At 46.1% G+C, this 262,904-nt stretch overlaps 7 protein-coding genes, 5 long non-coding RNA genes and 1 other non-coding gene across 67 annotated transcripts; 9 read left to right on the forward strand and 4 right to left on the reverse strand.

The window, feature by feature from the left end:
* The first annotated feature begins 231 nt into the window (after positions 1-231).
* Positions 232-33,521, forward strand: RNF185 (ring finger protein 185). 8 transcript variants are annotated; one of them, XM_005670858.4, is made up of 7 exons: positions 232-354; positions 17,802-18,028; positions 20,939-20,957; positions 23,359-23,471; positions 24,862-24,916; positions 28,859-28,976; positions 31,251-33,521. In XM_005670858.4, the coding sequence occupies exons 2-7, from the start codon at positions 17,853-17,855 to the stop codon at positions 31,346-31,348; spliced, it is 579 nt and encodes a 192-aa protein (XP_005670915.1). In that variant the 5' UTR covers positions 232-354; positions 17,802-17,852; the 3' UTR covers positions 31,349-33,521. The 8 variants fall into 8 exon arrangements, with proteins under 8 accessions (XP_005670915.1, XP_005670916.1, XP_084849985.1 ...); XM_005670859.4 differs by having other exon boundaries at positions 232-350; XM_084993861.1 differs by lacking the exon at positions 232-354 and adding an exon at positions 5,331-5,421.
* LIMK2 (LIM domain kinase 2) lies at positions 31,451-93,488 on the forward strand. Of its 7 annotated transcripts, none has more exons than XM_084993845.1 (16): positions 31,451-31,765; positions 49,555-49,654; positions 75,941-76,076; positions 76,605-76,714; positions 77,266-77,454; positions 78,779-78,884; positions 79,207-79,403; positions 80,789-80,975; positions 81,797-81,883; positions 83,054-83,185; positions 83,423-83,479; positions 85,627-85,692; positions 86,840-87,014; positions 87,696-87,751; positions 89,044-89,201; positions 91,758-93,488. In XM_084993845.1, exons 3-16 carry the CDS (start codon positions 76,059-76,061, stop codon positions 91,900-91,902), a joined length of 1,683 nt encoding a protein of 560 aa, XP_084849971.1. In that variant the 5' UTR covers positions 31,451-31,765; positions 49,555-49,654; positions 75,941-76,058; the 3' UTR covers positions 91,903-93,488. The 7 variants fall into 7 exon arrangements, with proteins under 7 accessions (XP_084849971.1, XP_084849975.1, XP_005670921.1 ...); XM_005670864.4 differs by lacking the exon at positions 31,451-31,765 and adding an exon at positions 37,882-37,989; XM_084993849.1 differs by lacking the exon at positions 79,207-79,403.
* LOC146396645 (uncharacterized) lies at positions 36,555-64,225 on the reverse strand. Its single transcript, XR_014825966.1, has 6 exons — positions 63,434-64,225; positions 61,715-61,782; positions 43,682-43,812; positions 43,097-43,258; positions 40,910-40,992; positions 36,555-38,531 (listed from the first exon to the last, which is right to left on the reverse strand). It is a non-coding gene; the product is annotated as an uncharacterized LOC146396645 (long non-coding RNA).
* A 1,217-nt stretch (positions 93,489-94,705) lies between the features above and the next one.
* On the forward strand, positions 94,706-100,491 carry LOC146396646 (uncharacterized). Its single transcript, XR_014825971.1, has 2 exons — positions 94,706-98,101; positions 100,084-100,491. It is a non-coding gene; the product is annotated as an uncharacterized LOC146396646 (long non-coding RNA).
* PIK3IP1 (phosphoinositide-3-kinase interacting protein 1) lies at positions 94,764-105,271 on the reverse strand. Of its 2 annotated transcripts, none has more exons than XM_001926534.5 (6): positions 105,058-105,271; positions 104,014-104,130; positions 103,815-103,934; positions 102,769-102,969; positions 102,591-102,669; positions 94,764-96,406 (listed from the first exon to the last, which is right to left on the reverse strand). In XM_001926534.5, exons 1-6 carry the CDS (start codon positions 105,125-105,127, stop codon positions 96,202-96,204), a joined length of 792 nt encoding a protein of 263 aa, XP_001926569.1. In that variant the 5' UTR covers positions 105,128-105,271; the 3' UTR covers positions 94,764-96,201. The 2 variants fall into 2 exon arrangements, with proteins under 2 accessions (XP_001926569.1, XP_084849983.1); XM_084993857.1 differs by lacking the exon at positions 94,764-96,406 and adding an exon at positions 99,955-100,439.
* On the forward strand, positions 103,731-139,292 carry LOC146396647 (uncharacterized). Of its 3 annotated transcripts, XR_014825968.1 has the most exons (3): positions 103,731-105,516; positions 113,809-113,933; positions 114,882-116,231. It is a non-coding gene; the product is annotated as an uncharacterized LOC146396647 (long non-coding RNA). The 3 variants fall into 3 exon arrangements; XR_014825970.1 differs by lacking the exons at positions 113,809-113,933; positions 114,882-116,231 and adding an exon at positions 138,958-139,292; XR_014825969.1 differs by lacking the exon at positions 113,809-113,933.
* On the forward strand, positions 119,414-132,864 carry LOC110256709 (uncharacterized). The gene is made up of 5 exons (XM_084993866.1): positions 119,414-119,456; positions 123,741-123,876; positions 125,168-125,412; positions 129,007-129,083; positions 130,298-132,864. The coding sequence occupies exons 2-4, from the start codon at positions 123,745-123,747 to the stop codon at positions 129,077-129,079; spliced, it is 450 nt and encodes a 149-aa protein (XP_084849992.1). The 5' UTR covers positions 119,414-119,456; positions 123,741-123,744; the 3' UTR covers positions 129,080-129,083; positions 130,298-132,864.
* PATZ1 (POZ/BTB and AT hook containing zinc finger 1) lies at positions 129,274-148,080 on the reverse strand. Of its 8 annotated transcripts, none has more exons than XR_014825952.1 (5): positions 145,838-148,080; positions 144,440-144,503; positions 137,742-143,217; positions 132,135-132,207; positions 129,274-130,763 (listed from the first exon to the last, which is right to left on the reverse strand). XR_014825952.1 is itself a non-coding variant. In XM_084993844.1 (5 exons), exons 1-5 carry the CDS (start codon positions 147,106-147,108, stop codon positions 130,730-130,732), a joined length of 1,611 nt encoding a protein of 536 aa, XP_084849970.1. In that variant the 5' UTR covers positions 147,109-148,080; the 3' UTR covers positions 129,274-130,729. The 8 variants fall into 8 exon arrangements, 6 of the variants coding, with proteins under 6 accessions (XP_084849970.1, XP_084849969.1, XP_084849966.1 ...); XM_084993844.1 differs by having other exon boundaries at positions 129,274-130,760; positions 137,742-137,913; XM_084993843.1 differs by having other exon boundaries at positions 137,742-137,913.
* Positions 130,768-131,479, forward strand: LOC110256708 (uncharacterized; the record flags this gene model as incomplete). The annotated part of the gene is made up of 1 exon (XR_014826903.1): positions 130,768-131,479. It is a non-coding gene; the product is annotated as an uncharacterized LOC110256708 (transcript).
* A 32,731-nt stretch (positions 148,081-180,811) lies between the features above and the next one.
* DRG1 (developmentally regulated GTP binding protein 1) lies at positions 180,812-206,557 on the forward strand. 2 transcript variants are annotated; one of them, XM_001927253.6, is made up of 9 exons: positions 180,812-180,923; positions 181,780-181,903; positions 183,129-183,304; positions 188,615-188,684; positions 191,056-191,225; positions 195,710-195,840; positions 197,383-197,550; positions 197,805-197,927; positions 206,238-206,557. In XM_001927253.6, exons 1-9 carry the CDS (start codon positions 180,882-180,884, stop codon positions 206,335-206,337), a joined length of 1,104 nt encoding a protein of 367 aa, XP_001927288.1. In that variant the 5' UTR covers positions 180,812-180,881; the 3' UTR covers positions 206,338-206,557. The 2 variants fall into 2 exon arrangements, with proteins under 2 accessions (XP_001927288.1, XP_084849978.1); XM_084993852.1 differs by lacking the exons at positions 180,812-180,923; positions 181,780-181,903; positions 183,129-183,304 and having other exon boundaries at positions 188,615-188,823; positions 189,498-191,225.
* Positions 206,558-210,805: 4,248 nt separating this feature from the next.
* On the reverse strand, positions 210,806-258,959 carry EIF4ENIF1 (eukaryotic translation initiation factor 4E nuclear import factor 1). Of its 31 annotated transcripts, none has more exons than XM_084993796.1 (19): positions 258,914-258,959; positions 257,679-257,798; positions 241,780-241,853; positions 239,388-239,515; positions 235,658-235,944; positions 235,199-235,400; positions 231,723-231,898; positions 225,696-225,831; positions 225,319-225,498; positions 224,485-224,717; positions 221,845-221,916; positions 220,929-221,112; positions 219,940-220,019; positions 219,449-219,588; positions 216,198-216,282; positions 214,046-214,178; positions 212,579-212,926; positions 212,142-212,306; positions 210,806-211,560 (listed from the first exon to the last, which is right to left on the reverse strand). In XM_084993796.1, the coding sequence occupies exons 2-19, from the start codon at positions 257,769-257,771 to the stop codon at positions 211,322-211,324; spliced, it is 2,955 nt and encodes a 984-aa protein (XP_084849922.1). In that variant the 5' UTR covers positions 257,772-257,798; positions 258,914-258,959; the 3' UTR covers positions 210,806-211,321. The 31 variants fall into 31 exon arrangements, with proteins under 31 accessions (XP_084849922.1, XP_020929644.1, XP_084849932.1 ...); XM_021073985.2 differs by having other exon boundaries at positions 219,449-219,591; XM_084993806.1 differs by having other exon boundaries at positions 219,449-219,591; positions 235,606-235,944.
* Positions 219,392-228,507, forward strand: LOC146396648 (uncharacterized). Its single transcript, XR_014825975.1, has 2 exons — positions 219,392-219,682; positions 227,647-228,507. It is a non-coding gene; the product is annotated as an uncharacterized LOC146396648 (long non-coding RNA).
* LOC146396649 (uncharacterized) lies at positions 243,928-249,099 on the forward strand. The gene is made up of 2 exons (XR_014825976.1): positions 243,928-248,492; positions 248,737-249,099. It is a non-coding gene; the product is annotated as an uncharacterized LOC146396649 (long non-coding RNA).
* Positions 258,960-262,904: the final 3,945 nt, after the last annotated feature.

Below are 262,904 nucleotides of genomic sequence, written 5' to 3' on the forward strand. Positions count from 1 at the left end.
ATCATCCTTACATTCTGGTGCAACAAAACTGTTTGAAACTTGTCTGTACTTTCCCTACACAGACCTAGGCTTTCTGAAAAGCTGGCAAGTGACCCCTACGCTTTTCTGCTTCCTGCCGGCAGGCGGAACCTTAGAGTCCAGGATCTGGGCGGGAGAACAGCGCAGCGGACCAACCTTTTCCGGTTGTGGACGGAAGTCCCTTGGAAAGCTGCGGCTCTGCGTCAGCTGACCAGAGTCCGCGTAGGAGGGACCCGAGGTCCGGCGGGACGGACTATCCCAGCGGAGAGACTGGCTGGGCGGCCGACGGAAGGACAAACTGGAGTGGCCTCGGCGGTGTTAGCTGAGCAGAGGCAGGTACTTGAGAGGCTGGGTTGGCAGCTAGGGGCCGTCCAGGTTGAGGGACGCGGGCGAGGGACCGGGTTCCGCCTTCACCAGGCCCATGGGCGGCAACACCTGAGCCCAGGAACGCAGAGGCAACAAGCTGGCTCTGTTCCGGGCCCTCCGCCCCAGGGGGAAGGTCAGGCTTGTGTTGTGGTCTTTCGTCCAGTGATTACAATTTGGGGAATCTAAGGCTCCAAGAAGAGGAAAGGCTGCCAGAAGCTCTCCTAACTTCGAGAGCTCAGGGACTCTCTCTAACTCTCTGACTCCCATTCGAGGCCGCCTCTTTCTTGTAAAGGTGCTTTTAATGAGTTTGTCCCCAGTGGAGAGGCCGAGGCCGGTAAGCGGGATGAATAGAGTTGGGCTTGGGAGAAAGAGACCCAGGTTTGAGGCTTCACCACTGACATACATTTGTGTGACTGGGTCTTTACCTGTGCCAGGTCTCAGTTTCTTTTCTAAAACAGGGCCCTGTTTCTCTAAATATGGTTCCCACAGCCTCTGGAGTGCATACTCTACAATGCAGGACTCTTGAGACCTCTTATTTAGAATTTGGGTCCGAACTGGGGAAACTATAGTTTGAATGTTTGCTTTGGGGGACCTGTGCATACTGATGTTTGAAGCCCACTGATTTTTTTTTTTTCTTTTTTAACTAGGATATAGTTGACATACACAGTTGTGCTAATTTCAGGCATACAGCACAGTAAATCGTTATACATATACCCATTCCTTTTCAGATTCTTTTCCCATATAGGTCATTACACAGTATTGAGTAAATTTTCCTGTGCTGTGCAGTAGGTCGTGTTACCCATCTATTTTATATATAGGAGTGTGTATGTATCAATCCCAGCCCCCTAATTCATCCCTCCTCTCCCCATGTTTCCCCTTTGTTAACATAAATTTGGTTTCAAAATCTTTGTGAAGCCCACTGATCTTAAGTGCTTTCCTTCTGTGAGTACTAGATATCTAGTCTTTGCTCTGAGGCAGCTGGAACTTGTTCAGGATCTTGGGGGGGGGGGGAAGGAGGAGGGAAACAGACCAGAAAAGACAGCAGTGGAATGGACCAGACATTATAATGGTGAAGAGAGCTTCTCCCTCATCTTTGATGTTAAAAGAGGCAGAAACGAGGACAAATAGGTGGATCCTACAGGAAAATGATTTAATGAAATAACTACATGCTTGTCAGAGGTGAACAGTGTAAGAATGGATTGCCTCTAAAGGTAGTGAACTCCCCATAGAAGGAGCTATTAAGTATTAGATGGACGTCCTTTTCAACATGAACATGTTTGGTTCTAAGTAGTTATTTTGAGTCTAGTGTTGATTGACTTCTTTTTTTCTGTCCTCTTTTCTTGACATCTCCATCCCCCCAGCCTACATCTTCTAGAAGTGAGGCAACTGGGTCCGAACGTACATAATCTTTTCCTGGTTGTCCTGTGTACCATCCTCCTTTTCAAGGACTTTGGAATGGCCCATCTGATAAGGGCTCCTTAAGTGTATATTGAATAACTAGACAGGGTCCCCACCCCATCAGTTTGTAGCTTACTTTTTAGAACAACTTGGAAATGCATCTGAAGACTTTGTGTTTGATGAGGAGAAGTCAGTGAATTCTTTGGATTCACAGAATTGAAGAGTCTGGGTCAGAAAGACCTCTTGAGGATGTTGAAGCCAGCTTCTCCCGCCCAGCCCCAGGACATAAATCCCCCTTTAATCCTCTCTCCAGCAGCATGTTGTACAGGTGTGTCTACCCAGAGAATTTATGCAATCTATTAGCTAACTTCATCCACGTTTAAAACCAGTCCTCTGATGGACTTTACTTACTAGTTCATTCTTACATGTAATCTGCAGATAATGCTTCTAGTGTTTCTCTAATTAGTTTTCTAATTAAACATCAAAGTTTCTGGAGTTCCTCTTGTGGCTCAGCAGGTTCAGGACCCAACATTGTCTCTGAGGATGTGGGTTCGAACTCTGGCCTGGCTCAGTGGGTTAAGAATCTAGTGTTGCCACAGCTGTGGCATACATAGGTCACAGATGTGGCTTGGACACTGTCGCTGTAGCTGTGGCGTAGGCCAGCAGCTGCGGCTCCAATTTAACCACTAGCCAGGGAACTTCCATATGCCCAAGGTGTCGCTATAAAAAGAAAAAAACAAAACATCGAAGCTCCTTATTTTATGGTTTACAAAACTCCAAGCAGATCACTTTTTAACAACCTGTTAGAATGCTTACATTGCCCTATGGAGCAGAGGTTCCATGCTATGACCCAATCCTGTTGACATACCCTTGACAAAAAAAGTCTGGGTTTGAGCCAAGACTTCCTGCCTGTGTTTATCTTCCTTTCTTGTTTTGTGTTCCCTACTTTTTTAAAAAGTTGTAAAACACTTATTGAGATATTATCCAGGTGTTGAGTAAAATGATTTTAATTTAGTGGTATCTTTAAAACTTCTCAATATGAAAATTTCCTTTTAAAAAATTACCTATGTCAGCATTTCCATAGCGTATTCTTCAGCCTCTAGTCAAGAGGAGATACCTCTGAAAAAAGTGTTTTGTGGTAAAAATAAGTTTGGAAAAAATTACATGTCATTATCCCTTCTTGGAGCTTCTCCGTGTATAGTATTGTGTCAAAGGTACTGAGAGTCCTGCAATAAAGAGGTATGTCTAACCTTGTTGAATCTAGTGTTGCCAGACTTAATTGATGTGAAACACCTTTTTTTTTTTTTCTTTTTTTGGTGATTAAAGCACACTTTCAAATTCCAACCTAGATCATGAGTCTGCAGTCTATGGCCTGTGGACCAAAACTGGCCCCACTGCTTGTTTTTGCATGGCTTATGAGCTAGGAATGCTTTTTACATTTTTAGTGGTGGGGAATAAATCCAAAGAAGAATAATATTTTGTGATATGTGAAAATTATAGGAAAATCAAATCCCAGTGTCCATAAATAAGGTCTTGTTGGAACACAGCCACACTTGTTAATTTACATGCTGTCTTTGGCAACAGAGTTGAATAATTGCCCCAAATGCCACATGGTCTACAAAGACTGAAGGCTCTACTGTATAGAATGCTTTTGTGGCTCAGTGGGTTAAGGATCCAGTGTTGTCACTTCTATGGCTTGGGTCGCTGCTGTGGTGCAGCTTGGATCCCTGACCCTGAAACTTCTACATGCCACAGGTGCAGCTGAAAATAAATAAATACATAAGTAAATGTATTACTGCATGGTGCTTTTCAGAAAAAAAAAATATGCCATCCCCTGACCTACTCCACATACTTTTTTTTTTTTTTTTTTTTTTGCTTTCTGTCTTTTTGGGTCCATACCTGCAGCATATGGACGTTTCCAGGCTAGGGGTCTAATCAGAGCTGTAGCCAACGGCCTACACCACGGCCATAGCAATGTTGGATCCTAGCCACGCCTGCAACCTACACCACAACTCATGGCAATGCCGGATCCATAACCCACTGAGCCAGGCCAGGGATTGAACCCGAAACCTCTTCATTCCTAGTCAGATTTGTTTCTACTGCACCATGACGGGAAATCCCTTTTTTTTTTTTTTTTTTTTTTTTTTTTTACTTTTTATTTTGAAATAATTTTAGACTTCCAAAATTTCCTATATACACTTTACCTAACTTTCTCTAATATTAACATTTACATAACCATAATAAAATTATCTAAATAATAAATTTAATACTAATACAATACTAGTTACCAATCTATAGGCTTTATTCAGGTTTTGCCATTTGTTCCATGATTGTTCTTTTCCTGTTCCAGGATTTAATCCAGTTTCTCAAATTGTATCCAGTTTCAAGTCTTTTTAATTGGAGACAGTTCCTTAGTCTTTTTTATATTTCAAGACTATAGGCTTTTGAAGAGAATTGGCCAGTTATTTTGTAGGCTGTCTCCCAAATTTTTGTTTGAGATAGAATTCACATGTCATAAAATTCACCTTTTTTTTTTTTAAGCCACACCCACAAAATATGGAAGTTCCTAGGCTAGGGGTTGAATCAGAGCTACAGCTGCCAGCCACAGCCACAGCAACGTGGGATCTGAGCTGTGTCTGTAACCTACATTATAGCTCACGGCAGTGCTGGATCCCCAACCCCCTGAATGAAGCCAGGGATGGAACCTGCGTCCTCATGGATACCAGTCAGATTCGTTTCTCCTGTGCCACAACAGTAACTCTAGAATTCACCATTAAAGTATAAATGGTGCAGCCATCACCACTGTCTTAATTCCAGAATATTTTGATCCCAAGAAGGAGCCCTATACACGTTAGCAGTCTCTATTCTCCCCTCTTTCCATCCCCTGACATCCACTAATCTGGAAGCATGTAGTATGGGGCCTTTGTATCTGGCTTCTTTCGTTAAGCATAATGTTTTCAGAGTTTATCCATGCCAGAGCTCGTGTCAGCACTTCATTCTTTTTATGGCTGTATAATATTCCACTGCATAGATATGCTGTGTTTTATTTATCCATTCATCAGTTGATTGACATTTCTGTCTGCCTTTTAGTTGTGGCTGCTGCTCTGAACATTCATGTACAAATTTTTGTTTGAGCGTATTTTCAGTTCTCTTAGATGTGGATACCTAGGAGTGGAATTGCTGGGTCATATTGCAACTCTGTGTTTAACTTTTTGAGGACCTGCTAAACTGTTTTCCACAGCAGCTACACCATTTTATATTTTAATTAGTATATGAGTGTTCCATTTTCTCCACATCCTCTTCAACACTTGTTACTGTCCTTTATTATATTTTTCCACCCTAGTGGATGTGAAGTGGCATCTCATTGTAGTTTTATTTGCATTTCCCTAATGCCTGATGATGTTATATGTCCTTTCATGTGTATATTGATCATCTGTGTATCTCCTTAGGAGAAATGTCTTTTCAGATCCTTTGCCTTTTTGTAATTGAATTTCTTGTTATCATGTAAAATTTTATATTCAAGTATTCAAAGAGTTTGCAGATCCCCTGAAGCCCCTTGAAGTAATTCAGAATGAGCTGTACTGCAAAATCTGAGGCAATTCCCTGGTCTGAATAGAGTTGGATTTGGACAAGTGCAGAGTAAGTTGTCCGTTTGAAACTGCTGACCATTCAGAGCTTGGTTCAACCCCAACCACTGCTGACCATGCAGAGCTTGGGTGGCCACATTAAGTGCAAGGGGTACTACAGCATCATCCTAGAGGTGATAAGACCACAAGAAGATCCTGTCATTTGGGCGCTGCTATTGTGTTTGGTCACAGGTAGGGAGGTGAGGAGTCAGTGGTGGTTTACAGCACTAGGGAGTGATGATGGCCTGCGGCAGCTGCCTGTGGCAGCAGAGCTAGCAGTGAACCATGCCTCTCTTGACCCCAGAGCATTTAGCTCTGACTAGACCATCTTGAACACAGACACACACACACACACACACAGACACACACACACACAGACACACACACACACACACACACACACACCAGTAATTCTAACTGAAAGTAATATATTCTCATATTATACATTTTGGAAAATACAGAAACACCCCTCCCACCCCAGTGCCCTCACACACCCCGAGTATTCTCTAGCTCTAATATCTAAAGAGAGCTTTTATTGCAGTTGCTATATTTCCTTCTTGTTTCCCCTCAGTGGGTCTGTTTTTAATGGCTGGAATCATGCCTTGTACATATAGTTATATATAGCTTTTTACTATTAACATTTTAATGTTAATGTCTCCATGTTTTTGTCAGCCTCTTCTGTAAGTATTGCTTCTAATACATTGACTCAACTGTTCACTTATTCAATAAATCAGTAAGCCAGTAAGTCTTAGTATGTAGATATGATGTGTATAACAACCACTCAGCATGTTCTTAGTGGATAGAAGTCTGTTGTGTGTGTGTGGGTGGGTGTGTTTAATGAGCACAGATTAAAAAAAAATACTGTGGTAAAGTATACCTAACAGAATTTACTATTTTAACCATTTAAAATGTACAATTCAGTGGCATTAAGTACTTGCACAGTGTTGTGCAAACATTACCAGACTATTTCCAAAGCTTTTTCATCACCCCAGAGACTCTGTATGCATTAAGCAATAACTCCCCATTCTTCCCTCACCCTAGCTCCTGGTAACCTCTGATTTACTTTCCATTTCTATGAATTTGCCTCTTGTAGATATTCACTATATGAGAATCAAAGAATAAATGGCCTGTTATGGAATGTAGGGATTTATTTTTTAATTTTTTAATTGTGATAAAATACTCCTAAAATTTATTATCTTAAGCATTTTTAAGTATACACTTCAGTGGTATTAAGTATGTTCATATTGTTGTGCAGCCATCACCACTGTCCATCTCCAGGGCTCATTCCATGTTGCAAAACTGAAATTCCGTACCATTATGTAGTAACTCCCCATTCTGTACTGCCCCCAGCCACGGCAACCACAGTTCTGCTTTCTAAGTACCTCATATAAGTGGAATCCTACAGTATGTCTTTTTGTGACTGGCTCATTCCTCTTAGCGTAATGTCCTCAAGGTTCATCTGTGTTGTAGCATATGAAAGAATTTAATTCCTTTTTAAGGTGTGTAATATTCCATTGTATTTATATTCCACATTTCATTTATCTGCCTACTCATTGATTGACACATGGGTTTCTTCCATGTTTTAGCTACTGTGAATAATGCAGATGTGAACATGGGTGTACTAATCTCTCTTAAAGACCGCTCTTTCAATTCCTCTGGAAATATAACCAGAAGCTGAATTGCTGGATCCTAGGGTAAAACTATTTTTTATTTTTTGAGGAGCCTCCAAACTATTTTCCACAGCAGCTATACCAGTTTATATTCCAACCAAAAGCTGCACAAGGGCTCCAATTTTTCCACCTCCTCACCAATACTTGTTATTTTCTGTTTTGTTTTGGGGTTTTTTGTTTTTGTTTTTTTTTTGTAGTAACCGTCCTAATGGGTGTGAGGTGGTATCTCATAGTTTTGATTTGCATTTCCCTAGTAATTAGTGATGCTGAACATCTTTTCATATTATTGACCATTTTATATCTTCTTTGGAGAAATGTCTATTCAAGTCCTTGCCCGTTTTAAAATTGGATTGTTTATTTTTTTGTTTTAGGAGTTCTCTATATATTCTGGATATTGATCCCTCAGATATATGGTTGACAGATATTTTCTCCCATTCTATGAGTTGCCTTCTTACTCCATTGATAGTGTCTTCTGATGTACAAAATTTTAAAGTTTTCATGAAGTCTAATTTGTCTGGGTTTTTTTGTTATTGTTGCCTGTGCTTTTGGCATCACATTCAAAAAGTGATTTCTAGGAGTTCCCGTTTGTGGTACAGTGGATGTGAACCTGACTAGTATCCATGAGAATGCAGGTTTGATCCCTGGCCTCCCTCAGTGGGTTAAGGCTCTGGCACTGCATTGCCATGAGTTGTGTAGGCCGACACCTGTACCTCCAATTCAACCCTTAGCCTGGGAACTTCCATATGCCACAGGGCGTGGTCCTAAAAGAAAAAAGAAAAAAAAAAAAAAGTCATTTCTAGTAATGCTGTTTTTAAAGTAGGGAAGAAGCCACCAAGTGGCTTCTGGTTTAAAATTCTCAGAGGTGGCCCTGGTTCATGCATGGCTCCTACTTCTCTTCACATCTGGGGGTGACATGGATCCATCTCTTCATTTCATTGAGCAGTAGGAGCTAAGCACCACAGAATACTGATGCCCTTGTCACCTAGCTGGCCTACAGACATGCAGACATCAGAAGCAGGTTATGCCTGCTTCTGTGAAAGTAGCCTCAGGGACGCTGGGTCCTGGGACCAGTCACCAGGTTAACTCCTGTGATTGTCTCTAGCTCCCGGCTGTTAAACATCCATGCTTCCAAATGCTCCTCACAAAAGTCTTTTGTAGTGGGGGCTGGTGGTGGTTAAAGATGGACAGCTCTCTGAATATGCAAGCAGAACCTAGGTAAAAGCCCAGGAGGGAACTTCGATTTATTTTTATCGTTGCATCTTATTCTTGACATTCTCTAATAAATGTTTCTCAAACCGCACTACAATAAACACAATGGAGGTGGCTTGGGTCACAAGCCTGATTTGTAAGTCAGTATTATAGATTATTTTAAATTAGTAATATTTTGGTTTTATTGTTTTTAGCTATGGTTGGTCTGTGTTATATATGCTGTCCTAACGGTGCTCCTTGGAACCTCCTATTGAAAGGAGAAGTGAGGAGTTCCCATTGTGGTTCAACGGTTTAAGAACTTGACATAGTCTTGGTGGAGATACAGGTTCTATCCCTGGCCTTGCTCAGTGGGTTAAGGATCTGGTGTTGCCACTGGCTGTGGCATAGGTCCCAGAGTGGCTCGGATCTTGTGTTGCCATGGCTGAGATGTAGGCCTGCAGCTGCAGCTCCAATTCGACCCTAGCCTGGGAACTTTCATGTGCCACAGGTGTAGCCATAAAAGAAAAAAAAAAAAAAAAAAAAAAAAGGGAGAAGTGAAATCATCGTTTTTGTCAAGTATATGCTAATGTTATTATAACTCTTAAAAGTATTTTTCTCCTGGGAGTTCCTGTGTGGCATAGCGGAAATGAATCTGACTAGGATCCATGAGGACGCAGGTTCAGTCCCTGGCCTTGCTCAGTGGGTTATGGATCCAGCATTGCCATGAACTGTGAAATAGGTCACAGATGTGGCTCCGATCCCAAGTTGCTGTGGTTGTGTTGTAGGCCAGTGGCTACAGCTCCGATTCAACCCCTAGCCTGGGAACCTCCATATGCCGAGGGTGCAGCCCTAAAAAGCAAAAAAAAAAAAAAAAAGGAAAGAAAGGAAAGAACTGTTTTTCTCTGTAATCAGTTACATCTTGTCAACCTTATTTATTTGCTTGATACTCTACCTTTAGAGAATTTCAAAGGTCTTTAGCTCAACCTCAGGTAAAATTTGAATTAATGAGATTTTTATCGGATCTGAATATAATAAAGATTTACTGACTGCATGAAAACAAAAGCAAAACTCTCACTTTGAAAACTTTTCTGATAACAAAGTAAGGACAAACACAATCATCTCACTTGCAGGTGAGGACCCTGGCTTAGTTGAGTGCCAAAGCTGAGCATCAGACTAGGTCCTCTGGATTCCTTTCACTGTATTATACTAGAAATTCACAGCCCTTAACTAGGATCTGTCCAGTCTGAGATCTTTCCTTAATATATTTTATCCAGTTATATTGGTTAAAATTGAAATTGGCAAATTCACATTGTTTATTGACATTTATCATTTAGTCTGTGTCAGGCACTGCATGTGAATCTAGGTGTCCAACGAGAGTGAGCAAGACAGTTCAGTGAGTAATCCTCTGTGTGAGTAGTGTTATCTCTAATACAGGTTGATACCAGTCTGGGAAAACATGAACTTTTTCTACTTGCATATCCTTGATTTTTTTTTTTTTTCATTTGTTTCAGAGTTTTGGGCAATACTTAAAAAAATTACTCTAAAACAATAGGTAACATTTCCAGTTTTGAAAAACAGCTGAAGAACGTCTCATTCTTTTAGGATACTGATTTTCTACAACTTTAGTTGGCTACCTTGACTCATACTGAGTTGTATAGTTCTAGAGTACTCCTGGCATCAGATCCATCAACCCACACATATTTATGAGGTGCTCTTGAGGTCTAGCCCTGTGCTGAGTAAGGCACTTGGAAGCTGAGTCTGGGCTTGAGGAAATAGACACATGACCAGATCACTGAGGTACCTAAGCACATTGGCTTGGGAGTTGAGAACTTTGCCTCTGACTGGTTCTGTGACCATGGGCAAGTGACGTAACTATGCTGAGCCTTGGTCTAATGTCCCAGGGGCTGCTGAGGATGGTATAGTAGTGTTTATCTCAAAGGCAGGTTGTAAAGATTAAATGAGGCAATTCAGTTCGTGTAAAGCGTTGAGCAGATGTTGGCTGATGTTATTCATGGTGATAGTAGATATAGCAAGTGCCTCCTGATTCTACCACCTCAGTAGGAAATTTGCTTTTGCCTGGATCAAACTAAGAGTGTCCTATTCTGGATTTCCTCATACACAGTTCTGCTGTCTCACCTACAGTACCTTCAAGGAACGATGCTCATTCAGAAAGGGAAGTTGTGACTCATTCATTCGGCAAGTTAAGCAAGTGCCTGCTGATTGCGTAGCTCCCTGGGAATATAAAGTAGCAGTTACACCTTCAGTGTTCTCTGTGAGACCTCACGGTGGAGAGGGGAATAATGTTTCTTGAGCACTTAACTGTGTGCCAGGTACTGTGCTAGTCCTTTACTCTCTTATTCTTTAATCCTTACAATTATCCTGTGAGGAAGGTAATTGCCCCATTTTAACAGATGAGTAAAAAAAGGCACAGAATGAAAATAATGACTGAAGTCAAAGAGTAGGTTGAAGAGCAGAGATTTGAACCCAAAACCATCAGATTCCTCTGTGCCCTGCTGATTTTTAAGGACAAAAGTCCATAAAAAGTTAAGGAACATATTAAGACAGTAATACAGGGAAGGTCAGAAATCAGCTTCTTGGATGACCCTCAGAAGCTTGTGCTGGGGTAATCCGAATCTTTCTTTACCCTATCTTGTGAAACCTGGTAAGTTTAGAAAATTCATTGAAGCTTAAAACAAACCAGAAAACCCTTTCAAATCAGAAATAATGGAAGGCAATGTAGAAAAGCAGGAACAGCTGAGCCTAGAATTCCTACTCAGATGTGTGTTATGTTTGGAAATTGTTATTATCCCTAGGTTCTAGCACAGTACTTGGAACATAATGGATTTTAATAATTAGTGAATTTAAAATATCTTTCCAAACTGCCAAAATTACACTATTTTTCTTGTGCAACTTAGCATGCATTCTCTTTGGAAAACGTACATATCATTGGCAAGGGTGGGGGGGAAACAAGCATTCTTATGTATTTTTCATGGCAGTAAAAATTGGCACATCCTTTCTGGAGAGTACTGGTACGGTCTGCCAAAAATGACAAATTTGATATCCTTTGACCGAGCACTTCTACTTCTGGAATGTGTCCTAAAGGTATGGTCTAATACCTTTGGTCTCCAGGGCAGGGAAACTGGATGGAGAGAGATAGAGACATTGGATCAGGAAGCCCTTTGAAAGGTTAGGCAGGTCTGGCTTAGGTGGCTTGGCAGGAGTGTGAACTTGATAGGCCAGAGCTGAAGGGCACAAGGACTTTCAGGCCTTGCTTCCTGCCTCAATCCCAGCCTTTGCATATGTGTTCTGGGCTCCAGCTGCACTGAACTTGGCAAATAGTTGCCACTTGTCCTGTGTGCTATGTCTACTTCCTCCCCAGCAAGCTTGCTCTCATGCAGTCAGTATACACCAGTGTCAGCACATAGTACACAGGGCTGCCTTGTTGGTTACTTGTCTTTTTCCCCCTTTAGAGTGAAACCCTTTGTCTTTATGTCTTGAATGCCTGGCAGATAGGTGTACTTCAAGTCTTTGAAGGTCGGTGTGGGGTTGGTTGAACAGATAGGGAGATTAGAAGGTACCAGAAAAGAACCAGTGCAGCCCTAAGGAAAAGAGCCCAATTGCTCAGCTTCGTCTGTCCTTCTGGACCTGAAAGGCCATTCATGTCCTTGGTCCCATAAAGGGCCTGACCTCTGTGAACAAACTAGCCTAAGGACCTAAACTCCATTTAGACTCCAAAATTTTAGAGCCTAATTTCTGTGTGTTCCAAGTTCCAATCAGCTTACTCAGATTTCTTTCTGCTCTCACCTTCTGTGAGTGTGATGTAGACATTCTCAGAATGCGAGTCCCATCTGTACCTACATGTGGTCCAACAGCAGCCTAATGAGCAGTGAAGTCAGGCTCGGGCACAGCACTGTCCCTGGCAGAAAGCTTCCATGTGAACACTGAACAAGAACTCTGCTGGATGGATCATGCCAGTTACTTATCATCTAAATTTGTAGTCTTTATAGCTAGGATTGCTATTTCTAGATGCCTCTGTACACCCTGGTCTAGGAATTTTTAGAGGTAAAGGGGCAGAGAAGGCAGATTATGAATACCTGCAGTTATCTAGAACCTGAGAACTGAACACAAGAATACTGCAAAGAGATTTCTTCTGAGGTCACGTTCCCTGGTGATTCCTTAAGGGATATGCAGCTTTTTCTTTCCCTTGCTCAGTTCCTGTGAAGTGGGCCAGGCCAGCTCTGAGAAGGTAATAGAAGTGAGGATGGAGGTCCTGTTGGTTCAGTGGGTTAAGGATCCAGTGTTGTCACTGTTGTGGCTCAGGTTGCTGTATTGGCGCAAGTTCAGTCCTTGACCTGGGTACTTCTAAGTGCCATAGATGCAGCCAAAGAAAGAATAAGGATGCTGGATGGATCAACTTCAGCTGCCAGGCTCTGCAGTCCTAGGGATCATTAAGTATTACATATTTGCCTTAGTCCCAGCATCACATGTGCTGCCTTGGATGTCTCAAATTTAGGGATATTTTTCAAAACAAGGTGTGAGCTTGTTTCTTGAATGGTCAGCTTTGACCCAGATGGACCAGGTGCTGACTGGTCTGGGATCTCAGTAGACGTGTCCCCTACCTGCCAGATTTATCTGCTCTCTCCATAGTCCCTGTGGGCTGTAGCTGGAGGGTGTGTACTCTGAAGGACAAATCCTGCTGATGTTACTGTCCCTCCCAAACTCTATGCTGTGTTGTATTGCTTTGTGCTTTTAGTAGAGTTCTGCCCTGTTTGAGAGCTGATTTTCTAAAACTCTTCACCAGAGAATCATCTGGAAGGTGAGCATACTTACTTAAAAATATAGACTCTTGGGCCTTATCCAGTTCCAGGTCCTGTTTACTTCACTAAAGGGGTCTAGGAACCAGATCTCTGGGTGTGTGCCTTGTTTAAGAAAAACAGGCAAGTTTGATGGAGCTCCTTCTTAAGAATTCTTATAATTAGCTCCTGTTCTGGACTCCAGGGGCTTAACATGGTCTTGCTCTTCTTTATTACCCATCCTCCACCCTCAGTTGGTAGCACCAGTCCCTGAATGTAGTTGGTACTAGAGATCCATTGGCTTAATGCATAAATGGATGAGTGGTGAGTTTGCTTTGTACTCACTTCAAAGAACATAAAAGTTAGAGCGTTGCACCTTGAATTTGAGGGAGAACAAACATCATGCATTTCATTTTGTGAAATTGCATGTTAAAGGGGTAATAGGTAAGAGCAAAAAGAGTGCTGATGTGTTGGAAATGTCTGAATTGGGCACAAAATTACCCAATTTTGTGTGATGGCCTGACTTTGGGTAAGGCCTTGATATGATTTCCTCCTCTGTAAAATGGAGTGAGGTGGATGTGAATGTGCTGTGAAGACAGAAAGTGGATTCAGATCAGGAGTAAAGAATGGGGCAAAGAACCAGCACAACCAGGCTACTCTGTGATCAGGCCCAAATCCACAGGCCCTCAGGGACCAGGAGAGTTTTTTAGCAGAATGGAGGCTCAGGTGTGCTTAGGGCCTCCTTCCTGTTATACTGTCCAGTTACTGAGCCAACCGGGCCCTCTCTTCTCTGGGTCAGTGTCCCCGATCTACTGGGCCCAGGAGGCTGTGTCCACATTCTTTTGTTATGCAGGTACTCAGTGGACAGTCCCTAGAGAAGGCAGTTTATCTCTGTCTTGCTTCCCTGGTGTGATGAGAGGAGGCTCTGGTGATGGGACCCAGGATGTGTTGCAGAGAGAGGTTATGTGAGCAGCTAGCCTGGGAGTTGACCAAAACCAGTTGTGCATGTCTTCACCCACTCAGCAAATATTTGAGTGCCTACCAGGATGAAGCTCTAGAGTCTGTGTAGGGACCACATGGTCAGTCTACTAAGAATTAGAATGAGAGTGATACAGTCTGCTTAGAGTTGGACCATGCAAGCCTTCAGGAAATACTTCAGAGAATTCCCTGAAGACTCTGAGCTGACCTCCTTCTGTGCCCTGTCCATTCCTACCCCAAAACCTACCATGACCCTAATTGTTCCCTTAGGCCTATGTGCAGGAAAATGCACTGTGCAGAGCCTTGTTGGGCCAGTGTGTGGAGAGGGCAGTGAACCAGGGTAAGTGGTTTATATGTGCATCTCCCCAGCAGCAGCCCCTTCCTACTTTGGTGCATCCTCCGGGTCACTGTGTTACTTCATATGGCCAACTTAGCAGCCCTGTAGGAGGTATGACATTCTCGTCTTTCAGGTGAGAAAAGATATGCAAGCCATCAAGGGATTTACCCAAGCCACATGTCTAGTCAGTAGTAGAGCCAAGACTTTAACTCAGGGAGCTCCTGTCATGGCTCAGATACTCCCGACTTGTATCCAGTGTTGCTGTGAGCTGTGGTATAGGTCGCAGATGTGGCTCAGATCCTGCATTGCTGTGGCTGTGGTGTAGGCCAGCAGCTGTAGCTCCGATTGGACCCCTAGCCTGGGAACCTTCATATGCTGTGGGTGTGACCGTAAAAAGACAAAAGACAAAATAATAATAATAATGAAAAAAAATAAAATTCAAAATTCCCCAGCCCTCCTCATCTCAGAAATAACTGCTGATGGAGTTCCTGTTGTGGCTCAGTGGTTAACGAACCCGACTAGCATCCATGGGGACACAAGTTCGATCCCTAGCCCTGTTCAGTGGGTTAACGATCCGATGTTGCCATGAGCTGTGGTATAGGTTGCAGCCGAGGCTTGGATCTTGCATTGCTGTGGCATAGGCAAGCAGTTGCAGCTCCGATTGGACCCCTAGCCTGGGTACCTCCATGTGCCTCAGGGGCGGCCCTAAAAAGACAAAAAGACAAAAAAAAGAATGGCTGGTAGTTTAGTGTGTGCCATGTAGGTATTTTTTTTTTGCAAAAGTGTGTGTGTATATAGTATACATACTTCATTTGTTCTCACCCAAATAAATTCATACACATACTCTTCTGCAACCTGACCTTTCAAAAAATATCTTTTGTTACAGAAATTTTCAAGCACACATGAAAATAAACTAATACAGTGAACCCCCATTCGTCATCAATTCCAACAACTATCAAATTCCTCATTCTTATTTCAGCTTTTCTGTCCACTTATGTTTTTACCCCTAGAGGTGTTTTGTTTTGTTTTGTTTTGTTTTGTTTTGTTTTGTTCTAGGGCCGTATATGCGGCATATGGAAGTTCCTGGGTTAGAGGTTGAATCGGAGCTACAGCGGCTGGCTTGTGACACAGCTACAGCAACATGGGATCCGAGCTGCATCTGCAGCCTACACCACAGTTCACTGCAAAACGCCAGATCCCCACCCATGGAGCAGGGCCAGGGATTGAACCCTCATCCTCATGGATTCCTCATGGATACTAGTCAATTCATTTCCACTGTGCCACAACAGGAACTCACCACTAGAGTATTTTTAAGCAGATCCCAAACATCTTATTTGTTATAAATACTTAAGTACGCATCTCTAGCAGATGAAAACATTTTAAAAACATTACACAATACCATTATAAACTAATACCCAGGCTAAATCAATTTTTGTCAGTCATCTCACAGTTAGTTTGTATGAGTCTGGTTCCAGTGAGATCTGCAGTGGTTGGTCTGTCTATGCCAACCACTTAGACACTTTGTTTTTTTCAAGAACTTTGATGGTTTGTCCTGTAGAAAGTCCCACAGTCTGGATTTGGTGATTGCATCCTCCTGGAGTTGTTAAACACATGCATCTATCTATGCCCCATATTTTCGGTAAATGGGTAATTTGTCTTGGAGCCTTGATTAGAGTCTGAGTTTCATGGCAAGGATACTTTGTTGCTGGTGCTGTATGTTTCCTATTAAACATCACATCAGAAGACTGCCCTCAGTGAAGCTAACCTTATGGTTGTACACAGAGTCCTTAATTTTAAAAGATGCTTTTTTTTTTTTTTTTTTAGAAGTATGTCAGGTACTTGAGCTGGAATGACAAAGGCTATGATATGGCCCTCACAAGCAGAGTCTGTCCTGGGAAGAGGAGAGCAGATGTGTATAGAGAGGAGGAAGCAGTGGGTCCTCGGGAAGGTCTTGGAGCCGAGGCCAGCATGGCACAGTGCTGCTGGCAGCTAGCTGCTCTTTTGGGACATTATGTAAAATGATGTAACTGAGTGAAAAACGGTGGTGAGCCAGCCTCCTCTCCCTGCTCAAGTCACTAAGCTCCTGTCGTGAGGGATGCTCATGAGTGCAGAGTTCTGAGCCTGTGGGTCTGAGAGGACTGTGGGTTTTGGTCCTTACTTGCTCGTGCTTTGGAAGCTGAAATCGAGTGGTCTTCTAGTGTTCCAGTGGTGAGTCTCAGATTTGTGGCAGGACTTCATGATGCCTACTTTGGGGAGAGTGGGGAGATGACACCCGCCAAGAACTGAAAGGGGGCACCTGGAGACCATGGAGTCCAGTGCCTCAGTTGACAGATGAGAAGACTGTGGCCCAGAGAGGAGAGGGGGCTTTCCAAAACCACCTAGCAAACTGGAGGCTTGACTGGGCCAATATCTAAGCCTCCAGTTTTCTGACTGGTAGTGAGCTAGCATTTCCCATGTGAAATTTCTGAGATGGTGAGGGTGACCAGATCAGGCGTTCGACAGATTCTTACTCTGCACCCAGAATTTCTGAGTATGCTTTGGTGGTGTTCTCGTGTTCATTCTTTTTCAACTCCTGGTGGCTTCTTTTATTTGGAACCGGTAGTGAACAGTGGTCTGTTTCTCCTGGCCCTGGGTGGCTAGCTCTGTCCATGGTGGTCTAATGGTGGTTTGAATACAAACTGAGTGTCAGTCCCAGCCTCAGCTCCACGTGCACTAATCAGTCGAGAGGTCTCATGCCACAGTCTACTAAAGAAGAAAAGCTTTCCTTTGTTACATTTATATTTATCTTTCACTTATAATAGGTAATACTGGTTTTCTATTTTCAATAGTGACATAAGCCCCTCTTAACTGTATTGAGGCTAAAAAGTTGATAGATTTAGGTAAAATAAGGTAGGTAGTATCCTAACCTTGCAGAAGGAGTATAAAAGATTGCAGTGTGGAAGACATGAACCAGATGCCATTTCTGGTCCTTCCTAGCTTTCCTAACCCTTCACAGTTACAAGGTTTTTTTTGTATTCTGGTGTGAGCAGATTGATCCACTAACACAGAGGCCACCTAGAGTTAGAGGACAGCCTGTGAGCTTTCATTCCAATTGAGTATGTATTTATCACCTGGGCTTTTAGCCTGGTGGGATATCAAGACAGTGAGACAGGGTCTTAGTTCCTTTGGAGAGCTTTCCGGAGGCTGCTCTCTGTTTGCGCGGTTTGTGTGGTCCATTCTGGGCTGTGATCCTGGGAAGTTTCTGAGTCTTTACTCTCTGGGTGGTGCCCCATGACTGTCATCCTCTGCAGCCTCTGAGAAGTCTACTCAGGGCTTCAGTCATCATCTGAACTTCCAGACCTAAGAGTAGATGAGGGTATTGGTGTGGAGACCAGTGGGGGTGGAGTGGGCTGCAGAAATGGATCATCAAGGGCTCTCTGCCTTTCAGGATTTCCCTGGGGAGAATCAGTCTTCACTCAGAGTTTGCCGACAGTCAAGGATGGCGAGCAAGGGGCCCTCAGCCTCTGCGTCTCCCGAGAACTCCAGTGCAGGGGGTCCCAGTGGCAGCAGCAATGGCGCTGGCGAGAGTGGAGGGCAGGACAGTACCTTTGAGTGCAACATCTGCCTGGACACAGCCAAGGATGCCGTCATCAGCCTTTGCGGCCACCTCTTCTGGTCAGTACCCCTGCCGCCATCCCAGAGGACACATGCCAGGTTGAGAAAGCTTGTGGCCCTGGACAGCTTTGGAGTAGAAGGTTTCCCACCCTGATACATTCAGACTCAAAAGCAGGAGACCTGGATCCTCATCCCAGCTCTGCTGCTGATAAGCTGAGTAACCTTGGGCAAATCCTGCCCCCACCCTGGGCTCCTTATCCCCATCTCTCAAGTGACAAAACTCACCATTTAGCTCTTATTCTTTGTCACTTGCTGCACTAAGCCAAGGGGCAGTTATAACACAGTAGAAGTCTCGAGCAGGGACTGTGGAGCCAGGCTGCCTAGCTCTGAATCCTGACTCTTTCACTTCCCTCCTGCATGACCTCGGAAGATGTGTACTCACAAGTGCTTCCTTTTCTAGGGTTTTTTGGGAGCATTGAATGGTTCAAAATGTGTAAAAGATTTAGAGGAGCACATTTCACATAATAAATACTACATGTTAGCTATATGATCCTAATAATTGTTACCGTATTTGATGTATCTCAAAATTAAGTGGCAGAGTCAGTGTGCATTCCAGCCTTGATGGTTATAGAAGCCCCTCCTGGCTCTGAGAATCTGGGTGAATGTTGAGACCTTTTTTTTTCTGTTGATTTTGTTTTTGTTTGTTTGTTTTTGTCTTTTGTCATTTTAGGGCCATACCCACAGCATATGGAGGTTCCCAGGCTAAGGGTGTAGTCAGAGCTACAGCTGCTGGCCTATACCACAGCCACAGCAGCGTGGGATCCGAGCTGCATCTGTTACCTACACCACAGCTCACGGCAAGCCAAATCCCTAACCCACTGGGTGAGGCCAGGGATGGAACCTGCATCCTCATGGATGCTAGTCAGGTTCCCTAACCACTGAGTCATGACGGGAACTCCTTTTCTCTTGATTTTGAACTGGACCTTCAAGGGTGAATCGGGGTCATTAGAGGGATGAGAATGCCAGAGGTAAGGCAAAGAGTGTGTGCCTTCCCATCACCTCCCCCCCAAGGCTAGCTGTTTCTAGGGTCAGACAAATGTGTTCTTGGGTTAATCTGAGCCCCTGAAGCCGCTGTACCCCTCTCACAGCACTCTGGATGGTTCCTGTGGGCTGGGGAGGATTAGGAAACAGGATTAGTTAAGGGAGGATTGGACCAGATTATCAGATTCATATTTAACTGAGTAGGACATGGAGCTATTGAATGTTTTTGAGTGGTATGAGGAAAGGGTTATTTAAGCAATATTTAAGGGAGTTTAAATTGGCAACAGTGAAAAAGATAAATTTATCAGTGAATATTGAATAGAATGGGGCAGAGATTTTTGTTCTGGAGGCTCTTACCCTAATATTAAGTTTTATATAGAAACTGTCATCAGCCCTCTCCTAGAAATTAGAGACACTCATTTTTTGATTGGGGTGTCATAAAACCAGGATTTGAAAGAATCAGGAATTAACTCAAGATACCACTGGAAAGGACACAGACTCTAAAGTGAAACAGATGCTTCTAATGAGTGGTTTGTCCCTAAGCAAATCTACTGTCCTTTCTGTCCCTCTGTGTCCTTACCTGTGAAATGCAGGTAATTGCACTCCCTCAGAGTTAGTGTGACAACCAGGCCACGGGTCCATGAGGTTAACAAATGAGAAACTATTCAGCCACTGCCTGGCACACCGTAGTTTAATGAATGGAAGTAATCATCATCATTGTTATAATCCGGAACTCTCCCCTGAGGGGAAAGCACCTCCACTTCTCCCCCACAGCCTTTGAGGGAAGTTGCCAGTGGAGAACTGCCACAATTCTTGGTGCCTCCCCACCCCCACCCTGCTCAGTTTGCAGTGGAGTCACACTATTAATATTGGAGTCAGGTGTCTGTTATTTCCAGGGAGATTATGTATCTGGATTGTGAGGCTAAACTGAGGTCAGTAATTAGGAAAGGAATTATCTTTTGAGTCCAGATTTTACTCAGCTAGAGAAGGTACATTACATGAGGGTCTGAAGCTCTGTCTACATTTTCCACTGTCCTGGCACATAGTAGTCATATCTGTTTGTTGAATGAATGAATGAACGAATGGAGAGCGAAAGAACCGTTTTAAATCTGGAGTTAGTCACTTTTCTTCCAATTCTATAAATGATGGTTTTGCACCCAGTGCTGAGTGATAGAGGGACAGTAAAGTGGAAGTCAGAAGACTTGTTTCAGTCTTGGTGCTGCAGGCAAGTCCTTTCATGTTTCTGAGTTTGGATTCCTCATTTGTAAAATGAGAGCTTGGGCAGCAATCTTTGTAGTGTAACTCACTAAGCTGAAGGTAGCCCTTTCTGCCAAGCTGCACCCCCCATCTTTCCATTACTTTAAGATGTTTTTACAGTGGACTTGAACTTTTAAGCTGCTTCCTGCCAGCAGAACTCTCCGGGCGGCGAGGACAGCCTGAAGATTTTGTTAAACTGTATCTAGATTCATACCTTCCTTGTGAGCCTGAGGAGGCTGTGAATCCACTGAAACTGAGTCTGAAATAGCATGTATGCGTGAGCATGCCCCCATGAATTTTTCAGTACAGAGGATCCTTAGTTTTATGAATTCCTTCAGAGGCCATAACCCCTGAAAGATTGACTTGTAGAAAAGCTGGGTCTCAGATAGTCTGGGACTTTGTAGTCTTAACAAATAGTGGGACCCCAGGGTTGGAGACTAGGTCTTATCTACATTGCTTTGTTTTTCCTTTGACTATAGCTCAGTCTTTTCTAATTTCTGATACCAACAATCCCTACAGACCCTCACTGGGTTGCAATGCACCATAGTTCGATCCTCTTTTCCCATTTTTCTGCTCCTGCTGTACCCAGTGTTTCTGTTAATGGAATCATTTTTCTTCCTTTCCCCCTTTCTCTGTCTCCTTGATGCCTGGTTGCCCTCGGGACTCTGGCAGTTGGCCGTGTTTACATCAGGTAAGATGCATTTCATTTTACTTTGTCTTTCATCAGCAATGGTTGCACAAGACACCCCTAGTCTCAGGAGGCTGCTGTCAGAAGCTGCAATCTCCCCTGCTTGTGGGCTCATTTGCTTGCTTTCCTCCCACCTTCTATACACCTGTCCACTGACAGCACTTTAAACAAGGGGTCATTGTGGTACCCAAGAGGGATGCTCCTGCCTCTGTTGCTGATGGGATGGCCCTTGAGGCCTTGGCAGGCTGCACCTCTCTGGGTCTCACTTCCTCACTTGTAAATTGGGTTGGATATGATAATATAGCTAGGTTTTTATTTTTGCGATTATGCCTTTATAGAAAGTACCTCCTATCATATCAACAATCACCCCACCCCCACTTTAGGATATTGAGAATATTAGGAAGGGGGAAAACTTTTTTGGTCTCAACAGAGAACTTTTATGGAGAGGAAAAGTCTGTTTTCCTAGCTTTTGATTATTATGAAAACCAGTTAGTAAGTCCTCTCCAAGACCGAGGCACCTGCTTGGTGGGACAGAGCAGGGCCTGCCATTGACAGCTGGCTGTGAATAATGGCCTGTGGCTGACTGTCTCCATGGTTGTTGGCAGTAGAACCCCACACTCATAGGTGGCTTGGAGGGGGGAGGACAAAAGTTCCTGACCACTAGAGCCTCAGCATCTGGAGGGGAGAAAGAAGCAGAAGAAGCCAAAGGGGTTTCCACTGCCTTTCACAGCTGTGCATCCTGACCCCATGGAACCTGGTAGAACACATCTGCTGTTAATGTATAAAGAACACATAATACTTAAGTTTTCAAGCTTTTGGCAGTAGGATATAAAATCATTGAACGCTGCCTTCTCCTTGACCCTGAAGTCCTAGATTCACTTTTTTTTTTTTTTGCCTTTTAGGGCTGCACCCACGGCATGTGGAAGTTCCCAGGCTGGGGGTCAAGTCAGAGCTACAGCTGCCGGCCTACGCCACAGCCACAGCAATGCAGGACCTGAGCTGTGTCTGGGACCTTCACCACAGTTCATAGCAACGCCAGATCCTTACCCACTGAGCAAGGCCAGGGATCAAATCCGCAACCTCATGGTTCCTAGTCAGATTTGTTTCCACTGTGCCACGATGGGAACTCCTAGATTCACTTTTACATAATAAACTTCATATTTCTGGATTCACGTTCTAAGATGTATGTTGAGGGAAAAAATATGTGTAATTATTTAATGTCTACAAAGACACTACAGCTAATACATTTTTATCATTTTCATCTTGTTTTTAAGAAAATTAAGCAAAGGAGTTCCTGCTGTGGTGCAGCAGGATCGGCAGTGTCTCTGCAGTTAGTTCCAGGGCACAGGTTCGATCCCCAACCCAGCACAGTGGGTTAAAGGATCTGGTGGTGTTGCACTGTGGTGCAGGTTACAACTGCAGCTCGGATTTGATCCCTGGCCCTGGAAGTCCATATGCAGCGGGGTAGCCAAAAAAAAAAAAGTTAAGCAAAATGATTTTAATACAACCAGTGAGAGAGCCTGGAAAACCCAGAACAGGATCCTGGTGTTACTAATTTTGAAAGAAATTGTTGAATGTAAAAATCAATGAAGGTACATTAAAAAACTAAGCAGGAGTTCCCTTCGTGGCACAGCGGAAACAAATCCAACTAGGAACCATGAGGTTGTGGGTTCGATCCCTGGCCTCGCTCAGTGAGTCAAGGATCCAGCGTTGGTGTGAGCTGTGGTGTAGGTCGCAGACGCAGCTCAGATTTTGGCGTGGCTGTGGCATAGGCCGGCAGCTACAGCTCTGATTGGACCCCCCAGCCTGGGAATGTCCATATGCCGCCGGTGCAGCCCTAAAAAGACAAAAAACAAAAAAACACTAAGCAAACTTAGATAATAAGAAAAATCTATCTTTTAGCACTTAGGAAGTCACCAGAAAATGGTCAGCTTATATCCAAATGTTGATGTCTAAGATACAAAGTTGTTGAGGAGATGCTGCAAAGATGAGAAACACAAAGAGAAATCTGACTGCCAGAGTCATACAATTGGTTAAGAAAAGGTGGAAATTTAAAGTTTGTTATTTCCATACCCTCAGCCTAAGCTGAGGCTGGATCTGTCAGACCTCTTGACACAGCTCCAGCCTGCAGTTCTTTCCTGCTGTATTGCTGGGAACCCTTGAAGATAACAAAGCATCAGAAAGCCTGTTTCATTATGATGGCATTTAAAGGCAATTTTGATTTCACCTAGTAAATATTTATTGAGTGCCAGTAGCGGGAATCAGAAAGTTAGGTTCCTTGAGGTGTTCCCTGCTAGTGCTGGTGTTTCCAGTTTGAAGCCTCTGGTCTGCGTAGTTCTGCTGGTTCTGACTGATTGCTCTGGTGGGCTTGCACCATTCATGCAGTTTTCTCTCCTGCTTGCAGTGGTTGGAGACCAGACCTAACAGACAGGTGTGTCCAGTTTGCAAAGCTGGCATCAGCCGCGACAAGGTCATCCCGCTGTACGGCAGGGGCAGCACTGGGCAACAGGACCCCAGGTGAGGTCATGGAGCACCCCCCATACCCACTCCTCCCATGGGACACAAATTCACTTCCATTCAACAGCATCCCCTTACCCCACCCTTTACTTAGTGCTTATAGATCCTCAGTTTTGAGGCACTTGGGATCCAGATGGGAGTCAGCCAGGCCGGGAGGGGAGTCAGGTTGCCACGCTGGGCTGTGATACAGAGCTGCACTGAGTGTGTGCTGGCAGGTAGACAGGGTTCTAGGCAGTGCACAGGACATCACCATTGCAATTGTGCAGACTGCTGTAGAGGAGCCTGGGAGGCAGTGTCCAGCAGGAGAGTCTGCAAGGAGGGGGTTTGCTGCAGCAGTGATATATAAAGTTGAGGGGGTAGGGGCAGTGAGGGGAGAGATAGGGGTCTGGGAGGCTCTGAGATTTCTGGACATGGAGGTTTAGTGGTCTGGCACTCTACAAACACAAGTACTGAGAGCCTTCTTAGTGTGGTTCATGACATGTGTGCATATACACACAGCCCAAACTCTGACAGCATCTCTTACCTTCTTCCACCTTGCTCCAGCGTACCTGTACCCAGACGTATTGGACTTTTCTTAAAGTGACTTGCCTTTTTACCTTTTACCTTTGTATTTACTATCACTCTGCTTCTTCTGTCCTCCCCAGTCCTGCTCAACTCCCTCTCCTCCTCTAACTTCTACAATCTTTAAATGAGCAGCCCTAAAGTTACCTCCTCCTTGAAGTGGCCTTTCTTTCCCACATTAGTTGCTTTCACCCATGCCTCTGTTCCATTTCGTTGACACCTCTATTACAGAAGTCCCTTCCCACCATGTGTTGTGCTTGGTTGTAGCCCCCTTTAAGTCACAAGCACCCCAAGGGTAGGGTCTGTCTTCAGTCTTAGTATTGGTAGCATCCTGCCTAGAGCCTGATGGGTGACAAGTGGGATGAGTCATGGAAAGGCCCAGAAGCAACAAGAGCAACGTAAAGTACTTGCCCAAGAATAGTGGGCGGTAAAGCTGAAGGTGATGGGGCAGAACAGAGACCCTGAATCTCAGCCCTATCTGCTGAGCTATCCTCTGTTTCAGTTTAGATTTGGGGTCTTTGACACCCATGACTCCTACATCACTCAAGCCCAGGCTGGCAGTCATAACTGGTCTGGGTCAGGCTGTCTGTGAGAGGAGTAGCCTGAGTACAATCTAATGAACATCTTATAACAAGTGGATTTTCTTCCTGGTTTTCTACACCCTGAGGAAAAGCAATTGCAGGTATAACAGAATTAGCATTTGGCTTAATTTGGCATAAGTTCATGTGCTGGGCACAGAAAGGAGCTGTGGCCCTGACTTGCTGAAGAGCTCCCAGTCCCCTCAGGGAACAGCTCAAAGCATTTCGTAATAGACTTATTTCTGTTTCAGGGAGAAGACTCCTCCCCGTCCTCAAGGACAGAGGCCAGAGCCGGAGAACAGAGGGGTGAGGAAATTTCTAGGAGAATCGTCTAGATATGATCTTGTAGCTTTAGAAGTTTCCTTCTTGGCCCTGAACTTTTTTTTTTCCTTGATTATAAAAGTAAAGGAAAATTTGCAAAATACAGAAAGGAAATGGGGGGGAATAACTTATCACATCATCTAATCACTAGAAAGATTTTGGTCTATTTTCTATTTTTCTATAATCACGTATATACACAAACACGTTACAGATCTACTTATGTGTGTGTGTTTTATAAATATATGTATATATATACTTGCATACATATGTTTTAATTTTTACAATATTTGGCTCCTGTTTTATAACCCTCTTCTACAAGTTTATTCATTCTGTACTTATTGCCTACTGTATGCTAGGCATCATTCTAGGCACTGGTGATACATCAGTCAACATAAGAAAGGTTCCTGCCCTTACAGAGTTTACAGGTAGACCTTGGAGGTATTGCAGGTTTGGTTCCAGGCCACCACAAAAAAGTGAATATCACAGTAAAGAGTTGCACAGATTTTTTGGTTTCTCAGTGCATGTAAAAGTTATGTTTACACTATAGTCTATGAAATGTGCAATAAATAGCATTATGTCTAAAAAAACAATGTATATACCTTAATTTAAAATTATTTTACTGCTGGAGTTCCCATTGTGGCACAGCAGAAATGAATCTCACTGGCATCCATGAGGACGTGGGTTTGATCCCTGGCCTTGCTCAGTGGTTTGAGGATCCAGTGTTGCCATGAGCTATAGTATAGGTTGCAGATGCAGCTTGGATCTGGCATTGCTGTGGCTGTGGTGTAGGGCAGCAGCTGCAGGTCCAATTTGACCCCTAACCTGGGAACCTCGAGAAACTTCCTGCGACGAATGCAGCCCTAAAAAAGCAAAAACAAATAAAATAAAATAATAATTATTATTTTTTTTTCTTTTGTCTTTTTGCCTTTTCTGGGGCCACTTCCACGGCATATGGAAGTTCCCGGGCTAGGGATCTAATTGGAGCTGTAGCTGCCGGCCTACGCCAGAGCCACAGCAACTCGGGATCTGAACCGTGTCTGTGACCTACACCACAGCTCACGGCAACACCGGATCCTTAACCCACTGAGCAAGGCCAGGGACCGAACCCGCAACCCCATGGTTCCTAGTCAGATTTGTTAACCACTGAGCCATGACGGGAACTCCTAAAATAAAATTATTTTACTGCTAAAAAATGCTGTCATTTGAGCCTCAGCAAGGCATAGTAGTAACACCAGAGATCACTGATCCCCAGATCACCATAACAAATGTAATAGTAATGAAAAAGTTTGAAATATTGCAAGAACTAGTAAAAAATGATAAATTGAGCAAATGCTCTTGGGAAAATGGCACCAATAGGCTTGCTAGAGGCAGGGTTGCCACAACCTTCAATTTGTAGAAAACACAGTGTCTATGAAGCACAGTAAAGTGAGACACAAGTAGTATTTTATTTAATGGCTGTGTAGTGTGCAGATATATGCACTTAGTATAATTTAATTTTTTGGTTAACTATTTCGTTTTCTTTTTTTCTATTTAAAAATACTCTGATGAACTTACTGATAAATTTTTAGTAGGTTCACAATTATTTTATTGGGATACATTCTTAGAAGTAGAATTGCTGGCTCAAAAAATTTACAGTTTTAAATCAGATGTTAGTCTTTGATTTTTTTTGTTAAAATATTAAAGAAATTTTATTTTTGCTTTTTTCTTTTTAGGGCCATACCCACAGCATATGGAAGTTCCCAGGCTAGGGGTTGAATCAGAGCTACAGCTGCTGGCCTACACCACAGCCACAGCAATGCCAGATCCGAGCCGAGTCTGTGACCTACATCACAGTCCGTGGCAACGCCGGATCCTTAACCCACTAAGCGAGGCCAGGGATCAAACCTGTGTCCTCCTGTATACTAGTCAGATTCATTTCCGCCGAGCCATGGTGGCTACTTCTGTTTTCTTACTTCAATATGGCATTTCCTTAGAATTTCCAGGGTAGGATTATTGAGTCAGAGGTCTTGATAGAAATTGAGGGTCTGTTCTCCAGATTACCCTTAATAATACCAACAATGAACACTTGCTAAATGACTGTTATCTGCAAAGAACTATATGTTAAGGGCTTTTTATTGCATGATGTCATTTAAATCTCACATCAACTCATTTAACAAAAGAGGAAACTGAGGCCCAGATAGGTGAAGTGGCTTGTCCAGGGCCACACAAACAGGGCCGAAGATCTGGCTTATGTTGAAGTCCTTGCTTCCAGTGACACCACCTTAACCTTCCCAGTCCCTGGTTCCCAGTGGAGCATTAGCTCCTAACCAGGAATCCGAGGGAACCAAGAAGTCAGAGGCCCTGGTGATACAGACTACAGTGCATGCCTCTGCCGAGTACAAGCACCCACAGCCACCAGTAATGCTTTTTGCCTGCTTAGTCCCAGGAACAGAAACCCACCTAATGTGAAGACTTGTGTTATATACAGGAAGGCCAGAGGGTCAGTCTTTGGGATTGTACTGAATGAGGTGGTGGTTCCTGATGAAACAGTTGCACCTTCCTGGGTAAGGCAGCCTTGATCCCAAGAGCCCTCAGACTCAACCATGCTGCTCTGAGTCAGGCAGTTCTGCACCAAGAAAATGGAGCACAGTTGTTTTCCTTCCCTATAGGTTTTCTGTCTCATTGAGTTGGCTGTCAGGCTTTATAGGTAATGCTGCCTTGTAAGAAGTTTGGAGCAGTAGAGATTGGGAGTAGCCACTCTCAGGACTTGGAGAAGACTCACAAAGGAAGGCCAGCCACCTCTTCATGGAATGCAGTTGGCCCATCATTTTTCTTTTTTTAATTTTTTAGAATAATTTGTTCTAAAAATCTACCCAGAGATGTGAGGGAGGAGAGGAATTTTTTAAAGATGTGCAATTTTTAAGAATGTGGGTTTTCAGACTGTATTGACTAGTTTTAGATCTAAACTCTGCTCCTTCCTAGATTTGTGATCTTGGTCAAGTTATTTCCCCTCTCCAAGCCTCAGTTTGGTCATCTGTAAATGTGGGTGATGCTGATGTGAGAATTAAATGTGATTTGAGTGTCCTAGTGCTTTACACAATGCCCAACACAGTTGGCACTTAAAAAATAGGAGTTGACCTATTTACAATATTATAATTTCTACCAAATCTTTTCATGTGAAAGATGATGCAGTGTAGAACATGTTATAGAGGGAAAAAGCTGAGGATGATCCCAAACTGCTGACAGTGGTTATTGGCAGGAGGGGTTGTAAAGTGGGAGGTGAACAAGGAGACCTCTGTAATATATGAATTTCTCAAAAGCATATCTTTTGCAATCAGAAAAAATATATTGAATTTTTAAATTTTCTGTAATATTAAAGGAAAAATTTGAGGGAAAATACTTATCCATACTTTGCCACATATCTGCATATTGTCATATACTTGCAACCATGGCATCGGAACAGTTTTGTGAGATAACTTGGTCACAGGGGTTTTTCTGTGTTGCTGCATAATTAGCGTAATGTTCTTTGAGAGGATGTACCAAGATTTTGATCATGACCTCCATTGTTGGCTAATCAGGGTTCCACTTTTTTGCTGTTACAGACATTGTGTAGCTTGTCCTGAAGTTCCCTTGTAATTGGGCATAGAACTTATTGCCAATTTGGCTGTTTTAAAGCACATAGAAAATTTTAACTGGCTGTTGTGGGAGTCTGGGAAAGCCAGAGCCCTGAGATCCCTTACTTATCAGCAGAGTTTTACATTGGGCTAGAGCCAGTCCCTCCCCTTGATGGCTAGAAGTGCAGAGGGCCACCAGGGTTCCTCTACCTTGGGATCTAGATGGGAGGAAAAGAGGGTAGGAAGGAGAAGCATGTGCCACACGTAAAGTGACACATTTGACAGATGCAGGAGAAATGTGTTTATTGTTCTGAACTTCATTTATTCATTTCAGGGATTTCAAGGGTTTGGATTTGGAGATGGTGGCTTCCAGATGTCTTTTGGAATTGGGGCATTTCCCTTTGGGATATTTGCCACAGCATTTAACATAAACGATGGGCGACCTCCTCCAGGTAGGACCCTATTCTCTTCGTCATTTTTCTTGAAGGATCCTTGGAATTTGGCAGTATGTAGGTTACTACATGGATAATCGGCCTTTGCAAAATGTGCTAAAATCTTTTCCGATTACTAGTAGACATAGTAATGATGTTGCAACCTTACCAAGGATAAGGCACGTTCAGAGTGCTTTCCATTATAAGCGTGGGATCCTTACCATAAGCCTGTGGGACTTTAGCTCCATTTTATAAACAAAAAATGCTCAGTAATTTTTCCCAAGACATAAAATGAAAAAGCATAGGAGTTCCCTTTGTGACTCAGTGGAAACAAATCTGACTAGGATCCAAGAGGATGCAGGTTCAATCTGTGACCTCGCTCAGTGGATTAAGGATCTCATGTTGCCATGAGCTGTGCTATAGGTTGCAGATGCGGCTCGGATCTGGCATTGCTGTGGCTGTGGTGTAGGCCAGCGGCTACAACTCCGATTTGACCCCTAGGCTGGGAACTGCCATATGCCATGGGTGCGGCCCTAAAAAAAAAAACCGTAAACTGTGTGCCCTGAGTAAAAGCCTAGTCCTAGGCACGAACCCCCCACTTTGACCATGAGGGCTTGGAGGAAGAGGCATCCACAGGGAGTCAAGGTCTCTATTCTCTGGCATCTCCAGCCAGCTTCCCTCAGGACACATGTGGGCCTGGTCCTAAGCCCCAGCTCTTTGGGAACTCTGCCTTGGTCTGCCATCCACTGCTACCTTTCTCCCTCCAGCCAGTGTGAGACTGTCAGTGGCATTTGGTATAGAGCAGGGTGGCGAGGTGGGGGCCCTGGGCTCAGTCATGATCTGAGGCCCGGGCCCAGATTCTGACCCTGGAGCCTTTAGAGATGCTGAGGTTGGTTGAGCTCTGCTTGCACTCACCGGGGCCTCATGTGGGCTGAGCACAGTTGAGGTACAGAGGGACCAGTGCATGGCTCCTGGCCAGGGGTTTATGCTCTGGGGACAGTAACCTCTCCTGAGCGATCCCATTTGTCCCCTGTCCCCACCATGGTGCCTGACACACAGCATTCAGTCGATAAGTCTTTGTTGACTGCTGGCTGCCTGACTCCATCAGAGATCTAAGAGGGGAACAGTAAAACACCAAGAGGTCATGGGACTGCCCTTCCTTACTTCAGAGGTTTCCCTTTGTTCACATAGGGTTTGCTCAGAGGGAAGAGACCCCACAGGGCAGGGTGTGTTCTGCTCTAAAGGAGGGACAGGGCCCCATGGAAGCAGCAGGAATCTGCCTGGTAGCTTGTTTCCATCCAACCTAGCCTAGGGCTCACCCTGGTTTCCCCATGTAAACAGAATTCCGCAGCCAGGCTGGACTCTGGATCAGTTTACCCCCTGCTACAGCTAAAGACAGTTTTCTGTTGTCATGTTTGGACAGTTTGCCCATCTGGGATATAGATTCTTTTAACTCTTTCCCATGGTCAGGACAAGGAGTTCATATTAGCTTTTCTCAAAGCAGAAAGAAGTGGAAATCCAAGTTCTTAGCCCACCTCTGCCCCTAGTTTGTTATGCAAGAGGGAGACAGGTCGTTTTGCCTGTCTGGGGCCTAGTTTTCGCCTCTGGAAAGGGAAGGTGCCCCACTCAGGGCTCCCTGAGACCCCACCTGGCCCAACAATGCCAGAATCTAGAGACTCCATGACTTAGGAGGCAGCATGCTGAGAGGCTAAGAGCACAGCTCTGTGGCATCCCCCACTAACTCATGGACCTCCAGGTCTCTGGCAGGTCCCCACATACCTGTGCTTCAGTAAGGACTTATATATACAAAATGGATAATAATACCAAGCAATAATGTATATATACAAAACAGCACATAAAAGATGCCCAACAAACAGTAGCTTTTCTTTTTCCAAGACTTTCCAGTTCTATTTGCACCTGCAGGCCAAACCCTCTTAGAATAAATGGGAGACTTTGTCCTCATTATTGTATGATTCCATATGTTTTCATAATTCTGGTTTTGTTTTGTCTAAGATTATTTGGAGTTTGGAAATATTTTTTTGTTTTGGCCATGCCCATGGTATATGGAACTTCCCGGGCCAGGGATTGACCCCATTCCATAGCAGAGACCCAACCTACTTCAGTGACAACCCCTGATCCTTAACCCACTGTGCCACAAAGGAACTCCTGGAAATCATTTTAGTGAGCAGGATTGTTGTAAAGTGATGAAGGCTGACACTCTCGACCTCTGACTCTGGAGGGCAGTGTGCACAGCTGTAGCATTCTCACAACCTCTTCTCCCTCCTGTCCCTCCAGCTGTCCCTGGAACGCCCCAGTATGTGGACGAGCAGTTCCTGTCACGCCTCTTCCTGTTTGTGGCCCTGGTGATCATGTTCTGGCTATTGATTGCCTAATGGTGAACTCCCAGCCTACATCCATGGCAGGGCCTCCGGATTGGTGACACGCCACCCTCACTCTTGATGTTTGACTTCCTGGCTGATCCTGACCCCTGGAATAGGGGGTTAGTAACATGTTAAGGAGTCTTCTCCATCAGAGCTTTGAGACTGAAGATCAGTTGTTGAGGACCCTGGAGTATTGCCACTGCTGTAAACACCCTGCTGTAACCTCAGGCCTTGGCACTGAGTTGTGTCTCATGGGTTACACCGTGGAATCCTGTTCCAGCCAGCTCAGTAGGTCCTGACTCTGCACAGGGGAGAGGCAGGAGAGAAACTGTCAGTACAATTTCACCTGAGTTTAATAATGCAACAACAAATGGATGAACCAAATAGTACTTGCAGAAACTCTTTTTTCATCTCTTTAAATACCCCTTGGTAAGTGGCCTCTGAAGTCATCTAGAAAGGTTCCCCTTCCAGATCCCAGTGCTCTTCTGTCCTCTTTCTTCCTCCTCTTCCTCAGCAGAGATATGAGAAAGTGCTGGCCTATGAAGATCATAGTTGAAGCAGCTGGCGCTGGAGTTGCTTTGTGAATTCACCAGAGACCCTAAGATCTTTTGTTGCATCTGGGCCATGCTCAGTGTCTCTGGCTCCAGAGTGGTTTGAATGACCCCAGGTTTCCTGGCGTAGGTTATCCCCAGAGACATGTGGCTTCACTCACGGGTTTCCCATCAACTTTCCCTCCAAAGCTGTGCACATCTGCCAGGGGGCACCCAGCCTGGACAACTGCCGAAGCAGGGACGACTGCGCATTATCAAAGACCTGCCATTGGGACCCAGGTGGGATTCAGGGCCCAGATGCAGGAACAACTGAAGCAGCAGCCCTGTCCCCTAGGCCACAGAAGCTCCAGGTGCATCCTCTCTGGACCCCTCAAAGATACTGGGGGCCTTGTTGAGTCACCCCAACTGCATGTTGAAGACCACCCTCCTCAGAAACCTAGTTGTCCTTAATGAAGAGGCAGAGAAGGGGGAGACCAGTGTGTGACCCTGATTTGGGTACAGCGTGGAGACCCCTTGTGTGCTAAAACTAGGGAGCGTGTGACTCAGAGCAGGCAGCCTCAGCGTGATGATAGGATGCAGTCTTCCTGTGGATGTCCTCCCTTGGAAACTTCAGGGAAATCATTCTTCCCAAGCTCTTGATTTGTTTTTCAACATCTCATGTGTTTTCCTCCAAATCTGATCAAGGGAGTGTGGTGCCGGCAGAAGGACAGTTTACTTGGTAGAATGGTTCTCGCTCTGCTGGTCTGGCCTCTTCCTAGAAATCTAGCCTCCTCCAGGAGACCCTGAGGTTGAGAGGAGATGGGATTACTCTGGGGGCCACCTGACACATCACCAGTCCACACTGCTCCTGGTTTACCCCTAGCAATAGCCAGCAAGTGTTCAAAAGCGCCCCCTATCTGTTTTTTCCAGATATGGCTTGCACAGTGTGTAGAAACCAAAACTTTTGAGAAAGATGAGGGAAGCCTTTCTCCCTTCTCCACAGCCCCCGCCCCTTTTCTCTTATACCTTTCAATGCCAGAGTTCAGTGTTTAAACAGACAAAATATAAGTATTGAATAGGTGGCTCATTTACCAAATCCATTTGGTAGGAATAAGCCACCAGCTTTACGATGTGCCTGATGGATTTTAAACATTCTCCAGGCACCTACTCAAGAGTGCTTTTTTATCACCTTCTAGAAATACCCAAAGTCTGAGGGGCCCTGGAGTATCTCAGTGCAGGGAGAGAGGACTTCAGTGAGATGAGTAGTAGGTAGGAAGACGAATAACTTGGACCCTTTAACCGAGTAGAGCGAGCCCAAGAGAGCTCCACCAGCAAAGGCACCATAGGAACCTGCCAGCAAAGCCAGGTTGGCCTTGTGCCCTTTAATTTTGAAACTTGCAGGCCCCCACTCACCTCCTGCCAGGAGCTGGGGCAGAAGAGCCAATTTGGGACTGCTGGCCCAGCCCCGACAGAGAGCTCCCTTCCCACCACCCTCTGCAGGCTCCCACACCCCTCCTGCCACCTTTATGGATTAGGACCGGGTCCCAACCACAGTCAGAAAATGACACCATGTACAGTGGCACATCTTGACCAGTCACTAATTTTCACTGTTGTGAAAGTGATTTGAGTAGAATTAAACAAGTGGTTTTACATAACTGTGAGCTATGCACTTATTGTCTGGGTCAGGGGAATGGGGGGAATGGATTGGGGACTAGTCACACTGGTCTGGATGAAAGTCTTCACACATCCACAGTTAATTAGAAAGGAGGAGTATAGGCTGGAGGCCTGTCTTCCTACACAGACCCACTCAAGGTGTGCCCTGTCTGACAGGCAGACCCAGTCCTGATAAGTGTGAAATTCCAGAGCTTGCAGGCTGCCACCATGGAGCTTATTAGCTTGTGGCTAAAAAGAGCCTTGAGTACAGTCAATGTCAGCATCTTTCCCCGTGTTGTATCACAGGGGCAGGTGGGCCTCCAGCCAAGCCCTCTCCCCGGAGGAGGGAACGTGCTATGTGAGGTCCCTCAGTAGCAGAGTGTAAGATAGAAGATGGTGAGATTACAAGCCTGGTCCAGCCTCAGGCTCCCCAGCACACCTGGTCACCCCTCTGAAAGGAGCTTTTTTCTCCCTCTTGAACTTTGTCCTAACAGTTATCAAGCTGAATAGTGCCAGTGCAAAGGTAAGGTAACTCCAGGAATTCAGAAGGCCAATAAGAAAAGGAAACAAGACACACAAGTAGAACAGGACAGTAAGGCCTGCGTGTACTAATTGACCAGCTCCAGGTCTAGTCCTAATTCACCCCACCTCACAGTGTTCCTCTCCCCTACACTTTTTGGAAGCAAATTCTAGTCATATGTTACTAAGCATTTAAATATCCATCTCAATAGGATTTTTAAAAATATAACCAAAATACTTTTATGTGCCTTTAAAAATTGATAATTCTGGAGTTCCCGTTGTGGCGCAGTGGTTAAAGAATCCGACTAGGAACCATGAGGTTGCGGGTTCGGTCCCTGCCCTTGCTCAGTGGGTTAACGATCTGGCATTGCCATGAGCTGTAGTGTAGGTCACAGACGCAGCTTGGATCCTGTATTGTTGTGGCTCTGGCATAGGCCGGTGGCTGCAGCTCCGATTAGACCCCTAGCCTGGGAACCTCCATATGCTGTGGGAGCGGCCCTAGAAAAGGCAAAAAAAAAAAAAGTTTTAATATCTTCATCTATCCAGTTATCATTCAGATTTTCTTAGTTGTCACATAATTTTTTTGTACAGTTTGAGTTGAGAACCAAATCAGATCCATACGTTGCTATTGGATGTCTCTTTTCTAAATCTCGTACATCCTTAGAATCCTCTTGTACCTCTTTTCTTTCCCTTGCAGTTTATCTGTTAAGGAAAGCAGTTTATTTGTCCTGTTTAGTTTCCCACAGCTGCACTTTTGCTCTTTTTTTTTTTTTTTTTTTGTCTTTTTGTTATTTCTTTGGGCCGCTCCCGCGGCATATGGAGGTTCCCAGGCTAGGGGACGAATCGGAGCTGTAGCCACCGGCCTACACCAGAGCCAGAGCAACGCTGGATCCGAGCCGCGTCTGCAACCTACACCACAGCTCACAGCAACGCCGGATCGTTAACCCACTGAGCAAGGGCAGGGACCGAACCCGCAACCTCATGGTTCCTAGTCGGATTCGCTAACCACTGCGCCACGACGGGAACTCCAACTTTTGCTCTTTTCATCACTGTGCTATTAACAAACTCTTACTCTTGTATTTCCCATAAATTGGTTGTTAAATCTAGAGGCTTGGCCAGATTCAGGCTTAATTTTTTTTTTTTCTAAGACTGTCATAAGTTACTTGTTGCATCATATCAGGGGACACATAAAGTCTGGTTGTCCCTCTTTGTGATGTTAGCAGCTCTTACCATTGTCTAGAACAGCACTGTCCAGTAGTTTTCTGCAATTGTGGAGATGTTCTCTGTCTGCACCATGCCACACAGTAACCACTGTCATGATTATCAGACACATGAAATGTGGCTAGTGGACTGAAGAACTGAATTTTTGGTTCTATCTCATTTTAACTTAAATAGTCACCTATGGCCGGTGGCTACCATACTGGACAGTGCAGATTTAGATTAATTCACAGGGGTTGTGAAATGATATAATTGAAAATAATATTGTGTGGAAGAGATTAGAAATAAGACTGCACTTCTGGCAGAGTGGGACCACAGAATTACAGGGAACAGGGGAGCAGTGGGTGAGGAGAGAGAGCTGGTGGTTGTAGGAATGGCAAGAGTGGTACAAGGACAGAATGTGTTCAGGAAAAAGCAAGAGTCCTGGAGTAGGGAGAGAAAGCTGAAAGGTGAGATGTTAGCTCTTCAGGGCCTAGTTTGGCTATTATTTTGTAGGCAGTGGGGAGCTATTGTAGATTTTTGAGCAGAGGGGTGACATAATTCTGGAAGATTAATCAGTCCATTTTAAGGTAGGGTGATTCAGGATGGGGAGAGATTAGAAGTCCAAGACTGGTTTGGTTTGAAGCACATAGAAAGGACACTGGGAGTGTCTGGCCATGGACCAGCAGACTGGTTCCCTCAGAATGGCAGAGCATGAACCTTAAAGTGGCTGTCAGTGTCCAGGTTCTCAATTCCATAGGCTCAGAGAGTTGATTGTGCGTCTGCAGGATCTGGCCTCAAGGACTGACAAAGCCATGGGGAGGGAATCAGACTGTGGGCAGTTGACTTGGTGCTAGGAACTCAGGAGGCCTTTTCCCTGCCCAGCCCTTTTCTGCCCTCCAGAGCTCCCCTTGAGTTCACAAGTGATTTTGAATGTTCCTTGTGTCCATGTTGAAAAGACAATTCTGGGTTATATCATTTCTACAAAGTGCTCTTCTCTTCCTTAACATATCAACTTGCCTTCTCAGAGTTACCTGAACTTCCCTGGGGTGGGGATAGGGGAACTTGAGAGAATTGTTTATCTCTCCAGTCCCTGCTAGTGAAGACTGTGAGGCTGGAGGTGTGAAAACAATGGAACAAGACAGAGTGAAGAGGGAGAAGAGACAGATTTGGGTGCTTTGCTGAGGGACAGAGGAAGAAGGAAGACTCCCAGGGGTCTTGGTTCCAAAGCTGCCAAGGGCTTAGGTAGGGAACATACACTATAACCTCTTTCCATGTGCAGGGCAAATAAATACTGCTCCTTTTTGCTAGCCATGAGGTGGCTTGTCAGGAGAGTCCTCTGGATCCCCGTCACTTTAATTCAATACATAGTCTCATCATTACTGTAGTCAGAGCAGAAATTTCCTCAGAAACTAAAGCCAACTGCTGAAGAGGATTCCTAGGACCTAAGGAAAGCCAGGTACATCACCTCCACCACCCCTCAGCACTTTCCTCACACTCAGGACCTCAGGAGCTACCTACTACACCCAGAGGAGAAAAATCTGACCTGCATCTAGTTTGGACTACAGGATCAGGGCAGGAAGGGAGAATTATGCTCACCTTTGCTTACTCGAGTGCTGGTTGAATTTTGTCCTTGGTAGGAGTGTCATCCATTTCCTCAGGCCCCATCCCTGTCCCTTCCTGGTCATTTGTATGTTTTTCTCATGACCTAAATCTGATCTAAAGAAATGGCAGTTTCCAAAGACCCAGCACAGGAGAATCTGATGGGAGGGACCAGCTGATATGACAGACCCTTCGTCACACAGAGGACCTCAGTCCCCACCCAAACCCAGTGAGGGAAGTGGTTCTCAAAGCCCCTCAGCCAGCTAATAGCTGCCAGAGACCAGTCTGCTGTCCCAAGGCCTAGTCTAGTGCTCTCTTCTTTATAGTCCAAAGGGCAAATCCAGTTCACAGGTATATTTCCTTTGACCTACATGGCATTTTTAGAATTTGAATGTTAGCAACATTAAAAAAAAAGGGGGGGGGGAATTGCACCTAAATACCTGGATTTTTGACTTGTCTTGAAAAATTGGAAGACCTGGTGTTCTGGGCTCATTTGTATAACCTACTTGACCGCTGAGTGTCAGCTTGCTCCTAGTGGCACAAACAAGTGGCTTCTCTGAGCTGGAAGCTTCTAAGAAAAGCCCACCCCCAACCCCCCAAAGGTATTTGTGGGGTAAACCTGGTTTCACCATGTTCATATTTTTGATGCCAAATACTCTACTGGAGAGAGCTTTCGACTGGGAGTGAAGAGCCTGCCTTCCCAGCCCAGCCCAGCCCCCAATGAGCTAAGCCATTCTGAGCTAGTCAAAACTTGTCCCCTCTGGTCCTCAGCCGTCCTCATCTGTAAAATGGGCTGAGGGTCCTCTGTGTTGAGATCTCCACCCTGCGCAGCGTCTGCGCAGCCTCGTCAGCTCAGGCACCAACCGAGGACGCCGTTCGCGCTAGGGGGCACCAGAGCCGCCAAAGAGTCCGACCGGTGGGCGGGTCAGGGTCCCGGGGCGGGGCCTTGCGTCTGTTGGGCGGGGCGTCGGCGGGCGGGGCCCCGGTGCCAGGTGCGGTTTGGTCCTCCCCGGGCGCCGTAGGCGGCGCATCCCTCGCGCCCGGGGCTGAGATCCTCCCGCGCCTGAGGCAGCGGTGGCAGCTGAGCGGAGCTGCAGTGGCCCCAGCCTCCTCCCCATTTCCGCGCCTCCGGGACCATGGCGGCGCAGGCGGGTAAGGAAGGGCCAAGCAGTCCTGTCCCGGGCCCGGGGCGCCTGAGGGGAGCTGGCGGCCCCTCGGGGGTTTCGGGCTGAGTGGACCCGGGGCGGGGGTGGCCCCGGCTCCTTAAAGGAAGAATTTGGGAGTGGTGAGCACCGCGCTTCCCGAAGACTGGGAAGTTGTGGAGGGAGGGCGGGGCGGCTTGGGCGACTTCCCGTGAGTTGAGGTCCCTGGGAGGAAGGGATGCTGGCGGCATCTTTTTTTGTGGACTTGGCGACCGAAAGTCTTCAAAACTCTTTCTAAAGAAGCTGAAGGATCCGGATTCCCTAGAGGGTTTGGGGAGTGTGAGGAGCACGGGGTCCTCAAAGTTGGGAGCACTTCTGAGAGGATGGAGCGTATACCTCGGGTTCTGGATTTTCTGTGGAAAATTGAGGAGTTTGACTCCCCTCACGGGATCCGAGGCTTCTGGCGGGTGTCTCGGTGCCTGCGGCCCCCTGGGTCTTGGGTTCTCTGCGAGAAAAGGGCAGTGTGGGCTCCCTTGGGTTTTGGGACACGACCTGGGGGGAGAGAGAAAGTGGAGCATTATTCCTGGGGAAGGTAGGCTCCCCAGGGGCTCGGGCCCTCTTGGTCCCTCTGACACAGGAGAGGAATGTGGCCAAACACCTCCTGGAAAGAAGAGCTTATGAGGGTGAAGGGTAGCTTCAGTGTTAGGTTGGCTGTGCCTGCGGTCCCCTCCCAGTCACTCACACCACCCTGCAGCTTCCTGCCCTCCTGGCCTGTCTCCCTGCACCAGGGACTTTCTGTTTCCCAGCCACCTGTGTGGGTGGCCTAGCCTTTAGGTCGACCAGGGTCAGCGTCCAGAAGCTTTCTAGAGCTGGCAGGAGGGAATAGTGGAGGAGGGAGGCTGTCCTGGAAATCTGCCCCCGCTTCCTGGCTTTCAGCCTGTGGACAGTCACTTCCTCCATCCTGAATACAAGGACCAGGCCACCAGTGGGTCACTTCCTCACCATGGGAGTATGGGATTTTCTCCTCATTCTTGATAATAGGCTTCTGGAGAAGGAGGGCTAGGGGTAGGAATACTCCCTGTCCCTTCCTCTTTGTTTTTCTGTTTTTGTTTTTGTTTTTTAGCTTCCAGAGTTCTTTAGCTCAAGTGATCTCCATTGGTTTTTTCCTAACCTCTGTAGCTTAGGTTTCCTGTTCTGAACCTTGAATCTCAGAAACTTGTGAAAGATCTTAGAGTGCAGTAGTGTTTATTAGTTTTTCTCTGAGTGATTCATAAAGCTGTCTAGAGGCATTACTGTTTGTAGATGCATTAGTCTGTACATTCTTTTTTTTTTTTAGGGCCACACCTGAAGCATGTGGGAGTTCCCAGCCTAGGGGTTGAATTGGAGCCGCAGCTGCCAGCCTATGCCACAGCCATAGAATGCCAGATCCTTAACCCACTGAGTGGGACCAGGGATCAAACCCGCATCCTCCTGGATACTAGTCAGGTTTGTTACCACTGAGCCACAATGGGAACTCCAGCCTGTACATTCTTCTGTGAGAATATTTGTTGGATGCTTCTGTACCATGTACTTGGTCAAACACTGAGGAGTATGGTGATGAACAAAATCGATATAATCTTTGCCTTTGGGATGCTTACAGTCCTAGAGATGAACAGTAAATAATTGAGGTAACAATTGAGATAAATGCCATAGTAACTGAGATAAGCAATTGAAATAAATGCTGTACGATTGCACCAGAGGTAAGAGGATAGGGAATAATTGTGTTAAAAAAGCAAGTTTAGGAATTTTCTTATAGTGCAGCAGGTTAAGGATCCGGCATTGTCACTGCAGGACTTGGATCACTTGCCGAGGAACTTCCACATGCTGCAGGTACGGCCAAAGAAAAAAAAATCAAGTTTATACTGACCCTTGAGGATAAGTAGAAGCTAGTCCAGCTAAGAAAAGACAAAGAACTTCCCAAGTAGAGAGAATAGCATAAAGAGACCCTGAGTAGGAAGGCATATGGTGCCTTTGAAGAGCTGAAAGGAAGCCAAGTATGGCTTTTTTATGGATGAGGAGACTAAGGTTCAGCAATTACTTGTTCAGGGTTCCATAGCCAAATAAATGGTGGTGGTCAGAGGTCATATTTTCCAGATTCACATTTGGTGCTTCATCTCTGTATCACAGACACCAGAATGAGGTTTCCCATGGAGTCAGAGAAGGAAGTGGGGCTTCAACTTTTACCTGCCCTATCTAAGCTGTGTTCCAAGACAACTCAGATTCCCTTGTAACTGGAGAATCAACAACAAAGAAATCAAATATTTACTGAGTACCTGTGATGTCTAAGGCATTGGGTTGTGCCAAGTATTACCTCTTAGAAATTTTAACAGATGCTAGAGCTGGGGGAGACTTGAGATAATATAACTCTCCTTATTTTATATGTAAAGAAACTGAGACCCAGGGGGAAAAATGGATTTGTTGTTGATTTTTTTTACTCAACTAGTGATAGATCAGGACTAACCTGATAAAGAAATTCTTTGTAGGCCTTCCCCTAGATAAGAAAATGCCTACTCATTCACAGCTAAGTAAACTTATGGTTGGAAGTGAGAACATGAGTGCCCAAAAGCCACAGGACTCATCTGTCTTATTTGTTTCTCTACCAAGTGTCTTATTACTCTGCCAAGCTTGCCCTGCCTCCAGCACCTGGTTTGTCCCTCTCTGGCATGTGTTATTTTTATACATATCCTTGTCCCTCATACCCCTGAGCACTCTGCTGAGGGCCCCAGAAATGTGTAGCCTAGTCTGGGTCTTGTACATGGGACATAGACAACATTTGCTGAATTTGTTTTGAAAATATTCCCTTCAGATTTTAGAGGTTAGTGTATTTGGCTCAACCTTTCCCCCTGCCAGCCCCATAGATATACATGAAAGAAATAAGAAAAGCTACTCACCATTCAGTTGCCAGCTAAGTGCCAGGCACCGCAGGAGGTATTTTCACGTAGGTTATGTATTTCTCTTAATCCTCTTGGTAATGCTGTAAAGTAGGTGTTATTAACCTCTTTAAAGATTAAGAGACAGGGGTGGGGGGGTGAAATAGGTGAAGGGGATTAAGAAGTACAAACCTCCAGTTATAAAATAAATAAGCCACAGGGATGTAATATATAAAGATATGGTCAGTAATATTGTAATAACCTTGTATGGGAACAAATGGCTACTAGATTTATTATGGTGGTCATTTCATAATGTATTCAAATGTCAAATCCTTATGCAGTACACCTGAAACTAACATAATATATGTCAGATATATTTCCACTTGCTGATAGGAACTGGGAGAGAAAGTTATTTCTTTACTTTCTTTAAAAAAATTAAAGATTGAGAGCCAGGCTCAGAGAGGTTAAATAATTTGCCCAAGGACGCAGAGCCAGATTTCAAACCAAGGTCTAGCTCTAGTTCCTCTGCTTGACCCTTACAAATTTTTCCTAATAAACTAAAGAAAAGCAGAAGAGAACAGCAGCATCTTCTGAGATGTCTATGTCCATGCCTTAATCTGAAAAATGAGAAGCCCCTGGTTTGGTGTCACAGACTCTTAGGAGTTAGAAGGAGTAATTTGACTCCTCCTTTTATGAAGGAAGACTCTAAGGTCCAGAGAAGTCCAGAAGCTCCTTTAAAAAGCATCTAATCTCTCTTTCTTAGACACTCCCTTTGGTAATATTTGGTATGCCAGTGAGGAGGAAAAGCCTTTGGGACACAGGGGAGGGTACCTAGAGGAACGTCAGTGATTACTGTTAGTCTTGTTGGTAGTAACATCATTAAAATGTGATCTTTTCTATCTTGGCTGTTCCCTACCAGTTGCTGCCCTGCCCCTCTGCATCCTGCTTTATCCTGGAACAAGTTGGGTTTATATACCCGACCTGCCAGTTCCCAGGGGGCATAGCAGTTAACATACTTGTTCTGTACTGAGCTGTATTGGCTGGGTTTTGTTCCTGGTTCTCATTGTCTAGTGTTACATGAGAAGCACCAAAGGTTTTTTTTTTGTTTCTCAAATGAAAAGATGGGATCTGTGCATGTTGGTTCAGGCCAGGCTTTATGCTCTCATGAACTCTTAGTGCTTAGGGATTTCTCATGACTTTGAAGTAGGAAAAGGACTAGTTTGCAGAAACCCAGCTTTTAAACCAAGATTAAGGTAAATGTTAGTGTCCTGTGGGAAATGCACAGGCTCTGAGCTGGGGTACCAAGCTGAGCCCTTCCACTGAAAACTGAGCATGTCTCAGCTTGTCTGATGCTGCCTAGGGTCATAAAAATGCAAAAGTCTGATAGTCTCAGAGTTGGATTTGAGCCTCTCCCAGACCAGCTTTCTGATGGTTAGACAACTCAATTCTCGTTCTTCAAGTCCATTTTCCTTTCAGGAAAATGAAAGGGCTGGGTTTGAGTAGATTATTTTTATTAAAAAAAAAAAAATATATATATATATATTGCTTTTTAGGGCCACACCTACAGCACATGGAAGTTTGCAAGCTAAGGGTCAAATCAGAGCTATCGCTGCTGGCCTACACCATAGCTACAGCAATGTGGGATCCAAGCCACATCTGTGATCTACATCTCAGATCACAGCAACACCGGATCCTTAACCCACTGAGTGAAGCCAGGGATCAAACCCTTATCCTTATGGATACTAGTCAGGCTCATTACCACTGAGCCACAACAGGAACTCCAAGTAGATGATTTTTAAAGGCTCTTCCTACATTACCATCCAACCACCCTAGTGGCTGCCCCAGTAGAGTCACAGATTGTTTGATCATTAATTTGAGAGAGAAGTGTGTATGAACTGAATATATTTTGTACCAGTATTCAAAAGATCCTAAAGGTTGGGAGTTCCTGTTGTGGTGCAGTATCAGTGGTGTCTTAGAAACACTAGAACACAGGTTTGATCCTGGCCCAGCACAGTGGGTTAAGGATCCACTGTTGCCACAGCCACAGCTTAGGTCGAGACTGTGGCTCAGATCTGATCCCTGGCCTAGGAACTCCATATGTCGTGGGGCTGCCAAAAAAGAAAAAAAAAAAAAAAAATCCTGAATGGTGGGAACCTTTGTAATGAGCCATTTTTTACAATTCTCACCTTGTTTGTATTACATACTTACCACTTCTCAAAACCCACAAATCCCAATAATAACTGTGAAGGCATAGTTCTCTGGGTGTTAAACACCTAACAAGGGCTCCGTATTGTTTGAAACTGCTGGGAACATTTACTTAGTCAAGCTCCCTTTCTGGACTCTGACAATCAGTAGCCACTGTTGATAAGCCTACAAATAAGAGAGGTAAACACAGTAGAGGGAGAGGTGAACAGCCTGGTACAAGGAGGTATTTTCCTATAGGAAGACTGTCTCAGGTAGACTGGACTCTATAGATTGGGCCTCACAGAAATCTCCAAGACTCTGTATTATAACATTTCTCTTACCTCTGCTAGAATGAAGGCTATAAGAGAGTTAGGATCTTTGACTTTCAGGGCTGTAAGGGAGCTGAAGAGGCCACAAGGATTCTTTTGAAGAGGGTTTGGGCTTGGGAGGCTGAAGGCTCTGGGTGAAAGAGTCTCCCTTGGGTACAGCATTCAGATGAGGCCTGTGCATCTACCTGTGACTTTACTTGTAGGTAGTCACAAGGGGAGTCAGAACACATTCCAGGTGACTCATCGCTGCTGACCGTTGGAGCTTATCTTTGGAAATTACCTTTACAGCTGGCACTTGGGTCCAACTTTTCAGTTGGATTTGCCACACAAAGGAGTGTCTCTTCTGACCACGCTTTATGCTAGGCCCTGGTGTTTTGAAGATGATCAAGATGCAGTCTTTGCCCTGTAGAACTGGGGGCAGTGGTACAGAGAGAACGGGACCAAAGGAGTCAGAAACATGATGAACTGTAATTTTAGAACAAATAGTATAAAACAGGTAATAGACAAAGTGAAACCAACACTGCCTCCCTTTGGGGGACCATCAAGGAAGGATGGAAGTCGGGAGTTCTCTTCTTGGCTCAGCAGTTAACAAACCCGACTAGGATCCATGAAGATATGGGTTTGATCCCTGGCCTTGTTCAGTGGTTAAGGATCTGGTGTTGCTGTGAGCTGTGGTGTGGGTTGCAGGCATCTTGGAACCCCCTTGCTGTGGCTGTGGTGTAGGCCTGCAGCTGTAGCTCTGATTCAACCGCAAGCCTGGTAATCTCCATACGCTGTGGGTGCAGCCCTAAAATAGCAAAGAAAAAAAAATGATGGAAGTCTGATTAAGGGAGGAAAAGGTGGGTAAATAAAGTATCCTGTTAGCCTGAGGTGTGACCATTAGGATGCAAGAACATAAGTGTATGTGGTAGAATAGAAAATAGATCAAGTTGTGACTAGAGCATCTGTTTTTAAGAGATAATGAAAGATAAAGGTTCTTTGGAGCCGCTTTCCTTCAGTAAATGGCTTATTGAGGGACTGTAATAGGCCAGGGAGCTGTCTTGGTTCCCCTAGTCCTTTGGAGCTGACAATGGCCAGCTTTAGTGATGTTTGAGGAGTTTGTGTTCCTGCCTCAGGACCTTTGCACATACCTCCCCACCATCCCAGTTTCCATTGCTACCCTTTCATCCTTTTTGCCTGGTTAATTTCTGTTCATCCTTTAGAGCTCAGCTTGGAAATTACTTCCTTAAGGAATATGTTCTTGTTTGCCCTATTCCGTTTGCTTAGTTATGAACTTGATATCTCCTTCATACTGCTTGCCCCAGTTATAATTAAAATAATTATGTTATTGTTTAATATGTGTTCTATGTTTAATCTCTCCCTTGTTTGCTGCTCTTTCCCGAGCACAATGTTAGACACATAGTTGGCATGCAGTAAATATTTGCTAAAAGAGTGACTGAGGCATGTCCATTGAGTTTAGCAATAAACAGTCACTGTTGACCTTGGGGAGACAGTTTCAGAGAAGTGGTGGGGGTGGACGTCAGATGGCAGTGGATTGTGAGGTAAATAGGAAGTGAAGAAATGAAGGCAGTGATGTGTAGACAACTTTTTTTTAAAAACTGAAGTATAGTTGAGGGAGTTCCTGTTGTGATGCAGTGTGAAAGAATCTGACTAGTATCCATGAGAATGCGGGTTCGATCCATGGCCTTGCTCAGTGGGTCGGGGATCCGGCATTGCCGTGAGCTGTGGTGTAGTTCACAGAAGCGGCTTGGATCCCATGTTGCTGTGGCTGTAGTATAGGCTGGTAGCTTAGCTCCAATTTGACCCCTAGCCTCGGAACTTCCGTATGCCGTGGGTGCAGCCCTAAAAAGACAACAAAAAAAGGCAGTATTGTTGTTTTACAATGTTGTGTTACTTTCTGGTGTATAGCAAAGTGATTCAGATATATATATATATATGTGTGTGTGTGTGTGTATATACTTTTTCATATTTTTCCATTATGATTTACTATAGGATAGTGAATATAGTTCCCTGTGCTATACAATAGGACCTTGTTGTTTATTTTATATGTATAGTAGTTTGTATCTGCCAATTTACCCCCTTTCCTCTTTGGTACCATAAGTTTGTTTTCTCTTAGATAACTTTTAATACATGTGGCTGTGAAGAGGGGAAGCAAGGGTAGTAGCTAGAGGAGAAAGTGGGGTCTGTATTTTTTTTTTTTTTTTGTCTTTGTTGTTGTTGTTGTTGTTGTTGTTGCTATTTCTTGGGCCTCGCCCGCGGCATATGGAGGTTCCCAGGCTAGGGGTCGAATCGGAGCTGCAGCCACCGGCCTACGCCAGAGCCACAGCAACGCGGGATCCGAGCCGCGTCTGTAACCTACACCACAGCTCATGGCAACGCCGGATCGTTAACCCACTGAGCAAGGGCAGGGACCGAACCTGCAACCTCATGGTTCCTAGTCAGATTCGTTAACCACTGCGCCACGACGGGAACTCCTGTATTTTTTTAAATGGGAAAAGCTTGAACTTTATTATTATTATTATTATTATTATTATTATTATTATTATCCACACCAGTGGCATGTGGAAGTTCCCAGACCAGGGACTGAACCTGTGCCACTGCAGTGACCACGTCAGATCCTTAACCCATCGAGTTCCCCACAAGGGAACTCCAAGCTTGAACTTATTTAAATGACAGTTGGAAGGAGCCAGTGAAGAAGGGAGTGGTGGTGATTCCCTCTGAAGAGCTGGGCTGGGGGTGTGGTCCACACCAGGAGTGCTGTGCTAAACAGTTGAGTTCTCTGGACATCGGGGTGTCTGGGTGAGACTGCAATACACCAGGAAAAGAAGCCAAAGACCTGACCTCGGGCTGTGCTGAAGGACAAGGAGGGATTGGAGAGCCATTTAGAAGGTGGTTCCAGGTGGATATGAGAGGAGGGAGTAGGGGTCTTGATTTTTGCTCCCCAGTGCCCAGCACAGAGCAGGTGTCAAGTAAGAGTTGAATGGCTTTGTGTTTCTCAGGATCGGAGATCAGGGCAGGCTCTGGATGGAGAGTGTGGCCTTAACAAGTTATCTTGAATATCCTCATAGTGGAAAGTCCTGATTCTTCCTGAATTTTGGAAACAACCAGAAGTCACTCAGAACCACCATGTTGAATTGTTAAGTGGGTGGTCAGGTCAGAGACTGTTCGATTTAGGTTAAAAAGTAAAAACCAGAAACAAGATGCGACATAAAATAATGAGGTTTGCCAGGGGTGGGCAGGGCATTCTAAAAGCTCTTCCAGGAGTTCCCATCATGGCTTAGTGGAAGTGAATCTGACTAGCACCCATGAGGACGCAGGTTCAATCCCTGGCCTCGATCAGCAAATTAAGGATCCGTCATTGCCATGAGCTGTGGTGTAGGTCACAGGTGTGGCTTGGATATGACGTTGCTGTGGTGTAGGCCGGCGGCTACAGCTCCAATTTGACCCCTAGCCTTGGAACCTCTATATACCGCAGCCTCAGCCTTAAAAAGACGGGGGGGAGAAAAAAAGCACTTCCATATAAGAGTTCCCAAAATGCTTCACCCTGGGACCTCCAGGACTCAGAAGATTCATGGATGTCTGTGTTCATTAAAAACCCTCTCATTAATTCCCTGTCTCACCCATAACAGAGTTTGAGTGAGCCTCTCAGACTTTTCTGCTCTGGAGTTTGTGAGGTTGATGGTGAACTGTCTGATCACTACCACCCAAAAAACAAAAAGGCCCCTTCTTCTTGGGAGTCTGAGAGGTTTAGATCCAGGAGGTGATGGTCTGTTTGGGAGAAGAGCAGGCGGGTCAGGGTCCTTGAGCCTTCTGCCAGCCTTTAACTCTCCTCTGGGCTGAGGACAGCTGTCTGCCCTGGCAGCTCCAGAACACCCCCAAGTAATCTTGAAGTGCCTGGAGCCATGCATTGTCTATTCATGGCCCCTTTGCCTATAAAACAGGGTCCAGTGATTGTCACTGTGCCTGTGGCAATCTGGAGTTACCCGGAGAGAACAAAGCCACACACACAGGGTGCACAAGGGAGTCTTGTAACTACCTTGTTCTGCTTTCTGGGGCTAAGTCAGGTACCACAGCTTAATCTCGGTTACCCTCTTTATTTTAAAAAGTTAGCATCTGAGCCACACCAGGAGTATTGTGTTTTGTCCCTTTTGGAGGGACGTAGACCAACTCCATGCTACTGCTCATGCTAATCTCTCAGCCTACACAGCCCTTCCGCATTCTTTTTCAGCCTTTAGTAAATATGCCCCATCTTTCAAAGGCTCAGCCACTACAAAGACTTTCCTGGCTCTTGAGTGGAATGAGCAGGAACTAGAAAGAGCATGGACTTTAGAATGAGCCAGACCTGAGTTGGGAAGCTAACTCTGCCACTTGGCCTTCCACTCTTGGCCCCAATTTTCAGTTCCCTCATCTGTTAAAGTATTATAATAATACCTGGGGCTCACAGGATTGTTTTGAGAATTAAATGAGATTGGGTATGTGAAAGCAACTAGCACCTGGCATATAGAAGGCATTAATTAAACATTTGTTCTCTCTATACTCATAACTTCATTCTCTGAACTAAAATAGCACTTTTTTGGTTTTTTTTTTTTTTCTTTATGTCTTTTTAGGGCTGCACCTGTGGCATATGGAGGTTCCCAGGCTAGGGGTCCAATTGGAGCTGTAGCCACTGGCCTACGCCGCAGCCACAGCAGTGCAGGATCCAAGCTGTGTCTTCGACCTACACGGCAACGCTGGATCCTTAAACTGCTGAGCGAGGCCAGGGAATGAACCCACGTCCTCATGGATGCTAGTCGGGTTTGCTCACTAACCACTGAGCCATGACGGGAACTCCCCATTTTATTTATTTATATATTTATTGCCTTTTTTTTTTCTTAGGGCCGCACCTGAGGCATATGAAAGTGCCGAGGCTAGGGGTCAAATTTGAGCTACAGCTGCTAGCCTAGGCCACAGCCACAGCCAGAGCCACACGGGATCCAAGCCATGTCGTCAACATGCACCACAGTTCATGGCAACGCCGGATCCCCAACCCACCAACTGAGGCCAGGGATCAAACCCATATCCTCAAGGATACTAGTCTGGTTCATTACCACTGCACCACAATGGGAACTCCATAAAATAGCATTTTGCTTATACCTCTGAAATAATATCTCAGTGAAAAATTATAGTATGGAAGAATGTTTCTCTCTTTTTTTTTTTTTTTTTTTTTTGGCTACACTCATGGTGTGTGGAATTTCCTGGACCAAGGATTGAACCTGTGCCTCAGCAGTAACTCAGACCACCATGGTGACAATGCTGGATACCTAACCTGCTGTGACCCAAGGGAACTCCTGGAAGAATGTTTCTTTTCCAGTGGGTTTGCAACTCAAGAGCAGGAGTGATTTATCCAGCAGCTCCAATGTAGAGTTTAGACCCATGATGTTGGTTGAATGAATGAGCTCCTAGGCTGGGTGATGGAAAATCTATACAACCTGGACTTTTGATGGGTAGGAAAAGGTAGCAGCATGTGTAACATAGAGAGGAGACTTTTCTGGGTACTGCCGGGGGATAGATGTATGAAAGCCTGACCTGATAAGAAAGAGACCTTATGCATTTTGTCTGGTCAGAACTATGAGCAAGGGCTGAAGGTTCTAGGAAAAGGCAGGTTACGATCGAAAAAGGAACAACCAGAACTTTTTAAAAAGGTGGTATGAGGAGTTCCCATTGTGGCTCAGTGAATTATGAATCCAACTAGTATCCATGAGGATGCGGGTTTGATCCCTGGCCTCACTTAGTGGGTTAAGGATCTGGCATTGCCGTGAGCTGTGGTGTAGGTCACAGATGTGGCTGGGATCTGGCATTGCTGTGGCGTAGGCCAGCACTTGCAGCTACAATTCAACCCCTAACCTGGGAATTTCCATATGCCACAGGTAAGGCCCTAAAAATAAAAAAATGAGATGAGACTACTCTTGAGGCCATGGATTCCCTACCCCTGGGGAGATGAGCCCCGAGCTGGATGCTCATCAGGGACCTTGTGAAGGAAGAAACTGCATCCAGCATAGCGTCTCCCAACCCTCTCAGATATGAGAGTCCATTAACTAGTCTCCTTCCACCCAAGGGATCCTGTCCCTGTTCCCCTGCTACTTTGGCCTCTAAACCCCTTGATTTTGTGTGCAGGTGAAGATGCCTGGAGGTGCCGGGGCTGTGGAGACCATGTCACTCCAAACCAGAGGTTATACAGGACAGTCAGTGAGGCCTGGCATAGCTCCTGCTTCCGGTAAGTGGATCTGCGTTCCTGTCTTTGCCAGTACACTATGGTCCAGGTGCCATTTCATTTTCTGGAAAGTACAAAACAAACTTCTGACTTGAGAGTTTGCATTTCAGGGGCAGGGAGGGGGCTGAGGGGGCAAAGAGGGATGTGCCCACAAAGAGCATGTGATCAAACATCAGTGGTCCCCTATGCCAGGTGAAAGTGGAGAAGCCCTTTCCAGGGTGTCCCAGCATCCTGACTTTAGAGGTGAAGAGAGCAAGGCTGCACCACTGATTATTTTCAGTGCAGTTGGCAGAGCCAGCTCTTCTTTACCCCAGGATACCTCCCTAGTTTCCTGATTTTTGTTATTATGCTTATTATAGCACTTAGAGTATTGTTTAGAGGTACCTCAGTTTCTTGAAAATAACAGACTTTCAAGTTAGATTTGGAGTTACTATTGTGGCTCAGCAGTAGTATCCATGAGGATGCAGGTTCTATCCCTGACTCCACTCTGGGTTAATGATCCAGTGTTGCCATAAGCTGCAATGTAGGTCACAGCTGCAGCTTGGATCTGGTGTTGCTGTGGCGTAGGCCGACAGCTGCAGCTCCAATTTGACCCCTAGCCCAAGCACTTACATATGCCTCAGGTGCAGCCCTAAAAGGCAAATAAATAAATAAAGTCAGATGTGTTCCTGGTATCTGAAGCTCAGTTTCCTTGTCCGGAAGTACAGATGTGAATAATCTCTCTCATAGATTGGTTGAGATTGAATGAAATCATATATACCAAGGCCCCAGCATGTGGTGGGCACCCACTCAATGGTTGGAACCCTCCAGAGTGGGGGCTTGTCTTTGTTTTCTCCAGAGCATAGAACAGTGCCTGGCCTGCAGTCATTCCTCATCAGAGGCCTGTGGTCCAAAGTGGTAGGTAGGGCTGTGCTCACAGTCTGAGAATGAGACAAACTGTAGACAGGCACCCTGTGCTAGAAATTCCATCTCCCCCACACAGCTCCTGTTGCAAAGCATTGCCTGTGCTGCTCTCATGTAATTTAATTGACCTTTAAGAACTTGCCTCCACCCAGGCAAGACGTGGGGGGTTGGCCTGGAGCGCTGGTCTCTGGAAGAGTTGGAACATTTTTCTGTGTTTTCAGCTCTAACTCAGAGCTCGCCAATCTCCTCTGTGGATCTGATTGCCTTGGTTCCTCCTCCTTTTACCCTCAGGGAAGTCAGTTCTACTTTTCCTTTGCCTCATAGTAAGATAGGAGCAGAATGTCAGAGATGCAGGGACCTTTGGCTAGCCCTTCATTTTATAGCCGAGGCAAACGAGCAGCATCAGAACCAGGGAGTTCCCAGGCTGCAGCTCTCCTTGGTGTTCAACCCATATGGTCATGTTGTTCCTGCTGTTTTCCTATTTGTATGAAGAGCTTCTCTCCACCATAAGTGGGAATGGGTGAACAAGATTCTTTTTGGAATTTCTGGGGTCTCCTATACCTAGAGGAACCACCTACTATATGATATAAACCCTTCATATCACAGATGCAAGGCATGAAACTAAAAAGACAGAAAGTTTCAGAGGCCATGGATGACAAGAGCTGGCCTTAGAACAGAAGTCTTGGTCACCAGTAGGTCTGTGAGATGCTAGCTTGTAAGCACTGTGTGAGAGTTCCCTGGTGGCACAGTGGGTTACGGATCCAGCATTGTCACTGCTATGACTCAGGTCACTGCTGTAGCATGGGTTCAATCCCTGGTGTGGGGACTTAGGCATGCCACAGGCATGGCCAAAAAAAAAAAGAGGGAGAAAGCACTGTGTGTGTGTGCAAGACAGACACACACACACGCACAAATACATGTTCATAAAGAAGTAAGGCACATTATCCTGGGGGAAAAGAGTGCAGGCTATGGAAGAGACTGTCTAGTTTCAAATCCTGGCTTTGTGCAGTTTATTAACTGGCTTTAAATGACTTCCCTGAACTTTAGACACCTCATCTATAAAATGGCGTCAGAATAGTATCTCCCATGGTTGTTCGGAAGTATTAAATGTGATAACCTATATAAAGTCCCTCACATAGCACCTGACACATAAAAAAACCTCTCTTTTTTTTCTTTTTAGGGCCACACCCACAGCATATGGAGGTTCCCAGCTAGGGGTCGAATTGGAGCTACAGCTGCCGGCCTTGCCACAGCCATAGCAATGCCAGATCCGAGCCGCATCTGCAACCTACACCACAGCTCACAGCAATGCCAGATCCTTAATTGACTGACCAAGGCCAGGGATCGAACTCGCCACCTCATGGTTCCCAGTCGGATTCGTTTCCACTGCACCACGATGGGAACTCCTAGAAAACCTTTAATAATCAGTGTTTGTCACTTTTTATTATGTTGTGTGTGTCTGTATACACCTACATGCATATGTTTATTTCTCTTAACACATTGGTCATCTGATGTGGATCCTCAAGATTGAGGTTGGCTTTGAACCACCCTGGCAGTTAGACCAAAGACAGTACCTGTGGGGAAGCAGAGCATCTAGGTTCCGTCTCCAGTTTACAGTTTTGCCTCAAGGACAGTGTTTTTCTGATTCTGCTCTATTCAAGGGGTGCATCTCCAGATTCCCTAGCTTTCCCAAGACAACTAGATGGTGTGGAGACCTCAGATGGAGCCTGGGGAAACTGGCTGCTTTGGAGCCAATTTGGCTTTTGCCCAAATCATAGGACTGTCTTCAGAGCTGGGAAAGATTGTATTTATCTGACCTCAGAAGCAACCTGGGTTATGAGAAGCAGGAGGCATCAGCCTGACTGGTCTTTTAAGGTCTCTTCCACCCCAGCTCATCTGTGATTCTCTGATGAATTCATAGTGTCTGGGTGCAGGCCTGCTAGAAGCCAGACCCTCTGAACATGCTACCCAAAGAAATTTGTTCTTCCTGACTCCCTTCCAGCCCACTCTTTCCCAGCTGGGCTACAATTACAATAAAGGAAATAACTTTTCTCCCCTTCCCCCATTCCTTTGTTTTCCTAGTCACAGGGTGGGGCTGGATATTGAATGGAGAAGTTTCTGGGGTTTGTCCCAAACTCCTCCCCTTGCCTTCTCCTTACTCTAACCCATCCTTTGTCTACAGCCACATCCATAATCCTGCCTCTGATAGCCTTCTGCCAGCTTCTCAGGTGCCTGGGACAATAGGAAGCCACTTCAGGCTGAGACCTGGGACTTGCGGTGGAGGCCAACTAATGGACCTCCAGGAAGTGCTCTAGTCTGATTGTCCTTGGCCAGGATCCCTCTGATCTCTGGATGCCTGGCTGACCAGCCCTCCTGCTTCCTCTTCTCAGCCTTCCCAACGGGCCTGATTGGAGTCTAAGTACCTCTGGGCTCCTTTTTTCCTTGAGCAGTGCTGTTGGTTCTAGAATCAGGGCCATTCTCTCTGAAGCGATCTGGAACTGGCTCCCTCTCGTCAGGGGAAGCCAAGAAAGCAGCCAGACTGCACATTGTTTGTAGCTGAGGGTGAAGTGTGGAGCACTGGATGGTGACCTGGTCTCTTGGCATGTTGTCAGACCAGAGAACCTTAATGAGTTTTGTGACAGTTGTCCTATCAACCTCATCAGGGGTGTTTGGCCAAGGAGAAGGAGGGGTCACGGGAAGAGGGAAAAGCTGCTTGTTTTAGTCTTTATAGCTCCTACCTGGGACTCTGTGGTTTGACCTGATTCCTGGCAGCGTTATCAGAAGAAAAAACCCCACCATTCGTAAGCCTCCTGGGAACTGCTCAGGGCCTCCTTTCTCAGGATCATGAACACAGACTATTTGAGCTTTCTCTTTTGAGAACTGATTTCTAAAGATGGTCCTCTGGAAAAGGGGTGATGCAGAAACAGAAATAGAAAGCTATTGTCACTTCATCAAGCTACAGACCATTTCCTTTAAATTTGTGACTCCAAGAAAGGCCGGTGAAGAAACACATGTAGCCACCAGAGACTGGTGTTACGGGCTGGCTGGCAACAGCGTATTTTCTGTGATGTGAAAGCCATGCTTACTTTCTTGCCCCCTCCCCATCCAAACAAGAGCAGTAGAATGATTATTACAGTAATGCATATCATTTATTGAGTGCTTACTCTGTGCCAGATGCTGTCCTAAGCATTTCATGTACATTATCTCATTTGATTCTTACAACAACCTAATAACTTTGGTACTGGTCCTATCCATTTTACAAATAGGGAAATGGAGGCTACTCACTCACAGTCATGGAGCTGGTAAGTAGCATAGCTGGGGCTTGAACCCAGGCATCCTGACTCCTTGCTTACCAGAGTCTTTGCATTCCTAAACAGTCATTTAATCTCCCTGAGGCTCAGTTTCCTCTTCTGTCACTTCAGGGTGAAAAGAAATCACCCTTCCAGCCACACATTGGTGGTGTCAGGTAACACTAAAGGGCATTGGTTCAAAGGCTTCATGAATTCTCTAGTGTCCATAAAAGTGCTTATAAATTTCTCCTGGATCTCCCACTCCAGTGGAGCAACCCTGCCATCTGCTGTTATATTGTTGGTGTTGCTGCTATGTTTACTGACCCAAGCCTTTGATTCCAGTTTGCTCGTTTATCTCTGGCAGGTCATTAAGGCTGGCTTTTGGACAGGGAGCTGGGGAGAAGGGTAAGGAGAAATACCTGGACCTTCGTCTGCCCCCATAGGGCACTCTCGCATGAACACAGGAGAACACCTAGTGTGTAGCAATAGCATGTGACCTTCAACACCCCTTAATCCTGCTCTGTTCTGTGGGAAGAGAAAACCAAGACCCCACAGAAGCCCCTCATTGGCTGTCCAGGACAGAGATGGAGAGATTGGGTAGAGATAGGGATGGACAACTGATATTTACTAAGCATTGTATTGGGAGTTTCACTTAGACTCTCTGATTCAACCCTCACAGGAACACTGCAATTCTATTTTATACTAAACAGGAATGTCCAGAAAGGCTAACTTGCCCAGGGTCACATAGAGCTGACATTTGAAGTCAGGTCTCCCTGGTTACTAAGAGGGGTCTTCTTTCCACTGTGGCTCCCACAAAAGAACAATGGACTTGGAGTCAGAAGACGTGGATTTGAGTCTTAGCTGAGCTAGACCAGCTCTGTAACCTCGGGCAAATTCCTTAGCTGTGATGAGCCTCAGTTTCTTATCTCTAAGCTGTGGTAGAAGTAACCCACCTCATGAAGTCGAAAGGGTCACAGATGGATAAAAGAGCTCTGAAAATATTAGAGGGGTCGTGTAAAGGGTCAGCAGCAGGCATGTGGCAACATTGTGCTCCTCAGCTGTTCACATATTATTTGGAGCAGAAATCCACTCCATTAAAGTATCCCGTTAGCTGCTGTTGGGGACACAGACTTGACATACTGGCCTGATCTCCTAGCTGGCTCCCTTGGACAGCTGAAAAACAGGTAATAACTTAGAGCATTCCTAATAGTGGGCTCTGGCCTGGCTTCTGTTTGTCTCTTTGCTGAAACATCCCCTTAGTGGTGTTCCAGAGGACAGCCTCACTGGTCTGTCCACCAGCCACTCTTCAGTCTTCATCTGGTACAGCCTCTCGAACTGCCCTGGAGGTAGGAAAGTCAATCAGAATTTGCAATCAAGCTGCTTGGGTTTCCATCCCAGCTCCTCTTGAGTACCGCCTTAACCTTTCTTTGCCACAGCTTCCTCATCTATAAAAATGTGAAGTGGGAGTTCCTGTCGAGGCTCAGCAGAAACAAACCCAACTAGTATCCATGAGTTTGATCCCTGCCCTCACTCAACGTGTTAAGGATCTGGCTTGGCATGATCTGTGGTGTATATCTCAGACACAGCTTGGATCCCATGTTGCTGTGGTTGTGGCGAAGGCCAGCAGCTGTAGCTCCAGTTTGACCCCTGGGAACTTCCATGTGCCATGGGTGTGGCCCTAAAAAGAAAAAAAAAAAATTTTTTTTTTTTTGAAATGGTGCCCACCTCAGAAGAGTGTTGTGCAGACTAAATTTAATCACATATTCAAAGGCCTTATCACAGTACCTGGCTGTAAGACTTATAGATGTTAGCTTTTATAATTATCACTTCTGAAACGTTCCCTTCCCCTGGCTTCCCTGATGTTCCCCATGGCCCTGGTTTTCCCCCACTTCTCTGATCATTCTAGTTTGCTCATCTTCCTCCATCCAGCTATGAAATGTTGCTGCTCCTCCAGATACGCTCACTCTTTTCTCCCTGGATGGTCTCCCCGACCCCAGCCCACCCCCATGGCTCCTCATCCTCCACACACAGATGGCCACATACTCCACATACTGATGAAATCAATATCTCCAAACCTTGCCGCTGAGCTCAAGACTAGCCGTCCTGCTGTCAGCTTAACCTGTCCATTGGATGTCTTGCAGCCATCTGAGACCCAGCTGGACTTTGAATCTTCCCTCCAAAACTGGCTGTTCCACTATAACCTCTCCCATTGAATGGCTCTGCCACCTGCCCACTGCCCAAGCCAGTGGTCAGGTGTCCTTCACCGTGACTCTTCTTTTTTTTTTTTTTTTTTTTTTTTTTTTGGTCTTTTTGCCATTTCTTGGGCCACTCCCGCAGTACATGGAGGTTCCCAGGCTAGGGGTCTAATTAGAGCTGTAGCTGCCGGCCTACACCAGAGCCACAGCAACGCGGGATCCGAGCCAAGTCTGCGACCTACACCACAGCTCATGGCAACGCCGGATCGTTAACCCACTGAGCAAGGCCAGGGATCAAACCCGCAACCTCATGGTTTCTAGTCGGATTCATTAACCACTGCACCACGACAGGAACTCCAACCGTGACTCTTCTTGCTCATCCTCACATTCAAGCCTGTCAGTTTTATCTCCAAATTATATTTTGAATGCACCTACTACTTTCCGTTTCTCCAGTCACCACCCTGTTCCAGGTTACCATCATTTCTCACCTGGATGACTGCAGTAGCCTTCTAACTGTTCATAGTCACTCTGTACCTCCCTCCACTCACTATAGAGCAGCCAGAATGGTAATTTAAAAAATAATAATAATAAAGTCTGGGAGTTCCCACTGTGGCACAGTGGGTTAAGGATCTGGCATTGCTGCAGCTGTGATATAGGTCCCCAGATTTGATCCCTGGTCTGGCCTCTCTCCACAGCCTCCCCTTACCCTCCACTTCAGCCTCACTGCTCTTCCTCACAGGCCCAAAACATGCCGCCATTCTTCCTTCTGACAAGGCCTTTGTTCTTGCTGTTTTGTCTGACCGGAATGCTCCCTCACTCTCTTTTGGCCTAATTAACACCTGCTTATCCTTCACATCTTTACCTGGATGAGGAACATGTGGATGTCTCAGGGAAACAGTTACAGAATAGGCCATGGCCTCTGATTTGTGCTTTCACAGATCTTCCTTTTGCAGCTTTTTCATGGATTTAATTTCACATTTATTCATTTGATCATCTCCTGGATGACATCCTGAGATCTCTGACATGTAAGCATGACTTGGTCAAGGACTACAGGGGTTTTTGCCCCTCATGTGTCACCACTAAGCGCATGTTGGCATGGGAGGGATATTTGTTGAATGAATTGCCAGGAGTGGCCAAGAGATGTGATGTAAGCCAGGCCTTTCCCTGCCCTTCCTCTTCCCCACATCCTTCCCTTAGCAGCCACTGTGGCTGCAGTTACTGTAACTGCAAGGGATGAATTAGTTCCGGACATTTGAGTTGTTGGGGAAAATTGCCTGCAAGTGTCGAGGTGAGAAGTTAAAAGATTTGTCTTCTGCCCCCAAAGGAGACAGAGAGGCTGACCCAGGAGTCAGCAGAAGATCTGGAGCTGTGCTGCTCTGTAGGTATGATCCAAATAGAAACAAGCCCTGAAGAGAGAAAGAATGAGTTCAACTATTCTAGCCCAGACTAGTTATGAACTACCCTGAAATCTGACAAATCCAAATCTGATTGTAAGGTTTTTAAAATTCATTTGTTTTAAAAAAATTTTTAGAAATCTTTGAAGGATGGCATTAGCTAAAGAAGTCCATTGACTATAAAGTGGAAAAAAAAAATATCTTTTACTTGTGGATGATTCATGGTAGGGAGAAGGTAAATGGGTTGGCAGTTCCCCAAGAATTTGGAAATGAAGTATGTCCTCTAGGAGTTAAACTAGTTGAATCCATGTGTAATGAATCCAGTACTAGTACCAGCAGTATTGTGGGGTAGTTAAGACAGACTCTAGAACCATATTGCTTGGGTTCAAATCCTGGTCCTGCCATTTATTAGCTGTACACCTTGGGCAAGTTACCGTTTCTGTGCTTCATTTCCTCATCTATAAAGTGAAGAAAGTAACCTACTGCCTGCTTCCTAGCATTGTTGTAAGGGGTGAGTGAGTGAAGTGTGCAGCACTGGTGGGACCAGGGCCATGCACAGAGTCGGCCCTCATGACTGTTGGCCATTTGTTAGTAGCTACCAGGGAGCCAGATGTCTTCCAGAGCTGGCTAGTACATGAATTGGTGACTGTTACATATCTAAAGAAGTAATGTTTTGTTTGTTTGTTTGTTTGTTTCAAATAATTAAATTTTTTTTTCCGTAAAAATTGGTTTAAAAACCATTAGAATAATGAGTGGCCAGCAGTAAGACAAAGCAAAAAGGCAAAACTAGAAGCATGTCCATATAAAGATACAGAATCTGATTTTGGTCACCAGAAGGGCGTCCTTTGTTGGAGGCAGTGCTGGTTTGGCTGGCTCACTACTGTCAGAATGAAGTTTCTCTTCATGACTGCTCATTTCCCCTTATTTTGCATCCGTGCTCACATTGCAACCTTCTGATGCCTGATTTGGCTTCCTAGGATTCTTGATAACAGGAAGAGTCTGGAGGCAGCACCTATGAGGGGGATGTGGGTGTTCTGATTTCATAAATGGACAGAGGTTGATAAATGGTTAGGACAGATCTATTCTAGGATATCTGCACCTCTCCACATACTATGAAGTCCTGTTTCTGGGCCTAAAGGCCAAAAATGCCTGCATTAGGGTCACTCACCAGGGTGATACTAGCCTTGGCAAGCAAGGTCTCTGGGTGTTCAGCGCTGACCTACTGGTGTGGAATTTTTTGTTCACCTCACTCCTTCCTTTTACAGATGAAGAAGTTGAAGCCCAGAGAAGTTTAATGGCTCACCTCAGATCACACAGCAAGTTTGTTGTCAGTCAGGTGAAATTTTCAGGTCTTCTCTGCCAGGCATTGCCTGGAGATGTAAGGTATCCAAAGCATTCTTTCCCAGTGCAGCCAGGAGAAGAATGTCTGTGCAAACTCAGCATTCGACACTGCATGTTAGATATTCAGTTTCCTAATATTAATACCACATAGCAACAGTGGATAATTATCTGTAAGGGGTTGCAACCCCATTCTTATGTGCCTCTGTGCCCAAACAGGCAAATCTCAGCGATTAAAGTGACCAACTCGATGGAGATGTGGTCTGAGGATGAAGCCATGGTCAGCTGTTAGTGAACACCAGCTGGCTACAGATTTCACCTGGATGTATGAGGCCAGCTGTAGACTTGAAACATAGATACCCATTCAGGGAGACAGGCAGCCAGGGACCAGCATGCTCTTTGGTGGTTTTGAGGCTTTGTGTCCTCTTCGTGGGGAGCCTCTGCTTATTACTTAAACACCTCTAAGAACTCCTACTGCCTGTGGGTGACCGGGCGTTGGTGGTCTGCCCTCCCTTCTCCCACCATCCCAGCCTCCTCTCTGCTCACTCTGCACATGCCCTGTGCTGCAGCTTGCGGACCTTACTCTGTTCTGCCTCAGTGCTTTGCACGTGTTGTTCCTTCTTCTGGATGCCTGCCTGAATGCACCCTCACTCCTCCCCACCAATCAGGGGAGATCTTTTCTTCCTTTTTGATAGTCTCCTCGCATAACCAAGGCCGTGACCCTGTCTGCATTGGTTTACACATCTAACATCACTCTCAGAGTAGGAAATTCTCTAAGTCTGGAACCACATTGAGTTCATCTTTGTACCCAGAGCTTGGCAGAGTGTTGGGAACACAGCGTGCACTCAGTGCTTGTTGGGCGAATTGTTTTTTGTCAATGCAAATCATCAACATCATCACCATCTCTTGCTCTGCAGTGTTTTTCCAGGCAAGAGCTTTTCTTTTGAGGGGGCGGAGGGGCGTGGAATAAACCTCTGTCTGTAAGTGTCACTTCAGAGTCTAAAACCAGCAAGCTGTGGCCTTGAGGGATGGCATGTCTTCTGCACTGCCCAGCCTGCTTTGCTAAATAATTTGCCTTGTAGTTTTCCCCAAGGGCTAGAATCCCTCCTCCTACTTTGGGCAGTGCTGAAAGGGTGCTAACAAGCTGTCTTTCCTCACACTCCTCCTCATTACCAGGAAAGGCCTCCCAGTACCTCAATCTGGATTTGAATTGGGGTGGTTTTCTTCTGCATGTCCAGTGTTCTGGTCCTACCTCCCTGAGGCTGCTGGGAGTGGTCCTGGTTAGGCAGGGTGCCCCACTTCGCTGCCATCAATAGCACTCTCTCTCTTGCAGCAGCAACTGTTTTTGAAGTTGGCTCAAGTCAGCCATTGTGTTTTGTTAACTTGTTTCAGTTCCAAAGGTCGCCTTTTCATGAGATGACCCTATATTCTGGAGTCACCTTTCCCCACTGTACCTTGAGCTCCCCTGCAGTGTCACTGAGGAAAAAGAGCGAGGCAGCTGCTGTGGGTTAGTTACACATGAGGATGAACAGCACCAGGAATGTGGAAGTTTGCCGTGAGCCAAGGCTTTGCAGAATGTCAGCCACCAAACATTTATTTATTAAGCTGCATCCAGAATAAGAAGATGAACCAGCTGCCTTGCAATCATTTCCTCATTTGTAGCAAGGGGATCTGTCCTGCCCACCTCTTGGGGTTTGTGTGAAAGTAGAGTGGAATGGAGTGGAAGAGCACACAGGAAAGAGGAGAGCAGTGGTTTCAGTCCTCAGTCTGCCTCAGAAACAACAGGGCTTATATAAAATGCAATTCTGGGCTCAGTCTCAGCAGTTCTTATTATAGCAACCTGAGGTACGTCCAGGAATCTTCATTTTCAGCAAGCTTCCCAGGGACATCTGATGCTGCTGTTCTACCGACCACACTTTCAGAAATGCCACTATAAATTAAATAGTAAGTATAATATATTTATTTGAGGCAACTTTAGTGTCTTGGACCTGGAATCCAAAGTCTTGGGTTAAATCCCACTTCTGCTGCCTCCCTAGACCTTAGGCAACTTTCTCTCTGAGCTTCAGTTCCTCATGCGTAAAAAGGAGATAACACCCAGGCTCACAGGATTGTGAGAATTACATGAAAGCATATGTGAGCAAGCCTACCTCAGTGCAGCAAGGCTTATAGAACTTGTTTTAGTGTAGCAGCCAAGTGTCCATGACTTGTGGAACACGGTGTCATGTTAACAAACACTGGGCAAAAGACAGTCCTTGGCATCCAGTGTAATCAGATATCATGGAAATCTGGATAGAACCTTAGAAATATAGTCCAGTCCCTTGTTTTACAGCTCATGAACTTGAAACTTCAAAGGGAGAGTAGAAAGTCCATGATGTACGTACCCAGTCATATGAAATGTATTTAGATTTTCAGACTGGAAAAATTATTTCCCAATATGCTTAAGAAAGAAAGTGAGGGGGATCTTATCAGCACAGCCGCAGAACCACCGTTGGTAACTTTTGGGAAACTGTGGAGAGTGGGGTAATACCCTCAAATGTAATTGTTCCACACCTGCTATATACTGGACATTGGGGACCTAATAGTGAAATAAGAATGGAGATGGCTAACCGGCCCAGTTTTCAAAAAGGAAGAAAAAGAGATCCTGGAAAAAGTGAATTCCTAATCCCTTTGGCTTGATTTCTTCACAGAATTCAGATGGAATTCTGGAATTTTGCAGATGCTGGAAAGGTGGACGTGAGCACTTAGAAGAGGGGCTGATCCCTAGGATTCAGCAGTGGTGGATTAGTCATGACTCGTCAGACCTGACTTCATGTTTTCACTGGGTTTCTAGTCATGAGACCCTCTTGATTTCCACAATGCATTTGATAAACTCTTTGATGATATCCTGACCTTAAGAATGTGGGCAGGAAATCCAGAGAAATCAGATACAGGAGTTCAACATACCCAGCACTTTGGGTCCTCCCTGTGTTGGTATTGGAGAGACCGGATTCCTAAACACCTCGCTCGGGCTCCTGTTGAAGAAAGGACATGAGATCTCAGGTCAGCAAATCTGGCTTTAAATCTCAGTCCCAGCAGTAACCTCGAATGGATTACCTGACATCGCTGGGCTTCCCTTGCCCTGTTTGTGCTGTACTCCTTGCAAGGTTGTTGTAGGGATTAACTGGGATGATGAGCATAGAAGCCCTTTGTAAGTTGAAAATGCTTTACAAACATTCATTACCATCAACATTCAAGAAGTTGCTTGTGGAGTTCCCCTTTTGGCTCAGCAGGTTAAGAACCTGACTAGTCTCCATGAGGATGAGGGTTTGATCCCTGGCCCCGGCTCAGTGGGTTAAAGGATCCAGTGTTGCTGTGAGCTGCTGTGTAGGTTGAAGATGTGGCTTAGATCTGACGTTGCTGTGGCTGTGGTGTAAGCCTACAGCTGCAGCTCCAATTCGACCCCTAGCCTGGGAACTTCCATATGCCGCACATGCAGTCCTGAAATAAATAAGAAGTTGCTCATAGTGGTGCTTCTGAATCATATGTTTGTTTACCAGGCATCTGCAGGTGCCAGGTGTGGGCCTCATGCCTTGATCCAGAGGTAGACAGATACAGGCTCTGAGCCCCTCCTGTGTGTGATGTGCTTAGGGACATATCAGGGAAACCCTTTCCAGAGGAGAATTGACTGCTCTGCTGGAGGTGGGCCTGGAGAAGGGAGGAGATAGCCACCAGCTAGAGGTGGAGGAGGCTGCAGAAGAAGCTAAGGAGCAAAGCTAAGGACCCCTTGGGGATGGTCCAGGGAGAGCCTTCATGGCTGGGGCAGGAACTGGAGCAGGGCAGGAGGTGGCCAGAGCAGTGACCCTGGGAGGGAAGCTGGAGAAACAGCCTAGGCATCCAGGCAGACTTTCCCTTTGGATAGGAGCACTCCAAAAACATGTGAGGAGGTGTTTGCTCTAAACCATGGGACTTCTTTTTTGTTGTTATCCATTTATCATTTTAAAAAGCAGCACGGAAATATAAGAAAAATGTAAACGGTAGCAACGAGGTAGAAAATGAATGCTGTTTCATCCCTCCTTCTTGTCTCACTACCCTAAAGAGAAACTGATAACCACACACTGGAGCCTGCCAGGTGGTCTGTCAGGGTTGTGTGCATAGGGCTGCATCCGTGGTGTGAGGAAGTTCCTGGGCCAGGGATTGAACCCCCGCCATAGCAGCGACCCAAGCCACACTAGTGACAACACCAGATCCTTAACCTCCTGAGCCACCAGGGAACTCCTATATACATAGACTTTTGAAACAGTGAGGTCATTCTGCACACGCCCTCTGATGCCTAGATTTCTCACATAACCCCTTACCCAGGACAATTTCTGTTTCAGGACCTAGGATCTACCTCATTATTTTCAGCAGCTGCATAGTATTCAATTGCATGGAAGTGTGATTGTATTAAGCCCTCCTATACTGATCAACTCATGGATTGTTCTTCATCTTTCAGTAGTAAACTGTCCTGGACATATGTTTTGGCACATCTGTAGGAATAGTTCTCTGGGCAAAATTTCTAGCAGTAGATTTGCTGGGACTCTCATTTCTGAAAGCTGACTCCTGCTGTAGTGTGGAAAGTGAGCTGAAATTGGGGGGATGGGCAGAGGCAGGAGACAGGGCGACACTGCTCCCCTTCCAAGATACCTGAGTTCCATCCCTGTTTGGAGTCCTGGCCAATAGAGGGCCCTGCACAGACATGGTTCCTTGGGCTTCAGATTATCTGACCAGAGCTGCCTTCTCAGATGAGGTTGGGGTGATTCATTCACCCTGCCCCCCAGAATGCTTACTTGGGGCCACCGGCCTTGAAGTCTGTCTTCTCCAGCCTCTCAGAGCTGCCTTGAAGCCCTGTGTCTCAGCTGCTTCTGAGGAGTCAGCTTGTTGCACCCCCCATCCCCACCCCAGGTTTCCAACTTGTGAAATGTACAGGAGATTAGCACCTCTCCTGCCATGTTAGCCTGTCCATCACTGCCAGCCTAAGGGTCCCAGCAGTTGCCTCTGGTAGCCTTAACTGCTGAATCCTCTGCCAACTGCTCTGGGACCTAGAAGAGCAGTATTCCAAGGTCAGGGACTGGAAATATAGCCTCCACTGTGACCTTTCACCTCCCAGTTCTGAGGAGGTTGGGACCTTTGAAATTGGCCCTGAGGAGACACACACTTGGGCTGAGACGTCAGCAGCTCACATCTGGTCATCTGTCCTTCATAATTCCTCCTGAGGTCTGCATTTATGGGGGTCAGATGGACTCCACCTGAGGGGGGCCTCTGCTTCAACTCAATACAGAGAGAGACAGCTGCACCTCTTCCACGGGGAGGCAGTTCTGTGGCTCTGAAAAGTCCTTACATGCCCACCCACCCATTGAGTCCTTTGTGAGGGGAGTAGGGTATGGAGAGTGCCTGCAACCTCCTGCTCACATTCCTAGACACCGACTCACTGCGCCCGCGCCGCTGGAACAGCAGAACTGTGTGAAATGTCAAGAGGAGTTATGCTCATGGGCTCCCTGGCCCCGTCTCTTTGTGGCTTGCATTTTCTTCCATCCGCACTCTGTTCATCAGATGGAAATCAGAGGGTGCAATTAGAAGATAATTTGCTTTTTCCAGGCTTAATTTGGGGCCCCCTTCTTGCCTGATCGAATTACAGGGGAATATAATAGATTTTTGGTGAGAAGTAGTTGGCTCTGTTGCTGAAAGAAAGAGAGCTCCCTGCTCTCCAGCTGGGCAGGCCTTTCGGTATCCTGTGAGTTGTCCCCCCTTTCACTCTGCTCCACCTCCTCTGTGGCTCTTGTGTGGTCCCCAAGGATCCTGATCCCTTCAGGGCCAGCTCAAGTGGTTTAAACTCAACTTGAGATCCAAGAAAAGCAGGGAGCCCTCTGTATCCTCACAGGGCTAAAAAGCATTGAAGCTGAAAGCTATTTAGAGACCCCACCAAGGCCAGAGACAGAAGCAGTGACTTGCTGAAGGCCACATAGCCAGCCCATAGTGGTAGTAACAATAGTCTTAATGATATTAGCAGCTAACATTTATCAGCCCTTAATGTGTTCCAGACTCTATGCCAAGGGCTTACGTGCAGTGCCTTGTCACATTTAAACCCAGACAGTCTGGCTGTGGGCCCAGGCTGGGCTCCAGCATAGCAGTGGTAGAGCCCAGGATCTACAGCCTGGGTTCGAATCCTGGCTTTACCTCTCACATATCAGCTGGGTGACCTCAGGCAAGGGATTTAAACTCTCTGCACCTCAGTTCCTTCCACTATGAAAAGAGGGAAAAATGACAGCACTGCCAGCTCGTGTGGGTTAAAATTCATTTATGCGTGTAAGTGCTTCGAGCAGGACTTGGGACAGGGTGGGCGCTTGGCCAGTGCTCGCTCCCTGCTGGCTGCCTCTGGGGCTGGAGTGCGATGTCTGTGGCAGGAGGTAGATGTGGCTGAGTTTTGCACTAATGCCAAAGGCTGGGCTTCGCTATTAGAAGCCATAAACAGTTGAGCGTGCTGCCTGTGGAGCAGGAGCCAGCAGGCTAGCCTACTGCCTGCTTTTGTACAGCCTGTGATTTTTACATTTTTAAGTGGTCGAGGGAGGGAAGCAAAAGAATATTTTGTGGCACATGAAAATTACATAAAATTAAAATTTCAGTGTCCATAAATAAAGTTTTATTGGAACAGAGCCACACACATTTGTTTACATCTTACACACGGTCACTTTTGAGCTGCACTGACAGCATGGAGTAGCTGTGACAGAGTCTGTATTCATGTAGACCTACAAAGCCTAAAATATTTGCTGTCTGGCCCTTTACAGAAAAAGTGTCCCAATCTCGAGTCTTACTGAATTTGAAATCCAGCTCCCCACTTACCAGGTGTTTGTCTTCAGGCTAGTGACACAACCCTTCAGAATCTCAGTTTCATCATCTGTTAAATGGGGGTGATAACATCTACCCCATATATTGACCATTTAAGTGTGATAGATAACAGATGCCAAACACTTAACACAGGGCCTGGAACGTCCTAAGTGCTCGGTAAATGGTAGCTCATAACAGGGTGCAAACACCATCTCTGACCACCCTCATTGTTATCCCTCTGTCCCATCAGTAGAGGAATGGGAAAAGGCTCTCTTGACCCCCAGCCTCCACCTTTGCCACAGGCTTTCCTGTCATGGTGACAGGGTGACTTCATTGGAGAGGAGTGCATGCCTGGTGAGAGAGAGCCAGGGTCGCTCCTTCAAGTCCAACAGTGAAGTCTGAATATGCCCCAGTCTTCTGCTGATGGTGGGTAAAGGTCTCTCCCAGTGGTGGGTTCTGGTTTGTTCAGCCTCGTGGGCTCTTCAGCAGGTGCCACTCCAGATTCCTGGCCCATCCTCCCCACAGGCGCCACTGTGCTGTTTTCAGTGTGAGAGGCCTGGTTACCATGGACACAGTGAAAGAAGCACCACTGCCCACTGAGGCCAATGGCTGGCATCCTGGGAATGAATGAATGAATGAAGAGGAGACCAGTGACCTGGCTCTAGTCCCTGTGTGCTCTCCTCCTTACAGAAGGGCTTGGAAGGAGATGTTTCTCCCTGAAGAGGCAGAATGATGCTCAGGGGCTGAGAACTGCTCTAGAGTCACAAGAGTCTGCACTTAAATCCCAGCCTGGCTACTGATCAGTTTTTTGGCCTTGGGTAAATTACCTAATCGCTCTGTACCTCACTTTCCTTTATACTGAGGAGATAATTCCCGTGTTGGAGAAACAAAATTGTGATACAGCGCCTGCCACATGGAGAAACAGGCATTGGTTAACATTCTGGGCTTTATTTCCTCATCTGCAGTGCAGCTCTCCCCAGGAGTGAATTGGCAGCACCCCCACTCCCCTGCAGCGCCTGGGGCTGTTCCCAAGCTAGACATAGGGAAGAAATGGATGGGAACCCTAGTGCCAGCACCAAGTAGATGCCAGCCCTGAGCAGAGAGCTCAGAGGGCAGCTCTCTGGACCAGAGTCTCTGGACTAAGCTCTCCTGCAGAGGCTCCCCCTTCAGGGGGCACAGCTTAGCCTGGAGCTGGTCACCTGGTTTTCTTCACCTCCAGGCAGAGGTACTGTCCTTTGGGCAGCTCTTCAGGCTGGGGACACTTGGGGCAGATGTGCTCACCCGCCTCCTATCCTGCCTTCTCTGAGCTCAGGAATGGTCGCTCGGCCAGTCCTGCTTATTGTCTGCAGCGCCAGCCCGCAGCCTCCCTCCAGCTCAGCTCCACCCCTGCCTGCAAGGTCTGTTTCCTAATAGCTGCTCCAACCACACACCTCGCTCAGCACGGAGCCCCTCCCCTTCCTCCCTCCCTCCCTCGGCGGGGTGGGGCTGGAAGAGAAGGCTAACTTGACAGCAGCGTCTCTTTCTTAGCTAGTCACCGGCCCCTGCCCAGAATGCCTGTGTAGCTTCCGCAGAGAGGTGCTTCTCCCGAGTCCTGAGGAGCCGCCCAGCTTCTGAGAACTGGGGAGCAGCATCCCAGCCATGCCGCCCTGCGGTACTCCGCTGGGGGGTCAGGGGCTCGGAGTGCACAAGCCCCTCCGGCTCCGGAGGGAGAGGTGAGCGCCGGGCAGCCAGCCCGCAGCCAGTGTGCGGGAGCCCGGGGCCTGTCATGGTGGCCGCCCGCCGGCTGGAGGCTCTCCCAGACGGGTTTGCAGCTGAGCTTGCGTATCTGGTGTGGGAAGACGATGGGGAGTTACTTGTCAGTCCCGGCTTACTTCACCTCCAGAGACCCCTTCCGGTGAGTTGGGCTTAGGGTCCCCTGCCTTATCTCTTCTTTGGGCCCCTAGTCCAGTGGGGGAGGGCAGAGGCCTCCCTGAATCTGCTTCTCGGATTTCACTCGTCCTTTGCCTGTGGGTTCTATCAGGCAGAAGCCAGTAGAAGTCGCTCCCAAGCTGAACCGGGCTGGCAAAGTCTCTGCTGTATTCTGGGGATGGTGAGGTGAGGGGTGGACCCCAAAGGCAGCTCCTGGGGACCTCGGTCCCAGACCACCTGAAAGAGCCTTTAGAGGTGCCGCTGACCTGGCCTGGTCTTGGCATTACTGCTTCCGGGGGAAGAGCACAGAGAGGGTGCTGTTCTTCCAGCTCTCACATGTCTTACCTGCAGGCCGTGCTGCCCGCCCAGGAATTTGTCCTAACAAGCAGGATAGGCAGGTTTTGCCCAACAGCATGGAAGCCAGCAAGGCCTGGGTGTGGGCTGCCTGGTACACAGTAGGCACTCTCATTATAATCGTTTGTTCTCCTAATGGGAAGCACCTTCGCCTCTGGCCCTTATGGGTTTCTGAGCTCCCTGTGAGTACAGTTGCTGGGGAAAGGCCTGGGCAGGTGGGACGGGCAGTTGGCTTTGAAGTGTCCTTTGCCATGGGCCAGCCCTGTTGGTCCCGGGCCTGAGCTTCTGTGGGGCTTCTTAGAGGGAGACTGGAAACTCTCTTTCTCTCCAGCCTCCCTTTCTTTGCTCTCTCACCCCACCCCGCCTCCAACAGAAACTCCCTAGGGGGGTTCTGGCCCTCTGGGTCTCTCCTGAATGGAGCCATTCCTGGCTGGGGTGGGGCTTGTTTTCATTCTTTGGGAGCAGCCTGTTGTTCCAAGGTCTGCCTCCCCCTCACCCATGGTTCTGGTGACTTCTCCCTTCTGGCTTCCCCAGCCCTGCCCCATGCCCAGACTTCGCTGCTGGGATCCTTAGTCAGGTGGCTGTGCCCTGGGCAGAGAAGCAGAACACCATGTGGTTTCTCGGAATTACCGGACCCTGGTAGAGTGGTGGGAAACCCCTGGATTTGATAGGGGGAGGGAACTGGTCCTCAGAGCTGACTCTACCAGGCATCCTGCTACGCACTTTATGCTTTCATCTCTCAACAGCCATAGGACATTTTGTCAGACGGGGAAACTGGTTTTAACAGGGTTAACTTATGGGGTCTCTCTGGCCAGCCTCAGCTGTCTTCCTGAGCTTTTCTCCTCTCATCCTCAGGAGGCTGCACCTCCCTCTGCCTGTATCTCCCCCTCACCCCCTGAATTTGTTCCCAGGTTTGCTTTCTTCTCTTAACAGGGCAGAAAAAGAATCCCCATAGTTTGCCTGGCATACAAAATGATGGCAGAGATTCTCTTCTGCAGAGCCAATGGGAATTGATCTTGAGTTTTACCATGTGCAATCGAGATGCCAATTGTTTGAAGTAACCAATAGTTTAAGACAGGGCCTCATTAATCCCTCTTACTCTTAATCCTGGATAGGCAGCTCGGGGGAGGGGTTGTTCCCGTAGAAGCCAGGAATGTGTGCCCCTTTTAATCTCTGGGGGCAAGACACAACTTCTCAGAAGCTAGAGCAGATAATGAGCTCTCGCTGTGGACCTTGGAGGGCCAGGCCACTGATGCCACCCAGGTCTGCCTGTCCTTTGTCTTCTGTCCCAGCCCCTCTGGGCAACCTGATAGCCCTATTCCCAACTCTGTTTGCCCAGCTGGAGTCATTGACTGACATGTCATTGACTGACATGCGGTAGACCCTCCCCTCCCCCAAATGGGAGACCACATTCCTGAAGCCACTTCTAAAGAGATGGCTGAGCATGGGACTCTACCCCACAGAGCAGGGACCACCCAGACCCTCTGCTCTCCCAGGTCAGCACTGTCACTGCCTGATCAGAAAGGCGCTTCTGCCATCAACCCCCTCCTTTATTACAGGATGTCCTCAAGGACTGCTCTCTGACCAGGTGCCTGACCCCTCCCTGGGCCTCAGTTTCCTCCTCTGCAGAGCATAGGACTTCCTGGGCTTCTGAACAGAACCCCTGCCAGATTCTGTGGGACAACTTAAGTGCTTGACCTTTGGCCTTGAACCCACAGGAGTTCTGGGGCTGTGGTTGCAAGGAGAGTGATGTAACCAAATTCCACGGGGACATGATCGGGCGTGACAGTGTGCAGGGGTGGGAAGAGGGAGCCTGGGATGAAGAATGTGATTTCTCTGTCTGGGCACCCCTGCCTGGCAGGTGGCGCTTAGCAGAGGGTATTGTCTTCCTCTGCCAGCGCCACCAGTACAGGGGTGAGATGCAGTTCCCAGTGTGTCCCCAGGTAGGAAAACATCTTAAATTGGAATTTATAAAAGAGGCAAATTAAGGAGATATTTGTCTGACATAGTTAAAGGATTTTTGTAGATTGTCTTACTACCCAACATGGATTTAATGGGCTTGATTTGCACATTGTCTCTTGAAGAAAACAAATGCATCTTTGTATTCTAAAGCAACCCGTGTTTAAAAGGGAAACTATTCTTAACCCTGTCCAGCTTAGCAGTAATATTTGGCAGCTGCCTTAGTCCCTCTTTTTCTCCTCATCTCCAAAATCAAGGACTTATCAGGTAAATGGTTCCCATCATCACAACCCACGTGGCTCCTCAGAGACACAGAGGCGCTTTTCCATTTTTTTCCAAATAAAGGAGGCTTTACCCTTAACTGCAGTACTACAGCACAAATTCTTTGAACTACAGCTTCTTGGCTTCTGGTTGGAAGTGAATCATTGCACTCTGTCAACACTTATTTCTTGCTGATCAGAGGTTTGTTATATGTTAGGTTAATTTTTTTAAAGAAGATAACATATTCCATAATAAGTACAGCTTTGTTGAGAGCTGGTTTCGGTCTGCAGGAAGGAAGAGTAATAAAGGGATCTGTGGTAGGAGAAGGCTGGGCTCTGATGGACCAGAGTCTCTAGGCCCCTGTTCTCTCCACCCTTCCTGGGCCCTCAGGAATCTCAGCATCCCCAGTGGTGACACTCCAGCAAGGGCAGAGACCTGACGCATCTCCCGTCCAGCTGGGTCAGAGCTCAGAGGCAGGGCCTAGAAGAAGCTTCTCCCCAACTGTTTTCTCCTCACTCAGAGGCTAAGGATGAGCCTCCAACCAGGCCTTCACCAAGACACAGGACGGCTTGTTATTTAACATGTGTAAATCCACTGTATTAGTGGTTGTTTGCTGTTCTTACCACGTAAGGTTGAAAATTTACCTGTAAATATTTGTTCTGAAGAATTTGTGTGTGGCTGAGGGCTGGGCCTTTATCTTATCTCACTTGGCCTCTCCCAGCATCTTGCATGTTTGGTCTTCTACACCCTAAGTGCTCGGTAACTGTTTCCTAATTGGTAGGAATTGATTTTAATCAATTGATTTCTAATTGGCTAGATGAGTAATTCATTTTAGGACCTCCTCTATTTCCAGAAATCTGTTTGGTTCTGGCCCAAGAAGCAGGTCCCTATTGCTTGGGCCTTAGAGGGGAAGGGATCGGTCTCCTCTCGCCCCAGGTGTTTGCAGATTAAAGAGGTTGGCAGAGAAATGAGCACTTACAGGGCACCTGCTTTTGGCCAGGCATTGTGCCCATCCTCACAGGAGTGCAAGTGAGCACACTGAGGCACAGCGTCATGATGTAACTGGCTTTAGGGGACACAGAGCATAAATGGCAAAGACAGTATAGACTCAGATCTTGAAAGAGTTATTTATGAGAATCTCAACTGGTTTTTTTTTTTTGTTTTTTTTTTTTTTTTGACCTGTATATTTCCTGCTGACTCGAAAGGCCTCAGCTTGGATCTGAGCTGCCCAGTGAACTGACTACCAGGGTTTGGTCCATTGGTAGCCACCCAGGCTCTATGTCTCTAATGGTTGGCAAGAGTTCTGGAGGTTCTGGAGGTTGTCCTCAAGATGCTTGGACCTCTTCTGGTGTCCCCTGGCTGGAGGGTTTCAGCTCCATTCATGGCTCCATTCATGGCCTCAGAGAGTGTGGTGGTGGCTGATCCCTCGGCCCTGGGCTCCTGTACCCCCAAGCTGGATGCCCTTGGGCCTGCAGTCAGGGCAGATGTTGACTTTTACCTGGAACTTTCAAAATTTGAAAGCTGGAAAAAAGCCTTGGCTTTGGGGAGAGCATATTGTAGCCCCTGAGAACTGAGGTGGGATTTTTTTTTGAGTTGCAACTTACATTTCCAGAGGGTGTTGTGGATTCTGTTCTTAAAAGGAAAGAGAGTGCTGGGGACCAGACTACTGTGGACTAAATGGAGGAGGAGAGTCACTGTGCCACTTAGTGTTGGGTCCCCGGGCTTGGGGAGGAGCATCACCAGGCATTAACACTTGAAGGAATGTGAGTTCTCGGGCTAGGTCTCCATAGGCCCAGCTTAGTGGACACACCACATATCGCCAGGTAGTGTAGGACAGCGCACATTGCTTCAGATTCCAGCTCCATCGTGTGTGTATTGGGCGACTCTGCAGAAGTGACTTGACTCCTTTTCGGTCTTCTAGTGTGTAGAACAGGGATAAAGGGTGTAGTCATGATTAGAGATTAAGGCAACTCATACAAGCACCTGAAATATGGTTAACATTCATGTAACAGGTCACAGTAACTTGTTAATATCAAAACTAGTACAGGTCTGTCTTGGCAACTTCTCTGGTGGCCTATAACCACTTGTGTTCTGTGATGAAGCAGCTTTGGGACCCACAACCAATCTTCCTATCAGCTCTTCACTTCCCTGTTCTCTGGAGACACCTGCGGCAGCCGACTTCGGCCATGCAGCTGGCCATGCCCTTCAAAGGCATTCCTTGACACAGATGTGTACACTGGTGGTATCGCTCTACAGCCAGGTGTTCTTCCCAGGAGGCTGGCGTGGCTCTCTCCTGCATGCCCAGGCTCGCTTCCCTCCCTGCCCCCTCCCCCAGGCTTGGCTGGGAATACTTAGAGCAAACAAAAGCAGGATATTGGCAATGGAAAGGAGGACGTGTTGTGGTGCTCCCATGCCCTGCGGTGCACATACCATAGCGAGGGTGTAACAGGACCCAGGCCTGCAGTTGGGTGCAAATACGTTTGCACCATCTTTTCTCCCCTGCAGACAGGAGAAGGGTGGGACCTGGTGACTGTGAGCCAGGAAACCCTTGTGCTTCTACCTGGACTGCTGGTTCTTACCACTCCCACTGTTTTCAGAGTAGAAACATCTGCTAAGGACTTACTCTGCCAGGCCCTTTGCAAGGTGCTGGGTCCACCAGGAGTAAGTGGGACTCCATTCCCATCCTCAGTTAGTTCACAGTCTAGTGATGAAGAGGAAGGTAGCTACCCAGGAGCTTTAAGTCAGAGGGTAGGAGGTAGGAAGGGAAGCCCCTGCTTCTAGTGCCAACATCTGCTAGTCACCTCACTGCCATCCAAAACCAAATTGAATCCTCATCCTTACCCTAAAAGTAGGTGGGGATGTTGCCATGCCACAGATGAGGAGTAAAACAGCTGGCCATAGATCACTTAGGTGGTAAGTGATGCTGAGTTTGGAACCCTGGACCATCTAGGGAAGTCTATAGTCTAATCCCCTTCATTTTACAGGTGGGGAAATGGAGCCCAGAGAGGGAAGGGGGCTTATCCAAGGGCATGTAGTTCCCAAGAACTTGAACCCAGATCTCTCTTCTCCCCATTCAGAGCTCATCCAACATGCCTTTTACATTGAGAGGAGTTGTTACTACACACCTAGAACAGGGTCATCCCCCCACCTCCTGTAATTCACGGTCCTCACTGAGCCATTCTGGGCACTTCACATCCATACTCTTCTCCCCAGAACCAGCTCTCAGGACCCTGCAGTTCAACACACAAGGGACAAGTAGGAAATGCTGAGGGTGGGAATGGCTGATGGCAGAAGCCCCCCCATCATGGCCACTCACCCTGCGTGGTTAATCAAGTTTTGGTTAGACTTTCTCTTCCCCAGCTCATTGTAAGCTCTTGGAAAGTAGCATAAGGAACCTTGTATATCTATCTTTTCTAGCTGCAGTGCCTACCAATTTACTACCAAGTTACTATAATAATACACTTGCCTTGCCCTTCACAGTTTGCAAAAAGCTTTCCTCACATATCAACTTATTTAGTCTTCACAGTTGCTCTTTGTAGTAGATGCTATTAGTCACATTTTGTCAATGGGGAAATGCTCCTGAGAGAAGCTGTCCAAAGCCACCCAGCTAATTGTGGCGGTCCACGGCCAATAACATGAGCTGCTGTCATCATCATCTTCACTGTAAGCAGTTGACCCTGAGTGCGCTAGACCTTTTATACAAACTGTCTTTACTTGAATGCAGATTATTTCATTTTCACAGTAATCTATTGTACAGATAAGGAATCCAGGTCAGAGAAATGAAGTAACTTGCCCAAGATGACATAACTACTAAGCGGCAGGGTCAGGATTCAAACCAAGAAGCAGCTCCACCCTGCAAGGATGTGGCCAGTGTAGGCCGTGCAAGGCCTCCATGGCAGGAATAGAGAGCCTGTTAAGTAGGAAAAAAGAGGTGGGTGGGCTCATTGGGCGGGGGGCTCTTTGCTGTGGGAGCTGAGGTCAGACGTGAGGAGAAGCATGTCTGTGCGGGAGCCTGGAACACCACATCCCAATGACTAGAGGAGAAAGGAGCTGTGGGGCAAACATGCATGTCTTGCATGGTACTGATGGGGTTTTATTTTTCCCCCCAGTGTTTTATTTTGAAAATATTCAAATACATGGAAAAGTTGAAAAAATAGTTCAAACAACACCCATAAATCCTTCACCTAGATTCATCATTTGTTAACTTTAAGCTACTTTATCTTATCTACACACACTTGTTTTATTTCTTTAATTTTACTAAACATTTAAAAGTAAATTGTAGGTATCTTGATTACTTTAATATATTTCTTCTATGATTTCTTTTGTATAACCAAAGTATTACTGTCCCATGTAAGGAATTAATTTTGCAATATAATCTAATGTATAATCCAAATTCACATTTCCTCAATTGTTTTAAAAAAATGTCACTCTCAGCTGTTTTCTTTTTCAATTCAGAACTGAATCCAAGGTTTCTACGTCTTGCATTTGGTTTCTACATCTCTAGGTTTTTAAAGTCCCTGTGCCTTCTTCCCCCCCGCCACCATGACGTTAACTTTTTGGTAAAGAACAGTTGTTTATAGAACAACCACCTCCCCCCCTTCTGGATTTACCTGATTGTTTCTTTATACTTAGCATATTTTTCTCAAGAATGCTTTATCAGGAGTTCCCGTTGTAGCTCAGCAGGTTAAGAGGTCGACTAGTATCCATGAGGATAAGGGTTTGATCCCTGGCCTCGCTCAGTGGGTTAAGGATCCAGCGTTGCCATAGCTTCAGTGTAGGTCGCAGATGCAGCTCAGATCTGGCGTGGCTGTGGCTGTGGCATAGGCTGGCAGCTACAGCTCCAATTGGACCCCTAGCCTGGAAACTTCCATATACTGCAGGAGCCCTAAAAAGAAAAAAAAAAATGTACATTAGTCAAGCTGTTGGTGATGGGTGGATTTTGAAGAATGGAGGTTTTTGAGCATCTTTGCTTCGCTGACATATCTGTTTAGATCAGAGGGTTTTTTTCCTTCTTTTCTTTCCCCCACCTCCTCTCTCTTCTCTCTCTCTTTTTCTGGCCATGGCTTGTGGAAGTTCATGGGCCAGGGATTGAAACTGAGCCAGGGGGAGTTCCCATCATGGCTCAGTTGTAACGAACCTGACTAGCATCCATGAGGACGAGGGTTCATTTCCTGGCCTCGCTCAGTGGGTTAAGGATCCAGCATCGCTGTGAGCTGTGGTGTAGGTCGAAGACGTGGCTCAGATCTGGCGTTGCTGTGGCTGTGGCATAAGCTGGCAGCTGCAGCTCTGATTAGACACTTAGCCCTGGGAATTTCCATGTGCTGTGGGTGTGGCCCTAAAAAGACAAAAAAAAAAAAAGGAAAAGAAAAGAAACTGAGCCAGGGATCAAACCTGAGCCACAGCAGCAATCATAAGCTGCTTCAGTGACAACCCTGGATCTTTAACCCACACCACAAGGGAACGTAAGATCAGAAGTTCTTAGCTGAGGCCATGAATAGGCTTCAGTCCTTGTTACAAGTGTACCCATAGCTAAATTATGTACGCATTTTCCTTATACATGCATTTTTCTGGTAGAGGTTTCTTGGCCCTTATCAGATTCTAAAAGCCCTCATGACCCAGAAAGGCTGAGAAACACTAGTCTCCCACCTGAGGCAAGTAATTCAGAGCTGGTTTCTGAGGTCCTGTTCACTTTTTGGGAAGATAGCAACAAACTGTAACTTTCCCCTATCCTGGCTTTGGATCAAAGAGAAGTCTGTCCATTTTGTTGTTAGACCTGGGAGCCAGGAGCAGCCTTGTAGCCTGGTTCCACAGATCCCAGAGAATTTCTGCTCCTGCCTTGCCTTTCAGGTGTTCAGAATGCCAGGATTCCCTTACCAACTGGTACTACGAGAAGGATGGGAAGCTTTACTGCCACAAGGACTACTGGGGGAAGTTTGGGGAGTTCTGCCATGGATGCTCCCTGCTGATGACAGGACCCGCCATGGTGAGTGAACCCTTCCATCTCTGTGCCTCGGTCATCAGAGGCCATTGACCGCACCTCCAGTTCCTTTGACCGTTCATCTTCTGGTCTTCCCCTCAGCTGAGGCCTCTCCCTTTATTTATCCCATCACTTAACAGATGTTTTTTAAGCACCTATTAAGTGCCAGATAAGATCTTTCCCTCAAATACTTGACAGTCCAGTGTTGGGTGGGCGGGCAGTCTGACAGGGAGGGCTAGTACAGTGGGCTAAGGGCCTTAAAGGAGAGTGGGAGCCTTTCCGGGGGAATGATTACTTCTGGGGACCTGTTCTCATGGCTGAGACCAAGAGGTTTTTGCAGTCTCGAAAATGACAGAGAGGCACAAATTTGACACTTTCTCTGGAAGCATCAGAGCAGGGAGTACAGAGGTAGATTATGACTGGGGTCTGTAGGTCCTTGATGGCATCCCTCACCCACCCCGACTTTCACTCCAGCAACAGTGACAACTCACCTCCTCCCCACGTCTGTTTACCCTTTTCCCCACCTGCTCACAGGTGGCCGGGGAGTTCAAGTACCACCCAGAGTGCTTTGCCTGTATGAGCTGCAAGGTGATCATTGAGGATGGAGATGCATATGCCCTGGTGCAGCATGCCACCCTCTACTGGTAAGATGGCGGCCCCATGACAATGGGGCCCTAGAGTAGCCAAGAGAGAGGGGGGCAGGTGACAGTGTGAGCTGAGCAGAAAGACTCCTAGGGTGTCAGAGCACAGGATTCCTGTCCCAGAGGTGCTCTTAACTAGCTCTGAAAGCTGTCAGAGGTTAATGTCTTTCAGACAGTTAACGTCTCTCTGCCATTTGTCCTTTCCTACTGTTGGAGTAACGACACAGCCCTGCAATCTTCCCAGAGGGAGAGAATGGCTGGGAGGGTGCTCTCAGAGAAGTCAAAGGACTCTTAGAACTCCCTAGGTCCAGCTGCCTCTGTTGACAGAAACAGTTGGCTGAGGCCGGTTCTTACTGTAAATCAGAGGCAGAGCAGAGAGAACCCAGGCCCATCAGCCCCAGTCCCAGCCTGCTCCGGAGAACCCAGACTCCCATTCTGAGTGCCTAGCTAGAGTCAGAGCCAGAATGGTGGTCATGGGGTTATGGCTGGAAGCCACATGGTTGCTTCCAGGTGGGATTCCAGGGCCTGAGTCCCCTTTCTGCTCCTCTCCCCAGTGGGAAGTGCCACAACGAGGTGGTGCTGGCACCCATGTTTGAGAGGCTGTCCACGGAGTCTGTTCAGGACCAGCTGCCCTACTCCGTCACACACATCTCCCTGCCGGCCACCACTGAGGGCAGGCGGGGCTTCTCAGTGTCTGTGGAGAGTGCCTGCTCCAACTACGCCACCACTGTGCAAGTAAAGGAGTGAGTGTCTGGGACGGGGTTCTTGAGCAGAGTCCACGGATGGGCCTCGAGGAGCTCAGAGTGCCAGAGTCTTAGCAGAGCTCCCCACACCCTCATCTTGTCTCTTCCCCTGGGCTTGCTGTGCTGTCACTGCCCCTGGGCCCTGGCACTTAATATTCTCCCTGCCAGGCTGCTTCCTGCCAGATATTTAACGCCAAAGTCGCTGAAGTTTCAGATCATGTTTGCTCTTTGAAATTATCTGGCTTAGAATTCCCACTGTGGTGCAGCGAGATCAGTGATGCCTTGGGAGTACTGTGACACAGGTTCAATCCCCAGCCTGGCATGGTGGGTTAAGGATCTGGTGTTGCCACAGCTGCAGCATAGGTCGCAGCTCAGATCTAATCCCTCACCTGGGGTGGCCAAAAAAGAAAAGAAAAGAAAAGAAATTATCTGGCTTTGTTATGTTTATCATCTGTCCTCCCCACGAGTCCTTTCTCAAACTTAGTCTTGTTCAGTGCATGCCCAGGGCCTGGAATGGTGCCTAACATGTAGTGGGTGTGCATAGATTATTATTTTTTAGTTGAGTGAATGAATGAAGGAAGGAGGAGAAAGAGGTTAAGACTCCACCCTAGGTCCAGGCCAGCGACAAGATGGAGAAAGAGTCTGTCCATCTGATGCCAGTAATGAGGCTCCTGTGGCTGCCAACCCTGCAGTGATTGTGCACCTACTGTGTGCTGGGCCCTGGGTGTTTGCAGCAGAGGGGGAAGGCACAAGGGCTGGGGAGTCAGGAGTAGGTGAGGTCTGCTGTAAAGCCTCATTGGGTGGCTTTACAGTGAAGGGAACAGTGCTCAGGTCAGAGGTGGGATCTGTGGCTGAGTCTGGTGTAAATTGGGTGGTTGGGAATAGCCAGAAGGGGGCTGTTAAGTCATGGAGGACCTGGATTATGAAGACCCAGTAGGTCTTTTGAGGGATTTAAGCAACAAGGTGACTCAGGTCAGGTTTTAGAAGGATCACTGGTGTAGAAGTCAGCCAGAAGAAGAGCAAGCCTAGAGCTGAAGAGGCCAGTTAGGAGGCTATTGGAAAGTTTAGGTAATTATGGTGATGGAGGATTTTTCAGGATGGTGAGATTGGGGGGCAGTGAGGGAGCTCCAGATGGGAAGGGTCCAAGTTTCTGCCTTAGGCCTCTGGATGAGTGGGGGTGCCCTTCACTGAGACTGGGCACCTTGAGAAAGGTGTGGCCTTTCCCTGCCAGTGGTCTGGGGCCTGGTGAGCCCTCCCTGCACAAGTGAAATTGGTCAGGCACATTAAGATGCCTTCCCCCTGCCTCAACTCTTGTCTGGCCCAGGGTCAACCGGATGCACATCAGTCCCAACAACCGCAATGCCATCCACCCTGGAGACCGCATCTTGGAGATCAATGGGACCCCCGTCCGCACACTCCGCGTGGAGGAGGTACAGTGTGTATCCTGTGGGGGTGGGATATGGAACAGACCCTTAGGAGAATCAGGCCATGGCCTTTCCCTTTCCCCACCCCCATCCCTCTTCATCTTGCCGCTGAGCCTGTAACCACTGGTGACCTCCCATGTCAGCCTGGCATGTTCCCAGGGCAGCTGAGAAGGCCTGCCAGGTGGGGACACTGGCAGGCTGTCAGGCAGAGGGCACTGTGTGGCTACTGGCAGCTGGAGACCACACTGTGCTTGGGTCATCTAGGCTAACATGGGTGGCCTGCGACGGGACAGCCTGTGGAGCCCACTTACACCACTCTTGGCCACAGGTTGAAGATGCCATTAGCCAGACGAGCCAGACGCTTCAGCTCTTGATTGAACATGACCCCGTCTCCCAGCGCCTGGACCAGCTGCGGCTGGATGCACGGCTCTCTCCCCACATGCAGAATGCTGGACACTCCCACACCCTTAGCCCCCTGGACACCAAGGAGAATCTGGAAGGGACACTAAGGAGACGCTCCCTAAGGTGCCCCCTCCCCTCCCCTGGCTCTGCACTGTCTCTGTGCCCAGCTGTCAGAGTGGAGCTGGCTTTCAGAGGCCAGTGGAAGGGAACCAGCTGGCCAGGGACAGGTTATGAGGATTATGCTGACCTATGAGATCACAGTTCATAGCCAGGGCCTGTGCGTGATCTGACCCAGCTGTCTGCCAGGTTTCCCTCGAAACCAGAGGATCAGGCTCTGTCCACTGAACTCCTGGGCTGGACCCTGAAGGACAGCATGGCCTTTGGGGGATGTGTGGGGCTCAGAGGCAGGAGAAAGGGCACAGATAAGACTGATAATTGTAAATAAGGAGGTTGAAAACTGGGAAGCAAGAGATGAATGTAAGTTGTTTCACGTTTTCAACCTTATTGTCCCTTCTTTAGGAAGTCAAAGTGACAGTTACCAACCATTACTATTACTAGCTGTTTTTTGTGGATTTTTTTTTTCTTTGTCTTTTCTAGGGCCGCTCCTGTGACATATGGAGGTTCCCAGGCTAGAGGTCTAATTGGAGCTGTAGCCACCGGCCTACACCAGAGCCACAGCAACGCAGGATCCAAGCTGAGTCTGTGACCTACACCACAGCTCACGGCAATGCCGGATCCTTAACCCACTGAGCAAGGCCAGGAATCAAACCCGCAACCTCACGGTTCCTAGTCGGATTCGTTAACTACTGAGCCACAACAGGAACTCCCTATTACTAGCTGTTTTTAAAAATGACATAAACAAGGAATTCTCTGATGGCATAGCATAGCAACTAAGGCTCCTGTGTTTTCACCACAGTGGTTCTGGTCACTGCTGTGGCACAAGTTTGACCCCTGGTCTGGGAACGTCCACATGCCAGGGGTGTTGCAAAAAGAAAAAGAGAGAGAGAGAAAACCTGAAATAAATGTTGCAACTCTCATTTTTTAAAATATGTCATAAATATACTGGCTTTATTGCTATAAAAACTGTACATGCTTGTTACTGTTATTTGCGAAATGCAGACAAATACTGCAAAGATGTGCAAAAGGTCTGAAATCCCACTTGTTCATGTTTTGAGTGGTACTGGGCTCTCGCTATACGCACGTCAGGGCCTTGAATCAGGCAGACATGGAAGGTGGTGGTTTTCTTTCAACAGTGCTGTCAGCTAGTAGAGGCTGGTCAGTCATCTCAGGTGAGAAGTACTCAGGGTTCTCACCCGGAGTGTGATCTTACCATCCATGCTTATAGACCATGGGTGTCTGCAGCCCTCAGATGGCACATCTGTCTGATGTTAGAACCCCTCCCCCATGGAGCATCTGAAATGTAGACGTTGGAGCAGACAGGGTGGCCATGCAGTTCCGGCCTCCAGGTTTCCCTGCCCTGTCCCTACCCCATCTTTCCTCATCCTCAGGCGCAGTAACAGCATCTCCAAGTCCCCTGGTCCCAGCTCCCCAAAGGAGCCCCTCCTGCTCAGCCGTGACATCAGCCGCTCCGAATCCCTGCGATGCTCCAGTAGCTGCTCGCAGCAGATCTTCCGGCCATGTGACCTGATCCACGGGGAGGTCCTGGGGAAGGGCTTCTTTGGGCAGGCCATCAAGGTGAGCACAGGTAGTGGCTGCTCTGCCCCTCTGCTCCCTCACTTTCTCGTTACCTAGCCTCCCCTGACGTCCAGCAAGACACCCAGCCTCCCTCCTGGTTGGAGGTGATGGTGTGAGGCCCCGACCCCTGTCCTCACTGAGGGCAGTGTGGCTGCTGACCTGAGCTTGGTGGACCTGGAACCCCGGGTGGGGACCTTGCCTGAGACCTCCCACCTCCAGTCAGTGGGTGTTTTTAGGTGCCCAGAGGCCTCGGTGCTGGGAGTGGCTCCTGCCTCCCTGCTGAACAGTCTCAGGGACTAACCTCTCTCTCTCTCTCTCTCTCTCTCTCTCTCTCTCTTTCCTCCTCCTCCTCCTCCTCTGCTGAGAGCTGGGAGGGGGGGTCAGGTAAGCCATGTGTCTCAGCCTTCGGGGCAGTGGGGCTGAGAGCTCGCTCCTGACCCAGCCAGCTCCCTGGTGCATGTCTGTGGCACTGACCTTCCTGCCCTGAGATTCCTGTTCCCCCACAGAACTGGCGCCTGTGTCAGATGACCAGAGCCCCTGCTTGGCTTGGCAGCGTCCCCTCCTGCCTCCTCCCACACATCCCTTTTCTGGGTTCTCGCCTCTCCTCTGTGCATGCCCAGCTCTCCAGGGAGGAGGTGTGCTCCCCTCTGAGTCCCCTGTGGCCCACGCTGTGTCTTCCGCATATGGACTCTGTCAGTCTGATCCAGCTGATTACTTCAGTGTGTCCTCCAGGGCATGGGACAGTCAGTTGCATAGATTGTTACACTGTTGCCAAGGTCTGCCTCTGGCCTCTACACCAGTAACAGTTGCCCTCCTTTTAGGTGACACACAAAGCCACAGGCAAAGTGATGGTCATGAAGGAGTTAATTCGGTGTGATGAGGAGACACAGAAGACTTTCCTGACTGAGGTAAGGAGGTGAGGGTCGGGCTCAGGTGTCACTGTTGGAAAGAGAAGATCTTAACTAAAAAGTGATTTCAAGAGGAAAGTTAGGGAGTTCCCATTGTGGCTCAGTGGGTTAAGAACCCGATTAGCATTCATGAGGATGTGGGTTCAATTCCTGGCCCTGCTCTGTGGGTTAAGGATCTGGCATTGCCAAAAGCTGCAGCATAGGACACAGATGTGACTCAGATCTGGTATTGCTGTGGTTGTGGTGTAGGCCAGCAGCTGCAGCCTTGATTCATCCCCTAGCCTGGGAACTTCCTTATGCCCCAGGTGCAGCCCTAAAAAGGTAAAAAAAAAAAAAAAAGAAAAGAAAGAAAGAAAGAAAAAAACATGAAAACTTAGTTTGAAGTCACATTTTTAAGGCTGAGCAGAAAAGATCACTATAGGAACATGCCTGCCCCCGTAAATTACAGTGTAATTATTTGTGTAACAAATACTAAAAAAAAAAAAAAAAAAGGAGTTCCTGTCGTGGCGCAGTGGTTAACAAATCCAACTAGGAACCATGAGGTTGCGGGTTCGGTTCAGTCCCTGCCCTTGTTCAGTGGGTTAACGATCTGGCATTGCCGTGAGCTGTGGTGTAGGTTGCAGATGCGGCTCGGATCCCACGTTGCTGTGACTGTGGCGTAGGCTGGCAGCTACAGTGCTGATTGGACCCCTGCCTGGGAACCTCCATATGCCACGGGAGCGGCCCAAGAAATAGCAAAAAGACAAAAAGAAAAAGAAAAAAACAAATACTAAAGACAGCAGGAGCTGGGTACAGGAAGAAGTGGTTCAGAGGAGCTCAGGAGTGTGGGATGATAAATGTGAAAACACCCTTGTACCACAACTCAATGCTATGACTAACTGAGCTCCCTGCTGAGGGAGCCTGGTGCCCTTGAGGGTCCGTATGGTTTTCACTCCCTCTCTCAGTTGCTCCATTGGGTGCTGCCCCCAGGCGTGTTTCACTCATGGGTCCCCTACTTCACAGGATCCCAGATGTAGCTCCTAGAAAGGCAGGATCCCAAGGGTGAGGCCTGGGAGCCCACCCTAGCACATGATAGGAGGTGTGAGACATGGTGGCATATGTCCATCTGACCCCCTGGAGGGAAGAGGTGAGAAGTAAACCACCCACCCTCCTTGGCCTCCCCTCTCACAGGTGAAGGTGATGCGCAGCCTGGACCACCCCAACGTGCTCAAGTTCATCGGTGTGCTGTACAAGGACAAGAAGCTGAACCTGCTGACTGAGTACATCGAGGGGGGCACACTGAAGGACTTTCTGCGCAGCGTGGTGAGCGCTGCACCCCCAAAGTCCTGGACCCTGGGTTGGCTGTCAGTGGGACATCTGTGTCACCACTATCCTGGAGCCATGATGGCCAGGGGCCCACTGCTTTGCATACAAAGGGGCATGCTGGGCGGGGCTGGGCACCAGCAGTGAGGGTTTCCTGGCAGATCATGGTGACCACGGGGCCTGGACCACAAGTGCGATGGCCCAGCAGCCTCTTATGGGCATTCCCCCATCCTGCAGGACCCGTTCCCCTGGCAGCAGAAGGTCAGATTTGCCAAAGGCATCGCCTCTGGAATGGTGAGTCCTGCCAACAAGCCTGGGAGCAGAGCAGGGTATTGGGAGTCAGGGTCAGGAAAGGGGCAGGGATTGCAGGCAGGTACTCCGTCCTGGATAACTTGCATGTGCCAGGCCATTTAGCAGCTATTCACTGAGCTTCTCTCTTTGCCAGTGAAATTGTCCCCAGTTGGCTCTTCCCAGCTCACAACCCTACTCTCAAAGAATTCCATATCTTCTAGGGCACACAGAGGTAGGCAAGGCAAAGTAGAGAAGCAGACTAGCACAGGTGGCTGGGCCCTGCTGTCACAGGGGCATCCAGGGCTCTTGGAGCAAGCAGAGAACATCACCGCCTAGGAAATCAGAGAAGGGGAATTGTCTCCTAGTCAAACCCTGAAGGGATGGGTCAGAACCAGATAAAAGTTCCTCTTGGCAGAGAGGCCCCAAAGCTGGGGTGATGTCAGCAGCCAGGACCTGGGAGGAGAGAGGAGGAAATAGACTGTTTGACCTGGGAAAGCATGATGCCAGTCACAGCGATGGGAATGGTGACAGTTGCTGAGTGCCTTCTCAGGCCAGGCACCAAGCTGAGGGACTAGTACTCAAGATAGCCCTGGTTCCAGATGAGAAGCTGAGGCCAGACAGGGTGGAGCTAGGTGGGCTAGTCAGTCTGACCCCCAGGCCTGATATTTTAATCCCTGCTCATCATGTAGGGTCCATGAAGACTGGGTACATTAAGATCCTTGTGTTTTGGAGTTCCCATTGTAGCTCAGCAGGTTAAGAACCTGACTAGTATCCATGGGATGTAGGTTCAATCCCTGGCCTTGCTTAGTGCATTAAGGACCTGGTGCTGCTGTGAGCTGCAGCATAGGTCACAGATGCAGCTTGCATCCAGTGTTGCTGTGGCTGTGCTTGTGGTTGGCAGCTGCAGCTCCAATTCAACCCCTAACCTGAAAACTTTCATGTGCTGCAGGTGCACCCTAAAAAGCAAAAAAAAAAAAAAAAAAGATCCTTGTATTTTAGGCTAAGGAGTCTGCACTTTATTTAGGAACCCCAAAAGACAAATGTAAAAGATTTTTGAGCAAGAAAGTTGGTAGAGTTGAGAGAACTCAGGGCAGGGGGTCGATGAGGCATTTCAGGTTCCTAAATTACTGTACATCCATGGGGCCAGGAGACCAGGACGCAAGTTCAAGTCTGAATGGACACTGGTTGGCAGTGAGGGAACAGGGATATGGGGTTGGGGGAAACTGGGGAGTCTTGAAGTGCCTAGAAGAATGGTGGTGGCGTCTACCAGAAAGAGGGGGAGGTTGGCAGTGATGGTCCGGAAACAGGTTTGAGAAGAGCTGGGATAGGTGTCTGCCGAGGCTGCAATGGGGTGGTTAGTGGGGGTCAGCCGTGAAGAGAAGGTGGCTTTGAGAAGGGCTGACACTAGGGAGGCTGGAAGGAGAAGGAGGTCAGCCCAGGAGAGGTGTGGGCAGCCTCCGGGTAGGGAACGACATGCAGGCCCGGAAGAGCAACTCCAGGAGCCCAGGAGGTGGAAGCAGTGCTGCAGGGCTGGGGAGGGGCGGTGGCTGGGGAAGGAAAAGGGACAAAGTGGCTCCAGTGTGACAAGAGCCAGAAGTGGAGGCCTGGAGCTGGGGAACAGCAAATAAACACTTGGGTAAGAAGGGGAGAGGCTGAAGTGTCGACAGAGAGTGAGGAGGGTGCTGAGTTCCTGGGGAGAGGGCTGTCAGGAGCACAGAGCCTGCTGGTCCACGGGCAGGTCATTTCCTCTTCCACAGCAGAATCCAGGGCTGCTGAAGCCAAGACTGGGGTGAGGCTAAGGGGTGTGAAGGGGTCAGGAGCAGTGCACCCAGGTAGCCTGAGTCTAAGTGAAGTGGGTCGAGGGGATGAGGGCACACAAGGGCCAGGGCCCAATGGAGTTGGAGACTTCAGGACAGAGCAGCTACTGAGTTGGGACAGGAGATGGCAGTAGAGAGAGAGGAAGCCCAGGCAGCCTTTGGCTTTCTGTTGGCCCTAGGACACGGGCGTGACAGCGGGAGGACTCTGGAGTCCAAGTTAGGTTCTGAAGCTGGGTAGTGACAGCCTGGGAGGAGAGTGGGTTCTGTGGCCTGCAGAAGTCAGCATCTGATTGACTTACTGGCTGTTGACCTCAGCTTGTGCTTCTGTTTCAGGCCTATTTACATTCCATGTGCATCATCCACCGGGACCTGAACTCACACAACTGCCTCATCAAGCTGGTATGTCCCACCACTCTGGGCCACTTCCCTGTCACTAGGGAAGCTAACTGTCCCCTCCTGCCTTTTTTTTTTTTTTTTTTTCCCCGCACCCACAACATACGGGAGTTCCAGGCTAGGGGTCCAATCAGAGGTATAGTTGCTACAGCCATAGCAACACCAGATCTGAGCCACATCTTCAACCTACACTACAGCTCACAGCAACGCCAGATCCTTAACCCACTGAGCGAGGCCAGGATACCAGTTGGGTAGCGCATGGATACTAGTTGGGTTCGTTACCACTGAGCCACAATGGGAACTCCTCCTGTCCTGCTCTAGACCAGAAGTATGGCCAGGGCTCCTTCTTGCCCTTCTTGCTGCCTCCCATGCCCTCCTCTGTCTTCTGGGGGCCCCCCTGACACATACAGTAAAGTCTGCTTCCTCCCAAAGGCAGCCTTTGAAATCCTTCAGTCACAAGGGACTTCAGAAGTTCCTTAGCTGTATGTTGTCCCTTTTCCTGGTCTTCCCCTGCGGTAGTAAAAGCCACTGAGGACTCCGATTACAGCTGTGACACCTGAATCCTCAAGGCCACAGAGCTAATAAATTTCCAGTCACTTCCTCCTACTGGCCAGTCAGTCCTGGCTATTATAAGTTACTCCTCCTGTTGCCTTACAGTGCGGCTTCCTGGGTGTCCACTCACTGGCCCTGACTGTGCCCTCTGGACTCACACCAAACAATCTTAATCCCTTTTCCACATGACTGCCTTGTAGCTATTTGAAGAGCTTATCTCCCCCACATCCCCCCACTGAATGCCTCCACCTCATCTTTCCCTGTCTTATCCTGGTTCTAGCCATGGCCTTAAATCTTTCTGGGAACAAGGCAGGATGAGAAAAAATCAAAACAAAAGAAATCCTCTGTCCTGCCTCCAAGTTCCTCCTTCCAGGTCCCAGAGCCTTACCCGTCCCAGCTCCAGGGCCTCTGCTGTGCACCCCTGGGTCTGGGGATCTGCCATGTGGAGAGAGCAGACGGTGAGAAAACCAATGCTGAGCCCCATCTGCCAGGGGCAAGCATTTGCTGAGACTACCCCTTGCTACACTCCTTTTCTCCCCTTCTCAGTGGCTTCTCTTGAGAATGTCCCCACCAAGTCCTGACCTGGCCCTTGTCCTCCCAGGACAAGACTGTGGTGGTGGCTGACTTTGGGCTGTCACGGCTCATAGTGGAGGAGCGGAAGAAGCCCTCAGTCGAGAAGGCCGCCACCAAGAAACGTACCTTACGCAAGAGTGACCGCAAGAAGCGCTACACGGTAGTGGGAAACCCCTACTGGATGGCCCCTGAGATGCTGAACGGTGAGTTCTGATGCCCTGGAGGGGAGGTGGGACCACATCCTGCTGTAGAGCCCTGGGGGCCCCAGGGGAGGCCTGTGAAGTGTAGGACCAGGTACCCAGAGCTGAGAGCTGGGTGGTTTTTATCCCTTGCTAGACCAGACCTCATAAAGGCCTTCCTCCCTGAGCTCAGGCCTGCGAGTTGGCCGGTGCCCCATCCTGGGCCTGCAGTGAAGTCTGACCATGGTGCCTCCGGGTAGCAGAGAGCTCAGGCTACTTACTGTACTTTCTCCTGGCTTCATGCTGAGAAGTGAAGTGCGGTGCCTCCAGTGTATGATTCTCAAACCAGCTAGAGGTGCTGGCTGAGATTCTTGAACCTCCCCAGTCAGTGAGGCCTCAGAAATGGTCCCATTACAACCCTTTCTGGAGTCTGCAGCCCAGAGAAGTTCAAGGGTTTGCCCAGGAACACACAGCTGGCAGCAGCAGATTTCAAATGAACCCTGTCCAGTTCTCACTCACTCTCCCATGAAGTTTCATCCTGAGCGGTATTGTTGTGTAAGATCTGTCCTGGGCAGCCTTTGGGGCACCTCCTCAGAACCTGTTCTAGGCCTGGTGTTGGCCGTGGCCTGGCTTGGCTCTAGAATCAATGCAGAGCGGATAAGGAACCAAACCTGACAGCCTGCTGTCCTGTGTTCATTCCTCAAGGAAAGAGCTATGATGAGACGGTGGATGTCTTCTCTTTTGGGATCGTGCTCTGTGAGGTGAGCTCAGCCCCCCTCCCCCCGCCAGAACTGGGGCTCCTCCACCTCAGGCTTAGTCACATGCTATAATATCAACACAGGCAGAGGATTATACAGTTTATCACAGATCTATTGACACAATTGTGTCTCATTGATCCCATAAGAAGGATTGGACGGAATTTTCTCATGTTAGGAAATTGAGGCAGGGAAGGGGGCAGAGGCTTGCTGTCTGTCACACGGCCAGGAAGGGGCAGGTGGGACTCGGAGCTCCACCAGGAAGGGCAGGAGGTTGGTCTGGCAACTGTTTGTCCAGCTCTTGGGCCAGAGGCAGCCTTTCCCTCTGTGCCTCCCTGCCCCAGGCCCTGGGGATGCCCCCAACCTCAGCCCAACAAGGAAAATTAGCCATTCCAAGAAGTGCCAGCCTATCAGGCACAGCACTAGGCATTGAGAGGGGCCTGGTGCCCCTCTCACTGGAGAGATTCATGCCATCGGGAGCTTAGCTCAGTATGTCTTGAAGCACTCAGTCAACTGAGCACACGTGATCAAAGGCTTCTGTACTTCCCACAAAGCGGTAGGGGGTATAAGAGACAAGGGACAGTTGGAATAATGAAAGAAGGTTTTTAAAGTATTTTCTCTAACAGATCAGTTGATCATCTACTACTTACAAAGCAATGGGCTGGCACCAAAGGGTTTCAGATGTGAATCAGACCCAGCACCTCACTTCTCAGGGCCTGAACTCTAGCAGGAAACACAGACAGAAGGGGACACAGCAGGGCAGGGTGGGGTGTGTGGAAGCTGCCCCCCCCACCTCAGATGCCAGTTTAGAACATTGTGCTTCTGCTGCAGTGAGGCCTCTTCCACACTCTCCTCAGTAACCAGGCTCTCAGTCAAGAGACAAGTCTGCAACAAGTCTGCATTAGCAAGATTTGGAGAGATGGGGGTGGGGAGCAGCTTTCCAGCATCAGGTTTTACCTTGACCTTCTTTTTTTTTGGGGGGGGGGCCACACCCGTGGCATGTGGAAGTTCCCAGGCGAGGGGTCGAATCAGAGCTGTAGCTGCTGGTCACAGCCACAGCAGTGCGGAATCCGAGCCACATTTGCGACCTGTGCCTCAGCTCATGGCAATGCCAGATCCTTAACCTAGGCCAGGGATCAAACAGGCATTCTCATGGATATTAGTTGGGTTCATTATTACTGAGCCATTATGGGAAGTCCACCTCCCTCTTCTGACAATTGTTCCAGTCCTGTCCCTCCCTCTTGTCTGTGGCTGCACCATCCATAATCCATTCCTGACCCCCTTGTTCTCACCTGCAGATCATTGGGCAGGTGTATGCAGATCCTGATTGCCTGCCCCGAACACTGGACTTTGGCCTCAACGTGAAGCTTTTCTGGGAGAAGTTTGTTCCCACAGACTGCCCCCCGGCCTTCTTCCCCCTGGCTGCCATCTGCTGCAAACTGGAGCCCGAGAGCAGGTTGGAATCTGCTCCTTTCCCCCAACTTGCACAATCCTGGGGTGCTCAGCCTGGCCTTCAGCATCTATAAGCCCTTCCTAGGCACAGGGCTGGGCCTTGAGCCCAAGGATATAGCTATTGGTCACCTGACCACTCCGACAGACCGGTTAGGGGAAGGGAGACAAGGGCATTGTAGTAAGTTTCCTGGATGAAGCCCAGAGATAGCCATTAAAAGTAATTTTAACAGAAGGAAATTCACCCAAACATATACAGTGCTAATAGAATAAGTGTCTTCATGTTTCCATATTTCCATGTCCAAACACACACTTTTTTTATATAGTTATAATCTCTCAAATAGAGAAAAAGTTTTTGCTTTTTTTTTTTTTTTAAAAGGCCGCACTCATGGCATATGGAGGTTCCCAGGCTAGGGGTCGAATGGGAGCTACAGCTGCTGACCTACACCATAGCCATAGCAACGCCAGATCCTTAACCTACTGAGTGAGGCCAGGGACGGAACCGGCAACCTCGTGGTTCCTAGTCGTATTTGTTTCTGCTGCACCGCAATGGGGAACTCCTCAAATAGAGAAAAGTTTTATATTTTGCTCTGCATTTCATTATTGCTCAATCTTCCAGATTATTGCTTTTGTTGGCTACATGAAATTCAGGTAGGAAACTGTATGAACATATACCTAATGTAAATGTTTGGGTGTTTCCCGTTTCTTCTTACAATAGGTATTACTACAGTGAACATCCTTATGCATTTAGCCAATTTTTTCCTTTAGAGAAATCTTTTGTTTTGTTTTGTTTTGTTTTGCTTTTTAGGGCCACACCCACGGCATAGGAGATTCCCAGGCTAGGGGTGGAATCTGAGCTACAGCTGCCGGCCTACACCACAGCCACAGCCACGTCAGATCTGAGTGTTAGATCTGGAACTCTGAGAAATCTTTTTAATATTCCCTTTATTCTTCTTAGGTTGTAGCCTTCATTATCACCAAAGTTCAAGTTTGTGCATTAGGAAACTAAAATATTTGTGTTTCTGCTATCAAAAATTCTTTCTTTAAAAAAATACAAATTCAGGGAGTTCCTGTTGTGGTGCAGTGGAAACAAATCTGACTAGGAACCATGAGGTTTCAGGTTCGATCCCTGGCCTCGCCCAGTAGGTTAAGGATCCGGCGTTGGCGTGAGCTGGGGTATAGGCCAGCAGCTGTAGCTCTGATTTGACCCCTAGCCTGGGAACCTCCATATGCTGTGAGTGTGGCCCTAAAAACCAAAAAAAGAAAAAAAAAATTGGAGAGTTCCTATGGTGGTAAAGCGGGTTACGAACACAGCTAGTATCCATGAGGATGCGGGTTCAATCCCTGGCCTCACTCAGTGGGTTAAGGATCTGGTGCTGCCCTGAGCTATGGTATAGGTCACAGATGTGGCTCTGATCCTGTGTTGCTGTGGCTGTGGTATAGGCTGGCAACTGTAGCTCCAATTCGACCCCTGGTCTGAGAAGTTACATATGCCAGAGGTATAGCCCTAAAAAGAAAAAGAAAAAAAAAAAAGCAAAACATTACCAAAATATATAGCACAGGAAGTATGCATTTTCTAAAATCTCCTAGCTAGCATGCTACTCAACACTCTCCCCAGTGCTAACCCCCAAGATAACCAGTTGGCTTACATCCTATATTTTTTAAATGATTTCCAAAGGCCCACTTTAGACTTGGGATTTGCTGGTGGGAGGCTCTGTACCTTTTTTCTTCGTAGGCCAAAGGACCGAAAATCCTTCAGTAATGCTAGAGCAAGAGCATAAGGAGAAAATGTGAAGCTCCACAGAATCTGTTGGCTAATATCCCTTCTCAGTCATTATCAAGGTCTGTCAATTCATTCAAACAATGCTGCCACATGCCTACCATGTGCCAGGAGCATGTTCACAAGCACTGGGATGCAGCAGTGAACAAAACCAAGGCACTTGCTCTGTGGGGACTCACGTTCTAACAAGGGGAAGTGGTAAACTGTAGATACGACAGACTCTGTTGAACATGTTGAAGAAGGAGTTCAGCCGGGGAAAGAGGACTGTTTAGGGTGCAAGTTATAACTTTAAATATGGTGATCAGAGGAGGCTTCACTGAAAAGGTGACAAGATGTTTAAGCAAAAACAAGGAGGAGGCAGGGGAGTGAGCCTGAGATGCCGGGTTTCAGGGTGCTAGGAGCCAGGCATTCACTTCTACTTCCAGAAGAGCTGCTGAGTCTAGGCAGATCTGTGATGTGGAAATAGTCTGAGGACTAGAAAGGATCTTAAGGGGGCACTTAGTCCACTCCCACCTGTGATGATTGCATTGTCTCCAAGACCTGGGAGTGGTTTTTTTTCTCCAAGACTTTCCTTTCTGATCTGCCCTCTCCCAGTGTTATTATCCACCATTTTTACAGCAACCCATGCAGTTCTATTACCCCTAATTCCTACAGAGGTACAAAGTTAAGGGCTTGCCCAAGGTCACAAAACTAGGAAAGGGTTGAGCCACAGGCCTGGGTGCCTTCTATGCTATCCCACTGCCCTGCCCACATCTCACCTGTCTCCACTCCTTTTCTTTCTAGACCCGCATTCTCAAAACTGGAGGACTCCTTTGAGGCCCTCTCCCTGTACCTGGGGGAGTTGGGCATCCCGCTGCCAGCCGAGCTGGAGGAACTAGACCATACTGTGAGCCTGCAGTACGGCCTGATCCGGGACTCGCCCCCCTAGCCCTGGCCGAGCCCCCTGCGGGGGGGCGTCCACAGCCACCACTGCCCCCTCTTCGCCCAGCCCTGCCATGGGCGGGGCCATCCGGGCGTCTCGTGGATTGGCAGCTTGTTTAGAAGCAGAACAAGCCATTCTACTACCTCCCTAGGAGGCGAGCGGGCCCAGCACCAGGGAAACACATCTCCGCATGTTCTGAGGCCTGGTTATCGTCTGTAAATCCAACACTCGCCTGAAAGCTGTGAAGAAGAAAAAAACGAAAAAAATAAGCCTGGTCATGTGCCAGGAGGAATCTGTTACTCATGACCACTCGGGAACTCCCCAGCAGTGGATTCAGGGAGCTCTTGCTTACACTAATCAGCGCGACCTGGGCCTGCTGGGCAGGATCCCAGGTGAACCTGCATGGGCCCTGAGGCCTCCGGTCCAGCTGGGAGCAGGAGGACCTCATGTGGAAGCATGGAGGAGAGAGAGCGCAATGCAAGGACGTAAAGCAACAGTGGTGCTACCCCCTCCCACGCCACGTCCCGCCTCCCCTGGGACAAGGCTGAGGGCAGAGGTCTGAGAGCCCCTCAGTTAGTGTGTGGTGGATCTGGCCAGGAGTTGTGGGAAGGGCTGGTTTCTGTCGCCTCCCAGGCTCACGGGGAACAGCAGACTATGATGCTGAGCCTGGCTGGGAACTTCTAGGCACATCTTTTCTGCCTCCAAGCAAGCAGTCAGCCACACATGCAGAAAGGGAAGAGGCCCTGCCCTCTAGAAAGCCCTAGTGTCTTGGCTTTTGTCACACCCTGGTGGGCACTCCAGCCAGGTGCCTGAGACATTTGGCTCTGCGGGTTCGGGAGGACAGTGTGGCTCATCTGGGGCGGATGTGGGAATCTCAGCAATCTCCTGGCCCTGTCCACACCGCTGCTCACCCCTCCATGTCTCATCCAGGCAGCACCTTGGGGGGTAGAGGTGGTGGTAGAGCCCCAGAGTGGAGGTGCTGGGGGAGACAGCTCCCATGCTGGGCTCTTTGGCTTCTACCTCCCTTGTTGGCTGGCCCAGCTCCTCGGCTGCTGTCCTCAGCCTGCTGAGCCACAGCTGCAGGTGCCAGAAAGTCCTGGGGGCACCCTCCACCCTGACTTCCAGAGCTGGGGGGTCTTCACCACAAATAGATTTGCTGCCTCCTAAGTGTGACCTTGCACCATATTTAACAAGTTAGGAATGGGTTCGGGGTATTACTGCAGTGTGTGGTGGTTGTATTGGGGTGGGGGGAGGAGGTGGGTGGGAGTGATCCGGGAGAACGGTTGCTGTTAAAACGATCGTGTTGTTTATGTTTTATCTGTGGGGTGATATGTGAAATACTGTACATAGGCCTGATGAGTTGTGGGATTAGAATGTCATCTCTGGCCAGTTTTCTTGCTGTATAGACCATACTTAGGTGTAGAGTGTGCAAGCTTGCTGTAGCATTGAGCCCTGGGCTCCCAGCAGCAGCGAGGTCAGCATCGTGTGGCCAGTTGTGCCTCAGTGTCCCCAGCAAACGTGGGTGGGAGTGGTGGACCCAAGCTGGGCCACTGAGCAGACCAAATAAATTAAGCAGTTAACATAACTGACAATACGGAGAGTGATAAAGTGACCTGCAAGAGTTCCCGCTGTGGCACAATGGCTGGAGTCCTGGTACTCAGGTTCAGTCCCTGGGCCAGCACAGTGGGTTAAGGATCCCATCCCCGGCCCAGAACTCCATATGCCTGGCTCAGGGAGATGCATGTGGAGGGTGTGCTGGCCTCTCTGTTCCTGAGTTCCTGTGTTCCCTAGTTCTGATCCCCCTCCTTATGTAGACACCAGCCTGCCTGGAGAATAGGCACATCCCACCTGAGGAAGCGCAGGCCTCACAGCAGATCTGACTTCCACCTCCTGGCCAAGTCATTTCTTCAAGGCTGTACACTCCTGTAATATTCATGCACGCCCACAGCCAGGAGGTCCTGCAGGGCTGGGCCACCCTCACAATGCGAAGAAATGCGTGCAAGCCACCCCACCTGTCTTGTTTCCCTGCAAGTGCTCAAGAGAAGACCTGTTTCTTCTTGCTTCTGCAGATGGACCTGTCAGGGAGGGGTAACAGCTGGGCAATGACGTGATCTGGCTGGTGGGTCCTGGGTACAATATACATCCACTTACCCAAAGGTGATTTCTCCCAAAGCTGAGTCCACCTACATGGCTAGGATCTGATTCCTGGGAAAATGGATACTCTAGGGTGCCCCTTGCTTGAAGATCTATAGAACATTGTCTGGGTGTGGGCAGAGGTCACCCTGGGTAATTCCAGGAGGCTGAGAACTTGTTGTGAAATCTCTGCTAAAAGCCCAGCAAACTCCCACCTGTAGCTTCTGCTGGGGCCCCAGGAGTTGTGACTGCAGGCATCTTGGCCCAGAGCTGCTCCAGGGAGCCACCCCTTCTGCACCCCCATCCCGCCCCTCCAGCCGCAGCAGCACCACCCACCACCTCACCTCCAGACCCTGCCAAGGGCTGCCTGGATTTCATTTTAACTACCTCTAACTCAGAAAGAACACTGAGGAGGAGAGGACTTGCAGTGATCAGCCACCCTTTGGGATGCCGCACACCCATCTTTCCTGCAACCTGAAAGATTCCTGGTGATGATGACCAAGCGTGGAGGCTGCAGTTACCAACTGTTCTGCTACTGTCCCTCCCAGGTATAGGGCCAGGGTGAAGGAGAGAGAGCAAGAGCTTGCCATACAGGTGTTAACAAGGTAACCAAAAACTTCCCAACTTTTGGAAGGAGTATCCTGGTACCTCACAAAGACTTGACAGTATGGAGTCTTTTTTTTTTTTTTTTTTTTTTTTTTTCTTTAAATGTATTTGTGTAAGTCAAATGCAGAGCAGTTTCCTGCACTTTATACGCAGGTGTCAGACGAGGTATATAAAACATGTACATGGAGAAATGCTTTCATAGAAAAGTAGAAATCAGTAATATTCTTTTCTGCATCACTACCACCAGGGGACCCCCCTGAATCCCAGGTCCCCTCAGCAAATCACTCCCAGGAATAGCCTGCGGAAGAGGCTGAGCCCCACCACCCCCTCCACATAGGGCAGAGGAAGGGCTCTGAGAAGGAAGCGCTGTGGGCAGGGAGCACTGCGGAGGCCTCCAAGTATGGCAGCCAGGCTCGGAGGCCCTGCTGAGCTGAGGCACAATGGGCAGGCACCTAAAGGAACGTTACTCTCCTCTGGGCCCTGCCAGTAGCTTCCTCTGTGACCCTGAGCATCACTTCTCCCTCTGGCCCCTCTACCCCAAAGGCTTGAGGAACCCTAAGCTTCTTTCCAATGGTTCCATGATTGCTTTACAATCTACTGCCCCATGGGAAGGCTCTGGCCTAGAGGCCACAGAGTCACCTGCAGGCTCGGGCCAGGGCAGGGCAAGCCATGAGCACTCTATCACCCAGCTCCCAGTGGGGCAGAGTTAACCTCTGAGAAGCAGTCCACAAGGCCCCACCCATGTGTCATCCCCGCAGGTCAGCTGGCTGTCTTCTTAACACCTGAAGAATGAAGACAGGTCACTGTCCACCCTGAAGAGGGACTGGATGGGGCACCCAGGGTCCACTTGGGTCCTATGGCCTGAGGCAGCTGTAGATCCTTCTCTCCCCTCTTCCTAAGTGGAATGTTCAGTGTGAGTCTTCCCCTCCTTTCCTTTCGAAACAGGAAGAGTCCCTGGGCCAGAGCATGGCCCACGGTAGTCAAGGCACATCACTGCCAGCAGCCCCCACCTAGATCCTGTATTCAACCACAGTTCTGACTTTCGTACAGCCTCATTTGCGTTTCTCACAGGTCAGTAGGGAATTGCATCCCAAATATTTAAAAAACTAAATATATTCTTTAAATGCCGCCTCTCGACCTACTTGACCTGAACTATGAATAACAGTGTGCGCCACCCAAGCCCACAGAAGACAAATGGGGAGGCAGAGGCTGAGGCCATCTTGGACAGTAAAGCACAGAGGAGCTGGGAGGAGCTCCCTATCCATCCCTGGTTTGGTTTGGGGCCACAGGAAGACCCTGTCAGCAGCACTGCTGTGGGGGCCACCATCATCTCCAATGCCCTGGCAAAATCCTGCTCCAAGGGATGCATAAAGAGCACTGGTGCAACCCTCCCCAGCCTCACCCTCAGCCCACAGTGCCACCTGCTTCTGTCTTAGGATTCCCCAAAAACAAACCAAAAAAAGTGGGGGGTTTTAACCACAACAAAAAATGTAGATCCTCCCAACTCTAGGAGGGTTAGCAGTCCTGCACCAGTGTCTGCATGGGCTCCTGCCCGTCGTAGGGAGCTCAGGCGCCTGGGGTGCCCGCCTGGCCCATGAGGGGGGCACTGCCCTCCTGAAGGTCCACTGGAGTCTGGCTGGTGTGGACCACGACAGTCTTCTCATCCACGATCTCACAGGTGGGGTTGGTGAAGGCAGACAAGGGCAGGGTGATTCGCTGCATCTCCCTCTCACACGCTTTCTGCTTGTGCTGCTCTTTCAGGTCCTTGCCCCTGGCAGGAGAAGGAAGCATTCAGGCTGTGCCTCCTACACGGCTCTGCTCATGGGGTAGCATCATGAGGCCCGGCAGGGGCAGACCTTGGTCACAGTCAGTCAGTGGCTCGAGTCCTAGATTTCTCTTCTACCAACAGAGCCCCTACACCTCTACTCTCTGCTTCTTCATCTATAAAATGGGGGTGACAGTACCATGAACCTCACAGATATCATTGAGGAAAGAAACTTTTTTTTTTTTTTGGTCTTTTTAGGGCCGCACCTGCAGCATATGGAGGTTCCCAGGCTTGGGGTCCAATCGGAGCTGTAGCCACCCGCCTACACCACAGCCACGCAACACCAGATCCAAGCTGCGTCTGTGACCTACACCACAGTTCATGGCAATGCCAGATCCTTAACCCACTGATGGAGGCCAGGGATTGAACCTGCAACTTCATGGTTCCTAGTCGGATTTGTTTCGGCTGCACCATGATGGGAACTCCAAAAGAGACTCTTAAAGCAACAGAGAGCTCTGCTTTTTTAGCCCAAGGTGCCAGAGAACGATCTCAGCCCTCATCTTGTCCAGAAAACTGACCTGACCATGCTGTTCTGAGGGGTCATTTTAAAGTCCTGGAAGGTGTGAGCCCTGGCTAGAAACAGGGACCATCCCCAAGGCATGCAGGAAGCTGTAAAAAGGACTCAGGGCTGCTCAGGTCAAGGGGAAAGAATGTGACAATGTCATCAGACCCTGAGTTTTCACATGCTTCCCGATACTCATGGTGCTCAGTGATCCAATCAGGCCTTGGTGTTGCCCCATTTCACTCACGTCAAGTGCTCACTGGAGGACTTTATGTGCGTTATTTCACTTGATTCTCAGCTGAACCCTAACAGTTAGACCTTATCATTCATTTTACAGATGAGGAAATAAACCCAGAGAAGTTGAACTCTCCCAATGACATAGCAGGCTCAAATCCAAGTCTACTGGACTCTGGCTGGTGCTCAGAGAAGTTCTGACCTGATCAGGGACACCCCAAAGTAATGATGAGGTGGGACTCACACACCCAGTCTCCTGGCTGCAAATATCCAGTCTTCCCCACCAGATCTAGCCACCCTCACGGGTTGGGGTGAGTGCCTAGCATGCTGCATACCAGAACCAGCCCTTGGCACCCAGGATCCAGGTCAGTATCTGACACAAAAACTAGACACATGGGCTCAGCTATCAGGGAATATCTTCCCAGAAGGAACCCACCCCAAAGAGGCCTTGAAACAAGCAGCTGATAGATAACTTGGTGCAACAACACAGGCCTGCTTTAAACCACCCCAGGGAGATGGATGAGATCAGACAGATCACACAGCTGTCATCACGTGAGATGCAAAGGCAAAAGTCTCCAGAGAAAGGAAAGAACACTGAGAAAACAGCAGGGCTGGAGGGGGAAGTGCCTCAGAACTGTCTTTAAATCAACCAATTCTCTGTACATGTACCAGATCTGCCTTGGCTGTGTGACATTTGGCCTGGGGGAGCCTTGGTTTCCTCATCTGTAAAATGGGAGTAAAATCTGCCTCCAAATAACGAATGTGAAAGCATTTCAAAAAGAGTGGAGCTGCTGTAAAACTCAAGGAGGGAGGCTATTATGATTTGCCCTGAATATGACTTGACTCACCAAGAGACATTATCTTAATCTGGATTCCCAAGGAAACCCTCCTACTGACCAGCCAAGGTAAGTACTGTTTATGTGACCGCAGTCACTCCCCTCCTCTCTGGGCCTTAATTTCATCACCTGTAAAACAGGGAGTTGGACTTGATAACCTCCAGGGCTCCTAACATTTTGAAAGATCCCACACATATGACATGTGCTCTGCTGACATCCTGTTTCTCGCTGCAAGGTCACAGAAGGCGAACCTGTGAGCTCATTTCCCTGAGTCACACTGGGTGACTGAGTTTCTCAATGTGCAAGCCTGCAGCTCTTTGCCTGTCCTTCTCACCAACTCCCCCAGCAGAACACCCAGAGGGGCTGAGGGGAGCCATAGGGACAGGGCTGTCTGGACCAAGTATATCCCCACTCACGGCCCAGGGTTCACTCTCCCTGCAGGTTCTGCTCATTAGTGCCAGCTGCTGCCATGTGGAAGAAAACACTTATCCCCTAGGAAAACAAAAAGCTGGATACTTCAAACCTGCTCATGTAAGGAGAAACTTGGAAGGCCTGGGTTTAATTTTACTAAAAGAGCTCCCAAGCCAGCAGACCAAAAGGCCATTTTCAAAAGAAGCAGAGTAAGCCAGTCTTCTGCCAAGGCCTGAGTTTCAAAATCTAAGTGGAAACTCATACTTCCTTAGGACTTCCTAAGGTGCCAGGAAATGGCCTTCCCAGCATCCAGCATGAGAAGAGCTACCTGTGCACGGACTGGATGCCATGCACTTTACACACGTACCATCTTTGTTTAATTTCCACCCAACTTTGCAATACTGAAAATATCCACATTTTATAGATGATGAAACTGAGGCCTTGGAGTCTGACTCCAAAGCCTTGCTTTCCTCAGCCACCTCCTTCACCAAGCATCTGGCTGTGGTCAGCTGAGCTGTTGATAATGATCAGGCTGCATCCTACATAAGTCTTTGCAGGGAGAGAAATCAATTCGAGTTAATGAGGCAGAGCTGGGCTGGAAAAGCAGCCAAGAGTAAATAAAGGAAGCAGGTGCTGGACTCATCTTGATGAAGGTCTCTTCCATTTAGAAATCTCAAAACATCCAACCCCATATACTTCCTGTTAATAGTGCCTGTGAGTCTTAGAGATTTGGTGGCTGCCTGCCTCCTTCTGAGGCCTGAGAGAGGCCACCAGGCCTGCCACGCTGACCATCAGGCTGCTCAGCTCCTTCTCACCACCTTGGAGGGGGAAGAGGGAAGGAGGGGAGGCGGCCAGGCTGTTGTCTGACAGCCAAGAAAGAACAAAAGACTTATGACTCAGCTCCTCTCCTAAGTGGGTGGGGTGGTATTGACTTACAGTTTTTCCCTTGCCTTTTTATCAGAAAATAAATGCTCCCTCCGGAGCGAGCACAGGCAGTGCAGGGCAGAGGCAGGGAGCTGCAAACTGGCCACCTAAACTTCTTGCCTAGACAACCAGGACAAAGACCCCGCCCTCACTTGCTGCCCTTCCTCCCCTGAGAGGAAGCCGGTACCTGCCTGCCTCTCCTGGCTCAGGGAAAGCGCTATGCCATTTGCTTCATGGCCTTTGGCTGGACTCACTGCTTGCAATAATTCTAACCCTGACTGCTCCCGGGCCAGGACTGGGAGCTGGGCTGGCCAGAGAGAGCAGGTGTGGATGACAGGGCTGAAGAAGGCACTGGAGAGTTCCCTCAGGCAATAGGGGTTTCATCAAATTATTATGTAACTCTGAGCCACTGCTCTTTTCCCAGTCAGAAGCAGTGCTAAGCTGCGCTGCTGCTCAGGACCAGCTTCTCCAGGCACTTAAGGTTATCAACACCAACAGTATGCCCAAACTATGCTAATTTCATCCTCACAACAAACATGTAGCATCCATTAGGATCTCTGTTCCAGAGAAGGGAGGGCAGATGCAGAGAGGTTCAACAACCATTTATTCAAGCCAATGGCAGATCTTGGATCTGCCAGTAGGTAATACTGTCTTTTTAGGAAACACCAGAGCTGGGAAGATCACAGCTAACCTCATGCCCCTACACTATTTTACAGATGAGAAATCAGAGGAGGCAAATGTGACCTTGTCCAGGGTCACACCCAGAATTGGTGGCAGTTCCAGAACTAGATCCTGGTGCTTTTGACTTCCAAACCCACCTTTTTGAAAGTTTTTACTACTGTCCTTTGCAAATCCAAAGCAAACTGGCAGGAAGCTCCGGAGCATTACTGGACTTCTGGGAGAGTCTAGCAACCGTTAGACACACTCTATTGGCCATGTAGCTCAGACATGGCACTTAACTCCTCTAGGTCTCAGCTCCTTGATGTAAAACGGTGTAAAAGTGATCCTTTTGATGTGGTTATGAAGCTTGGGAGTAATCCTCAGGGAAGGGCATTCAGTGGGGCCTCACTTACTGTGAAAAATTACAATAAAAGTTGGCTGCTATTAGTGGTTATTTAACCTGACTGGTGTTCTCCTGTTTACATGTAATACTTAAAATAATCTGGGGGTGGGTATGGGTGTGTGCAGAGGGGTGACACAGCCCCAATGAACAGACAAGAAACTGAGGTGCAGACAAGTGGCAAGACCTGTGTTCAACAGTGCTTTCCAGGACACTCTGACTTTGGGGAGTGATAGGAGCTGAGAATTTGCCTCTAGCCCACATGTGGTTTCCTGTTGTACAGTCTGTGCTCAGAGCACTTTTGCTGAGGAAAGGAGTGGTCCGGTGGTTAGTGACGGGGAGTCTGGTGACTTGGTGCCTCGCCCTGAGTTTACAGGAAAGTAAATACGAGACATCAGAGCAGACCAGTGACAGCCGAAAGGAGCAAATCTAAGAGAAAAAGGCTTGGCTTCCTCATTGGGCATGAGAAACTGAGCCAAATTAGGGATGTTTAGCAGTCAGTTCAAGCACCTGGAGGCCTGGACACTGTCACAAGATTGGAGGAGAGCCAACTGCTATCTAGTGGCTGAGGAAGGAGGAAACGTTTCAGGGGCTAAATTCGGCCAACACAGTTTGGGGCTGATTATGAATTGTAGCCAGGGCCTCCTCATCATTTCCTCTAACCCTGAAATGAACAAGCAGGTGCCCCTGGACCTGCCACATCAACCATCCCACTGAGGGCAGCAACTTTGCACTGGGAGTCAGGAGACCTTCTTGGGTCAATATTCCTCCTCTCTGAACCTGTGCTTCCTGAGTCATAGATCAGAGACCTGGAGGGTGCTAGCACAATACCCACATCTTACAGAAAAGGAAAACAGCTATAGTGTACTGACCACTTACAATGGGTTAGACAGTCACATGCCTCAGCTACAACAGTGCCCTAGAGAAGGAAACGGGCAACTTGCCCAAAGTCACACACATCACTAGTTGGTGGCAGAGCTAAGACTTAGCTCCACCAAATGCTAGGTGTGTGACCACAAGCAAAGTACATATCTTCTCTTGCCTCTGTTTCCTAATCTGCAAACTGGGGATAATAACAGCATTTACCTCATAAGGTGATATTGTGTGAACTGAGTTAAAGCAGTGCCTGGCCTCTGGTAAATGTTCATTATTGCTGCTATTGTTATTATTATTCCTACCCAATACTTCTCCTTTTCCATCTGGAAAATGAGAAGGTGGACAACATCACTCTAAGGACACCTTAGGTTTATTTAATGCTGGGTGACCCACTGGGGCTGTGGGCTCAAATGTGGTCCTCACCACTGGAAAATGCAGGCCACCACATCACTTTCCTGATAGGAAGCCTTCCCAGAAAAGAAATATCACAGATACTCAAGACTGGTTCTTCCCAAGATCTCCCAGAGTCAGCTAGTGCTATAAAAATGAACACAACCATGGCCTGTCATCATGCACCCATAATTGGCTTTGAGAGCCCTTTCCACATGGTATATCGGGGGACTTCTCAAAATAAGCATTCCTCCTCCTGCTGTCCCAGCGTGAGTTTCCCAGGTAGCCTCTCTGGCTCTCTCATGTGTGGTAAGGAGTAGCAAAGAGGCTCCCTGTCCTCTAAATCTCTTCCTTCCTCCTGTCCTAGAGGAGATCCCACTGCTTATGGCTCAGGACATTCAAGCCCCAACTGCAAAAGCTGTGGCTAGAAAACTTTTGTAGTAGCAGAATTTTATAACTCACAGAAAGAATTCAATTTCTGGGTCCCTGCAATGAGAGCCCAGCCTGATTTCTGTAGGACCACTCACTTCCACACCAGGCACATTGGCTTAGGTAGCAGAGAATGTGGTATCAAAAGAGCTGAGTCTGAATCCAGCCACTCCCAGACAGTGTGACCTTGAGCAAATCACCACCTTTCTGGTGAAGGCCTGCTTACTTGCAAAACAGGCAACAAGAACCCCTACCTCACAGGGCTTTTGGGTGAGGAAAGGCACCAAAGAAAAGGGTTTGTCCAAGGTCACCTGGTAAAGAGTAGAACCAAACTTCTACATCTTGAGCTGGTTTTCCTCCTGCAACACCTAACTTCCTTTGTGGGTAAGAATGCCACAAAGAAGTCTCATTTGACTTTGTGTACCTGCTTCTCCTCATCTCAGAGGTCCCAGAAGAGAAGCTACTGACCTTTTGTAGGTGTAACCGAGGACAATGCCAGCTCCAATGGCAATGATGATCACCATCATGGTAATGCCCAGCACGGAGCCTGCCAAGGACAGGACACAAGGTCCCATTAGCTCCACCCCAGAAAAATCAGCAAATATTTCTCCATGAATTCTACAAGGACAGGGGTGAGCAATCCTACCCAGGGTTCCCAGGTCCTTTTTCTCCTTGGAGTTCACCCGCACCCGCTGGCTGATCCCAATCACTGGCTGCACAGCTGCCACCTCGCTCCGGGCGGGCAGGGCATTGGCAGGGGCAAACACCTGCACCTCCTCTCCTCCTGGCACTTCAGACGCCTCTTCAGTTTCTGTTGTGAAGGTTGGCAGGCCCTGGGAATTGGTCTCTGGGGGTAAAATGGGAAAGAGCTCTCATCATAGAGTGGCCTGAATTTGAGGCAGAGACGAAGGGGCCCACCTTAGAATCAAGGCCTCAGGGGGAAGACCAGGCCTAAGGGCTGCACCATAGCTGAGACAAGGCAAAAGTGAGGGGAAGGCTATGAGAAAGGGCATCTCCTGCCTCCCCGTCTTCATGTGTTCATATCCTTGCCATCTTCTCCAGGTCCCCCCTCTATACAAGGAAACAATCCACGACTCCTCTGAGCAGCTCACACTGTTGAGCCCACGCTCTGCAGCAGTCCCTACGTTATATGCTTACATATCGCATTCAACCCTACTGTCTTGCTGCCCCAGGAGCCACAAGCCTGCACTGCGTAGTCTAAGAAACTTGGGTTGAAATCCGGATCCTGCCGCTACCTTTGGTAAATCGAGGAAATTCTCTGAGTCTCATATCCCCCAGACTTCTTCCTCCCGGGGTGGGGTGAGGTGGAGGGGTGCTGTGAGCCCAGCACACAGCACACGCTCCAAAAAAACTGTCGGTAAACGCCGCGAGGTTCGCTAAGGACAGGGGACCCGGGACGTACTCTCCCAGGGTCCCCTAGGCTGCGCAGGGAGCCTGGAGCTGGGCCGATGGGAGGGGCCTCCCCTCCCTTGGTTGTTTACGAGACACTCGCTGAGGATGAGCTCATACCGGGCGGCGGCGCCGGCCAATGGGCTGTGGGCCCCGCGGCCTGGAGACAGCCCTGGCCAATCGGGCGGCGCGGGGCGGGGCGGGGCCTGCCGGCGTCCCGCTGCTGCACGTGCGCCGCGGCCGCTCCCCGGCCCCTTTGGGCGCTGGGTTTCGGGCTGGTACCTGGGCAGCGCAGGTCCTCGCAAAGCCGTTTCTCGGGAGCTCCGGCCTCGCCGCTGACATAGCACCAGGGCCCGCGCGGATCCTGGTCCGGGTTCCGGCAGTAGCTGTGGTTGCCCGGGCCTGAGAGAGGAGAGGAGACGCCATGGGCCGGGGCCGGAACGCGGCCGCCGCCCGCCTGTCGCCCGGGGCGGGCACTCACCCGACTCTGGGTCAGATGCCAGGCCGCTCTGCGCGTCCAGCCAGTTGAGGCAGTGGAGGCCCGGCGAGGGGGAGAGCTGGTCAGCCTGGTACAGGTGGCCGTTGTCCCAGAAGCAGCCTGTGAGGAAGAGGAGCCCCCGAACACAGTTGGGCAGGGGAGCGCGGGCCCACCCTGCCTGGGAAATCCTGCCCTCAGGTGGAAAACCCCGCCTGCCTCGCAGAGGATCTGTGAGGCCGGAAAGAGAAGGGAGAGGGCAAGAAGAGCCCCCAGCCGGCGCCCTGCCCCCAGCGCTCAGTGTTAGTTTTTTTCTTTCTTAATTTCTTTCCTTTAAAAAAAAAAAAAAAACTGTAAGACTGAAAACACTGCACAGGTGCACAGGGTTGTTGCTCTGGAACTTGTGGCCACTTTGGAGGAGGGTGCGGGGGAGCCCTGGGTTCAGGTCCCTCTGTGGAGACGGTCGGTGGGCGACCAGATCCGAAATTCATCCCTGTGTTGTCACTCTATGTTACATAAACTCTGGTGTTCCCTTCTCTGCGGATATGGCCACACTGCCACAGGCCAACACTCCTTCCCAAGAGAATTCTACAAAAGCTTTGATTCAGTAACGCAAGAGAGAGCCTCAAACGGAGGGAACCTGCCTTTTCGCTGCCTGGATGTGACTCCAAACTCCCACCCTCAGCGGGAGAGCCGAGGAAGGGGCCGGGGAAGGAGAACCTGTGCTCTGGTGACACTGCAAAGCCCCAGAAAAGAACAGGATTTAGGAGTAAGGGGGGATGAACGCTCAAGTTCCATCCAGTCATGAGCCACAGGCAAGGAAAAGCAAAGTAGCTACTTGCCTTTGTTCTTAATGGCAAAGATGGAGCTGCAAGCTCCTGGCAGGGAAAGGAGAAAGGGAAAAAAACAAAACAAAAAAAGCTTTCATGGGACAACCGGAACCTGCTAAAATCTCCCTTTCCTGTCATCATCCTTCCTGCTTGGGAAATAGAGAGCTTTACCCTTTCCGCTTCGTTAAGTTGCTGCAGAAGGAAAAGATTGTAATCTTACCTCCAGATCCATAGGCTTCTGCCAGGAGCATGTTGCTGACAAGGATTGTTTGCACGCAGGCCAACAGCATCCTCACTTCCTTCGTCCTGCAGGTGATTGACCAACCAGGGTCCAGCTAGGGTCCCCTTGGTGGCGGCTCTTCCTCTGGTTCCCAGCCTTGCAGTCAGACCTGCCCTTGTTATGCTCTTCTGGTAAACAGCTTCTCTTTAGAACTGGGAGCTTCCCAGCTAGCTTGCTGCTGCGAGAGGTATTTTTTTTTTTTTTTTTTTTTTTTCTTTCTGGCTGAAAGGCGCCCCCTGGGTCCTAAGCTTCCTATACCAGGCTCATCACTCTACCCTGAGTCAAGAGAGGAACTCAGCCAAGTGAAGAGGCAAAGAAGTTCAGGTTGCTTAGTGGTTCAGCTTGAGACCTGCAGCGGCTGCATCCCCAGGGCCTTTCCTCTCTTCTGTTTCCGTTTGTGTGAGTATAGAAAGAATAGTTTTGTCAAGACACTTCACTGGGGGGCAGGAGGTTTGGAATTACAGTAACCACTTAGGGAGAACATGTCAGCTACACAACCAGGAGGAACTCAAGACTACGGAGAGGGGCACAAATAAGGGCATCCAGGTGGAAGTAGCTCTTTATACCTACCCTTGAGAAAGAAAAAGGGCTTTTGAGATTTATACATATTCATAAACATTGATTTTTTTTTTAAACAGCCAGGGTCAGATCAGTCATATTCCTTTGCTTATATTTGGGGTGTCATATATAGTACGAATATGAGGGGGGTCTCTTTAGTTGAAAATACATATGCCAATGCTGGGATATCTGCTTAGCTATATTTAAGAGTGCCTTTTCAGGCCTGAATTCATATAGAGGAATTAAGTAAAATACTTGCTTTTCCCACCCCACCCTGTGGGAAATCCATTTGCAGCAATTTATATCCATCATTAACAACCCCCCTCCCCATCCGTATGCCTGAGCCCTTTTGGAGTTAGGCAGAACAGCCCTTTTCCTGTTTGGCTGACAGTTCCAGTTCCCAGGCAGCCTCAGTAAACTGAGAGATGGAGCAGAGTGATTCGCCAAGACTACCTTGTGACTCAGGCAAATCTCAAAATAGAAATGGGAGACTGTTTCCATCTGAGGGCTTGCATCTTGCGGGTAGTAATTTAGGGAGGAGGAAAAAAGACTTCATTATTTCAAAAGTTTCAAAAGTTTTATCAGGGAAGAAGGTTAATGCCAAGACAACTAATCTGAAGTGAATTTGCATTCACTACAGTCAGATTTCAGACATGGAAATGATGGACAGAGATGCATTTAGTTTACTCTTTGAAGAAGTTTGCTGACAATATTTGATTCCTTCTATCTACTACATAAGACATGTTGCTTTGTTTTTGCACTTACTTTCCTGTCTCTCTACACAAGCTTTCAATCCTCTGACACCTGACTTTGTCCTCCACTGGGAATTACACCACCAAGTCTGTGAATTTACACACACACACACACACACACACACACACACAAGCCAATGTTTTAGAATTTAATAATTCTAACATAATATTCAGGAGTCTTTTTAAAAAAACAATTCTTATTTATTTTACAAAAATTTTAAGAATGTACTATAGGTGTTCCCATTGTGGCTCAGTGGTAACGAACCTGACTAGTATCCATGAGGATGTGGGTTCAATCCCTGGCTCCACTCAGTGGGTTAAGGATCCAGCATTGCCATGAGCTGTGGTGTAGGTGGCAAATGCAGCTGGATCCCAAGTTGCTGTGGCTGATTTGACCACTAGCCTGGGAACTTCCATATGCCGAGGGTGCAGCCCTAAAAAGACAAAAAAAAAAAAAAAAAAAAAAAAGAACGTACTACAACTGCATGCTAGACACATAGTCTGGATACTGAGAATATATCTGTGAACAAAATATTTGAAATCTCTGCCTTCCAAGAGCTTGTATTCTAGTTGGGAAAGACAGATGTCAAATATATAAAATGTCAGGTGATCTTAACCGTTAACAGAAAAAAGGGAAAAGGCTGAAGGGGAAGGGTTCTTTGCACAGTTTTCCTTGCAGGTCCTAAATATTCTTATACCACTACAAAAGATCTACAATGTGTATTTTGTTTCATTACATAGAATATATCAACTTGAGAAAATGAGAATGCAGTTGTAATTTCAGAATAGCAGAGGGGTTCTTTTGGATCTCCCTCAGCATCTGATCTGTTGCCTTCGTATGCAGTGAGTGCTCAGTTATTGTCTCAAGAGGTGTTCCTCCTCAGACTTTGAAGGGCTGCTTCCACTGGATTATAATACTTTTCCCTCTGGTTACAGTAGAGACAGGTTGTACTCAGGCCAGCACTTGAAACATATTCAGATTATCTACTGTACCTATGTACGGATACCAGAACTGCTTCGTTAGAAGCCCAAAGCTTCTTTACCTGTTGCTATTATCTCATTTTTCTGTTTAAAAAACTGCTGTCTTCCCTAATTTACACACTTTGATATATAGCAAAATCACATTTTGTGCCTTGTGTTTTATCAGGAACAGCACTGCCTAGAAGAGATATGACAGGAAAAAGGAGATGTTTTTCAGCTTAGTCATCTTTGCTTTTTCTTCCTTGTAATAACTAAGACATTTATCAGTGCGATTTGACTTTTTTCGAGAATGATGGATTTTTTTTCTCAGTCCTTCAAAGGCATATTTTATTATAATAGATTCATTACCTTCCTTCCTTCAGTAAATCATATTTAGTTCAGAGATGTGCTTGTCATCATTGATGATGTTTTGGTCTTAGGATCCAAATTTGAGCTTTGCTTCATGTATTAGTGCAATGTGGCCATATTTTAGGGCCTGTAGTTACTCCAAACTTAAGATTTCTTTTGGAAATATTACTGCAATAGTAATATGATCCAGCACTACCCAAAGAGTCACTTTGGATTGTTTATATCCTGAAACAACATTGTGCAATATAATATTCGCATTCTACTATGTATTTCAGAGATGTTTAACTATTGGTTTCATAGTATATCAGTGCTAATCCAGAGAGACCAAGCTGTACAGTTAACTCAGGAAAGAGCTTCTGGGAGTTCCTGCTGTGGCTCAGCAGTAACAACCCGACTATCATCCACGAGGACACAGGTTCGATCCATGGCCTTGTTCAGTGGGTTAAGGATCCGATGTTAGGGTGAGCTGTGGTAGGTCGCAGATGCGTCTTGGATCTGGTGTTGCTGTGGCTGTGATGTAGGCCAGCAGCTGTAGCCCCAATTCGACCCCTGGCCTAGGAACTTCTATATGCTGAAGGTACAGCCGTAAAACAAAAACAAAAACAAAACAAAAAAAGGAAAGAGCCTCCAGAGCATTTACCAAGAAAGATGGGCAGTTTGCTTTGAACTTAGACGAACTCAAAGCAAGCATTAAAGTTGATAAAAGGCCTAAGAAAGCCTTTTTGTCAGCAAGAGGGCCAAGGTGTTGGTAAAAAATCTTTGTGGTAAGTTCTAATGAGTTGACTCCAGGTTTTCTCCCCATATGTGCTGTGGAAGTGGCCACTCCACTGAGATTTTTCTGGAAGATGTTTGTGTGTACAGTTGCAAACTAACAGGATGATTTTATGAAGCTTGTTAAGGAAACAATAGCCCAGACAAAATATCTAAACTCCAAGGAGGTTTCTGAAGTATGGCCTTCAGTGAGTTGGATTATGTCCATTTTTGTACATCTTAAAGTGTTTAATAAATATTTGAAATGAAAGGGAAAATCAGAGTCTGTAAGGATACGAGACTAATAAGCCACCAGAGAAGAGTAAAATTTTTTTGAGAATAGTAATTTTTTAAGGGTAAACAATGAAACAGCCATGAAAGCTTGTGGATCACAGGTTACTTTCAGAAACAAAAGGCTCCACACTGGGGAAGTGAGGAGCAACAAGGGTAGGGAACTTGAGGACATCACATCACGGGTTTGGGAAAATAAAGGAAAGGAGTGAATTTCTGAATGAGAGCAGATTTTGAATTAGAGGCCAGGCTTAGAAAACAAGGCTTTCATGTTGTAGAAAACAGTCTTCAGTGTCATAGGGAGAGCACGAGAGCCCATAAACTTCATTGGCTGGTAAGACTAGACTGTTGATGTTTAAGGTAAACCGATGCAGTCAGCTACAATTGTGTTTCTTTTGGAAGAGAATCTAGTATTTTCTGATCTCAGTAAACTGCATCTGATGCTTTTAAAATTTATCAACACCCAGTATGAGCTTCAGCAAAGACACTTAAGCAAGAGAAGCAGTGAAGGCTTTGGAAAGACCTGGGTTCAAGTCTCAACACTACAGTGTGATCTCGGGTAAATTATTTAGCATCTGTCAACCAAGTTTCCTTGGCCTCTTATAGGGTTGAGAGTACAGGTCTCACTGTCAGGATTCAAATCCCAGCTCTGTTGCTTACTTGCTGTCATCTTAGGGAAGCTGCTAAATTCCCTGTGACTCAGTTTCCTCACCTGGAGGGAGAGAGAGAGAAAAATGGTACCTCCCTTACTGAATTATTGACATTCATTGAGCCCCAAATAATTGTTAGTTTTTAATAAATGTGTCAGTGACCTCTAACCTAGAAGTGCTGAGTAAATTTGCTATCTTCTAGAAACTTATGATCTAAAGATCAGGCTAACACATATGAAAATAAAGACAATGTAGGACATTTATAAGTAGATGACACAGATGATAAAGGTTTATTGATTCAGTGATTATTTACAAAATGCTGTGCACAAGCAGACACTGAGCTGAGTACTGAGGATATGACAGTGACCCTGCCACGTCCTTGTTCTTGAAAAGTCTACAGTCTTGTGATGGAGTAGATACTAGTGGACAGGCAAAGCAACACAGAGAAATCAAAGCTACAGTAGAGGTTATTGCTGGGAGCTATGGGTGCTCACTGTATGACCTACTTTTAGGAGGTCAGAAAAGACATATAACAGAAGTAAAATCTGAAGGAAGGAGTTCATCTTCTTGGCAGGTGAGATGATGTGCAGAAGCCTGGAAGTGGAGGCTCTCACTGAGGCTTGTGGACATTCAGAGTGGTGATTAAGTGAGGCCAAGAAATAAACACATGAAACCAAAGAGGAACACTCTCTGACCAGGTTCTGGAGGTTCCCAAATGTGGACTGTATCTTGAAGGCCATGGGAATCCAGTAGAGTCAGGCTTTTGCTTTTTGTTTTTGTTTTTTGTCTTTTTAGGGCCATACCTGTGGCATATGGAAGTTCTCAGGCTAGTCAAACCAGAGCTGCAGCTCCCAACCTACGCCACAACCACAACAACACCAGATCAGGAGCAGGCTGGGGAAGGCTGAGAATTTGTAGCCAGAGGTGGGTGGGGGTTAGACAAGCTGTTCCAGGAAGGAGGGAGGAGTCAACACTGCTAAATGCTACCAGAAGGGTCAAGTAAGAGAAGAGCTAAAAAATAAAATAAAATAAAATACATTGGTTTTAACAGCAAGAAGACCATTGGTGACTTTGTTAGGAAAAATTTGGGGGTTGGGTGGAGTGCTAAAAGAGTGGAACATGAAAGGAAAAGGAGATGGAAAGGGAGACATGAGAGCAAACAAGTCCTTCAGGAGGAGGACTGGGGGTGGCTGGGAGGACAGTGGGCAGGCTTGATGATAACCAGTAAGCTGTTGGGTGGGTTTCTGAGAGGAGGTGCATCCATTCTAACCGTCCGTTCTAACTGGTCAGCAGCCATGCCAGGGAGGTTTAGAAGGGGAGCTGATTCGGGGATGGGCAATGGGTCTGGCCTCTGTGGTTTTGAATTTGACATAGGGGCAAGGGATGCGTATAGAAACTCCCTACAAGCAGTTTAATATGGAACCCATGGTGGGCCCACTGGACATGAAAACCTGTGCAGGACCCATGTGAGTGGGGCTGAGCTAGGGAGCTACTAGAACAAGGGCAGTCTGGCCAGAAAGCACCAAGGAGCACTGGGTGTTTACAGTCAGAGTGTGTGTGTGTGAGTTTCACCAGGTCAGGTGCTGGAGGTGAGGAACCAGCCCGAAAATCATTTGCTGTGAACAGAAAGATCAGAGATGCAGCCCAAGCACTGTAAACTGTCAGGGAGAGTGGAGAGGAAAGGAAAGACCTGGATTTGAAGCTGGAGTTAATTGGCCTTGGCCAGTCACTAGACCTAGTCTAGGCAGTCACATGCATGATGGGCTCTGTGGATTGACTAGGAAGGCAACATTTTCTCCATAATCTTTGCTGTGTCTTCAAAACTTAGGAACACTAATCCGTGTATTTCAGGTGTGCCAAGCCCTGACTGTGGTATTTGCCATAAATTGCTGTTAATTTATCATACATGGTGGTAGTTAGCAGTTGTATTTATGTAAACAATATGTAAATCAGGTGTTTATCCAGAATGGGGGAATAACAAGGTAGCCAAGCAATATATCTGTTCCACCTTTTGAATCCTGGTATTTCATTCCACTGTTACTGTTTATTTTCTCAGTCAGCAAACAGTTGAGTACCTTCTGTGTCAGGGGCTGCTTTTCCTTTTAACATCAGTTCCCCCTCCCTTCCCCATTCTGCACCATCACACAAGCAGTTCTTTTCACCCATCTTTTCCCAGTTAGCGCCATCCCCTCTCCTCTTAAAATAGCCCCCCTTTTTTTGGGGGTGGGGGGGGAGCTGCTGCACCTGTGGCATATGGAAGTTCCCAGGCTAGGGGTCGAATTGGAACTTTAGCTGCTGGCCTACACCACTGCCATAGCAACAAGGGATCTGAGCTGCATCTGCAACCTACACCACAGCTCACAGCAATGCTGGATCCTTAACCCACTGAGCGAGGGCCAGGGATCGAACCCACATCCTCATGGACACTATGTTGGATTCTTAACCCGCTGAGCCACAGTGGAAACGCCTCTTTTTTTTTTTTTTTTGGTCTTTTAAGGCCACTCTCATGGCATATGGGGGTTCTCAGGCTAGGGGTCAAATTGGAGCTACAGCAACACAGCAACACAGGATTCGAGCTGTGTCTGCCACCCACACCACAGCTCATGGCAATGCCAGATCCTTGACCCACTGAGTGAGGCCAGGGATCAAACCCGCATCCTCATGGATACTAGTCGGGTTCATTAAATGCTGCGCCACAGCGGGAATTCCCGGGAACTCCTCTTGAGATATCCTTTAAAGAATTCGTATGTTAGGAAATATAAATAAAACATTGTGATATATATTCTTCAGACTCTGTTAATAAGAAAATGAAGCGAGGCGTTCCCATCGTGGCGCAGTGGTTAACGAATCCGACTAGGAACCATGAGGTTGCGGGTTCGGTCCCTGCCCTTGCTCAGTGGGTTAACGATCCGGCATTGCCGTGAGCTGTGGTATAGGTTGCAGACGCGGCTCAGATCCTGCGTTGCTGTGGCTCTGGCATAGGCCGGTGGCTACAGCTCCGATTGGACCCCTAGCCTGGGAACCTCCATATGCTGCAGGAGGAGCCCAAGAAATAGCAACAACAACAAAAGACAAAAAGACAAAAAAAAAAAAAAGAAAGTGAAGCGAGAAAAAAAATCCCAAACAAGATCATAGCGTGACTGTGGCTGGAAGGAAATGCAAGGATGAGAAAAATGAACATCTTAGTACTGTGAAGCCCAGATAACAGAAGTGAGCATCTTATGGGGGAGAAGGTGTTGCAAGTGGACTCACACTGATCCCTGCACGGCAAGACCCTGACTTCAATGATAGGAGGTTAAGTACCAGCTTCAAACCCTCTGTGTGTTCTGTGAGTTTCCAGTGATGTTTCCACCTGGAGCTTTCTTCTACATTTACCTTAATGGCTCAGCTGGAATTGAGCCATCTCTGGTAAGTGTTCTTGAGTTGTATGCAGTATTGGCAGTAGCTTCCTTATTGTCTGATATTAGAAATAGAAATTCCACCCAGCTGCAGCCAGGCTGTTGCTACCTAGGCAGTGGAGGGGCATTTATACTCTTGTCCTCTCCAACACTGAGTGGCCTTTTGTCACCTTCACAAGTCTTCAGATTTATGAGAAAGCTTCCTGTTCCTAGAGTGGCTCTGCCATCAGCCTTTTCACTCTGCTTTTTACTCTTTCTGCTTTCTTGGCTGTAGTAGGAGAATCTGCTCCAGTGAACATTACATTGTTAATATGTGTAAAGCATTTAAAAGAATGCTTCGCATGTATTAAAGCTTCTGCTATTACCATTAATATGATTGTTTTTATTACTGCCACTATCTCGGATCTGAAACTGGAACCCAGCTAAGCCTCTGACTTAGCTCTCGTTATGCCGGGTGGCTTAAGAAAATTGAAACTTATCTAGAAAAGGGGTAGAAAATTTTGTGGCCACTGTCAGCTCAAAAAGTCTTAAAAAGATCAAAGTATTATCACTTTACTAATTTTACTTGTTAGGGCTTTAACATCCCCTAACTGGGTTACTGAGAGACCCTTGTCCAGGCTTGACAGTGGGATGGAGAACCCAGGAACCTCTGTGCAGAGTGATACCCAGCCATCTGGTGTCCACCAAACAGCAGCTCAGCGTGGGATGGCAGTAAGCAATGAAGCTAATGTCAGTATGTTCCAGATACTGTTCTAAGTGCTTTTATATAAACTATTTCATCTATTCTTCATAAAATCCTATGTGTGGGCACTATTATCCTCATTTTATAAATGAAGAAACAGTCATAAAGAGGTTAGTTAACTTGCCTAAAGCTGCAAAGATATTAAATAGGATATCCAGACTATGTACTCAGCCAGTCTGATCTTGCAGCCTTTGCTAATAACCACCTCACCATGCTGACAGGGAGAACCCTGGTGTAGAGGCAGAAGTCCAGCTCTGATCTCATCTCCTTCCCTCCATCACTCAACAAGTCTAATGATCTTGGGGAAAGTACTCAACCTTCCTGAACCTCTCTGCTCATCTGTAAGGTAGGGATGGTAATATATACTTCACAGGACGGTTGTAAAGATTCTTACGTGCCCTCTGCTTAGTAGGCATTCAGTAAATATTCCTTCTCTTCCAACATCTCAAGATAGAATAGGAAAGCTGTGCATCCTAGTCTGGGTGGAGAAGGAAGAAAGAAGAGGACAAACATGGGGCCAAACCATTGCAATATAGTATAAGAAATGGCGCTGTAGAGGAACGTACAGAAAAAATAACACCTTCTGAGCTAGGGCAGGGTGCAGCTGGAGGAGCTGCGAACTACCAGTGATGTCTGTGTTGGATATTGAAAGACGAGATGGGATTGGATGAGGTGGACAGAGGGAGCAAGTTTCCAGGCCAAAGGAACAGCACGAGTGCAGGTGCTAGAGTCTGGAAGAGCTCGGCAGCCTTTGTTTAGGGCATGGCAAGGGGTTGATTTGCGGTTGGAGTTTAATGATGATGGGAATTGATAGCAGCAAATAAGTTGCAGAGGGGACACACAAGCGTTCAGATGTTAGTATGATCCTGTGCCCTTAAGATTACAGACACGTTTAAAAACAAAACTTAATGAAATTAAGTAAATTTAACAACCAAAGGCCCCCTTAAGAGTGCTTTACTTTTTTATTTTTTCATTTTTAATTTTTTTTCTTGTCTTTTTAGGGCCGCACCTGGGGCATATGGAGGTTCCCAGGCAAGGGGTTGAATTGGAGCTACAGCTGCTGGCCTACAGCAACGCTGGATCCTTAACCCACTGAGCAAGGCCAGGAATCAAACCCACCTCCTCATGGATGTTAGTCAGGTTCGTTAACTGCTGAGCCACGACAGGAACTCCAAGAATGCTTTACTTTTTTATTGAGCTATAATTCAGGTACCATAAAAGTCACCATTTTATAGTGTACAGTTCAGCACCCTTTAGCATATTCACAAAGTTGTATAACTCTCTCTAATTCCAGAACATCTTCATCACTCCAAAAAGAAGCCTACTACTTATCAGCAGTCACTCCCATTCTCCCCCTCCATCCTCTGGAGCCCTTGATCCACCTTCTGTGTCTCAGGATTTACCTATTTCGGACAATTCACATCAGTGGAATCATAGATTCCATTTTGTGTCTGGCCTCTTATACTAGGCATAATGTTTTTGAGATTTATCTGTGTTTTAGCATATGTCCATATTTCATTTCTTTTAACAGGTAAATAACTTCCTTTTGCATGGTTGTACCACATTCTGTTGATCCATTCATCAGTTCATGGACATTTGGGTTGTTTCCACCTTTTGGCTGTTATGAAAAATGCTTCTGTGAACATTCATGTTCAGGTGTTTGTTTGACACCTGTTTCAAGTTCTTTGGATCATATACCTTCAGAGTGAAATTGTGAGCAACTCTTGTGTTTAATCATTTGAGGAACCACCAGACTGTTTTCCATAGTGCTGCACCTTTGCATTCCCACCAGTGACACGAGTTCCAATTTCTCCACATCCTCACTCACACTCGTTATGCCCCCTCTTTTTTGAATTATTGCCATCCTAGTGGGGTTAAGTGGAATCTCATTGTGGTTTTGATTTACATTTTCCTAATGACCAATGAAAATATGTTGGATATCTTTTCATGGCTTTTTGGCCATTTGTTTATCTTCTTTGGACAAATATTTATTTCAGTCCTTTTAAATTGGGTTGTTTGTCTTTATTGTATTGGTTCTCTATAAATTTTATGTATTTTAGATAATAGGTTTTTATCATATATATGAGATATTTTCTCTCCAGAAGTGGGTTGTGTTTTCACTTTTTTAAAAAATTATTTTTCTTCTTAGTTTAATGCCGCATCTGTGGCATGTAGAAATTTCCAGGCAAGGTATAAAATCTGAGCTGCAGCTGCCAGCCTGTGCCACAGCCACAGCAATGCAGGATCTGAGCCACATCTGTGACCTACGCTGCAGCTTGTGGCAATGCTGGATCCCTTACCCACTGAGCAAGGCCAGGGATCAGACCCACATCCTCATGGATACTGGTGGGGTTCTTAACACACTGAGCCACAGCAGGAACTCCTGGACTCATAGTTCTATTCCAGTGATACACGTGTTTACCCTTTTGTCAGCACAGCGCTGTTTTGATTAATGTAGCTTTGTGAATGCTCTACTTTAACTACTCTGGATGTGCTTCTGATACGCAGTACATTTGTGTATTGTAAACATTTTTTGTATTTTCCTTTTAAGTTTCTTTGGAGCATGCACTTCTGTGTGGATCATTTGTATAATCAGTACCCTTGTCATTTAAAATAATTATGAAATGTGTGTTTTATTGCTTTATTGTGCTGTGCTTGGTTTTGTCAAACTCTTAGGTCACCCTGTTTTCTGGGTTGGTTTTTACTGTTTTAGCCTTCTTTGCACTGTTTCTTCTGGACCCAGACTCATTAGCTAGCAAGTCCCACTCCTTGGATGTCAGGGGGTGCTGGCTGTGTTTTTCAGTTTGTTCTAATAGAATTTCAGACTAGCCCCACCTGCCTCAACCCCAACCTAGTATTTTCTGCCAGTTGTGAATTGAATTTCCGGGGAGGAAAACCTGCTAAGAGAACCCCTTTCTTGAACCAGAGCTCTCCAGAGATCAGGCATGGCACCCTCCTTACGATCTGCTGTGTGCTTTTTTGCAAATTACCATCCCTGAGATGTCATACTGATGAGGATACACAGGGGAAAAAACCTGTCTTTTGAACTTCTCTCATGCTGCGCAAACAGGCGTCTACAAATGCTGTTTCCATATGTGGTATGTCCCTGTCTTTTGAAGGGAGGAGCTCCCGGAGATGATGGGGCTTGTTCAAGGTTGCCCAGTGACCTCAGAGCTACTCGAAACAGGCATCATCCCTCACCCCCTTGGATTCTCCCCACATCATCCTGCGCAAACACTTCTTTCCTGCTGGGCAACAGAAGATGGAATTTACATCTCAGGATTTTTCCCAAAGGAGGTCTGAGTTTCTCATTCCTGTTCTTTTTTTTTTTCTGTCTTTTTTAGGGCTGAACCCTAAAAAAGAGAGTTCCCAGGCTAGGGGTCCAATCACAGCCAGAGCCACAGCAATGTGGGATCCAAGCCTTGACCCACTGAGCAAGGCCAGGGATTAAACCTGCGTCCTCATGGATGCTAGCTGGGTTTGTTAACCACTGAGCCACAGTGGGAACTTCTCATTCCTGTTCTTTTGAATGATATAGGGAGGAGCCCCAGTACACTGACTTGCACACATTGTGCTGCTCTTTCAAGGATCCAGATCATAGGTTCCGCAACAGATCTGGGAAAGAAGGGGCCAGAAAGAAAGCCTCTGCAGCCTCAGGGTGTCCAGAGCTCTTCAGGGACTTTGGATGAGCAGAAATGCCCAGTTTCTCCCATAACCAATGGGGTATATTCTGTAAGACTTGGCTGCAGCAGTTTTTTGTTTGTTTGTTTGTTTGTTTAGGGGGCCACACCTGCGGCATATGGAGGTTCCCAGGCTAGGGGTTGAATGGGAGCTGTAGCCACTGGCCTATGCCACAGCCACAGCAACGAGGGATCCAAGCCACGCCTGAGACCTACACCACAGCTTACTGCAATGCTGGATCCTTAACTCACTGAACAAGGCCAGGGATCGAACCTGCGTCCTCATGGATACTAGTCAGATTTGTTTCTGCTGAGCCACAACGGGAACTCCTTGGCTGTAACAGTTTTTGACCAACTTATTAATATATATAAACTTTTCCTATGGGAATTTTCAAACCTATGCAAAAGTAGAGAGAATAATGAATTACCAGGTACTTGTCACCCAGCTTGTGGAATTATCAACACATGACCAATCCTGTTTCATTTTACTCCCCCATTCACTCCCTCTCCATTGGATTATTTTGAACCAAAATAAGTATATTATGTTTTCAGTTTCTATTTAGTTTTGAAGCTATTTCCCTTAGATACTAGAATGTGAGCAAATTGCTTCTAAAAGTTTCTTTAGCCTGTCATTCTTTCTCTGGCACTGTTTTTGTTTTTGTTTTTGTTTTTGTCTTTTTGCCATTTCTTGGTCCACTCCCGTGGTATATGGAGGTTCCCAGGCTAGGGGTCTAATTGGAGCTGTAGCTGCCAGCCTACACCACAGCCACAGCAACGTGGGATCCGAGCCGCGTCTGCAACCTACACCACAGCTCACGGCAACGCCGGATCCTTAACCCACTGAGCAAGGACAGGGACCGAATCCGCAACCTCATGGTTCCTAGTCGGATTCGTTAACCACTGTGCCACGACGGGAACTCCTGGCAGTGTTTTTGTATTGGCAGCATTATAGGAATTTCCTGGCCTCAAACTCTGTTCCCTTGTCTCTCCTACTCCCCGAGTCCTGTGAACCTGTCATGCACCTTCACTGCAATCCCAGTGCCTGGACCTCCACGCACCAAATCTCCCAGTTCATCACTCTGACGTTTGAGGCTAGCCTGGCAGACAGAACGTGCCTAATTAATAGTTGTTGATGACTGAATGGATGAATCCCATTTGGCTTTCCACTCACCTGACCCTCACACTCAGCTATTTTAACAGTGCACTTGGGTCTGTGTATATTAAATGAGGAGAAATTTAACTGAACCTGGAGAAGCAGTGTTTGTCCACAACCCCTTCTGTCCAGCTGCAGAATCTGAATTTTCCTGGCTCCCCCTGCTGGTCACTCCTGGGCAGTTACACACAGATGCCCCTGGTGGCAAAAGATTGGAATCAGAGCCAAGTTATGCCAAGTGAAAGTAGAACACTGTTGTTCCGTGCCCAGAAAGTCCACGGCAGGAAGGAAGAGAGCAGATTGTTGAAAACAGTTCTGGGAGGGCAGCTTTCTGGGGAAGGGGCAGGGAAGGTGGTCCACTTCCCAGCACAGTCAGGAGGGCAGAGTGGGGGTCTCAGCACTGGAAGACTTGAGTACCGTGACCACATGGGTACATAAATGAGCTGGTCATTCTGTGCAGTGGCCTCTATGTTGAAAATAGCAATGGGGTCCTTCTCCTCTTAGGATAAAGCACCCTGGGCAGACAGAGGGGTCCCAGAAGTTTTTCTTGGCCTCCCGTGAAAGTTGAGGCCGGGAGGGTGGTGGATATAGATGAGAGCATCCCCAGAGCTCATGGTTTCATGTTGGATGCATGACTATACCTCCCAGCTTTAAGACCAGTAAGGATTCTGTGGAGCTCTGGGTGCATGTTTCAGCTGGGGGCCCCCGTCTCTGCCCTCTGTAAATACAATAAACTCCTGAAGCCCACCCACCCCCTCCATCGCATTTCTGGGTTACTTACACGTATTTTTCTTTTACACAACCCAGCTTCCCAGAAAGTGGGCTGTGGCAGAATGCATCTCACCAGACTCCAGCCAGCTTCAGGTGTCAGGGGGGTTAAAGATGGTCATCACTAAGGGCAGAGCCCCTCTTCTTCTCTCCAACCCCAAGCCCCAAGTGCCAGGGTAATTCCACCCTAAGCTGAACATGGCTTTTGTTCCTTTTCAGGGTATAGAGTTTCCCCACAGAAGGGAGCCCAATCCAGAAGAACCTCAGGGTATGAGAATTGCTAATGGACATGGGCAGGTTTAAATGTGAAATGTATGGAAGGGATTAAATTTCTGTGCTGAGTGGTGGGGACATCATCATGGACAAATTCCTGCATTCTAACGGAAGAGGTAGACCATACACAAATGAGTATATAATGTGTCAGGGGTGCTAAGTACTAAGAAGGAGGAAGAATCAGGGGAAAGGGGTAGGGTAGGAGTGCCTTGTTTTCAATTGGGTGTCAGAGAGAAAAACTGTTGAGGTGAGGGAGTAAGCACTGTGACTCTCTGGAACAGGTATTCAGGCAGGGGCTGGTGAGTGCAAAGGCCCCAAGGCAGGAGCATGCTTGGCTTGTGAGAGGAGCAGCAAGGAGATTGGTGCAGCTGGAGCTGGAGAGTAAGGGCAGGTCCGAGAGGGGCTTTGTACACCTTGCTGAGGGACTTGGATTGCTTTGAGTGAAATGAAAAGCCGAGCCATTGAGGGTTTGGAGTAAAGAGTAACATGAACTAACTTGTACTTGAAAAGACTCTCCAGCTGTGGTGTGGAGACTGATCCTAGGGAGGCAAGGTTGGGAGTGAGGGAGGGAGGGAGTGAGGTGGCCTGGATGGGGGGTAGCAGAAGAGAAGGAGCGCTGGATTGTAGATACGGTTGGGCCAGCAGGGCCTGCTGTAGAGTGACTGTTGCATGTGAGAGGAGGAAAGAGCCCAAGGCCACCTCCAGAGGCCTGGCCTGCTCACTGTCACCTGGAGAAGGTGCTGCCCTTGGCTAAGAAGTGGGTGCTGGAGAACAGTAAGTCTGAGGGAAAGCTCACCAGTTCTGTTTTTATCTTCTCCAAGTGAAGGTATCCACTTCAATAAGAGTAGTCATTTCAAAGAGGCTGCTCAAAGGAATAATAATAGTGGCTAATGCTGTCACATTGTGCTTTACAGTTGACAGTGTTCCCGCTCACGTTATCTTCTCTGTATTCACATCACCCACGTAAGGGAGTGTGTTTTCTTTCCATTTTACAGACAAGGAAGCTGAGATTCAGAAAGGTTCTGTATAAGGGACCTGGTTCTTGGATGCTGCCACACAGAGGAAGGCAACAAGCAGTTAGTCTCAAAGAGCAGCAGCCAATCACCATGAGATGGCCACTTCTGAGAGGGCTCCCTCATTGTCCACAGCCTCACCACAGGGAGGGGCAAGTAGAGAAGTGGTGGAGGACAGGCCATGTTCTCCTACCCTCCACTAAAGCCACCAGGGCCATGGCCAGGTCCAGCCTCCCCAGGAGGGGCAGGGCAAGAGCTTTGAACAGGAGCTTGAGATGAACATTTTTTTTTTTTTTTTTTGTCTTTTGTCTTTTTGTTGTTGTTGTTGTTGTTGCTATTTCTTGGGCCGCTCCCGCGGCATATGGAGGTTCCCAGGCTAGGGGTTGAATCGGAGCTGTAGCCACTGGCCTACGCCAGAGCCACAGCAACGTGGGATCCGAGCCGCGTCTGCAACCTACACCACAGCTCACGGCAACGCCGGATCCTTAACCCACTGAGCAAGGGCAGGGACCGAACCCGCAACCTCATGGTTCCTAGTCGGATTCGTTAACCACTGCGCCACAACGGGAACTCCGAGATGAACATTTTTAAGTAGTTTTATTTGTGTAAATATTTTTAATGAATCTGAAATACCAGGAGACTATTTTAATTTCTGAAAATAGTTGAGAATCTTTGGCACCCATCATTAAGCTATCCAGGAGTTCCTGTTGTGGCTCAATAGGTTATGAACCTGACCAGTATCTGTGAGGATGCGGGTTTGATCCCTGGCCTTGCTCAGTGGGTTAAGGATCCAATGTTGCCCTGAGCTGTGGTATAGGTCACAGATGCAGCTTGGATCCCGAGTTGCTGTGGCTGTGGTGTAGGCGGGCAGCTGAGGCTCCAATTTGACCCCTAACCTAGGAACTTCCATATGTCGCAGGTGCAGCCCTTAAAAAAAACAGCTAGCCAGTGAGAAAGAGGGGTTTGCCGTAGTGTTACTGAGGGCAGCTATTGAAAAATATAAAAATGGATTATATTTATACAAGGTAAGATGCCCCAGTAAACTAGTTGCAAGTGCATTTTCTTCTAGTCTTTTTTTCCATGCATCTTTTTCACATTGTTCAGACCTTACCACCTAGGCAATTTTGTTTTCTCATAACAATTTTTCAATATAAACATTTACCTCTATGGTGTTAAACATTTTTGTAATTATTTTTAAGTGTTTGTATAATTAACCAGCCATTTATGCTACTTTCACTTTTTGCATACGTATTTGTGTATTAAGTGCTTTACTATTATTTTGTTAGAGAGCTTTCTACAAGTAGAATTTAAAGAATATGAGCATTTTTAGACTCATAAATTCTAACAAACTGTTTTCCAAAAAAATTCTGCCATCAGCATAGGAAAGTAAGAGTAGGCCTCGGACCAAGATCTTCTGACTTTAAATCTCAGGCTTTTTATTCTGGGTGAGGTTTATGAGCCTTGGTTTTCTAATGTGTGAAATAGAGACACTGGACCCTTAACAATCATGAGAGTCAGAAGGGTTATGTGCTCGATGAATGGGGCTACTTGTTATTTTAACAGAAGAAGACTTGTTATTTATACCTGGCTGCATAATTCCTCTTGGGGAAATGTCTGTGTAGCCATCAGAGTGTGGTCTGCCCCGACCAGTTCTTCTTCACTGTCTGGTTGCTGCCCCACTTCTTCCAGCATCTCCTACACAGTCTGAAATTGCCATTTTCTCACTTGGTAACATGAAGGTACTTGTCACTTTGTTGACTGGTATTTGGATTTCAAGTTTTCCTATGTCCTCCCTTCTCTGAGCCCCCCTGCTGCCTCTACACCCATCCCTACATGTCTGAGTCCTGAGTGGGCTCCAGGGTCCTGCTTTAAAGCCAGCACGTCTCAGACCTTCTCAAACCATCAGAGCATTTTTTTGGGCCACACCCATGACATATGGAAGTTCCCAGGCCAGGGATCAAACCCAAGCCGTAACAGTGATAACACTGGATCCTTAACCTTCTGCACCACAGGTTACTCCCCATCGGAGCATTTATTTGCCTTCACCTCTCACCACGTTCTCTCTTGTGGTTCAGACATCTGCTCGTGTGTGTGTCCCGAGTCCTGTCCTGCTCTGGGTGCTTAAGCATCTTGAGAGAAGGAATTCAGGAGTTCCCGTCGTGACACAGTGGTTAACGAATCCGACTAGGAACCGTGAGGTGGCAGGTTCAGTCCCTGGCCTTGCTAAGTGGGTTAAGGATCCGGCGTTGCCATGAGCTGTGGTATAGGTTGCAGACGCAGCTTGGGTCCTGCATTGCTGTGGCTCTGGTGTAGGCCGGCGGCTACAGCTCCGATTAGACCCCTAGCCTGGGAACCTCCATATGTCGCAGGAAGCGGCCCTAGAAAAGGCAAAAAGACCAAAAGAAAAGAAAAAGAAAAGGAATTCAGTCCCTTCTGGCTCACAGTAACAACTCAGACCATCTGTTGAATGAATCAGCAGCTGCTAAGTGCCCGGCAACCTTCTAGGTACTGGTACTACAGAGATGAATTACCTCTGCATGAGCCCTATTCGCAAAAAAACTGTCCTCATACAGGGAGATAGATCCATAAAAGGATGATATAAAAGGAGAAATATATGCAGAACAGGGAGATGGAACAGAGTGCTGGGGCCTAGGGTTCTTGAGCCAGACAGTTCAGGATTCAGGGATTGACTCTGTCCCTGCACAGCTGTGTGGCATTGGCGAATATTTGACCTCTCTAGGCCTCGATGAGATGAAACATGATCCACTACACAGGGTCGCTGATGTGCGTGAGGCCCCAACACGGTGTGTGGCATAGAGCAGTGGTGTGAGCATGAAAGTTGCTTCCCTCCTGGAGGGGGTGGAAAAGCTTTGCAAAAGAGCAGGGGCCAACCTTATCATCATCCTGAGAAATCTTTTAAAAAAAAGTAGTCTGGGCTCCTCAGCATGGACCTCAGAACATCCAGAAGGCTGAGGGCATGGGAAGAGGACAGAAGCAGAAGAGAACAGTGCCCTTGAAGGAGGCAGAGGTGTCCATCCGTCCATCCGTCCTCCGTGCTGCAGGCTCTGCCCTCTGCCCAGTGTAGACTGGCCGAGGCAGGGCCCAGACTGAGTGGGGCAGTAGCTTTCCCTGTGCACCCATTCCCAGCCCCACAGAGAAGCTGCAGTTGGAGGCATCTACCTGTACACTGCCTGGTCTTCCAAAGACACATATTCCTTAGGACAACTAGCCTCTAATATAAATGTTTGGCATTTCTTTTCACACAGTTTAATGAGAGATGCAGATCCAGCAGTTGTTCTCCCCCACCGCACCCTCCCCTGTGAGGGCCTCTTCTTGGTGTCCAGCAGGCCCCCTGGAGAGGTCCCAGGAGGGTCAGGAGGTGGCCACAGACAGCAGGCAGAGGTGGGTGTGGAAAGACTAGAGTTCTGGGGGCCCTACCGCCTGGTGCTGGGTGGCCTGGTACGGTTATAAGAACTGGAGAGAGCTGGAAAGGCCCTGCTGGTAACTTTAGGGTAGGTCTTGGGTAACATCAGGGCAGGTGCTGACACTGTCCTTCAACGTGAGAGAGGGCATAGCTGTGGGATTTCCTCCAGCAGGGGACACCTTTTCGGGAAAGCCAGGGAGGACCCAGCAGATGGTCACAGGCCTCGTCCCCCACTTGTTCCTAGCCCTCCCCTTGCCAGCCCCCTGCCTACTCTCTTCCCTTAGTCCTGCCTCCTCTGCCCCTGTTCCAGAAAGGAGACACAGATGGAAACAAGATGACCAGAAAACCAGGTGGGCAGTTCTTGTTCTGGGCACACTAGGCCCTCCTTTGTGTGGGCTCTGCAGTTCCTTAGGACAACCTTTGTTGAGGGTTGTGACGTTGCACTCTGAGTGGATCAGTGGATTGATCAGCAGACCAAGAAATCACAAGCTCTGGGTATCAGATCCATTTTATTTATAGGAACCATGAGCCTAAGGTAGGCTGGGATTGGAGTCGGGGTGAAAACTAAGATCTGAAGCCGGGAGGAGCCTGGAGAAGCAAGGGAGAAGCTGGTCAGCTGTTCAGGCTCTATAAAATCCAGCCTACCGCCTGCTCTTGTACAGCCTATGAGCTAAGAATGATCTTTACATTTTTAAATGGTTGGGAAAAAATCAGAGTATTTTGTAACATGTAAAAAGTATTTGAAATTCAAATTTCAGGAGTTTCTGTTGTGGCTCAGTGGGTTGAGAACCCAACTAGTATCCATGAGGATGTGGGTTCGATCCCTGGCCCTGCTCACTGGGTTAAGGATCTGGCATTGCTGTGAGCTGTGGTGTAGTTTGAAGACATGGCTAGGATCCCACGTTGTTGTGGCTGTGGAGTAGGCCAGCAGCTGCAGCTCTGATTTAACCCCTAACCCAGGAACTCCCATATGCCGCAGGTGCAGCCCTAAAAAGAAAAAAAGTTCAAATTTCAGAGTCCATCAGTGAAGATTTGTTGGGCCCCAGCAGTGCAGATCTGTATCGGCTGTACCTGGCAGCTCTGGGACAGCAGAGAGTGAAGAAGCTGGGACAGCAACCACGCAGCTCACAAAGCTGGGGATGTTTACCCTCTGGCTCTTTAGAGCAGTTGCCTGTTCCCTGCTCTTGTGCACTTTTGTGCAGGTGTAGGCTGGTGGAGGAGATAACTCAAAAAGGGAGCTTTCTGAGTGTTTCCTAATGTGCCTTGCAGGTATCCGCCCATTTAACCCTCACAGCAGCTGCCCTAGTAACAGCTGTTATCCTCATTCTCCGAGGAAACAGAGACATAATTGCCAGAGGTCACCCATTAGAAAGAGGTGATGCTGAGGTCTGCACCTGCTGGCTGCCTGCGGAGACCACCACAACCCAGGACACAGTGGGGACAGCCTGGGGAGGAGCACATGTGGCACTCTGGAAGGTCATAGGAGGACAGAGGCAAAGAAGGCCGTGGAAACAGTAAGATTCAGATGCACAGGGCTGTGGAGGAAGATCCTCCCAGGTTGGGGGTGTTCCAAGGCTTGGGGCCAGGACCAGGTGTGACATGCTGAGAAGGGGAGGTCTGGGTGTGGAGCCTGGTGGCTGGGACATGCCCTAGTGCAGATGCAGACTCTGGGCCTCAGTGAAGGTCCTCACTGTACCACTTAAAGCCATGTGTTTGGGGGCAAGCTGCTTAATTGTGAGAATAGCACATACCTCCTTGGGCGATTGTGAAGGCAAACAGATTTATAAGTGTAAAATGTTTAGAAGGGCACCTGGCACTTAGTGTCATTATTATCATGGCTGTTGTTGTTAGGAACAGGATATTTGTGCAGGATGACACAATAAAGGCCTGAGATGTGAAAAACAAGAGCGCAAGTTGGGGCTTGGGCTTGGGGCACCCCAAGTAGAAAGTGTGGGATTGGAACCAGGGAGTCCAGGAGGCAAGGTGCTGTGGAGAGTGTTTGGGGGCCCCACAAGGCTCTGGAGGGTGAATGGCAGAGAGCAGGAACGGGGGGACCAGGGAAGGGGCTGAAGTGCACTCATGCCCAAGGGATCCTGCTGGATGCTCAGCACCTGATGCACATGATTAAGCCTCATTACAGCCTTCCCAAGTCAGACCTGTCATCCCCACATCACACTGAGGAAGCCAAGGCTTGGAGAGTTGCCACAACTGTAAAAACGATCTGAGACTGGCCACAGGCTGCACTTTCTCCCAACTATGGGTGGTCATGTTTCTCTGCAGCCATATGTGCCAGGTTTCCTTGGTGCCTAGGGCCTTCCTCACCTCTGCCAGGGCCAGAGATGGGAATCACTGCAGTGGGGAGGTAAGGCCAGTGCCCTTGCCTTGGTCCAGGCCCTTGGGCAGTGGCCAGATGGGCTGGTGTGACAGGTCTGTCTGGGCCCAGGGAGGCTCCAGACCCCAGAAGGTCAGTCTAAGGGTGAAGCATGTGCTCACTCGCTCAGACTCTGGGTCCTCCCTGGGCACGACCCTGGCTTCCTCTGCAGCTTTCCTCAGCTGCCCTTGTAGGCTTTTGTCCTGGGGGCCAGGCAGGGAAGCAGAGCCTGCTGTGTACCAGGCATAGTAGTGGGCATATATATGTGTATAGAGGTACTGTCACTGGAGCTTGGGAACAGAGGTTCTGGAGTCAGAAGTCAGACCTGGGTTTGAATCCTGGCTCTGCCACTTCCTACATGACAGGGGTGGAGGCAGGCAGGGGAGCCTCCACCTCTCAGCCTGTTTGCTCACCTGCAGGAGGGGGAGAGTGGAACCCACCTTAGGGTGGCACAGAGTTTAACTCATGCTTCCTTAGGCTTCACAGCCTGTTTTACTGGTGAGGAAACCAGGCTCAGATTTGCCCAGGGCTGGTGGTGAGCAGGTAGGGGAGCCGGACAGGCAAAGCACAGGCTCTTCCCCTCTGGCCAGGATGAATCATCCCACCCTTAACACACACACACAGCTTTTCTCCCTATGGTCTGGAGAGCAGGGTGTTCAGAGGTAGTGCGAGGCTGGGGGCAGGGATGCCTCCACATACTGCCCAGACCTCTGGGAGCTGTACTTGCTTTGTTGTTTCGTCTTGCTCCTAGCTGTGGTGCCTGCCTGTCCAGATGTAATTGGGGGTTTTGTGGGGCAGGACTGAGAATGTCTCTAGTCAAGACCATGGTTCAAGGCCTGGTCCTCTGCTTTAATGCCCACCAGGTGTCCTGGCTGGCATATTCTTCAGTGGTCAAGGCTGCCTCTCCACAGGGCCTCAGCATTGCAGGCCTGCCCTTTCCCCTAACACTCACCCCTAAAGGGCCCAAAGCCTCCATCCGCATACTGTAGAACCCAGCAACTTACCCAAGATTTCATGTAGATGCTCAGAGGTTTTTTAAAAATCCACCAGGCAGTGGGGTGGGGCATAAAATAGGTGAAGGGTATTAAGAGGTACAAACAAATAAGCACCAGGGGTATAACACACAGTATATTTAATAAGGTCAATAATATTGTTGGGAGTTCCCATGTGGCGCAGCAGTTAACAAATCCGACTAGGAACCATGAGGTTTCAGGTTCGGTCCCTGGCCTTGCTCAGTGGGTTAAGGATCCGGCGATGCCGTGAGCTGTGGTGTAAGTTGCAGACGCGGCTCAGATCCTGAGTTGCTGTGGCTCTGGCCTAGGCCGGTGGCTACAGCTCCAATTGGACCCCTAGCCTGGGAACCTCCATATGCCGCAGGAGCGGCCCTAGAAAAGGCAAAAAGACAAAAAATAAAATAAAATAAAATAATAATAATAATATTGTAATGACTATAAAGGGACAGGTGGTCACTAGACTCGTCATGGTGATCATTTCATAATGTATGCAAAAATCAGATCACTATGTAGTATACTTGAAACTAACATGATATTGTACGTCAGCTATATTTAAATTTTAAAAAAAGAAAAAGGGCGGAGTTCCCATTGTGGCTCAGTGGAAATGAATCTAACTAGCATTCATGAGGATGCAGGTTTGATCCCTGGCCTTGCTCAGTAGGTCAAAGATCCCATGTTGCTGTGAGCTGTGACGTAGATTGCAAATGCAGATCGGATCTGGCGTTGTTGTGGCTGTTGTGTTGGCCGGCAACTGTAGCTCCGATTCAACCCCTAGCCTGGGAACCTCCATATGCTGCAGGTGCGGCCCTAAAAACGACAAAAATAATAGTAATAATAATAATTTTAAAAAAGGAAAAAAGACAAAGGGAGTTCCCATTGTGGTTCAGCAGAAACGAACCCATGAAGATGCCTGTTCAATCCTTGGCCCCACTCAGTGGGTTAAGGATCCAGCATTGCCACAAGCTACAGTGTAGGTTGCAGACATGTGGCTCAGATCTGGTGTGGCTGTGGCTGTGGCGTAGGCCAGCAGTTGTAGTTCCGATTTGACCCCTAGCCTAGGAACCTCCATATGCCACAGGTACGGTCCTAAAAAAAAAATAAATAAAGGAAAAAAAGAAAAAAAGTACAGCTTAGTCTTTGCCTTTAAGCCAAAACAATGACATTACTGATATTACTGTGGACCTAAGTCATTGTGTGCTTTTCTGCTTCTCCTGGTCAGTGTTTATTTATTTTTCTCCCCTTTGTCACTCTTTTTCTACCTGTTTGGGTGTAAATGCTGTTTCTCTTAGTTCAGGGACTTCTTCCCCAGGGTTTCTCAAGATGCCAGTCTACAGTCCATCTACCTGGGTCCTCAGGCTGATTCTTGCTCCGGTGAATTCTGCATGTGTTCACTTCCTGCCTCTTTGCCATTCTGTCCCCCTTCTTCTCATACACTGGCCACTAAGGGTGCGACAGCCTCTTACTTAACCCTGTGGGCCACAAAGGGTGGTGGAGATTCAAGTTGCTGAGCTCCTTAGAACCCCCTGAGGAGTTCCTCCCTGCCCTTGTCCCATTAAGTTCCCCTCTGCCTCCAGCTCTCCCTCTCAGGGTCACAGCCCCTGCCTCTCACCAGCCTGGACCACCCACCACCTCTCCTGCTGTCCCTGTCCCTTCCTTGCCCAAGTTTTCTTATCTGAACTCTATGGTTAATAGTGCTTACTAGTTAACTGTCTCTCTCCCTTTAGGCTCCGCAAGGGTGTCCTGTGCACTACAGTATCCCCAGGGTCTGAGATGCAGGACAGTGAAGACAAGGTGTGAGCAGGTGGGTGGATGCTGGCAGCAGAGTCCACAGTGGGAACACTTGCCTTTCCATCCCAGTGGAAAGTGGGACTGTGCAGTGAAGAGGAAGAGAGGTCTCCAGGGGTCCCACCCCCACCGGGTGCAGGGGCACAAACTGCCACCCTCTGGATCCCAAATCCCCATGGCTAAAAAAACAGACTCAGGGGAGCAGGTAGAGTAACGTACTAACGTATTTAATACAGTCTGGTCAGATCAATTCACATCACAGGGTCAACCTGGGCTTGCTCACATGTGATACAACCGAGATATATGATGTCTCTACCTGACAGCCCTCCTGCTTTCCGACAGCACTGAAACCCCCACCTCCCTGACCAGACTGGCATTTTTAAAATTTTGCATAAAACTATTTCTTCCATAGACTTCAAACAATCAACTAGCCAAGTTAATTATGGTACATCTAAACAAAGTTTAATCCTAACCCTAATGTGTGACTGCGGTTTACAAAGAGCTCTGTATCACCTGGGATAGCTTTCAGTAGCAATTCACTACAACTGGTCCTAAAAAATAATAACAATAATAATAATAATTAGAGAATTAAAACCCAACAGCAAGTTGAATGGTTAAAATCACATAAGAACTGGAATTTGGGGTAGGGGTGTCCTCAATTGCTAAGCTTGTCCTAGTGGTAAAATGCTAGCCTTTAGGCAGGGCTCAGAAAGGTCTGGGACCCTCCAGGTCAAAGGTCAAGCTCAGAGGGCTCTCAGAGGACACTCACCCCATGGTCCATGGGATGCTGTAGGCTTCCAGCTTTCTTAAAAACAGTTGGGCATCATCATGGTGTAATGGGTGGAGACCCTGCTGTGGTTTCTTTTGAGGGATAATAAGAAGGGGGATGGAGAGATGAGAGAAGGGGGAGGGGACCCCAAATCACCGAGGTCCCAGGATGCTGTCAGGTGTGGGTTTGGGATTGGGGGTCACAAGGGTCTGAGCACCGGCAGTTCCAGCTTCCACCCATTAGAGAAATTGGCCCTGGTGCTGCCTTGGAGGCCTGTGTAGTGTTTTCTGCCCTCATCCCATTCCAGGTCTCGCAGATATTTCTGCTGAGTATCAGATGAGAATCTATTTCTAAAGACCATCAGGGGAGGGGAGGGGTGACAGGGCTGGAGGGGGAGTTAAAAACGAATAAAAATCTCTCAGCTACAGAACCCAAAGACACCACTTCCTCCGCATTCACAGCATTTCTCAGCTGTCCCCAGTGGCGTTTCCATGGGGACGAAGCCTCTGCCTCACTTGCCCTCAGGCCCCATGGGCTGCTGGTCAACCTCGGGATCTACCAGAGATGATGCAAACGCTGATTGAACGATCTGAAACCCAAAGGACTCAAGGAGAGACATGTTCTGCTGGGGAGAGAAGGGCGAGCCAAGGGTGGGGCCCAGGTCCCCCAGGGGGCCCCCAAGGGCCCGGACGTGCACCTTCTGGATGTGTTTGTTCAAGTAGGACTTGGAGCGGAAGAAGCTCCCACACTCAGGGCAGGGGTACTTCTTCTCCCCATCGGACTCCAGCTTGTTTTTAGGGACCGCCATGTCGCAGAAAGAGCCATTGGTGCTCTGTTTCTCAGGGGTCTTCAGGTCGCTGGCATCTGAGAGGTCGCCGTAGGAGTCGGAGCTCTCAATCGGATCCTGATGTGAGCATTTCTGGCCTTCTAGGAGGAAACAGAACACAGAGGAGCAGTGAGGCCGGGCTCTGGGGACACCCCTCCTGGAGGGGTCACCAGGGGCCAGCTCACAGGCTCGTGGAGGGCAGCCGATGGCCAGCCACCGCCCTGGCAGAACCCACAGAAGTTCAGCTGGCCAGTCAGGGAGCCTGGCATGCCTACACGGGTGAGACAGCAGGGCCCGGGGCTGCCAGCCTCCCTCGCCGCGGACTCCTCATGCAGCGCACGTGTACTGCTCACCACCATCTCGGCCTGCTTCGAGGAAGGGGTACGGAGAGGGGGCTTCCACTGCTTCTGCCCAGGGCAACCCAGACACCCCCAGCTGCTGGGGTCCAACAGCTGTTGTGAGGATGCTGGGGGTACATCAGTGGCCTCACCTTGGCCCCAGATGGGCCGCACCCTAGCAAGGCTGGACCAGAGCCACAGGCCCCTCAGCCTGAGCAGACCCCATCAACAGCTGAGTCAGAGCCAGTCCTTTTCCCAACGCTGCAAACACAAGCCCTGCCCTCACTGCCTCCGCCTGCCAGAACCCTTCCAGGCCAAGCGGTCAAAGCACAGAGCTTCAAAGGAACTGAACAACTCCACCATCTGGCAGTCCCTACACAGGGCCCAGGACGAGCTGGGCCTGCAGACGGCCCTCACTGACGTGCCTGCCTGGCCCAAACGTGGGTCCTGCACAATCAGCAGCTTCCTGCCTGGGCTAAGAGCGCCATGCCGGGAAGGGAGGTCTGTGATGGGAGCGTGGAGCATGCCATCTCTGCCGTCTGCCAAGCCCCTGGCGTCATCCCCAAGGCAACACGACTTGAAACACCACAGAGCAATCTGAATCAACAAGTGGAGGTGGGGCCTAGGGAGCTCTATGCAAACCAACTCGGAGTCAGTGCCATGCATCTCACAAACGTGGCCAGAGGCTCTCCAGAAAGGGCTGCTCACAGCAACCAACCACCTCGGCTCCCCCTGCCCACAAGGTCAAAGGAGAAGAAAGCATTCGGCCGCAGCTCCTAGCCGTCCTTAAAGGGCCACAGGCAATGGACAGGCCCAGAGGGACCCTCATCATGCAGGCCTCCTCCTCCTGCCTGGGGCCCGGGCATCCCGCAGGGCTCCAGACATGGGGGCTGGCCAGGAGCAAGGGAAGAGAAGGCGGGGACTAGATCTCGGCAGTGCCCTAAAGCCTCGCTCACTGCCCTGGAGTGAGGTACCCACTGTGACTTGTGTCCTGGAGGCCACTGCCACTCAAATCTCGAGCCTCCTGGAGGCAGCCAGCAAGCCGGCAGCCTTCCCGCCTCCCCACGCCCGGCCCAGCGCCCCCACAACACAGTCTGCGCAGAGAAGCAAAGTGCAGAGCAAGGGGTCGCTTGCCTTTGTTGCCATAGGTCCTGGCGCAGTGGAACGCTGCTCCCCCATTCGGGATGGGCTCCTGGTGCCTGGAGACCTGGGGAAGGGGAACACCGTGGTGGGTTTTAACATGGACCTTTAAGTAGGAGGCAGAGGAGAAACCTAAACAAGATAAAAGGAGATGAGATCCCGCGGCCAGCACACAGATACCTCTCTGCTTCCCCCACGCCTCTCCTCCGGCGGCGGTGGCTAGCCTTCCTAGAAGGGGCCCCTCCTTGGCTCAGAAACGCTGCAACCACAGGAGCCACCTGGCTCAGGAGGGAGGGTGGCACTCTCCTCGAGTCGGCTTCTTGGCAGAGCCCTCTCTGCAAGGCTGTGGTGGAGGGCTGCCTGGAAGGAGGGCCACATGCCTCTAGGCTTGCTTGGTGCCTCAGTAACAAGCAGTTTGAGAGGACGTCCCACAGCCCCAGACCAGCTGCAGGGTCCACGGCTAGAAATGCATTCATGAAAAGATATGGGGCTCCAGGGCAGCCAGCAGAATGCCTGCTTAACACTTGCGAAGATAAACTTCCTGCACAAGATACCGGAGGGAGGCAAGATGAAATCCCAAAGAAATGCCTCCAGGAGGGGAATCCCCTTCTTGTATGTGGTAGGACAAGCTCTGTTTTGCTAACTTTCTCACCTTCAGAATAACTGGATTTAATAACTGTTTAGATTCTTTGAAGGATAATAAAAAACAGGAAGTTACGTTAAAGGGGTGCAGTCCTTTCTTATTCATGGTGATCTTTTTGGTTTGGTTTTGGAGGATCCATCAGGTTCACTTATTAAGGAAGAAATAAACAGGGATAATCCTTGTCTTTATTTGGGGGAGGGGCAGTCCTGCCCTCAGGGAGCTGCTCCATCCCAGCCCAGATGCTCCAGCCAGTTTGAGCCTCAAGACACCCCACGCTGGGAAGAACAGACTGTGGGCCAACTTCCGCTGCAGCCACAGTCCGAGGATGTGCAACCAGGTGGGCTGGTCAACGGATTTCCACTTGGTCTCGCAAGAAGGAACTGTGCCATCAAATCTCCCCAGTCAAGGATCCGAAAGTGCCGCTGGCAGGAACCACAGCTTCTTGGCAGAAGGCCCTCCGGGGGGCCAGTGCCCTGACAGTGTCCCTTTAGTCCACTCCAGATCCTCAGGTATTTTTATTCCCTGGTTAAACTGCAGTCACAGAGTAGCTGTAGGATTCACTACTAACTGGGGAGACGGGACAGTGCTGTGTCCCGTCTGCACAAGACTTGTTTTAAAAAAGTCTTGAATTGGCCCAGCCTTTCCAACACTGCCAGGACTACAACAAAGGTCACCTTCATCATGCAACAAAGGTGTGCCAGGCCTAGTGCACCGCATGCACTGTTCTGTGCCTTGCGGCCAATGTACAGCCACTAAATGGCAACACCTGGACTCCAACCCTAGGACCATGTGCCACTATTCGGTCCTTCACCACCAGGCAGACTCTCTAATGTCCCTGCATCTTGGCCTTGGCCCTAGGAACATTCCCTTGGACTCTTCACAATAGGTTCTGTATCACCATTTACACTCCTGTATTTCTCTGCCATGTTGGTGGATTAGAATGGAAGCTGCTGATAGGCAGGGGCTGACCTGCAGTAATCTTATTTAACAGACATTCCCCTGATGGTAGTAGCATTCGGTGGTTCTGGAGGGAAATGGGGACTGGGTGGATTTTCCTTCCTTTCCTGACAAAGACCCTCCTGGACCAGATGCTGGTCCTGCCCCACGTGGTGGAGCTCGCCATCTGTGCTGTGACCGACTGGTATGCCTGGGGCCAAGCACAGGGACAGGCTGGCTCACAAGGGACCCACATAAACTCTCCTACGAGGGAGGCTATAGTCAGAAAGGAGCAGATAAGCCCTGCCCTGCGGATGGTGCTGTGACCCCAGCAACTAGCATAATGTATCAGGACTTTCTGACTGATGGATACTACTTTGGAAAGTAATTTTTTTTTTCTGTTTTTTCAATCCTTTGTGGGGTTCTTGAATGGTTTGAAGCCCTCTCCATGGAGCACCAGGACAGGGCTGCTGCAATCAAAAGAGAGGAAAGGAGGGAAGGAGCTCCAGGAACTATTATATTTACTCCCTGTGCAAAGAACTGTGCCGGGGACACAGCAGATGCTCAATGAAAGCTCCCTGCATTTTCCTGAAAAACAGTCTGGGGACCATGTTGCTGGGTCCCCTTGACACCACCCCAGCTGCAGACTACTTACTATCTATAGCAGAACCATGGGGATGGTAGGCGTGGATCCACAGCTGCCACTGAAGCCCAGAATTTACACACAGAGCAGGTTGGCCGCCAAGTTTTAGAATAAAACAGAAGCTGAGTTTCTGAGAACACATATTTGAAGCCAGACATATTTGGCCGGAATCCTAAACTCACCTGCCCATTCACCACTGATGAACCAAGAACCAAAGAGGCGGCTTGACATAGGCATTGGGGCCACGCATGACTCCACCACCACGGGGGCCAAGCCACCTTCGTTCCAGCTCCAGACGCGGAGAGTTTATTACCGCGAGGCTGCTGCCCCTCCCTTGTGCTTTCCTGCCTGGTGTGCTACAATTTGTACACGGAAGCCAGCCGCCTCTGGCAACTCCCACAGCCATGCAGGGGTCAGGAATTGCCTTCTCCTCATCCATGAGGAGGGGCTGGGCTCAACGCAGCCCCAAGCTGGAGGGGCACAGAGTAGGTCATGTCAGCTCAGGCCAGGGGATGGCAGGCTGTCTGCATCCATGCCTAGCATTGGCGACCAGCTGTATGCTCACCTCTGGCTGGAGAGGAGGCTTCCTCTACCTTTTAAGCAATAATGTTGGAGTCCATGTGTTGTTTCTGTCAAAGCAGATTCCCAAGATGCTATCCCTCTTCCCCCCATAGCAGTATCTATGCACATACACAAAGACCCTAAAAAGCAGGAAAATCGCAGTGATCTACTTGGTCCTTCCCACTCAACTCATGTCCCTCTTGAAAGTGAGGGAGCCATCATACTCCTCCCTCTGCAAATTATCTTCTCTCCAGATGCTTCAGCCCAAATTCTGATTTGTCTCTAGGACAAAGACTGGTCATCTGTGTCAAGGGTGGGGCCAGGCAGCCAGGACATATCCCCTCTCTCCCATTTTTCACAGGTAAGCGTTGTCTGTGTGGCTGAGAGCAGGCAGATACATAGGTGGTTACGTTGCCTTCTTAAGAGCTGTTGGGACTGGAGGATCTCAGAGGACAATTGGAAAATCACTTGATCCAACCTTAACCAGTGGACTGGCCTGCTGATGTTAGTCTTTGTTTAACCCTTGTAGACAGAACGTCCCTTGATCCCTGCAGTTCCCCTGTAGTCATGGCCTTGGTGGCGAGCAAGGCGGATGACCGCCTAGAACCCTCTGCATTCTGACTCCAGGTCTAAGTGTCTTCAGTGGCCTTATCCTCTTCCTGGAAAAGCTGCCTGGATGGGGTCGTGTCTTCCTATTTCTGTTGAAGAAATGAGTCCAGAGGCAGAATCCTTCTTCTCTTCTGATGAAGACCAAGTGTTTTCTCTTCCTTCTAAGTACTCTGGGTGGGTGGACCAGAGCCCTCCTGGAGGAATGGCACTTCCTGCTCTGACTCTGGGACCCAAAGCTGTTTTGCCTAAGATCCAGATCTAGTCTTGGCTTTTCTGAGCAAAGGTGGACTCTGGTTTTACTCCCCTGGCACCCCCACCCAGCCTCGCAGCCTGTGGCTACTGCCCATGTCCTCTACCAACCCAGGGAAAACAAAGCCTGATGAACAATGGTTGTTGGCTTTGCCACATCAGCTGTCTCCTAACGGTTGACTTTCCCTGCTGTTCCCTGCTGCTCTCAGCTCTTCTTTCCTCATGAGTGGGGGCCCTCAGAGGCTGTGCCCCGCGCCTGTCTGGATCTGCCCCCAACCCCGTAATCCAGGCTTCATCTTGATCCCCTCACTAGCATCCTCCTCCAGGCTCACTGGTTTCCCGCCTCTGGTTTCTGACTCCAACTCTCAGGCTGAGAACTTCAACCCTGAAAACCTGACAGAAGCCCACTGATAGCACGCTGTGGCAGGTGTTGAGTTATGTGGGGGGCGTGGTCAGGAAGCCGGGTCGGAATGGTGAGCCGCAGCCTGATAGCTCTCTCCATGCACAGCCCCGATGCCACCTTCCCAGGGGACGCTCCTGCCAGAAAGGGCTCCACTGACACGTCAGAAAGTAGGACAGATGCTTAAGCAGCTTTTATGACCGCCTCCCGCTTCCACAGCAGGTTTCCTGGTGGTACAAACACTGGCATCCAGCAGCCTTCAAGGCAAACCCCAGGTGTGCAGCCCCAGGCAACAGGAACACCCAGCTACTCAGCAGTCTCCCTCCACCAGTGACCTTGGAGCACACAGAGACAGCACAGGACATTCTAGTCGAGGACTACAGGGGGGTTGTGCCTGGTCCAAACCAGAGTGTCAGCTGTGTCCTTTCTAACTCTATTACAGGGTGTAAGGAGGGCCTCCCACTTGTGCACATCCATGTGGGGCTCAGAGTACTTTCATCTGCCTGGTCTCCGAGGATCCTCACAATAACCCTGTGAGGTGAGCAAGGGGGTGTGTGTTCTCAACCCCATGGAGAGATGAAAAGACTGAGGCTTAGAGAAGGGAAGGAAGAGTTCAAGGTCACCTGCGGGGATAAGGTGGGAGAGGCCAGCTAAACCCTGGGTGCCCTGCTTCCTAGTTTGGTGCTCAATCCCTAAGCCACACTCAAGAATTCCAGAAGCATTGGGACAAGAGTGTCCCAGGAGAAAGGACTTCCCAGCCATGTCCCCACCTGGCCAAAGCAAGCACACCGCGCAGAAGCATCCTCACGCTCACCAGACACCTGCCCCGACCTCCTGTGGCAGATACGACGCAAGCCTCCTTCACTGACACTGTGTTTGCAAAACACAAACCTCAGCCCTTCGAACAGCCAACAAGCCCTGGCAGAAGCTCAGGGACAGGCCAGACCTCATCCAACACAATGCCAGGGCCACAGGGCCAGATGCCACCTAGGCCAACCTTGGCCGCAAGCTCACTGCCCTGCTCAGGGCACCTGCCACTTCCCACTCTCCTCAAGGCCACAGTCTACCCGGGTCTGGGCTTTTCAGCCCATTTGTGCTAGAAAGTTCTGGCCCTTGTTCATCTCCAGACTCGACCCCCTTCCCTGGCTGCTGACTTTCACATGTCAGTGGATCAGCCAGCAGAAGCTCTCAAGCAGGACCCTTTTCCTCCCACCTCTTGGGGCCTAATAACTCCCACCAGCCTACACAGTTCAACGCATCCATCCTGCCACCCAGGCAGCAGCTGTATTACGGACCCACGCTTGGGGACAACACTCTCTCCTGTTGCCACCTGCTGATCTCCTGGGAACTCCCATTCCACACACTCCAAGTTTCTGGGAAAGGAAAGGGTGACAAACAGCTAGCTGGGGGCTGGGGGAGGAAGGCATTTATTATTCCCTGGGGTGGCGGGGGTCTGGCCGTGCACAGAGTGCAGTCTGAGGCAGGGTGGTCAGACACCCCCAGCCTCCCACACAAGCACAGGCCCATCCCCTGGACGTGAGGAAATAGCAGGGAGGTTACCTCGGTTACAGATGCTGCAGAAGTTGCTGGGCCCCTCACTGTGCTTCTTCAGGTGGTCTGCCATGTACGCCGCCCTCAAGTACTTCCCGCACACCTGGCAGGGCACCTTGTCTTCATGACAGGCCAGGTGGGAGCGCAGACGGTCTCGGGTGGCAAAAGAAGCATTGCAGGTCTGAGAGTAGAAAGGAAAATGGGGTGAGGTGAAGACTGGCACCCACAGCTGATTCCCAACCGAGCACACTGTGAAACAAAGCAACTTCTGGCCATCACACGGACTCCCAGTATTCAAAGGAACTTTAGAACATGGCCCAGGCTTTCTCCCCAGAATGCCACGTAAGCTGCTCTAAATACCCACAACCTTCCTTATAGGACCCCTGAGCTGGGATAGCTGGTTCCCAATGGCTCCCCAACACGCCCATTACATGGCAGGCTGAGGTCTGCAAAACGAAGAGCTGGGCGTTTTTCATTATTAAACACTTAAGAACCAACTCTGGTTGCACTGGCTGTAAGATAATTTACAGAAGAACTCTTGGCATATAAACAGAACAGTCCTCACCTTCTCCACCCTGGGTTTCTACTCATTGCTTTATACAAGAATTCCATTTACTCATTTCATTCAAAAGTGACATTAGTCACAGCCACAGGGCAACGGAAAGGCAAGGCAGGAAAAGGTAGCGACTACTCTTCATAATATCCATGCGTGTTTGTATTGAAAAAGTGGCCCAGAAAATGATAATGCCAATTGTGCGAATGCGAAAATCAGCAGAGAATGAGGGCCGGAGGCTCTGGGGCATCTGGGGAAGTGCTAGGGTCAGACACACGGGCTGAGTACTCCCTGTGCTTGGCAGACATCAGGCTTAGCCTGTCTGAGGCTCATCCTCACAACGCATCCTACAGTGACCCTCCCAGAGAACTCGCCAGAGAAGGCTGTGGTGTGAGCACCAACACACAGCCTGGAGCCCAGGCCAGCACCACACCCTGGGAAGGCAGCCCCAGGTCCCCTGACCTGGTCTCAGTCCCTGATCTCCCCCCAGCAGCCCTCCTTCAGTGGGGCCTGCACAGCCACCCCAGCCTTAGAGACCATGGAACATGGGGAAAGCCCCCGGAAGAGTTGAGTCTGATCACTTTCAAGCTATTTTGGTTCCATGGAGGTACCTCAGGGGTTCTAGTCAAGGTGGACTCACTTTTTTCTGTATGTGTGTGTTTACCGTTTTAGAGCCACAGGAGAAAGCAACGTTCATCGTTAAGTGCATCACAGACAGACTGTAACTCACTGAAGAACTGACACCCCGTGAACTGGCTGGAATGGAGGCGCTCCTGCCAGCTCCCTTAATAGAAATGTATCCTGGATCCTGAGACCTCAAGGTAAGCATCTCAACACTGTCACCACATATAACGTTTATCTATGGCCTGACTGTTCGGTCAAAGGGCAAAACAAATGTGTGCAATGCTGTGGAAGTAGAAGACCCCAATCCGCAACATCTGCATCAGGACCAGCCTTGCTGTTCTCAGTCATTATCTCTTAAATAAATGTTACACATTTAAACAGAACAATTTATACCAATGAAATACAGCTAACCCTTAGCATGGGTTTGAACTGCATGGGGCCACATGGCCACAGGTTTTTTCAATAGTAGACGGTAAAGAAGGTAGCACGCAATTTGAGGCTGGTTGGATCCTCAGACGCAGAATCACAGACACAAAGAACCACTTGTACAGAGGGCCGACTCTAAGTTTCATGCATATTTCTGACTGCCCAGTGGGTCAGTGCTCTGAATCTCCGTGTTGTTCAAGGGTCAACTGTACCACTTTCATCTGTTTTATACATTGAGTTTATTCATTTGACAAATGAGGGAGCTAAGTCTAGAGAGTGATTTGCACAAAGCACAGGGCTCAGCTACTAAGGGAATCAGAAGTCTAGACACACTGCTGCTGCCAGGCCAGTGCCCTCCAGATCCTCCTGGCTACCCTGGGGTATCCCCATCCTCCCCGACTTATGACCGGGCAGATGGAGGCTCCAGAGGATACAGAGCAGCCAGGCTGAGAATCAGCCCCTGAGCCTGTGCTCTTACCTCCAGCCTCAGCAGAGGTAGCTTCTGGTGAAAGGTACTGATGGTTTCTAAAAGCGTATTTGGTCGCCAAAGCTATCCCGATACAGAGAGGTGACAGGATTTGTGCAGGGAAACCTGAGCACTCAGGTGGCTCAAAAAGCATCCGAGGGACTCCTCTTCGTGGCTCAACAGTTAACAAACCCAACTAGGATCCATGAGGATATGGGTTCAATCCCTGGCCTCACTCAGTGCGTTACAGATCCGGTGGTGCCGTGAGCCATGGTATAGGCCACAGATGTGTCTTGGATCCTGCGTTGCTGTGGCTACGGTGTAGGCCAGTGGCTGTAGCTGCGATTTGACCCCTAGTTTGGGAACTCCTATGTGCCGCGGGTGTGGACCTAAAAAGAAAAAAAAAAAAAAAAGCAAGCAAGCAAGCATCCTAGGTGCTTGGTCTCATGGCCACATGTGGGCCCCACCCCAGGCAGGGACTTTGTGACCCAATCATAGGCCACAGAGGGGTAGGGGGTTACTGAATCTTCCAGCCAGCCTACCAGACGGTAAACCAGAATGAGGGGCACACCTGTTGAATTATCTGGGGACAAGAGCCGGATTTACCAGACAGTGACCAGAGGACCACCCCTCCAATGATAAGAGGCAGTGTGGTCCACACCACAGAACTCAAAGGAACCAACTAGGCACCAGACGTAAGAAAACACAGCTAAAAGTACACATGCAGGATTCTGTCTTCCATGGTCCCTGGAAGAGGGAGCCACCAAAAGACGTGAGAGATGCCAACTTTCTTTGGGGATGTGTACTTTAAAACATCGCCTGTCATACGGTGCTAACTTAAGATAATGGACAGCAAACCTCAATTATCCACAAGTAGATTATCCATTTGGGGAATTAGCTAAGCACAACTAAAACCCCGGACCAGATTGAGTTCCCCCACCCTGTCCTCCACTGATTATCTCTCAAGGAATGAAAGCTAACTTTAGCCTGAGCAAACATAATTAGGAATGTATATATGCCGCTGAGAAAAAAAACCCAAATACAACAAAAACGTTCACTGTGTTACAAAGCAAGTGATGGTTGTCTTCTCTGTGCCAGGACTGGTTGTCTTCTCTGTGCCAGGACTGACCTTATGTGGCTCAAGTCCCCAGGGTTTTCTGGAGGACCTATGATGTGTCCTAGTCCAAGTCTAGGCCTGCCAGAAGTTCAGGCACCACCAAACACAAAGAGCTTAGTCACTTGACCCAGGAGAGGAAGGCTGAGGGGAGAGTTGGATCTCAAAGAAGGGGACACCCAGAGCCTCCACGCTAGGGCCACTCAAGAGAAAGGCACTTCCTGTCCTGGAGGCAGAGGGACCCTGACAGGAGGAGAGCTAGCTGCTGATGGCCAGTGGTGCTGGGAATGGCTGCCTTGTCCTCAGCCCAGTGGCACCCCTGCCAGGCCCCAGCTCAGCCACCTGAGCTTGGGTCACCGCTGGTCATCACCACTCAACACTGAGCCCCATTCAGTCTCCCATCCCTCCTTGCTAGTCTCTCCCCCTCCCAGACTTCCTAATGCTTTTCTTCCCAAGGGCTAAAAAGCTCAGGAACGGGGCCTAACTGGAACCAGAGACACCAGTGCACACCCCACCCTTGGTGACCTTTGAGTCAGGGGGAGTTTCTTAAGCAGGCTTTTCCACGGCCCTAGACAAGCCTAAGGGCAATGCACAGGGGCCCAGCACCACCAGCCTTGCTGGCCCCCTTCTTCTTGAGGGTGTAGCTCCCTTATTCTTACTTCAATTCTTTCCTTCTCTAACGAGCTAGCCCTCCAGCCCATATCACCCCAACTAGCCTCCTGAGAGGAGGGGCCACTGGGAGAGATCTGCTCTAGCTCTGGGCTTCAGCTAAACTCCATGTGGGGGAAACATTCCAGTCCACCATGCTTACAGATCCAGCAGCTTTGGGGCATTGAAGGATACTCAGGCCAAGCCCCAAGGAGATTTGTGTCACAGCCAAGGCTGAGCCTCCATGCCCTCATGTTCAGGTGGACTTTTCCTTCAGGCTGGGGCACCAGTCTCTGTGACTGGCCCCTTTTGTCCATGGTGCCATCAGGAGGGACCAAGAGGTATGGCCCATGCCCAGCTCTGCTGGGGACCCAAGGATCCAACTCCCCAGGAGTATCTCTTCACCTCTGACGCTTTCAGCACACACACCATGCAAAATAGATGCCAGGCTGTTTAACCCAGCCCAGGCACAGAAGGCCGGCCAGCCCAGCATCTGGGAGCCACCACGCTCACCTGCTGGTCACTGTTAGGGGAGTTCTGGCTATGGGGCTGGAGGTGGGGCCAGCAGGTCTGAGAGTGTGTGTTGGAGGGGCAGGAGCAGGCTTGGACACGAGGGACAATGATGTCAGTGTTATGACACAGACCAAGGACAAAACACACAAAGCCTCAAATGTTAGAATTAAAACTTTTATCATCACTCCTGTTATCCCCGCGGAGCCCGCGGGGGCTAAAGGGCACACCACTGGGATCCAAGGGGGTTCTACATCTGCTTTATCAGCCCCCAAAGCCATATACTGGGGTGACCCAATGTAAAGCTACTGGTTAGTCTAGTTCCTGAGTAGACCTGATAATAAACCTCAAAAACACAACAATCTAATTCACTAGCAAGAAATGAAAGCAGGACCTGTATGAGTGGGAAGGGAAGAGGGCAGCAGGTTGGCCCAGGTGGAGTCTCCTCTGAAGGTGGACTCACACCCAGAGTGGGGGGAGGGGCAGCCCGTCCCAGCCTGAAAACCCCGTGCCTTAGGGGAGGTGGGGCCAGTGGAGGGGAAGCATATAAGCTGGTAGCTTACTTCCCGAGAAAAGCACCAACCTCCAGGCCAAGGACAGTCACCCAGGGGTACCATCTGCTAAGGGGGGAAAACAAGGCAGGAGAACCCAGAAAGAAACATGGAAGCTATAGGGGGACCCAAGAAGGAGCTCCTTGCTGCCCTGTCCATCCAGGGCCCCTGAGCTGGGAAAGAGTCCAGGTCACCCAGGGAGGAGCTGGGCTCAGTGAGCAGGAACCGCTCTGCGGCCTCTCCCAAAAGCAAAGAGCTCAGATCACCGCCACTGCCAGGCCCCTCCCCAGAAAACCCTCTTGGGGAGGCCCCGGCTAGCCGACAGGCCACTGGGTAAAGGCCCGGCTGCCCTCTGGGGTGGTCCAGCCCTGCCGCAGATATCCCGGCGGGGCTGGGCAGAAGAGAGCGTTGCTGGAGGGTGCTGGGCCCAGGTTTTCGAGGGCTGGGAAGGACTTTTTTAGAGAAAGGGAAAAGGCGGTGTCAGGAACGGAATGGGACGACCTCCACAAAGCAGGCTGGGCAAAGTCCCATGATGGCAGGTCGCTAGGAAGAGATTCCAGGGGCGGCAGGCCGCTGCTGCTCCCAACCCACACCTGGAAAAAGGGCAGAGAGTGCAGGTTACCCCCCCAGGCCACCGGGCATGCCCCCACTGCCCTCTGGGCTCCTCCTACTCTGCAGGGAGTCAGATTGTGCTCCATGATGAGAGAGTCAGAGACAGAGAGAGAGGAGGCAGTGAGGCACAGATGCACCCCAGCAGGCCCACCCCTGGGTCGCTGTCCTCAGGGAAGGGAAGCCACCTAGCCTGGCTGTCTGAGAACACTATCACACCTGGCCCCTGGGGGCTCTCTTTCCTACCACAGCACATCCAACCCTCCCTGCAATCTCCCGGAGCCCTCCCTCCTTGCCACCAACAGGATAAAGAGAAGCAGGTCACCCTACCAGACATTGCAGTCAGCACCCACAACTCTGTCTCCTGCTCAGAAGGCAGGAACTTGGCCCAGGGAAAGGGGGGCAACCAAAGAGAAGACAGAGGCATGTTTTCTACCCACACAGGAATGCTCAGTGGCCAGGAAAGAAAGCTCAATTTTCTGGGCACCGCCGGGCCCCCAGATATTGTTCAAGCAGACAAAACAAGGGTGCAAACCTTGCCCCGCCTACCCTACCTACTGCCACTCAAGGACAGGAAACCACCTCACTCTCCAGTTCTCAGAACCCTTGGCAGTGTGCACACATGGCTTGGGATGGGTTAACAGTGCTGGGAGAGGAGACCGCCCACTCCCTACCTCCCTCACCTCCCCACCCCCCCACTGCCTGGTGCCCTGAGCTGAGGGGCCCCAGAAAGAGCTCCAACTTGGGTCAAGCTGCTGGGCATACAAGGGGAAGAGTTGTTGGCAGGACCACCAGGAGCTTTTTAGAAACTCTTCCCACCCCAAAGTGGACCCTGCCAATAGACAGGGACCAGAAACTGGGCTCAGTAGGGTGCCAGTGCCCCCAGGACAACACTTGTGCAATGTGGCCCACCATCCAAGGAGCTGGCAAATGTCAGGAGAGGAAAGCTAAGCAACAGAGCAAAAAGACTAGACGGGCTGGGAACCAGGACCCGGCAACCAGAAAGGAGGGGACATCAGCGGTGGGAGGGAGGGGGCCAGGGGAAGAACAAAGGAGGAGAGCAGACGGAGGGTGGGGGACAGAGGGGGAGGGGTGCACAGCGGTGGTCAGCCAGTGGCCCAGCACACACATCAGCTGGCTCGTGGCCACGGCTGCGAGAACAGCAGCATTCTCTTTCAGCCCATCTCCACCCTGCCCGGCCCCTACCTGACACTTGTGAGGCCGCTCAGAAGTGTGCACCTGCTTGATATGTCCATTCAAGTGATCGGGCCTGGAAAAGAGAACCAGGAGAGACTTTAAAACAAGACCTCAAGAGACTGGGCTACAAACTTGGCCAGACCCTCCCCACTGCTGGAGAGGACTCTCTCACCCCACCCCAGCAAGACAAAGACAAGTCACCACCTCTCTGCCCTGGATTTCTCTAGAGGAGGGATTGGGTGTTCGTCTCTGACCTTGCCTACCCGCCTCCCCCCACCAGAAACTCAATAATTTCTAGGACCCAAGGAGGTGGCTTTAGAATGAGACCGGGCTGCCTCGCTGCAGCCTTTCTGGGAGGGGGAATTTGTGATTCATTGTCCAGACTAAAGCCCCTTAGAAACTCAGTATTCCCCTCCCCCAGCCTCTCCCGCCACAGCAGCCAATGAATGCCACCCGGATGGAATTCAGTCCCCAGAGGCCAAGGGATGAAGCCTTAAGTCCCCAGCTGGGCTGGTAAACCAGATGCCCAACAGAGCAGGTGGGCAAGGGCTGCCTGACCGGTAAGACTGGTTCCTAGTTGGGGCCCCACTGAGGGAGTTCTCCTTCACTTCGTTCATATACACAAGGTCTTCAGTACCCAGGCAAGTTAAAACCAGCCTTTTATTCCAAATACTCTCCTAAGAGGAAAAACAACCCTTCGCTCTCAGACAAGTCTTCAGTTCCTTATCAGGCTCACTAAATAGTCAATCTAAAAAGACATCCTGCTCCTCTTCCTCTCTGTCCAGTGAACATAAAGAAGATCTGTGGGTTCAGGAAGGCTCTGGAACCCCAGGTCAGAGCAGATGAAAGATTTTGCTGTTCAGAAGAGACTCTGGGTGCCCAGTTCTGTGCCCTGTGATTCTGGGGCTGTGAGGGGCAGAGCTGGAGTCTTACTAACCCAGGGTCACGAAGGCTGCACTGGGCAGGGGGAGGCGCGGGAGTCCCCAAGCACTTGTTTCATTTCCCTCCCCCAGCAGCCATTCAAGCGGGGAAAGACGAGGAGCCCAGCCACCCCTCCCGCCCCCAGAGGGGGCCCCTCGCCTGGTGCCGGAAACACAAAGGGAGCCCAGGGAGAAGAATGGTGAGGCCCGGTGGCTGAGGCCTGAGGAATCCGGCCCTTTCCCACAAGGCCCTGAGGAAGAGAGACAGCAGGGCACGCCTAGAGCCAGAGAACTTCCCTGAGGGAAGAGAAAGCAGCCCTTGGCCACACCATCTCAAAATCAGGACCAGTAAAACACTCTCCCCAAACCTGACCAGGCCCTACAAGGTCAAGTGACCCCCACAAGTCTCACAACCCCAGATCCTGACAAGGAGCTGTTCCGTGAGCCAGGAACAGGACCAGTCCTAGAGGGGGGCACCATTCCTCACCTGGAGAAGCCTTTCCCACAGCTCTGGCAGATGTAGGGCTTGCCCACGGACCCATCGTGGGACCGCACATGGTAGGACATGCGATCTTTTCTCTTGAACCTCAGCCCACACACGGGGCAGGAATAGGGCTTCTCCCCCGAGTGGGAAAGCTTGTGCCGATTGAGATGGTACACGTCTCGGAAGATCTTGCCGCAGATCTCACAGGCCACCTGCTTCCTGGTCCGGCTCCTCTTTCGGGGGCCGTCGGGGTCCTCTGAGATGGGTAGCCCATTCTCGCCCAGCCTTGGAGGAGGAAGGTCGATGTAGCCCAGCTGGAGGCTGGTGACACCATGCTGGGCCTCGTGCTGCCGGAGCCGATTGGCATCAGTGAACACCTTCCCACACAGGCCACAGGGAAGGATGCCTGCTTCCCTCAGGCCCCCTGGGGACCCGAACATTGAGTCCAGAAGGTTGGCCTTCCTTGGGCGGCCCCGGCCTCGCTTGCCAGTCAGGGGAGGGGCACTGGATGCCACATTGGGGAACGGGGAAGTCAGCAGTTGGGGAGACAAGGGTCCAGCCACCATGGGCAAGCGGTCCACACCAGGTAACACAGGCAGGGAGGCTTGGCTCGCAATGGCTGCACCAGCTGCCCTAGCCGCCTCCTCCTCGGGCTGCATGCTGCCTGCGATGCCATTGCTGTTGGCTGCCAAGGCTGCTCCATTGGTCATGTCCAAAGGGAAGCCTAAGTCCGAGGTCCCAGGGGGACGAAAGAGCATGATGTCGGCCCGGGCAGGGGGCACCAGGATCTGCACATTGGACTGTTTGATGACTTCCTGGCAAATCTCAATGACGGACCTCATCAGCAGAAACTTGGCAGCCGTCATAAGCTCGGGGAAGCTCTCCAGGCGAACCACAATGCGGGAAGTGTAGGCGAAGTCCAGGATGTCCCCGAACACCTTGGAGCTGATGGTGTGCATCTCTAGCTCCCGGCTGCCCCCAGCCCCACCGCCTGGGGCCGCCGCTGCGCCCCCCACGTCAGCGGGACCCCCCTCCGCAGTTCCGCCGTCGCCCAACTGGGCACTGAACACCGACTCAAAGTACTCGCTGCAGGCGGCCAGCACCGCGCGGTGCGCTGGGAAGCTCTCATCGCCCACCCGCAGAAGCACGTCGCAGAAGCGCCCGCCGTTTTTGCGCTGCTGGTTCAGGTTGTGCAGCATCTCCGTGCTGTGTCTGCTCACCTGGTAGGTGTAGCAGCCCGACGGGCCGCAAGAAGCGTCGTTCACCCGCTCCATGGCCGCCACCCCCTCCCCACAAACCGGGCCGCGGCACTTGCCCGCCCCACTCCCTTCCCCTAGGCAGCGAGAAGCAGAGCGCAGCGAACGTGTCTACACTCCCCACACGTGCCGGCCCCGGGCTCTGTAGTCTCGCAGGTGCGCCGAGCGCACACGCCCCCTGCCCGGATCGGACTGTCTAGACTGCAGAGCGCACCACCTCCCACATAGCTGCCCCCACCCCTGCTGAATCCTGCACTCCTCTCTCCTCTCCACCGGCCCGCCTCCCCTTCTCGGTCTACCTCTCGGGGGGTGCGCGAGCAAAGAGGTGCGCCCCTCCCGCAAACGCTCCTGCCACCTCCCCTCCCGCCCGCCAGGCGGCGCCGGCGCGCAGCCAAGAGGGGCGCGCGCGCACGGGGAGGAGGAGGGGTCTGTCACGCAGGCGCGTGCGCGCGCCGCGGCTTTTCCCGGGCCCGCTGGGGGCGCGCGCTGCGTCCCCTGCAAAGCGCGAGCCGGGGCGGGGGCGCCGGAGCGGAGGAAACAAAAGGCTAAGGCGGCGGCGGCGGTGGGGCGCGCACCGGGGCGGCAGCGCAGGCCGGGTCCCGGAGGCTGGCGGGCGATGTCCGCAGCGAAGGCTGGAGCGGGCGGGCGGCGGTAACGGCTGCAGGGCTGGCCCTTTCCTGGGCCGGGCGAAGGCGGCGGCGGAGCGGCGGCGCTGCGGCCCCGGGCTCCGTGTGTTCGGAGCGGAGGAAAGATGGCAGCGGCTGCACTTCCTCTTGCACTTTCACCCCTGGGGGGAGGAGAAGGAGGGGGCGATACCAACAACACCCCCCCCCCTCGCTTGCAGAAAAAAAAAAAGAAACGGCGAGCTCGGCGTGGGGGGCCCCCTGCGCCCCTGGCCCTGCACGTGCGCACCCGGATTCCTGGCCCGGACCGCCCCGCGCTGCAAACTTTCCACTTTCTTTGTGCGGAGCGCCCCCCCCTCACCCAGCCGAGGATGCACGTCCCCCCTTCCCTATTTATACACACCCCCCCGCAGCTCCGCTCCCCCCGCTTCCTGCCCCCCCTCCCCAGTCCCCTGCTCCGCCAATGCTAGCGCAGGCTGAGCCCCCGTCCGGCCCCCGCCTTCCCACCCCGCCCGCAGGGCCGGGGGCTGCAGTCTCAGCCCCCCCGGACCAATGCAAACGAAGCGCCAAGCCAGCAAACCAGCTCCCGCTGCCCCTCCCTCCCGGCCAACAGTGGCGGCTAGTGACGGGGCGGGGGAAAGGGGGAGATCAAGGGGGTACAGATCTGAGCCCCCCCCAGCCTGCGATGCGCACCCGTAAGTCGAGCGGGCGTCGGCTAACCTTAAGAGCTCCGTTTCGATGCACGAAATCCCTAGAAGTCGCCTGCGACCGCCTCCCCGCTCCCAACCCCAGAGAGGGCCCGGGGTCCTGACTGGGGGCAGGCCGAACCTCTGGAGCTGCTTCTGCACCCCGCACGCTGACTGAACCAAAGGGGCTGCGCGCCCGGCATAGCTGGGGATATGAGTCCATCGTCCTTCTCCCCCAAGCCGCCACACGCCGAGCTTTGTGCCCCAGGGATGGGAAAGTCACCAGTTCAGGGAGGCGACAACATAGAGGCAAGGGCAGGAGCAGGGATCCCCGCACACCCCAGGAATCAGGGGTACTGGAGACTCCAGGGAGCGCCCTTTGGCTTCCCGAGGTCGAAAGCATCCCCAGCGCCTGCAGCCCAGCGAGTCGCCGAGCGCTCAGGCCATGGGCCCCGCCTGCGGGCCTGAGCGCTTTGTCCCCGGCGGTCCTGAAGATGCTGCCACGCGCGGGCTGGACCCAGAGGTTCGTCTGCCTGTATAGCGTTGGCGGCCGCCGCAAGGCAGCCCGACTTGGAGCTTCGGGCTGCAGGCACCGCACGTGCGGGCGGGAAGTTCCCACAGTTGCAAAGAGGAGCGAAGTATGTGTTCCAAACTTTTCACGGTTCCAAACTGAGCGCTTCCATTAAGAGAAGCGGTGTGCGGGGGAAAAGCATTCTGGGTATTAGCATGCAAATGAACAGGCCCGGCTTCCAACTTCGCTCGGGATTCCCACCGCTGAGCGCCCTGCTCGCGCCAAGCCACGCGCGCCCGGGGGCTTCCGGGCGTAGCGCCTCGGGAGAACCGGAGTTCGAATCCTAGACCTCAGCTCTCTGGTTGCGTGTCCTAGTGCCGGTCACTTGGCCTCTCTGATTAAACACAATCAGTTTCCTTATACGTAGACCGAGGCAGCAGCACCTGTCTTGGTGAGGTTTGCGCAACACTTAATACTGAGCTGGGTCTCTCTCCTTACACACCTCCCCTCTTCCTAAATCGGAGTAGATGCCAAAAGCCTTTTGAGGAAAATAAATGTAGCAACTTAGAGGTTTGAGGAAAGTTCCCTGGACACGGAGCCAGGAGATCTATGTTCTAAGCCCAAATTAGCTGTGCTACCTCCGGAGCTCTCTGAGCCAGAGCTGAGGTTTTTTGCTGGATCCAGGGAACTGGCAATTTTTGTGTTCGAGAGCAGCCACAAAGAGGGGGTCATATTATTGAGTGCCTACCGTATACACATAGCCTCCAAAGTAGATATATCCCTATTCTACCGCTGAAGAAACAGAAAAATGATTTGCCCAAGGCCACACAGATAGTGGTGGAGCAAGGAATCCAACCAGTTAACCTGAGTTGTCCCTACCTTGCCAGTGTCTCCACAAGAAGCAGGAATTGGTTCTCAGTCTGCCATGCTTAGAAAACAAGTGGCTTCTGAACCCCCTCAGTGTCTCCACAAGAAGCAGGAATTGGCTTTCCGTCTGCCATGCTTAGAAAACAGGGTGCTGAGATACCATCCCAGAGGTTTCACCCTGTGAAGTGGGTTCCCAGTACTCTCAGAACACCCAGGCCCAATGCTCCGAGGAAAACTGGAAAGATGCACCAGCCCCATTTTGCCTGAGGCTGCAGGATCTTGGGTGAATGGTTCACCATCCCATTACAGGAAAGTGGCCAGAGACATTTCCAGATCCCAGTTGCCACCAGAACTGAGAGCTCTCTCCTGCATGTCATCTCAGCAATGTTATTGTGTGGGAGGCCTGTAATGATCTCTCACTTTGACCTGTAACTCCACCTTCAGTCTTGCCTGTTTCTTAGTCCCTTTTCCCCTCCCTCCCTCCTTTCCTTCCTTTTTGTAATTGAGGTGGAAATCACACAACATAAAATTAACCATTTTTAAAGTATGTAATTCATCAGAGCTTTTTGCATTCACAATGTTTTGCAAACAATGCCTCCTCTATCAAGTTCCAAGACATTTCTATTACCCTAAAAGAAATTTCTGTCCCGACTCCCCACTTCCTCTAGCCCCTGGCAACCACCCATCTGCATTCTCTTTCTGTGGATTCACCTGTTCTAGGTATTCAATGTAAATGGAGTATATATCTGATCCTTTGATTGTTACTTTTTTCACTTAGCATAATGGGTTTTTTTAAAAAATTGGAGTATAGTTGATTTACAATGTTGTGTTAATTTCTGCTAAACAAAGTGACTCAGATATATGTATACATATATACACACATATATATATATTCTTTTTAATATATTCTTTTCCATTATGGTTTAATCTCAGGATATTGAACATAGTTCCTTTGTTGTTTATCCATCCTATATGTAATAGCTTGCATTTGCTAACCCCAAGCTTCCATTACATCCCTTCCCCGAACCCTTTTTCTTTGGCAACCACAAATCTGTTCTCTATGTCTGTAAATCTGTTTCTGTTTTTTAGATAGATTCATTTGTGTCACATTTTATACACCACATATAAGTGATATCATGTGGTATTTGTCTTTTTCTGACTTCACTTAGTATGATAATCTCTAGTTCCATCCCCTTTGCTGCAAATGACATTATTTCATTTTTATGGCTAAGTAGTATTCCATCGTATATACATACCACATCTTTATCCATTCATATGTTGATGGACATTTAGGTTGCCTCCATCTCTTTCCTATTGTAAATAAGTGCTGCTGTGAACATTGGGATGCATGTTTCTTTATGAATTGGCATTTTCTCTGGATATACATCCAGGAGTGGGATTGCTGGATCATATAAATTCTGTTTTTAGTTTTCTGAGGAACCTTCATAGCGTCTGCACCAACTTAGATTCCCACCAACTGTGTAGAAGGGATCCCTTTTCTCCACATTCTCTCCAGCATTTTTTATTTGTGGACTTTTTACTAGTGGCCATTCTGAGCTGTGTGAGCTGATACCTTACTGTAGTTTGGATTTGCATTTCTCTAATGATTAGCCATGTTGAGCATCTTTTCATGTGCCTGTTGGCCATCTACATAATGTTTTTGAGATTCATTCATGTTTTCCCACTATCATTCCTTTTTATGGCTAAATTCCATCCTATGGATGTACTGCCTTTTCTTTATCCATTCACCGTTGACGGTCTTTTGGCTATTGTGAATAGTACCACTGTAAACATTCGAGTACAAGTATTTGTTTAAGTACCTGTTTTCAATTATCTTGGGTATATACCTACCAGTGGAATTGCTGGATCACATGATAATTCTGTTTAACTTTTTGAGGAACAGACAAACTTGCCCACAGTAGCTGCACCATTTTACACTCGTACCACATACATCCTTATAACAATTTTAGAGCTGATCAAACCTCCCGTTCTATGAATAAGCATACTGAGGTCCAGAGAGATTAAGTAACTTGCATAAAGTTACACAGCAGAGTTCAGACTAGAGCCAAATTTTTCCTGAGTCCCTAGCCTTCCACCTACTGTGAACCTCCCACCCTCCTTCAAAGACCTGAACTGACTGCCTAAATATTCATTGACTGATTTGGCAAACCAGTCCAATGAACAACTAAGTTAACATTATTATAAAGGTCTCTCTTCCTTCAGTATATGTTGAAAGAGCATACCACCATGTTCCCAATTTCCAGGCCAAACCATTAAAAATGCAGAGCTCATGATCCCTGCCTCCTGCTGCAGGCCTGGTAGGCCCTATTTTGTTACCATGGAAACCACGCACCTCCGTTTTGGCAGTGCACCAGCTGGACAGCAAACTGAAAGTATCCTTGCCTCCCAGGCTAAGTGGAGCTGTCAAGGTTATTTGCTCATTAGGTCTGTATTTATTGAGCACCTACTAAGCACCAGTTTTTTGTTTGTTTTAGGTGCTAGGAATACAGCAGTGAACAAGCTAGACCAAAGACCATGCCCTCAGGAGCTCACAGCCTAGAGGAGGAGACAGACAAAAAATAAACAAACAAACAAACAAACAAACGGAGAAAATAAGAAAGGCTTCTTCTGGCATTCCCCACCCCCTTCTTCAAATTCTCACATCCTTCCAGGCCCTGCTCAAATCCTACTCCCCCTGGGGCATCCTCTCCACAAGCCCAGACCCAAGAGATAGCTTCTCTTAGCTCTCACAGTGCTTTTTTTTTTTTTTTTTTTTTTTTAACTGACTGCAAAAGCGATATGTGCATTGCAGGAAAATGTAGAAAACAGTTGAGAACACAAAGAAAAAGATCACCTATAATTTCACCACCAAGAGTTAAGCGCTGCCAGCATTTCCTTCTGATCCTTTCCACCTTCTACATATGTATGATGTTTTTGTTTTTTAACATATTGGGTCCTATTTTATATACTGTTTTATAATTTTATCTCATAACAGTGTTTCAGTGTTCCTGCTTGGAAACAGGGTGTTGATAATAACAGCGAACATTTTTTAAACACTAATGGTGTCAGGCCCATCCCCTAAGAGCATTACTTGGCTTACCCTCTGTAATTCTCAATATTCCCCTGAGAGGTACCTACTCTGGGATTCTCATCTCACAGAAGAGGGCCCTGAAGAATGGCTAGGTGAGGAAGGGGAAGGGATGGCCACGTGTGTGTAAGACAGAGCAGCACCTGGACTTCAGCCACTCCCAGGGCCTTCCCCATGAACCCAGGCTACTGGGCTTTGGTTGAGTGATTGGCTGTGAGCCAGGGACTCAAGTGAGAGGATGATGGAGGAAAGCAAGCAAGGGGGCACCCTTGTTTCTGCGAGACAACAAGAAACCACCCCCTCACCTTCATCAGGCTTGCTTCGAAGGCATGTGAAGCCAATGTGCCTTTTTTTACTGACTCTTCAATGCTGGGCTGTGTTTGGCTCCCTGTTAACAATAGTGACAAGGTCATTCATTGGGCCATGATGGTACCTTGTACAGAAGAGCTCAGGGTTTGGAGCCAGTCAGACAGTGTAACTTTGGGTGACCTGTGCCAGAGTTATTTAGTGCCCACAGCCTTCCTCTGAGGGTAGGACTATTGCCCTGTTTTCATAGGTGAGGTAAAGTGGGAAGTTAGGTGGTTCGTTTAAGCCTGAACTGGTGGAGGGCAGGTCCAAATCAAGTGCAGGCCTCCCTGACTCCAACAGCCGGCCCCTTAACACTAACCCTGGGCCTCCTTTCTTTCTTGATGATTGGGTTTCCTTCATCGCTAGGAAGAGAGTGCAAATTGTCTGCCTGTTTTAGAAGCCCTTTGAGCTTCATCAAGGATCATGCAAGAGGCCCAGGAGTTCCTGCCTCCCACCCCCACCCGGCTTATCTTAGCCCCTCGGTGCTGTGGTCTCAGGGGCCTGATGGGCACCCTGTGGGCCACGGTTTATCATCAGCCATATTTCCTGCCTCTTTGTTACCAGCAGGACCTTAACTCTGTCTCTCATCCAGTTAATCAGGAACAAAAGAAGCAAAAAAATATTTCTATGTACTGGTTTTATGTTTTCTATATGCAAATCTAGGGGATTTTCTTTTTGTTCCTAATTAACTGAAGGAGAGGTAAAGTGCCACGGGTGACTTGAGGGGAGGAAACATGGGAGAAGATAAATGTGTTCAAGCGCGCGCGCGCGCGCGTGCGCACACACACACACACACACACACACACACACACACACACAGAGCAACTGGCAAACTGAAGAAAATTGTCTCTGGAAGCCAGAGAAAGCGTTAACAGAGTTCTTAAAAATCAATTTAAAAATAAACATCCCCAAAATTAGGGTACTTTTTTCACTGCTTTTAAAGCATTTTGTGAATTTGAAATTTTTCAAAATTAATTAATTAAAAAAAGAACTCCCCGCTGCACAACATTGTGAATGTACTAAATGCCACTGAATTATATATGTTAAAATGGTGAGTTTTATGTTATGCAACTCTTACTTCAATTAAAAAAAACTTTTTTTGAAGAATATCCTAAAGGAAAAAATGTGCAAAGGACAAAAGCAGGTAACTCACAAAAGAAGAAATGCAAATAGCGTATAAGAACCAAATACTATTTCCAAAGTAGTAATTGGTCTTTTTTTTTTCACGGCCCCTCCTGTGGTACATGGAATTTCTCAGGCTAGGGGTCGAATCGGAGCTTCAGCCACCAGCTTACACCACAGTCACAGCAATGCAGGATCTGATCTGTGTCTGCGACCTACACCACAGTTCATGGCAAGACCAGATCCTTAACCCACTGAGCAAGGCCAGGGATTGAACCTGAGTCCTCATGGATACTAGTTGGGTTCTTTACCACTGAGCCACAATGGGAATGCCCTGCCATTATTTTTGTTTTTTCTTCTTTTTCTCCCGTTATATTTAATGTTCATTTTTTCCAAAAAGGATTATTTGGAAAATGAAAAAAACAAAAGGAAAAAAAATTACTCACCCATCACCCAAACAGAAGTACTAAAATGTTGGTATATTTTTGTCTAGCCCCTTTTCCCCCCAAGTTTTTTTTTATTATGGTAAAATATACACAACATAAAATTTACCATCCTAACCATTTTTAAGTAATGATTCAGTGGTTTTAAATACATTCATAATGTTGCTCAACCATCGCCACCATCCATCTCTGTAGCTCTTTTCATCTTGTAAAACTGAAACTCCGTGTTCATTAAACAATAACTCCTCATTCCCTCCTATCCCCAACCCCTAGCAATACCAATCTATGTCTGTCTTTATGATTTTGGCCTTTCTGAGTACCTCACATAACTGGAATCATACTGTCTTTGATTTTTTTGTGGCTGGCTTATTTCACTTGGCTTAATGTCTTCAAGGCTCATCCATGTTGTAGCTTGTGTCAGAATATCCTTCCTTCTGAGGCGTATGGAAGTTCCTGGACCAGTGATCAGATCCAACCCGCAGTTGCAACCTAGGCCATGGCTGTGGCAACATCAGATCCTTAACCCACTGTGCTGGAGTGGGGATTGAACCTGTGTCCCAGCACTCCAGAGTACTGCTGATCCCATTGTATCACAGTGGGAACTCAGAATTTCCTTCCTTTTTAAGGCTGACTCATATTCCATTGCATGAATGGACCATGTTTAACTTATCCATTGATGGATGCAAGGATTACTTCCATGTTTAGCTATTTTGAATAATCCTACTATGAATGTGGGTGTATAAATAGCCTTCTTTTCCATTCCAACACATAGGTTTTTTAAAAAAATGATACTAATGAATATATACAATTTTATCCAGCCTTTTTTTTTTTTTTCTTTTTTTTTTTAAGGGCTGCACCCGTGGCATCTGGAGGTTCTCAGGCTAGGGGTAATCAGAGCTGTAGCTGCCGGCCTATATCACAGCCACAGCAATGCGGGATCCAAGCCATGTCTGCGATCTACACCACAGCTCACGGCAACTCAAGATCCTTAACCCATTGAGGGAGGCCAGGCATCGAACCTTCATCCTCATGGATGCTAGTTGGGTTCTTTTTTTTTTTTTTTTTTTTTTTTTGTCTTTTTGCTGTTTCTAGGGCCACTCCTGCGGCACATGGAGGTTCCCAGGCTAGGGGTCAAATCAGACCTGTAGCCACCGGCCTACGCCAGAGCCACAGCAACGCGGGATCCGAGCCGCGTCTGCAACCTACACCACAGCTCACGGCAACGCCGGATCGTTAACCCACTGAGCAAGGGCAGGGACCGAACCTGCAACCTCATGGTTCCTAGTCGGATTCGTTAACCACTGCACCATGACGGGAACTCCTAGTTGGGTTCTTTAACTGATGAGCTGAGATGGGAACTCCAGACATAGCAGAAGTGGTACCTCCCGCTGTGGCACAAGGGAAATCAGTGGCCTCTTGGGAGTGCTGGGACTTGAGTTTGATCCCTTGCCCATCGCAGGTCGAGACTGTGGCTAGGAACTGACCCCTGGCCTGGGAGCTCCATATGTTGCCGGGCAGCCAAAAAAATTAAATAAATGGTCACTTGATTTTACACATTGTACTAGAAATAGAGGGAGACGGCTTGTGGGGCCGATGGTGCTTTCACAAGGCATTTTTTACTGAAAGTGGGAGATAAATAGAATTTGGGCAGGGGGCTTAAATCAAGAAAAATGTATTCAGAAGTCCAACACTTAGATTTTTAAATTAGAATTATTATGTTAATTACCGGAGTTTAGCTAAATTAGCCTCAGGTCCACTCTGGCTCAGAAATTTGGGGTGTCAATCCAAACTGGCTAGTGATCACTCACCTCAGTCCGGGGACTGCGGTGAGGGGTTGGGGCAGGGGTGGAGTATACCTGCAGAAGCTCGCAATCCACTGTCCACATTTACAAAACCCCTGCCATCCCGTGCAGTAATCTCCTAGGACAACTCAGCTCCCACGGTGCAGGCCTGACACTGCAAGATTCATGTGCTGAACCTGGGCAGTCAAGGTAAAGGGATGAACCCACATCTTCAGGGCTTCAGTTTCTCACTTGGTTCTGAAAACCCCTTTCTAACAACGGAGGTATAGAAACTGGGCAGAGCATCAGCTTCTTTTCAGACAAGGAGGTCTGAACCCGATTCCAGCTGTGAGATTTGGGGTAAATTTACTTTACTTCGCAGAGCTAAGGGGATCCTTACAAAGATTTTTTTTTTTTTTTTTTTTTTTTTTTTTGCTATTTCTTGGCCCGCTCCCTCGGCATATGGAGGTTCCCAGGCCAGGGGTCCAATCGGAGCTGTAGCCCCCAGCCTACGCCAGAGCCACAGCAACATGGGATCCGAGCCGTGTCTGTGACCTACACCACAGCTCACGGCAACGCCAGATCATCAACCCACTGAGCAAGGGCAGGGACCGAACCCGCAACTTCATGGTTCCTAGTCGGATTTGTTAACCACTGCGCCACGAAGGGAACTCCGATCCTTACAAAGATTAATGAGAATTCTGTTTTGCACATTGTAAATGCCTAATCGAATAGCATCTCTCTATTTTGTTGGTGTCATTGTGGGTTGTTATTTGCAGTTCAGTGTTAAATGCCGTGCTGAGGGAAACACAGGAATTAGAACTCATACTACATAGCTCCAGGAAACCTATTCGGTACTCCGTGATAGCCTACATGGGGAAACACTTTGAAAAAGCGTGGATATATATGTGTATATATGGCTGATTTACCTTACTGTACACCTGAAACTAACACTACATTGTAAGTTGACTACACTCCAATAATTTTTTTTTTTTTTTTGTCTTTTTGTCTTTTGTTGTTGTTGTTGTTGCTATTTCTTGGGCCGCTCCTGCGGCATATGGAGGTTCCCAGGCTAGGGGTTGAATCGGAGCTGTAGCCACCGGCCTACGCCAGAGCCACAGCAACGCGGGATCCGAGCCGCGTCTGCAACCTACACCACAGCTCATGGCAACGCCGGATCCTTAACCCACTGTGCAAGGGCAGGGACCGAACCCGCAACCTCATGGTTCCTAGTCGGATTCGTTAACCACTGAGCCACGACGGGAACTCCAATTTTTTTTTTTTTAAAGGGAATTAGGAGTTCCTGTCATGGCTCTGTAGTTAATGAATCTGACTAGGAACCATGAGGTTTCGGTTCGATCCCTGGCATTGTTCAGTGGGTTAAGGATCCAGCATTGCCATGAGCTGTGGTGTAGGTCACAGACATGGCTCGGATCTGGCGTTGCTGTGGCTCTGGCTTAGGCCGGTGGCTACAGCTCCGATTAGACCCCTAGCCTGGGAACCTCCATATGCTGCAGGAGTGGCCCTAGAAAAAGGCAAAAAGACAAAAAAAAAGGGGGGGGGAATTAGAACTCATATCAGGGATGATGGAACTTAGCCTGGTGAGCAGGTCAGGCTTCCTATAGAGAGCCGAGGTCAAGTGGTCAAGAAGGAAGGGCCCAGGGTATTTCTGTGCTGGCAGCTGGACCTTTCTGAGTGAAAATGCAGCATATTCCAATACCAGGTGATTCCCCAAACCTGTTGGGGTGGGAGGAGGGAGGGAGGGGGTGGCAGGTTATGTGAGACTCTGGAGACACCATTCTATGAGAGGCACCTGGTATACAGCAGGCCCTCAACCTTCACAACAGGCTCAAGGATTGCCGGTTTTCTGGTCCATGGCTTGTGCTCTGAAAGAACCACAGGATAGGACATTAGACCTTGGAAACCAGCTGGAATCTCCAGTCTTTGTGACCTTAGCTAAGTCCCTTCCTTTCTCAAATGTCCCTGTAAAATCAGAAATTGACTTAGATCAAGGGTCTCAAACTCACATGCCTCCAGGAACCAGGCTAACTTGGTGAGGTGTGTGAGCAGAGTGGGAACTCCAGGGCTGAGGAAGGCACCGTAACACAGGGACAGCCATGATCCAGCCAGTCTCAGGAGAGAAGGCCTGGTGTTGTGAGATCTTCCCATTTTTCATAAGAATCTGGAAATATGGAAATCTCCTGTGCTTTTTGTTTTGTTTTGTTCTGTGGGCTGTGCCTGTGGCACGTGGAAATTCCCAGGCCAGGGATCAAACCTGCACCACAGCAGCAACCCGGGCTGCTGCAGTGACAAGAACTCCACCCATTTTTTAAGTATTTGTCAAGTAGTCCAGAATTTTCAGTGAACATTGTGCTGACTGAATGAAACAGGCCAGAGGGCCAGAGTGGACCCCCCTAGACCCCAGTTTGTCATCTCTGGAATGGCTCTTCTCAGAGGTGTCCTCTGACTCACAGTCTGCTATTTGATATGCCTGGAAATGGCTCTTGGAATTCCCTAGTGGGCATTTCTCCTCCAGTGGGATGTAATATATGACCTGGGGCCGCGATGTCAAATGCTTTGAGCCTGCAGGCTGTACCCCATCACAGAAGTGTTCTGAGATGGGGCTAGGGCCTCAAAACAAGTCCGTGGTTGGCTCTGAGAAACTCCAGAGTTTTCTTAGAAAACCCTAGAAACTCTGCAGAGTCTCCCAACCTTGGTAACCTTATCTGATCCACCACACCCAGGGTGGCTGGCAAGTGAAATACAGTCAATCAGAATTTAGATTCGGGAGTTCCCGTCGTGGCGCAGTGGTTAACGAATCCGACTAGGAACCAAGAGGTTGTCGGTTCGATCCCTGGCCTTGCTCAGTGGGTTAAGGATCCGGCGTTGCCATGAGCTGTGGTGTAGATCGCAGACACAGCTCGGATCCAGCGTTGGTGTGGCTCTGGCGTAGGCTGGAGGCTATAGCTCTGATTTGACCCCTAGCCTGGGAACCTCCATATGTCGCAGGAGTGGCCCTAGAAAAGGCAAAAAGACAAAAAATAAAAATAAAATAAAATAAGTATTAAAAAAAAAAAAGAATTTAGATTCGCAGGACATAAGCCTGGACCGAGCCTTAGGTATTGTCTGGTTTGCTTCCTCTATTTTACAGACCCAGAGTAGGAAGCAATCTGACCCAAATCCAGGAGGACCCAGATCCCTCCAAAAGAGGGAGTGGTTACTAGTGAGCATATAGGAGCGAGACAAGCCTGTGTTCAAATCCTGGCCTTGTCACTTGCCAGCTCCTTTTTAAATTTTTAAATTAGACTTTATTTGATAGACCAGAACACCTTAACATTTGAGGCTGTTAGTCTAATGCAGATTAGAATTTAGAGCTTCGAACTTATTTTTCTAGGTAAAAAATCTATTCCATAGCCCACTTCTGTTTCTCGCCTCCACACCTTTGCTGTCCCTCTATTAGAAATTCCCTTTTCCCTGCATGTTTCTCTTCTAGAAAAACATCCTGCTTGTTGTTCAACATTCAGCTCAGATTTCAACTCCAGTGTGAAGACTTTCATCCACCTATTCATTTGAATAGGTAATAGATTAAAAGTTCACATGGAAAGAAGTTTTTATCTCTAGCCTTTATCCCAGTATCTTTAACCCCTCTCTTCATTAAACCACCACAGTTCTCAGCATGGGGTCTTGCAACAAAGGGGGGATGGTTGTGAAAATTAAGATTCCTCCCTGGGATGAAGTACTGTGCAGCCATTAAAAACAAAGTGGAAGGAGTTCCTCTCTGGCTCAGCAGAGATGAATCTGACTAGCATCTATGAGGACACAGGTTCCATCACTGGCCTCGCTTAGTGGGTTAAGGATTTGGCGTTTCCAAGCTGTGGTGTAGGTCACAGATGTCGCTTGGATCTGGTATTGCTGTGGCTGTGGTGTAGGCCAGCAGCTACAGTTCCGATTGGACCCCTAGCCTGGGAACCTCCATATGCCATGGGTGTGGCCCTAAAAAGACAAAAAAAAAAAAAAAAAAGTGGAAGAATTTGTGAAAATATTCAAAAATTATTGTTGAATTAAAAGAATAAACAACCTACTTTCTACAAAACAGTAGGTTACTGATTTTGTCAGGAAAAGAGAAGGTAGACATAGAAAAAAATTTGAGGGAGTTTCCATCGTGGTGCAGTGGTTAACGAATCTGACTAGGAACCATGAGGTTGCAGGTTCGATCCCTGGCCTTGCTCAGTGGGTTAAGGATCTGGCATTGCCGTGAGCTGTGGTGTAGGTTGCAGAGGTGGCTTGGATCCCGCGTTGTTGTGGCTATGGTGTAGGCCGGTGGCTACAGCTCCAATTAGACCCCTAGCCTGGGAATCTCCATATGCCGCGGGAGCAGCCCTAGAAAAGGCAAAAAGACAAAAAAAAAAAGAAAGGAAAAAATTTGAGGATGTTCAGCAAATCTCACCAGTGGCATTTAGTTGGGGAGGGTGGGCAGAATTACAGGTGATTTTTTTCGACTTCTTATTTCATTATTTATTTTCAGGATTTTCTACGTAACCATGTATTCACTTTGTAATCATTATAAAATAATAGTTCTTAAAAAACAAGGTCCTACTGTATAGCAAGGCAACTATATTCAACTATATTCAATATTCTGTGGTAAGCCATAATGGAAAAGAACATGAAAAAGTATATATATATATATATGAATCACTTTGTTTTATGGCAGATATTAACACAACATGGTAAATCAACTATACTCCAATTTTTAAAATATAAATATTTTTTGAACCAATCTGAGCTGTCTTTTTTCCTCCCTGTGCCACAGCAGCGATCCCAGATGCTGCAGTGACAGCACTGGATCCTTAACCCCTGTACCACACAAGAACTCCTACTTCAATTTTTTTTTTTTTTGTCTTTTTTTGTTGTTGTTGTTGTTGTTGTTGTTATTGTTGTTGTTGCTATTTCTTGGGCCACTCCCGCGGCATATGGAGGTTCCCAGGCTAGGGGTTGAATCAGAGCTGTAGCCACCGGCCTACGCCAGAGCCACAACAACGCGGGATCCGAGCCGCGTCTGCAACCTACACCACAGCTCACGGCAACGCCGGATCCTTAACCCACTGAGCAACGGCAGGGACTGAACCCGCAACCTCATGGTTCCTAGTCGGATTCGTTAACCACTGCGCCACGACGGGAACTCCCCAATTTTTTTAAAATGATAAAATAATAGTTTTTGTGGGCTTTTTTTTTTTTTTTTTTTTGCTTGCACTTGGGGCATATGGAAGTTTTTTTTTTTTTTTCTTTTTGGCTGCACTTGGGGCATATGGAAGTTTTCAGGCTAGGGGTGGAATCAGAGCTGCATTTACCAGCTTACGCCACAGCCACAGCAACACCAGATCCAAGCCACATCTGCACCTATACCACAGCTCATGGCAACGGCAGATCCCTGACCCACTGAGTGAGGCCAGGGATTGAACCTGCATCTTCACGGATACTAGTCAGGTTCGTTACCACTGAGCCACAATGGGAACACCAAAATAATAGTTCTTTATACTCTTGAACCTCTTAGGCTCTTTGACCACCCAACAACTCCGAGTGGTCAGGAAAATGAGAACTATAATTTCCCTTTTAGAGATGTGCAGACTGAGTTTAGAGGGGGTCTAGAACTTGTCCAAAGTCTGAGGCTAAGGTATGGAATCAAGACTGAAACCCAGAACCCCGCCAAGTACTGTTCTTTGTTTTCTTAGGGGCAACTCCCCAGCAACTTCCTACATAGTCCAAGCCATGCACATGTGGCCTCTAAAGATTATGCAAGGGGCAGAAAGGCCAGTAAAAACAGAGACATGAAGTGACATTTTCAGTGGTGGGGGAGTTTGTCCAAAATTCGCTTCCACATACATACAGGCATATGTTGATACCTTTGCTGATACAAACCTGTGTTGTTTCAATCAGAGCTCTAGAAACAAACACCAAAGACTTATTCAAACAAGCTTAAGTGAAGAGAATATGAATTTACCAGAAGGGTACCGTCACATCTCACAATACCCAAAAGTAATGGGGCTTCAAGAGGCCTAGCAGCAAGCACAGGAGCCCTGAGAGTCAGTTAGAGCTCTTTTGATTGCAAGTAACAAAGTCAACTCAAGCTCCATAAGTAAAAAACGACTTCACTTGAAAGGCTCCAGGGTGTCTTTTAGAACCCACAGGCAGGGGAGTTCCCGTCGTGGCGCAGTGGTTAACGAATCCGACTAGGAACTATGAGGTTGCGGGTTCGGTCCCTGCCGTTGCTCAGTGGGTTAAGGATCCGGCGTTGCCGTGAGCTGTGGTGTAGGTTGCAGACGTGGCTTGGATCCCGCGTTGCTGTGGCTCTGGTGTAGGCCGGTGGCTACAGCTCCGATTCAACCCCTAGCCTGGGAACCTCCATATGCCTCGGGAGCGGCCCAAGAAATAGCAACAACAACAACAAAGACAAAAAGAAAAAAAATAAAAAAATAAAAAAATAAAGAACCCACAGGCAGGAAAGCCACTGAGCCCAGAAGGGAGGAGAGCACTTTGGGGACTAATGAAGGCCTTTTTTTGCCATTATCTGTCACAGATTTGTTTTCCCAGGCTGCCTGCAGACTGGCTTCTCTGCTTCTTTTGTATAGAGCATGTCTGCTCCCTAGCTCCCTAGTGCCTCCCTTCAGCCATGAACAAAAATGTCTCTCTCCAAATTCCTGGGGGAGGGACTAACTGGCCAGACTTGGATCTACTGCTGTGTGGGTCCAGTCAGCTATGGTAAAATGCAGGGTCATATGGTGCAAACACAGCTGCCAGGAGCCAGCCCTCATCTTTTCCTTCCCACAAGCATCTTGCTCTCCACAGACTGGCTTTGTCTATCCAGGCACATGGCCAAAGAGGTCTACATTGTGGATCCCAAATTTTGTCGTCCTCCTCATTCCACACTAGAAACCAACCAGAATTGCTGAACCTCAATGCCAAGTCACTTGAAAAGAGAATTGGATGAGCCCAATTCAGGTCTCCTATTCGCCCTGGTACCATGCCCTGTGGCGAGGAGAAAGGAAGGGGTCCTGTCCTACCAAATGGCTTCCCACTGTAGGGAGAGGGCTGTTCTCAGAAAATGTGAATTGTTATGAACTGGTCAGATATCTTATAAGATAAATCTCTTCCTGGTGCAGTTGCATCATGTCAGAGCTGCTAAGCTGCTAAGCTTGAAAGCATCTTCTTAAATGAGGGACTAGTTTTGCTGTGTTTCACTGAAATGCCAGAAAAACTGGGGCACCTTTTCCTTTTAAGGACATCAGGATTAGGAACATTTATGCTCACTGACTAATTCAATCTGGCCAACATATTGAGTATTTACCTTGAGCTGGATACTATGCCAGGCCCTGGCCATCCAAAGATGATCAGATATCATCTCTGCTCAGTAGATCCTGCCCCTGCCGCTAATATTGTGTTTATATCATTCAAGTTCATTTTGAAATCTGTTATTTCCGACACAGCCTGCTTTGCAACCTCCATCTGACTGCATTAGGAGGCACTAAATTGCATTAATTCATCTGAGAGCTGAGATCACAGGAACTAATAATGTACTTGATCACTTTACTTCAAATCATCATTTTTTTTAAAACAAAAATATTATGAAGGCCATTGACAGTGGTGAAATTAATATCCGCCTGGGATTTCCCAAGCAGCTGCGGAGGCCTGTCATTATGGAGTGGAATCTAGGCCAGACACACTCATGATGGTCTCTAGCGTCTGCCTTGGCTAGTCATGTTATTAATGGTTCTGCTGAAGGCATGGAGGGAACACACTTCACGTTGAGAGGCAGATCCTCTGGATACCAGTCCTGATCTTTCCATTTATGAGCTGGTCACCATGGATGGCTCACCTCCCTCTCTGAGCCTCAGAACCAGGGACTCGATGCTGTAACTCCTGAGAGGATCCAGGGGTTTCAGCAAAATAAATCTTCACATATTGCTTCATTAGATATTGTCTGAATTAACTATAGAGAGCTTGTGTTTCTCTTACAATTTTAAGTATTTATAACAAATTTTAAAGACTCAGAATAGAATGGACAAACATGGACACTTGTTTTTTAAAGCTGAGCATTGGAGTTCCTGTTGTGGTGTAGTGGAAACGAATCTGACTAGTACCCATGAGGATGCAGGTTTGATCCCCGGCCTCACTCAGTGGGTCAAGAAGCCAGCACTGCCATAAGCTGTGGCATAGGTCACAGACATGGCTTGGATCCTGAATTGCTTTGACTGTGGTATAGGCTGGCAGCTGCGGCTCTGATTCGACCCCTAGCCTGGGAACTTCCACATGCCGCAGGTATGGTCCTAAAAAAATAAAAAAATTAAAAGTTGAGCATCAGATGTTAACATGTTCAGACATATGTTGCTGCTAATACCATTTTGTGTTAAAGCTAAATAACTGTGCTGCTCTCTCAGCTGGGCTTTTTTTCGTTTCTTTTATCTTGTGGGCCTCACTTGGAAGCAGAGAGCCTAGGATTTTTCTCTTGAGTGCCCCCAGGGCTGGCTTTCTAATCTGTGGGACCCAGTGCAAAATGAAAATTCAGGGCCCCTTATACACAATACAAAGTGCTGTTGAAAATAATAGTATATAAGGCTTTTCCCTATCTTCTGCTCTCTCTCTCTAGACTTGTCATTTACTATTTGATGCTGTTCTAAGGAAAGAAAAAAATGCAATTTTAATTATTGGCAGAAATTTTACCATTCGCATTTGTATTATGTCAGTTTTAAATGCAAAACAAGGAGTTCCCGTCGTGGCGCAGTGGTTAGCGAATCCGACTAGGAACCATGAGGTTGCGGGTTCGGTCCCTGCCCTTGCTCAGTGGGTTAACGATCCGGCATTGCCGTGAACTGTGGTGTAGGTCGCAGACGCGGCTCGGATCCCGCATTGCTATAGCTCTGGTGTAGGTGCTATAGCTCTGGTGTAGGCCGGTGGCTACAGCTCCGATTGGACCCCTAGCCTGGGAATCTCCATATGCCGCGGGAGCGGCCCAAAGAAATAGCAAAAAGGCAAAATAAATAAATAAATAAATAAATGCAAAACAATATGAGAGTTTAACTCATTTGTGGGATCACCAAATTACACAATTTGCATTTTGTAACTTCTACATGCATTTGTATTTTGTGCTTGCTACAGCAGTGGAAATGCTGCACAAAACACACTCAACTGTGTTTTGGGAGTTCCTATCATGGCTCAGTATGTAACAAACCTGACAAGGATCCATGAAGATGTGGGTTCAATCCCTGGCCTTGCTCAGTGGGTTAAGGATCCGGTGTTGCCATGAGCTATGGTGTAGGTCACAGACATGGCTCAGATCCTGCGTTGCTGTGGCTGTGGTATAGGATGGCAGCTGCAGCTCCGATTCGACCCCTAGCCTGGGAACTTCCATATGCCTCAGGTATGGTCCTAAAAAGCAAAACAGAACAAAACAAAACAAAACCACTGTCTATATTTTACTTCTTGAGACATGCACATTCCAGCAATAGCTTACTGATGAGTAAGGGGAGACTGGAAGGAAAAGGAACTCTGGGTCGCTCTGTCTTTCTTTTTCCTTCTATCGTCATTTTCAGCATAAGTAGGCGGCTAATATAAAGGCACGTGAGTAAGACAGAATATGATAGGGTTCTTTGGTCATTCATCTTAGAACACATTGCTTGTGTTCAAGCAAGTTCCAATTCAGATGGAAGGTATGGCCTCTCAGGGCTGTGTCCCCACTATGTCACAGAGTAACCCTCTTACCTTGTCCTTGCTTTTTTTGGCCAAATATGCAGAAGTTCCTGGTCCAGGGATCAAACCTGAGCCACCACAGTGACCAGAGCCACAGTAGTGATGACAAAGGATCCTCGACAGCTAGACCAGCAGGAAATTCCACCTTGTCCTTGCTTTGAGTCTCACTGAACCCCCATGCAGCATGGGTCCACCGGAACCTGCTCATGGGGCATGGAGAATGCTAAGACCATTCTCAACCTGTAAGTCTATATCCTTATACATAAGCAAACCCATGTTGTACTTATCTCCTTTGCTCACCGCCCACAGGCCTTCACTTAGAAAACATCAATTCAAAGAAAAATTATTAAGAATTTCAAGAGGGTGACAGCAGAGCGTTAAACTCCAAGCTCTAGGTCCTTCTGGGGCAGAGCCTGGTGAGACTATGGAGGCTGAACATCCGTGACACCTATATGGCTTTCCTCTCCTGAGTGCAATGGAGCCCATACCAGCCACAGCAGTCCAGGGAAGAGAGCTTTGTACAGGGAACTAGGGCTGGTCTTCTGGCTCCAGCAATGCAGCTGGTTTTGGCCCTTGCCAGGCTCCAGATACACCCATAAGATTTTTCCCTCCAGATTCAAAGGCTATCATGACCTTCTCTCCATCTCAAGTCTCAGCTTACAGAGGCCTCCAAAGACCACCCTAAAAATCCCACTCCAATATTGTTTCTATCACTAAATGCTCTTTTTTTTTCCCCATAACTACACTTCTTCACATTGTGATTATATATTGATTTGTGTGTTTGGCTTTTTTCTGCCTCCCCTAGCAGAGGGTCAACTCGAACAGCCCAGGTGCAATGTTGGATCGGCTTCTGGTTGTAGCACAGAGCAGCTGCTCAGTAAATACCTGTTTGGGGGAGGGTTGAACTCCAGGAGTATTTCCCCACAGAGATTCTGATGAACCACAATTGTCTTGTTTTTCTTTTTCAGCTTCCCCCATGGCATATAGAAGTTCCTGAGCCACAGATCAAATCCGATCCAGAGCTGTGACCTATGTGGCTGCAGCAACATCAGATCCTTAACCCCCTGCACCAGGATCAAACCAGTGCCTCCAGAGAGAAAAGCCATATCATTAACCCATTGTGCCACAGTGGGAACTCTGAACCACAATTGCTATTGAAGAGAAAAAGTGCTCATGATATAAAATTGAGTTCAAAGAAACAAAGGGTACAAAACTGTTATAAAGAATGACTCCTCCTGGAGTTCCCATCATGACGCAGCGGAAACACATCCGGCTAGGAACCATGAGGTTGTAGGTTCGATTTCTGGACTCGCTCAGTGGGTTAAGGATCTGACATTGCCATGAGCTATGGTATAGGTCGCAGACACAGCTCAGATCTCGTGTTGTGGCTGTAGAGTAGGCCAGCAGCTGTAGCTCCAATTGGACCCCTAGCCTGGGAATCTCCGTATGCCTTGGGTGTGGCCCTAAAAAAAAAAGCAAAAAACAAACAAAAAACCCAAAAACTGAAGAATCCTACCTTTATCAGAGATGCGTTCCATTTCATGGCTCTAGGTTCAATGAAGTACTGTGCTCCTCTTGAGAGAGATTTAAGGAAGAGAATGGTCAGGTGATGGCCATGGGGTTTCATACTTTTGGCAGAGAAGGGCTACATGGGACCATCTGTGATATAAAGAATGACTTTATCATAGAGTCAAAATCCCTCATTTCAACTGACTCCTTAAGACATGCACACTGTAGTCCATTGATCTTTTTATTACTATTTTTAATATATAGTTTTAAATTTCAGGAGCAATACGTGGTACATACTTGTTTTACTATAATTATACGGTAGATTCCCCAAAGTGGGAATGCAGGATCAAAGGGCATGTATGTTTTAAATTTTAGTAAATACTGCCATCTTATTTCTCAAAAGGATTTTAACAGTTCTCCATTCTAGTAGCAAGGAATGAGAGTGCTCCTTTTTTCCACATTGCTACTAGCACTGGATGTCATTTCTCTATTTTTATCCATGTAATATGGATGAAATGCCATTTCATTGTTTCTTTAATTGGAATTCCCCTAGTAAATAGGCACGGCGAGCAGTTTTTCATATATTTACTGACCATTTAGGTTTTCTCTTCTTGGAATTGCCTGTTTATACCCTTTGCTCACTCCTCATCTTTTCTTCATAATAATTTGTAGAGTCTTTTATGTATAGTGAGAATTATAAAACTTTGTCTTTCATATGTGTGGTAAGTATTTTTTACCAGTTAATCATATATATTTGACTTTGTTTTGAGTGTCTTCTGCAGTCCCCGCATATGTTGTTTTGTAGTTAAATTTGACAGTCATTTCCTTTAAGGCTGTTGGGTTTGTCTTACTTTAGATGACTTCTCTCACCCAAGGTTTTATAAATGTTTTCCTAAAGTTTCTTCTAATTCTTTTAACTGTGGCCATTAAAAAAAATTAATATTGTACCATTTCATGTAAAAAGTGACATTCTTACAATAACATAATTCCATTGACATCCCCCCCATTTTGCCCTTTGTGCTATCATAGTCTTATATTTCATGTGTGTATACAAACCTCACAATACAATATTACTATTTTTGGGAGTTCCTGTTGTGGCTCAGCGGAAACGAATCTAACAGGCATCCATGAGGACACAGGTTCGATTCTTGGCCTCCCTCAGTGGGTTAAGGATCCGGTGTTGCTGTGGCTGTGGTGTAGGCCAGCAGTTACAGCTCCAATTCGACCCCTAGCTTGGGAACCTCCATATGCCACAGGTATGGCCCTAAAAAGACAAAAAAATTTACTAATTTTGCTTTAGACAGTCATTTGTCTTTTTAAGAAAACATGAGACAAAATTTTCTGGTTTTACTGAGATATAGTTGAAATGCAATTTAAAAGACAATTTAAAAATATTTATCTATATATTTATCATTTCCAATGCTCTTCATTCTTTTTAGCTCATCTGAGTTGCATCTGGAGAATTTCCTTTAGCATTTCTTTTTGCTTTTTTAATTTTTTTATTATAGTTGATTTACAATGTTCTGTCAATTTCTGCTGTACAGCCAAGTGAACCAGTTATACATATACATATATATATATATACACATATACATTCTTTTTCTCACATTATCCTCCATCATGTTCCATCACAAGTGATTGGATATACTACCGTGTGCTATACAGCTTTAGCATTTTTTATGGCTGGCAATGAACTCTCCTTAACTTTCATTTATCTGAGCATGTCTTTATTTCCCTCTGTTTTCTTAGAATATTGTTACTGGATAGAATGATGGATCTACACTTTCTCCATTTCAGCACTTTAAAGACCTTGCTTTGGTGTCTTCTTGCATCTGTTTCTAATGAGAAGTGAGTTGTCATTTGAATTGTTTCCCTCATCTCCTGCCCCTTATATGTTTTTTTCCTCTGGCAGCTGCTTAGATTTTCTCTTTTTCCATGGTTTTCAGCACTTTGGGTATTATGTTCCAAGGTCTTTCTTTGTATTTATCCTACTAGAGGTTAGCTGAGCTTCTTGGATCTGAAGAACGATGTTTTCTGCCAAATTTGGGAAATTTTGGCCCTTAATTCTTTGCACGGTTTTTCTATCCTATTACCTTTCCTCTCCTTCTGGGCTGCTGTTACAGTTTGATATTGTCCTGTAGGACACAAAGATTCTGTTCATGCCCCAGTTTTTTTCCTCTGTTTTGTTTTTTGTTTGTTTGTTTTTGTTTTTAGGGCTGCCCTCGAGGTATATGGAGGTTCCCAGGCTAAGGGTCAAATCAGAGCTACAGCTGCTGGCCACAGCCACAGCCACAGCCATGCCAGATCTGAGCCACATCTGTGATCTACATCACAGCTCATGGCAACACCAGATCCTTAACCCACTGAGCAAGGCCAGGGATCAAACTCAAAACCTTACGGCTCCTAGTTGGATTCGTTTCTGATGCACTACAATGGGAACTCTTCTTCCTTGTTTTTCTATTTAGATAATTTTTTTTTCTTTTTTTATGGCTGCACCTGCAGCATATGGAAGTTCCCAGACTAGGGGGCGAATAGGAGTTACAGCTGCTGGCTTACACCACAGCCATAGCAACGTGGGATCCCAGCTGCATCTTCAACCTATGCCAGAGCCTATGGCAACACTGGATCCTTAACCCACTGAGTGAGGCCAGGGACTGAACCCATATCCTCATGGACACTATGTGGGGTTCTTTACCTGCTGAGCCACAATGGGAACTCCTAGATAATTTCTGTTGATTCTTCAAGTTTTTTTAAGCTTTACTCTGTACTTTTTAATCTTTTGTTAACTTAATAAGGTGAAACTTCTTTTTTAAAAATTTATTTTTAATTAATGATTTTTATTTTTTCCATTTTAGTTGGTTTGCAGTGTTCTGTCAATTTCTATTGTACAGCAAAGTGACCCAGTCATATATATACATATTATTTTTCCTCACAATATCCTCCCTTATGCTCTATCACAAGTGACTAGATATAGTGCCCAGTGCTATACAGCAGGATCTTATTGCTTATCCACTCCAAATGCAATAGTTTGCATTTATCAATTCCAGACTCCCAGTTCATCCCACTCCCTCCCCCTCCCCCTTGGCAACCATAAGTCTGTTTTCCAAGTCCATGAGTTTCTTTCTGTGGAAAGGTTCATTTGTGCTGTATATTAGATTCCAGACATAAGTGATATCATATGGTATTTGGCTTTCTCTTTCTGACGTACTTTACTTAAGTAAGTATGAGAATCTTTTAGTTCCATCCATGTTGCTACAAATGGCATTATTTTGTCAGAAGGTGAATTTTCCATTTCAGATATTGTACTTATCTGTTTATGAATCCAATTTTTTTATATTTTCCATTTCTCTGCTGAGATATTCACTCATTAGGTTCATTTCTTCCTTTAAATCCTTGAGTATGTTTATAATAGATGTGTTAAATACTTTTCTGCCATTCCAATATCTAGGTTCTCTTGGGGTCTTTTTCTATTTTTTTCCCTCTAGATTATGTATTATTCCCTCATCTTTGCCCATGTAATAATTTTTTTCTTGTATGGCAGACATGAATAGGGAGTTTGGATTTTGTGGCGTTCTTTTTGAAGGCCTTGAATTTTGGTCTTGCATGTTGTTAAGTTACTGGCGGAGCCTCTTGTTCCTATCAGGTTTAAGTTGTGTTTGGTTGAGTCTCTTGGTTTTGTCTTTGGTTCTCAGGCACAGCCTTTACTCTAGGAATTAGTTCTTATTCCTAAAGCATGGCCTTTTGGGGAGGGTCTCAATTGAATGCCCATGTCCACTCTGGCTGGGCTTGAACTCCATGTTTCAGTACTGAGCCAACTTTGGAGTTCCTTTATGGCCTGGCAGGTTAAGGATCCAGTGCTGTCACTGCTGTGGCTTGGGTCACTGCTATGGCATGGGTATAATCCCTGGCTGAGGAACTTCTATGTGCTGTAGGCACAGCCAAAAAAGAAAAAAAAATTAAGCCAACTTTGGTATCCCTGTTCAGCTCTCAGCCCTGAGAAATTTCTCTTTGCTGAAACTCACAGTCTCACTCTGTACACACACAGCCCACAGTCCAACCTTCATTGGCCAAAGAATCAGAAGAAATTCCTGTGTAGACTTTTGCCTCTTCCCACCCTTTGTTGTGCTGCCTCCTCCTCTTCTGTAACCTGACCTGCAAATTTCTGTGGCTTTAGCAGCCCCAAAGACTGAGTTTCTGCTTTTTCAGCTCAGGAAGCCCACTCTTTTGCTTGGGATCCACTGCAGTTGGAAACTGTCACCAGGCAGAAAGCCAGGACAAACATGGGCTCACCTTGTCTGTTTCCCTTTTCTCAAGTCTGTGCTGCCTGTTTTCCAATGCCTGAAAGCAACTACCTCTGATTTTGTCTAGTGCTACACTTGTTTAGGATTGAAGGATTAGTTCATCATCATTGGAAGTCCTACTTTCTCTGTCTTCTTGTATCGTCTTTTTTTTGTTTTTGTTTTGTCTTTCTAGGGCCGAACCCTTGACATATGGAGGTTCCGAGGCTAGGGGTCAAAGCAGAGCTACAGCTGCCAGCCTACACCATAGCCACAGGAATGCTAGATCCAAGCTGTGTCTGTGACCTACACCACAACTCTCTGCAACGTGGGATCCTTAACCCACTGAGCGAGGCCAGGGATTGAACCTGCAACCTCAGGGATACTAGTCAGATTCATTTCTACTGCACCACGACGGGAACTCCATTGTAATAATTTTTTTAGAGGTTTTTTTTTTTTTTTTTTTTGCTATTTCTTGGGCCACTCCCGCGGCATATAGAGGTTCCCAGGCTAGGGGTCGAATCGGAGCTGTAGCCACCAGCCTACGCCAGAGCCACAGCAACGCGGGATCCGAGCCGAGTCTGCAACCTACACCACAGCTCACGGCAACGCCGGATCGTCAACCCACTGAGCAAGCGCAGGGACCGAACCCGCAACCTCATGGTTCATAGTCGGATTCGTTAACCACTGAGCCACGACGGGAACTCCGAGAGGTATTATTGACATGTGAGTTTTGCCTTATGAATATGCCCATGGAACATCACACAATAAGGAAATGAAGATAAGGCACATATCTAGAACCCCCAAGTTTCCTCTTGTTCTTTAAAACTGAAGGTATCGGGAATTCCTATTATGGCTCAGTGGGTTAAGGATCTGGCATTGCTGTGGCTATGGTGTAGGCCAGCAGCTGTAGCTTCAATTTGACCCCTAGCGTGGGAACTTCCATATGCCTTGAGTGCAGCCCTAAAAGAAAAAAAAAATTGAAAGTGTTTCAGGTGTAAAACCATCTGAACCTGGTGCCTTCTGAAATGACTGATACTTTTCCAGTCTCTTTTATTTTTATGTATTAGCCTATTTAGGCCTTCTTTCTCTTCTTGGGGGAATTGTAGTATTTTATTGTTTTGCTAGGAAGTCATTATTTCCCCTAGATTTTCTAATTCTTTGGCATAGAGTTATATATAACAGGCTTTTGTAATCATTTTAATTGCTATTATTAGTGGTTATATGTCCTTAGATTCATGGTTACCCTTTATTATTATTATTATTTTTCATTCCTTTACTGATTTTTCAGGCTTGCCAGGATATTTTTCCTTTCTATTTTATTGGGCCTTTCAAACCTTTTCAACTATTTTGACAAACTGTTGATTTAATTAATTTTTTCTTTTAATGACATATGGAGGTTCCTAGGCTAGGGGTTGAATCAGAGCTACAGCTGCTGGCCTACGCCACAGCCACAGCTATGACAGATCTGAGCAGCATCTGTAACCTCCGCCAAAGCTTATGGCAATGCCAGATCCCTGGCCCACTTAGTGAGGCCAGGAATCCAACCAGCATCCTCATGGATACTAGTCAGATTTGTTTCCCCTGTGCCACAATGGGAACTCCTATTTAATTAATTTTCTACTTAAACTTTTCTAGAATTTTCTGCTTTACATGGTCCTTGTACTAATTTTTCAATTTGAATATTTAACTCATTTCTCTTTTTTAAAATAATAGAAAACTTTCGGAGTTTCCGTCGTGGCTCAGTGGTTAATGAATCCGAGTGGAACCGTGAGGTTTCAGGTTCAATCCCTGGCCTTGCTCAGTGGGTTAAGGATCTGGCGCCATGAGCTATGATGTAGGTTACAGACGCGGCTTGGATCTGGCGTTGCTGTGGCTGTGGCGTAGGCAGGTGTCTAGAGCTCCTATTAGACCCCTAGCCTGGAAACCTCCATATGCTGTGGGTGTGGCCCTAGAAAAGACCAAAAAAAATTAATAATAATAATAATAATAATAGAAACCTTTAAGACCACACAAGTTCCTCTGAGTACAGTCTTAGCAGTAATCCCATGATTTTGGTGTGAAATGTTTTATTCATAAGATTATGGATAATTTGATGGAGTTCCCATTGTGGCTCAGTGGTTACGAACTCAACTAGTATCCATGAGAATTCGGGTTCAATCCCTGGCTCCGCTCAGTGGGTTAAGGATCCCATGTTGGTCTGGTTGTGGCATAGACCAGCAGCTTCAATTCAATCCCTAACCTGGGAACTTCCATATGCTTTGGGTGCAGCTCCAAAAAGCAAAAAAAAAAAAAAAAAAAAAAAAAAAGGGAAAAAAGAGATTATAGATAATTGGAAATTTCACTTTTTACATTTACTTATTTATTGAAGTATAGTTTATTTATAATATCATATTAATGTTGGGTCTACAACATAGTCATTCATAGTCATCCAAGTTGCAGATTCTGAGTCCTAACACTAAAGAGAAAGAAAACATGGCACCCACTGATTTTCCCTTTTTTTTCTTTTCTTTTTTTTCTTTTTTTTAGCTTTTTAGGGCTATACCTGTGGCATATGGAAGTTCCCAGGCTAGGGGTCGGATCGCAGCTGTAGCTGCCTGCCTACATCATAGCCACAGCAACACGGGATCCAAGCTGTGTCTGCTATCTACACTATAGCTCACTGCAACACCAGATTCTTAACCCACTGAGCAGGGCCAGGGATCGAATCTGTGTCTTCATGGATACGAGTGGGGTTTGTTACCCCTGAGCCACCATGGGGACTCCTCAATTTTTGAATAGATTATACCCCATTTAAATTTGTTACAAAATAATGGCTATATTTCACTGTGCTGTATAATGTATCTTTTTTCCTTACTTTTTTTTTTTTTTTCCCCATTTCTAAAGCATGTGGAGTTCCTAGCCCAGGGATTGAACCCTCTCCATAACCATGTCCCAAGCCACTGCAGTGACAATGCAGGATCCTTAACCCACTGCACCACAGATGAACTCAAGTTTTATTGGCTTCTGCTCAGAAAACACAGCTTGTGTAACCTCTACTATTTGGCCTATTTAGATTTAAAAAATACAACTGAATGGTTTTTAGTATATTCGCAATGTTATGCAATCATCTCCACAATCAATTTTATAATGCTTTTATCACCTCAAAAAGAACCTCCTACTCTTTAGCAGTTATTAACCCACCATTCCCTCTCCAACCCCAAGTCCTAGGCAGTCACTAATCTACTTTCTAACTCTATAGATTTTTCCTATTCTGGATATTTCTTTTTGTTTTTCTTTTCATGGCCACACCTGCAGCAAATGGAAGTTCCCAGGCTAAGGGTCGAATCATAGCTGCAGCTGCTAGTCTACACCACAGCCACAGCAATACCAGATCCAAGCTGCACCTGGGACGTATGCCTCAGTTTGCCACAACCCTGGATCCTTAATCCACTGAATGAGGCCAGGGATTGAACCCTCATCTTCATGGATACTAGTCAGGTTCTTAACCCACTGAACCACATTGGGAACTCCTTTTCTGGTTTCTTTTTTTTTTTTTTTTCTATTTTGGGTATTTCATATAAATGAAATCTCATATGATCTTTTGTGACTGGCTTCTTTTACTCAATACAGTGTTTTAAAGGTTTTGCATATTATAGAATGCAACAGTTCATTCCTTTTTATTTATGAATAATATTCTGTTTTATGGAAATGCAACATTTTATCCATTAATCAGTTGATAGATATTTGGGTCATTTCCACTTTTTACCTATTGTGAATAATGCTGTTTTCTTCTTGTTTGCATTTTTCTGGCATATCTTTAACCATCTATGTATCCATCTACTTTCATTCATTTATTCTTAACATTTCCTTGTCAATTGTTTAGGTGTTTTTTTCATATTTAAGATCCAGCTAGATTCTTTAAAAATCCAAATCTGTTTTTGTTTCTGATTTCTTTTTTTTTAGGGCCGCACCTGTGGCATATGGAAGTTCCTAGGTCAGGAGTCTAATTGGAGCTCCAGCTACAGACCTACACCACAGCCACAGCAACGCTGGATACGAGCCGTGTCTGCGACCTACATTACAGCTCACAGCAACACCAGATCCTTAACCTACTGAGCAAGGCCAGGGGTGGAACCCACCTCCTCATGGATACTAGTTGGGTTTGTTAACCACTGAGCCACGACAGGAACTCCTCCTATATTTTCCTTTCTTTCTCCCTCCTTTCCTTTCTCTTTCTTTCCTTCCTTCCCTCTCTCTCTCTCTTCCTTCCTTCCTTTCTTTTCTGCCACACTTGTGGCATGTGGAAGTTCCCAGACCAGGGATTGAACATGCACCACAGCAGCTACCCTAGCCACAACAGTGATGACTCCAGATCCTTAACTTGATACACTATATGAGAATTCCTATACTTTTCAATTCTACAAATGTTACCTTTCCGTTGCTAACATCATAGTTAAATGTGTATTTCTTTATTAACATTAAATAATGACAAAGCCTTTACAGCATTTATTATTTACCACAATTAAATAATGACAAAGCCTTTACAGCACATTTATTTCTCTATTCTACTCCACTCTCGATGTCTCCATTTTGCTAAACTAGAATGACATTTCTATTCCAGGGTTTTAACAAGATTTCTCATTAGTTCATTTTTTTCTGTTTCAAGTATACTCACTCAGAACAAATAATCCAAGTTTCTCAACATTTTTACAACTTTCTCAGAAGAAAGTTAAGGAAGGAAAGTGAATTATCCTTTAGCAAAGGGTTTATTGCTCTTTATCCAAAAAGGGACTTCCCACACTGAACATATTTACCATCTCAGGTGAGCAGGATGTATATTGATATTTAAGAATAACTTTCTTTCTTCCTTCCTTTCTCCCTTCCTCACTCTCTCCCTCTCTCTTTCCCTTTCTTTCTCTCTCTCTCTCTCTCACCTGCACCTGCAGCATGTGGAAGTTCCTTGGCCAGGGATCAAATCTGTGCCACAGCAGTGACCCAAGCCAGATCCTTAGTCTGCTGCAACACAAGGGAACTGCCTCTGGGAATTTTGATCTGTTTAGAAGCTAAACTTAAACAAGTGGTAATATGGAATTCCTGTCATTGCAAATTGGAAATGAATCCGACTAGGAACCATGAGGGTGTGGGTTCAATCCCTGGCCTTGCTCAGTGGGTTAAGGATTTGGCATTGCTGTAAGCTGTGGTGTAGGTTGCAGATGTGGCTTTGCATAGGCCAGCAGCTCCGATTCGACCTCTAGCCTGGGAACCTCCATATACTGTGGGTGTGGCCCTAAAAGGACAAAAGACAAAAAAAAAAAAAAAAGTGGTAACAAGAGTTCGCATCATGGATCGGGGAAAGAAATCTGATTAGCATCCATGAGAACACAAGTTTGATTCCTGGCCTTGCTCAGTGAGTTGAGGATCCATTGTTGCTGTGAGCTATGATTTAGGTTGCAAACTCAGCTGGGATCTGATGTTTCTGTGGCTGTGGTGTAGGCCAGTAGCTACAGCTCTGATTTGACCCCTAGCCTGGAAAACTCCATATGCTGTGGGTGTGCCCTAAAAAGATGAAAAAATAGTGGCGACATGGATTTTTTCATGTATCATTATTCTGTTGCTTCTCCTGCTATTACCTAGACACAGGTGTTTATTTCTCACTTACTATAGTGTCTATAATTAGGTATAAATCCTCATTTAGGAAAAAAAATCTTTACTGGTTCTTAAAAAAATTTTTTTCCTGTCTCCTTGTTTTTAATTTCCATTTTTCGTAAATATGTTGCAAGGGCTTGCTGTAGCTGCCCCCATGCTGGTACTGGAGATTTATACTGCTCCTCCCTCATGGGCTCAGGGGCTAGTGGGGAGTCAGACAAGAAAACAAGCAGAATGATGTGCTCTGATGGGGTTAGAACCTGGGGAAGCCATTGGCAGACCTCTATTCAGCCTTGAGAACCAAGGAATGCTTCTCAGAGACTATATGGGTCAGGACACTCTGAGGTTAAGAATTATCCAGATGTGGGTGGTGGAAGGATGGGAGGATAGTGCCATAGAATACCTGCACATTTGAATAAATACAGTTATTTTATTTTATTTTTAAATTTTTTTTGCCTTTTCTAGGGCCACACCCGCAGCATATGGAAGTTCCCAGGCTAGGGGTCTAATCTGAGCTGTAGCTGCCGGCCTACACCGCATCCACAGCAATGCCAGATACAAGCCTCGTCTGCGACCTACACCACAGCTCACAGCAATGCCGGACGGATCCTTAACCCACTGAGCAGGGCCAGGGATTGAACCCGTGACATCATGGTTGCTAATCAGATTCGTTAATCACTGAGCCATGTCGGGAACTCCGAAATACAGTTATTTTAGAATGGTTGGAGGATTCTGGCAAGAGACAAAGTTTTTCTGTCTTTCCTCTGTTTCATAATTTTTTTTTTTTTTTTTTAAGAAATACAGTGGTGTAGACCTGGGCTAGCTGTGGCTCTTAGGAGCTGGGCTTAAAGGCCTGGTCTTGACCTCCCAATTTGGAAACTTCTTGAGTGTAGGAACAGTGTCTGATTCACTCTCTGCTCTGTCCCCAGCTCTGGTACAGAACCAAGCCCCAGCAGGAGCTCAGTTAATATTTTTGGATGAGTAAGATGGCCACCCAGGACTGTGGGGAAGATCAGTATTACCTTTTGGCACAATCCTGACAGCCTGGGTCCCTCATGGTGGGTCCTGGGGTGTCTTTGAGCAATTAAGTGAATAATTTCGTGGCAGGCTTCCCAGGACAGAGGACAGATTTGCTAAGGAGAACGTACCCGCAGCCGCATGACAGCTTTGATATTGTTCTTAAGTACTCTAAGTTAGGAGAGGTCTGCTGATTTGATTTTATCTGTCTTTAAGACTGATCTTTGGGAGTTCCCATCGTGGCGCAGTGGTGAACGAATCGGACTAGGAACCATGAGGTTGCGGGTTCGGTCCCTGCCCTTGCTCAGTGGGTTAAGGATCCGGCGTTGCCGTGAGCTGTGGTGTAAGTTGCAGACGCGGCTCGGATCCTGCGTTGCTGTGGCTCTGGTGTAGGCCGGTGGCTACAGCTCCGATTGGACCCCTGGCCTGGGAACCTCCATGTGCTACGGGAGCGGCCCAAAGAAATAGTAAAAAGACAAAAAAAAAAAAAAGAAAAAAAAGACTGATCTTTGATAACCTCACATTCCAGGTAGACTTCCTCTCCTCTCCTTCCCTCCCACATTACTGAAGGTGTGGGATCTAAGTACCTCAATCACCTCTTAATTTAGTTACGAAAAGGCTGAAGTTAAAGAAAGAAATTCCTGAGCCCTTTGGGGACCTTCCATAAAAGCTTTCCTTTTCCCATTCTCTCCCTTATGCCCTATAAGACCTCCTTTTGTGTCTCTGGCAAGTAGAAATGGTTCTTACTTACAAATTTAAATAAATAAGCTTCCTTCCCAGGGCTGAGTGGAGGTCTGAGAGGAGGCAAGTTAAGCCTGGCCTGTGGATCCTGATAGGTCAATCAATTTATCAACAAGAATTCATTGATTCCACATGAAGCAGCTTTCAAAATCAGCACACAGCTCCTGGACGTCGTGGCTTCCTCTTCGCAAGATACTTGGGGAAGAGGAATCTTTTGAAATTTAAAATTTTATGATTACACAAATACTTAGATGCATTAATCTTAAAAAAATTGAACAACACAATAATATGTGGAATAACAAGTGAAAGGCTTTCTCTGTCTTTCCTTACACCCCATCCCACTGCTAACAGCTTGAGATTTTACCCCTTTACTCAGATCATTTCGCAGTGCACTTTGTGACAGGTATATTTATATAAACATCTAATTAAAAAACTAACATCAATGGGATCACAAAGTAGGTGCAGTTCTACTACTATTTCCCCTCCCCTTCCCTCTCCTCTCCTCAACTGGACCCTTAACCCACTGAGCCACAGCAGGAATTCCTCCCCCATTTTTTTTTTTCTTTTTCACAATATGACTTGGACATCCTTCCAGTCAGACCACACAGATCTATGTTTTAACGGCTAGAATAATATTCCACAGCATAGAAGTACCATTATCTATCCATTTCCCCACTGATGAACATTAACATAGTTAAGAATTTTTCAGTATTAGAGGCTATGTTGCAAGTACTGGTTCTCTGGGAATTACCCATTAAATCATGCACTTACTGTGGGCTCACCATGTGCCACGCACTCCGCTAGGGGAGGAGGTAAACAAAACAGACATCTAAAAATAATTAAGAGTGATGGAAAGAGGGCATCTTCTTTTCCAAAGAAGGCCAGACAGGCTAAAGATCGGTCTCTATATCAACCCAGGAGGCTGAGGAGTCCCCCAGCGTGTTTCCCCAGCTGTGCAAGGGGCCCCAAGACCCGTCGGTCCTGCAAAGGAAGACGGGTGGTGGGCGCTACGGCGCTTTTTAGCAGGGTCTGAGAGCCGCGGGCTACTCGCCAGGAGTCGCTCATCACACACCACGCGCTGAGAGCAATTACAGCGAAGTGGGGCGGGGCCGAGCGGCGCGCGACCCTCCGCGCGCTCCGGGAGATGCGGACAGGGGCGGCCTCTCTGGCCCTGGCTCCCGCGGGCTCTATGACACCGCGCCGGCTCGGAGGGGGGCGGGAATGTTGGCTAGAAAGGCCACTTCATGCTTACATCTCGCGGTGTGCCTCGCGCGGAACTCTCGCGACAGCAATGAAATCCCGCGCTTGCGCACCCCTATAGCGCCTGGTGGTTGCGGCTGGTTCGCCGCCGGGTATGTGAAGAGGGTAGACCTGTGTGGACCTAGCTGTTCCCCGTGCGACTCGTCACCATGAGCAGCACCTTAGCCAAGATCGCGGAGATCGAAGCCGAGGTAATGGGCACTCGAAAAGTCCGTCTGAGCGTTCCTCTTCGGGCCGTAGCTCATGCTTGAACTTCCTTCAGCCGAGTCTGGACCGGGCCGCGTTCCCCGATTCCCCTCAGCCTTGGCTCGCTTTCCTTGACTTCCCTCTTCTCGGTTCCACGTTCCATACCCCCGCCTCTTCCAGTGTTCGACTCCTTTCTGAACTTCGTTTTAGTTTTTTCTGGCTTTTCTGTGAGCAACACTTAATCCCCCCACTTCAGCCCTGACCTGATCACGTACTTCATTCGGTATCTTTCCTTATCCCTCGGACCCCCTCCAAACTCTGCTTTAATGATCTCCTTTCCCAGAGTATTGATCCTGGGAATAGGATCTGGAAGTAAATTGTCGTCTGTGGTAGCTGTTGATTCCACCTGGATTGTTCTGTGATTCTTTTGTCGCAAGTGCTCGGAGTTCTTTAAAATCAATTGGGTCACACCAGGTACCCATGAACAGTTGGAAAGGAATCAGCAGCTGTTTTAATCTAATCTATGAAGGCTGATTGTAATGAACTTAGTCATGTTTCTTCTCTTTAGGCCTCAGTTCTTTGTAGTGAGGGGAATGGTCTGGGTCATGGAGTGAATGGATTTTTATTTTTATAAGTCTGACTTAAAACGAGTGTATTAACATAAGCGGGAATTCTAAGAATTCTCACAACATTGTAAATCAACTATAATTTAAAAGACAGCAGTGCAGAAATGGACCAAAAAAAAAAAACAAACAAAAAAAAAACCCACAACACAATTCTGTGAGCTGGGGGGCATTCATTCTGGATATTTTACCTTGTAGGAACTGCTTCTGATTTATGGCTGTGATTCCTCTCTTGTAGATGGCTCGGACTCAAAAGAACAAGGCCACAGCACACCACCTAGGGCTGCTTAAGGCTCGCCTTGCTAAGCTTCGCAGGGAACTCATTACTCCAAAAGGTGGTGGTGGTGGTGGGCCAGGAGAAGGTTTGTGTTTTTCTTCAACTTTTTTCTTTATTTGGTGTACTTTTTTTTTTTATTATTAAAACTGTAAAAATGTATGGTTTAAAAATAATTAAAAATTTTCTATCAAAGTAGATTAGTATTTTCTAAGCTTAAATTCTTAAATTGTGTTTATTCTACTGATTTCAAAGGCAAATATTCTCCAAGTGAACAGGGTTTTATTTATGTATATCCTGTACTGATCCAAAGTAGATTTACATAGGTTTACTGAAATATGTAAATAAATAGTCAACAAGATAAAGGAAATTGATGCAAAGGGAAATGAAGGTAGAAAGAATAAGTTGAAGCCAAGAGAGATAAAATTAGGACCAAAAGTAGTCATAAGGTCTGTACACTTCCTAGAGAAGGGCCACAAATTTGGCTTTGTTTGGAACCCATTGTAAGAAAGAAAACTCGGAGTTCCCGTTGTGGCGCAGTGGTTAACGAATCCGACTAGGAACCATGAGGTTGCGGGTTTGGTCCCTGCCCTTGCTCAGTGGGTTAACGATCTGGCGTTGCCGTGAGCTGTGGTGTAGGTTGCAGACGCGGCTCGGATCCCGTGTTGCTGTGGCTCTGGCGTAGGCCGGTGGCTACAGCTCTGATTCAACCCCTAGCCTGGGAACCTCCATATGCCGAGGGAGTGGCCCAAGAAATAGCAACAACAACAACAATAACAACAACAACAAAAGACAAAAAAAAAAAAAAAGAAAGAAAACTCAGTCACGCAGTTCCCAAGGTTTGTAAGAAAAAAAAAAGTTATCTTGTGGCACAGTGGGTTAAGGATCTGGCATTTTCACTGTAGTGGCTTGGGTCACTACTCTGGTCCCAGTTCAATCCCTGGCCCAGGAACTTCCACCTGCCACAGGGGCTGCCAAAAAAAAAAAAAAAAAAGAGAGAGAGAGAAAGAAACTAATTTTTTAGATCAATTTTTATATAACATTTGGGCTAGAAATATTAGTTATATACTAGAAAGATATATAACAGTTTAAGAGGTAGAAGTATAAACTTTTTACATCAAACACTCCATTAAATATTGTGAATTACTATGGGGAGTTTTGTGTGCTTAAGTTCTACTCTAGAGATAGACTGTAAAAAATTGGATAAATAGGTTCTAGAGGGATAGGTATCCAGAAAGTAAAAGGAATTACGTGAGTCTCCACACTCCCGGGGATAACGTTTCTTGTCTTTTTTGTATTTATTGATGTTTTAGGATTTGATGTTGCCAAGACAGGTGATGCTCGGATTGGGTTTGTGGGTTTTCCATCTGTGGGGAAGTCAACATTGCTCAGTAACCTGGCGGGGGTATATTCTGAGGTGGCAGCCTATGAGTTCACTACTCTGACCACAGTGCCTGGTGTCATCAGATATAAAGGTGCCAAGATCCAGGTGAGTCAGGCCTGCAGGCCAAGGAAGGGAAGAAATCAGTTTTTTCATTCATTTAAAAAGCACGTATTTGGAGTTCCTGCCGTGGCACAGTGGGTAAAGATCTGGTGTTGCTGCAGCTGTGGCTTGGATTCTATCCCTACCCTGGGAACTTCCATATGCTGCAGGAGTTGTTGCCCCCTGCCCCCGGCCGCAAAGGCACTTATTTTGAGCTCTCTGTATGTCAGGGCTGATCTTTAATCTACCAGTCCCTCGATGTGTAGCAAGAGAGGTAAAGCAGTACATAAAAACAATGATACAGTGGACTAGTGTTTGTGAAAACACAGAGAAAGGACGGATTGTTTTTGCCACCTGAGAATGGGTGGGGAAGGTCCAGTAAGACAGAAAAAGCTTCATGTAGAAAGTAACAGTGGGGTGGGTCTTGAAGATCAAATAGAATTTTCACTAGCCAGAGAATGTTAAGGGCAATTTCAAGCAGCCTTAAGGGTGAATAGCTTGCTGTGGTGCAAGCTTAGGTGTGGGACAGGCAGTGATAAAAAGTGAATCTGGAAAGGTATGTTGGAGCTGATTTTTTTTTTTTTTTTTGCCTTTTTTTAGGGTGGCACCCATGACATATGGAAGTTCCTAGGTGAGGGGTCCAGTTGGAGCTGTAGCTGCAAGCCACTAGCTATAGCAACACCAGATCTGAGCTGTGTCTGCAGTCTATACCACAGCTCACTGCAATGCTGGATCCTTAACCCACTGAACAAGGTCAGGGATCAAACCCGCATCCTCATGGATACTAGTTGGATTTGTTACTGCTGAGCCACAACGGCAACTCCTGGAGCTGAATTTTTAATTTTTGTTTAAGTTGCTCCAGGCCAAAAGAATTATCTAATAATTCCAACTGTTTAATAGTTAGATCTAAGCAACTTATTTATGTTCTTATAGTCACAGTTATTTACCATTGGGATATGGGTATAGTTGAGTGCCACATAACCTTTTTTTTAAATTTTTTTTCCTGTAAATAGCATACATTTACAGTTTTTTTTTTTTATTTTTATTTTAGTTTTTTGTCTTTTTGCCTTTTCTAGGGCCGCTCCCGAGGCATATGGAGGTTCCCAGGCTAGGGGTCTAATTGGAGCTGTAGCCGCCAGCCTACACCACAGCCACAGCAACATGGGATCCGAACTGCGACCTACACTATAGCTCACGGCAAAGCCGGATCCTTAACCCACTGAGCAAGGCCAGGGATTGAACCTGAAACCTCACGGGTCCTAGTCGGATTCGTTAACCACCGCACCACAACGGGAACTCCTCTTTTTTTTTTTTTTTTTATGATTTTTTTTTTTTTCCATTAAGGCTGGTTTACAGTGTCAATTTTCTACTGTACAGCAAGGTGTCCCAGTCACACATACATATATACATTCTTTTTTCTCACATTATCATGCTCTAGCATAAGTGGCCAGATATAGTTCCCAGTGCTGTACAGCAGGATCTCTTTGCTAATCCATTCCAAAGGCAATAGTTTGTATCTATTAACCCCAGATTCCCAGTCCATCCTACTTCCTCCCCCTCCCCCTCGGCAACCACAAGTCTGTTCTCCAAGTCCATGATTTTTTCTGTGGAAAGGTTCATTTGTACCATATGTTAGATTCAAGATATAAGTGATATCATATGGTATTAGTCTTTCTCTTTCTGACTCTCTTAGTATGAGAGTCTAGTTCCTTCCATTTTGCTGCAAATGGCATAGTTTTGTTCTTTTTTATGGCTGAGTAGTATTCCATTGTGTATATATATCACATCTTTTTAATCCATTCATCTGTCAATGAACATTTGGGTTGTTTCCATGTCTTGGCTATTGTGAATAGTGCTGCAGTGAATACACGGGTGCATGTGTCTTTTTCAAGGAAAGTTTTGTCCAGATATACGCCCAAGGGTGGGATTGCTGGGTCATATGGTAGTTCTATATATAGTTTTCTAAGGTACCTCCATACTGTTTTCCATAGCGGTTGTTCCAATGTACATTCCCACCAACAGTGCAGGAGGGTTCCCTTTTCTCCACACCCTCTCTAGCATTTGTTATTTGGAGTGCTACATAACTTCTTACACTTTGGAATTTGATCGGATACTATCAAATTTGTTTCCTGTTCCACACTGATTTTTTGTAGTGCTTACTTTTTACCATAGTAAACGCTGAAAAATCCAACTTCCCAAAGATCTGGATCTGATGTAATTGAAAGCAGTGTAGTAGGACCTAATATTGAAATTGTGAGCTTCTTTGATCTAGTGTTCCCTCAGTGCCTGACATAGTAAGAACTGCTCTTTCTCTGGAAAATGTAAAATGCCCCCCTAGTGCCTTGGCACATCATTTAGGAGAAACTTTTAGTGTATGCATTTGTTTTCTCTCTTGCTGAACTACAGCAAGGTGTGTTCGTGCTTCTTTATTATAGAATCGGAAGTAGGAAGGGACCAGTGCCCTGATGGTATTTTAAGTGGCTTTTTTCTTCCTGGTTAAGTATCCATGCAGACACTGTTAGGACGTGTACCTTTCGAGGATTCCATGTCCAAATGAATGTAACAAGAATGAGGACACTTGGGCATATCTGGACAGTTGCTTAATTACATGTGGTTTCAGAAGCTTGTTGATAATCACAGCTTTGTCAACTCAGAGAGTAACTTCCTTCCTGATGAGATGCTGTGGCACCTCAGAACTTAAAGGTTTATCAGGATAAAGAGCCACTTTTCTTTTCCTTAAAACCTTTATTTCAGTCTCTTCTGATGCTTTTGGGTTTTTTTTCCTTCCTTATTATTCCATAGTGCCTTCTTTTCCATCTCTGCCCTCTGCCTCTGTTTTTTCTATCCTCCTTGCTTTCTCCAGAAACCAAGTTAAATAAGCAGTCTAATAGATGTGCTTAATGGAATTTAAATGACTGCCCTCAAATGTTTTTTAAAAGGCTGTTTTGTGGCAGAGGACTCATTATCTGTGACTTGGTAGGGGAGGTATACAAAATTAGAACCACCTAATGAGAATTAAGGAGGGCTATTTCTGTTTTGTTGTTGTTAGGGAAGATCTTTTTTTTTTTTTTTTTGCCTTTTTGCCTTTTCTTGAGCCCCTCCCCCGGCATATGGAGGTTCCCAGGCTTGGGGTTGAAATGGAGCTGTAGCTACCGGCCTACTCCAGAGCCACAGCAGCGGGGGATCCGAGCCGCGTCTGTGACCTACACCACAGCTCACGGCAATGCCGGATCCCTAACCCACTGAGCAAGGCCAGGGATTGAACCTGCAACCTCATGGTTCCTAGTTGGATTCATTAACTACTTCGCCACGATGGGAACTCCAGGGAAGATGTTTTTGACAACGAAGTTGCCTAAGAATAGAATGGTACCTCTTGAGGTTATTAATTACTGTTTATGGAAGTGTTCCAAGTAATGGCTGAAGCACCACATACTAGAGATGTTAGAAGAAAATAGATGTATCTCATGGGCAGAGATTGGCCTGCAGAGTGGGTGTACAGTGCTTTAAAAATCATGGGGCTTATGTTTCACCTTGGTAGAGTCCCTGAGAATCCTGTTGTTTTTTATGTGTATATCTATATGAAACTGACTTGCACATCTGTATTATCTACTTTAATCTCTATAGGTATTTGAGTTTGATTAAGGTAGGTTAACATCCAGTTCTTAAAATCCTACAGTGCTATGGTTTGAAAAAATGTTTTTTTCTTTCTCATCTTTTTTTTTTTTTTTTATTGCTTTTTAGGGCCGAACCTGCGGCATATGGAGGTTCCCAGGCTAAGGGTCGAATCCGAGCTAGAGCTGCCGAATTACGCCACAGCCACATGGGATCAGAGCTGCATCTGCAACCTACATCACAGCTCACAGCAACGCTGGATCCTTAACCCACTGAGCGAGGCCAGGGATCGAACCTGCATCCTCATGGATCCTAGTCGGGTTCATTAACCACTGTGCCACGACGGGAACTCCCCCCTCTAGCCTTTTAAGTCACTGTAACTGAAGTTTCCAAGTCAAGGCAAGTGTATTATCTTTTTTTTGGAAGAGAAAGGGTAGCTCAATTTAACTGATGTGTTGTATCAATTTTAGAGGAAATAATTGTTGTTTATTATGTAGGGAGGAGCTTTTGAATAAGGTTCCTTTTTTTTTTTTTTTTTTTTTGGAATATGAAAGTGTAGGCCAGGGATCAAACCTGCACCATAGCAGTGACCTGAGCTGCTGCAGTGACAGCACCAGATCCATAACCCACTGTACCACAAGGGAATTCCCCAAATAGGTTCTCGAATGGAAAAGTTGAACACTCAAAGCACCTTCTGAGTTAGTTCTTTTTCATTGTGGTTTACTAATGTGAAGTATATTTCAATAAAGTCAGATGTGCTTACAGGAAAAATTAGTTTAAAATGATGTTTTGATAAGCTACAACTATATCCTTGTCTCTTCATATGGATAATTCAGTATCAGCCATACAGTAGACCCTTGATATTTTCAGATTCTAAATATGCTTTTAACAGACTCTTAAGGGCTTATAACTATAGTTTGTAATTTGCTGAGATGTGAATTTAAGTCGTGTGATATGGAGTTGGTATTGATGTTCTCATCATTAAGTACATACATTGTGATTTTGGAAGTTTTACTTTATTGTTGCATTTTCTGGGCAATTAAGTGGTCATTTCCAACTGAGGACACACATCAGAGTCACATATGGAGCCTTTTGAAGTACAGATCAATATCTGAATCTCACTTTGGCCCTTGCAAATCAGTCTGCAGGAGTGGCACTCAGCTACATTTTTAATGCTTTTAGAAGTGATTCTTAGGTGCTAACCTGATTAATAAATGGCCACAGAAATTTTTAAGAATTAGGGGATTTACAAAGGTCTCAGTATTTCTCACTTGTGAATGCCATGATCCAGTTATCTTTAGTAAGGAATTTGTGTGGTGTCTCAACCTTCTGAAAAGTCGGAGAATATTAAAAAATATTAATGTAGAATAATGGATTTGGGTCCCCCAAATGTGGTTTATAATCTTATTCGATTTGTTAGGACTGTGATCTTTGAGCAAATCATGTAACCCCTACAAACTTTAACTAATATCCTTATACATAGACTTATTGGACATTTTAAACTAGGTGAAGTATATGAAAGCTTGTAGCTGACAATCAGTGGATGCTTGGTGAAAGTAAAATTCACACACTCACTTATAAGGAAGATTGGATTTGAATCTCCAAAATTTTAGATAATTGAGAAATAAATCATTTTGTTTGATCTGTTCAGATTTATAACCAGCTTTTCCTTTTCCCTCCTTTCCCTTGTTCTTCGTCTTGCAGCTTCTGGATCTCCCCGGTATCATTGAAGGTGCCAAGGATGGGAAAGGTAGAGGCCGTCAAGTCATTGCAGGTGAGTGTTCCAGGACCATCATCTTGGAATATCATCCCTTTCCTAGGTACAGTTCCTTTATTTAAAAAAAAAAAATTTTTTTTTTTTTAATTTTTTGGTCTTTATGCCTTTTCTAGGGCCGCTCCCTCGGCATATGGAGGTTCCCCTGCTAGGGGTCTAATTGGAGCTGTAGCTGCCGGCCTATGCCACAGCCACAGCAACACGGGACCCGAGTCATGTCTGTGACCTACACCACAGCTCACGGCAAAGCCGGATCCTTAATCCACTGAGCAAGGCCAGGGATTGAACCCACAACCTCATGGTTCCCAGTTGGATTTGAAAACCACTGCACCACAACGGGAACTCCGGTACAGTTCCTTTAGATGGGACTTTGGGGCTTGGATATGGTGCCACAGTGAAGAGCATAGTTTTACGTGACTTCTCATGCAAATAGAATGTCGGAACTTGAAGGGACCTCAGAGGGTAATAGTGCAAATCTCCATTTGAAGAGAGACACTAAGGACTGGAGGAGTGAAGTGTTCTGGTGCAGTGTTGCACTGTTGTGGCAGATTCAGAATTAGAACTCAGGTTTCCTGACACCCACCTATGCCTTTTCTTCTCTTTTTATTTAAAGTAAAATGTTATAAAAGGCTAATCACCTCTTTTCTCCTCTTCTGTCAATTTAAATTTGAATAGCCCCAGGTGGCTAGTGGAGTCTGTATTGGACAGTGTAGTTCTAGATTGCATGGCTGTCATCCTGAGACCTCCTTTTGTGGGTTTTTTTTTTTTTTTTTTCTTTTGGTCTTTTTAGGGCCACACCTACAGCATATGGAGGTTCCCAGGCTAGGGGTCAAATCAGAGCTGTAGCTGCCCGCATACACCACAGCCATAGCAACATGGGATCTGAGCTGAGTCTGACCTACACCACAGTTCATGCATGGCAATGCTGGATCGCCCACTGAGCAAGGCCAGCAATCAAACCTGCATCCTCCCATGGATGCTGGTCAGAGTCATCTCTGCTGAGCCAAGACAGGAACTCCATTCCTTTTGTGTTCTTATGTGGGATCCCCTATTTCTTAGAGTCAGTGTCTTATCTTTTTGGGTTCTTTTTATTTTTTAAGGGCTGCACCTGTGGCATATGGAAGTTCCCAGGCTAGGGGTCTAATTGGAGCTATAGCTGCCAGCCGGTGCCACAGCCACAGTAACGCAAGATCTGAGCCACATCTGCGAACTGCACCACAGCTCACGGCAGTGCTGGATCCTTAACCCACTGAGCGAGGCCAGGGATTGAACCCATAACCTCATGGTTCCTAGTTGGATTCATTTCCGATGCGTCACGACGGGAACTCCTTTTGGGTAATTTTCATGTTTTCCTGAAACACATTCTTTAGTAACTTACTGAAAAAGAGTGAATAATAGGTAAATTGTTCTTTTTTCATGTTTGAAAGTATTTTTATTCTGTCCTTCTGTTGAATGATTAATTTAGCTATTTATGAAATTGCAGTTTTGAAGTCAATTCATGGATGACTGTCAGTAACAAAACACTACATTTGAATGATTCCATTTATATGAAATTATAAAAAAAATGCAACCTAACATGTCATAGAAAGCAGATCAGTGGTTGACTGGGATTTGAGGGGAAGATTCTTTACAAAGGAGCACAAGGGAGCTTTTGGAAGTGAGGGGAGTGTTCTGAATCTTTATTGATGTGATGGTTACACAGGTGCATTTGTCATCAAACCATATATTTAACATGGGTACTGCTTTTTTTTTTTTGTAAATTATGCCTCAGTAAAGACATAAATATGCTAACTGGATAATTTATTTTAGAATTCTTACTGTTTTAAATCTTTGTGAATATTTTTCAGCTTATTGCCTGGTTTGTATATTCATTCTGAATTATTTTTCTACTGGTGTGTCTAGAAGTTGACACATCTTCTAGATACCCTAGTAGAAAACTAAGCATACGTTGCAGATTGACTTCTGGCATAAATCTTGGTAACCCTAAGAACTTCACGTGTGTCTGTATGTTTATTAAAAATAAAAAAGTCCTTTGTCTCTCTCTTCTTTTTTTTTTTTTTGCTTTATATACCGTACTTGGCATATGGAAGTTCTCAGCTAGGGGTTGAATCAGGGCTGCAGCTGCCAGTCTATGCCACAGCAATGCCAGATCTGAGCTTCATCTGCGACCTGTACCACAGCTTACGGCAGTGCTGAATCCTTAACCCAGTGAGTGGGCCCAGGGGGGTTGAACCTTCATCCTCATGGATACTAGTCGGGTTCTTAACATGCTGAGCCACAATGGGAACTTCTCCACTTCCCCTTTTTGAGTATTTGAATTATGTTAAGTCTTTAATGAGCTTTGAAAAAAGTTTTATTTTTAATTCTTCAGTGGCCAGAACGTGTAACTTGATCTTGATTGTTCTGGATGTCCTGAAACCTTTGGGACATAAGAAGATAATTGAAAATGAGCTGGAAGGCTTTGGCATTCGCTTGAACAGCAAACCTCCCAACATTGGCTTTAAGAAGAAGGATAAGGGAGGCATTAATCTCACGACTACGGTAAGTGGAGCAAGTGATATGGGCAGGTTGCTAAAGGGACTGGGATGGGCAGTGGGTTGAAGTACATGGATATTGTCATTTGGAAATTGCCTTGCATCTCCCAGTATAAATCAAGACAGTGCAATGACATTGTAATGGCTGACAGAGTAGGACAAGAGTCAGTCGCAGAGTTCATTTTCTCCTTTGGTTATTTATTTGGGATGCTATGGGACTATAGACTGATCTTATGCTTGCATGATGTAGATTGCTGCTAATATCATATGTTTTCACTCATTTCAACACAGATTCATAGAGCACTTACTATGGGCTGAACTTTGTTTTAGGTTTGGGGGGGGCAAAAGAAGAGGGAGTAAAATAGACAAAAATTCCTGCCCTTTTAGTCTAATAGGGAAAGTATCACACAAAATTAATGAGTGATTATAGTATATTAGATGATGATAAATCTAAGGACAAAAGTAAAATAGGCAAAGAGGATGGAGAGTGTTTATTGAGGGTTCCAATTTTAAGTAGGTTGATCAGAGAAGTCTTCACTGAGGTGACACGGAGGAGTGAACCAAATTAATATCTTGAGGAAGAGCATTTTGTGTAGAGGGAACATCCAAGTGCAAGGTCCTTAGGTAGAGCATGCCTTTGTATGTTTGAGCAGCAGCAGAGCCAGCAAGTAGTAAAGTAGTGAGAATTAAAGTCATAGCATAGGGCCATATGTGTTTTTACTTTGGAGGAGATGGGCAACTTTTTTTTAAGTTTTTTTTTTTTTTTTTAATCTTAAATGTAGCATTTTATTTATTTATTTATTTTTTTTCCCGCTGTACAGCAAGGGGGTCAGGTTATCCTTACATGTATACATTACAATTACAGTTTTTCCCCCATTTTATTTTTTTTATTTTTTATTTATTTTTTATTTTTTAATTTTTTTAATTTTTTTTTGTCTTTTTGTCTTTTGTTGTTGTTGTTGTTGCTATTTCTTGGGCCGCTCCCGCGGCCTATGGAGGTTCCCAGGCTAGGGGTCGAATCGGAGCTGTAGCCACCGGCCTACGCCAGAGCCACAGCAACGCAGGATCCGAGCCGCGTCTGCAACCTACACCACAGCTCACGGCAATGCTGAATCGTTAACCCACTGAGCAAGGGCAGGGACCGAACCCGCAACCTCATGGTTCCTAGTCGGATTCGTTAACCACTGCGCCACAACGGGAACTCCTAATTTTTTTTATTTTTTTAAGTTTTTATTGAAGTACAGTTAATTTACAAGGTTGTGATAATTGCTGCTGTACAACAAAGTGACCCAATCATACCTATATACATATCCATTCTCTGTCAGATTCTTTTCCCACATAGATTATCACAGAATACTGGATAGAGTTCTCTGTGCTATACAGCAGGTCCCCATTGGCCAATCATTAAATATACCTCAATGTGCATAAGCCAGTCCCACACCCTTGGTCCATCCCTCCTACACCCTCACCTGTCTCCTTTGGTAACCATAAGTTTTTCAAAGCCTGTGAGTCTGTTTCTGTTCTGCAAATAAGTTCATTTGGATCTTTTTTTTGTTTGTTTTTAGATTCTGCATGTAAGTGATATCTTATGATGTTTGTCTTTCACTGTCTAACTTCACTTAGTGTGATAGTTTCTAGGTCCATCCACGTTGCTGTAGATGGCATTATTTCTTTTCTTTTAATGGCTGACTGATATTCCATTGTATATATGTACCACATCCTCTTTATCCATTTCTGTGTTTATGGACATACAGGTTTTTTCCATGTCTTGGCTATTGTAAATAATGCTGCAGTGAACATTGGGGTGCATGTGTCTTTTCAAATTATGGCTTTCTCTGGAAGATGCCCAGGAGTGGGATTGCTGGATCATGTGGTAGTTCTGTTTTTGGGTTTTTTTTCTTTCAGTCTTTTTGCCATTTCTTGGGCCACTCCCCCGGCATATGGAGGTTCCCAGGCTAGGGGTTGAATCAGAGCTGTAGCCCCTGGCCTTCACCAGAGCCACAGCAACGTGGGATCCGAGCCACGTCTGCGACCTACACCACAGCTCACGGCAACGCTGGATCCTCAACCCACTGAGCAAGGGCAGGGATCGAACCCACAACCTCATGGTTCCTAGTCGGGTTCGTTAACCACTGAGCCATGTCGGGAACTCCTGTTTTTAGTTTTTTGAGGAACCTCCATACTGTTTTCCATAGTAGTTGCACCAATGTACATTCCCACCAACAGTGTAGGAGGTTTCCCTTTTCTCCACACTCTCTGCAGCATTTATTATTTGTAGACTTTTTTTTATAGCGTTTTAAATTATTTATTTATTTATTTATTTGGTCCTTTCTAGGGCTGCATCTTCAGCATATGGAGGTTCCCAGGCTAGAGGTCTAATCAGAGCTGTAGCCATTGGCGTACACCACAGCTCACGGCAACGCCGAATCCTTAGCCCACTGAGGGAGGCCAGGGATCGAACCTCATGGTTCCTAGTCAGATTCGTTTCTGCTGCGCCACGATGGGAACTCCAGTGGTTATCAGTTTTAAAGCCATGAGCTTAGTCGAGATCACTTAGCTGAGGAAATGAATATAAATAGAAAAGAGATTCAAGGATTGAGCTTTGTGATGCCCCTCCCCCATCCCCAATGATCAGAGGTTGGGAGATGGAAAGAATTGGCAAATCAGGCTTCTCAGACGAAGAAGGGAAACCAGAAGAGTTTGGGATCCTGGAAGCCAAGTAAAGAAAGTGTTTCAGATCATTGGAGTGATTGAGTCTGTCAAATACTGTTTTAGAGTCATATAATTAAGAACTTAGAATTTCCTATATTTAACATTCTAGAAGTCCAGATTGTTTGACTTTCATAACTTTAAGCTATCCTACCCAGAGTTTGAGCATTTAGTATTCTTTCTGTATTTTTGCTAAGGCTGCCCTAATAACGTACCATAGACTGGGTGGCTTAAACAATAGAAATTTGATTCTCTGAATTCGGGAAACTGAGTATCTGAGATCAAGGTATGAGCAGGATTGGTTTCTCCTGAGGCCTGTCTCTGTGGCTTCTAGATGGCTTTCCTCTCCCTGTGTCAGCACATGATCTTCCCTCTGTGTGTCTGTGTTTTAATCTCCTTTTCTTGTAAGGACATCAGTCACATTGGATTAGGGCCCACCCCTATGACCTCATTTTAATTTAATTACATCTTATTTTTGACCACGCCCAAGGCATGCCAAGTTCCCTGGTCAGCAGTCGACAGCACGGTTCAATCCCTGTAACCACAGCCATGGCGGTGACAACACAGGATCCTTAACTTGCTGAGCGATGAGGGAACTCCTAATTTAATTAACATGTTGGAGTTCTCGTCATGGCTCAGTGGTTAATGAATCTGACTGGGAACCGTGAGGTTGCGGGTTCGATCCCTGCCCTTGCTTAGTGGGTTAAGGATGTGGCGTTGCTGTGAGCTGTGGTGTAGGTCGCAGACGCGGCTTGGATCCTGCATTGCTGTGGCTCTGGCGAAGGCCAGTGGCTACAGCTCTGATTCGACCCCTAGCCTGGGAACCTCCATATGCCACAGGAGCAGCCCTAGAAAAGACACCCCCCCCCAAAAAAAAAGTTAACATCTTTAAAGCCTTTATCTTGGGACTTGAGGGGTTGGGGTTAGGGTTAGGACTTCAACATATGAATTTGGATGGGGATGGAAACACAGTTCATACCATGGCAGCTTCCTTTGAATTTGGAAAGATTTTTTTCAGGGTTTTTTTTTTTTTTTGCTTTTTAGGGCTGAACCTTCGGCATATGAAAGTTTCCAGGCTAGGGCCCCATAGCCACAGCAACATGGGATCCAAGCCATGTCTTCGACCTATGCCACAGCTCATCACAGCTCACAGCAACACCAGATCCTTAATCCAGTGAGCAAGGCCAGGGATTGAACCGGCATCCTTATGGATACTAGTCAGGTCCGTTACCACTGAGCCACAATGGGAACTCCTTAAATATTTTTTATTTTTTTTGCTATGCTCGTAGAAGTTCATGGGCCAGGGATCAAACCCATGCCATAGCAGTGACAATGCTGGGCCACCAGGGAACTCCTGGAGGATGTTTTTGTTCTGTTTAAAATAGTTATTCTTGAAGTTCCCGATGTGGCTCAGTGGTAACAAACCTGACCAGGAACCTTGAGGACACGGGTTTGATCCCTGGACTCACTCAGTGGGTTAAGTATCTGGAGTTGCCATGAGCTGTGGTGCAGGTCGCAGAGGCGACTCAGATCTGGCATTGCTGTGGCTGTGATATAGGCTGGCAGCTATAGCTCTGATTTGACCCCTAGCCTGGGAACTTCCATTATGCCACGGTTGCAGCCATTCGAAAAAAAAAAAAAAAAAAAAGTCATTTATTATTAACCAGGATAATGGTCTTTTGGAAATTAGTTTATACCTTATCTAGAATTATCCAAGTACATCAGTAGATATCCTTAGGAGATTTTTTGCTCTCTAACCAGTCATTGTCTTTGCCTATTCAGTGCCCTCAGAGTGAGCTGGATGCTGAAACTGTAAAGAGCATTCTGGCTGAATACAAAATCCATAATGCTGATGTGACTCTGCGTAGTGATGCCACAGCAGATGACCTCATTGATGTGGTGGAAGGAAACAGGTACTGACTGAGTGGTTTCTGAGTTTGCCTTTGAAGCCTTGAAATGGAAACACCATTGGATTATGAATCTGAAAGGCATCAGTTGTAACTCCAGTTGTGCTGTTATCTCAAATAATAGCCTTGCTTTCTTTAGCTGTAAAATGAAGGGTTGGTCTTGATTGCTAACAGCCTTCTTTGTTCTGAGATATGACCGTGATGATCAAATTGCTTGTTTTAGTTACTTAGTGTGAACTAGGCTGTCTCCTAAGCTCTGTGTCACATGATGGTTGAAGAGAGTAGGTTCTCAGTCAGCTTTCCTGGAATTAATCCATCTAAGAAATCCTGTAGGCTGTTCTGCAGCACTCAGAGCACACCGGACTATATCTGTTTTCTCCAAGGGTGTGGAGCTGAAACCCTGTTCTGTGAAACATGACTGTTATTGGGATTTGAAATTATATAATAATTGAAACTACTGTTTAAATTATTCCTGGCATTTGAATATAATATTTTCTAGTTGCTTTCCTGTTCATTTTTTCCTATTTGTTTCATAAATTTATCTGATCCTTTTTTGAAAACAAGCAAAAGCCAATGCTTTGAGTTAGTTGTTTTGTGATGCAGTTGAAGCCTGAGAAGTTATGACTTGCCTAATTATTAGTAACCTTAGTTGCTGTATTGATTGAACATGAGGATTGCGACATTGCTAGGTATTGCATTAAAATTTTTTTTTTAATTCTTTAAAAGTTGTAATGAAACATGTTATTAGCAGTACACTTATAGACTTCCCACTTCGTTGCAGTGGGTTATGGATCCAGTCTTGCCATAGCTGTGGCATCGGTTGCAGCTACGACTAAGATTCAGTTCCTGACCTGGGAACTTCCACATGGCACTGGTGCGGCTAAAAAAGAAAAAAAGAAAAGAAGTATACTTACATTCAAACAAATCTGGGAAATTGACTCTGAAACTTGCCCAGGAGCACATGTCTAGAATGTGACAGAGCTGGGAATAAATCCAGTCTGTGTGACTCCAAAGCTTATGTTCTTTCCACTGCAGCATGCTTTCTCAGTAATTAGCTGTGTGGCTAGGGACTACGGCCTGAGTTTTGTTACTTCTCAACTCATAGTTTACTTTTTAGACATTCTCCTCCCCAAAACACCCCCACCCCCTTTTTTTTGCTTTTTAGGGCTGCACCCATGGCATGTGGAGGTTCCCAGGTTAGGGGTTGATTTGGAGCTGCGGCTGCCAGCCTGTGCCACAGGCACAGCAAGGCGGGATCCAGGCTGTGTCTGACCTACACCACAGCTCATGGCAACGCTGGATCCTTAACCCACTGAGGGAGGCCTGGGATTGATCCTGCAACCTCATGGTTCCTAGTCGTATTCATTTCTGCTGTGGCACAGCAGAAAATCCCATTCTGCTCTATTTTGGTTGGAACCTTTTTTTGTTTTTTGGTTGACCTCTGAGAGTCTCTGATTTGGGGTCCTGGGTGAGAGATTGCTATTAATCAGACTGACAGTCTTGTCCACAGCTCCAGACTAATGTTCTATTTTTCTTCTCTTTCTATAGAGTTTATATCCCTTGTATCTATGTGTTAAATAAGATCGATCAGATCTCCATTGAGGAATTGGATATCATCTATAAGGTGCCTCACTGTGTACCCATCTCTGCCCATCACCGCTGGAATTTTGATGACCTCTTGGAAAAGATCTGGGATTATCTGAAACTAGTGAGGATGTAAGTCTTAGTGGATAGAGTAACATTACTGTAGGATTGTCCTAAAATGATACCCTCTGGAACTCATTAATATAATCTTGTTTTGGAGATATAAATATATTCCTGTCATCTTTGAGGCCATATTGAGGGCACTTTCTTCCTCATGATAGAGGTTTTTTGGGTTTCATCTTCTCTGGAGTGATAGAGGGTTGATTTGCATCCACACATGAAGCATTCCAAAAAAGTAGTCAACTTCTGCTCCTTCTCTGTTCTAGTTACACCAAACCCAAAGGCCAGTTGCCAGATTACACATCCCCAGTGGTGTTGCCTTACTCCAGGACCACGGTGGAGGATTTCTGCATGAAGATTCACAAAAATCTTATCAAGGAATTTAAATAGTAAGTATCATAAGCGTGTGGTGCCTTCTTTTCACTGTGAACTACTGGTTCTACTAAGTAGAAATTGTTAGGATATAGCGTTATAGAAATTGAGCATCAGGGAGGCTGCTAAAATGCTTGTTTGGTTAGAACTTTGCAGTGTATTCTTTTTTTTTTTTTTTTTTTTTTTTGTCTTTTTTTTTGTTGTTGTTGTTATTGTTGTTGTTGTTGTTGTTGTTGTTGCTATTTCTTGGGCCGCTCCCGCGGCATATGGAGGTTCCCAGGCTAGGGGTCCAATCGGAGCTATAGCCACCGGCCTACACCAGAGCCACAGCAACGCGGGATCCGAGCCGCGTCTGCAACCTACACCACAGCTCACGGCAACGCCGGATCGTTAACCCACTGAGCAAGGGCAGGGACCGAACCCGCAACCTCATGGTTCCTAGTCGGATTCGTTAACCACTGCGCCACAACGGGAACTCCTGCAGTGTATTCTTAAAACCATGCCAGATTTGGAGTTCCTGCTGTGCTGCAGTGGGATTGGCGGTGTCTTGGGAGTGCTGGGATGCACATTTGATCCCCGGCTTGGCACAATTGGTTAAGGATCTGGTGTTGTCACAGCTGTAGCTTAGTAGCTGTAGCTGTAGCCGGGAAGTCCATATGTCATGGGACAGGCAAAATCATGCCAGCTTGAGAATTCCCTTGTGGCTCAGTGGGTTAAGGATCTGGTGTTGTCACTGCAGTGGCTTGGGTTACTGCTGTGGCATGGGTTCAGTCTCTGGCCTGGGAGTTACTACACGGCATAGGAATGGCCAGAAAACCCCCTCAAGACAAAAAGCTTTGCCAGTTTAGAGCAGGAAGAGCTCTAGAAGCCTTTTCAGGTTGTGGGGACTGAAGATTACACCATTCTCTGACTTTTTCTTGTTAATTCATCTTCCTTTTGTCAAACAATATATTAATTCTTCCTGCCATCATCATACTGGGCTTAACTGGATATGGAGGCCTTCTCCAAACATTTGGCATGGGTAAATCTCCACAATGTTTCATATACTTCTCACTTCTGATAAAGGCTGAAAAAAAATTTTTTAATATCTTATTTCAAACTAATTTTAGACTTATAGAAAAGTTGTAAAAATGGTAGTAGAGTTTCCTTACATCCTTCACCCTACTTCTAACATTGTCACTTCACATAAGTATAGTACAATTATCAAGAACAGACTAACCATCAACAGATGAATGGGTTGAGAAAATGTACATGCACACAATGGAATACTACTCAGCCATAAAAAAGAACAAAATAGTAGTTCCCAGTGAGGCTCAGTGATAACGAATCCTAGTAGTATAGGACGTGGGTTCATTCCCTGGCCTCACTCAGGGTGTTAAGGATCTGGTGTTGCTGTGAACAGTGCTGTAGGTTGCAGATGCAGCTCAGATCTGGTGTGGCTGTGGCTGTAGCTGTGGCCAGCTCTGATTCAACCCCTAGCCTGGGAGCTTCCATATGTCTCAAGTGCAGCCCTAAAAAAAGCAAAAAAAAAACAAAACCCAAAATAATGCCATTTGTAGCAGTATGGTTGTAACTAGAGAGTCACATAATAAGTGAAGTAATTCAGAAAGACAAAACCATATGATATCACTTATATGTGGTGAAAATGTATGGCACAAATGAACCTATCTACAGAGAAGAAACAAACTCATGGACATGGAGAACAGACTTGTGGTTGCAAAAGGGGGAGGGAGAGGGAATGGGATGGACTGGGAGTTTGGGGTTAGTAGATGCAAACTATAGCATTTGGAGTGGTTAAGCAATGAGGTCCTGCTGTATATACCACAGGGAACTATATGTAATCAATTGTGATGGAACATGATGGAAGATAATATGAGAAAAAGAATGTGTGTATATATATATATATATATATATATAAAACTAGGTTACTGCTGTACAGCAGAAATCGACAGAACATTGTAAATCTACTGTAATTTAAAAAAAGAACAAAAACTAATATTGGTACAATAATGTTAATATTAATAATATAGACCTTATTTGAATTTTAATACTTTTTCTACCAAAGTCCTCTTTTTGGAATCTACATGGCCTTTAGTTGTTACTTCTCCTTAGTCTTCTAGTGTTCTAGTCTTTCAGTGTCTTTGATCTTGGCCCTTTTGAAAAGTAGTGATCAGTTATTTTTTAGAATGTTCCTCACTTTGGGTTTGTGTCATGTTTGTTCTGTCATTATTGAAATGAGATGCATTTTTGGTAAGAATACCACAAAATTGATGATGTCCCCATTTTACCATATCAAAGGATTCATGATGTTGATATGTCTTATTGATGGTAATATTTATTTTGATCATTTGGTCATGTTGATGTTGACTGGGTTTCTCTACTGAAAAGATTCTGTTCTCTTTGTATTGATGTCTTGGGGACATACTTTGAGACTATGAAGATCCTCTTCCTCTTCAGAAGTTCGCCTGCTGATTTTAGCATATATTGTGGTGCTTGTCTGAAACATTTATTGCTGTGCTGTTTACTTAATGGTGATTCTTTAATTTCCCTCTTTCATTTTATGTATATTTATGGAATTCTGTTGTGAGTTAGAAGTTGTCACTTCTCCCCTTTTTTCTAATTTAATCCATAATTTATATCAGTATGAGTTCTTGGATATTTATTCTTTGGGTGCTGTAATCTAATATCATTATTTTGTTGCTCAAATTGTTCCAGTTTTGGCCATTAGGAACTTCTTCAGATTGCCTCCTGTGTTCTTTTGAAAAGTGACTGTCATCATTTTTTTTTTTCTTTTAACATTTCCTTACTTTTTGGCACTGCTAGATGTTCCTGATTCATAGTGGCTTTCCCTACACCAGCCCTGTAATTAGTCACTTCTCCAGGAGGACCTGATTTACAAGATCTGTGTGCTAGGCATGCTTATTGTTAGTGGGCTATTGCTACTTGTAGGCTTAGTAGACAGAACTACGAAGTATAGGCGGGATATTATGTCATGCTTACAAATACACATTTATTTTTGTATCTCTCTTGTCGTATGTATTTATTTACCTATCTATTTAATTTACCCATCTGTCCTTACCTATCTGTATTAAAACCATGAGTTAATATTGTTACTTCAGATTCTCTGGTGTTCAGCACCACAGAGTTCGTTTTATTTTATTTTATTTATTTATTTATTGTCTTTTTTGCCATTTTTGGGCCACTCCCGCGGCATATGGCGGTTCCCAGGCTAGGGGTCGAATTGGAGCTGTAGCCACCGGCCTATGCCAGAGCCACAGCAACACAGGATCCGAGCCGCGTCTGCAACCTACACCATAGCTCACGGCAATGCCGGATCATTAACCCACTGAGCAAGGGCAGGGATCGAACCCGAAACCTCATGGTTCCTAGTCGGATTCGTGAACCACTACGCCACGCACGACGGGAACTCCCATTTTATTTTTATAATTTTTGTTGTTGTAGTTGTTTTTGTGTTTTAGGGCCTCACGCATGGCATATGGCAGTTCCCAGGCTAGGAGTCAAATCAGAGCCACAGCCGCCAGCAACAGCAACAGCCAGATCTGAGCTGCATCTGTGAGCCACATCACAGCTCACAGCAACTCTGGATCTCCAACCCACTGAGCGAGGCTAGGGATTGAATCCTGTCCTCATGGATACTAGTTGGATTTGTTTCCTCTGCACCACAGTGGGAACTCCTATTTTTATAATTTGTTTGTTTATTTAGGGCCATCCTTGTGGCATGTTGAAGTTCCCTGGCCAGGAATTGAATCTGAGCTGTAGCTGCAACCTGTGCTGCAGCTATAGCAACTTCAGATCCTTTAACCCACTGTGCCTCACTGTGGATCAAACCTGCAACCTCTGTGGCAACTCAAGCCACTGCAGTCAGATTCTTTTTTTTTTCTTTTTTCTTTTTCTTTTTGGTCTTTTTGCCTTTTCTAAGGCTGCTCCCGTGGCATGTGGAGGTTCCCAGGCTAGGGGTCTAATCAGAGCTGTACCCACCGGCCTACACCAGAGCCACAGCAACGCAGGATCCGAGCCACGTCTGCGACCTACATCACAGCTCACGGCAACGCCGGATCCTTAACCCACTGAGCAAGGCCAGGGATCAAACCTGCAACCTCACGGTTCCTAGTCGGATTTGTTAACCACTGTGCCACGACACGAACTCCTGCAGTCAGATTCTTAACACACTGTGCTACAGTAGGAACTTCTCATTTTAGCCTTCTCTTTTTTCTTTCTTTCTTTTTTTTTTTTTTCTTTTTATGGCTGTACCTGTGGCATGTGGAAGTTCCCTGGCTAGGCATTGAATCAGAGCTGCAGCTGCCGGCCTACACCACAGCCACAGCAATGATGGATCTGAGCTGCATCTGTGACCTGTGCTGCACCTTGCTTCAACCCAGATCGTTAGCCTACTGAGCAAGGCCAGGCTCAAACCTGTATACTCACAGAGACTATGTCAGGTTCTTAACCAGCTGAGTCACAACAGGAACCCCTCCTTTTTCTTTTTCTTTTTCTTTTTTTTTTTTTTTTTTGTCTTTTTGCTATTTCTTGGGCCGCTCTCGCGGCATATGGAGGTTCCCAGGCTAGGGGTCCAATCGGAGCTGTAGCCACCGGCCTACGCCAAAGCCACAGCAATGCAGGATCCGAGCCGCGTCTGCAACCTACACCACAGCTCACGGCAACGCCGGATCGTTAACCCACTGAGCAAGCGCAGGGACCAAACCCGCAACCTCATGGTTCCCAGTCGGATTCGTTAACCACTGCGCCATGACGGGAACTCCTGTCGGATCCTTTTTCTTATTTTTAACTTTTCTCTACGAGTGAGAAACTTGGCTGTAATTACTTATAATCTACTTATTTAGTTCTGGTAATTTGTATATATAAAGTAGTTCCGAATTTCACCTATAATCCTGTGAGAAGTATTTTAACTAACTGAATTACAATGTTTATGAATAATTCATCTTTATAGGCTAAATTTTTTTTAATAGATCAAAATTTAAAAAAAATTTTAAAACAAAATAAAATAGGAAGTAATTGTAGAAAATCAGGAAAGCATGAAAATATGCATTTTAAAAATACTTGTTTCTGAAGTTCCTGTTGTGGCTCAGTGGAAATGAATCTGTTGACCATGAGGATTCGGATTTGATCCCTGGCCTTGCTCAGTGGGTTAAGGATCCAGTGTTGCCATGAGCTTTGGTGTAGGTCACAGATGTGGCTTGAATCTGGCATTGCTTGTGGCTGCGGTGTAGGCCAGTGGCTGCAGCTCTGATCTGACCCCTAGTCTGGGAACTCCATATTGCTGAAGGTGGGGCCCTTAAAAAAAATGATGAAAAAACCCCTGAGCTTATTTCTGATCCTAAGAACACTGAGTGTAAAGTCCTTTATTAAGCTTTATATTCCTTTTATCAAAAGTATTCTGGAATTCTCCTGTGATGCAATGGGTTAAGGATCCAGCATTGCCACTGCAGAAGCTTGGGTTGCTTCTGTGGCATGGGTTTGATCCTGCCCTGGGAATTTCTGCATGCTGTTTGTGCAGCCAATAAAAACAAGAAACAAACAAAAACTATTCCACATGTAAGTGCCAATTTCTGCTATCCTTGAATCATTGTAGGAGAGTCTTGGGAAAAGTTAGACATCTTCTTTTCTCAAAATTCATAGATTTCTGTGGAGTTTCCTGTGGCACATTGGGTTAAGGATCAGGCATTGTCACTGCAGTGGCTCAGGTTGCTGTTGTGGTGTGGGTTCAGTCCCTGGCCCAGGAACTTACAAATGCTGTGAGCTTGGCCAAAAAAATAAAAATAATTCAGAGGTTTCTGTATAGTTCTTGCCTTCCATGGTAACAAATCTTTGTTCAGACCCTCTGAAATTTAACTTAACCAGGGAATTAAATGAAAGGAATGGAAAATTTTTTGGAGAAGAGACATTAAAGCAAATGATACCTTACTTGGTTACTCTTTTCCTTTTGGGTTTTTTTTTTATTTATTTATTTTAATTTTTAATTTTTAAAAAAATTTTCTGTCGTTTTAGGGCTACACTCATGGCATATGGAGATTCCCAGGCGAGGGGTCGTATCAGAGCTGCAGCTGCTGGCCTATGCCGCAGCCATAGCAACATGGGATCTGAGCTGTGTCAGCGACCTACACCACAGCTCACAGCAGTGCTGGATTCTTAACCCACTGAGCAAGGCCAGGGAGCGAACCTGTGTCCTTTTGGTAATGCTAGTCAGATTTGTTTCCACTGAGCCGTGATAAGAACTCCTGGGTTTTGTTTTTAAATTATTGCACGTGGGAGTTCACTGGTGATCTAGTGGTTAGGATTTGGTGCTTTCACCTTTGTGGCCCGGGTTCACATCAAGCCTCTGCAGCTGCAGTTAAACAAAAAAAGAAATTGTTGCACAAATAGCATTATAAATGTCTTAATAATAAAAAGTTCAGCTTTAGGCCTTAGTATTATAACTTGTATTCCTGTTTATATTCCATTCCCTTTGTATCCTTGACCACAGACACATTCTTTTAAAAAATTTTACTGAAGTTGATTTACAATTGTTGTGTTAGTTTCAGGTGTACAGTAATGTGATTAAGTTATACATATGCATATTCCATTCTTTTTCAGATTCTTTTCTCATATAGGTTATTACAGAATATTCAGTAGAATTCTGCTTATTTACTGCATATATAGTAGTGTATATATGTTAATCCCAAACTCCTGATTTATCCCTCCCCCCATGTTTCCCTTTTGGTAAGCATAAATTTGTTTTTGAAATCTGGGTGTACACATCCTTTGATAATTTACTGTAAAGATGTTTTCTATGCATTATAAGATTTATAATTGTCATTTTTATAAGCATGTTTTTCCAGTGTGATCAGAGCAGGTTTATGGGTACACATATGTGTATGTATGGAGGTGGGAGGTTAGACTACTTGAAAGGGTACTAAGGGTGTAAGTAGAGGTTTTGGATTGGGAATTACATCATTTTCTAGTCTTAATGTAGAGACCTTTCCATTTTTATTTCTTTAATTCAAAAATAGGATTAATGATATATGGCTTTTGCTATGTTTTGCTGCATTGTGTTCTGAAAAGCCTGAACCCTGAACCTGTTTATTTTGCCATCAGCAACATAGAGGGCACTGATTCTATTGTGCGTATTGAGTATGACTGCTAAAAATTAGTTTTCTAGGAGTTCCCGGTGGTCCAGCAGGTTAAGCATCTAGCATTGTCTCTGCAGTGGCTCAGGTCCCTGCTGAAGGTGCAGGTTCTATCCCTGACCTGGCACAGTGGGTTAAAGACTGAGCGTTGTTGCAGCTGTGGTGTAGTGCCTTGGATTTTATCCTTGGCCTGGGAACTTCCACGTGCTGTGGGTGTGGCCAAAAAAATAATAAAATAAAAAAAAACTAGTTTTCTAGTTTAAGACAGTAAAATGGTTACCATGCATTTATCTTGCTTGTTAGTACCTTTGAAAATTTTTATTTATGTTTGTTTCACTAATGCTGTTATATTCTTGTTATTTATCTGTTTTTATTTAAAAAGTTAAATCTTGTGTAGTGATTATTTGGGGGGTATAGATTTTTAAAGAGGTTTTGATGTAAAGACAATATAATAACATGGCCACTATTTTTTACCCTTTGTTACATAGTTCTTAGTCTCTGTGACGCCAGTCTTAGTGTCTTGTTTACTAATTTCTGTCACTAGCACGTCATACTCTTAGTATTGGAAGCCCATGTATAAAAATCACCTTCCTCCATTCTCAGAAATTAGGAGACCATATCAATTACAGTTTCTTGATAGGAAGGGAGAATTTTCTTGGTATGGCTGAGGAATGAGTTCCTATATTTTTTATCAGTACCCATCCATGGTTTCAGTAAACCCACTAAAAACTGATACTCTGTAAAAGTATGTAGCTAACATTGCATCTGTAGCAATTTCCAGTCATCTATTTCAGAGTTTTTCCCTGTAACAAACCTATGCTTTCTCCTTTTAATTTTAGAGTAGTCTCATCACACTTCTCATTTGCATTTTTTCTCTCTGACTTTTGTTGTGAGCCACACGGGAAGTCTATCTGACTTTTATAAATGGGCTCTGGAGCAAGAGGAACCACACGACTTACAAAAGTCTTTGCCACTTTTTATGTGAAGGTTCCAGTGTGCCACACTATTGGCGGGAGTAGCATACCTCTGGGCTTTGACTGGGCACCAGGGACCTTGGGTATTGTAGGCCTGTGGCTTTTAAGAGCTGAAACACTAAATCTGAGTAGAAAGTGGCACCTAGGTAGATAGGGCAGAATTGAGGTAATTATTTACACTGACTCTTCTTTTTTCCCTTCCATACAGCGCTCTGGTGTGGGGTCTTTCTGTGAAACACAATCCTCAAAAAGTGGGTAAAGACCATACGTTGGAGGACGAGGATGTCATTCAGATTGTGAAGAAGTGAAACCTTCCCCTTCCCCATCTGCCGGGCCAATCACAGCAGCTTTCCTCATGACCAAGCACCCATCCCCAAGCCCTTTCTGGCTTTGACAGCCATTGGATCAGGATACAGGGGAGGGAGATGGAGGCACCCAAATTGGAACTTCCCTTGTCTTAACTTGGTGTCACCTTGTATATGAAACTGCATAAAGGACCTGGTAGGCCAGCTGACTATGTACAGTTAATGTGTCTTTGTCAGAATTCATTTTGGGATGGACTAAGAATGGGTATGTATAGTGAGGCAGCTGTAGAAGAGGTGCTTGGGAGCTTGGTCTTGAATGTGAAATGGATAAAAATGTGACTGCAACATCCACTTGATGCTTAGTCCTGGGGAACCTTAGTCCTGGACCTTCAGTCCTTTCAAGTGGTCTTTCCTAAGTGATACTGCAATAAGGTAGAACTTGATGTCAGGTAACTAATTACTCTCAAATGGCTAGCCCATTTGAGAGAGAGTGTAGTGTGGTGGTTGAGTAAAATACTCTGAGCATGCACATCAGGCTTTGAATTGCAGGCACACCTCTAATTAGCTGTGGGACCCTGCATAAATTACTCAACCTCTATAAGCCTTAGTTTCTTCCTGTAACATGGAGATAGTAGTAACACTTAACCTTCTAGAGTGGCGATTCTTAGTATTAAGAGAGATGGTACTTGTCAAATGCTCAGTACAGTATCTGTCATAAAAGTACTTGGTGACATTGGCTCTTGTGACTGGTCCCTTTCCTTTAGTTAAAATACAGCTGTGTGTCAGTGTTGGGCCGAATGTCGAACTGAATTGTGTTGGGCACCATTAAGTGTTGCTTTTCCCATAGCCCAGTCCTGCTAGAACTCCCATGGCAGTCCTGGCCCCCACCATATAACCTGGGTGAAAGAATGGAGGCAGAATATCATGAGGCAACCAGTGTGATCAGAGCAGGTTTATGGGTACGCATATGTGTATGTATGGAGGTGGGAGGTTAGACTACTTGAAAGGGTACTAAGGGTGTAAGTAGAGGTTTTGGATTGGGAATTGGGGAATTTAAAAGAGATTGCTTTGGTAATGGGAAATTGTTGTGTGAATATGGGCAGAGGGAGGGTTTGGCCGTATAGGTACAGAGGAGACATCTTGGTTATTGACTGACTTGCTCTTTGGAGGAAGAGAAGCTAAAGGTTACTTCAGTATGGATTACAGGGATGATAGAGAAGGGGTAGTCCCTGAGAACATCAGGAAGAAAAACAGATTTATAGGAAGACAGAGTTTGATTTTAGATAAAGTGAGCTAGAGCAGGTTGTGAGCAATGAGGATGTGGGATAATCCATATACTCATCCTTTTCCAGTACTTGTTTCTCTTTTTTTTTTTTTTTTTTTTTGTCTTTTTTCCTTTTCTAGGACCGCTCCCTTGGCATATGGAGGTTCCCAGACTAGGGGTCAAATCGGAGCTGTAGCCACTGGCCTAAGCCAAAGCCATAGCAACGCAGGATCCGAGCCGCATCTGCAACCTACACCACAGCTCACGGCAACGCTGGATCCTTAACCCACTGGGCAGGGACCGAACCCACAACCTCATGGTTCCTAGTCGGATTCTTTAACCACTGCGCCACAACGGGAACTCCATCCCTTTGATAATCGTTGTACAGCTTGGGCTCAGCACTGTCTATAGATCCAGGAGATAAGCCTTCCAGTCCTGGTATCCTAGTCACTTTGCAGGGTGTAGACTTTGATATCCATTCATATTCATAACAGAAGCCATAATCTGGAGCCTATCCCAACTCTTCAGAGAAATACTGGCTTTCTGAGTTAGGGAGTTTCTAGTAAGCTTTGCTCTCCAGCCAGAGCATATATTGGGTTTTGGGGGAATCCTGAAATTCACTTCCATTGGGCAGTGAAATGCCAGAATGTTGAGAAGTTTGCAGAAATCCAAGTTCATCCAAGCCTTCAGGATGTGGTTTGAACAGGCCTCACTTTCATCATTCAACTTTTCTCCCATTGGTGGCCTCCTAGTGTTTAAGGAGAGCATTACCTTACCCTAGCTGTTACCTATTCCATTTTTCTTTCATAATCTTCTTTAGCACAGCTATGCAGACTCAGAGTCCTGTGCCATTAACTAGTTAGAATGCATATAGCTAGGCTTAACCACCTGATCTCTCACATAAGTTGTGTGGCTCAGATGGGCTCATGGCCCATCACAGATGTTACTGAAGATCCAAATTCTTTGCATCAAGCTCTGTCCCCTGTAGTTTGTTGGCTTTGTTGGACAGCTGGCTCCCCACATAGTCACAGAATGTGTACTCAGTCCCAGGCTTTACATCATTATCTAGAGCATTTCCTAGAAGCTGCCCAGCCAATTTGTCTATGTGTCTCATGGCCAAAATTGGGTAACATATCTCATTCTCAAACCAATTGTTGGAAAAGAGAATAGAATTACTGAAGAATCAGTTTACTCCTGAAAGTTATCTTCATTCCTGAAGTTTGTCTCTGGACCTGACTTCCCTTCCGTCTTAATAATTTTGAGCTTGGCTTATAAGATACTCAGCAGCAGTCTCCTGGAATAAGGCCTGGCTGTATTTTACAATTTTCTTACCAACTTTTTTTTTTTTTTTTTTAAATCTTTTCTACGGCCACTTCCAGGGCATATGGAGGTTCCCAGCCTAGGGGTCTAATCAGAGCTGTAGCCACCAGCCTACACCAGAGCCACAGGAATGCGGGAACTGAGCCACGTCTGTGACCTACACCACAGGTCACGGCAATGCCGGATCCTTAACCCACTGAGCAAGGCCAGGGATCAAACCCGCAACCTCACGGTTTCTAGTCTGATTTGTTAACCATTGAGCCACGAACAGAACTCCCTCTTACCAACTTATTACTACTAACTTCCCAAGTACTGGCTGCTCAGCTGCTTCCTTGGGCATGGGGGAGGGAGCACTATTTTTTCCTCTCCTGACTGCATCCTCTTCCTTTTAATTTCCATAAGGTTCCCTGTGGCCCTGTGCTTTTTTATTTTGAGGCCTTGCACATCCTTCTGGCCCTGATTGCTTCTCAACTCATCTTGTGCCTGCTGGACTTCCACCGTTGTTTCATGTATCTCGTTAGCTGAGATAGCACTTCCTCCTGCCCTTACCCTTTATCTGGCTCTTAGCTCCTAAAAACTGCATTATTAGCTTCCTCTTTTGCCTCTACTCTTACTCAACCAAAATTGTTTTAAGATCTGTGGATCTAGCTTCTGCTGTGCTATTCTTAGGAACACTTTTATTTCCTCTTAGCTCCATCTCACCAGTTATTGGCTAATGGCTTTGCTTGGTACCTACATCTGTACATTTCTTTCGTACTAGCTTCTAGACTGAAAAAGGACTGTTGGTTCAACATGAAAGGGAAGGAGGTAAAAGAGGACACACAGGAAAGATGGATTGGGATTCAGGTCTCTGCTGTTGTTACTTGAGATTGCTTTCTAGATTCTACTTGTGGAAACAAAAAGCCTTTGCGAGAATTCTAAACTGGAGTATTTCTGTAATTGAGGAGTCTTGCTCAGCAAATCCCACTTAGGGGACTAATGAAGTACCAGGAAGAGACAGACCATGCTCAATCCACAAAGCCAGGTTTTACTGAAATGTGACCTACTTTCTTATGTTCCTGGAAGTTTAGATCAGGGTGGGCAGCTCTGGGTTTTATAGGCTACACTGTTAACACTCAGGCTGTTTTCTACCGTTTAGTCAAAATATAGTCACCTTGCCTGCTTCACCTGTCCATCAGAGAATGGCCTCATTAATTGACTCTCTAGTATGAAGTCAAAGTAGCTTTGGTGGCCCTAAATGGACAAGTATCAAGAGACTGGGTGAATTGAGGAGCTTGAGACTGTCACCTCAGATCGAAAAGACTGAAAAATCACCTCAGATCAAAAAGACTGAAAAATCTTCAGTCTGGAAAGGGGACTCAAAACCATAATTAGAGTATTCTGGTAGAATCCTTTTCTCCACTGTTATTCATACAGTTAAGGTGAATAACTAAAAGTAATTGTGAGCTGAGGAGTAAGATACAACACACAAGGAATCAGTTAACAGAGTCTCGAGTGAAATTATAAATGGAAAGAATTATGACTTGAATCATAACTCTGAGGCCCCATTTTCCCTAACAACTTTTGTCCCAATAAACGTGGGTATTTGTTTGGGAGAAACTATCATATACATGATTACCCAGTAAACAGACTGTTTACTAAGTGGGTTTAATTTTAGAAATTGCGCGCTGCAATCTGGTATTAACCATACAACTACCTACCTATAGGGTCAGCCCAGCCTGAACTATCCCATTGGGGTCTTTATTAAGGCTCAAGAAACGGCCATAGCTTCTTCCTTTAAAATGAGTGTTTATTTCTATGAGCTTTAAAGAAAAAAACAGATAATTTCCCTCAACCTACTGAAGAGGAAGGGATTCAGGAAGAAATAAACACAACAATGCCATTCACTTCATTCACACACTTTGCATATGCAACTTTAATCAACCAAAAGAAAGTCCCAAATGTACAAGTGAAAAAAAATCAGAACTGTTGACACAGGCTTAACTAATATCAGCTACTTTTATGTACAGCTGTATAAGTTCAAAAAAGCTATCCTATATGTATGTACAAAGGTTGTTTATACACAGGTCTGTACATAAGGGTCTATACATTTATTTCCTCAGAACCCTTAAGGTGTCACCTCTTGGTGAAGACACCACACTTCATTGACATATCTTACAAAAAAAAGACTGTTTCCAGGATTGACAACATCGGGCATCCTGTATTCAGACTATGAAGGCTCAACTCGATTGGTTAAGTTCTTTCTATTATAATGCAGACCACACCAGGTGCCTGGGTGTCCCTAAACAGCTCCACACAGAGTGCTGCAAAGTAAAAGCCCAAAAACCAATCCCAGATGAGGAAGAAGAGTCCTGACCAGGGTGCCACCATAGGTCCAGGCTTAGGCGAGCTTGCCTGCCCTGCTCACTGTCGGTATTCCAATTCATCTACACTGATGACTTTGGCGGGCATGGAGGGCAGGGGTTGTTGTAGCACATCTGAGCCAAACCATTTGGCAAGGCCCACCGGGGAGCTGCTCCTCTGGCTGGGACGGTGCTCCAGCTGGGAGTGCATGTGGGGCAGGCCTGACCGGCTGGGCACATTCTGAGAAGTCTGAACGCTGACAGCTGCTGCCTGGGAACCAGAGCCTGGAGGATGAAGAACTGGGGGGATAAGAAGGAAGGTTATCATTCAGAGCATGAGGGGGGAAGTAGTTGTCTATCAGGCCCTGCTTCATTCAAACCCTACCCCTAAAACTCCAAACAATTCTAGGCTTCTTTAGGAAACTCCTCTGTATCTTGAAAAGCTGAACTATTCAGAAGCCATCCATACTGATAACCCATCCTAGATGACATGACTACTACTCTTCAGGACAAGCAGCCACATCACAGATGCACTGACATGAGCTAGTGAGAGCGCATCTACTCTTCATTCCTATGCTGAATCTGTTGGAAGGATTCTCTGTCTCTTTTCCTTTTTGGCAAAGGGACCAAAAAAAAAAAAAAAAAAAAAAAGCCAGAAAGCCAGAGTACACCTGGCTCTCCCACTGTCTTCACAGGAATTTCAAATCCTACAGAGGCTGGTTTACTTCAGCCTGTTCTTCTCTGGTTATCCCTATCCCAGTCTTGTTAGGATAAGTTAAAGAGTGGTCAGTGTCATTTCATCTCCTTCACTGGAAACTGGTCCCAAAACTTTAAGCTCATTCAGCCTAGCCTCAGCTCACCTGGCCCATTCCTGAACATACCTGAGCGCTGCAGCTGCTGCTGCATCATTGCCAGATGCAGAGGTGTCCCAGGACGAGGGTTTAGGAGGGGGTGACCAGTGGCAGGTAGAGGGTAAAAGGGTTGCCCCAGGATTGGGCCAGATATTCCCTGTAAATGAGTCAGGTCAATCCCAGGAGGAAGCACACCTATTAGGCAGAAAGAAGTAACCAGTGAGAAATAGTCTACCTGGAAATTTTCAAGCTTAACTGTATATAGTTTTGTTATTCTGAAAGTTTATTAAAGAATGAAGAAGGCTCAGGCTAGGTTCATCTTTTAATAGGCTAAAGGATAGATTAGATTGGACCCACTGGTTAAAATGAAAAAAGTCTAGTAAAATCTTTCTAGGGATGAAAACCTCCCACAATACAATAGTATTTCTTCAGTTCTAGCATGTTGTCATGCCAGGTCAGAAACTCACCAGCTTGGAGCAAACTTGGAAGATGCTGTGGATGTACTCCCTGTGCCAGCATCCTTTGGACCAACCCTGGGTGAAGCTGGTGAGCAGGCCGAACAATCGGGACATGGGGGACAAGGGGAACTTGGTGGACAGGGCGGAGAAAAGGTGTTCCTGGAACTGGGGATGGCAAGGTGGGCGTTTTTCTCCCAGTTGCTTTAGGTCGATAATCTTGTTCTTTGGTGTAACGGTTGGTCTGGGACAGTGGGGTGGAACATGAAGACCGCTGCTGCAGTGTTGACAGTTTGGGATTTGTAGTGGGAGAAGACTCTCGATCAGCAGTGGGCACAGAGCTGGATGACAGGAGGTTCTCTGCAAGGATATAGACAGGTACTTTGGTGTTGGCAAACCTCCCCCAAACACTTGGTCCTCCCAGGGGTTCCGTAACTCTCATTTCGTAGAAATCTCATAATCATTTGATCCCCTCGACCAATTTAGACGACTACATCATAGAGACCATCGTTTAGCCTTATGAACAAGCCCAGACAAGGTTACAGGTAGGAGAGCTTCCAACACCTTACTGGAACAGAATTTATTGTTGCTACACTATAAAAAAGCCAAAGGCTCTGAAGTTATAACTTTAAAAAAGCCCAAACCTTTGTTTTTATAATCCTCCCAACCCAGGAATAGCTATAGGCAAGCAAGCCTGGCATATCAGGTCTGGTGGTCCAACTCAGTTGGGCCCAGACCGTGTGGCTGTGGTCTGAGTCTGTGTAGGAGCTGGTCCTGTCCTAGTCAGTCATCTGCTTGGGATTAACATGCTTTTTAGCCTAAGAGGAAAATCAAGTAAGTAAAATTGTGCAAATCTATCACAACAGAAAGCTTAAAGATCAATTACAGTCTGGTGGAGGAACCTGAACTGCTTTTTAGTAGGACCAACAGGATTTTCCTTTTTTTTCCCAGAAGCTTTCTCACAGGCAAAAAGCTCTCAGATCAATACTCTAGACCTATGTAAACCTCGCTTATTAGACTCTGTCTTGCCATGTCCTTATTTTACAAATGCCAACAGTACAACCCCTAAAAGCCTTTCGTAAATCTTCTATATACTTCTGAAAGGCTCTCAGGCTCCTCCTACATACTTCACCCACTGCACAGATTTTATTGTGTAATTAGTCTCCACAGACTGTAACGAACCTTTCAGAAATAAAACTGGTTGAACTTTTATCTAATAATTCAAACCTAAATTCTTGTTCTTCCCATCTAATACTACCACTCATACCACTACTAGATTGGTCAAAATTTCAAGTGGCTAAGTGACACTGAGGTGCTCCAACCCTTTTTACTGTCAAACCCAGAACTGTGGTCCAAAGCAGCCAAGAGTCTTGCCCAGGGCTTTGCAGAGAATCAGATCAGACTGGTCAGCGCTCAGGCTGATGCTCTGTCACATACTTTATTGGGCCATACATCCTCAACCACTCTGCAGTACCTTACCTTCACTGGGCTTCTGAGTGTCCTCTTTACTGTCACCAAGAGCCGCTTTTCCAGATGCTGGCTCCTCTTTGCTTTTCTCTTTGCTTTCATACATCTTACGAATCACTGAGGTAGGAGTGAAGGAAGGAGAAAGCTGCAGAGCAAAACAATTAGCATTAACACATTCTGTAAGTGCCTTTGCCTAATCAAGTCAGGATTAACTGGGCAAACTATTCAAGCTGAAGCGTCTCCTTTGGCTACTGTGGCAGAAGCCAATTCCTATGTTCTGGTTTCTAGATGCTGGGAGAAGAGAAACAGGATAGACCAAACAGGTGGTGTCCCAAGTTTCTCATCCCATGCTCATAGTTCACTTTCATCAAAACCTAGATTTAGCTCTAGCATAAAGGTAGTTAAAGCACCAAAGTTTCCATCTACCTGTCTATGGTAATGGGGACCTGCCTATGCAGTCTTCAGCCATTTCCCCAGCCCAGGATTAGGCAGGGAAGGGGGAAGAATGTGACCAGATGTTTACCCTGAAGCAGTAGCCCTCCCAGCTGGGAAAAGACATTTTTTTTAATTTTTAAATTTTTTGTCTTTTTAGGGCATATGGAAGCCCCTGGGCTAGGGACTGAATAGGAGCTGCAGCTTCTGGCCTAGGCCACAGCCACAGCAGGTCGGAGCCACATCTGTGACCTACACCACAGCTCATGGCAATACCAGATCCTTAACCCACTGAACAAGGCCCAGGATTGAACCTTGGGATACTAGTTGGGTTTGTTACTGCTGAGCCATGATGGGAACTCGTGAAAGGCATTTTAGAGGCAACCATAGAACCTAAATTAGTCTTTACTCCTAATGTTTCCCATCTAAACTTGGCTACTGTAGGGAAATCCACAATTATCCTTTTTTTTTTTTTTTTTTCTTTTTTTGTTTGCTTTTTAGCACTGTACCTGTGGCATATTTAAGTTCCCTGGCTAGGGGGTCAAACTGGAGCTACAGCTGCTGGCCTCCACCACAGCTCAGGGCAACACTGGATCCTTAACCCACTGAGCGAGACCAGGGATTGAACCTGCATCCTCATGGATACTAGTAGGGTTCGTTTCCACTAAGCCACAACAGAAACTCCACAATTACCTTCTTAAAGGTCTCCTCAGCCACCAGTACTCACCATTTGGTTTTATTTGGTCCCATCTCTTTACTGCCTATTTTTAATTTACACTGATGGTTTTATTCATGCAACTTTTCTCATTAAAGAACCCCAAATCTTTGGTGACAGGAGACAAGGCATGAATTATGAACAGAAAAGCTTACAGATCCTGCCTTCAGACTGCCTGGTACAAAGACCTACTTGAAGTCCTGAAGTACAAAGTCTTTTCCCCTTGTCTTATCAGCTTTGACTAGGTGCTAAAGGTCTGTGGGAGAATGAAACTTAGGAAAAAAAAAAGAAAAAGGAGTTCCCACTGTGATACAATGGTTAAGGATCCGGCTTGTCTTGGTGGAGGTGCTGGTTTGATCCCCAGCCCAGCACAGTGATTAAGGATCTGGCATTGTTGCAGTTGTGGCATAGTTCGCAGCTCTGGTTTGATTCAATACCTGGCCTGGGAATTTCCAGGGGGTGACCGAAAAAAACAAAAAACAAAACAAAATGCTGGTACATGAGTCAGTTGTAAAGCTTGACTTGTTACCACAAATAAGCAACTTCCTGTGTCCCAGCCTTAATTCTTGTTGTGAGCTACATGGGAAGTCCAGTCCTAGCCTTAATTCTGATCAAGACCTGAATCTGACTTTGAATTTCTGCCATGTTTCACTGGACTCCCCATGACCCAACTTTTCACCCCATCTACCTCACCTCTTGTCTTTCATCCCTGTCCTCCCCTGCTCCCTACTCCAACTGTTCATTTGTTTGAACATACTATACATCACACGGTATGCTCTGGCCCATAGTCATCTATCTTCTGGGACACACTCTCCCCAGTGTTGGGGCTTCGCTGGAATCCTAAGAGACTGTATCCTGAAAGGGGAAGACCTTATAAACAGGCAGGTATAACAGTCAGTGACTCCTGTGGAAGGCACTCAAGGACATTTGGGGGTACATATGCAGTGATAGAACAAAGGCACAACCAAACAGAAAGGAGCTAGAAGTCATTCACAAAGGCAAACAAAGATCACTGACCATGCTTGTGATGGAGGCGGCAGGAGCAGGGGAAGAGGAATTCCCTCGGTGCACGGGTGCTGGTGACTTGGTCACTCGCTGTTGCCTGTGAACAAACCAATTGTCAGTGTAAGCCCCAAGCTGCTCAAACTCCAAGTTCTAAAACCACAGAACACTCAAGGCCAGCCTAGGAAGCTTCTCGTTTCCTATCTCCAATTTATTAATAATTGCAAAACCACATGCTAAGTTCTGAGGGAAGATAAAAGCTTAATTAAACATGGTCTCAGGCCTTGCAAGAACTCTTATCTGTTGGAGAAGACACTAATCTAGGGCAAACAAGGGATGTCAAGATTAGGGTCCCAACAAAGTACAATGGGAAACAGGCACAGGGGATACTCTTAAGTAGGATACTCCTACTTAAGGGACTTTGGGAAAGCTGATCTCGGCGGGAGCTGCATTAAATTGAGTGTGCTACAGAGAAGAACAATGATTCGGGTAGAACAGGTGCAGGGACTTGGGAAGGCCTTGGGAATGTTGGGCTATCTAGGGCTGGTATGTAGCTTATTTGCTGACTATACCACAGAGGCAGGCCAGGCTATGCTCCAGAGTATTAAGCAACACTGACTAGCATGGTGCCTGGCACAGAACTGGGGCTCTTTGAGATACTGGTTCAAGTCAAACAGAGCACAAGAGTTTTAACTATTTTAGGACCCAGTTGCATGTAGCATTCCCTGCCACTCCTGGTCTACATACAAGATTGATCCCAGCCTCCCAAATACAGTTTAAAGGAACAAACTTCCTTTCTCTCCTCAGACATTATGCTTATTCTTTTTCTTTGTCTTTTTAGGGCCACACCCTCAGCATATGGAGGTTCCCAGGCTAGGGGTTCAATCAGAGCTGTAGCCGCTGGCCTATGCCACAGCAACACCAGATCCGAGCCTTGTCTGCGACCTACACCACAGCTCATGGCAACACTGGATCCTTCACCCACTGAGCGAGGCCAGGGATCAAATCTGAAACCTCACGGCTCCTAGTTGAATTCATTTCTGATGTGCCACGACAGAACTCCTCTACTTATTCTCTTAACTTGGAAGAAAACAGGAAACAGTTGATGAAGACATAAACAGGCTGGGAGAAGAAATGAATTATGTGAGCTCACTGGCTAATCAGAGCTTCACTGCATTTCAGCCATGTCAGACCTTGTAGCCACAAAGGGCAAAGCCCAAGTAGAGTCGGTGATTCTGAAAGTTTTCTGACTCATGAGCAGATGGGAATCCTAAACTCTTTCCAGTCTGTACCAGGTAAGACCCAGTGCTGCCACCCTGAGATTCTGAGTATGACAATGAGGAGAGAGAGAACAGTAGTATGTTGGGTGATTAAGTAACCAAAATCTGGTGGTTCTGCAAAACCTACTATTTATTTACTTCTGATAAACATTCCTGAATACCAGTATGTGCTAAACATTGCTCTAGATGGATATAGCATTAAGCAAAGAAAAATAATCATCTCTGGCCTCATTACATTTTTGTGTTTGCAAGGTAAAGAGGGGTTACTAATATAGTCAGAGAGATGAAAAATAAAAATAGTATGCTAGAAGGTGATAAGTTCAGTAAAAAAATAAAGCAAGGCAAGAAGTCATGTCTGTTAGGGGACCCAACTATATACCAGGTGTTCAGGGAGGGTCTATGATTTGATCCAAAAGTTGAAGCTCTACTGACACTGACTTGGACCTACCTGCTAGTTTCAAGAAAGTCACATTTAAAAAACCCAAGCTTTTGTATCTGTAAAATGCAGTTCTTTACCCCATCTACCTTACAGGGTTGTTGCCAAGATAATTCCCACATATACCCTACTTTCTGCTGATAGATATTGGCAAATACAACTCTTTTGCCATGTTAAATGTCTTCTCATGGGTCACAGTTTTAGACCTCATTCTCTAGGGGCTTTCTGGGTCTTGAAGCACTGAGAGGTGGTGGGGTGGATCCAAGAGCAAATAATACTCTGGATGACAAAAGTGCTTTGAAAGTCAAATCATTTCAGCAAATATTAACTATGTCAAGCTGTAGAAAGAAATCTAGTGACTGGTTCAGCAGACCAGTCCTGAGCTCTTTTTAGGATGTGGGCTACTATGGATAAGAATACCTTTATGCAAGGATATGGGGTACTTACTGGTCCCAATGTTTTCTGAGTGTCAACATATAAAACTAGAGCAAGACACTGATATGACAATTTTAAGAACCATATCAAAGCAAATTACTTCTTAATTACCAAGTACTATATGGGGCAGGAGTATAGTGTTCATGAATGCACAACTTGGTGTTAAAACTAAAAACACGAAGGAGTTCCCGTCGTGGTGCAGTGGTTAATGAATCTGACTAGGAACCATGAGGTTGCAGGTTTGATCCCTGGCCTTGCTCAGTGGGTTAAGGATCTGGCACTGCTGTGAGCTGTGGTGTAGGTTGCAGACGCGGCTCAGATTCCATGTTGCTGTGGCTCTGGCACAGGCTGGCAGCTATAGCTCTGATTAGACCCCTAGCCTGGGAACCTCCATATGCTGTGGGAGCAGCCCCAGAAAAGGCAAAAAGAAAAAAAAAAAACCCAAAAAACTAAAAACATGAAGGTAGTGATTACTTTTAAAGGCTGACATGGTCACTCCTGGGGGAGAAAAGAGGTATCACTGGGGCAAGGCACAAGGAGGGAGGGCTTCTGGGTACCTAACAAAGAAGTTTGCTTTATAGCAAGCCATACATTTGTTTAATGCAGTTTTCTCTTTTACAGTAAAAAAGATCACTATTACTACCTCTTACGCCCTCCCAACTTAAGGTTCATTTCACTTCAGTACTTGTTGCAACTAGCAAAGAAATTGGAGGAGGGTGAAGTCAGTGTTCATTTGTTAACAGCTCTGATCAACAAACCTGAACCTGAGTCAAGGGGCAGTTTGATACTCACCAAGGAATCTGGGGAGGAGGAAGATTGGTGGAGTTTTACTCTTCATCATCTCATAAGCATAACTATAAATAAGTAGCTATGCTAGCTACATTTGTTAAAAAAACAAATCCTTTAAATAAAGAATATAAAAATTATATAGGATGAAAAGCCTGTGCCCTGCAGTAGAATTCAATCATAGTTTTCTTTACTGAACATTCAGGAGATGAAACTGTCACCATATGTTGTACAGTATCAGTGTATACAACAGAAATTACACTATGGACAAGTATTTTGCTAATCTGAGAACTAATTTGCAAATCTCCACAGGGGCAGGATTAATTTACCTGTTTCTGAATCCTTCTCTGGTTCTGTCCACCTGCGGTTTGCCAAAACCAGGCTGGTAGAAGTTTGCTGCCTGCACTGCAAGGTCATGTGGCAGGGCCAGCCCCTCCAAAGCTGCCTGTTGCAATTCTAGCTGGCTCATCTGCTGAACAGAAGTAGCAAAGGGGTGTCAGCAGAAAACAGGAATGAAGACAGTCAGTGCACTTTCTACAAAAGTCCCTCTGTTCTTAGAAAAGGTATGTTTTAAGCAGCAGCTGAAAGAAATCACATACTGCAAACCTGACTAGAATGTGTTGCTATCCACTGAACAGGATTTTAGCTATTTAGGTATGACTATGTGTTTATATAACCTCACCAGTTTTCTAGCCTTCACTGAGTTTCAGTTATAGTTCAGAACCACTCCCAAGAACTGCAACAATTCTCCATCCCACAAGCAACAATTAAGGGTGAAAAGTAAGCAACAGATTGAATCTGCGAAAGACCTCAGTCAGACCTGGGTTGTGACAGGGCTCATGGGCTTGCGCATGCCTTGGAATGGGTCTCCAAGAAGCTGCTGTGGTCCTGGTGTGAAACCTGTTGGGAAAGTTATCCTGTCAGTGAGCATCAAGACAGCACATGTCCCTCAGAGAGGCATTATCACTAATACACACAGTTCCTTGCTGAACACCATCTTCTTCAGGAAGTACTGATTTCCTGCGCTTGCTGATGCCTCCTGAGTTGATGATATACCCCACAGTGGGCTAGCTATGTGGACCTCCGTCAAAGCACTCAATGCCTCAAACTGCCAGTGTATCCACCTTCCCCACTAAGCTATCAGCTCTGTCCCCTTCAGAGCTGAGATCTCTGTCTGGGAGAGAAGAGCTTTTCTAGCCAGTGATTTGGCCCACTGTCACCATGCCAACCAATACCAAAGCAGAGACCAGTGCTCTGAGGTTCATAACTCTTTCCATTCTATCTCCTTAACTGTGGAAAGAAGATTACAAAAACTTCCTCCCAAGTTATGATTGCCAGGGGCCAGAGCAACCAGCTCCTAAAGTGGTTGAGGGTGGCAGGCACATGATGATATTCTTACACAGACACTTTGCTTTCTGGAAGTGTTTCTTCCATTCAAGTTCTGAATTAGCCACGAGACCTCACAGTTGGTTGTGTACAGCCTCATTAGGTTGGTAGAGAGCAACCACTCTGACTTCTATGAAGGAAAAAACCTAAGGAGCCAAATTAAGTGGATTTGAATTCTCAAAATAAGGAAGATAACTCAAGAGCTGGATTCAGTTTATATCAACCTCAAGAGAGAAAATACAAAAGTGTAACATGAACCTATTTATTTAGAAGGGCCACTAGATAAGATAATAAACTTTCTTCCACATTTGTGTCCTCACCACTCCCTGAAAATAATTTTGCCAGTTCTAGGGGACAAGTATAACCTAGGGGAAGGGGAGGAGAAATGATGACAGACTGGCATCTGCACACAAGAGCATTTACCAATTGGTGATGGTATTCTGGTTCGAAGGTAGTCTGCTGAGGCTGCTCTTGTATGAAACACCTGTGATAAGGGCGGAGAGGGCGCTCTTTGGCCTAATAAAGATGTCGTAGGCTCCAAGCTCCCCATGAGGCCACTCAGAAGATTAGAAGAAGCCGGTCTCTGAACTGGTGGACCCAGAAGTTCCTAAAGGCAGAAAAAGTCAAATCCTTATGAAAAAATCTAGTTCTTCTTCCTAGTCAAAGGTTGTGGATTATGGATTAAATTTTGGAAACCAATGATGAATCTCCTCATCTACTCAAGGACCTGGCACATGTACATGCAACAAATTTCTCTGGATGTTCAGCTACCAACATTTCCTTTAAGTTAATGCTACAAATATAGTTAGATACTTTAAATTTCCATACAAACCACAAAACTGCAAACTAGAAATCAAAGGCTTATTACTTTGTCAGAGTTCCCATGGTGTCTCAGAGAAATGAACCCAACTAGTATCCACGATGACACGGGTTCGATCCCTGGCCTTGCTCAGTAGGTTAAGGATCCGGCATTGACGTAAGCTGCAGCAGAGGTCACAGACACGGCTTGGATCTGGCATCCCTGTGGCTGTGGCGCAGGCTGGCAACTGCAGCTCTGATTCAACCCCTAACCTGGGACCTTCCATATGCCGCAGGTGTGGCTCTAAAAAGACAAAACAAAGGCTACTCTGATCTTTTTTTTTTTTTTTTTTTTAGCCACCTCCCCATCCCACATAGAGACTAACAGCAACAAAGAACTATGTCAGGCAGAAACATCATATCCTTCATTGCCAGGCAACATGGATCATTCTCTAAGGCCCAAAGCTGGACTGCTACACAAAACCAGTTTGAAGGGCTACTGTTCAGGACTCCAAGGCCTCCATGTAAAATTGTGAAGTACCTGTAAGATGTTCTTAGGGACAGGCTGGCCTGGAATCTCAGCAGCAGACATCAAATGGCTTTCAAGGTTTCGCTAAAAAAGTCAAAGGAAAATAGGTTTTAACCTTCACATTAATTTACACATTAACTGGGGACCACAAGAAAACATTAAATGCTCCCCAAGGAGTTGGCACTTAACAGCAGAATGATGTCCAGGTCACAGAAAACTTTTTACATTCTCTCATCACATAGGTCTGGGAGTGGAAAGAATCTCCACATGCATATGTGAAGTCTACTAAGAGACCCTCAGACAAGGTCTTTTCCTCTCTGTGGTAACCCTAAGTCCAGCTCACTACTTTTAACACTGTGACCAAAAGAAGGGAGAAAATGGTGAAATAGGTGAAAACTTATTAAGAAGCCATAAGTAGCAAATCTGGATAACTTACAGATTTGAATTCTCAAGGCAACCTTTGCTACCCATTGTCTTTAACAATATTTATAGACCTCAGATGGTATGATTAACCTAGTAAACAATGTGTAAGTTTGGCCAGAATTGTTATATTTCAGAGTTTCATTCTTCAGGAAATTTATTATTTTTAAGCAAGATGTCCCAAAATGGGTCTCATATAGAGTGGAATTCAAATTTTCCACTTTTTTGCTCTTTTAAGGCAGCAGCAATTATGGTTTGCATCCAACCTGCATTATCTCCAGTGCTTCAGGACATCCTTATGTCTATTTAGCTCTTCCTGGAGTGCTTTCCTGTTACAGTTTGCTTCCACTAGCTGGAACTGCCAAGGTCCACAGCAGTGTCCTCAGGCATGACAAATAGTCCAAAGATCTCCAAGTGTTTCACTGTCGGTTTTGGAGTTGAGGCCGACTGTAAATGATTTTAATAAGATCTCCTCAAGAGTCATTTAATTCCATGTAACATGAACAGATAGGCAGCTATACCACATGGCTTACTATATTTGGAGGATAGAGTCTACAGTTTAATTTGAAATAGAGTTTAGATTGAACCAACATGTCCTATTTAGGGGATAAACAATATGATTGGACCAAAACAGATAGTATATGTTACATACACTGCTGTAGTAATTACAGATTTGATTTTCAAAGCAGTCCATGACTTAACAACATGCAAATCAAGCAATATTTTGAGATAATACCTGGTCCACTTTTTACATCATTTCCTTTTTGCTTTCTTTTCTAGGTTGAGTTTGTGTTAACTCTTTGCCTAGCAACTTAAATAGTATCATCCAGTCCTTTATGCATGTGTTTGAGGCTCATTCCCTCGGTGGAAACCAGTATATATTTCAGAGCACTGAAACCTCACCATCAAACCAGTTACCCTCACAACTCAGAGTCAATTGTATTAATATTAAACCCTAGAATCATATCTGAAACAGAATGTTCAAAGCATCAGGTAAACTGTTACACTCCCCTGCTCCCATTTCTTTACTCACTCACACTATAAGAGGCTATTTAAAAGATTTGACCTAATTGCTATAGTCAGCACCCAAAAGCCAAGATGTACAGATAACAAGAAAGCAGAACAGGATAGTCTGCAGTCCTTTAATCTGGTCCTCATTTGAAAACTTTGTATTTAATAACTTACTCTAAAGAAGTTTACAAGGAACATTCCCCTAAACTGGCATGATGTGGTCAGATACACAGAAATAAGTCTACCTGAGATGCCTCCTTTCAGAGGTAGAATCAGGCAGGTAGGCCAGGAACCATGGCCCCTCTGTTAGAATCTATCACCTACTGCTGGTCAGATAAGAAATACCAAAAATTAGCTGCCCTCCCTTGATACAAGGCACAATGAATCAGCTACTGCTATCATGGTTAACCTGTAGTTCCCAGACAAGGTGTCAGGAGAAAATAGGAGGCAAAGCTCAATTTGATAAATTTGCTCTAACTCAGAAACTACAATGAGTATGTTTGTTTTTTATTCAGATTTACCCTGTTCCCCTATTATTTTATCATTAAAGGATAGCAATAGTGACACATAGACCATGGCTGAGAGCCGCTCTTAAATATGTTATGACAAAGACCAGTATTTGCTACACACTTGGATTTACTGACATGCAGTTACCTTGTAACCTTACTTCATGCCTCAAAGGTGTTTTACAAGTTTGGAGTCACAGCTTTTTCTATTAGTAAATGAATAGAATGCAATTGTCTTGAAAAATGCATTTTAGATAATTTACAAATGGTATGTATTACTGTCAACTGCCTAATCAAGAAAGCAAGTAATCCCAGGTATCTGGGAGTAATTAGAATGTGTGAAAAGAAGATTTTACTATGAAAATATGGTTGGTTATTTTAAGTGGCTGAATAAACAGGAAACTTTCTCTGGAATTCATCCCAAAAGATATTTTTACACCTTTTTTTAGTAGTGCGTTAAGAAGCAAGTTATGTCTGAATCTTTCAGTCTCTATACTGTCACCCACAATACATACAGATTAATCACAACCTTCTTTTTCTATAACAAACAGTATAGCGGCTATTAAAGAACACATAAAAGCAGCAAGGACCAAATGAATACTAAAGAATTTCGAACTTACTCAGAATACCTTTTTTAAAATCCATTTATTGTGATGTGAAGTGGAATAAAAAGAGGGAAAAGGGGAAAAGGCTGGGGTTTGTGCCAAATACTTACACTGACTTTGGGCTGAGAAGGCAAAGTCCCACTTGCCTTCATGGTGCTCACTAGCTTATTGAATGCAGTCATATCTCCATCTTTTTTGAGCTGTCGATTGCTTGTCACAGTACTCAGTGTCTCCTCTAAATGTTCTGCCATAAAAGGAGTTGACTTCTTCACTTGCTGGTCCACCTTCAAGCCCTTGAGCCCTGCTTCTACCTCTTCCACTGAAAGTACAACCCCGGAATGTGCTGAAAGGTTGAGAAAGTCCAGGTTAAGCCAAGCAAAGGAATATGGAGTAGGAATTCTCTTTGTCTACCATGATGGTTAAGGTGAAGATAATTTATTTCACACTTGAAGTGAGGTTGTCATAAAAGTCTGACAACAAAAACAGACACACTGAAGACACTTATATCCTGTCAGAGGATGTCTTAAAATGAGTCTTGCGGAGACTTGTTACCAGAGACAGGACTCCCAGATAGCCCAATATGAGCAAGAGTGCTTGCTACCTGCACTCTGGTTATTAGGTCATTAAGGTTTGAGGGCTTATAACCAAAGCAAGAACATGGCAGATTAGGGCAAAGGTGTGAGGACTACAAAGTTCACTGGAGTGTTAGAATCAGGCTCCAGGTGAGGAGGAGGATTTGGAGGAAAAGTTATTACCATGAGGCTCATGATCCACTGACTAGCAGATTCTCAAATAGGTGGTATTGTTTGATAAAAAGTTTTTTTAAGCAAAACCCACCACCTATTTGACTTCTGATGAAACAGCAGTTTGGTAGAACCAATTCTGCCCTAAGACTGAGCATCAAAATGTTTCAAATACCTAAAGAAACTCTAATAAACACTTACAGCTCTCTTTAAGCTTTTCTTTATTTGCAGAAAGGCTGGAAAGGAGAGGCTTTAAATCCACTTTGGCTTTCTGTAGCATTTCTAGAATATCCACTTTATTTTCAGCATGGTCTTCTAATGGTATAGGAGCAAAATAATTCCCCGAGTTCTGTCCAGGAGAGAGGATGGCTTGTTCTAGACCTAAAATTGCAAGTAAATATATTCATAATTAATTGGTCTTGATAAAGCACAGAAGCATATTCTCAACAGTATGAAAAGGACACAAACTGAAGGTTTTTTCAATATTCAGAGACCCTTTAACACTAATGAAGACAAAATGAATCATGTCAGAAAAAGCCCAAGTCTATATCCAAGGCCAAAATCTGAAGTAATTTTACCTGCGAGTCTCTCCAATTCTTCATGTGGTGTTGAACCAAGGCTGCTGGATCGGCTTCCCGATCGGCTTGGGTTAGAGAACCACCTGCTGAACCGACTGGCAGAGACTGACCCTTCTCCCAAAACATCTTCTATCATCTAAAGGGAAGATAAAAAAGGAGCTAAGATTATAGTTTCTAGGTGAAAAGGACAAGAAGGTTCAAATTTTAAGAAAGGGTCACTTACTTTGAAACTTCCTTTGGTGCTGCTGACCTGGAGTTTGTAAACACCCTCAGAACTTAGGATTTTGAACATCTTTAAATTTTCTTCCCCTCCTGGATCATTTCTGAGTAATTCAGACTTGGGCATAACCAGCCATGTACTTTCTAAGCACATAAAGCAAAACTTCTGTACCAGAAAGTGTTCTGGTTTTCTATCTTTGCCTCATTAGAAAATTCATGAATGTTCTAGGAGGGCACAGTTTCAAAATCAAAATCAGCAGCGGAGTAAAGCATTCCACTGCCAAACTGATGAGTGGCTTTCAACTAAACATCAGGTATGGAGAGCTGAGGAAAGAACACCCTTGCTTCAAACTTCAACATCCTCAAGGCTGCAGTGAATAATCATGAAATCCAATTCTGACAATTTCAGAACCCCAAAGCTAAGTAGAACTCATGAAGATCATATTTCCAAGTCAAAATTTTAGAAAGTAGTTTTAATTGATCTCTAGTATCTGCTGGAACTTAATGGGAAGTTTTCAGATGTTTGTTTTCTTTTAAATCTGACCTCCATAGTTTTTGGTTTAATAATAATTAAATGATGCACATGATCAGAAATAATTTCTTCAACACAGGTTCATAATAGTAATTTTTGTTACCAATCCTCCTTAAAAACTAGATTTAAGCATTTTTAAATGAAATTTTCAATTCTATCTTACTGTAAGTCTAATCAAATGTCCAAACTGATCTTTATGCAGTGTTCTCATCAATATTTAGAAAAGATAAGGCAAATATAAATGCAAAAATGAGGCACATTCTTGAATATAAGGGATATACTGTCAATTTTATATCAACGATAAGAGAAAACAGGTTCCCCCCCTCCCACACTAGTACATAGATAACAGAATTAAGACTGTTTTATCTGAAGTCTAGAACCCACAGTATCTAGTCAAAGTTCAGCAGTGGAAGGTTAAGTTTACCCTTTTATTCTTATCTGGAAGAATTTTCTCATAACACACATTAAACCTAAACCACAGATAATTCTTTTGAACCAAAGAATAAGGGATTTTAATTCAAGACATTAATTCCATTACTTGTAGTATTTCTATTTTCTCAGATATTATTCATATAGTTTCAATCATATTCCACTTGTACACTCACACCTTAAATAGTGCTTTCAAGTGCATTCATTTGCAATCATTAAATTATAAAGAGAAGCATTTTAAAGTGATGTTTCACTGTGGGACTTGTACCCAAAATACAACCACCCTGGTGATAAACAGCAACTATTTTAAAAGTAAAAGCTAGAGCTATTACAAATATTTTAATTTTGTAAAGAGTTTGAAATTTTACAAATAGCAAAAATAGCTTTGCACTTTAATCCTTTTCTTTTCTCTGATGATACTGTATAGGAAAACAACCAGAAGATACATCAGAGGAACATGAAAAAGTAAAGGACATGAATATAAAGTATCTGGACATTTGTTAAAGATTTGACATGAAGTGTTCACAAAGTTATTTCCAGATTTTGATCAGTGACCAACTTTTCAAAAAGCTAAGTTTTATTATAGCTAGAGTAGGTAGAAACAAAGTCACTTTTACACACATTTACTGGAAATGCCCATTTCAAGGAGCTAAAGCATTTTGAACCCTGAAAGAATCCTAAGAGTGTATATCTAGACAGTCATTTTTACCACAGGGCAAGCTGGGACATTCTAATAGCAGTGCCTTCCTCTCCTCCTGCATCCTGCTACAGGAGATGGCAACCTGTACCAATCAGCTCTGACCTCTGTGCCGTCAGCTACTCAAGAGGAGGCTGTGAACTGTAGTCTGGTATGTGAATTTCAGCTGCTCTTTTAGACTACATTTTTAACAGCATTTTTAAAGTAACCTATATGACTCTTAGTTTGGTCCTCCAAAGGTCTTTTTTTTGGGTCTTTTTAGGGCCACACCCACAGAAACATGGACGTTTCCAGGCTAGGGGTCAAATCAGAGCTGCAGTTGTCGGCCTATGCCACAGCCACAGCAATGCCAGATCCAACCTGTGTCTGCAACCTACACAGCAGCTCATGGCAATGCCAGATCCTTAACCCACCGAGCAAGGCCAGAGATCAAATTGACGTCCTCATGGATACCAGTCAGGTTTGTTATCACTGAGCCACAATGGGAACTCCTCAAAGGTCATTTAGACAAGTTATATCCTAGCATTTATATTATTTTGATACAAACAGATATTATGAAATATTTTTGCTCTTTGACAGCTACCAAACTGTCATTGCTGATCATTACTGATCATTGCTGTTCTTTCATTACTTTCCACTGTTATGGAAATTTCTATGTTTTTTTGTATTTGTTTATGATTTCCTTTTAAAATTTCTAATGAATACATTTAAGGCTATACATTTCATACTTTTGATTATATCACCAAGGTTTTTTTCTATGTCATATTCCTGTTCACTCAATTGTTTAGGATTTTTGTTTTCTTTTTTCTTCATTTATCATACTTATATATACCTGTTATGTGTCAGGTACTGTAATGCTGCATATCTAATATCAGCTTATTTTTGTGGCTGTCAACTTCTAATGTATTGCAATACTAGTAAATACAGCTTACAAATACAAGTGTAATTCTGTTTATACCTATTGATAACCCAACATTTGTGGGGCCCACGAAATGCCAAATACTATCTCAAATACTTTATACCATTTGTCAGTTGATATCCAATTTTTTTTTTTTTTTTTTTGTCTTTTTTGCTCTTTTTTAGGGCTGCACTCACGGCATATAGAGGTTCCCAGGCTAGGGGTCTAATCAGAGCTACAGCTGCCGGCCTACACCACAGCCACAGCAACGCTGGATCCTTAACCCACTGATCGAGGCCAGGAATCGAACCCACAGCCTCATGGTTCCTAGTCAGGTTTGTTTCCGCTGTGCCACAATGGGAACTCCTGATGTCCAAATCTTATAGGGCCCGTCTTACTTACTCTTCAATTGGTCATTTTCTGAGCATTTTAAGAGTCCAGCTGGTTATTAGCACAGTCAGAGCATCTCTTTTTACTGATCCCAACTCTGCTTTTAAGTCTAATCTATTATAGAATATACACCTTATTGAGCAGTACCTCCATGGAAAACATGGAGAAACTTCCTAGCCTGGTACCTACTGCTCAGAATTAGCCAAGTTTTGATTGAGGGTGGAGGCCAAAAGGTAAGATGGTGCTGAGTTCCTATTCCTCCCATTCATGCTTTACTGGCAGTACAGCTGTAGGGAATTAGAACAAAAATTATTATTATTATTTTTTTGTCTTTTTAGGGCTGCACCTGCAGCATATGGAGGTTCCCAGGCTAGGGGTCTAATCAGAGCTGTAGCTGCTGGCCTGCGCCAGAGCCACAGCAACTCGGGATCCAAGCCACGTCTGCGACCTACACCACAGCTCACGGCAATGTCAGATCCTTAACCCACTGAGCAAGGCCAGGGATCGAACCCACGACCTCATGGTTCCTGGTCAGATTTGTTAACCACTGAGCCACGAAGGGAACTCCTAGAACAAAAATTATTAACTGAAACTGCAAAAACTAGAATTCAATTCCACTACTTAATAGCTGTGTGACTTTGGGCAAGTTATTTAAACCTCTCTGTGCCTGTTTCCTGATCTGTAAAATAGAAAGTACAAGGGTTTTGTGGGGATTAAATGACTTACTGGATGTAAAGACTAAAACAATTAGCACTATAGGCAATCTTACCAATTATAAAAAGTATAGTTTTGAATTCTCCCTCTACCTAGGCACACAGGTTTCACAGCTGCTTACATTTGGAGCCAAGTATAAGTCTTTGGCTGTGGGAAAAAATTTTTTTTTTTTTTTTTTTTTTTTTTTCTTTTTAGGGCTGCACCCATGGCATTTGGAGATTCCCAGGCTAGGGGTTGAATCAGAGCTGTAGCTGATGGCCTACACCACAGCTACAGCAAGGCCAGATCTGAGTCTCATCTGCAAGTTACACCACAGCTCATGGCAATGCCGAATTGCTAACCCACTGAGTGAGCCAGGGATTGAACCTGTGTCCTCGTGGATGCTAGTAAGATTCGTTAACTGGGGAGCCACGGTGGGAACTCCTGCTGTGAAAAATTTTTACAGTTAAGATTTCCATTTGCCTTCTAAGATAATGCTAAAAGGGAAGGAAGGAAGGAAAAAGAGGGGGTCACTAAACACTGCTGATGTAAAAATTAAAAATTACCATCCCCTTGAAAAGTAAGAATTTGAGAGGACCACTCGGTTTTACATCAATTAAGCTAACCCTTCTTCTCATAGGGAGTCAAAGGACTACTGGCCAACTGACTGAAGTGAGATATCTGGCTAGGAGACTTATAGTTAAAACTGCTGCTAGAACTTAAGCAGCAAAACCATGAAGATGCCAGCTGATTTGGAGATGTACTCCCTATGCTCCTGAACAGCGCTATAGACAAGTGTGGCCTTGGGCCACGCTGGTCCAAATTGACATAAGTTCAGAGAATGAGAGGAAATGCTTAGAAACTTTTATAGCAATGTGGCATTAAAGTATTAGTCTTCAATGAAATGGACATAAAACCTGGTCCTTACTATAAAGATTTTAGAAGTACCACCTGAGAACTCACCTGTGGCCCTGTATCTATCAGTGCTATGCAATGGCTGCTCACCTATTGCAGATGGCCATCTTTTAGGGATTGGGGGGCAGAGAAATGACAAAAGAGATAGACCAGTGTTGTTCTGTCATGGTGCACTTTTGTCAGCTCATGAAGTAATCAAACAAGAAGAAATTACAGTTAAGGAATAGAGCATTTAAACTAAATTCCATGAACCACTAATTCTAAAGGACTGGTCAAACTTACTTGCTGTATTGTGTGTCCTATAAAGGACACCTGGGATGTAAAGATGCTTTTGGTCAAATGGTTTATTTATTTTATTATTATTTTTATTCTTTTGCTTTTTGGCTGCCCTGTGGCATATGGAGTTTCCAGGCCAGGGATCAGATCTGAGCTGCAGTTGAGACCTAAGCCACAGCTGCAGCAATGTCCGATCCTTAACCCACTGTGCCAGGCCAGAGACTGAACCTCTGTCCCAGTGCTCCTAAGAAGCTGCTGATCCCGTTGTGCCACAGCAGGAACTCCAAATGGCTTTTTAAATTCTATTTCTTCTATGTACTCTTTCAGCAACCACAGAAAAATCTCAATTCTGGGGCAGAGGCCACAGTTTTATCATGTCTCCAAAATTTGACAGACTATCTCAATCCCTAATGGCCAAAGGGGACAGGAGCATGAGCAGATACTAAATGAAGATTTGGGATGTCTTACTGTTTCTACTTTAAAAGTCAAGAAAGGCTAGACCTCAGCAGTTTAACAGCAACAGTGTTAGTAGTATCCCATGTTCCTTTTCACTAAAGGTTTTCAGAACCATCACATCACAAAGGTACCACCTAACCAGTCAGCCTTACCCAAGGAATGCAGATCAGTGTGATACCAACTACCAGTTATAAAAATCCAACTCCACAGTGTCTTTACAACAAACACTTAGCTTCTTAAAGATAAAAGCAGACAATGTTCTTAAACATCTGAAGAATTGTTAGTCTAATGCTAACAGCTTAGAAAAAGAGTTAACTGGTACAGAATTCTCACTTAAGTCATCTCCACTAAGCCTCTCAAAACAAAGCCAATAAAAATTCAAATAATACTTAAGACCGAAAGCCGAAAACCCCCAAATCATCTAACAAAACAAAACTTAAAAAAAGAGTTATCTTAAAGACTCAGGTCGAATTAACCCTACAGTTGCTCTATCCATGTTTATAAGCGTGCTGCTACACTCACCGAAGCCAAGCACGGCACCTTATCAAGGTTAAAGAACTCATTAAAGTCAAATTCTCCTGGGGACTGCTCGGGCAAGACGGCGTCCCTTGGCACTTCCTGATCAGCAGCAGGCTCCTGTGTGAGGATGACCTCCACCTCATCCTCTTCGGCCACTCCTCCATTGCACTCGACTATGCCTGAAAGCAAAACCAGGACAAAGACAGTCTCATCAAGCAAACCCCTCTGGATGTACCCTGTGGCCTCAGCCAGTATCACACATGCAGAAGAGCCATAGATGACTTTAAAAACAGACTTCTTGTGCCGGTACTGCACTTGCAACAGTAAAATAGTTCCCTTTCTATGGGAGCTAGAGGAGGAAAAAAGCCTTAATAACCAGCCAGAACACCAACATGATGCAGGAAGGATTGTAGTCCTTCTTTTGCCCATTCTTCAAATTTTCTATAATGCAGTGGATTTTTTTTCCAATGGGATTTTTTTTTTTTTTTTAAAGGATAGTCTTTGAGCATTAAGCAGTCTCTTACTTCTTAAGAATGGAACTAAATTAATTTGGCTCTGCTTTCACACATGCATCTGCATCACCATGTTAAGGCAGGGCTCAGCAACCTATTTTTGTGACACCTAGCACAAAGGCAATTTTTACTTGCCTACAGACTGTAGGTCATCTTTCAAGGCAAACTCAAATGTCATCTCCACTGGAAGGCCTGCCCAGCCTACCCATTTTTACCCTACCAGCAAATTTATTCACCCCCTTCGCTATAATGCTTGTGTTATCTCTCAGAGTACTTATCACACTGTATTACAGTCACAGTCTGGTGAGGCTCAGCTTTCTGAGGGCAGGTAAACTGCTCTAATCACCTTTGTCTTACTCTGTAGTGCCTGGTACATTTAAAACTCAGTAACGTCCAGTTGTGGTTAGGATAGAAAGATAAGGTCTAAGTGAAGATACCAAGTGCTAACACTTAAGGAAGCTAACATCTTAGTTTTAACCAGAGGATGGACAAAAGGCAAAATCCTTCAGATGAAAAAAACAAAACTTTTTTTTTTCTTTTAAAGTAAGTCCACTGAGAGATACTGGACAATCAATTTTTTAATTTGAAGACCATAACTCCCAAAACTCCACCCTGCAAAAGCACCTATGTAAGATCTGCCTGTGGTTTAAGATTGTAGGAGACATGAAGTCCTCCTAGGAAAAAAAAAAGGATCAACAGTCTGGATCCATCCCTTCTCATAAGTCCCCAACAGGACCACAGTCTCATTATTTAACCAGGATATTCTAGACCAGAAGAAGCTAAATGCTATCATCTGATTTCACTCCAACACTTCGAAACAGCCAAGTCAGGGGACATCAACAACCGAAAGGGTTAAGTGGTTTGCTTACCCAAGGTCTCAATACTAGCAGATGGGGGAAGGCTTCAATCCTAGGATGGCCAGCAGTGCTCTTCCACTCCATGCTGTGCGTTAAGGCAGCACTACCCCTTCACAGACTGCTGCCTAAGAACCCTGGGCCTTCTGAGGGCTTAAGGCAACCAGTGAGATGGATGTTTGTGAGCCACAAACAAAGCAATGGGCAGCTTCTCCAGGGGGTCAGCAGCCAATCACTGCCAACCAGCAAAGGCAAATGTTCCTTAAAGACTGACATTTAACTAAATGGACTGCTTTGGTGGAGGTATTTTCCTCATTTTACACATAAAGAACCTAGGAAAGGTAAACAACAGCCTAACCAATGCCATGTTTGTATCCTTTCCCAGTAGAGCAGTGCTTCTCCATTTTACCCACCAGAACCTGCCTGCCCACTTCAGGACTGACAAGCAACATACACTCTGCTGCAGCTGTGTGTCCCACCTTCGGATAAGCCAGAGGAGACAGTCTGTACATTTACAAAAGAAACTTGAATATCTCTCCTCTTGTTTTTTGTGTTCAGATGAGGACATCTTTTAACAGATGATTGGCTTTTGCAAGTAGCAAAAGTGCCCCATGTATAATTCTATGCTAGCCTGAGAGCAAACTGGGCCTAACAACTGAGAGTGGGTAGGAATATGCTTTAGCAGACAGACAAACACAACTAGGCCATATATTACAATAGTCTCAGAAACCAGGGACCCAGGAAAGATAACTAAGGGCGAGTTTTAACACATTTCAGAATATACTCATTCAGAATATGAGCATATACTTTCACTATGAAAATTAAAACTGTCAGTGGAGCGTTTTAACTGCTACTTCCTTCTACATTTTTTTTCTGTTTATAACTGCAATACGTATGCAGATTGCGTCATTCATCCCCATATACACAACACCTAGCACTGGGCCCTATAGAATGGGTGCTATGTTAAAATTACACAGGCCTTGTTCACTGCTATACTCCCAGCACTAGTATGTGCCTGTAGAGAACTCTACAATACCAAGTTCAGTAGAAAGCTGGAACACAGGCACAAAAATAGACTCAAAGGCATTCATCAGCCCTCCCTTTCCTTTCATTTTTGCGGCCAGGATAAAACTAGAGTACTTGTTTATCTTAAACACAGTAGCTAGGGCAGCCTAGGGACCTTCTGCAACTGATCAATGGGGGCAAGAGAGCCAGGACGCTGCATTCTACTAAAGGCTCTGCCATGAAACCCAAAGGCTTTTTCTCACCATAAGGCCTGATCTTTACCAACAGGTAAAAATACCGCTGCTTTAGTCTCGTCTAGAGTGAAACAAAGGCATATCCCAAAGGCAACTTAGTAGCAACATCTCCCAAGTTAACACCTGGCTCTTCACTGCTTCCTCCCAAGACCACCAGCCCAGGACTGGCCACCTCAGAACCAGGTCAGCCCTCTGACCATAAGTAGTGTACCCCTACTCTGTATCAGGCACCCCTCACACATTAGCGCTCTGTCAGTTTAGCAAGGGAAACACCTGAGCAAAGTGAGTCTGGGAGAAGCCACATCACAAACAACAGACCTAGGAAGGCCTAACACCTTGTTGAAGAAGGTGGGCTCTGAAGCACAGGCATCTTGTTCAACTCCCAACTTCATTACTTACCTCTTCAGTGTCCACAGACAAGCAACATAAGCACCTGTACCTCCATTTGCTCATCTTTAATATGGGCAAAACAGTATCTCCCTCACAGTGTTGTTAGGAGAAGAGGATTAAAGAGACAAAATGCTTACTACTATGTCCAGTACATACGTGCTCAATAGAAAAGACCTCCTCATTATTTCTACCACGTGTTCTTATCTCTGGGGGATACTTTTGTGTACACAGTGCTCTTACTGGGTAATGGAAGACTTTTCTGTTTAGCACAGCATGTAGAAGTTGTGTAGTACAATCTATACACAGTGAACTAACACTTAGGCAGTGATTTCAAAAACAGGCCTCAACATTAAAATCTTGCCACTTTTAACACCGGTGCCCATTCCTAAACGTATAGGGGTAAGCTAATTATAAGCACATCTCATTTCAGAACAATGAGCTTCCCTCCCAAAGTTTTTGCTGACCTTCCTTCACAGAGGCCGTCCGTCGCCTTGTTCTTTTTCTGCCTTTATGATCTTCTTCCAGTATCTTATCATCAAAGCCAGTCAGCTCAATTGTTTCAGACTGACTTGTAGGTCCAGCTGAGAACCATTCTGGTTCTTCTTCTGTGTAGGAATCATTTCTTCTACGCTCACCAAAGACACGCTTACTATCCCCAAACTCCCTCTGGAAAAGTACACGATGCAAGATTAAAAAGATTCTAGTTAAAGCATTTCTACCTCAGTCAAGGTCTTGATGAATTAAACAGTGCTCACTAGTGCAATGAAGATGCTATGCTGTAGATGTGAGGCCCCTCCCCACCCGTAGCTCTCTCTGTTCCTCCCCCTCTGGCTTGCCATCACGCTATATTCACCCAGCATCATAAAGTAACCTGGTATAAACGGAGTGAACACATGAGGTGCCAGAGGATCTAGGAGACAAACCCTGAAACGCTTGTCCTTGTAGTCCCTCTCTCGGTCTCTGTCTCTCAAGTCCCTCAGGTCCTTATCGCTCAGACGGTGATCCTTCTCAAAGGTCCGAGCAGAGATTATCCTTCCACTTCCAATCCTTCGTCCGCCAAGCAGGCGGAGCCCATCACTGTCTTTCTCCAATGGGCTTCCTGAGCGCCGAGAGCTAACAGCAGCTGTCACATGGCAGCCCCCTCCAAAGCTTCGTCTCTGTGGGCTGAGAACAACATCTAAGTCATCTTCTTTCACACGCTCCCGTGGATCTGGAAAGATGCCGGAAAGAGAAAGTTAAGCAAACCAGCAAGGGCACTTTTTTTTTCCTCTCTAAATGGAGAGACTGGTGGCTGTGGAATATTGTTAAAGAGCTACCACTAAAATGCTCAGAGTAAAATGTACATTAAATATTTAAGGAAGACTGAGACTTCTGCTGCTTCTCCTTGGTGGAATAAATGTACTTTATAATGACCCTCCATGATTAAGCTCTAGAATCCCTGTATTTTGACTAAATCCCTATCTATGTACTTATTAGAACAAATAATAAACCATGGTAGCTATTAGTATTTGAAACAGTAACTACTTAAAAACTTAAAGTGTCTCTTGAACAAGAGGTATCAAACAGTTGGATATCCATATGCCAAAAAAAGACTTGAATTCATTACTACCAAATACAAAAATTAACTCAAAATGGATCACAGATCTAAATGTAACCCTCAAAACTATAAAACTTCTAGAAGAAAATATGGAGGAACTGACATTGGATTAGCCAAATTTTGTTAGGCATGACACCAAGAGCACAATCCATTTTATTTTATTTTATTTATTTATTTTTTTGTCTTTTTGCCATTTCTTGGGCCGCTCCTGCGGCATATGGAGGTTCCCAGGCTAGCGGTCCAATCAGAGCTGTAGCCACCGGCCTAGGCCAGAGCCACAGCAGCGCAGGATCCGAGCCGTGTCTGCAACCTATAGCACAGCTCAAGGCAACGCTGGATTGTTAACCCTCTGAGCAAGGGATCGAACCTGCAACCTCATAGTTCCTAGTCGGATTCGTTAACCACTGCGCCACGACGGGAACTCCGAGCATAATCCATTCTAAAAAATGATAATCTGGGAGCTCCCTGGCAGCCCAGTGGTTAAGGACCTGGCACTGTCATTGCTGTGGCTCAGGTCTGATCCCTGACCTGGGAATTTCTGCCTGCTGTAGCCAAAACAAAACAAAAAAGATAAACTGGGCTTGATCAAAATTTAAAACTTCTGATCTTTGAAGGTTACTGCTCAGAGAATGGAAAAACAAGCCACAGATTGAGAAAACATATTTCAGAGCATATACATCTGATAAAGGACCTACATATAGGAGTTCTCGTCGTGGCTCAGTGGTTAACAAATCCGATTAGGAATCATGAGGATGTGGGTTCGATCCCTGGCCTTGCTCAATGGGTTAAGGATCCGGTGTTGCCGTGAGCTGTGGTGTAGGTCGCAAACGCAGCTCGGATCCCGCGTTGCTGTGGCTGTGGTGTAGGCTGGTGGTTACAGCTCCGATTCAACCCCTAGCCTGGGAACCTCCAAATGCTGTGGGAGCAGCCCAAGAAATAGCAAAAAAAGACAAAAAAAAAAAAAGGAAAAGGACAAAAAAGACACTTCACCAAAGAAGATTATATGGATGGCAAATAAGTTGTGTGAAAGGATACTCAACATTAGTCACTAGGAAAATGCAAGTTAAACAATAATGGCATATCACTACATACCTATTAGACTGGCTAAAATGAAAAAAATGGACGATTTCAAGTGCTGGTGAGGGTGAGAAGCAAATGAAACTCATACACTGCTGGTAGAAATGTAAAATGGTATAAACCCTTTGAAAAACAGCCTGGCAGTTTCTCAAAACATTAAAACATACATCTACCATAGAACCCAGCCGCCCTACTCCTGGATATTTACCCAAGAGAAAGAAAGCGGATGTCTATATAGAGACTTGCACGTGAATGTTTAGAGTAGTGTTGGTTAATAGTCAAAAATAGGAAACAACCCAAATGTCTATTAGATAGATTGATAAATCATGGCAAATTCATACAATGGAATACTAGGCAATGAAAAGAACAAACTATTTATACACCCAACAACACAAATGAAATCTTAAACTATTTTTCATGAAATAAGCTACCCAGAGTGCATAGTATATAATTCCATTTATATTAAAATCTAGGAAATGTAAATTAATCTACAATGACAGAAGGCAGACCCAGTGCTTGCAGGCAAAGGGGGGCTTAAGGAGCTGTAAGAAGGGACTCATGGGGTATGAGGAAACCTTCAGGTGCAACGGAAATGCTTATTATTTTGACTGTGGTAATGGTTTCACATTGCATCCATATGTCAACATGTCAATGCTATGCTTTATGTACAGCCTACTGTACACCAATTATATCTTAATATAGGTGTAAGAAAAATAAACATGTCACCACACATAAAAATCCTTCCTAGGAAGATCAGAAAACTATAAAAAGAAGTCTCAGTGAGGAAAATTTCCTTTAATCCTCTCACTGGAAACACTTCCTAAAATGTTCTGGTATGCACTTTTCCAGAATTTCCATGCAGTGTCCATTTTTTCCAAAAATAAGAAATACAGTGTTTTGTGTAACTTGGTAATCATTATCTCCAACGTGTTTTTACAGCTGAAGAGAGTAAGATGCCTACATGTGGATGTACCACAGTTTACTCAACCCATTTCTACTGCTGGACATATAAGTGGCTTCTAAGTTTTCATCATTTTAATGACGTCTGTGCACATCTCTAATGATTCTGTTAGAATAAAGTGTTTGTTCAAGGGACACCACTGCCCTATGTTTATAGAGTGACTTCTATGTAGAAGGGTCTTACAGCTTAAGCTAGAGTAACCCCATTTTCTTTGCTCAGTTCCAAGTTTGTTCTTTCATCTCAAAAAGATTTCCTCTTGCAGTAAGTTCCTTGACTGGCTTTTATAATGACAGGTCTTCATTTCATTCTTCAGTATCTTTTCTAGTTTAAAGGGGTAAAGGTGTGGAACATCAGATTTTACTCCAGTCTCAAACCATATCCAAACCCTGGTATTCAGGTCATAAACCACTCTGAGTTAAGAATTGCCAGAACTGATTTATACCTGAGGATTAGCCTCACAGGGTCACTAAGCATAACCAGCTCTATGCTGCCTATGACATCTAATTCAGTTATCCATGTCAATAAAAGACATCGTTTTTGTTTTGTTTGCTTTTTAGGGCCGCACCTGAGGCATATGGAAGTTCCCAGGTTAGGAATCAAACTGAAGCTGTAGCTGCTGGCCTACACCACAGCCACACTAGATCTGAGCTGTGTTTGTGACCTACACCACAGCTCACGGCAATGCCAGAGATCCTTAACCCACTGAGCAGGGCCAGGGATCAAACCTGCATCCTCATGGATACCAGTCAGATTCATTACCCCTGAGTCACAATGGGAACGCCGACATTGGTACTTTTAATTTGAAAGCAGATAGCCTAACACAGTCTACTCACCACTAACTATACAAGAAGGCTGTGATTTTACTCTGATAGCTATCAGAAAAATCCAACTCTTAAGCCAATTTCCTGATAATGACACTTTTTCTCAATGCATAAAACTCTCACAGCTAAGAATGAAGCCAGCAGCAAAGAGCACTGTTTCCAAAATTGCTGCCCCACTTCTGAGAGACTCTGCTCACCTACTATCCTGCGCACCAGGGAAGGCCGGTCTGTGTCCACCTCTTTCTTCAGACTTTCCACTGGTGAGTTCCGCCCTGAAGCTGGGTAGAGGGAGGCATGCCACTTCTCAGGGTCCCAGACACCATCACTGCAAGTCAAAGGGTACCAACAGTTAGCACTTATGCCATGAACCACTACTAAACCACTTCAGGTGATAGTTATGGAAACGTCCTTCCAATATAAAATTTCATGGTTGCCATCAAAATGGTCACGTCTTTTAAGATGGAAAAACAAAAACAAAAACCACCAATAAATTCAGTAACACTGTTGTTCACACAAAAGCAAGAGTCACTTGAAAACCAGTGGTCTGTGTGTAAATGAAACATTTAGACCTCTAACCTTGGGGGTACATATGGATTACAGTACCTAGGCTTGTCCTAAGCAAAGAAATGCTCCATAAATACTGATTATTCAGTTTACTGATTAGTACAGGGAGGGAAACCCCCCTTAATCCTCTCATTAGAAGCTGCTCCTGGAAGGCTTAGTATATATTTTTCCAGAATGTCCATACAGTTTCAGTTTTTTCCCACAAATAGGACAGACAGCTCTTAAGAGCCTTGGATATGTGGTTTGGATTTTATTTTGTCTCCTCTCTAATAATGGGGTAGCAGGTAGTGTAGTGTGCAGTGCAGAGGCTTTGGAGCCCAATGATCTTGTAGGAATCCCAGCTCTGCCATCACCACCAGGGACCTCCTAGACACCTTGCTGTAGCCCTTTGGACTTCTGCACAATGGACCTCCCTCCGCATCAGATCAGGCTGCACTGCACTGGTCCTTCACAACCTGTACTATAGTGATGATAAGCCCTCACCAGGGTTTGACTGTACCCTCTCACAGACCCAGATTCCAAGATGGCAGTATTTGACAGCACCCCACACAGTATTTGCCACATAGCAATTAAACATTTCTTGAGTGAGTGACCCTCTCAGTCTCAAACTTCCCACTGTAAAGGAGACATTACCTATCTTCTAGGATGGCTGTGAGGATTATGTGGAATTTAAGAACCCAACAAATTTTAACTCTCTGAGAGAAGAGAAACAGCAGAATGAGAAACTTTTTCCTCCATCTTTTTTTATTTTCATTAATATTGCTAGGCCCAATGTCTCCACTTCAGAATCAAAGCAAGTATGTGTGCCCATAACTTTTTTTTTATGCCAGGAAGAAATAGCTGTAACAAGAAAATTAACTTTAAGGCATAAAAAATCTTATGCTTTAATGAAAAAAATAAAACACCAACCCCCCCCCATCTTATCTGAGATAGCAAAAAAATCCTAACCAATTGGAATAGCCATTGTTCAAATATACCCTTCATCAGAGAAAAGTGGTAAGGAGACCATATTTAGCAACCTTCTGAATATACAGAATTTCAGAGGCGTGTCCTATTCAACCAAAAAATTAAAGACACTTTATGTGTTAAAAAATGTGGGCCAATATGAACCATCTACCTTGATATTTAAGGAATGATCTTAAAGTCTTAAGATAACCATAAGAAGTACAGTGTAGGGTTACTATATGAGACTTTCAGACCATTTTTAGCTACAGCCTTCTCAAACCAAAGCCTTCTACCTCTTATGAAGGAGCCCATATGCAAAAGGGCTAATCTGAATGGCTGACTGGTTCTTTTGTTTTGTCTGGGGGATGGTGGACTGAAAAAAGTGTTCCTTATCAGCCTACCCCTGACAGGCCCTTGAAGGACCCTCAAAGCACAGCTTAAAAACTACTGGTTGAGGAGTTCCCATTGTGGCTCACTGGTAATGAACCTGACTAGTATCTCTGAGAACAAGGGTTCAATTCCCAGCTTCAATCAGTGGGTTAAGAATCTGGTGTGACCATGAGCTGTGTAGAGGTTAAGGATGTGGCTCAGATCCCATTGTTGCTGTGGCATTAGCCAGCAGCTGCAGCTCCAACTGGACCCCTAGCCTGGGAACCTCCATATGCCACAAATGCAACCCTAAAAAGACCAAAAAAAAAAAAAACAAAAAAACAGAAAACAAAACACCTGGTAGAGAGAAGAGACCCTGGCGAGAACTCCTATTTTTAAGTTTTAATTCTGCTTTCTGCCTTTGTGCCTTTGACCCTGTCATTTTCTAGTTTCAGTTTCATCACTAGTTGGAAGGGAAGAGGTTCCTTGCAGCTCACATCTTTGAATTAATGGCTTAAAGCTAATTAAAAATAAAACTGATGAAGACAAGTGCTGTGAGATGCTCTTTAGTCATGTTCATAGCTCACATGCAACATATTTGTGCAGAAGCCCAACATCATTACAGCAGAAATCTCCCCACTCATGATTCTAGCAAAACAATGCAATTCTTAATTTTCCAAGTTTGGTGTAAGAAGTTGACCCCACAAATACCTGTCATATTTTTCAGAGAGGCATGAAGGCCTCTGTTTGGAATGAGGGCGTTCTTTAATATCCAAGAGCTCCTCCTAGAAAGAGAAATCAAATGGTGATTTTGAACAGTATTTCTCAGGCCACATGCTTTCAACTAATTTTTGTTCTCAGTACCTTAAACGTTCCACACAGATCTTATTTATACCCTCACTTTTTGAATAAAATACTAGAGTCAGCCTAAGATTCTTAGAAGAAGCTCAGGCAGAACTGGAAAATAACTTAGTGTGACCAGTTTCTTGCTAAAACACATTCTCATAAATTCTTGTCCAGTACTATATTCTATAACACTGAACACTGATCAAGGCGTGGAAGCTTCAGGTTTACATAAAACCTTCAGCTAATCTGACTACTCTTGAATGCATTAGATGCCAGTTTACAAAGGAGTAGATTTTGTTTGTTTTGTCTTTTTAGGGCCGTACCCACGGCATATGGAGGTTCCCAGGCTAGGGGTTGAATTGGAGCTGCAGCGCTGGCCTATGCCACAGCCACAGCTGCATATGCCACACCAGATCCAAAGTGCATCTTCAAGTTACACCACAGCTCACAGGAATACCAGATCCTTAACCCACGGAGCAACAAGGCCAGGGACAGAACCTGCATCCTTATGGAGAGTCAGATTTACTTCCCCTGAGTCACAACAGGAACTCCAGATTTTTTTTTTTTTTTGGTCTTTTCTAGGGCTGCACCTGCGGCATATGGAGGTTCCCAGGTTAGGGGTCGAATCGGAGCTGTAGCCGCTGGCCTATGCCAGAGCCACAGTAATGCGGGATCTAAGCCTCGGCTGTGACCTACACCACAGCCCATGGCAACACCAGATCCTTGACCCACTTTAGCTAGGGTGTGAACCCACAACCTCATGGTTCCTAGTTAGATTTGTTAACCACTGAGCCACGACAGGAACTCCTAGATTTTTTTTTTTTTGTAATGATAGTAAAATTTCAAGGAAAAAAAGTAGTATCCCAAACACCCATATACCATTTATCTGATTTGCATGTTATTAAAATCCCCCCACCCTTTGCTTTAGTATTGGGGGGGGAGGCCTTTAAGGGTAAATTGCATAAATTATGTTCCTTTACCCCTAAAGTACTTCAGGGCCTCTTTCCTAAGACTGAGGAATATACCCTTTCACGATTTTTTTTCTGGTTCCATGAGAGATTAAGCCCTACAGAAAATAATTTGGAAATTCCCTTCGTGGCTGGGCAATTAACAAACCCGACTAGGATCCATGAGGATATGGGTTCAATCCCTGGCCTCGCTCAGTGGGTTAAGGATCTGGTTTTGCAGTGAGCTGTGGGATAGGTCGCACATGAGGCTTGGATCCCGAGTTGCTGTGGGTGTGGTGTAGGCTGGCAGCTGTAGCTCCAATTCGACCCCTAGCCTGGGAACCTCCATATGCCACAGGTGCAGCCCTAAAAAGTAAAGTAATAATAATAATAGTAATTTGAGTGACTGATTTCCATTCTCCCAAGGATTACACTTGGCCAGTATTATTTTAGATGCACAGGAGAAAAAGGAATCCATTACATACAATGGACTCCCTTAGGGTATAAGGGCTCACTTCTACAGAACTTGGTGTCAGTTTTACATAACCGGTTATCAATAAAACAAATCTAGATTCCAATTTTTGTCAAATGACCCAATAATGTCCTTTATATTACTTTTTATTAGAATCTAACACAGGATCCAGTCTAGTATCAGATACTGGTTTTCATGTCTCCGTGGTCTCTAATCTGGAACCTTTCTATAATTTCTTTTGTCTTATTACTATTTCTTATTTTTATTTTTTGCTTTTTTAGGTCCACACCTGTGGTATATGGAGGGGTCCCAGGCTAGGGGTCAAATTGGAGCTGCAGCTGCTTGTCTACACCAAAGCCACAGCAATGTGGGATTCAAGCCAGGTCTGCAACCTACACCACAGCTCACGGCAATGCCGGATCCTTAACCCACTGAGCAACGCCAAAGATCAAACCCGCATCTTCATGGATACTAGTAGGGTTACCACTGAGCTACAAGGGTAACTCCACTTCTTTTGTCTTATGACATTAGCATTTCTAAAGAATACAGCCTTCTTTTAAAAAAAAAATTTGGTGTTTGTCTAATGTTTCATGATTTTTTTTCTCCTTTTCTTTTTTTGGTCACTGCACCCACAGCATGCGGAAGTTCCTGAGCCAGAGATCGAACCCATGCCACAGCAGTGACAAACACCACCAGATCCTTAATCTGCTGAGCCACCATGGAACTGTTTCTTCATTATTAGACTGAGGTTAAGCATGCCTGGAGCAGAATACTAACCTAAGGGACGTGTCCATCTCAGAGCATCACCTCCAGATACCTACGCCATCCATCTGCCCTTCATTAGTGATGTTAACTGTGACCACTTGGCCAAGTATTGTCCAGTTTTACTCTTTAGTTACTACATTCTCACTTGCAATCAGTATGCAATCTGTGGGGAGACACTTTAAAATCATCCTGGCCTTCATCCAAATTTCCCCCTAAATTTAGGATTTTATGGTGATTATGAGCCAAACCAATCTTGATTTTCCAACTCTAGGCCTCACTCCATGTGTACCGTCAGCACCAGGCATTCTACCCCCCTTCCCCTATTTATTTACTTGTTTATTACTGGCATGGACTCACAGATTTCCAGTTTTCCAGTGGTCTGTAGTTCATTAATGCCCTTAATTATTCTTGTGCTCATATTGAAAGTCTCTTCAAGCTGGCTCCTGTATCCTTTTGATGTACCCCATCATTCTTTAAAAAGCATGTTCTTACTTTCTATCTTATCTTGTACCTATCCTGTCCTAGCCCCAGAGTCAGCCATTTCTCTGAAAAATCTAAGTTCCTTTAAGTGAGGAATGGTATAGAAATCAAGATCTGGGAACTGGGTACCCTCGTTTACCTCTAGGCCCTTTCAACAGAACTAGAAAATATGGGTAGTTATGTATGTACATGTGAGCACATACACACACACCTGCTCAAATCATGCATATACACAAATCCATTGCCTTTTTATATAAACATTTTCAGATTAAAGTTAAAAAAACAATTCCCAAACTTTCAGTACCAGTAAAATGCTAAAACTGCCTTGCAAAAAAACACATACCACTGTGCCGTGGCCTTTCCAACACCCATAATGGGCCTCACAACAGAATACTTGCTGCTGCTCTGACCACTGCTTCCTATACCTTGGGATAAATATGGAGGGACAGATTTACTCTCTCAGCCTACAAGAATCACTGCACATAGCATGCCGTGAAATCACTCGGTGTCTTCAGACTCCCAAGGCACCTAAATGTTCTCTCCATGATAGCAAAATGCCCATAAACAAGACATTTTAGTTTTGAAACCAGAATGTCAACCAGGCATTTACAATTACTTAGGATTTACTTGAGAATTATGTTTTATTAATTTTCTAGGTATTAAAAAGAAATACCTAGAAAATTTCAGAAGTCTGAGATAAACAGAATTCCAGATACAAGCAAATGTCTAGAGGATATTCAAAATTCTGAAAAACCTGTCAAAGCACTGGCATACCACCTGCAAATTGCCTGTAGAGACTGGAGTCCAGTGAAATCTGCAGGGCAAACAGTGTCAGAGGAGCAAGGGTGACACAAATTTGGTGGCGGGGGGTGAGGTGAATGGACCAACAGTAATTATGATGATAGCAGATATAACACTACAGAAATTCTAAGTTTTAAGTGGGGCTTAAAAATGTCTTCCAGTAAAAACAGGAAAGACTTTGCAATATAGGAAATACTTATACATACACTACAGGAAAAAACATTGCAAAGCAATTTTCTGCTATTAAAAGCAACCCAAAGATTATTACATATCCCCTCACTCCACCACTCTCAAATTCAAATATTAAACTAAAAATCCTAGCATACTATTAAGTCAGGGGCAATACGTAAAATATGTATAGTCTCAGTACACAAAAAGTTTCTGAACAACAAGGCCTCTTCTTCTTTTTTTTTTGCTTTTTAGGACCGCACCCACATCACATGGAGGTTTCCAGACTAGGGGGTGAATTGGAGCCGCAGCTGCAGGCCTACGCCACAGCAAGGCAGGATCTGAGTGGTGTCTATGACCTACACCACAGCTCACGGCCAGGGGTCGAACCAGCAACCTCATGGTTCCTAGTTGGATTCATTTCTGCTGTACCACGATGGGAACTCCTTTTATTTGAAAATTTTAACTGCAAATGGTAATAGGGAGCCCAAGTGTTGTCTCTTATTACTACAGCTGTTTGCTAAAAATCTAATGATTTTACCCATTTATTAAGCAGTCAACTTGCAAAGATTAACATTTTTAAAAATTTATTTACTTTTGCTTTTTAGGCTTGCACCCGGGGCATATGGATGTTCCCAGGCTAGTGGGTGGAATCGGAGCTACAGCTGTCAGCCTATACCAGAGCTAACGGCAACTCTGGATCCCAGACCCACTGAGTGAGGCCGGGAATTGAACCCGAATCCTCATGGATACTAGTCAGATTCGTTTCCACTGCACCACAATCGGAAATCCAGACATTTTAACAGTCGCAAAACATGTAGATGAACTAAAATGTTCTATTTATGGGGGTCAAAAAATATTTTAATAAAGGTAACAAACAGCCTTACAAAAAAGGGAACAAAGGAGACTAAGGAGAGGTGACAACTAAATGTAATATGGTCTCCTGGATGGAATCCTGGAGCAGGAAAGGGACCTGAGTTTAAAGCTAAGGAAATGTGAATTAAGTGCAGATTTTAATCACAATGTATTAACATTGTTAACTGTAACAAATGTACCATGCTAGTAATAGAGAAAACTGGGTGAGGGCTATATAGGACCTCTCTACTATGTTCCCAGTTTTTCTATAAATCTAAAACTGTTCAAAAAATAAAGCTCATCCCTACCTCATACCATATATGAAAATTAACTCAAAATTTATCAAAGATGTAAACCTAAGAGCTATGACTCTAAAACTCTTAGAAGAAAAAATAGGTGTAAATCTTACCGACCTTGGATTAAGCATACTTAGCTATGGCAACAAAAGCCTAAGCAACCAAAGAAAAAAAGATAAATTTGACTTCATATTTAGAAACTTTTGAGCTTATATGACAATATCAAGAAAGTGAAATGAAAACCCCAAGGACAGAAAAAAATATTTACAAATCATGTATCTGATAAGGGTCTAGAATCTAGAATATAGAGAGAACACATATAATTCAACAAAAAGACAATCCAATTTAAAACATGTAAAAGATCAATAGATCTTTTTTTTTCCCCCAAAGAAGATATATAAATGGCCAAAAAGCACATGAAAGGAAGCAGTTCAACATCAACAAATGCAAGTCAAAACCATAGTCAGACACCACTTCATATCTACAAGGGTAGGTAGCTATTGAAACTCTCTAATGTTCCTGATGGAAATGGAAAATGGTTCCTCAAAAAGTTAAACAGCTACCACATAACCCAGCAATTCCACTCCTGGGTATATACCAAAGAGAACTGAAAAATCATGTTCATGCAAAAACCTTCTACATGAATGCTCAGAGTATCATTATTCACAACAGCCAAGAAGTTTAAACAACCCATGTGTCCATCAACTGATAAATGGTTAAACAAAATGTGGAATACTTAGCAATAAAAAGGACTAAAGTACTACACATGATATAACTGGTACCTTGAAAACACTGTATTAAGTGAAAACACCTACATGTTGTATGATTCTATTTACATATAATGTTCAGAACAGGTAAATTTATGAAGTCAGAAAGTGGGTTAATGGTTGCCTGGGGTTGGAGGAAGAGAATGATGTGGGTTGGGGAGGGGGGTGACTGCCAATGGGTGGAGTTTCTGTTCGCGGACATGAAAATATTCTGGAGTTAGATAGTAGTGATGGTTGTACAACTTTGTCAGTTTACAAAAAACCACAAAATAGTACATTCCTTTAAAAGGAATGACTTATGTGAATTCCATCTCAATAAAAAATATTTTAAGTAAACTAAGAGGTTCACTTACTAGAGGTTAATGTTTTAGTTTCTCTTCTTACAGACTTATCACTCTAATCACAGATTAATGTGTCAACTACTCTCAGATGCAAAAGAATGGCTCAGGTTGGTAAAAAAATAAAAATGTTTTAACTTTCCCTCCCATATTATTCCAGTTTTCTTTGTTGATTTTACATGCTTGGTGTATACTAGCTGTGAATGAAAGCTCAAGGAACTGACTGTATAAACTTGACAGGCCTATAAGAGCATAAGGTAGAGCAGTGAGCCAGCTGCAAAGAGGCATTAACCATTTGTGTCAGAGTATGCTTCTGACCATGTGCAGTGGCTAAGACACAGCCCAGCTGTCCATGGAGCACGAAGAGATGTTTTCTTCATTAATAGGCTGAGAATTGGGAAAACAAAATAATTATTGGATTATAATAGCTGCTGGGAATATCTAGGTCACACTATACTGTTCTTGAGAACAGTACTTCTTAAACCAGTTTCATGGCATCAAGGAAACCATGTACAAAACACATATGTACTATTTTTGCAATGAGTGTTTATCTCCAACAGAGATTCAGAGACCTCCAATGGACCCCACAGGTTAAAAAGTAGTGATTTTGGAGTTCCCGTCATGGCGCAGTGGTTAACGAATCCGGCTAGGAACCATGAGGTTGCGGGTTCGGTCCCTGCCCTTGCTCAGTGGGTTAACGACCCGGCATGAGCTGTGGTGTAGGTTGCAGACACGGCTCAGATCCCACATTGCTGTGGCTTTGGCGTAGGCTGGTGGCTACAGCTCTGATTCAGCCCCTAGCCTGGGAACCTCCATATGCCGCAGGAGCAGCGCAAGAAATAGCAAAAAAAAGGAGTTCCCGTCGTGGCGCAGTGGTTAACGAATCCGACTAGGAACCATGAGGTTGCGGGTTCGGTCCCTGCCCTTGCTCAGTGGGTTAACGATCCGGCGTTGCCGTGAGCTGTGGTGTAGGTTGCAGACGCGGCTCGGATCCCGCGTTGCTGTGGCTCTGGCGTAGGCCAGTGGCTACGGCTCCGATTCAACCCCTAGCCTGGGAACCTCCATATGCTGTGGGAGCGGCCCAAGAAATAGCAACAACAACAACAAAAGACAAAAAAAAAAAAGAAATAGCAAAAAAAAAAAAAAAAAGTAGTGATTTTTTTTTTTTTTTTTTTTGACTGCCTACAGCATGCGGAAGTCCCAGGGCCAGGGATCAAACTCAAGCCACACCAGTGACAATGCCAGATCCTTAACTCACTGAGCCACCAGGGAATTCCTAAGAAGTAGTGCTTTAAACCAGTCATGTTTCTCAAAATATGATCCTCCTTATGGGGTTTAGAATGCTAAGTCTGTTACCTTCAGCAATGCCTTAAGTTGCTTCTGATGGTATCCCAGCCTGAGAGGATCCTCCACTTAAGTGGGGAGGAGAAAAACCATAAGCTAAATCAACACAAAGTTTGCATTTTCATAACTGTCCACAGAACACTTCCTGTGTACCAAGCTTAGTGGCTAGCATAGGCAGATAACTATTGTCCCTGGCCTCAACACTCTCCAGCCTCTCAAGAGCCCGTAACAGCAATTATCCCTGGAAAGGAACCCCTTTGGGATATTTTCAAAGAAAACCTTCAACTTTGGCTAAAGGCAAAACACTTGGAGTGTGCCCCTTCTGAACTGGGAGTGCTCTTTCCCTGTGAGTATTTCAGGAAGGAACATGAGATTTCCCTGTACATTGTAGAGTCCTAACAACCCACAGGAACTTACTGGTCATGGACAAATTCACTAAAATTATCATCTGGATAAAGAAGAGTGATTACTTGCGACCTTACTTTCTGCACGGGTGACTACAACCTGACCAGGCAAGAACCAGCTACTAATTGCCTAAGAGTCCCACACCTAAAGAAGTATAAACACATTTTCTTAGTTTTAGCAGCCTTCCTTAAAGAAAATTTGCCAAGCCTTTCCAAATAATCTATTTGGAAATTACTAATATGGACACCCACTTTCAGTGATCAGAATTAAAAGAGAAACCAAATGATATGAGTTTAAGCCCAAAACAACATTAGTTAATTCCTTATCCAGTTTCTTTCTGCAGAAATCCCATGAAGCAGCAGCTAAGCACTCTGATAACATTCTGACACAGGAGGAGATGAAAGAAATATTCTTTACCTTTGTAAGCTGAATTCAATTCACAAGAGTAAAATAAGCCAATTTAAAAAATAACTACCAGAGTTCCTGTCGTGGCACAGAGGTTAATGAATCTGACTAGGAACCATGAGGTTGTGGGTTCGGTTCCTGGCCTTGCTCAGTGGGTTAAGGATCTGCGTTGCTGTGAGCTGTGGTATGAGTTGCAGACGCAGCTTGGATCCTGCATTGCTGTGGCTCTGGCGAAGGCCGGCGGCTACAGCTCTGATTTGACCCCTAGCCTGGGAACCTCCATATGCTGAGGGAGCAGCCCTAGAAAAGGCAAAAAGACTAAATAAATAAATACACCCATTATTTTAAAAAAATATAAAAATTTTTTTTAATTTAAAAATTTTTTTTTAATTTACAAAAATAAAAAATAACTACCATGGATATTTTTTATGTTTATGGTCTGAGCACCCTGGAAGTGACCCAGTACCTCACCTGTGTGTCCCTAGCTCTTCTTAAAGAAGGCAAATATCCCTAGAGCAGCATTTGGGCTGGGTCCCCACCCTCTACACACCCACTAACATTGGGCTTGGCCCATCAGGCACTCAGATAGTTGCTGACTGACCTGATATTTCAGTCTACTGAGTCACATGAGTTTTCTGAAAGGATTAGAAAGCTTTTAAAAATAGATCACAATGGGGTAGTGGAATCCACAGCTAGGGCAGTGGTGAACTAACAACACAGTGGGTACATGGCATACATTCTACACACACACACACACACATATTCATGAATTTTGCTGCTAAAGGGGTGCCATTTACAATAGCTCTTACAGGCAGGTCAGGATCCTGCAGAGCTGATGATCAAGATTCAGCACCTGGATTCACTCAAGCTTCTAATGATGGCTGATTTAATGCAAAGAATTCCTTCTACTGAATAATATGAAGGTAAGAAAGTGGGAATGTGGAGAAAAAAAGCTTGTTTTTTTCCTGTTCATATCTTTTTTGCTGATCTAGCCAATGTAATAAAAATAAACCTTGGAGTTATCTTGTGGCACAGGGAGTTGGGGACCCAGCAGTGTCACTGCTTTATCTCAGGTCACCGCTGTGGTATGGGTTCAATTCTGGGAACTTCCACATGCTGCAGGCATGGCCAAAACAAAAGCCAAAAAAACCCCAAGAAATAAAAAAATAAACCTTGGCTTTTAAATGTGTTGATACAACTGACAAAAAGCAATCTAAAACATTAAGTAGGCAGGTCAATAAATACCAGAAGGAAATTTATGAAAATCATTTTTAGGGTGGTAGCATTACATCTTTAATAGTGCTTTCTGGAGTTCCCATCGTGGCTCAGTGGTAAACCAAACCAACTAGGAACCAAGAGGTTTCAGGTTTGATCCTTGTCCTTGCTCAGTGGGTTAAGGATCCGGCGTTGCCATGAGCTGTGGAGTAGGCTTGGATCCCGTGTTGCTGTGGCTCCAGCGTAGGCAGGCAGCTGTAGCTTTGATTTGACCCCTAGCCTGGGAACCTCTACATGCCTTGGGAGCGGCCCTAGAAAAGGCAAAAAGACCAAAGGGGGGGAAAAAAAAAAAAAAAAGTGCTCTCTGCTTTGATATTGAAATGGAGATAATTACTGTGATATTTAAAAAATAAGCATCTTGATCTAAAGTTGGTATCTAAAGAAGCAATCTTTCAGTACCTCCCCCTACCGTTATAACAGTGTAAACAGTTTGCAACACTTTTTGTGTGCCAGCCACTTTTCTGAGCACTTGATATGCATCTTCTCATCTACTCCTCACAGAAATCCTATGGGGTAGATACTATTCCATCTACATTTCACAGAGGGAAAGGATGAGATTCAGAGAAGTATATGACTGAAGGCTAAGCAAGTTAAACAGGTGACAGAGTGGGGGATCCTAAACCAGGCTGAGGGGCTCAGTTGGGCCCTTTTCCTCTCCTCTCTACTGCTTCTCTTGAGAGGACAAGGAAAGGTGCACGACCCCATCTAGCAGCTCTGTCATTCAGTGTTGGGTTTGTCCCTGTCTCATGGGACCACTGGGAACCCTCAACAAACTGCTACCTCCTTGGGCAGGCTTCCCCTAATTCCTCTCACAGTACCCCTTTCTGAATCAAAGGCTCTGCCCACAAATTTCTATGTCAGAAGTTCCAGCTGTGATATGGCTGGCTCCTTATCTAGCTAGAAGTTCCCTCCATGAATGAGGAGGAGAGGATACCCAAGGGGCAAAGGACCCTGAATCCCAACTTTCCTTTCTTTCTTTTTTTTAAGCTAATATTTATGTTTTTTTAGGGCCACACCCCTAGCATATGGAGGTTCCCAGGCATCTGATCGGAGCTGTAGCTGCTGGCCTACACTACAGCAATGGCAGATCCAAGTCGTGTCTGCAAACTACATGACAGCTCACAACAATGCCGGATCCTTAACCCCCTGAGCAAAGCCAGGGATCGACCCTGCTTCCTCATGGATAATAGATTCGTTTCTGCTGAGCCACAACAGGAACTCCCCAACTTTTCAAAATGACTTAAAACTGAAACAGGTAGAAAAGAAGAGTCAGCAGACAGTGTTTCTGGTAATGCCAGCCAGCCCCCTCTTAGAATTTCCAATTAAGTTTTCTGGACAGTTGAAACATTAAGATAGCATAATGATTTTTTTTATACCACAATTCTGCCTTCCACAATATAAACAGGCATCCCTATTTTTATTTATTTATTTTGTCTTTTTGCCTTTTCTAGAGCCGCTCCCTCAGCATATGGAGGTTCCCAGGCTGGGGGTCTAATTGGAGCTGTAGCTGCTGGCCTACACACAGCCAGAGCAACGCCAGATCCGAGCCGCATCTGCAACCTACAGCACAGCTCACGGCAACGCCGGATCCTTAACCCACTGAGCAAAGCCAGGGATCGAACCGGCAACCTCATGGTTCCTAGTCGGATTTGTTAACCACTGAGCCACAGTGGGAACTCCACAGGCATCCCTGTTTTTATACTAGCTTAAGTGTGTAGCTACGTGTCTCACTGAAATGCCACCTGTTAGAGGCTACCACTCAACTTTATGAAAGATACCTACAAAATTATCATGAGATCTCTGTATAGCAAAAACTGACCGTCTGACTAATGATTTCAACCTAAAATTTAAATCAAAGGATACTCTCATAGGCTTGGCTCCAAGTCTCACAACTGATCTTTCTCCAAGAAGGCTAGAAGGATTACTCAAGTCAGTCCACTTCAGTTGCTTGTCTGTTTTCTTAATGATTTTAAAACAAAGACATAAACATGGAAGTACCACTGTGACCGACCACCCATCAGCCACAATTAGAGAGGCCTCCTTTAAAGATCCTTACACTGATAACTAAAATGGTGCCAATCTATAGCTAGTCAAGGCAATGAAGAGCACACATGAAACTAAGCTCAGATAATCCAATCTACTTTTTTAGCTGGTAGATTTAACATGCATGGTTAACACTGGTCAGCATCAAACTGAATATTCTGAGTGTTCTCTGCTTTTATTACCTATCCAACTGGCAAGCGACAGGATCTAATGAGTCAGTGGCAAGATACAGGAACAAAGGCGGAACAGCATTAAGGATGTATACTCTTCAGACTAAAAAGACCAGCCTGTTCACCTGAAGAAAAAATACGGATCTAAACGAGGGACAATCCAAGGCATGTCTATTGCAGATTTCAAGCCGAAGATGGTATCACTAATAGAAAGGCAGGTACCACACCTCAAGAACTAGTAAACAGGGACCTCTGATGAAGGCAAGAAAAAGCTGAATGAGTCAAGCTTTTCCACTAACAAGCATCACTCCCTCCTGTTTCCTAAAGTAATCGTTCTCAAACTTGAATCTGAGTCAGAATTCCCTAAAAGACTTGTTAAATGCAAATGGCCAGCTCTACCCCTACAGTCTAACTCAATACTTCTGAGATAGGGTCCTGTATCTTGTATTTCTAACAATTTATCAGATGATGCTAAATTATTAGTTCAGGGACCACACTTTGAAAACCACTGTTTAAACCATTTTTATTCCATGATTTTGAGATGAGACCCCACTCTATAATCTCCCAGAGCCTTTCAAAAGAATGCAGTCACTTTATAAATGCATACTCAAATACTACCAAAACATAGTTTTTGGTCTTAAGAATCTGGCCTGGGAGTTCCCGTCGTGGTGCAGTGGTTAATGAATCCGACTAGGAACCATGAGGTTGCGGGTTCGGTCCCTGCCCCTGCTCAGTGGGTTAACGATCCGGCGTTGCCGTGAGCTGTGGTGTAGGTCACAGACGCGGCTCGGATCACGCGTTGCTGTGGCTTTGGTGTAGGCCGGTGGCTACAGCTCCGATTGGACCCCTAGCCTGGGAACCTCCATATGCCGCGGGAACGGCCCAAGAAATAGCAAAAAGACAAAAAAAAAAAAAAAAAAAAAGAATCTGGCCTGGCAAAATGGACATGACCGGGCTTATAAATTAAGGGTTCAAGACCCTCAGGATAGCAGTAGCATATGATAAATCCACTTATAACCATTCAAATTAATAATCAGTAAGGCTTAGGAGTAGGCCTGAAAGTATCCAGTGTGACTCTAACTTGAGTTCTTGAGACATTCATAAAAGCACAACACATATTAACTGAACCCCGAGAGGTAACTATGCATTTGAATTGCCTGACAACATCCAATACCTATTTCAAGTGCTCTATGGAAGACTAAAGCCTTGCTACTCAAAGCATGGTCAGTGGACCACCAGCATGGGTAGCACCTGGGAGCTGGTATAAAGCCAAATTTCAAGTCCACCCATGACTTCACACTTTACCAAGGTTCATAGGTGATCCCCAGACACATTAAGGCTTCTGAAGCAAGCTGCACTGAAGAATGTCCTAACACACAGGGAAACTTATCTATTATCCTGAAAAGCACTCAGCCAAACATCTCCTCCAACCTTCACAAGGGAAAAACTCTCAAATTCTGAACAGATTATAAATATCATCTAATCAAACAGCAGAATGCTAAATGGAGAAGGGTCAGCGTTCTCACTGCGGCACTGAAAGTTAAGGATCTGGTGTTGCAACCTCTGTGGTGCAGGTCACAGCTGTGGATCCTATCCCTGGCCTGGGAACTTCCATATGCTGGTGGGTGTGGCCAATAAATAAATAAATGGAGAAGGGTCAAAAATTAAGAAGCCCTCTCACCTGACTGGTGTTTTTCTGACCTTGTAGTAAACATTCCACAATTACGAAAGTAAAGACGTTACTTGTAGAAATCACTGAGGACAGTTTCCTTCCACTGCTTCTAAACTCTCTAGCTTGTGGCCTTGACGTGGCAGAAACATACCAAATGCTTTATTTATTCCAATAGTTTGACTGCAGTATGGAGATCGGGAGGAGGATGGCTCAGTTATTATTCCAGTTGTGGAACCAAAAGACCATTTATTATAGTGGTCAGAACACAGGATTGTTTTAAGCTTCCTTCAAAAGGAAAAAAGGCTCACATTGCCTCAAATCCCCCGTAAAATTACTGGAGTGCTGAGAAACATATATGAAAGCACTACCATAATACCCTGACACTGCCTAAACACGATCTTAAAATGGCCGTTAACTAAATCCTCTTGAATGAAAAGTAAACTTATTTCTATCTAAATTTGGTAAAGAAGACCATTAAGTCTAAACTTCACTGTTATTAACCTAAAAAATTTCTTTAAGGCCCATTTATCTAAGTATGGCAGAATTCTGAGGATGAACTGTCAAAATTGAGCTTCTTAATCTTTCTGCAGCTATACATGAATTCTACCTCTAAGAGACACTAGTAATATCTTCCTTAAAATGCCTTTTGCATAAAGACAGACAGACATTAAAGATGATATACACAAGCTAACCTATGAGCAGTGTGTGAAAGTGATTCAAAAGCCTCTCTGCCTGGAGTTCCCGTCGTAGCTCAGTGGTTAACGAATCTGACTAGGAACCATGAGGTTGCGGGTTTGATCCCTGGCCTTGCTCAGTGGGTTAAGGATCTGGCGTTGCTGTGAGCTGTGGTGTAGGTCGCAGATCCAACATTGCTGTGGCTCTGGCGTAGGCCAGCGGCTACAGCTCTGATTAGACTCCTACCCTAGGATCCTCCATATGCCGCAGGAAGTGGCCCTAGAAAAAGGCAAAAAGATGGGGGAAAAAAAAAAAAAAAACGCCTATCTGCCTGGATTCTGCAAGTAAAGTACCAATCAGAATTTTTATTCAAAAAGTGCTGGAAAACTTGAATTCTCATGAACTTATAAAAGCAGCTCAAATAGGTTCCCCTTCACTTAATAAGCTTTTCTGCATTTGGATTTCACCTGTCAACATTTTAGGTAATGAATTTAAGTTGTTAACACTATTCAAGCACTCTCAGGTTTGCTTGGGAAGCAACAAATCCAAATGAACAAATAAAGTGCTTTCTATCAATTCACATTGTTAAACCAAAACAAGCTGCGTTAGGATAGCAATTAATCATGATCCCTTTTACACTCGAAGACACTTTTTCCTCTAGAAGTTTTTTTTTTTTAATGCTAAAAATGAATGTTACTCCAATAGCATTTGATACTTTATTGAGTAGATAAGAGTAGTGGCATGAGTACAAAAACAGAGCCTGGCTTTAAAATACCAACCAATCAGCATCCTGGGAAGCCAGAGACAATACCCACACTAGAGTCTTTGATTGGGTACATACTGAAAAAATATATAGACCCAACTAGAATATAATTCTTCCTGTCAACAGTCCCAAGCACATTTTATGTACTCCAGCCTAATACACTTCAGGGAACCAGGAAAGAATTCACTGCTTCTGTCAACCTCTTCAGTAGCCCACAAGACAGTGAAGCAGTAACTTCAATAAATACACAACCATGTGGTGATACCCATCCACCTCTCCAGAAAAAGTAGATATCTAGAGTTTAAAACCATAAATTTTTAGCTAGGGTAAATATGACTGAAGTCATACTTTTGTGACTCCACATCCACTTTACTGGAAGTTAGGGGAGGGGAAAAAAAAAAAAAAAAAAGAATTAAAAAATCCAGAGTTTCCGTTGTGGCACAGTGGAAACAAATCCCACTAGTATCCATGAGGATGTGGGTTTGATCCCTGGCCTTGCTCAGTGAGTCAGGGATCCAGCATTGCTGAGAGCTGTGGTGTGGGTTGCAGATTCTGTTCAGATCTCTAAGTGCAGCGGCTGTGGCGTAGGCCACCAGCTGTAGCTCCAATTCAACTCCCTAGCCTGAGAAGTTTCATATGCTGCATGTTCAGCACTAAAAAGCAAAAAAAAAAAATTAAAAGATTTAAAAAATCTGATTTTCCTAGCCAGGCAAATCAAAGAGCATTCCTGTGAGGAGTTCACCTCTCAAGGAAACATCAATGCAGCAGACAAGGTTTCTGTGTGGCATCCCAGAACTGTAATTCTTACTCTACAACATGTAAGACAATAACATACCAGCTACACACGTGTTACAGAACTTGTGTGCCAACATATATTGAACCACAAATCCACATGGGATCTAAGACCATATTCTCTTTACCTGAAAACTACTTAGAAGCAAATTCTAGTGTAAACTTCCAGAAAAAGTTCTAAGCAATTCTTTACTAAATCTGGTTAATATTTAGTCCACATAGTGAGTAAGAATGAGACTATCATTTCAAATACTACTAATGAAATGCCTATACAATGTTACTAACCTCCTCACCTATAAAGAAACACTATTTCATTAGTAACAAAGCCTACTTTTGTATAGCGATGGGGGGATTTGGAGGCTGGTTGCTTCTTCAGATCTAGGAAAGCATCTCCATTTTCTGATTCACCCACACTTCTATCCATGGCTCCTTGGTCTACAGTTCTTTACACCTGGAAGAAATCAGGACAAAACTGTCACTAAGAATATATTTTCAGAAATCCTTACTGTTTAAGAAACTGAAGCTCTTATCGCTTAAAATGACTACTTTAAAAAAAAAAAAAGCCCTCACCCAAAAATTACAGTATAAACCGCAACCTACTTAGAAATAGAACCACTGGAACTTGGATGTCTCTTCTAATAAAGAGCTCTAAGCAAAGGCGGAACGTGCCCAAATCAGGGTACAACCTTTAAGCAGCTTTAATATAAAAAGAAACCAAGACTAGTCGCTGCAACCCATGAAGGCCGTTCAGGCAGTAGTGGGGAAGTTTGCAGGAGTGGGGGCAGGTAGGAGACGGGTTGGGGCTGGGGATCCGGGAAGTAGGGCTGTGGTAAAGTGCCTGTCACTTGCCAATGGACGGCGCCAGCTGCCCCTTGTTATCAGAGACCAGGGATTGGGGACGGGGCCCGAGCGCTCCTCGCCCGGCCGGCCGCACCTGTGGACATGTCAGGGGTGCCCATGACAAGGAAGAAGCGAGCTCCTTCTCCAGCTCCGAAACTCGGCTTCCAGGACCGAAACCCCAACCCCCGGCCTCTCGCGTAGGCCCCGGCCCAGCGGCCTCTTTCGGAGGAAGGGTGGAGACCATACTCACCGAGGGGAGACAGGCTGGTGGGAAGGGGAAGCCAAATCCCCCAGCGCCGGCTCTCCGAGCTGGAGCCGGCGCAGGCCCGCACCGTCCACCCCGGCCCGCGCGGCCCGGCGGCTCGGGCCCCGCCAGGCCGCCCGCTGCCTGCCGGCCGCCCAACTGGCCTCGCGCCCCTGCTCGCCCCCCGCGCGCGCCCCGGCGCTTGCGCTCACGCACGCGACCCCGGAGCGCAGCGCGCCCCCTCTCTTACTGCGGACCCAGGCGCGCAGCGCCCCATACACCGCCCGGCCCTTACTCGGTGCCTCGGCCGCCGCTCCCCTCCCCGCCGCCCGCGCCGGTCCGAGGGCTGCTCCGCGCGGCCTTCGCTCTCGCCCCGCCCCCCCCACCAGCTCGGGCTGTCTCCCTTCAGCCGCCGTAACCGCGGCCCAGCCCTCCGCCCCTCCTCCCCGGACCCCTCCCCCTTAATAACTCCCTCCACGCACCCGGGCCCCAGCACCGCCTTCGCCGCCGCGCGCCCGGATGTGAGGTGTCCGCGGCGGTGCCGGGCGGAAAAGAAAAACATTGCGGCGCGCTCCCCGGGCGCTGGCCCCTGCGTGCGCCGGGCGGCGGGGAGGCGGAGGCTGGGAGGCTGCTGGTGTGGGGGCAGCCGAAGCCCTCCCCGATGCGCGCAGGCGATCGACCTGGGCAGCCCCGGGGAGAACGCCGCGTTCCCACGCGCGCTTCGGGGCGGAGCTCAACAGGGCAGGAGGTGCTCGCGAAGTGGGCCGGGGTCCGCAACGTGGGAACGTGTTGGTTGCTTTGTTAGCGAGGTTCACGTTGGCAGAGAACCTCTGGGGCAGCAGGAATCTGAGTTAGGCGAACACGGGGACTTTGGGGCCTTCCGGGGCGTGGGCTCGAACATCGGATTTTTTTTTTTAACTGGTGGTGTAATCTTGGGCAAAGCTCTGACTTCTGAGTTTTACTTTTCTTACTAAAATGGCCTTTCTATACAATTATAAGAGGAATAATCGAAATTATGCGTTGCTGCGTTAATAATCAAACGCCACGATTGCTGTTGATTGAGCTATGGGCGACTGACAAATTCAGTGAAATATTTTTCCCGCGCATAACCTGAATCTCTCCTCAGCCTGCACGGGAAGGGGAAGTGCACATGTGTTTGGGTGAAAAAGAGACAGCGAACGTCAAGCGCTTAGTACGTAGTGCCTAGTGCCCAGACTGGCTGACCTGGGCACAGAACGCAAATGTAATTTATTCTGTGAGCAGTGAAAGTAACTGCCTTGGCGGGGAGGAGCGGTCAGGAAAGGTTTGATGGAGATCACACGTGAGCCTAGTTTGCAGGATTTTCATGAGCCCCTTTCTGCCCAGTGGGACCGTGAAATGATGCATGACTGTGGAGGAAAACAACTTTTCTTGCTGAAGGAGAGCGAAATCCACATTTCTTTGAAGGGGCCTGCTTTCTTTTAGCTTCACTTTACTTGGGCAGTGAATGGTCACTAAGTTCCCGTTTTACGCGTCTTGACAACAGAGAAAAACAATTATGAATCCTTTTTCTTTTTGTCTGTAATACTGAATAAAATGTGCTTCTTAGAAACTATTTTCCTTCTGCCAGCCACTATGGAGAAATCCCACTTATTGACACTTATCCTGGTTCTGCCACTGAGTGTGAGACCTGAGCCAGTCATTTCACCTTTCTGAACCGGTTTACTCATCTATCGAAGAAAGATAGCAGTATCTACTCTTCAGGCTTGTAGTGGGAATTAGAGATAAGATTAAAAACACTGTGTTCTGGTATCTTTTGCTGTGTAAACCATCCCAAAATTCAGTGGCTCAACTCAACACTTATTTTGCATCAAATCTGCATTTTGGGAGTTCCCGTCATGGCGCAGTGGTTAACGAATCTGACTAGGAACCATGAGGTTGCAGCTTCGATCCCTGGACTTGCTCAGTGGGTTAAGGATCTGGCGTTGCTGTGAGCTGTGGTGTAGGTTGCAGACATGGCTCGGATTCCATGTTGCTGTGGCTCTAGTATAGGCCAGTGGTTACAGTTCCAATTAGAGCCCTAGCGTAGGAATTCCATATGCTGCAGGTGCGGCCCTATAAAAGGTAAAAAGACAAAAACAAAAAACCCCTGCATTTTGGAGCAGTTCTAGCTGGAACAGCTGGTCTTTGTTCCATTTAGCAGCAGCTGGGGCTGTTAAAAGGCTAGGGGGCTTATTCACTCACATTTGGTGGTGGGAGGTGGCTGTCAGCTGTAACCAATGGAACTGTTGGAACACTTACACATGGCCTCTTTCTATGGCCTAAGCTACCTCACAATGTGGTGTTTAGATTCCTAGGGCAAGTGTCCAGATAGAAGGAGAGGGCCAGACAGTTGCAGAACTGCCTTTTCCAGAGTAGCTTCGAGATAACTGTCTATTCTGCCAAGTTCGACATTCTGTTCTTAGATATGCGTCACTAAGGCTGGATTATATTCTAGGAGAGAAGACTTTTGACTACACCTTTATATGGGAAGAATGTCAGAGAATTTATGGGCATACTTTTTTATATTTTATTTATTTATCTGGCTTTTTTGTCTTTTGTCTTTTGAGGGCCGTGCCCACGGCATATGGAGGTTCCCAGGCTAGGGGTCCAATCAGAGCTGTAGCCATTGGCCTACGCCAGAGCCACAGCAATGCCAGATCCGAGCCACGTCTGCAACCTACACCACAGCTCATGGCAATGCCGGATCGTTAACCCACTGAGCAAGGCCAGGGACCGAACCCACAACCTCACAATTCCTAGTTGGATTCGTTAACCACTGTGCCACGACGGGAACTCCTATTTTTATTTATTTTGGTCACAACTGTGGCATGCAGAAGATCACGGGCCAGGAATCCAACTGGCACCATAGCAGTAACCAGAGCCACAGTAGTGATGATGCTAGGTCCTTAATGGACTGAGCGACCAGGGAACTCCTGTGGGCATCATCATTATTATTGTCTTTTTAGGGACACACCCAAGACAAATGGAGGTTCCCAGGCTAGGGGTTCAATTGGAGCTGTAGCCACCAGCCTACACCAGAGCCACAGCAACATGGGATCTGAGCCACATCTGTGCCTCTGGACCTACACCACAGCTCATATCAATGCTGGATCCTTAACCCACTGAGTGAGGCCAGGGATCAAACCCTAGTCCTCAGGGATGGTAGTTGGTTTTGCTAACCACTGAGCCACAAAGGGAACGCCCTGTGGGCATTATTTTTAAATTACTTCAAGCCATATACAAAATCTGCTCATGGCATATGGTTATCATAATAGAAGCCTGGCTTGGAGCTCATTTTCTGGGTCCTCTGATCTATCCTAGCTAGGATGTACTCTTCCCACAGGCTATTCCTTCATGTCTTGTAGAAAGTTGTTCTCAACTAACTTCTTACCTCTTATGAATCTTAACTTGTCCTTATTAATTAAAGGAGAACACAAGTATTACCTAGGGGCAAATAATTAGTAAAGTCAATACTTTACTAAGGCATCTATAAACTTGTTTTAACCTTTCTTTTTCCTTTTTTTTTTTTTTTTTTGTGTGTGTGTGTCATTTTGCCATTTCTCGGGCCGCTCCCGTGGCATATATTATTTCCCAGGCTAGGGGTCTAATCGGAGCTGTAGCTGCCAGCCTACGCCAGAGCCACAGCAACTCGGGGTCCGAGCTGCGTCTTCGACCTACACCATAGCTCACGGCAACGCTGGATCATTAACCCAATGAGCAAGGGCAGGGATCGAACCCGCAACCTCATGGTTCCTAGTTGGATTCGTTAACCACTGCACCGCGACGGGAACTCCAGTTTTAACCTTTCTTGTTATGTAAAACTAGATGCCTACAAATCCTTGTTTCATTGTAGCTTTTGAATGTTATTCTCTTTGGCAGGAATGATAATTTGTAATTCTAAAAAAGGGGGCACACTTTTGCAACTGAAATGAATTTTCAAATAGCAGTATGGGAAACTTTGAAAGAATAAAAGAGAAAAATGTTTTATTCTACTTCTTCATTAAGTATTTGTAAGATCTTGGTTAGGTTCAAATTCTTGGTTCAGTTTGGCCTAAGGGACTCCGAGTTTCAGTCAGTTGGAGAAATTAGCAGTCCAAAAACAGTAAAGAAGAAAATGGAAATTAGAAACCTAGAATTTTTGAGAGCAGCCTCATCTCAAAAAGTTGGGATTACACCTCCCTAAATGGGCTTTTTCCTACTCAGTTTTTCTTTCTCCAAGGGTTATCCCTAGTTCGAAGAAAACAGAATTTGAACAGTTTCACAATTTTGGCATCATGTAAAGAAAAACCACACAGCAAATTATTTGCAGAGGCTAAACCCCTTCTTGGCACTTTACAGCTTTGATTTTACATATGTAAAGTATTTAAAACAGAGCCTGACACCACTGAGTGCTGCTGCACTAGCTACTGTTATTCTATACTGTTATTTCTAATTTTTCCTAATAGGACTAAT

This window comes from Sus scrofa, chromosome 14, assembly GCF_054392235.1.
Source record: "Sus scrofa isolate SSC_HxYL_T2T_F1_AM1 chromosome 14, Sscrofa_HxYL_maternal_Yorkshire_Landrace_v2.0, whole genome shotgun sequence".
Classification (NCBI taxonomy): Eukaryota; Metazoa; Chordata; class Mammalia; order Artiodactyla; family Suidae; genus Sus; species Sus scrofa.

Excerpts from the sequence above, each read along its gene's own strand:
- DRG1 (XM_001927253.6), top strand. The coding sequence starts at position 180,882 with ATGAGCAGCACCTTAGCCAAGATCGCGGAGATCGAAGCCGAG. Across the intron at positions 183,305-188,614 it reads ATAAAGGTGCCAAGATCCAG|CTTCTGGATCTCCCCGGTAT; the intron begins GTGAGTCAGGCC and ends TTCGTCTTGCAG. Across the intron at positions 195,841-197,382 it reads GATGTGGTGGAAGGAAACAG|AGTTTATATCCCTTGTATCT; the intron begins GTACTGACTGAG and ends CTCTTTCTATAG.
- LOC110256709 (XM_084993866.1), top strand. The coding sequence starts at position 123,745 with ATGAGAGATGCAGATCCAGCAGTTGTTCTCCCCCACCGCACCCTCCCC. Across the intron at positions 123,877-125,167 it reads GCCACAGACAGCAGGCAGAG|GTATCCGCCCATTTAACCCT; the intron begins GTGGGTGTGGAA and ends TGTGCCTTGCAG. Across the intron at positions 125,413-129,006 it reads CAAAGAAGGCCGTGGAAACA|GCTCCGCAAGGGTGTCCTGT; the intron begins GTAAGATTCAGA and ends CTCTCCCTTTAG.
- PIK3IP1 (XM_001926534.5), bottom strand. The coding sequence starts at position 105,127 with ATGCTGTTGGCCTGCGTGCAAACAATCCTTGTCAGCAACATGCTCCTG. Across the intron at positions 102,970-103,814 it reads CGAGGACCTGCGCTGCCCAG|AGACCAATTCCCAGGGCCTG; the intron begins GTACCAGCCCGA and ends TTTTACCCCCAG. Across the intron at positions 96,407-102,590 it reads CTCGGTTACACCTACAAAAG|GGGCAAGGACCTGAAAGAGC; the intron begins GTCAGTAGCTTC and ends TTCTCCTGCCAG.
- EIF4ENIF1 (XM_021073985.2), bottom strand. The coding sequence starts at position 257,771 with ATGGATAGAAGTGTGGGTGAATCAGAAAATGGAGATGCTTTCCTAGAT. Across the intron at positions 225,499-225,695 it reads AGAATTGGAGAGACTCGCAG|GTCTAGAACAAGCCATCCTC; the intron begins GTAAAATTACTT and ends TTGCAATTTTAG. Across the intron at positions 221,917-224,484 it reads CTTCTCAGCCCAAAGTCAGT|CGAAACCTTGAAAGCCATTT; the intron begins GTAAGTATTTGG and ends TGACTTTTTTAG.
- RNF185 (XM_005670858.4), top strand. The coding sequence starts at position 17,853 with ATGGCGAGCAAGGGGCCCTCAGCCTCTGCGTCTCCCGAGAACTCCAGT. Across the intron at positions 24,917-28,858 it reads CAGAGCCGGAGAACAGAGGG|GGATTTCAAGGGTTTGGATT; the intron begins GTGAGGAAATTT and ends TATTCATTTCAG. Across the intron at positions 28,977-31,250 it reads CGATGGGCGACCTCCTCCAG|CTGTCCCTGGAACGCCCCAG; the intron begins GTAGGACCCTAT and ends CTGTCCCTCCAG.
- LIMK2 (XM_005670864.4), top strand. Across the intron at positions 76,077-76,604 it reads TGATGACAGGACCCGCCATG|GTGGCCGGGGAGTTCAAGTA; the intron begins GTGAGTGAACCC and ends ACCTGCTCACAG. Across the intron at positions 87,752-89,043 it reads TTGGGATCGTGCTCTGTGAG|ATCATTGGGCAGGTGTATGC; the intron begins GTGAGCTCAGCC and ends TCTCACCTGCAG.
- PATZ1 (XM_021073093.2), bottom strand. The coding sequence starts at position 147,108 with ATGGAGCGGGTGAACGACGCTTCTTGCGGCCCGTCGGGCTGCTACACC. Across the intron at positions 137,914-144,439 it reads AGCGGCCTCACAAGTGTCAG|ACCTGCAATGCTTCTTTTGC; the intron begins GTAGGGGCCGGG and ends TTCTACTCTCAG. Across the intron at positions 130,764-132,134 it reads CAGGACCTATGGCAACAAAG|AAGGCCAGAAATGCTCACAT; the intron begins GCAAGCGACCCC and ends GTTTCCTCCTAG.